The following is a 288,358-nucleotide window of genomic DNA, read 5'->3' on the forward strand; positions in this document are numbered from 1 at the left end:
GTGACAATTACACTGCCCAGTGAATATAATGACAAACTGTATGCTTCGTGCTCTTTGCCCAGTGCACCCACAACAGAACTAGAGGATTTGGCAAGTATACACAAACTGGCAAGTATAAAACTTCCTCCCTTGCCAAAAATATTCCATGTATGCACTGTAAAAATACGCTATATCTAATCAATAAAATTGTGGCAACAGATTACAAGCAATATTATTAATTAAATTTAACAAATTAGAATTGAGTAATAATTAATCAAATTAATTCCTTAAAAGTTAACCATTTAAAATGAGTAAAATTTACACAATTTTTTTTTATTGCCAACACTGAAGACACCTGGGGCCCTATTTTAACGATCTGAAACGCAAGTGTCAAAGCGCAAAGCGCAAGTAACTTTGTGGGCGGGTCTTGGCGCTGTTGCTATTTTCCCAGCGGGATAAATGACTTTTGCGCCAGGCGCAAATCTAAAATGGGTTGGTCTGAAGTAGCTTCATAGGTGTGGTTTGGGCGTAACGTGAAATAAACCAATCAGAGCGTCATCTCACATTCCCTTTAAGAGCAGACGCGCTTGTTCTAAGCGGATTCCTATTATAACGGCGGTTTTGCCAGGCGCGCGCCAGGAGCGGTTCACAGCCAAGGAGAGCAACGCTCTCGTCAGGGACGTTGGGGATGGAGAAACCCACCCAAATTAACTTCGGTTAAAAAGGCGTATGATAATTGGGGTAAATGTGTAAGCTAGATGTATGCTTTTATAATAAATTGTCTATCTATCTATCTATCTATCTATCTATCTATCTATCTATCTATCTATCTATCTATCTATCTATCTATCTATCGTAATAATGTATGATTTGCAAAAATGAAAACTGCTGCTTCTGTGTAGATGAGAGAATCAAAGTGCACGTTGTGCACAAGCTACATTGATTATGGCCAAGCATGCGCCCTTAAAATAGCATATGAATAACATGTGCAACGCGCCACTGACTTTAAACTATTTTTTCCTGGTTAGTTGCGCAATTGTTTTCTAAACCTGCAAAATAGCATGAAGAAACGTTTGCGCCGGAACACGCCTCCTTTTTTGCGCTGAACCGCCCAGGGAGCGCAAGTTCATTCCCTAGTTTAGCGACGTGCTTCTGTGGAGGGAAAAGCGCGCTTTGCGCGGGTGCAAAATAGGAATGATACATGCGTCGGTGTACAAAGTCAATTGCGCTGGGTGCAAGATAGGGCCCATGATGTTAACAAGCAGAATCACTGAAGGAGAAAACCGTAATTTTAAGTTACCATTATGGTGATCAGTGTTTGTTTTAGTTGGGCTCTTGACCCTTAAATCATTTACTTTACATTTTGTTTGACTGCTGTACCTGAGTTATAACAGCCAGATGAACAACGAGAAAAGGTGATCTGATGGTGTTGGTTGTGTTTTAACATAATCATTATTTCACAATCATTTAACCTGAATCACTGAACTCATATAGAGCCCAAATTCTGAGTTAGGTTTATTTTGTTAATTATAGCAGCTCTGTCCTTGTACAGCATAATATTTTTAGCCTTTTCAATGAAATCCATATGATCAAATCAATTAAAAAAAAAGTTTTTATGTAGGCACACACAGACATCAAGAATTCACGTATGAATCTCAGCAGTGGTGACAAACAGATCACCTCATAAGCTCATTATTTATTCATGCATCAATGTATGATGGGAGCCATGAATGAGTTTTGATTGGTGGCACCCAGAATGCACTGCAACATGCTTTATAATTGTCACCATTGGTGAGATTCACAGGCTGATTATTGATGTCTGTGTGTCTAAAAACTAAATCAAAACAAAACAAAAATATTTTTTGTATATGAGACACGTTTAAGATTTGATTAATTATTACTCAATTCTAATTTGTTAAATTTAATTAATAATATTGCTTGAATTCTGTTGCCACAATTTTATTGATTAAATATAGTGTATTCATTTTTACAGTGTGGATCACAAGACTACAGCTCATTCAAGACAAAATAGGCAGATGGTTAGTCTGGTGTGGAATTACTATTACTATTTATTTAGAAATCAAAGCTTAATCCAAACCAGTGTGTATAGTAAAATGCTTCGGATGTGTTTGGCTCCACTAATCTTTGCAATATTCTAAAAATACATTCTACTGTCTACTGTCAAGTGTGTCTATTCTCTTCCGTTCTCTAAAAGTCTTTCTGGGAATCAGAGACAGAGAGCTAACAGAGAGCTGAGATTGACTAAAGTTACACATTTTTCAGTCCTCCTTTTAAAGAATTACAGATATATTGCCCTTTTTTTTCAACTGCTTTCACATATTTTCCAAACTTTGCCTCTTTTTTTTCAAAACTTTACACACAAATCCAAGAATTGCACACACAAAATGCAAAATGCCTCACATCTCTTGCAAAATGAAGCACCGCATTAAAAATATCACAAACATGTCTCAAAAGCAAACATTTGTCTTACGTTGCAAACACCTTTGCCATAATATTATATTTTTGGATATATCAGATACACACAGTTATTAAAAACCTAAATCTCTTCTTTCATGAGCCCCTGTCCATTTCTGTAGAAGATTGTAAGTAATTGGCAGAGAGATGTTGAAAAATTCACGGTTAACACGAAAGCAAGATTGAAACCAAACTATTTCTTTTTTTACTATAAGAACTTGTGGTTGAGAATACAGTATTACAGTCAGAAAAACCTATAACTTGACCTTTGGCCTATTCTAAAGCCATGATTGGTTGGTGTTAAGTAAAGCAATGAGTGTTTGCATATGTGAGGAGTTAATGTGAGGTACTGATCAATTAGTGTGGCATTTTGATAGGTTGTGTTTGAAAAAGGAAATCAAGATACTTCCTGTGTGTTACATAGAGAATTGTGTGTTGGGGTTTGCAAAAAGTGTTTTATGAAATTGAAAACTGAGCCGAAGTCCGAGAATTGGTGTATGGTTTTGTAGATTTGGTGTGTGGCTCTGGTGTTTGATTGTCAGGTTTCAGAAATTGTGTGACAAGTAAGGATTTTGTGAGCACGCATTTGAAAAAAAACTGTAAACAATTAAGATCCATTATTTTCTGTAAAGAGCCTTCACATAGTTTCTTTGCTCTGAAACCAACCATGTAATGATGCGGTTTGAGAACATAGACATGACTATTGTTCTCCCAGTCAGGGATCTGAGGAACACTCACTCCCTCTGCTGGTGAAGGGAAGTTGTCCTGGGATGTTTAACGCCTCCACACCCTTTTTTCTAAAGTAACTCTGACGCTTCTTGCAATGCAATATCCATGTTATTTATGAGATATACATATCCAAACTAAAAATATCAATTCATGGTCTTATTTCTGTGTTGGCAGGTCAATGCTGATCCATTTAAATGCATACAGTCTGAGCCTGCCACAACTGTCTTTAGACTCCCGTAGTTTTTACAACACATACTCAGCGCAATGTAATTCTGCTGCACTAAAGGGCATCAGAGTGCAAATGTCATAAGTGTGATTTTATTGAAACCCCCCTCCCCTCATACACACATAAATACACAAGGGGGCATTAAAAGGTCAGCCTTAGTCAGATGGGCCATGACATTGGTCACTGAGTCTAATAAAAGAAATGGGCCCCAGCCGCCCTCTTAACTAACAGTCTGAAGCTTGACAACCAACAGCTCAACACCTAGTTTATAAGAACGAGGTGACAGACGTGCGGTTGAAGGCTCGGTTATGTGCAAAAGAGTGAAAAGACAGCTAGAGTTACTGACACATTTCTATCAAGCACCTTTATAGATATTTGACAACACATGGGACTCTGGTAAAGGGTGATGATGATGTCATGGAAATGGAGGATGCTGATTGGAGAGACAGGAATCCAGGGGAATCTATAAAATAGTTATTAAAGGGATCGAGGCAAGAGGGGAAAGAAGACTCATTATTGAAACTTCATCTTTGCAGTGAATCCTGCTGTTGAGAAAGGTGAGGAAATGTGGAAGGGATGTATGTATTTGTGATGGATCGGTTTAGGATGAGGAAACGGGCATCATCACATCATGATTTATTTGATCTCGCCTATTTGGTGCATTTTACTAGATTTAACTTTTAACTTTGGAATTTTTTCTTTATCTTAATGTTTTTTGTCGTCTTGTCTGAAGCTTGGTCTCCACTTACACTAATAGCTGATCTTCTGTAGTTTAGTGTCATAAGTCTTTTTGCCATGCATAATAATTGATACATGATTATATATTATAAATTATATATTATAGTTTTAGGATGTTTTAAATATCTTTCTAGTCATAACACGAATACTCTTTTGCTTCTTTCTGTTTTGCATAAAGCAAATTTTAGCAGTTCAATGAATTGTAATCATTTCTTTGCCTAGTATTTTCATTCTTAATCACAGACTTTGTAACTCATTTTATGTATTTATTTTTAATTAACAGACTGTTCTGATTCAACTTTTTTGGGTCGGGCACTTAGTTTAGGTGATTAGCACATTGTCCTTTTCCAGGATCAGTGAATAATGCATTGATGACTGGGATTACTTGCCTGCTATGAGAGTTGGTCCTCACAAGGGGACTCTCCTTGGGGACACGGTGCCCCCGTGGTCAGAAATAGCTACATTATTTCCATCTCTTTGACCTTTTCTAAAGGGACATCAGTGGTGAACATGTGCCACAGTCGGGCAGGACCATTCCAGTGAATCCAAAGTCAAATCCTAATCAAAGATCTCCTATTAGTCTGATTATGTTTACTCACAGTTGTGCTGGTCACAGGTCTGTGTACATCTTTCAGATGCAGATTTGGATGTGGCTGATTCTGACTGGTGTGTTCACGGTCACCTTGTCTTACTGCAGTGGCTTAAGTCTTCAACAGAAGGTAAAAGAGACCATCTGGGAATGATGGTTTCTGCCAGTCCTGATGAACCTTTCAAATGTCTCTGGTAGGAATTAATCAGAGTGACGATTTTATTCTTTTGGGTTTTTGTTTTGACCTTAGAATCAAACTAAACTCTTGGCTAGAGAGACTGATGTTGCTGATCAAGGTCAGTTTGAGAACGGAACTAAAGTTCAAGGAGTTCACAAGAAGATCCCGGGCTTCGGAACACCCCTTGACCCCCTTTCCAGGAGTTTCATGAAAACAAAGAAAGATAAAAAGAGGTACTATGCAAAGGGGATTTCATGCTTTCCTCTGCAAGAGTGAGTATGCAAATACATGTAGAACACGGAGGTGTTGAAATTAACATGGAGAAAAGATCAACTTCCGGTCAATCAGTCCAAGTTATGATCACACGCTGACTGATCTTACTGTTGTGGAGAAAGTGTTTCCTCGCAACTTCAGTCATCTTCCATGAATAGAGTTATCACTATGGGGATTCTAGACTGGACAGCAGAGACAACTGCTTTGGTCTATGAATAAAACAATGGATCAGTTTAATGTGATCTAATTATCACCCGGGGACATTTCATCTACAAATGTAAAACAGGGCTCTAGTTCCTTGGAAACAATGGAAACATGTTCTTGTTTCCTGAGCTACAGTACAACAGAATACAACAGTTATTACAGCTGGACAAGGCATATTGGCATTGAGTGACCTGAAATAATGATGTTAATTAAGAATGTAAAATATGCAATCATATCAAAGTTTTTAATATATCATTTGGGATTATACAACTTCTCTAATTTAATTTCCTTCCTCTAGGCAAAGCAAAACTCCTCAAAAATGGCCTGCACAAAAAGGTTCTGTAGAGCATATAGTGTCTGGAGAGAGCAGTACTTTTACAGTTATCAGGCCAGGAGACACAGGCTCTATTGACAAGGGTCAACTTGGAGAAAGCAGTCCAGTGCAGCAACCAAGGACCAAACCGAACATGGATGTTTCCACATCTGACAGAAATCCCATTGACCATGCCAGAATAAGAGGTTCAAATAAAAGAGGCCAGTCAGGAGGATTTGGTCTCCCAATTGATCGCATAGGTCTGGGACGTTTACCACATGGAAGAGGCTAGAACAATACAATCTCTGTGCTTTCAAGAAGTTTTTTTTTTTCTGCAAACGTCTGTGTGATGTAACTATTTCTAAATTGTCTGAATATGGATCTGGTCAAAATAACCTGATATTATTAGTGATCTTGAGGAACAGTAAATGCTGAAAATGAAAGGAAAAAAAAACATTTACTTCATGTGCATCCTTGTTATTTTTATGTAAAAGATTGTCTCTTTCTTTTGTCAATCATATATCACAACTGTGATATTGTAAAGGAGAAATCTGAGAGGTGACTTACTGTATAACACCAATTAATAATGAGCTTCAGGGGTGATCGTGCATGACCACACAGTAGAATCGTTGTGGATTTACAGGACAAACAAGTCTGAGGTAAGAAAGTAAAATGTCACATCAGGTGTATTTTTGATTATGAATGTTTCATGGGGCCTCGTTTATAAAATGTTGCACAGAAACCGTCGTATATATTTGATCTTATGATCATTTCTCAATGTGCGTATGTGTGATTCAGAGATATGAATCTGAAAAAAACATGTATGAAAAAAAGGGCCTATGCCTCTCTTCCAGATGTGAAATCTATAAAATGTTCTTGAAATTATGCAAAGCTGAATGTTTTTTAACATTTATAAATAAACGTTGGCGTGGATTTTAGCGTACGCACACTCAAATCTGTGCGGACGCACGTTTTATAGGCTAAATGAGGCCCCAGATTCTGTTTTCCAAAAAATTTAAATATAATGGCTGGAACTACAAAGACTGCACAAAATATCAGGGCAGTGTAAACATTTGCCACGTGATATAGGTCTCAGCAAATAATAGCACGGTTATACTTAGCCTATCAATTAAATATTTCTATTTTTTTTACTTAAAAACACTTTTTGTTGACCATTTCAAATACAGTGGCGCTAGAGGATGTCACAAAGGTCCTTCTCGTTAGACAAGCCTATTTTTTTTTTTCTACCAGTTTCATCCCTTTGAATGGGAAATTATTATTTTTTTACATAAATGCATTTGAATAACTATGGTATACAGTTTCATAATTAGTAGGCTTGAGATTTGTGGAGATCATTAAATGTTTAACTTTTTTAGACTCCAATAACATATTTTTCAAGTTTCCAGACATTATTATTATAGGCCATTTCTGTACAAAAACCACATCATAAGATCCATTTCAATTGGATTACTAATCACCCACATGGGCTATATTGTTTTCCAATGATTATATTATTTAAAGAAGTACATTTTATTAACACAATTCAGGCACAAAAATGTAATGTGTTTAATATTGTTATACTCCCCGAGAGATGTAACAGCCACACTTTGTTTGACATTGATTTACACAGTTATGGAATCCGTAGCAGAATTTGTAGCAGATAAAAAATAAAAATGAAATTGTGTTACAACACTCACTCATGCAGTGGACAATTGCAACCTGAAAAAACACCTTTTAATTTTAGCAAGCGGTCCACGTTTTATAGTACAAAAACCTGCAGCCTTCCTTGCGTTTAGTCTGTTTCACTGTGAAGACTTCAGCGGGGGGTTCAGCTTCATTCTCCTCCTGTCTTTTCATGTGACCTGCATCTCCGTCGAGAAGAGTTCCACTGAAGGGCATGTTATTGTCCTGTTCGGCATCCTTTGTGTTTGAGAGCAGTATAAGGAGTCGCGGGATGTAGCCTTCAGATAGTCCTGTCTAATAGGAAATACAGGTAAAAGTCTGCCCGCCTTGAAAAACATGGCATAAACGTTTAGCAAAAACTCTGAAACTATGGGCTAAAATATATGTTGCATGCATAGAAACAAAATATCCGTTTAGATTTAGATTACATTGAAATCACACTAACAGTTTCAGCACCTTGGAGAGGGTGCTGAGTTTACAGAAGACTCACTGAAACAGTTTCAACACTGTCTAAACTAAAGCCTACCTGTGTGTCTGCTGAAGTTTCCGTGGCTCTGTTGGAAAACACACGCACAGGTTTGACAGATGCACCTCCGCATGGCAGCAGCAGGGGGGAGAAGAAGAGGAGAACAAGGGCAATGGGAAGCATTCTTCAGTAATGGTGGAGCACAATCTATTATGTCTCTGTTGCAGTGAGGTTATTTGTTTTGCATTAGCCCTTTTAAATACACTGGGCTCATCTTGTATGCCTTTGTTCTGACGTCATTTGAACACATTTCCGAAAGGGAGTAATAAAGACTTTCCCAAATCCATCTGCTACAAGCCCTGAACAGTGAACTATGTGTTTTGTGGACTATACTTTATCTTTAAAAAAAAAGAAGAAGAAAAAAAAAAGGCTCATGAAAATGCATCAGTTTTTATCATGTATTTATTTATATTAGCCTACTTTTATAAATAAATGAATTAATGGATGGATGGATGGATGGATGGATGGATGTCCAAGTGACTAAATAAATAAGCATGCCTTAAACTAGTCTGATCTAGTCGGTCTGAACAGGTAGCAGCTCGCCTCTAACTTTACTGCTCCAACTCTCCCACCTCATCACTCTCTCACACAAACAATCATGTCATATTTCCATATCTATCATGTCTTCATTCCTGGGCAGACTGTGTTCACTCATTTGAAATAAACGAGCAGTTATAATCTAATGTGCCTGTAGGTAATGGAAAAAGTGACTAGGAAAGTTCATAAAATGTGGCGTAGCCTACACGTTTACAACATGACAAGAGGACGGGTGAAATGATTAGATGTAACCAGTGAAGCACATAAAACACTTAACATTTGCTGATGTGGCTGTGACTCCCAATACAGTCGAAATGTCTCTATCTATCTATCTGTCTGTTTGTCTATCTATCTATCTGTGATGATGAACTAGGTTAATGACATCATCACTAGAGTGCCAGCCTAGTGCTAGCCAGAAAGTACAAACAAGGTATAATTTCATTAATTGCTAAACCAGATAAAGATCCTCATTTAATTGAAAATTGGAGACCAATTTCTCTTCTAACAATTGATTATAAAATAATTACTCTAGTGTTTGCTAATAGACTACGGGATGGCTTAGATTAAATTATTAGTGAACCTCAATCAGGCTTTCTAAGAGGTCGACATATAACTAACAATATTAGACTGGTGCTTGACCTGTTAGATTACGCTGAAAATGTTGATGAAGGTGCTGTAATTTTTTTTTTGGACTTTTATAAAGCGTTCGATACAACTGAACACAAATTCTTATTCAAAACTATGACGCTTTTTGGATTCGGAAAATCTTTTTTGAATGCAGTTAAAATGTTTTACAACTTTATTAATAGTTCTGTAATAGTCAATACTTCCACCACTAAAAGATTTAACATTAATCGTGGTGTACGTCAAGGTTGCCCAATTTCCCCCTTTTTATTTTTGTTAGTAGTTGAATTATTATCCACTGGTATTGTTAATAATCAACATATTCAAGGTCTCACAATTTTTGGTAAAGAAATTAAATATCGCAATTAGCAGATGACACAACCTTATTTTTAAAGAATATATCATGTATTCCTAATGCTATCTCCTTTATCAATACTTTCTCTAAAGCTTCTGGGTTGACTCTAAATTTATCCAAATGTGAAATCCTTCCGTTGCACAGTTTAAATGATAATGTAGTTGCTGGCATTCCAGTGAAACCCTCTGTTAAATACCTAGGAATTATGGTATGTCCTAGAAAGACAAAGTTTAAACTTCTCCTCTACATTAAAAAAGACTAAAGCGCCATTAAACTGTTGGTTACAACGCGATCTTTCAGTTTATGGTCGTGTATTGTTATCTAAAGCAGAGGGCTTATCTCATTTTGTCTATTCCTCCTAGGGGGGACTGGAGGTACTTTTCTTTGAAGATGTTAATAGAGCTTTTAAAGTCAATTGGCTTAAAAGATGTTTGATCAATGGTAACTCCCTCTGGAACCATATCCCACACAGTATCTTTAACCAGGTGGCCTGGAATTTCTGTTAACTTGTGAATTTAATATTTCTAAACTCCCTCTAAAACTATCCAAATTTCACCAGCACGTTCTTTTAGCCTGGAAAATTTGCTACTCACACAATTTTTCTCCTCACACTTCCTTTATATGGAATAATGCAAATATTTTGGTTACCAATAAATCCTTATTTTTAAGGAACTGGTTTAACAGGGATATTAATCATCTTATAAATATGTTTGATATTAATGGAAATCTTTTAACATACAAACAGTTCATGCAAATCCATAGTTTTCCTGTGCATTTTAAGGAATTTAATTCTGTCATTAAAGCTATCTCCCCTACTCTGATTCATCTATTCAAAAGTCATATTCAATATAGGCTAACTCTACATTAATGACAAATCCAAAATGAATATTAAACGGCATTGATTTGATTGATAAAAAATGTAACAATAAACATATTTGTACAATATTTCAATTACAAAATTAAACAGCACCTAGAGGAAACATTTTTTGGAACTCTATTATTGATAATATTAATTGGAAGAATGCTTGGTTAATCCCCTTTAAATATTGCATTAATAATAAAACCAAAGAAATACATTTTAAAATTTTGCATACCATTTACCCTGTTAAATCATTAATTGCAAGATATTCTGATATTGATGATTTATGTTCTTTTTGCAAAAGTGGGAAAGAGTTGTTGACGCATTTGTTTTTTGAATGCAAAATTACCCAAAGATTCTGGAAGGAATTGGCAGAATTTATCTTTAATTTTGTGAAAATTAAATATTATTTTACATTAAAGGATATTATTGTGTATTATGAAAACAATGTTAACAAAGGTCTGGAATACATTGTTAATTTATTTATACTTTTGGCCAAATTTTATATTCATAAGCAAAAATATTTAAATTCATCCCCTTTATTTAAGCTGTTTAAATTAGAATTTGATTGCTTCATATCTTCTTTGAAATTGTTAAAAAACAAAAAATCACTAATGTGTGAAATACTTTGATATTATTTTTGGATCCCCTGCTACCAATTAATGTGTATCATTGTCTTGTGATGTTGTATGCTATGTCTGTTATTTGTTCTATCTGCAATAATAAAATAAAAAAATAATAAAAAAAAATTAGCCAGAAAGTACCATTTTGTTAAGAGGGAAAGAGACATAAGAGCAATGAGGTGTTAAATGTTTGAATGTGTGTTTGTATGTTATGCATATTTGTATTATGATTATTGCATGACAGAAATTAGTTCTTGATTATTTAGGTGCCAATGTTTTGCTGTGTAATTGAGTGTTGAGTGTCACGGGGAAAGGTTCCACCCCGTGACAATGGTTCGTCCCACTAGTGTTTGGGGGGAAACCTGTATATTTAAACCATTGTCTGAGCATGTTTGAGAGGTTGCCTCTTGTATATACTGTGCAAACGTTTGAACCTGTCTGAGGTGAGACATATTGGTATTTGGTGGATGTGCTAATAGGATGTTCAGTGCCAGTTTTGCTGCTTACAGCATTTTTCTTTTGTTGTTAGCACCAGTATCTGTTGCATTAAGTTGTTATTTTTTTGTTTTTTTTTTTTGTTTGTTTTTTTGTACTTTGTGTACTGCACATTAAGAAATGCTGCTTCTAAAATAAACCACAACTGGCATTTTGAAAACCACTCCTTTGTACTGAGCCCTTCCTAAGCTTCTCTCAAGCCTCTTGACAACACTCTACATCTATCTATCTGTCTATATGTCTGTCTGTCTGTCTGTCTGTCTGTCATCTATCTGTCTGTCTAAGAATCTATCTATCTGTATCTCTGTCTGTCTGTCTATCTATCTATCTATTTGAAAATCAGATGGCCTTTACAAAAAGCAAATTGATTCAAGGTTTTGATCGCAGGGCTGCTGTGACCCCGCGCTAGTCCTGAATCTATAGTATATAAGCTACTGATCCTGAAGTTTTCAGGACTGGAGATGTGAGCTGTCTGAGCTGGATCAAAAGCGCGCTCTAAATGTCATGAGGACTTTTATTTTGCAAATGTATGGTTGAACCGGAAGTACGTTCGAGCTTCGTTCCACAACAAAAATGGAAGTGTAGATGTATGCTATCGACATTAAGATTGTGGGTTTAAAATAATCAATTCTGACATAATATAATATCAGTACAGCCTCAACAACATGGGAGGTGGTGACCTTGTAAGTACAATTTGTTTTGTCAGTAGCGCAATTATGCTAAATCACGAGAAGCCAGTTGCTAATGATAATCTGCGTGGCTTAGTTTAATTCGGTGTTAGTTTAATTCGGTTTGTTTATGACCACCAACTCAATTATTTTAACGAAGAAGTCTATTTGAAAAAGTCTGTCCATTTTCATAAAAGAGATTCACTCCACATGTTTTTGTCTTTACCTAAATCTGACTTACTTTTATTTATCACCGGCGAATCTCACCAGAACTTGAAAAAGAGTTGGCATCCGCAAACTCTGAAGAACATAGAGCGAGTGTGGAAAGCGGAGCAGAAACATGAGGCTGAGAGGAAGAAGATCGAGGAACTGCAAAAGGAGCTTAAAGATGAGCGAGCCCGAGAAGAGATGACCCGATATGCGCAAGAGACAGGCGCTGTAAAGTGTGTAACATTCAGTCAACCCCAGCACCATGCTATTTCATTACAAAAATGTATTATAACACATCTATACCTCAAAAATGAGATGCTACATCTCAAGGGGCTATCCTTTCAATAAATTCAATTCAATAATTAGACATGACAACAATGAACTCTGGTTTCTGTAGCCTGTAATGTAATATCAGATTCCTCACTATTGCAGGAAGAAAGATGACCGTCTGGACTGGATGTACCAGGGTCCATCGGGACAGATCTCTCGGGATGAATACCTCATGGGTCGCCCCATTGACAAGCAGATCACCCAGCAGTACGAGGAGCCTGAGAGCGGGCCGTCGGCTGAGACGGGCCTTCTGCCTGGCTCCATATTTAACCCCACAGGTTCTGCCTCTACTAATGATATGGCTGCTAAGATCAGAGAAGACCCTCTTTTTGAGATCCGGTAAGCTGGAATGGTGTATTTTTATTTTTACCTAGAAGGCTTGTAATGATACACAAAAATATCGGTTTGGTGCGTACCTTGGTTTTGGAGTCACGGTTCGGTATATTTGCGGAACAGCAGGGACAAAACCAAAAAGTAAAATTGCTTCATGTTTTCTTTTTTTATTAAAGGGTTAGTTAAAATTACCACATGATTTACTCACCCTTATGCTATCTTCTTTCAGCCAAACAAAATATAATATAACGGAGTTATATTAAAAAAAATGTCCTGGCTCTGAGTCTTCCCAGCTTTATATGGGAGTGAGTAGTACATGAGTTTTATGTATATAAAACATACCCTGTTTGTTTTCAGTAAACGGGAGGAGGAGAAGAAGAGAGGAGTTCTTACAAATCCTGTTAAAATGAAAGAAATCCAAAAGATGGTGAGTAGTATATTTTGTATGATATTTAGTGGTCAGAATTGAAGAGTTAACTCCCTTTTAATTAATTATTTGGAATTTGACATTAGCTGGTCACACATCACAAGAAGTTGCACTGGAAGTTTAATTGACAAGAATAGGAATTTACCTAATTACAATCCAAGAAATTCATCAGTTTATGCAATTCTGGGAAATTAAGTGTTATTTCACTCTGCTCCACAAGATAAAAGTTCATTTATTAAATATAATGTTTTTCTTTTCAAACTTTTTTTAAGTGAACTCTAAGTGAACTTTTCTATTTAAAGTAAAATTCTAACTGAATAATAATGTGTTCTCTTTGTTGTCTTGAGTTCAAATTCAATATATGAATTAGAATTTAAAAGGCATTTTTTGTTGAATTTTGAATGGAGTTTCAACCATGACAACACTGGTCTGTGACATTTTTGTTTTCTACCCCTATAGTTGCGTCACAATCTTGAGAAAGAGAAAAAGAAGAAACGGAAGAAGGACAAAAAGGAGAAAAGAGAGGAGAAAGAGAGGAGGAAGGAGAAAAAGCACAGAAAAAGGAGTTCAAGCTCTGATGAGGAGGACCAGAAGCATAGGTACAAATTACATTTTTAATCTGCTTGTAAATTGTTTTATTTACTGGCATGAATCTCTCTTTGTTCTTTGTTTGGGAGACAGCATTCTTAATTTAAATAAGTTCTTTAACAATATGTGTGTCTGTTTGGCCAACCAGGTCAAAAGAGGAACGATCAGATCATGTGACAACCTCTAATGGACATCATAAATCAGGCTATGGGCTTCAAGTAAGTGATTTTCTCCCTGGCTTTCTCACTGACATATTTCTTTTGGATTTTTATTATTAACTTTTATTTAATTTTAATATTTAATTCAATTCATTGGCATTCTGCATTGCCATAATAGGTCATGCTGACACTTAGAGTACCTATTAGATCTGCATGACTTAATACTTTGAGTTTCAGTCAGTTATGATGTTCCTACACCATTGCTTAACATTGATCTGGTAATATTTATCAAATATTTATTTTTGCAATCAAAATTGACCTTTTTTTATTTATTTTTATGGAATATTATTTATTATAAATGATTTTTCCAACAGGGTTCCCACGGGTCCTTGAAACACTTCATGGGCTATGCATACTAACCCAAATATGTTCAGTCAATAACTGTATATTGTGTTCAATAAACATAACACATTTGTGATAATCTGTTGCCCAAATATTTTATTTTATTTTATGTAATGTTGAATTGCTTTGCTTGTTAAGATAATGTAAACCCATGAGGCAAGAAAAACTTAAAAGCATATTCATATCTTAAAACTTCTGGTTACATGAGCCTAAGCTCTTTTCAATAAAATCCATGCAAAAGTTAATATCAGATCATTTTAGAATACAGTATAGGATATATTCTTCAGTTTTATGCAAAACAGAAATATGACAAATAGAAAATCAGATCTCTGTCATATGGCCACAAAAAAAATTGAAAAATGACACATGAAAACTGTAACAATGTATCTTACAAGGTAACACGATGTAACCTTGCTCTTACTTGAAATGTGTTCTTACATTAAGTCCTTGAATTTGACCTGGAAAGTCCTTGAAAGGTCCTTGAAGTTAAAGGGATGGTTCGGAGTAAAATCAACCTAGGGTCCTTTGCACCATGAGAAGCCTTTTTTCTGGGGAAAAACTTTTTTGGAAAGTTTGTAAGTACATCAGGAGTTTATTTAAATAACACTTGCCTGATGGCTAATGCTACCGCTAACCCGCACGTCGAGGTCACTTCAGTGATTAGGGAAAAGCACGTAAAAGTCCTGGCAGAAAGCCAGTATATCCAATATTTTTTATTGCTTTCAACATCGCTTTCTGCCAGGACTTTTACATGCTTTTACCTAATCACTTAAGTGACCTCGACGTGCGGGTTAGCGGTAGCATTAGCCATCAGGCAAGTGTTATTTAAATAAACTCCTGATGGACTTACAAACTTTCCAATGCCTCGTTTTATGAGTACAGAACCTATTAGTACTACTGTAGAACCATTGGTACCATTTTGGGCATTATTAGTGGGGTAATTTACGAGATACAGCCTAGGATCCATTAGTGCCTGCACTAAGTCATCCGGCTGATATCTCCAAATAAGCTCTAACTTTAATAATGTTCGACCAAGGGAAAAAAGGCTTCTGGGGGGGTGTTTGGCTCGAGGTCATGGTGCAAAGGACCCTATGGTGCTTTTCCACTGCATGGTACGGCTCGGTTCGGCTTGGTACGGTTCGACTCGGCGCGGAACGGTTCGGCTCGCTTCGCTTTTCCACTGCGTGGTACGATTCGACTTGGTTCGGCTCGCTTTAGCTCGTTTGCTTTTCCACTGCAGTTAGTACCGCTTCAAAGTGGGTGGGACTGATCGCTATAGTTGCCGTCTACCATGACATCATCATATTAAATGCGAATTTTTCATTCCGTGTTTCCCCATTCACTCCTCGGCAACCAACGAGAGGAACGTCTGCACCTCGTCCACTGACCACGATTCAGTCATTTCTTTTTTTGAAATTTATACTCTTTTTATTTTTTTTATTTTTTTTTAAGCCAATTCTTTTAAAACAGGTGCTACAGCGTTGGCTGTTGTCTACTGGCTATTTAAATCTAGCGGGTTTAGTGTCTCGTGTTGTAAATACAATGACGCTGGTAGAGATGATTCTGTCTGACCAATCAGTGATCTGCAGTGTTTTCACGTCACATTTTAGTATCGGTACGGTATGCTTGGAACCTCAACAGAGGTGGTACCATTTAAAGCGAGCCGTACCGTACCGTACCATGCAGTGGAAAAGCGCCAAAGTGTGCTGTAACGAACCGAGCCGTACCGTACCATGCAGTGGAAAAGCGCCACTAGGTTCATTTTACTCTGAACCATCCCTTTAACCAAGGTGTGGGAACCCTGTTCCATGTACATCATTTATTTATTTTATTTGATTATTGTTATTTTTTTAATTCATGTGTCCTTATAATCTTTAAATAACTTCCCCTCCCTATTGCAACGATCTTCTCTGATGACATGTTTACTGGCGCGAGGAACCGACCAATAGCTAACCACAATGGTTGACTGATTCAATCAATTCCCAATGGACTAAATCAAGTCCCGCTTGTTTTCTTGTTGGAGAAGCCGTTTCACTTTCAACTTCCGTTTCGCTCCAACTTTGAAATGTACTCCTTTCTTCCTTGTTTCAGTTACCAGAAAACAGATCCCATCACTCTTCAGCGTCTAACCACACAGATCATCATTCAAGAGACAGGAGTCGATCCCCGTTTTCTCACAAAGCAGACCGGGACAATCCTTCCTCTCGAGAGTCAGAGCGAAGACCTAAACCCAAAGCCCCCAGCCCGCCGAGACACCGGGACCGCCATCAAAGACCACAGTACACCAATTACAGCAAGTATGACACTTCCTTGAGTTGCTGTATCATGTAGTAGATTTAATAAAGAATGAATGTTTTGTTTGTGTCAGTAATTCTGAACATGAGCCTTATCATTTTAAACCTCTGACATGATCACATGTCGTTTGTTTCTTTAACTGTAGAAGACTTTCAGTATTGTTGGCCACATAACATGCAACTACATTTTCCCCTTCTCTCAGACGCCTCTCAGCTGAAGAGTTGGAGAAGAAGAGAAGGGAAATGATGGATTTTGCCCGCGAAAGAGAAATTGAAAGGGAAAATAATGTGCAGAGATACAAACGACAAGAGGACCAGGAGAAAGCCAGAGACAGTGCCAAACAGGACCGTCATGCTGGCTTCATACAGTCAGTATTTTTATTACTGAAAACAGAATTCTTAACACTGTTGCACCCAGTGGTTTTACTTGGAGCAAACTTCTGGATCACCATGGAAAAGTTGATGGTTTATGTTAATTGGCACAGAAGTGGGAATCAGAAATATCTTAATTCTGCACCAGCATACACGCAAATGGACACTTTTAGCATTAAGAAATGATTTGGATAATAATGTATTGCTCACTAATTAATTTGTGTGTGTAATCTGTTTACAGTGACATGAAGCTAGAGAGTGCTGCCACGTCGTCTCTGGAGGACCGTGTGAAAAGAAACATTCACTCCATTCAGAGAACCCCTGCTGCTCTGGAGAAGAACTTCATGAGAAGATGAGGAGAACATAAAAATGCTAACTTTTACCTGTCTTTTGTATTTTACTGGTTTAAGATTGTGTTAATTTTGTCGGGTTTTTTAAAGCTCTTGCTTGTAAATAAAATGCAAAGGGCTATGTACTTAACCAACATTCTCCAGTCATCAGCATCAGTAGGTCACAGACACACACACAGAGACACACACGTTAGGCAATTGTCTATGAAAACCACAATGATTTATTATATGGTGTCAGGCCTCCTTTTGTGGCCAATACAGAATCAGTTCATCTAAGGAATGACAGACCCTAACAGTGGTCAGAGGAATTTTGAATGTTGTAATTAACTTGATGCATCCATTTACATTTATATATTTGTTATTTTAATTTAGCTCTTTAATTTCATAATTAGTTTTTCTTTTCTTTTCTTTGTTGTTTAGGTGGAGGCTTTAAATAAGCCTCTCCATGCACAGCATATGGGTTGTACTTTCTTGTTTTTATTGTATATATTTTATATTTGTGCAAATAAACTAATGTAAAAAAAAAAAAAAAAACATCCCCTTGCAGAACATTGGCCAGGTCACTACGTGATGCTGATGGAGGAAAATATTTTCTGACTCACTCCACCCTCAAAGTTGCTCAATAATATTCAGATCTGCTGACTGTGCCATGGGAGATGTTCACTTCATGTTCATCAAACCACTCTGTCTCGCTGTGTGTATTATTTTAATACACGGCACAACCCACAGGCATTGACGCACCCTTCTATCACAAGTAGTGGGCCAAGGGAATGCCATGATATTACAACCCAAACCATCATTGATCCATCCCTGTGATTCACTTTGGTCATGCAACACTCTTGGGCTTCTCCACACTGGAATTCTCCCGAGAATTACAAGAGAAGGTAGACACTGCTCACAAGCACAAGATTTCCACTGCTGGCACCATTGGACCAAAGGTTTGGCATTTGCAGCCCGACCATGAACATTGACTCGGTGGAGCTCAAGGTGCACATTTAATTCTGCAGTAAGTTGGGCAGCTGTGATTTTATGTTTTTTGTTTTTGTTATCCAATCTGGGTCAATACCCAGACATCTCTTTCAGACAGCTTCCTTTTGCATGTACAAATACCCCTGTTGGATGTGGTCTGTCCTTTGTGGTGTGTATGTGTGTGTGTACATATATTGTTTGAGAACTTAGATTGTCTTTGTAATATCTAATACATATAAACCCAGCAGCAAATAAAATATCACAGGCCAGCATTTTTTTGATGCTGTATTCAGTTTATTGCAAGCAGTCAATGCTTCAGAGCAAGATAATACTGAGATTAAGGAACACTCTTCACAGATAATGGCTACAATTACTCAGACTCACTCCTGTCTAAGACAGTGAATGTCATACGACGAGTGTGGATTCAGGAAAGAGAATGAGCATGTGATCGGCAGCGTGTCGATAGTGGTGGATGCCTCAGGCTTGGACCCGTTGGCCTGCCTGTGGTTAGCATGCTGTTCTGGATTTCCAGAAGTAGTTCTTGCAGCCTGGCTTTCGCTCTTTTTCTCCATTGTCTCTCCTCATTAGGTCCAGTCCATTCTGTAGTAATCCCAGAGATGGGCTGTCAGACTGGATGGCTGCTAGGTCTGGGTTACTGAGCAACCACTGGAGCTCTGGAAGGGAGTATCTCTCTGGCATCTGAAGAATTAAAGCATTTTTTTCAGGTTGCAATACTTTATTATGCCTTAAAACAACGATATGTGCTTCCAAGATGGTGTATTACTTTTATTCAAATGCATTGAGGTGTTGAGTGTGGCCTTCAAAGCTTACCTCTTCATCAGCTGAAGTGCCATGAGATGCCTGAAGCCCAGAGTTCAAGACCATGTGGGATCGACCGCCTGATATGATGCCTGCTGTCATGGCCAAACAGAGCAGGGAGACACTGAGGTGAAGTTGGGAGGAGGCCATCTCTGCTGTCTTGAAGGATGTGGGTTGTTCAGCCTTGGTTCAAGCCTCTTTGTTTGACTGTGCTCCCTTAGTGTGTTCCTTGCTTATCTGGACTGTATTTTATACTGGTGCCTCCTCCCATAATGAGTCGAAATTAGTTACGCACTGAAAAGTTTTACAATTTAAATATTAACAAATTAAACTGGTCCCAGCTGGTACCTTCAATTACAGGTACATCTTGTTTTCCATCTTTGTTAATTTGTGTTTTCCTGCTGTCTAAACAGAGTGCATTCAACTGAAGGAAGACCCCCAATAAACCACTTATTAGCCCCCATCACACTGATCTGTTGCTAGAGTGACCTCCCTAGGTCATAAATTCTTGACGGCTATGATGGCAAATAGATGTTACTAGGAAACGGGCCAAAGAACACTTTTTTTAAAACAGGTTCTTCTTTCCAACATCTGGGAAAAATACATTCTAATGAAACATTTGACCATTTTCTGCTTGTGTTCACAGTATATACTCAGCAAAAAAGAAAGAAACGTCCTCAGATTCAGCAGCTTTTATTTCTGCTTTAAAATTTCAAACGTGTAAATATTTGTATGAACAAAATTATTCATCAACACACAGAAGCCATTCAGAAGTTTTGTATCAGTAATAGTTTTAATATTTTTAAAAGAAGTCTTTCTGCTCACCAAGTTTATTTGATTTAAAGCATCATTACTCCAGTCTTCAGTCACACGATCCTTCAGAAATCATTCTATTATGCGGATATGATGCTCAAAAAACATTCATTATTATTATCAATGCTGAAAACAGTTGTGTAAAAAAAATTTTCAGGATTCTTTGATGAATAGAAAGTTCAAAAGAACAGCATTTATTTGGAATAGAATCTTTTGTTTTCACTAAAAACACAGTAGTGTAAACTGAACAAATTTGACCGAAATGGAATAACAGGAGGAAGAAAGATCTTGAATGACTCTCACTACAGGCTCTGTTCCAAAATATTGGAAATATTGCTGTTTTGACCTCATAGGATTTTAAAGTATGCTTATTTTCACACCTGCCACAGTCAGCCATAAATAAGGCCATGACGGTGTTTAGCATTCTTTTTTATTAATAACATATTTTTGTACCTATGACAGTGGGATTATATAGCTGTTATTTTCATTGAAACCTAAGTCCTAAGTACAACACTCTTATGTTTTTGTATTAGCAACTAGCAACAATAGAAAAACCTCCTTTTTCCACGTTTTCTAAGTACAGTTATCTAATGACATTTTACAGTGTAAATATATTGTAAATATATTTTTCAATATATGACAAGTGGCAATTCCTTATGTATTATTCAATATATTGTAATACATAGCACAATATATTAATACATACAGCTTGAATTATATTTTTCAGTATATTTAAACCATATAATATATTGATCTCAAATATATGGAAATACATTTTTGTTCCGTAAGGGTAAGTTTGGGGTCTCTACAATTCACATTCTCACATAAACATAAAATTAAGAAGAAAAAAAGTCAGTATAATAAGCACAAAAAGGTTCTAGCTGAATCATATTTATCATGTTATATTAATACTGATAGTCTATCAGTATTACAGTAATATGACATGAATGAAACGTTGCATGTATAACATATGGTGTGGGAGAACCACTGCTTTAAAATATGTTTTACTTTGGTGTAATTTTTTTTTTTTTTTTTTTTTTTTTTTTTTTATCTACAAAATATGTCCTCAAAATATAGCAGTACATTTATAAAACTGGAGCTCATTCATATGCATATAGCTCATTCTAATGTGGTTTATTTAAAAATCTCTAAAGATGCACTCAATTTCAGAAATCTTCTATCTTCTTTTAAATGTTGTCTGTTTAGTTCTCCGCATTTTGACCACAAATACAGTTACTATTTAATGAATTAGATTCATTTCAGTTTCAAAGCAGTTAAACATATGTTTCTGATATTACATATGATGCTGTAGTAATATATAGCAAACTCCAACAACATGGTAATTTGTTCACTGCCCTTGAATATGCATTGCAGAAAGATGAAATGTATTGTTTTTAAAATTCAGTTGCATTTTTTCTCAGCAAACTCAAACAAATTTAGAACTGCTGTAAAGTACGTTGAAGTGTGAACAACTTCTCCCCACATTTCCCACAGATATTTGCTGTCAGGGAAAGAACATGTCACAAAAGATTTCACAAAAATGTGGAATTGTCTACCAGATGAAGTAAAAGAGGCTACTAGCATTCATATTTTTAAAAATAGGTTTAAGACCTATCTTTTTAAAGTTGCTTATCGATATAACAATATAGTGTTGTAATATAACAAAGCTGTGTGTAAGTCAGTTTTAGGTTCTATTTTATTTTATATTGATGTTGAGGTCAAACTATGTTGCCAATTTACTTTATTTTACATGCGAAATCTTTATAGTTGTTTTCAAATATGTTTATATTTACATTGTGTGATTGTATTATTTGATTTTATACTTGTGAAGCACTTTGAGTTGCATTCTATGAAAAGTGCTATACAAATAAATGTTTATTATTATTATTAAGACCAACTAGCTAATTGCATTTCATAGTAACCAGTCATTACCAAACACTCTTTTTATATTCAATATGACTTAAATGAAATTGCCAAAATTAAAATGGTTGTTATTTGCATATAGTTATTATCAATCACATCTGTCGTCTCACTGCGTACTGTTAGCCACTAGATGTCCACATTGCTTTCCCCACTTGCTCATCTGAACTCTCTGTTAGTCACTGTGGAGGCCATTTGAGTTTAGTGAACTCATCATGTTCAAGAAACCAGTTTGAGATTATTTGAGCTTTGTGACATGCATGTTATCCTGTTGGATGTAGCCATCAAAAGATGGAAACACTGGTCATAATGGACATGATCAGCAACAATACTCAGGTCGGCTCTGGTGTTTAAACAATGATCAATTGGTACTAAGGGGCCCAAAGTGTGCCAAGAAAATAACTCTGATTGACAAATGCAGAACAATTAGTTCATGCGTTCATGACATCAAGGCTAGATTATTGTAATTAATATTATGAGTGGTTGCACTGACTGCATGCTTAATAAACAAACTACAGCTGGCCCAAAACACAGCAGCTCGAGTTCTTACCAGAACCAGGAAGTATGACCATATTAGCCCGGGTCTGTCAACACTGCATTGGCTCCCTATCAAACATTGTATAAATTTTAAAATATTGCTGATCACTTACAAAGCACCTAAATGGTTTAGCTCCGCAGTACTTGAGCAAGCCCTTAACGCATTATTGCTTCATGTCTATTGCGATCTCAAAATTCCGGCCAGTTGATAATACCCAGAATATCAAAATTGACTGCTGGCGGTAGATCCTTCTCCTATTTAGCACCAAAACTCTGGAACATTCTTCCTAAAATTGTACCGGGAACACTTCCTATAAATCCTGATGTACTTGTCACATCATTAGAAGAATGGCGCCTACGCTAATATTAGTCTCTCTGTTTATCCCGAGGTTTACCGCAGTCCGCCGCATCCAGGCTGTATCCAGATCTGATGAAGGACCTGCGCCTGCGACGACAACGCAGTCCTTAAGTGTTAGTCTCTCCCCTGTGAAGGCCTCCTTCCCTTCCCTTTACTTCTGTACAGATAAAACGTTGTCGGGATAATTCCGGTTTGCGTGGCTATGCGGAGGCAATAAAAATTCTTTATTATAAATTTTAAGGCCAGACAAGTAGTTTGTTGAGGGTTGGTTTGTAAAGTAGGAGTACACGCCTGCGCACATATATATTCAAACGCACATACCTATAGACTAAACACGAAATATGCATGTGCACACCATCAGCGTTCTCACAGGTTCGCGTTTTTAAAGCTTGCGTAGAGGTAACTTAAGGGTTTTCTGTTAAAACGGTGTTGTGTTAGCGGCCCCTAAGTTAATAACTAATGATCGAAGGAAGTGAATCAATCAAAACTAACTTTAACTGGACAATAACTTTATTCTAGAGCTGCTGTAAAGCCAAAACAATCTCTGCTACTGTAATTTCCTATTAACACTGTAAAGCTGCTTTGAAACAATCTATATTATTAAAAGCGTTATATAAATGAAGGTGACTTGACTTGATTTGACTTGTGGCCACACTAATAAGAAGTCTGCAATATCTAAAGGAAGCATTTCCATTGATCTATTCAAGAATTGCCAGAAAGAGATTCCAAACTTCCATTTTTGCTATCAGGACCACAATTTTTTTAATGATTCTATGTAAATTTCATCATTTACTAATACATTATTAAAATCAAATCTTGTATTTGTTAACATTGGTCAATGCACTGTGAACTAACATAAACAATGAACAACAGTAATTGTATTAACTAACGTTAACAAACATTAATAAATACTGTAAATAACGTATTGCTTATTGTATGTTTATGTTCGTCAATACTAGCTAATGTTAAAGGTTGTATCAGCGATTTCAGGCCCAAAAAAGGCCCAAACATAAATGATCACATTCATCTAATCTTTCCTAACGATCCGCTAGCTGCCCACCCCATAAGCAGGCCATCAAAAAAACGCGTCTCTGTAGGCAGCCTAGGCTCTGAGATCTGCACACAAAAACAGTTGGGTTCACCAACCACTCAAAACCAAAATAAATAGTGTTCCAACCAATCACTGACAGGGGGTGGGTGTTGTGAGGTTTTGCGCTCGTGTTCTCTGACTTCGCGTGCAGCCGTGCACGAGGACAAAACCTCACAACACACACCCCCTGTCGGTGATTGGTTGGAACACTATTTATATTGGGCCTTTTTTGGGCCTGAAATCGCTGATACAACCTTTAACAAAAGAGACCTTATTGTAAAGTGTTACCCATTGTTATGCTAAAGCACAACTCCTCCTGTCATTCCAATCCAAATTCAACATCCAGTGGGCATAGTGGCCAATTTAATTCAAATTACAGTAATACATCAAAAGGGTGCCAAATCTTAAATAAACACTGCTGTAGGGTGTATGTTCAGTGTTAATATGCCCAAAATGAAGGTATTTTTATAGTATATTTGTTTGCTTAGACCAGACTCATGTCAGTCTCCTATTGGAATTAGACTGCTTTTAAATATGCCAGCAGTCTCTGACTCTGACTCTATTGCAGAGCCAACACCAGATTAACACCAGTGTGTCCATGTGGATAGGCTCCTCCATAATGCTGAGTATGTCTTTGCTTTTTGTTTGTTTGTTTTATTTTTATGCAGTTCATGTAAATTTGGAAACAGCTTTTTCAACACGCTAATATTAGTCTCTCTGTTTATCCCGAGGTTTACCGCAGTCCGCCGGATCCAGGCTGTATCCAGCATCAGATGAAGGACCTGCGCCTGGACGCGATGACAACGCAGTCCTGAAGTGTCAACTAGTCTCTCCCCTGTGAAGGCCTTGCCTTTACCTCTGTACAGATAAAATGTTTTCGGATAATTCTGGTTTGCGTGGCTATGCGGAGGCAATAAAAATTCTGTATTATAAATTTTAAGGCCAGACAAGTAGTTTGTTGAGGGTTGGTTTGTAAAGTATAGGAATACACGCCTGCACACATATATATTCAAATGCGCATACCTATAGACTAAACACGTAATACGCATGTGCGCGCCATCAGCGTTCTCACAGGTTCGCGTTTTTAAAGTAACTTTGTTCTAAAGTAACTGCAATAACTTTATTCTAGAGCTGCTGTAAAGCCAAAACAATCTCTGTTACTTTAATTTCCTATTATCACTGCTTTGAAACAATATTGTTAAAAGCGTTATATAAATGAAGGTGACTTGACTTGACTTGTGGCCACACTAATACAGTTTTTCTCAATTGCTTTGGCTCAGTTCTCAAATGATTTTTTTATTTCCCAAAACATTAAGTTCAGATCTCTGAACAATTCGCTTCTTTTTCACATCAGATTGGAATTTCTTATTGATTTGAGCAAATTGCAAATGCTTTGGGACACTTGTGGATCATGTCATAAATCATGGTTTTACAATGGAAGAGGCTGGTCGAAGAGTACAGCCTAATGTAAACAGGTCCACAGTGTCATCAATTGTGCAAACCTTTCGTAGGGAAAACAGGTAAATATGTTTGTTTGTTTGTTTGTTTTTTTACAGTATGTAAAGTATTTTTACAGTATAAACAACAATATTGTAAAAGTAAATGCAAGTCTATATTTGTTTATTCTATAGAACTGCACGACAACCTCGCGCTGGTGGCAGAGCAGCAGTATTTAACCAACTGCAAGAACAAGAAATTTGCAACATGGTCATAGCCAACAATTCCATCAGGCTAAGAGAGATCCAAAGTGCAATCATAAATGATAATAATGTCTTTGCAAATATAAATTCTGTCAGCATTTCCACCATAGACAGAGTTTTAAAAAGACATCAGATGACTATGAAACAGCTCTATAAGGTGCCATTTGAGAGGAACAGTGAAAGAGTCAAGGCGTTGCGGTACCAGTATGTCCAGGTAAACCATTGGTGTGCACTTAGTGAGTTTCCCTGTTTTTCTAAGATGCCTGTATTACTTTACTGTAAGTTTCAGAAACCCATAAGAAAATACATTTACTGTTACATTTTTTTCTGTGTTTCTCCATAGAGAATCATGGAGTTAGAAGTACATGAACCGACCCACATTCTTGTTTTTGTGGACGAGGCTGGGTTTAATCTGTCCAAAGGCCGGAGACGTGGTCGCAATCTCATTGGACACCGGGCCACAATTGACACACCAGGCCAACGTGGGGCCAATATTACAATGTCTGCTGCCATTTCAGAGAACGGTGTGAGCACACATATTCCACACATTGGGCCCTATAATACCCAACTTCTCCTGGCCTTCCTAAATGCACTTTACAGAGACCTGATTCCAGAACAAGAAAGAGGTTTAGTTAGACCACATTTGCCTAATTATGTTGTTGTCTGGGATAATGTCAGCTTCCACCGAACCAACAGTGTTAGGGACTGGTTTGCTGCACATGAAAGGATAACAGTGGAATTCCTTCCACCATACTCTCCATTCCTAAATCCAATAGAAGAGTTTTTTTCAGCATGGAGGTGGAAAGTGTATGATCATAGACCACAAAATCAGATGTCTTTGTTGGATGCCATGAATGCTGCATGTGAGGACATCACAGCTGACCATTGCAGGGGATGGGTGCGGCATTCAAGGAGATTTTTTCCACGGTGTGTGGCAATGGAAAACATCAGATGTGATGTTGATGAAAATCTTTGGCCTGACCAACGTGAGCGACAAGATGTCCACCAAGAATAATTTGTTTGTTTGTTTTTTTTTCCCATGAATGTTATTTGTTGTTTGTGTATTTGTGGTAATACACAAATATGAAATGGTAAAGTGAAATCTTGTTACTCTTGTCTTGTTACTTTGCATGTACAGTAAATACACTTGTATTGTGTATATACACATGAAGTACAAAAATAAACACTTTAAAAATACAAATGTTCATAGACTTTTTTCTACATACTATTGACTTTTCTCAACAAATATGAGATTTTTGTTTAAACCCTTAATTTTCATGGTTGACTGTTGTGATGAAAAAACAACTAAACATTTTGACCAGTGTGGCTCACACAATGACAAAAATACTTTAGATTTTGGTGGCCTTGGCCAAATTATTGACACAATAACTAGGTTTTGAAGCATGAATTAAATGTTTTGGGTGAGTTACTACATTTTGCAGACATGCTATAAAGTTTTGAAGTTCCTGCAAACAGTTGTGACATTTACACTCACAGTTTAGAGAATGTTAAGACTGTTTCGAAAAATGTGCCAAAGCAATTGAGAAAAACTGTAAGAAGTCTGCAATATCTAAAGAAAGCATTTCCATTGATCTATTCAAGAATTGTCAGAAAGAGATTCCAAACTTCCATCTTTGCTACCAGGGCAACAATTTTTTCACCTGAGCTGTAGCTGTGACCAGGCAGTCTCTGGAGCAGCAGGAAAAGATTTTGTCTGATTGTCCAAGGCCTTCACTAGAAATTATTCTGACCTGTGGTCTGTAAAGGTCACATTTACCATTGCTCAATTCAATCGTTCCAATAGGAATTTTAAATTTAGCTAATGTGACAGCATAAGGCAGCAGAAAGGTACGAATAAAAGTCCATTTTGCACTGTACACAAATACTGAATAGTGACTCTATCTTACTGAGCCAATAAAAGTATGTTCACAAAGAATGTTCTTTGAATACCATATTACTGTCTTAAATCAGAGGCTCACCTTCCCACCTGAAATAGCAGTGACCAACCTGCACCCAGACATTGGTCCTTTGGTCCAAATGCTGCCGATGTGTCATGTTCATAGTGGAACTGACAGTCCCATGGGAGGAAGCCATCGATGAGGCATTTGAAAGGAAGAGGTTGCGATATGCAGATGTGGCTGCCAAAGCAGAGGGCCGGGGCTGGAAGGTAAACGTGCGTCCAGTGGAAGTGGGCTGCAGGGGCTTTGTAGCTGGTTCCATCACAAGGCTACTAAAGGAGGTTGGAATCAGAGGACAGGCTCAGCGGAAGACCATCAAAGACCTTGCAACTGCTGACGAAAGAAGCAGTCACTGGTTGTGGCTGAAGCGGAAGGAGACGATATGGGCTGCCAAGTGACCTCATGGAGCCTCCGGTGCGACACACACCCAGGTCTGATCAGCCTGTGGTGGGCCAGCCTCGGGTGAGGGTGTATTGTGATAAAAGGCCGAAACACCCAATAAGGCCGGGGTGTACAACTGATGATGTGTCATACTGGAGGCACCAGGCGATCATCCCCCAATCCAACCCTACCCAAGAGGACATCAACAACAACAGCACTTGCTGATTATCAGGGGATTCTAACATCTAGTCCTAGTAAGCATACGTAATTGGCATCATTTTGATCAAGATTTGCTGATGCAAGAAAAAAGAGACTCAGTACATCACAGAAGTTTGAGGTTTATATTTATTGTTTCATCTTGAAAAGCCTCTTGTGACAATCAGCATACTTTTTTCAAACATTTCTGTACAGATAAGAGAACACTCAGTGCAATAAGACAAAGGACATAGGCTTTCTACCCGTCACAGTGCACATTTTACATACAAAGAGATTGTACATTGTTACATTTCCAAACGGCACCCTCTGGCCACAAGAGAGTGAATTTCAAACAATCATCTTTATTTTTGATCTGCATTCAGCATAGCTTGGCACACATACAAACAAACAGGCTACACTATATCAGAACCTCCATGTTTTTTTTAGACTGCAGACCAAGTGCTACCTCGGTTATTTGCTCCCCTTAACCTCGAACCTTGGATCAGCTTTCTCAAGCTCTTTGTCTACTATGAGGAAGATAAAATGGACCATCTGTTTCATACTGGATCTCAAACGCAATTTCAGCTGTTTAATAGTTTTATTCCTCCCCCAAATCCAAAACGCCTGTAAACTAGCAACCGGTACACAATACCTTTACCTCTGATAGTCTACAGTCTTCGCGACCTCTCACCCAATGTGACCCAGTTACAGTGAGTACCGGTCTCCAAGGCAACACATTTTGTACAGGCATCAGTTTCCAACATGGAGGTCAAAGGGAGGAATGAGAGAGGGGGATTGAGAGGGGATTTTACTACAAGATCCAAGTACTTTGGCAATGCAATGCTGCATTTGTTTGTTGCATTGTTTGTGCAAATGAATGACTACTTGAACTGATCTGAGAAGTTGAGGTAGAGGGAGAACTGTGTGTATCCAGGTAAAGGATTATGGAATTGCAGCTCTCTTGTGTACAGCCTCTTTGTTTATGCAGCCATAATTCCTATTGCCAGACCATGTGGCCATGTGTACTACATACAATAGCTGAGAGCTATCAGTCATTGGTTTGTGTTGCTAATACAGATATTGTGTCTGTCTGAAATTTCCAATCAATCTACTCCATTAACATATGATAAATAATGGCACAGTCATTCTATACAAGACCATTGCGCAAAAAAAAAAAAAAAAAAAAAAAAAAAAAAAACTTCTCATTTTACAATTATTCATGTACACAATTCTTCATTAATGCTGAGATGCAAAAAATACAACTTTGATATTCCAGATTGTCATTAATCTCTGGGTGACCCTCCTTTGGAGGATTCTCACTGGCACCCACCAGCTATTGCCACAGACCCAAAGAGGAGAGGGTCACCCCTTGTTTTTACAGCTCTTCACACGCCATGTACACACAGAGCAGTTACAACATCCCTTAAAAGAGACATTTTCTGTTTTACACAGAAAATAACTGTTACCCTTTTTCTATGTGCAATGACCCGACCTTTAATCAGAGTAAATCATACTCTCTGAAACCTACCACTATAGAAACTAAAGGCAGAACAATGAAATGAAGTCCTTCTCGAAGGACTTTTGAAAAATGCATGATCTGTTTATTTCTTAATATTAGACATTCAAATAAATGATCTAATAATGTGTGGAAAGGCAGCGAGAAGTAAGCTAGCCCTAATCCAATCTCCATAACATCCAGTGTTATAATAGAGTTCATTCAGTGTGGTTAAAATACCATAGAAAGGTCCTTTCCGGACATCTTGAAATAGAAAGCTATTGATGAAAAGGTACTGACTGTGTATTGCGATGTTAAAAAATAAATAAATAAATGAAAATGGAAATAAATTAAAGGTAGAAAAACAACAATTGCATTGGACTAACTCTACATAATCTTTGCAAAGATATTCCATTTAATTTAGAAAATATCTATTGATGCTAGGTCATTAAGGAATTACACTGAGTATAAAAATATTAGATATTAACAATGATACGAAAACCTCATAAACTACAACCTCTGAAATATTGCTATATGAACCCCACCCACCCATCCTCAGGTGGGAGCACACTCTGATTGGCTTCAACCCTGCCTGAAAATAAAGGGCAGAGCATGACCCTAAAGTGCTCACAAGACCAAGTCAAATGGCCGTGTCCCAGAAGACAGTGGTCTGAGTTGGGTAGGGAGGTGGGCTGTACTTCTTCGCCCCGTTTGATTTCTTCCAATTGGGCATGGTAGGCAGGCTTTCTTTTTTGCATGGGCTACGGTCAGGAAGACGTTGACGAGACCGTATCTCCCGGCAGAGGCGTTGTTTCCTCTCGATCATCTCCAGCATGGTGCTGTCACCATACAGCCATGGCATAGGGGGCATCTGTTGGACACAAGGAGAAGACAGGCTGTCAGGTCTGTTATTTTACAGCTGCACAAATACAAGTTCAGTGATAAAGACAGTACCTGTTGGACATCTGAAGGCTGCTTCTGAGGTGTGCCTATTGGAGATTGTGCTACTGCTGTGGAAGAAGACCATCCTGCCTTTGAAACTGTCTTCAGGTCTGCAAGGATAGATGAACAGATGAATATGAAACATCAGCTATGACATTGTCTTTCCAGCTGAAAAGATCAGCTTTGACCAGCATGAATTTCTGTGCTGTTCCAGAATAGATCAGGGGTGCGTTTCCCATACAACGAAGTAACTCACTGCTTTACTACCATAGTACGATGCATCGTTGAAGAAATCAACTAGCTAGTCACGACTGTTTCCCGAAACTGTACTGTCGCAAATTTGTCATTCAACCACGTTGATTAATGATGTCACATAGGTGGTGAAGTCATAACTTCTTTTAATGAATCTGTTTGAGATCGAACTAATGCTAGATGTTTTGCTATAAATTATGGACATGGCATCTGAGAACTATTTCAAATTTTTCTAAGTTATTTTGCTTTATTTCCAGATTCAATCATAGGCTTTTATTATGTACTAGATACTAGATATATATTATTATGTACTAGAAGGCAGTAGAACTAATATGCACATGGGGCACTCTTCAAAAACGGTGCATTAAATCTTTTGACAAGCTAAAAGACGTAAATGACATTTGTATGTATAAAAAATAGAGATTGTACTGAATTTCAGCTTGCTTATTTTGTTCAAGATAATGTTATTTTGAGTCCATATGTCATGCGAACAAGAAATTATGCTTCCAGCCACAGGTCTAGAGCTGTCGTTCCAACCACACAACTTTGCGATGCTGTTTGCGAAAGTTCATTAGAACATGTTTTCAGGAAACACTGACTCATTAAACTATGCTGATAACGGAGTTAGGGTTAGGCGAAACTTGCAATCATAGTTGGCTAACGATGCTTTTGGGAAACGCACCCCAGGCTGATTTATGCTGGTTATTTCTAGCACATTTATAGTGAAGCTGATCAACCAGTTGATAAAACTTCTTAAACTAGCCAAAGCTGGCTTCCCAGCCTGATGGGGTTGATCTGTTGGCTGATTTTAGAGAGGTTTCAGCACTCTTTCAGCTAGTCAGGCTGAGATAACAGCTGGATACAGAATTTGGCCCATCAGCAACATCAACTGACCAGCTGTCAAACAAATGCTATTCTTACCAGAGTTTGAGTTCCCCAACATTATATTCGGACTCATGGAGGATCGCCCGGATCGATTGGATGACACCATGGCTGAAGATCCAGACCTTGTGTCCTTGTCCTGTGCTTTGGGTGATTCTGTGTTATAGTTGCTTCTATCTTTCGCCTCATACCAGGGTAAAGTCTCAGTTGTGTGTCCTCCCCTATCTTTGCAGTCCCGCCTGCTCATGACATCACTGCCATTGCTGATCCTTTCCTTGCTCCCCCGCCTGCCCTCTGAGCTCTTCTCCTTGTCCTGACCAGATTCTGTGCCATGCTTGCCACCATCTTTACTATTCCGTCGACTTTCCATGCCTGTTCTACCCTGTTCCTTATTTTCATGTCTGTGAGGAAGGTCTATCCCATAGCAAACTTTCTCTCGACTGTCACGTCTGGTGTCATGGCCATTTCTTAGCAGTTCTTTACTGTCTTGTCTGGACAAGAGTTCTGGAACAATACAACCTCGGTCTTTACTGTCCCGTCTGGTGATGGGTTCTGCACTGCTGCGGTGATCAGTCCTGTCTTTGCTGTCCCGTTGAGGCAGTACCTCAGCGCTACTGCCTCGATCTTTGCTTTCTTGTCGGTGAAGCTGCTCTGGGCCGTTACATCCAGTGTCCTTGCTGTCCCTTCTGGGTAATGGCTCAGCATTGCTGTAGCTGCAGTCCTTGCTGTCATGTCGAGATAAGGCTTCGAAGCCATTTTGCTCTTTGTCTTTGCTGTCCCGTCGATGCGAGGACTTGCCATTGCTGCTGCGGTCTTTATCTCGCTTGGATTCTTTGCTGTGATGGCTCCTCTCCTTGTGCTCCCGTTTGGACTCAGAACTGTGACCCTTTCCCTTGGTTTCACCTAGAAGAGATAAAACATTACAGATATTTCAGTGACTAAATTTCATGCTGAACTCTTCACACTGATGCATTCCAAAAAAAAAAAAAAAAAATTGGTAACTCTTTATTTCGATAGTCCAGTTTAGACATTCTACTAACTATATGTAACTTTGCAACTACATGTCAGTTAACTCTCATTCGAGTATTAGTAGACTTACTGATGTTGTCTTAATATCTGCTAACACACATTTTTATGGTCTCCCAGCACTGTGTTAGGTCTCCCAACAGACATTAACAGACAACAGTAACTTTGCATGTACATGTCAACTTATTCTACTAACCCTAACCTTAAAGGTGTATTATGCAATATTGACAGCTAGCGGTTGAAATGGGTACTGCAGTCCAAATAAATAAATAAAATATTAGAGAGAGTTGTTTCCCTCGCTCCCTCCTCCTCAGACTCAACGCTCATGCGGGTTGCCAGATTGAGGACACGCAACAGCAATCTCTGACCCAGTTTATTTGCTGGCTTTCATGGCTTCAAATACGCAGTGTTTTCCGCCAGCTGGCAACCCAGGGTGTCGAAATACTATTGGGTAAATTGACAGTGGACATCTGCAGCATTGTTTTTTGGAGAAACAAGCATTTGAACTTAACATGTTTCCCAAATCTCTGCAAACATATTGTGGTATTTTAGTCAAAGAAATTACATACAGCACCTTTAACCCTAACCTAAAGTCTACTAATACTCTAACGACAGTTAGTTGACATGTAGATGCAAATTAATGAGAGTTCACGAGTTCCTTTGCCCATGTAATCTTTAAGCTAATAAGGTTAAGCGTATTTGGCTTGCTGTCCGCAGTGGAGGGTCTTAGATATACCCCCCAGTGGGACTACTAATGCTTGGATGATGAGTATGGTAGCAAGATGCCTAAATTATGTTGGTGGAGTTGGGGAGGTGGAGGGATGCCAAAACAGCTGATGCCAGAGCAAGGTGAGCAGCTGCTTATATGCTCTGGCGGTTAATTGAAAGATTAGATGGGTCACTCCTCCCAAACTTTGTTGTGAACTTTACTTAGCTGACATATAGTTGTAAAGTTATGGGATGATTATAGTATCAAAAAGATTAACACGTGCAAGCACACTTATCAATGAACTTGATACATGTTGCAGAAATGTTTTATCCATGCCTTTCAACTTGCGTGTGCAAAATTCAAAATTGAATGAATGTGAAGCAATTTGTACAAATAGAGACAATTTTGTGAATACAAATGTTTTCCTTTATATAAGTGTATCATAATTTGCACATGCAACACAGAAGATGTGCATGTGTGGATCAGGTGACACGCATGCATTCATTGACGTCTCCTCTGAGTTGATCTCATTTGATTCATTTGGATTTTGAGACTTTCTTTTCGCGGTTTTTAAGCATTTCACAACCCACACACAAACAACTACAAATGAATAGGTCTGGTGCTAATTATTAATGTGTGCACAACTACCCATCTATTTGACAAATTCACAAATGTGCGTCACTACATTTAAACTAATACAACACAACTTGTGTGTGCAAAATCCAAAATCACATGAATGTACTGCATTTTGTACAAATAGAGACATATTTGTTAATACAAAACCTCGGTTTTGTATTAATGTAGGCCAGAATTTGTGCATGCAACAAGTAAGATGTGTATTTGTGGATCAGGTGACACGCGTGCATTCAATAGGTGTGTTCGACATCGGCTGCGGCTGGATATATCCGATCGGCGAGAGTAGCCGCGTGCAGGCGGGGAGGAGCTGCAAACGGAGACGTGAAGTCGGACACTTTCTGGTTCCCGTAGTGACCGCTCACGTGGTGTTTGCATACTTTACCACAGCTGAAGTGAAATAAATGCAATATTTGCCAAATAATGTTTCAGAGACATTTTCATTCAATACTTTATGTACTGCTTCACACAGCGTCTGTTTGAACAAGAATAAAGGTCAACATAAGCTACTATCAATGAAGTGAAGTCTAAGTTTTTTTAATCAGTTTTATTTTGATAAACATGACACAATATAACATCGCAACTACATGAAAAGAGTGTTTACTGTTATAAAAAACTGATTTGTGAGCTTTAGAGGAACTAAAGGTGTTTGAATAAACACGCAACACACGTGATCGTTGTCATGCAATGAATCCGGCCAATCGTAGAACAGCTGTGTCGTCATCAGCCCTCGTGCAGCCCAGTCCGCTCTTGAGAAGCTGCGCTGGCTGAGTTCTCCGGCTACTTTCGAATCGCTCTCGCGGTACTTTGATGGCATACATCACAGTCACGTGGCGTCGGCGCTGGATCAAGTCGGACAAAATTTCTAACCGGCATGCACTGCTTCAAGTCAGCTGCCGATCGGTCTGCGCAGAGCTGCATGAAGTCGAACAAGCCTATTGACTCGTTTCTGAGTCGATCCTATTTGATTCATTTGGATTTTGAGACTTTCATTTCGCAGGTTTCGCCTTGCACGATGCACACACAGATGTCTGAGAAAACCTGCTACCACTAGATGGCAGTATTCTGCTAAAAAAGACAACGGCAGCGTAATCAAGCGTTCTTCCTCATTTAAGACGCTTAATGAGAGTGATATTGAAGCACCAAATTTAGTACACAATATAGGCCTACCTTATTAATAAAGCATACTTTATAGAGGCAAACAGATTACATCAGATTATGAACAACACCCATAGAAAACCATTATAAACCGCTTAACGTGCAATCGTTAGTATGCGTTGCATGTTCAATAAAAGGTGTATTGGCTACTGAGTTTAAATATCACCGTCTTACTGCATTGTCGTTAAGCTTTTTCTTTATAATATGCTCTATGGGAGGAAAACTATAGCATACAAGTGCCTACATGACCGCGACGCGCGGCGTTTCACGTTAATGGCATTTTCCTTCCTGTTAAAAAAAAAACTTGAAATTTCGCAGTTGCGTTCATGTTACTTTTATTTGACTACTTTAACTGTAAAAGGGTCTATACAAGCTTTGGAATTTGAAAATGTCTGTTTTTAAATGTTAAAGACGATTTTCGCAGTACATTTGTTTTCCCTTGACCCTTAAGCCATTTGTTATATAGTCTTACTATAGCACGATGAGTTTTAACAATATTGTATATCGACATGAAATATTAATTGAAAATCAACTGGACCTACGTGTGTATAGCTGCATATTTATACATGAGAATGCTTTGACGCGCTAAGCACAGCTCGTGATGCACAAGGGAACGTCTGCCAATTTCACTTACTGCGTAAAAACGTATAATTTGTTTTAATTCAAATTACTTTTAATATTTAAAAACAGACATTTTCAAATTCCCAAAGCTTGTAGAAGGTTCCTGTAAGACTGACTTGCAAGTAAAATTTGGACAATACTTCCCTTCATGTAGCCTATTTACAGTAAACAATTATTATTTTATTCAAAAATTACTTTAATTAACCAAACAGGTTTTTGGTGACTTACTACAGGTGAATAATGCAAAATTTCACCTGACTCTCACTAGAAACGTACTACAACCTTTGGAACATTAATAGAAAAACAATTTACAGTAATTTAAAAAATTGTAGCCTACTGTTCAATCGGGATATTGGCTGGACATACAGTAGGCTAAGTCAGTCTGCCCACTAGGCATTTACTATAACCTTGGAAGTATTCATTTGAATGAATGACTGGACGTTTATATTTTTTTGATTGTGAGTGGAATTTGCAGATGGTCCCTTTAGAAAATGCAGCGAATATCAAACCCAGAGCCACTCTCTCTATGGTTTGATATCTCTCTATATGGCTCTGATAAAACCCAAAACTTACTTCACTGCGCTCTCGGACCGGTTGCTCTCCCATACACATGCAAAGTTAAACGCAACTGCAGAATTTCATGTTAAGCTTTTTCTTTTTAACAGGCTCAGGAAGGGAAATGCCATTAACATGAAACGCCGGGCGTCGCGTTCATGTAGGCTCTTGTCTGTAGGCTATATAGTTTTCCTCCCATAGAGTATATTATAAAGAAAAAGCTTAACGTCAATGCAGTAAGACGGTGATATTTAAACTCAGTAGCCAATACACCTTGAACATGCAACGCATACTAACGATTGCACGTTAAGCGGTTTATAATGGTTTTCTTCTATGGGTGTTGTTCATAATCTGATGTAATCTGTTTGCCTCTATAAAGTATGCTTTATTAATAAGGTAGGCCTATATTGTGTACTAAATTTGGTGCTTCAATATCACTCTCATTAAGCGTCTTAAATGGGGAAGAACGCTTTATTATGCTGCCGTTGTCTGTTTTAGCAGAATACTGCCATCTAGTGGTAGCAGGTTTTCTCAGACATCTGTGTGTGGATCGTGCGAGGCGAAACCTGCGAAATGAAAGTCTCAAAATCCAAATGAATCAAATAGGATCGACTCAGAAACGAGTCAATGAATGCACGCGTGTCACCTGATCCACAAATACACATCTTACTTGTTGCATGCACAAATTCTGGCCTACATTAATACAAAACCGAGGTTTTGTATTAACAAATATGTCTCTATTTGTTCAAAATGCTGCACATTCATGTGATTTTGGATTTTGCACACACAAGTTGTGTTGTATTAGTTTAAATCTGGTGACGCACATTTGTGAATTTGTCAAATAGATGGGTAGTTGTGCACACATTAACCCTCTGATGGTCCTCGGTCATTTCTGACCGAATAATTTTCTGTTTTGAAATTTTAAAAATCACAGCTTCATCGGAAGGCTATGAAACTTGGTGACTTTTCTGGGATTAGGTATGTGAATACAAAAAAAAATTGAGGTCATGATCCGAGCATGCTAAGTGGTCGTAAAAAAAAATAGTCACACTCGTGGTCTTCGGTCAAAAATGACCGACCCATAGGAAATGAATGGGAAATTTACAAAAACACAAAAATTCTCTGAATTTTTGTCTGTACAGTCTACAAATCGGACACGATTCTAAAAAAAAGTACACCGCAGTAAAGGGGTGACACTCTACAACATCAAGAGTGCAAAAAATTCACACCCACCCACACACACACACATACAAACACACGTTTATACACATACACACCAATAAATTCAGATTACAAAAATCTGTTTTGAATTTTTAAAAATCACAGCTTCATCAGAATGTTACGAAACTTGGTGACTTTTCTGGCATTAGGTATGTGAACACACAAAAAAATTGAGTTCATGATCCGAGCATGCTAAGTGGTCGTAAAAAAATTAGTTATGATTTTGGTCTTCGGTCAAAATTACCCCCATAGGAAATGAATGGGAAATTGACAAAAACACAAAAATTCTCTAAAAATCAGCCACGATGCAGAAAAAAAATGCTCAGCAATGAAGGGGTGAAGCTCTAAAACATCAAGAGTGAAAAACATAACATAATTAATAATTATAATTAATATATGTATATATAATTAATATAATAATTATTAAAATTATTAAAATAATAATTAATAAAATGTTATAAACCTTGGCAAAAAGTATTATTTGAGAATTTCTAAAAAAATACATTCAATCCACATCTTAAAAGTAAGTAATTTGGTCCAAAAACAACTAGAATTCACAAACATCTCCATTTAGAGCTATACAGGCATCTAGTGGTAAACCCATGCAATAACATGTTTTATTTAATTTTATGATTAATAAATTGATGAATTTTTTTTTATTTTATTTTTTTTCTGAAAGCCTAGTCTCTATTTTACCCGAAAATACTGCATAGAATTTTTTTTTTTAAAAAACAAAAAAAAACAAAAAAAAAACATTATTTTCAATGGCAAAAAATGGACTATAAATATTGCATAAATATTAATAAGTTCAATCAAATTGTCTCAAAATTCTTAATTAAAAAGAATAAATATTATAGAACAAAAATAAATTGCATTGGTTTTTACTGGGATGGAGGAAGTTTCATTTTTAGGTGTCCGGTCATTTATGACCGGGAAGGCCCCCAGTGTGACTGCTAAACGAAGACCATCAGAGGGTTAATAATTAGCACCAGACCTATTCATTTGTAGTTGTTTGTGTGTGGGTTGTGAAATGCTTAAAAACCGCGAAAAGAAAGTCTCAAAATCCAAATGAATCAAATTAGATCGACTCAGAGGAGACGTCAATGAATGCATGCGTGTCACCTGATCCACACATGCACATCTTCTGTGTTGCATGTGCAAATTATGATACACTTATACAAAGGAAAACATTTGTATTCACAAAATTGTCTCTATTTGTACAAATTGCTTCACATTCATTCAGTTTTGAATTTTGCACACGCAAGTTGAAAGGCATGGATAAAACATTTCTGCAACATGTATCAAGTTCATTGATAAGTGTGCTTGCACGTGTTAATCTTTTTGATACTATAATCATCCCATATAAAGATACTTCTAGGCAGAAGAATGTCTAAAGTGGACCATCAAAATAAAGTGTAACCATTTTCTGTTGCAATACTGGAATTTGGTCACTAGGTGTCCCCGTGAATTCATAAAATGGCTTGTTTTGTGTTCCTCTTTGGACTGTGTGTGGTTTTGTGTCAGTGAATTTGTGACAGGTGTGGCACACACATTAAATATACAGATGTGCAGCACAATATGTTTCTACCCTAATCTGGGCAGATGTAAAGTCCTGATGTTTCTTTGAAAAGATGTAAATAATTATTTTGTTTTTTATTACATTAACACATTAACTTAAATTGGTCTGTTATAACACTATATTGAACTTGGATTTGAGTGAGTGTGACAGATGTGTGTGTTAGTGAGATGAGTATGACCATCATTTCCTCACCCTCATGTTATTCTAAACATGCATGCATTTTTTTTTCTTCTTTAAAAAGAAGATACTTTCAAAACTATCTCAACTGACTTTCATCGTATCTACAAAATAAAAAATACGAATAAATCTCCTTTTGTGTTCTGCAGACAAAATGACATGATGACAAGGAAATGACAGAATACAAATTTTGGGGTGAACTTTCCCTTTAATGACTCAAGATTGTTTTTGTTATGTATACACACACACCTTTCTATTATACCTTTCTCTGCCTTCTGTGTGCTGCCAGGTAGCATTGTTTAAATGTGCGGTAGCCCTGTTCTTTGCTTTCAACAACAATCTATGAGTGGGTTCATAAATAGGTCACGCACTGTTTTCCACAGTGAAGGACAGATGATACTCTTGCATCAGCACAGCCATAAACTGTGCCAACGCAGTCTTTGCATGATACAACATACAGGTGCAGCACAGGTGCAAGACCCAAATAGGCCATATGTAAATGTGCAAAATCAACCATCCCGACAACAACAGATACACACTTCATGAGTACCAGGTAAAAACCTAAAAGCCACATGGCAACCAGGGGCCAGTTGCATAAACCACTAAGACTAGTCTAGTCATCCAATTTTTTTTACTTTAAGACTGTTCATGAATGTTTTAAGTCAGTTACATAAAAATGTTGATTAGTCTAATTTGATAATGAAACGTAAGGCTGATAACCCCCCTAACTAACTGCTAGGTGGCCATACTAGTTCTTAACTTAATGGCTATGCAACTGGCCCCAGGCAACACCAGCAAACTCAAATAAAATGGTAACACTTTAGAATACCGTTCCTTCATTAATGATTAACTACACAGGAACAAATGAGTAACACACTATTAACATTCTAACTACTATTAACTAACAAGAAACTCTGATTAACGAATTAGTAAGTAATAGTGCTCAGTCGAATGTGGTAGTTCAGCTAATCAGCATTTTTCATACCTCACTGAAGACTACTAAGAACTACTATATACAGGTTCATAATTAATATTAATAATGCATAATGTATAATCTAATGTAATGGTAACCCATTAGTAATGACTCAAGTGTTACTATATCTTTCCTAAGGAACTACTTATTATTTGGATCAGTATTCTAAAGTGAAGATCATGGGAAGGAACACACAATGACTAAAGTTTATTACTCAAAATTACTCAAAAGCTTACAATGACTTCAGTCAATATTAATTAGTTATCATATTTTTCACTTTAGAATACTGATCCAAATAATTAGTACTGTAGTTCCTTTAGAAGGATGTAGTAACACTTGAGCCATTACAAGTGGGTTACCCTTACCTTTTATTATAAATTATGCATAATTCATGTTAACCTGTATCATCATATCAATAATTAACCTCACCCTCATGTCATTCCAATTCCGCAAGACCTTCATTCATCTTCAGCACACAAATGAATTTATGAAATCCGAGAACTTTCTGACTTCTCTATAGAAAGCAACGTAACGACCACTTTCAAGGCCAAGAAAGGTAGTAAAGACATTGTTAAAATAGTCGATGTGACTCCATTGGTTCAACCTTAATATTATGAAGTGACAAGCATACTTTTTGTGCGCAAAAAAACAAACAAAAATAATGACTTTATTGAATGATTTCATATCTTGTGTGTCAGTAACCACAGTGCAGCGCTTCCGGGTTCTACATCAAAACGCTGATGCCAGTTGGCCATTGCTGTTCACATGAGCTCCACGACGCATGCGTGTGATGCTGACACAGGAGCCAGCCAATACAAAGCCTGCGTTCTGACGTAGAACCCGGAAGCGCTGCAGTGTGTTTACTACGTCAACAGTGTAGAAGACTGACAAAGAAGAGAAGAAATTCTTCAAAAAAAAGTCATTATTTTTGTTTGTTTTTTTTGTGCACAGAACGTATTCTAACCATTTCATTACATTAAGGTTAAAGCACTGGAGTCACATGGACTATTCTTTCTTTACTATTCTTTACTACCTTTCTGGGCCTTGAAAGTTGTATATGCCTGATGAAGGTCATGAGACCGAAACGTTGCTTATAATATTTTGATACTCGTTTGCAAGTATTGATAGTGTGCGGGATTTCCTTGTGTTTTTTGGGGGGGCCTTGAAAGTTGCAACGACGTTGCTGTAAATGGAGGGACAGAACACTCTCAGATTTAATCAAAAAGTTTTTAGTTTGTGTCCCGAAGATGAACGACGGTCTTACGGGTTTGTAACGACATGAGGGTGAGTAAATGAAGACAGAATTTTCATTTTGGGGTGAACTATCCCTTTAAGTTAAAGGATTTTTTTTTCTTAATCACAGTACATGCCTGTGCAGGTATAGCTCTGCTCACTGGCTTTGCACGTTCATTCCACTGAATGCTGAGAGCTTCACACATTCACTGCAATGGGGCTGCCGTGACCTGCATCGGGATTGGTCTTTAAATCCTTTGAGGGAGACTCTGCAGGGAGACCCCCCCCTCCTCCTCCTCCTCTTTTAGATGAGCAGTAATGTGCTTTTGCATTTGAAGTGCAGTGGACCATTTATTCAATGGGATGAAATGATATCAAGGCCTTTTTGACAATCTGAACTTTTTTGAGAGGTGTTGCCGGAGGTGAGATACAATGACTAACAAATGACAGTTCACATCTTGTAACTTACATTAAGTAACGATAGTCGACATGTATGGAGAGATTGCAATCACACTCTTTTCGATATTCTTCTCTGAAGCAACAATCAGTGCATTGATGATGCAAAAAAATGCTAAATAAAGCAATAAGCCACAAAATACTGTGCATTAAATAGATTTTTACCATAGATAGGAGGTGTTCTTTTCGAGTCTGTTTTATAATTGTTTTTTTTAGCCTTCTGCACTTATGAAAATGTAAGTAAGCCATATAAAACTGTCTGCAATATGATCCCACATAATGAGATAATTCAATTCTAATGGATGATATTCAGAGTTAATAACCGACACTACCTTAAACTGCCAGCACATGCAGATAAACACTTATGTACCTTTATAAATACTTAAGAAAATAGTGCATATTCTTTTCATTTCCTTTTTCCGCTTTCTTAGAGCAGAACTGTTTACATATTAAAATAAACATGCTACTGGTTTAATGCATCAGCAGCAGGTCTGGGGAATGAACACTGACTGCTTTAGCCTCTTAATCTCTCTGGATTAAATTTTATGAACTATGGCAGTCTGTAAAAATCTGATTAAACTTTTGTGCAGAGAGAAGCATGCCAAAACACAAGGGCAGAATGGATGGCATGCTTTGAATAATTATAATTATATCAAGGTGTTAGGTCCAACACAGAGTGTCTTAGAAACTTCACAAATACATAGTGAATATAATAGACCCGCAGGATTTAATGGACTTTGGACAACTTTCATGAGGAAAATAATTAAACAAGCCTACAACTCACTCAATCCCCACACTAGCTCTCTCAGTCCCTGCAATTTCCCCAAAATCATCCACAGGTGCACAAAATCCAAAATAAAAGTCTTCACATAACAAAGCAGTAACAATTTATTTTGATAGTCCATTTTACACATTCTACTAACAATAAGTAATTTTGCAACACGTCAACTGCAAGTCATTAGAGTATTAGTAGACTGTCTGCTTTATATCAGCCTAAAACTTTCTGCTGACTATAAGTACATTTGTAAGTATGTCAATTTATTCTACTAACCCTAACCTAACAGTCTAATATTACTCTAATAAGAGTTAGTTAGACAAGAGTTAGACATGTAGTTGCAAAGTTATTTATAATTAGTAGAATGTAAAAATAACTTTTAACAAGTTGTAAGTTGTACAAGTTGTAATAGACTTATTCTACTCCATCCATGAGAAACCATGCGCCGTCTGAGGCGAGTGAAACACTCATGTTCACCTGTTCATTCAAAGTATAAAAAAAAGTATAACCAATAAAATTACTGCAAAAATACAAAACTTTAAATCTGTTGTCGGTATCTTTGTGCTATTTTAAGTCAGATATGAATTAAGTCAGTTATTATTTAATTTTACTAAATGTATTTTGCATGAATGTTGAACACTGACTGTTTTTGCACGATGTGTCTTTTTGTGTAACTAATACACTTGAGAGAATGTTTGAAGGTTTTGACACTGGTGAACAATTACTAAAAATTAGTGACTACATATATTAATCTGAGAAAAATAGACAATCGCACTCACTTTCTCCTGGCTCCTTGCTCTTTCTGCCGCTGGTATTCTTTTTCAGCATGTTCCTGCCAGTGGTGAAGAGGTTGGTGAGCTCATCCAGTGGGCTAGTAGGCGTCCGTGAGCGTGCCACTGAGACGTTCTGCATAGATCCGTGATGCCGCCCCCCTGAGCTTGAATCCTGTGGCGGGGATGCCTTTCCGTGAGGTGTGGCCGAGGCGCTGCGAGGAAGGCCTGCTGTGGGAAACGGCCCGTCAAAAGGCGGTGAGCGCATGAGGCTGAGGGGCGTCAGGCAGCGGCCCATACTGACAGGTGAGGGGCAGGCGGAGTGGCTGCGCTGATAACCATGTGAAGAGGAGGAACTTTTATAGAGGGCACAGGGCAACGGCGGCGCCGACGATCGCCCAGATACTGTTAATGTAGGAGTGGCTGTTAGCTCCCTCTCGGCACGTCTTAGGTGCGATGTAGAGGCAGAGCCAGAAGGTTCCAGAGAAGTTGGTGACTTGCTATAAGAGCCGTTCTCTAACATAGGAAGCTTTGTTACATCGAGAGGGGTGAGTGGGGACTCGTCTGAGTTGGGCGAGCACTGAGCAGGGGCAGGAGGGAAAACCAGTAAAGGTGGCCTGTGGGCCAACAAGTTGGGGAATGGGGCAGGGATATCACAAAGGAGGGGCGTACCTCGAGGGGTGGTACAACGGCTCAGGGGGGCATGGATGTCAAGCTCAGGTGGGCAGGGTGTGGCACACTGCGATCGACAGCTCAAAAGATCCCAACGGGACTCAAACTCGTCAAGGGTAGGGTACTTCATCTCTTCATAGACAGCCTCACCCGGCTCGTCTTCCTCAGCACGAGGGGTCGGTTCTTGGCCCACGTTACCAGACATCTCAATATAGATGGGTTCATCAAAGTCTGAGTCCTGTGGGCCCTGCGGCTGAGGAGGAGAAGGGGCTTGGCTATCCCTTGAGAAGATAGAGGGAGAACTTTTTGAACCATGATTGCGGATATAAGACTCATCAAAGGAAGTGCTCAGTTGAGTGTTGGGATTCCTTTTAGGTTTTGGTGGAGGAACTTTCCTGCAGTCCTCACTGCAGCCTTGTGTTCCTGAGTAAGCAGAAAAAAAAACATAAAGAAAGATATGGATTAGCATAGTAGCTGAGAGTTCGAGTCATCTGTACATAGGATGATTTAATAACTTTCATTTATTCAGATGCCAGATGGTCCTGCTGCACCAACTCAGTCACCAACTTTATCACCAATTCCATAAACGCACACAGTAATATATTTTATATGACATACAATAAAAAAAGCTGTTTTTTAAATACACACGTCGGCAAACACAATCTGGACACTCCCTCAAAAGTGGCACACATGAGTATAGATGATAATCTTGTACACAAACTCTACTGTTCCAACTCGACTCTGAGAATAAAAATGACAAAATGCCTTGATTTTCAGTACTGAGAAAAGATCATCTTTCATCATATCCAAAGAACATTTTCTCATAAACGTTTTGTGGGTGTGTAAAGAGGGAAAAGAGTACAATTGCACCAGATTAAAGTCATTTTTCATGTTCTCTCTGGGAGTCAGTGAATCCCTTTGCGCATGCCTGGAGAAAACAAAAATACTATATGTGTGTTAATTCGGTGAAAGTGAAGACTGGTGGATCTTGTGATCCGTTTCAACGCCTCTGAATGTGCCCTTGCTCCTGCTCTCTCTGCCTCTTCCCTCCCTACGAGAGGATGTGTTTACCCTCGCCCCCTCTCCTCCAGGGGAACTAAATCTAGGTCAATCACTACTCCTGAATGAATTCTGCGCTGGTCCCTCCCCCCACACACACCCCACCCCCGCCCCCCGCTTCAACACGCAACTGTCCTCTGAATGAGGGACATCCCCCACTCTTTGGTGCGCATTGGCTAAAGGGCTGTTGAGCTGGCTGCCTGCCCATTCCTCATTGGCTGTTGCCGCGCTCTAACTTCCTGTCACCTCGCTGACGATTGGTGGAGGCTGATGTCTGATGTCTGGATTGGTTGAGCAGCAGGGGGTCTCTGTTTCTGTGGGCTGGTTGCCGTGGTATTGAGGAAGATCTGCGTGCACACTGTGATCCCTTCAAATTCTGACGAAAAGCAACTCTCACAGCATACGTCATTACTGCAGAAACATAAATCAACTTAATACTTTTGCAGCCTGCAGCTTTGGTTCTTTGACGTATGTTCTGTAACTCATCAGAGTTTTGGAATATTAAACCAAAGAGTCTGATCTGCTTTTGTGTCTATGAGGGTAAACATAATTAACATTAGAATCCTATTTTGCATTTACTGCATGACATGCATCTATGGAAAGGGATGCATATCTTGTTCTTTTCAACAACAACTTAAAATTAACACAAAAACACACTGTGCTTGTTTACTACTTGAAAACAAAAAGAGAGCAATCACTACATAGAAATAAAGTGATGGGCTTGTTGAGATCTGCATGAGGATATCCCCTGGGACAGTGTTGACATAACATGACAAGAGTGGGTGTTGTTGAGAACAGTAAAGAACTCAGTTGTAACAATTTGTAGCTCATTCACAACACTGCTCTCAAATTTACAATCACTTTGCTATATGTTAATCATGAAAGGGTGGAATGGGTATACTCTGCACTTCAGCTGGACACAAGGACGATGGATGTAAATGGCTAATTGCTTTCATGAAATGGCAGCAACAGCACTGCTCAAGAAAGAATTAGATGTACAACTGAACAGAATAAACAATATAGTTAAGTTAATTATGCTGCTGTTCAACAGTTAGGGCCCTATCATACACCCAACGCAACGCAAGTGTTTTTTGCTAGTTTCAGCCCAACGCGGTTATCATTTTCACGTCCTTCACCAAGTTGTTTAAATAGCAAATGCATTTGCGCCTATTTGTGCACCCATGGGCGTGCTGGTATGAAAAAATCTACATTGGGTAGTGTGGGACACCTCAAATCTGTTGGGTACATTTCTTGCTCAGTATTTTGTCATGACTATATTCTAGATGGGTTGTCTCATTTGTTGAGCCAAAGGGCCCTATCATACACCCAGTGCAATGCAGCGCCAGGTGCGACTTAAGTGTTTTTTGCTAGTTTCAGCCCAACGCAGTTATCATTTTCACGTCCTGCGCATAGCAAATGCATTTGCGCAAGAGCAGACCTTTTTTGGCCTATTTGTAAGCTAAATGGTTAATTAGCAGGCACTTTACAGTTCACCTATAAAAAGAACAAACCCTCCTACTGTGACTGAAAGGAGATGCTGGGAGACAATTTTAGGGTCAACTGTATACACCTTTGCTCAATGTGTAAAAATGTTGTCCTGCACCTGGAGGACTATGAAACATCACCTACTACAGTCTTGTTTGCACAGCTTAGTCCAGCTAAGGCTTCACATTATTTGACTATTCAAAATTATGGTACTGTCCACATTGTTGACTCAGGTGTGTTTGCTTTCAGCCATGATTCAATTGAACCATTTTTTCAACATCAGCAAGTGTATAACTACAGAATCAGTGGATCTCAACAGGAAATGTGAAGCTTGGATTAAACACCATGGCATCTTACCGTCACACCTCTCCGAATCATCGCCTTTACACCCGGTGGGACTGAAGTCCACAGCTTCAGAGGAGATGCTGAGTTTAGTGCTGGGGTCCCGCCGGGGCTTGGGTGGGGGCTGCTTACGGGATGTGGGGCTGCCCTCCTCTTCCACTCCTCCACCCACTGAGTGCAGGGACTGGGAGCGAACGGCGAAGCCCGGATTACAGGGGGTCTGTTGCTGGTGCTGGTGAGGGGACACGTGCTCCGCAGGGGCTGGCATGCTCATTGAGCCCATTCGCAGGTGCTTACCCTCGGCGACCACCTCTTCCCCCCTGAGTAGAGAGCACACATATAAAACAGTGCATGAATGGATTCTGAAGTCAAGAGCAGCATTGTATGATATATGGTAACACTTATAAGGTTCATTAGGTAACATTAGTTAATGTATTAACTAACATGAACAAACAATGAGCAAAACATTTGTTATTTATTAATCTTTGTTAATGTTAGTTAAAATACAGCTGTTCATTGTTTGTTCATGTTAGTTCATAGTGCATTAACAAATGTAAACAAATACAACCTTTGATTTTAATAATGTATTAGTAAATGTTGAATTTAATATTAACTAAGATTAATGAATGTTGTAGAAGTATTAGTTCATGTTAACTAACGTAGTTAACAAATGTTAAGTATTGAACCTTATTGTAAAGTGTTACCATATATTAAAGCATTAAGCCACAATTTAATTGATGTTCGTTCAGAATATTTACATTTTTAGATTGTATGTAATAATAACAGTATGAAAACTCTGTTTTATAGTTTCTATTCTGAAGTACGGAATACACTAAACACTAAACAATTGTATGTAATCCACAAGATGACACAGAGAAACACAAGGAATTAATGAAAACGTTGTTTCTACAATATTTTGGATTATTTAATTATTTTGAGCACAATTGATAAAGAGTGCTCATGAACATGTCAAAATGCACTACAGTTCTCTAAACCAAGAGTTTTTCAGCCTCTTAATGTCAAGTACCCCCCAAAATGATGACTCCCTCCATATATATATATATATATATATATATATATATATATATATATATATATAGCTGTAAATGTTCACAAATGAAAATACTAATTAATTGGCTTTAACTAATACTTTTAGAGTACTGTTATGTATAAACCTGAAAAGAAGCATTTGAAATTAAATTTTTAGTGGACCCCCTGGGCTTTCCTGAAAACCCCTGCCCTAAACCACACAGCGCTGCTCTCTGTGCTGATGTGTGTCTGTGCACGTAATTAGCAACGCTCTGATGAGATCTGTGATGAAGTTACTCATCTGAATGAATGGCTTATTTAGAGCTATTGATTTTTGTTTAGCACCCCTTCCGACTTGTAATGAGACAGTAAAAGGCCCTCGACATAGCAGGAATAGATTTTTTAAGTGGATATTTTAATTGCACTTTCATGGAGCTTGACCATTTGGAAAAAAGTTAGTTGTTAAATAAACAACTAATTTTGTCAAGGAATTTAGGCCTAAATAGCATGGAGATAATTTTCCAGGATTTGATGCAATAACGACAATGATACAATGTTACAAATATATGACATCATGCTCAATGGACTGCATTGGAAAATATATTTGATCTTCCTTGGTCTCTATTTTAACTTTTAAACTCATGCTTCCTATTTACTCCCTACTATATCTTGTTTTTTATTGCACTGGGTTTGTAGCCCTTAACTCCTTTGGTTCTTCTGATGTACTAAACAAACGTCTCTGTTAAGTTCACTCTCTCTTGCTCTCTCTATTCCCTAAAGATTTCTGTCCCACAAAAGAGAACGACTTTACTAGTCATTAGTTTGATTTCAAGGCCGTACATCTATTACCTGAGCATGAACATGTGTTTGTGTAACTTGGTAACTTCCGCACATACAGCTGCTGAACAGAAGGAGTCTCGAGAGAAGGGTTCATTGGTCAGGGGCTTAACTTTGCCTAGCAACAGGGTACCTACGGAAACCAAACACAAAATCTGCTACTGTTGCTCTGTGCAACCAGTCCCCTCACACACACACACACACACACACACACACACACACACACGACGGATCAGGTATTAAGCTCTCATTAGGAAGAGGAACAGTGATGTTGGAGCAGCTGTCTGCACTGCATGTGATTGCTCCTGCTCGGCAAAGACAAGTTTCCTACTGTTAAAAATAGCTGATGCCATACTTCTCCTTAGCAAAGTATTCAGTGCAGTTTTACACAATTTTTTTCTCAGATTCTGAAGGAAGAATTGCAATTATGCTGCAGTTTGTTTTTTTTTGTTTTGTTTTGTTTTTTTGCATTAAAACTTAAAATGACTTGACTTATAAAAACTGATTCAAAACGTGTTTTGAATTTTCTATCCTGTCCCATTTTGACTCTTATCTCTGACTCTGACAATTATAACTCCACCATCTGAAGGTAGATTTCCCCAAACAGTGTAAAAACTGGGGCTCTGTTGCACTTTTCAAAACTTTGCACTGCAACACAACCAATGGCAAATATCAAGTCAAGTCACCTTTATTTATATAGCGCTTTATACAATACAGATTGTTTCAAAGCAGCTTGACAGTGATAACAGGAAAATTATGCATTCCAGCTGTTGTTCAGCTGAAGTCAGTTCAGTGTTGATTAAGTTCCGTTGTAAAGATCATTAATTATTAAAATAATTCATTTCATCTATAAAGCAGTTCTGCAAAAAAGGATGTCATCGTTCAGCTCAGTTCAGTTCTCATACAACAGCGTCAGTACAGTCAGATCAATAATATTATTGCATATTGAGTGACCCCATAGTCATTAGGTGTGTACTTAGGTGTGTACGCGCAGTACTTTGATGTCATAGATCGGTCTGCGCAGCGCCACTTCAAATCGAACACACCTACTATTTTGCCAATTCTGTTTAGAGAAAGAAATTACATTACCTTTAAAAATGGCAAATTAAACAGACTGAAAACAGGAAAACAGTTCTTGAAAATCAAAAAAAAAAAAAAGATGACAGAATCCTGCTTGAGAATTAGTCCTTGTGTGTGTGCATGTGTGGCACTGTATTATTTATCGCATTGCCCTTGCCCAGTAAAAGGGTAATGTCTTTAAAGCCAGTGCACTGTAGCTGCTGGACAGCATAGCCTACTTTCCAGCCTTTTCAGATTTTAGAAAAAAGAAAAACAATTCCATATATTAAAATGCTAAACATAGAATAATACATTACATTCAATTGTTTTTCAATCCTACATAGTATAATTTAAACAACATCATTCCCATTTATTTCTGTCCACGCTTTTCAGTGTTTACAGCATAGTTGTTGTATGCAAATTAGCACGTGAGACAAAGTTTCCGTGTGCTCCCAGAGACAGTGAAAGGGCCAACAGAATGTCAGAGAATGAATGAAGACCCACCCCACTCAGAGCAATGAAGCAATCTGATTGGTCGGCGGCTGCTCCAGCTGTCACTAGGCAGAACGCATTTCCAGCAAGCACGCTCTTCACACTTAATCTCTTTCTAACAGATTTTTTTCTCTCCCTCTTTTCCTTCCTCTCTCTTCCCATCAGTTCCTGTAAAAATGGGTCGTCTCATTGACCCACTTATATGCCTCATGAAAAATCCAGCTATTCTTTTTTTCTAGCACTCATCCTCCAGCCACCGAGTATGAATATTTTATATAAGCAACAGCTGATTAGCAGACCAGGAGTAGACCAATATCAGAAGGTAAAGACTCTTCTATACCCTTTACAGCCCAAGAGTGTGACTTGTGGTCACATTTTGGTGAAAGTTCTTCAGTTTCAAGCAGCCGCAACAGTGAAGTGTCTTACATAAATCAGGGCCTCACTGAAGACTCAATTTAATTAAACACTGCATCTGGTGGCCAATCAAATGTACCTAATTTAGGAGATTTTTGACTAGGACCAGACATCAACTGACAGAGTTAGCAAAATTAAGGTTTGTCAAGAGATGTCGAGATGACCTAAAAAGTGAATAATCATAATCTGGTACATTGGGTAGTGTGGGACACCTCAAATCTGTTGGGTACATTTCTTGCTCAGTATTTTATCATGACTAGATGGGTTGTCTCATTTGTTGATCCAAAGGGCCCTATCATACACCCGGTGGAATGCAGAGCCAGGTGCGACTTAAGTGTTTTTTGCTAGTTTCAGCCCAACGCAGTTATCATTTTCACGTCCTGCGCATAGCAAATGCATTTGCGCCCATTTGTGCATCCATGGGCCTGTGCTGGTCTGAAAATGAGGTGTGTTTAGGCGCATTGTTGGCGTGTTGCTATTTTGAGGCATCTGAAATAGACTGAGCCATTGACCAACAAAAACCTGGTCTAAAGTCAATGGCGCAGTAAATATATTTTTTGTTATTTAAAGAGCGCGTTAGTAATGTGCGCCTATAGGCAGGTCCACACTTTGTCCTGTAGATGGTCTGCTTTCGCGCTTTAACCTTGTGCACGAGCAGATCCATTTCCTTGCTAGAGAAGCATTCAGTTTTAACGCTTGCAAATTCTGCCATGTAAATAGCGAATCTGCCATGGCGCGAGCGCAACTGGCTTTTAAAGGGAATGGGAGATGAGACTCTGATTGGTTTGTTGCACATTACACCCAAAATACACCCAATACTCATTAACAGAATAGGGACAACCCTTTTAGACCATGCGCCGGGTGCACCGACCATTTTTCCAGTTGTTAATCTAGCAAAAGTAGATTCGAACACGACCTAACTGCACTTGCGCCATGCGCTTTAGACCATGCGCTTACATCCTTAAAATATGGCCCAAAGTGTTTTGATGACAACTATAAATTAACCACAAATTGTTTCATCCCTTATCTGCTTTTGATTATTTTTCTGGTTTGTAATCAATAAAAAGTCCAAACCAAACTCAAGCCTAAATCATTAAAAGATGATCCTCACAAAAATGTCTGCTGTGCATGTTTTACCATGCAAATTATTCTTTGCAGTAACGTGTATTACGATTACCCGGCATTCCCCATAAGCACAAACTAATGCCATGTCAGAGCTTAAATTAATGCTTTTTAGGTAGTTGAAGTCTGAGCCAAATGCGTGAAAGAGGTCTCTGACAGCATTCAGCTTTTATTGCACTTAGAAGACAGTGCCAAATGTGATCGATGCAATCTATGCCAACAGGTCTAGGGCAGCACTCAACAGTAAATTGCCCACTGACACAATTACAGCATGCGTTGATGTTATCAAGGCCATGGATTTGAAGTGTCAAAATGCATCTGACGCCTTTGGTCATGACTACAATCATTTTTGTATGACTGAAATGATATTAAGATGAAAACCTAGACTTTATTTAATGACTAGTGTGAAACTGATACTACTGTAATGAGTGGACCAGTAATGTAGAGCAACATTATCCATTTTGTGGGTGCGTGTCTTGCACATAAATCTCTGCCAAGGTTGAAAGTTGTTATGAAGTTCAAGCCCCAAATACACTGTATGTCAGAATTAGAAAATTAATCAACCTCCACATGTTGAAGAGGACATGGTCTTTTTCTGCCATCAAAAACATCCCACTATGCCATTGCCAGTGGGACTTAGTGTAAGGGAGCACCAAGGGTTTGTTTTCTTGTGTGGCTGTCATTTACATACATGTGTGAGTGAATAAATGCTCACGTGTTGAGTCAACTTGAGTTGCAATCTGCAATCTTACAGTTTTTCTCAGTCGTTTTTGTTCGTTTCTTGAATCATCATTAACATTTGCAAAGTGTATTTCTCAAAACAATTCATATAAACAGCACTACACAATGGAGTACCTGCAAAAGCCTGTAACTTGCTCAAAACCCTTAGTTCATCTCTCAGAAGTAGTTATGCCATCAGAATGAAGTGCTTGCATCATTGTTCACAAACAAGATAGTCAAAATACTTAGCCATGTTGTCAATATAACAGTATACTCTGTATATTTACTGTATACTGTAAAATGAAAGCAAACTGTATAATATATTATGATCAACATGACAATTGATAATGTAGGAAACAGCAGACAATTGTATGAAATCCATTGCATCAACGTACTGAAGCATTAGTTCAAAAGAATGAAAAATTGCTTTTATGATGTGCACAAGTGACCAGATGATGCCGTGATCTGAGAAATGTACCAAAGCAACTGAGAAAAACTGTAAGTGAGGGTATTTGCAATATGAGCAATCTTTTAAGATTTCGTATGCATGCATTGCTGACATATCTCAAGCCACTTACCTTTTAATGGCTTCTTCCTGCTTTCGCTTCTTGTCGTTTTTCTCCTGAAAGTTAATCTTATTTTTCTCATTCCACACGTGGTCAATGCTCTGTGTGACCAATCTGTTATATGCCTTCAGTCCACAGTCTTCAACATACTGCAAAAACATTAGTGAATCCTCCTCTTTAGAGCTAATCATTGCTTACAGGCATTCCAAAGTGGCTTTCTGCAATAAAAATAGTGACATTAAAGTTACAATTGTGAGCATTTGAATTATTGGTTTGTAATTATTATTATTTGTATTATCATAATGCTTTAGATGATAGATAGATAGATAGATAGATAGATAGATAGATAGATAGATAGATAGATAGATAGATAGATAGATAGATAGATAGATAGATAGATAGATAGATAGATAGATAGATAGATAGATAGATAGATAGATAGATAGATAGATAGATAGATAGATAGATAGATAGATAGACAGACAAGGATTCTGGGTCAATGAGATTCTCCCTTCATCAGCAAACGCAGAGAGCCTCGCTCTAAGCCTCAGCAGCACATCTACATCTACAAAGAAATTGTTTATTAGTAAGCTGTAGTATTGTATACAGCTGGTTATCATGAAAACAGGCCAGTACATTTGGTCATCTGGAAAATGAAGCATCCAGTAGCAGGACACTGGTTAGTGGGCCATTTGTGCTGCATTTAATGAGCTGGTTGTGTGACTGTACACAGTTTTTTGAGCTTGAGGTACCCTTAAGTAAGCGTATATATATGTGTGTGTGGGGGGGGGGGGGTTTGGGGGAGTGCCCGTAAAATCATACTGATGCAGTAATGCAGAGTGTGTGGGTGTGAAGCCTTTTGCAGTGTACATCAGCAGAAGTCTAGGAGAAGGAGGAGGCAAGATTCGGTATTATGTAGGTCAGTATTTTTTAGAGTGATCCATGAATCTGGGCATGCTTGTTTACATGTGAGGGGCAGTGTGTGTGTGTGTGTGTGTGTGTGTGTGTGTGTGTGTGTGTGTGTGTGTGTGTGTGTGTGTGTGTGTGTGTGTGTGTGTGTGTGCGTGTGTGTGTGTGTGTGTGTGTGTGTGTGTGTGTGTGTGTGTGTGTGGAGGAGGGGGTTGGAGGGGGGAAGGGGGGTTAAAGCAGCCAGATGGGTAATGCACTACCAGCTGCAGAGACCCACCACCATTGTCCAGCGTTCTCTGCAACATGGCATCTTCGGTCTTCGACCTTAGAGCAACTTGTGTTGACCATGGACTATTTCATATTCCCTTCTGCATTTAATGTCACATGACCTTGCTGAGTTTGTATGTAGCAAGTTTGAGTTTGCAAACTGCAAAAAAATATTTTCTTCTTTAACCCAATTCAGGTTGAAGCATACTGTTTATGGCCTGTCAGAAACCCTGTAATTTGGCCCGCTTCCCTTCAAATGGTCTCCTTCCTAGATTCTCTATTATGCTCTGCCAACATCTCATCTTATCCTCCCTCATTCATTCACTTGACAAAATGTGCAGCATTTGACCCTCTGAGGAGAGACGACTATTCTCCAAAGGTGAGCACAAAAGATGTATTTAGGTAATCGCTAGAGAGATGGATACATCTTCAATGTAAAATGTTAGGGCCAGTCTGTAGAGTGTAGCTATAATGTCCCATCAAGAGACGGTCTATCCAGCAAGTTAGATCTAAAAACATAAGGTTGTATGTAAGGTTATATATAAGGATGAATGTAAAGTTCCAAGAGCTCAGATGAGAGTTATGTAGGCTACTTACAGAGGAACTAGGTCCCTGCTGGCTACAGTGTCAGCCAGTTCAGGTAGATCCATTAGACTCCCAAAAGTACCTGGGACAAAACCTGACTGATATCCTGAGATTACAACTCCAGTCCAACGGGAAAGATTCAAGCCATTGCAAAGTCACGGTCCAGTCCACAAAGTAGAATTCCCGGGCATAAAATCAGGAGGCAGTGAGAATGAAGTCTGCAGCTCCTTATAGCTGGAGAACCTTCAGCCCACTGGGAATGTGCAGTGCGTAACTCCAGTCTGAAAGATGCTCTCCTCTTCATCGGTACATGCTACACCTGCAAGAGCGCAACAACATCAAAAGGGAAAGCATTCTTCCTAACTCCCATCCACATGCACTTTTAAAAAGTCCAACAACAGCGCAAAACAAAACGAAAATCTCCTGGAGTCTTCCGAGATGAACCGTGCACACTCAGGTGAAGACCTTCTTAAGTGAAACCTTGTTTTTGTTTTTGAAGGATGCAGCTCTCACGGCAGTGCTGGTTCTCGGATGTGGGGCTCGTCTCTGAGTGGATGCCACCGCGGATTAACTCGGGCTTCACAACACAAAGAACACGCCTCCACCCTCCTCCTCTTCCCCCCCTCGCATGCACTCGCTCACACCGTTCCTCGCTCTCAGCACCAAGGACAGCTCCTCTGCCGCTCTGCTGTAGTAAACGGGGCAGGAGAGCATGTGTCAGTCATGGCACAGTGGGCGGGACGGGCATACAGGGTGTGACCTCATTAGACTGAGCACCACTCCCAGTGTCCTCAACCAGTAAACAACACAGTGGAAAAGCCAACAGACAAGCCCTATATTAAAAGTCACACTTCAAAGTAAACTATGGTTCATTTATGCATTCTTTTTTTTTTATTATTCTAAAAGCAAAAATAATTAACATTTTTTTTCTTTCCAGGAAATTAAAAAAACTAAATAGCTTTCTCTGAATCTTTAAGTCAAAAAGTATAGGGGAAAACAAAAAATCACAGCATCATAGAGAAAGAGAAGAGAGTTGGTGTGTTTGAGATTTGTTTACATGATTGATGTGGTGAACATGGGCTTGTTCAAATGGATTATTACTGCCGACACAAAGGGATGAAGGGCAGCGATCTGTTGTTTTGCTCAAGCCCCCCTCTCTCCCCCTCCCTCTCTTTCCCCCTCCCTGCCTCCCACAGTTTCTGTGTCTGCGACTGATCTAGCATCCAAAAAAACAGGGGAACTATGTCAGAGGCACAAGTGTGCAAAGACACTCTTACTTGCAGAAAATGACAGAGCTCACAGGCTCTTTTGCTGAGAGGAACAGGGACAATAATTAGGTAAACATCCCATCGGTTGCTTTGCTTGGCAAACACAAAACTAGATAGTTCATCCAAGTAAAGCTGCTAACAAAGGCCAGCCTGACCTCTTAAAATGAGCTTTGTGTTGAGGTCACAGATTAGACTCTTAAATGCAGAATCAATAACATGCTGTGTAAATAATTTAGGTAAGCGTGAAGACAGTGATAATTTTTTCTACCAGTTAAAGATTGATAGATGTTGTTAAGCAGATTTGCAGTTGGTTTTGGCTCATGGGCTGTTTTGGGGGAATAATAGGGTCATCAAGGGATGGGCTGGTTTTATTACTCTGGAAAGGAAGAGGTGAGGATCAGCAGGTCAGTGGATGAGAAATGACATTTTAAAGGTGACATGCTTTCATTAAAATTCCACTGCAACTTTCTTTTTCAACATCAATGCCTCGCCAACTAAAGTGGGCCACCAGTCTATGTTTTCATCTTGATTGGAAATGAAAGTCTCTTTCACACACACACACACACACACACACACACACACACACACACACACACACACAATGATGTCTTAAAATGATAATTCATCTAAAAATAAAAATTCTGTCATCAGTTTCTCACCCTCCCTTAGTGAAAAAAGGATAGTTTATTGTATTTGAAATGAATCCCCCTTTTCAAAAGTACACTGCAAATATACTAACAAAAAAGTACTATCTTTAAATATATTAAAAGTACAGTATATTAGCATCATGCTTTTACATATTTTCACAATACTAATTTTAACACACTTTAAAATAATTGTACTTTAGTATATTTTCCAAAAATATATTTTATAAAAAAAAATACTTGAAGGGAAAATTCTGGGTTTTTTTTAAAGTATATTTATTTGCACTTTACATAAAAATATATTTTAGGTATATTTTACCTGTGTGCATTTCAATGCATTGAAAGTATACTTTCAAAATACATTATAATATACAATAGTATATTGTACAAAGTATAGCTGAGTAATATTTGTTTATATAAGTGTGCAATTTGTAGTATTTGGAATAAGCCAAAGTTAATACTGTGCATATACTTTTTATACAAATATAATACACTTATGGTATATTGCTTGTGTGTTTCGAAGACACTCGTAATGAATTTGTAATGTACTTGGCAAATAAAGTATACTTCACTTTAATATTACTAATCAAACATCTAATTGGTCCCTACACAGGCATATACTTAAAGTATACTAAGTATACTTGAAGTTGTTCCAATATAGTAGCCTACATAAAAGTACACTAAATACACTTAAAGTTATGCTTTACTACAATTTAATTACTACTAAAATATACTTATAAAATAAAATTAGTTGTTCCAAATTAGCACACTTCAAGTTAACTAATCATTAACACAGTTGAAGTATACTAAATGAGTCTGGCTGCAAGTATACTTAGCATATATTTTTTTCTCACCGTGATCATATCGTTCCAAATTCTGTGGAACAAAAAAGAAGATATTGTGTTTGATAGATATGTTTGTATTTTTTTTGTCCACTATGGAAGTCAGTCATAACCAAAACTGTTTGGTAGCCACTTTCCTGCAGAGCGTAGCTCCAAACCTAATAAAACACATCTGAACAAGCTAACCAAGGTCTTCAATATTATTATTAAATCTACAGGCAGGTGAGTTTGATCTAAACTCTGCAGGGAAGTGGATCTCGAGGGCCAGAGTTGCCTATCCATGCTCTAAAACATCTATAGACCTTATGCACCAGAGAAACAAGGGCGCCGCCATCTTTGGAAAATTGTCTTTTAACTTCCGTTTTGCGGTCGCTCTGTATATTTATATGGCATTTCTGTCCAGGAGTAATTAGCTTTTTAAGTGGATTTACTTAATGTAAAGTTAACGAAAGTTATCATGAGGACTGTAATGTTTAAAGCAGATGACTTAACAAATGTAAATCGACCGGGAAGATTTTAAAACGAGCCGTTCATTAATAAACACGCAAAACGCTGTGAAAATACAGACCGGAAGTCAAAAGACAATGAGCGCAGCGCTGAAAAGGGGCGGAGCTACATAAGGTCTATAGGAATGAGTTAATTCCATTCGGTGGCATCAAAATTCAAATGATCTTTAAGGTGCACGCCAACAAAACCCTCGTGTAACACTAAGCACTAGTACACTCACACCCATCCCCCTATGACAGGATCACACATCCCGACGAGTGTGAGCTGTTGTAAGAGCAGTGATACCGAGGTGAAAATTGGGGTCTGGGGGCCACATTCCCTCAAACAGGCAGCAGATTAAATCTAGGATTTTGCCTCTTACAGCTCATAAATCCATATTGGGCCCTTATCCTGCAGACAAATGGGGTACACCTGATTTGTTGAATGGTTTGAAACAGGTCTGCAGTTTTTAATCTTGTTTTCAGTTTAACACAATGACAAAACAACCTCATTACCACCATGGAATCCCTTAAAATGACTCGCGACCAACACTGCAAAAATTCTTGTAATTTGTCAAATGTAAAATGTCAAATTAAATAGTAAAACACTCTCAAATTTATGTTTTATGTTTTTGTACTTCTACATGTTTCTACATGTTTCAGACTCATTGTTTTAATTTTTGCTGAAAGGCCAACAAATATAGGCTGCTATATAAATAAACTGTATCTTTTTGTAGGCAAGAGTTGAAGTTATGTGCCTACAAAAATTAACTTATAATAATAACCCTACCCTCAGAAATATTAGCGAAAGTGTGGCAAATAGCTCATGTACTTTATTTTTTTTTTAAGATCACAAGATCAATCACTATATGCACAAATATGTAGGCCTACTCTTCACTTATGAGGTTTTTGTAAGCAAAATGTGGTTTTCCACTCAACTGCTGTGTACAATGCATATTTGAGGTGCTTTACCTCCACCTGCTGGCTACTGTTTATAATGTTTTGCAATAATGCAATAATTTTGCTATTGGAGCAAATGAGAATAAAAAAATAAAAAAATACATTTGCAGTAGTTTCCTGTTCACTGCTATAGAAGTTTACCAAACTATGAGGATATCCACTTCTGAGAACCCCAGATATGTGAAAAGGGTCCATTGACAGTGTCAGGGACCCGATACGGCCCCGTTTCCGCGTTCCACACCCGGAAATGTGAAAATGGTCCGTGGAACACTATCCCTTTAAAACTTTAGAGAACGAGTGAAGGGAACACTTTACTGTGCAGAAAAGTAATTGGACCTTTTCCTCCGATAAACACTAGCATCAGGTAGACATGGCGGACATACGAAAAGTTCACTCTGCGAGATATACTCAGAATAACGCAAAAGATAATGTTTCGCTAGGAGAAAGCGGTGGCAAATCTACGTTATTTTTGAAGTTATTTGCTGCAGTTTTCTACGGGATCTCTTCTTTTGTCATTGTTGTCATTAACAAGAGTGTTCTTACCTATTACAGGTAATGAATCGCATTCATATTCATTCATGTTTTCTTTCAGCACATTCATATTCAATAGGTGTGTTTTATTACCAGATACTACCGAGAAAGTATAGTGAAGGATCTGGCCGCGTAAACTCTGTTTCGCGATATTTTGACTCACACTCACCTTTGCTATGATATGACATATTGCTTGGTCATAGCTGTTAGCACATATGCAAACACGTTAATACATTACTGTTTACTCTAATGTAATCTAATCTCCTGTATTATGATTTTTAGTCTTTTAAACAGAAAAACTATTTGCATAGACAGTGCATGTGGACACTTAGACATATTAGCCTAATCGTTTCGAGTAGCCTAAATGAGCGCTCTATATGCATTTCATTAAGATGTTTATTATTTTGTGCACTGTTATTCTGTGTTTTCCCACTCAGATTTCCTTCCTCTTTAGCACTGGGAATTGGCCAGGTAAGAATGTTATTGCTCATGCCGTTACATTTCTGATCATTTGTCTTCAGTGTGTGTTAATTGTGAATCTCACGAAGCCTATTAATTAGATCCATTGACAATTTCATAACATTTTAAAGAAATCGTTTAATTATTGTATGAAGTCGTTTTTTTTTATTATTATATTAAATATATAAATTATATTTCTATGAAATTATTTAATTATCTTGAAGCTTCTGCTAAGATAACTAGACCATTGCAACAATATAATATTAGATTATTCATTATATATTATTCATCTGCAATTCAATCAAGTAATGTGTAGAAAGTACCAAGCATAAGTTTCCAGAAGTACTAAGCCTACTTGTGTGTAAATTTAACCTCCTGTTTTGTTGTTCTTCTGAGCGATCTTCTCATTTTCTTCTATTTAACTGGAGCAAAGTTAGCAAAAGTTAGCCTAGGTGTTTATCATTACAGTAGTACTAAAGTCAAAAGCCATAGTCAATATCTGTTTTAAGACATAAAATGGTGCCAATTACCTCTTCTCATCTGTGTTTGAATATAGAGAGAGACTGCAGATTGTTCATTGTACTGAAATATTTGACTGCTCAATCCTGCGATTGACCACAGGAAGTTCCAAGCAACTGTGTAATAAGACATTTTCTTGTCAGGTTTTCTGAGATTAACCTCACTTTAGTTTAGTGACATGCCACTGCATTGACTTGCTCAATATTCATCTAAATAGAACAATTGCTCTCAGAAATAAGGTGGAATATACATGGTCAGCTCTTAGCTTTCATAATCTGTTAGATTAATTCACACATGTAGGCCTACTTGCAGTATTTTGTGTTTTAATGACTGTGACATCACAGACAGCAACACAGTGTCGGCCCAGATCCGGCCCGCTTTCTGGTACACGTGGATTCCACAAGGCCCAGATGTGGGCCGGATCTGGGCCGACACTATGTTGCTGTCTTGGATCAAGCATTTTGTTTATTAAACATATATTTTACATACATTTAGCACTTCGATTCCAGTAGCTGATGAAAGTTCATTATGTTGTTTGCAGATGTTTGCAACTGTTGTTGTGCTGCGAACAGCAAAATCATTAAATGTGGTCGATTTTCCAGATTTTGATAGGCATGTACCTCATAAGGTAGGTCTGAGCACACTCAAGGCCAAACTATACTTCAGTTTTCACGTATACACACTGTAAGTTCAATTCTCACAATATTTACTGTGTAGGTATTTCCACTTCCCTTTCTGTATGTGGGAAATCAGTTAACAGGCCTGTTTGGAACAAAACAACTGAAGTAAGTGTGTGGTATTCTGAAGAAAAGAAAACCAAGCTTCAAAACTTTTGTAAACTTTCATGTACAGCTGGTGTTGTTATTATTATATACTGAATGTACAATAATATAACATGCTGTGTGATCTCTTTTGCAGTCTTCCAATGTTTACTGTGCTCAGGCGATTCTCCATTTTATTCACGATGCTGTTTGAGGGTTACCTCCTAAAGTATGTCTCCACAGTTTGATTCTGCTTTTGTATCAGTTTGCAGTTGACCCAGTTCAAGTTGTACGAGATGTGAGATTTACACTCACATTTATTGTTTGTTGTTTTTCTATTTGTAGAAAGACGTTTTCATGGTCCATAAAGGCAACCGTATTCACCATGATCCTAGGAGCTTTTATTGCTGCAAGGTAGCTTCAAATGCAAACTCGATAAAAATATTGCATTTGATATTTAATTCCTTGACCTCACAGAAAAAGTTTCTTTTCACCTGTTTATGAATGTAATCGCAACTCTGCGGTGTTTTAGGAGTATTTATGAACAGTGCCGGTTCTTTTGAAATCTGAGAAATGGCTTGCCACCTCGATTAATTTGCCTTCATTTGACTTTCACAGCACAGATTTAGCTTTTGACCTCCATGGATATGTGTTCATTACACTTAACAACATTCTGACTGCTGCAAATGGGGCTTATATGAAACAAAAACTGGACTCCAAGGTAATTTAACCCTTAAGCCTAGTTTATGCTTGACATGTCCACACAAGTGCAAGAGTGTGTGCAACAAAAGTCCCATGATCTCTGTTTCGCATGGCTGTGAATGTGCCAATTCTTTTTCAGTGTGAACAGTTTTGTGAACAAGGCTTCAAGTCCAATCAGTTGTTCTGGTTTAGAAAGAGTATGCCTTTTGTGTTCAGACTATGATACACACGTGTTTAATATGTGTATATGGAAACTGTACATTCTGTCATCTTTATTTATTTCTTAGTTAGGGTGAATTCAGTTAAAATAGGACATGTTTCGCCATGGAAATGACTGGAAAAAAATGGCCCAATAATCCTGAATTAAACACTTGGGCCTGGTTTCACAGACTTTGATTGAGCCAGAATTTGTCCAGTTTAGTTTGGACATTTGAGTAGTTTTTATAAATGTACCTTAGAAAAAAAACACGTGCTGGTGTGCATCTAGAGAAAAAGCCATGACAATGACAGATGTTATGGCCAGTTGCTTTCCGTTAAAACGACTCAAACATGCATTTTAGTCTAGGACTAGGCTTAAGCCTTGTCTGTGAAACCGGGAGTAGTGTTTAGGCTTGTGGTGTCTCCCCAATTTCATGCTTTCATGAGCCCAGCCTAATATTCGGTCTACAAAATGTATGTTTTAGGGTTTTTTTAAATATCACAGATATTTTATTTGGACAGACATTTTACATTGTTACTTTAGAATTCTTGTCAATCAATGTGCAAATATGATATTTGGCACCTGCACCTACAACAGAGACCTGCTGACCCCCTTCTTTTAACCCATTTTTAGTCTAAAATAAAGTCTAGTTAAAAATGTTGGTTAATTTTTCTCTTATTTTACCAAATGATTTCCCCCTTCTTGCATTTCAGGAACTTGGAAAATATGGGCTGCTGTATTACAATGCTTTATTCATGATTATTCCCACTATGATTTTAGCATACTTAACTGGAGACATTCAGAAAGTAAGAATTTTAATAAATAAACATATTTATTTATTACACTAAATGTTTTGATAAATGACGGACAGTTGGAAAAATAGATCTAAATTCTGCTTGACTTTTTAAGAAAATGTACATAAAAACCAATAAAAAGAATAAATATGATCTCTTGTGAATTTTCAGACTTTGGAGTATAATGGTTGGACCGACGTTTTCTTTGTGATTCAGTTTGTGTTGTCTTGTGTCATGGGGTAAGTCTGATATTTCTAATCTTTTTCTTTACTTAAAAGTCACAGTCGCTCTACAGTGTTATCCTACTCAACTGCTTACTCATGACACATAGCAACACAGCTAAAATGATTCCTAATATATTGGACCTTTCATTGAAAGTAGTCTATGTTTACCTGTTGAGACCAAGCGGCAACCTTCCGGTCTCTCTCTTGAATCCAACACGGAAGTGACTTAAACTGCAGTTCATCGACTGGCCACTAGAAACTGGCTCCAAAAGAGAGTCAGTCCCATGTTAAAATGCCCAACTTTACAGCAGAAAAAAATGTTTACAGCCTGGTACAAAAAGTGGTTTTGGTCTATATAGCTAATTTTGTCCTTCATGACAACTGTGAGGGAGGTGATTTTAAATTATATTAAGCCTTAAATTTGTGCATAATTAAGGGCGTGGCCACTTGAGTGACAGGTGGATTTCGGCTGCTGTCACTACTAGCCGTTTGTCTGCTGTCTGTTAGCGTCGCGTACTTTTGTAATTCCACTACGTGTTGCAGAAACTACATACTTCACCTTTAAGCGGTTTTTTGTTTTTGTAATTTTTTGAGATGTTAAAAATTATATTCTTTTTTCTTTTTTTGTGATTCTAATATCATTGGTTGTTTTGGCAGGTTTATACTCATGTACTCAATTATGTTATGCACACATTATAACTCCGCTTTGACGACTACAATTGTTGGCTGTATCAAGGTTGGTAATTCACTGAATCTTGGCGATTGAGAAGTGTACTGTAAATATGATCAGTTAAGAGTTAACTGTGTTTCCTTTAACCAACCCAACAGAATATCTTAGTGACATACATCGGGATGGTGTTTGGTGGAGATTACATCTTTACTTGGGTTAACTTTATCGGGCTAAACATCAGGTAAAAAGGTCCATTGTAAAATGACAGTGAAGAAACTTAGCCACAGAATTTTATCTCAGTATGAGAGTCATTCATTCTTATGAAAAGACTGTAAAAGAAACTACAAAATGTGATGTCTTTTCCTTGAATGATCAAGGTGCGGCAACATTGACAAATTCTGGATTTTCTCAGAAAACATGAATTTAGAAGAAATAATTAAGATATAAAATGTGAATAAAAACTAAATTTTGGTAGAATTCAAAATGTAAATTTGTATTACCCATACATTAAAAAAAATTAACTTTTCTTACCTTTTCCCCCCAATAGCATTGCTGGCAGTCTTGTGTACTCGCACATCACGTTCACTAAGGAACAAAAAAGTAAGTGCAGGAAAAATGTGTATTTGTGTTTGAATCAAAACAAGGATCTGTTCAAATCCATCTCATAATTTCCATGTCATGGTTTCATTTTGTTTAATACTATTGAGTAAGGATAAGTGTATTTTAGATGACATGTAAAATGTTGTGTCTTTTAATAGAAACAAGTTGATGGAACAATAGGAGAATGTTGGGAGTCAAGAACCCAGTCCGTCTCATTTCACAGTGCCTTGAGTTCAACTGTGTCCAGCAATCTTTTCAGCAACTTTGGTACTTTTCATTAATCAGTTTCTGTTGCCATGGTAACTGACTTTTTTATTATTATTTTTTACATTTAATAATGTTGATTTTGTTTATTTAGAAAAAAAAAAAAAAAAAGATGGATTGTTTGCATTATGTAAATCATGCACAGTATTTCTATAATTGTTTTAAATATTTTTTTAATGGTCTAATGATATTTGGAAAGACGAATGTTAAAAAAAAAAGTGTAAAAAAAATAGTTTTATTGAAGTTTTTGGATGGATGACAAATTATTTTCTTTGCTATGTTATGAGATCAACATTTTCTTTTGTCTCTGCAAATTGTAAATGTCTCTATCCTAGTTCAAATTGAACTGATCATTTCTAAACAATAAAAAAATTAAAAACTTTTCTGTATTGGATGAGTTTATTTGTTAGTGAAGAATCAAAATTATTTTCTGTGGTAATTAACATTATGCCGCAAAAGCTGTCGATAGAGCTTATATTTAATTAAAAGGTTATAAAAACCCCAGGAACTTTGCCTACATGCAAAAAAACACTGAATTGATATATCAAACATATTGAAAAGGAATCGCCTTTTTCCACCTTTGTTGCCATTGGCCAATAGATCAAATTTGAGCTCTTTTTACAAATTCGAATCAGATGAAATAACAAAATCTGTTTTCTTTTGTTTGTTCTGTTCTAATTTAATTAGAGCCAAACAGAAATCAGGGTTTTGCATAGAAGTACTAATAAAAGACAGAAGACACAGGAAACCTTCTGCGACCCTACTGGAATCGCCATTGCATTCTGATGTAGTATTTCCATTGCTCAGTTAATTCACAATAACATATATTAGATATATGGCAGTGGATCAAAGTCTGTTCATCAATTTAAATAAACACCTCTCTGCACTACTCCAAAAATACCATCAGTAATGAACCAGTGTGGATTCCAAAATCATTGCTATTTAAGATGTATTTAATGCATAAGTTCTGATCAGAATGAGTGCATACATCGCACTCTAGATCATTTAAAATAAGATAAATGCTACAGTCACATACATGAAGCTAAGAGAATTCTTCAAATGGTGACAAACAACACAAATGACAATAAATAAGCCAATGAAGATGACCAGAGGAAATATAGCACCATGATTTCTTAAGTGTAAATGAACATCTACCACAGAACGAGGTGTAAAAGCAAAAAATTTTTCTAGAAGCTGAGTGCATGTTTATAAAGGAGTACTGGAGCTGTATTACAGTGAATTTCTGTCAACAAATACTCAAATATTATTATTAAAATGTGGTTATGGACATATCTGTGGCCATAAGATCCAGTTTCCATGTTTCATTAATTAAAAACATTGCAATAAACATGGCTCTAGGGAAGTACATCTTGTTAAATCCAACTGACCCACAAAGTAAACAGTTAAAAAACAAACAAAAAAAAAAACATTGTTTTTGGTCAAAGATATTCCATAGATTCCTCTGGGCTATTTCATAAATTTGGAGTAAATCTTTGCATTGATTTGAATTATGTAACTATTAATTCTGAATGCTTTTAAAACTGTTGGCTGAAACATGTTACTTAAATTCACTGTTATTGGTAATTCTGTTATAGTTTGTTAGCTACAAACCGTATAATTATCCAGTTTCATTAATTGCAAGAATTTGAGTTCTCACAATCAGCTTCTGAATATCATGTACAAAATTCACAAAAAGTAAAATCTAAAGATGGATTTGCAGTGTGAATATCAAAACAACATGTGCAAGAAATCTATTCCAACCTACACATATGACAAGAGCCTCTTTTACCATCATAAACAATGAGAAATGCCCACGGGTACTGCCAATAACATGCCCTCTAATCATTTTTAATTTTCAAAAGAAATAAATTATATTTTGCTCAAAGAAAACGAAGCCCATTTTAGAGCTATAACATTTTTGAATATCCTTATTACATTAATGTGAAAATATGTACATAGAAAAGTATTTCTATATCACGGTAGTATATATATATATATATATATAAAAAGTCTTTATTTATGGCAGTTGTAGTTTTAAATCAATCATTGTGTCCAGACTGGGTGATATTTTTCCTCAATGTATTACAGTAATCTACGAGAAATGAATGAGAATGACTAAAAGATTAGATACCTTTAGGTATAATGCTAAATAATGGTCCCAAAAATGGGCTTCATTTTCTTTACACTATTAAAAAACACCAAAAAAAAAAAAAAAAAGTAAACAGATTCACTCAGTTAATAGAAAATACAACTAACAAATCAATTTTCTGGACACTTTACAAACACAAAGCTTAGGAGTGATTCCATTGGCTTATTTATTTTGACTACATCTGTGGGGAGCTTGCAGTATGCCTCCACTAACACAAACCAGCTGAGCAGTGAAACATTAGTATATAATGTAAACCAAAACACAACTTGATTTGCCTGGAGACATACTGGCCCCGCCCTAAACACAAGAGACCATGCCCACTAGCATTCATCCTCATGTATTACGTATAATGGCTTATACAGCATATTCACCTATTGTCAAAATGTCTCAATAAAAAATATAAATATCTTGTTGATAAAAAAATATCAGAAAAATTCCATTACATATAGAATATACATTTCTCTGTAAAATGGTTTCTTGAAAAAGGAGCATTAATCAGCTGTGGTTGGGTTTGGAGGGTGGTGTTTTTGGAGCAGCTCAGCTTTGGGTTTAGGGTGAATAGGGTGAGAGGTGTCACAGCCCTGTCCCATCTCCCCAGTTTAAGATTTTGGCCTGACCTTTGGTCTTGGTCTCTCAGTCTTCTTTTACCCTGGAAGGGTCCATCTCAACCTGGGCCAGTGACTCTGATTCTGTCCGGCACTTTTTTGTTGGTCTGTCTAGGCTCTGGCAGTCATGTTGGTGATTCACTGAGCCATTTCTGTCTGAGTTATGAGTGTCTGTAAGGTTACAGCCATTGGAGTCCAGATGATCTGCGAGTAGACTGTGTTTAGATGCTCCATTTGACTGAACAGATTCACTCTTCAGCTCATTCACACTACTCAACATCTGTGTGGCGACTGCACTGGAGCTGTGACTGGTTAGTCCTGAATTGAGAACCACAGAAACAGGCTTTAATGCATAGTTGTAACAAACTATTCAAACACACCACATACAAATTTAATCCAACCTGGTTTCTACTAAATATCTTGAAAAAGGCACCAAAGCATTTCAATTTAGTATGTAAAAAACCGACACTGTACTGTACCGTTGTGGCCGCTAGTGTCCTCTCGCTCTGATAGGCTGGTGCAGCTGCTGGAGGCGGCAGGAAGAGGTGTGGCTGCTCGACTGGAGGCAGTGCTTTCTGTTTCATCTAGAAGTCTGTCCATGTAATCCCTACCCAAAAAAAACACAAACACACCTTGTTTTGAGATGTAGCAGACACAAAAATGACTCTGAACCCAAGAGTTAACACTCTTGAAAGTAACTCTTTACAAAGACCAACCAACACTACAAGTTACAACATAAATATTTCTGTCAGGACCACTATCGTCAAATACGATTGACAATTAGCAGACAGTTTGGATTGGCGGTATGGTTCTTCTGTTAGACGTGGATCAGCAGAGAGTCAGCTGATGCGAACATGACTAATGTGACCTGCCAGAACTGACGCTAAGCTTGAGAGATTTTTGATTTCTTAAATACTGTTGTCATGGCAACACATTAAAGGAGTCATGACAATTTTTACTTTTTTATTATTTAAATATGTTCCTTGAGGTTCACTTATAATAATTCTAAAGTTTTCACAAACAAAAGCTTTCCAACTTGCGTGTGCAAAATTTTGCGTGAATTTGTGAAATAGATGGGTAGTTTTGCACACATTAATAATCAGCACCAGGCGTAATCATTGGTAGTTGTTTGTGTGTGGGTTGTGAAATGCTTGAAAACGGCAAAAAGTAAGTCTCAAAATCCAAATGAATAAAATGAGATTGACTCATTTCGTCAATGCACGGGTCACCTGATCCACAAGTGCACATCTTCTTTGTTGCATGCGCAAATTATGATACACTAATACAAAAGAAAAAATGTGCATTTATAAAAATGTCTCTATTTGTGCAAACTGCTGCATATTCATTTCATTCTGAATTTTGCACATGCAAGTTGAAAGGCATTTGGTTGTGGATAGTAAAACATATCTGCAACATTTATCAAGTGGATAAATACATGACAATCACAGATGCAAATAACCAAATATAAAGCATTACAAAGAACAACATAAGCCTGAGTTTTCAAAAGAGATTTACAAACCGACAAGGAAGGAGCTACTCTAAGTTGTACTGGCAAGCTATTCCATAATCTGGACCAAACCACTGAAAAAGCTCTATCCCCTCAGCGTTTCAGCCTCTAGCAAGGGACTGTTAGTTAGTTTTGATCACCAGATCTTAAAACAAGGTTGAGTTGAGTTGAGTTGAGTTGAGTTGAGACTGTAGTTCAGACAGATTAGAACGGTGTCGAGTTAATAACTAATGATCTTTGCAACAGAAGTGAATCAATCAAAACTAACTTTAGCTGGACAATAACTTTATTCTAGAGCTGCTGTAAAGCCAAAACAATCTCTGTTAATTTAATCTCCTATTATCACTGTAAAGCTGCTTTGAAACAGCGCTATATATATGAAGGTGACTTGACTTGACAGATAGATAAATAGGAGCTATATTATGTGAGCATTTATACAAAAATAAGAGAATTTTAAAATTAATCCTAAATTGAACTGGTAACCAATGTAGAGCTCAAAGAATGGGAGTGGATAACTCTTTTTTTCAGACACAAAGTGTTTAATTTTAGATAGTAGGCGAAGCTGAAAAAACTAGAGGCAAAAACAGAGGAATCGTGTTCAATGTTAGCCGACTATCCAAGAAAACATCAAAGTTCTGTACTCATTGGGAATTAAAAACAGAAAGATTTCACAGGTCAATGTTATTGACCTCAGATTTGTCAGATGAGACAAAAACTATAACCTCGGCCTTTGATTCATTTAAAGATAGAAAATTACTAGCTAACCAAAGCTTTACCTCATCCAGACACGCTAACAAAGGTTGTATTGCCGAGAACGAGGAGTCGTTTCTTTTTAAGCAAATAAACCTGAGTGTCATCCACATAGAAGTGGAAAGATCAATAGAATTGAACCCAAGGGAAGCATGTAAAGAGAGGAGAGCGATGGTGCCAGAACAGAGCACTGGGGAGTCCAGAGTTAAGGAGAGCAGCAGAGGAGGTCAAATTGCCTATCCTGACAGAAAAATATCTGTCTGATAAATTAAGATTTAAACCAGTTAAGAACGAAACCTTGTCGCCACACATAGGATTCTAAACTAGATAAAAGTAATGTGCAATCAACAGTCAAATCTAAAAGAACTAGAACCACAGAATCACCAGCATTAGTAACCAATAAAGTATCATTGAGTACTCACAGATTCAGACTTAAAACCTGACTAAAAAATTAAAAGATATGATTGTTGTTTAAAAATGACTGAAGTTGACACAACTTAACTTTTTTCAAATATCTTAGAGATAAAAGGAATGACAGAAATAGGAAAATTAATTAAAACAGATGTGCCTAGAGAAGGCTTCTTGAGTAAAGGAGTAACAGTGGCCAATTTTAGGCAGGCATGGACAGAACCAGTTAGTAAACATTTGTTCAGGAAAGATTACAGACCTAGGCCAACATATTCCATTAACGATTTAAAATACTGAGGGTGCATCACATCAAAAGGGCAGAAAGAGGGTTTAAGGGTGGGAATTATTTATTTAAGGGATTGTAGGGAAATGGGATTAGAAACCTCCCAGGAGACTTCAAGATCAGAAATAGAAAACCCATGGGTGAGCACTAGGTCCAGAGTGTCTATGGTATGGATACGAGTAGGATCCTTTCCTTTGTCAACATGACTCCTTTGGGTTCTGTACACAAAAAGTTCTATATTCTATATATATTCTTAAAGAATTATTATTTGCTACTTTCATTTTGACACTCAATGCTGTACTATCAATGCCATCTGCTATTGTATGCGAGTTGAGTAAGTGTTTTGAAAAAATTCATAAATGCTTATTTACAGACAAAGCATTAAGAAATTACTCACGCTATGTGATGTGACTGCTATCGAATGGTTTGCTGCTTCATCTTTCATCAAAAGTTTAGGCTACGTTCACACTGCGCGGCTTAGTGCTCAATTCCGATTTATTGCTCAGATCTGATTTTTTTTTAAATAGCTATTCACATTATTGTTTTAAATGTGGTCAATATCAGATTCCAGTGTGAACAGATCATAGTCCTGGACCGACCCGCACGAGCAAAAGAACAATAAAAGATGTCACGCAGAACGCTGTCATATGCAAGTAAACATGGAGGTCGGAGGTTATTAAAGTAAGGAATTACGAATTTATTTGTAGTGCAAAACATCTGACCTGTATCGGATTTAGGACCACATATGGAAGTGGCCCATATCAGTATTAAAAATATCAGATTCCATGTGGTTTGTACTGTTCACACTGTCATGACAAAAACAGACCTGAGTCACATGAGCAAAAAATTCCACATTTACCTGCATTTTGAACATAGCCTATGTGAACCCTTGCCTGGAAATCCAGACCTAAATCTGAAAGATTAATGGTCTGGCATCGACTAATGAAAATTGGCCAGCTCGAGGGGCGGCACCAAGCATGCAATTGAAAATCTCACTGCACGCAATTGAATAACACTACGACCAATCACAACAAGCCCCATACGCTTAGTTATCAGCAGAGCTAACTGGTAGATTAGACTCTTGCCGTATCCGGTTGGCAAAACAGCAAAAATGACCTTCTTGCAAAGAACGATTAGAGTGCCGTCTTCTGTTCCTCTTTTAGATAAAAAGCCAAGTCTAACTCGTTCATTGTAGCGGCCAAAGCCGCTTCAAACAACTGGTGTTCATCCATAGCCATCTTGCAATGTTTACTAATGACTTCGACGTCACAGCGCTGTCATCATCTGTTTAGCTCGCCTCTGGCACGCCTATATCAGATAACCCGATGTGATTGGTGCAGCTCGGATACAAGGGCATATTTAATGAGCATCATTACTCAACGCCAGAGTAAACTCGCTGAGCAAATTCAACTTGTGCTCTCGCGAGAACTCTGGATTTCCAGGGTATGTGAACCCTGCATAACATTGTGCCTCGTTTAGAAAACAATCCACAGTGAAATGCTCCAAACAAGCATACATATAATCCTCAGACACAATCCAGGATATCAGTAGAAATATACCATCCACTTGTTCCTAGCGCTGGGGTCCTTTGGAAGTCTGTACCAAGATGCAAACACACTGTCTAAACTGAATGCATCAGAATGAACGATCCAAAATATTACTTCCTTTCCTCATCCATTTGTCCAGTTGTGAGGAGTAGCTCAAGCACGTGGAGTCAATCAGAACTACTTCCAAATGAATAAAATGAGATCGACGGCACAACGTCTGGATAAAGGTTGTTTACAATTATGAAGTTTTAGGTCTTTTGGAATTTACATTTCTCATCTTTAAAATATGCTATCTAGGGTAAACAAGCCATTGACTGACCATGTGGCATATCCAAAATAAACTTCATTCAATACCATTCATTCATTCTCTCTTCCAAAATATTGGTTGCTGCTGTTGTAGCTATGTTTTTAGGTGTGAGTGGGTATGTAGGTTACTGTTTATGTATTCTATGGTTCTGTTATGTATTGGGGGGGGGCGCGTCTATAAAAAAAGAAGAAGAGAAAAAGTAAGATACAAATGTAAAATTATTAAAGGATTTTGATATATTCTGTTTCCATGTCAACACAAACATTATTATGCTGTTTATGTTTATTTATGCCTTTTTCGGGTGCATGGCATGCTTGAATTTTCATGATCTTTTGCACTCACGTAGTGCCCCCTTGAATGCAGTCAAAAACTTGAATTCATATATCATACATATTTGCACGTATATGTACGTAGTTCTCATTAAGGGGAACACTGAATTCTCATTGGGATCTGTAGCACCCTCTTTTGACTAAAATGGTGGGGTTAGTCTTACCTACAGTCACCAAACTCTGTACTTGTACTCTGTACTTTTCTCATCAAGCCGGACAACTAACTAAATTACAGTCATTAGCTCCAACCAACAGGAAGTCAGCTATTTTGGATTTAATGTAATTGTTTGAAAGAATTGCAGGTTCTGAATTTTTAAATACTGCTCCTAGAGGATTCATGCGATACACACCAAACTTTGTCAACATGATACAAAAACATTGGCTGTTTCTCAATTCCAAAAGCTAAACTCGTGGAGACCGGTCTTGACAGGCGACCTTGAAAGAACGAACCTGGAAGGACGCGAGGACACAGAACGCATCTTTGTGAGAATTGAGAACATGTTTACTAATGCCGAGTTCACACTGCACGATTTTCATACTCGGGTCACTGTTCTTTTCACACTGCACGACTATCTGGGGTATCATTCAGCTGCTGCTGTGTGCACACTGCACGATGGATTGGCAACAGGAGGTTTCACACTGCTCTTTACAAAAGAAAGAATCCACGACATTAACATCTGTCTGGTTTCACAACCAAACGCACGCGAGAAGTGACAAGGAAATAACGCAAGATCACGCGTGGGTAAGACCGGAGTTCTCACGCGAGACTGGAATTGTTATTAAAAATTATAGCCTGCAAGAAGATTGCGATCCAAATTGTCTGTGCGCTGATTTGCAGCGAAAATGAGAAAAGGAAAAACATTATGCAGGAGGAAATGGTTGGGGAGACATGGGGAGCAAGGATTGTGTGTTCTGCAAAGAGAGTTGGGGGTAAATAAATAATTTTGCAATGTGCAGCAAATGTTTGTGCTTTATTCCTGTTTGATATAATTGTAAATAGATCTATTAACATATGGATATTCTGGTCTATAACTCCGCCCCGAACATCCCGCTGCCCTGTATCTTGCTCTCTCAGTGGCTGTAGGTCATCGCTGATGTAGTTTTCAGTCAGAACACATTCACACAGCAGGATTTTGAATTGCGCGATCGGCGATTCTCTCAGATTGCGTCTTTGATCATTCACACTGTGTGATTGTCACTCACGTGAATGAGCACCGATTTGCCTATGATTTCGGGCATTTGTCGGCGATCTTGCAAAACCTGTCGGCGAGCGAAAATCGGTGTGAACGATTGCATAACTGGTTCTGTTCCTACATGTCTGAAAGTGGCCACTGTTACTCCTCTACTCAAGATGCCTTCTTTAGACACATCTGTTTTAAACAATTATCTTCCAATCTCTGTGGTTCCCTTTATCTCCAAGGTGCAGGAAAAAGTTGTGTTGTGCCAGCTTAAGTTACTTTTAAATAAGAAGGTTAAGCCTTTTCAGTTTCACAGCACTGAATCTGCTCTGTTGGGAGTCTTAAATGATATTTTTGTTGCTACTGATGTTGGTGACTGTGATTTTAGTTCTCTTAGACTTATCTGCAGCCTTCGATACTATCGATCACACATTGCCCCTATCTAGACTAGAATCCCATGTGGGGCAAAAATATTCAGTTCTTAATTGGTTTAAATCTTATCTATCTGAGAGATATTTCTGTGTCAGGATTGGCAATTTTCCCTCTGCTGCCCCCCTTGAATCTGGACTTCTTCAGGGCTCTATCTTGGCACCATCACTCTTCTCCCTCTACATGCTCCCCTTAGGTTAGATTCTGAGAAAGTATGGAGTATCCTTCCATTTTTATGCGGATGATACTCAGATCTACCTGCCGATAAAAATAATTGACCCTTTTGCATTACATACTCTATTTTCCTGCCTCGTTTTTTATTTTGTTTTGTATTTTAATTGTTTACGTAACCTTGGTGTTTTCCTAAATAGCCGGTTAATATTAGACAAATGTATGACGTTCCCTCTAGCTTTTTCAGCTCCGTTTACTATCTAAAATAAAAACATTTTTGTCAGAAAAGTCTCTTGAGATAGCCATTCACATTTTTATAACCTCATGTTTGGATTATTGCAATTCTCTGTTCTATGGTATTTCTAAGTCCCAGGCAGCTCGACTTCAACTGGTTCAAAATGCTGCAGCCAAATTTCAAGAATAGACGCAAATATGATCATGCCACTCCCATTTGGCGACCTCTCCACTGGCTTCCAGTCCAATTTAGGATCAACTTTAAAATTCTTCTGTTTGTGTATAAATGCTTACATAACCTTACTCCTAACTACCTGTCTGATCTATTGTGTCCCTACAATCCTCCCAGAAGTTTAAGATATGGTAACCTTAACTTACTGACAGTCCCTTGCACAAGACTAAAACATAGAGGAGATAGAGCCTTTTCGGTGGTGGGGCCTAGATTGTGGAATAGCTTGCCAGTGCAACTTAGAGCAGCATCCTCTTTATCAGTTTTTAAATCTCTTCTTAAAACTCATTTGTTTTCCTTAGCTTTTAATATATGTTAATAGTCGCTCCTTTTTATGTTTTAATCTTCTGTATTTCTTTACTTTGCTCATGTACAGCACTTTGGTCAGTCTTGAGGCTGTTTTAAATGGGATTTATAAATAAATAACCTTGACCCATAACAAGTGGTTCCCTACATTATTACAGGTTGTTTGAAGGTCAAGAAGTTTCATGAACGCAAACATCCAAAGCGCGCGCCCTGAAAGCTGCCTCAGACAGTGCGAATTGAATTGAATTCTCTTTGACGTCTTCCGCTTGAACCGACAAATTCATACAAAATTATGTTAAACGTCCGTCTTGGCGAGTATCCTGGTAAACATAGTCGGTTATATCTTAATGAACATAAAGAAAACTCAGGGCAGTAGGGCAGGCTATATTGGATCCGTGCATTCAGTCTTTTATTTTACTGTTAATCAAACTACAAAAGACAAAGTAATCACTCGCTGCTATTATTTTTGTAATTTTATAAAGATTCATCTATATTTAATTTATACAATGAAATTGCAGTATTATTACACATTTTATTACTTTATTCAAATTATGTACCCGAAAACTACTGTTAGACCTACCTGAAAACCCCCCAAAACAGCTGTTTATTTCATTTGTAGCCTTTCTTTGTTCTATTGTATTTATTTGTGCTATTTGTAATTTGATTATTTGTTCTATTTTATTACTGACTACTTACTTGTCTTTAATAATGTTTTACATTTACATTAATTAGGCTAGTTGACGAATTTTAGCTCCAGTCTAGCTCTGCTGGCAACCTCGAAATTGTCATGCTCTCTTTGCTATGAGGAAAAATGCGTTGATTATCTGTAAACACCGGCAAACGCGTGTTAGAGTTTAGCGATCTCCACTGTGATATTTTGCTCAAATGAAAGTGTAATACAGCCAGTCTGTCTTCTTTACATGGTCGTTTGCGCTGCTTGCTGCGACTAAATCTGCGATGAACTTTAGTAAATCTGAACATGGATCTCTATTATAATGTTTGTGATTGTGGCGGCTGTGCCACAATACAAGCTCATTTCCGTGGTTGTTTTGATAGTCATTATTAACATCATCTGGAATAATTGGAGTTAAAGGGCACCTATTATGCAAAATTCACTTTTACATGGTGTTTGAACATAAATGTGTGTTGGCAGTGTGTGAGCAAAACCACCCTAGAATGATAAAAATCCACCCAGTAGTTTTTTTACTATCTCAATAAATCATAAGCACTGTCTCAGAACACCCTGTTCTAGATTTTCCTCATTGTGACGTAGAAATGAGCTAAGCCCCACCGACGTGATTTGATTGACATCTGGTTTTGGCATAGACCCCGCCCTCGGTGATCTGCATCCTCCATTGTTCGACAGCCGGTAATGTCTCCTAAGAAGTGTGTTGTGGGATGTAAGAATGGACATACTAGTCTTCACTGACATCAGAGCCACTGAAAACGCAGCGGATGGATTCTATTTATGAAGAAAAGGCACCACTTAAACTTCCTAAATACGAGATTCATTTTCTGACTGACTGTTTAGTGAACGAGGGTCAAAGTTAATACTAGAGTGTGGATCGTTCCCTACAGTTCGCGATCCAACGTCACCTCCAGAAGAAGTAAGTGTATTTTATGATTTTTGAGCAAATAGTCATTTCAATCGATGTCAGCAAGTTCAACAACAAATGCGTCTAATGCTATTTATTGTCGTCGTCAACTCGTCATAGGATGTCTCAACAAACAACTTCAGACAGTTTTATGTCACGTAGGCATTTTTTTGCAGCATTTACAAATGTAAATAAATTAAGGTCTGCTCTATCTCCATAGACAGTAGGCTATATAAACGTCTATCTCCCTCCCCTTAAGAAATAGTAAAAAAATTTGTTTGTACTTCACAGTAGTGTGTGTGTGTGTAGTTTCAAAAAATTGCGCGAACGTTATCACAGTTCGTGTGTGTGTGTGTGTGTGTGTGTGTTGCACATCCATAATGGCAAAAGGGACGCGATTAAAACTTTGCAAGTACATAAATGTATCAAATAACCATTCCGATACGTTTAGTCCATTCTCATTCGTGTTTATTCTGTGCCGGAGTCTCTTCATCATCTAGGTCCAGCAGGGCGGGGATTATGCAGCTCATTTACATTTAAAGTGGTACACCAAAAACAGGTCTTTTTAAAACAGGCCCCAAAAATGACATTTTCAAATGGTTATAATAAATTAACTGTGGCGTATTTTGTGCTGAAACTTCACAAATGCATTCTGGGGACACCCAAGACCAATATTACATCTTCTAAAAAGGGGCATAATAGGTGCCCTTTAATATTAGGAATTTTACTGGTTCAGCTTTTGAGAGAAACTTCCAGTACTAGTTTTCTTACTGCAATTAGTGTTAATTTGTATGATAAATATAATACATTAAGAAACTAGATGAAATAAAATAAACCATGTAAGCTGACATTCCCTTGATAAGTGCTTATGTGAAACAATTCTGATGAAAATGTAAAATGTATATTTTTAAAATTACAATAATCGTGATTATAATTTGAGCAAAATAACCGTATCAGTTTAACCATTGTTGTGCAGTCCTATTGCATAAATCCAGCCAATGTTCATAAACAATGATCTAACTTATTTTGTTATTGCATCAAGACGTTAGAGATACTTACGTTACTCCTGGATGAAGGTTGTATTTCCTTTTTCCAAGCCTAGTTTGTTGTGCAAAGAAATCATACCGCTCCGACTTCTTCCACATGTAATAAAAAGCCACACAATCTCCGACAGACCGAGTTCTGACCTGAAATTGGATAAAGTTTGCTAAACACAAGGTTTGAATTGCCACATCTAGTGGCCCATATACTTATTTAGCAGAGATAACGGCTAGACACATTTAAGAGCCCCAGTTTTAGTTTTAGTTTTTTAAAGGTCCCGTTGCATGCGATTCCATGTTTCAAAGTTTAGTTAGTGTGTAATGTTGTTGTTAGAGTATAAATAATATCTGTAAAATTATAACGCTCAAAGTTCAATGCCAAGCGAGATATTTTATTTAACAGAAGTTGACTACAAAAAACGCCTGGATTGGACTACACCCCTCTACATCCTGCTTTAGTGACATCACCAGAACCGTGTTTAGACTAAACTCCGCCCACAGGAACACAGGCGTATTGATGGCGAAATGTGAACAGACGGTTGATGTTTATCTATAATCGGATACCGCAAAAGTTTAATTCGAAGTTGTTAGTTTGCTCTGTCCATTTCACCACGGACTGTTTTTCTAACCTGGGATAATATCAAGCAGGCTTCTCTCACCGTTTCATACTGACGAAGGGGGCAATTTCAACTATATTCCAGCAAGCGGTAAGTACAAGTAGTGATTTAATATGGAAGTAGCGATCAACTTCACATCGTTTCTCTTAGTAGGATGAAAATAATCTTACTTAAACTGTGATTAATATACAGAAAGCGATCACAGAACAATCCCTTTCCAATCGGCCAAGCTGTGACACACAGCGCGAGTTTATATGGACACTTGCCAAAACTCGTTATGAAATCAATGACGCTGTTACACTGCACAACAAAGCTCTTACTGTATTTATATGCCTCATGTTTGCATTGGTGAAATCATTAGTGAGAGTGCAGAAACTGCGTTGCAATGATAAGATCTTTCACGCGATCAACAGGCTGTCATCTGCTCAATGCTCACCATCACTGCAATTTTCTATGTGATTGAAATAGATCTAAATACTTAAAAAACTTCTCACGATTCGTTAATCCCGATAGCTGTAATAGTAAAAACGTATAATAGCTGTAATAGTAAAAGTTTTCCAGATAGTTCTACATGTAATGCCAGATATTTCATATGCAAGCATGTCAGCCAATCACAGCAGAGGGCGTTTACACTGAAGTCTCACAGCAGACACGCCCCTTCAAACAGGGTGTTCAAACCAGGGAATGAAATCAGGCTAGGAAATATGCCTTTTACTTCTAAATTATAACAATTTTTTATCTAAAAAACATACTAATATTGTAAGGGCACCCCTGGAAACATGATAAAATAATAAAAATAATCCATGGAATGGGACCTTTAACATTTATTAGCATTGAAATGTCAATACGGGAATGTGAAGGTGGCCAATATGGATTGACATTCCTCAAGTGCAAATGAAGTGATTTGCCGATTGGAATAAACTTGTTATTATGAATGCCATAAAATGAGCACTACCTTGTTGGCCTGGATAAAATGAAAGTCTTTTCCGTAAGCTTTTAATCCTTGTTCAAAATTCCTGCATTCTTCCTCTGACCAAACAGATAGTTCCTCTGTAAGAAAGATTAAACAAAGCAATACATGTAAGATTAAGGCTGTCAATGGATTAAACCTTTAATTGTGAATGATTTTTTTTTATGGAACATATTCAGTTTCTTTTAAAAGAAAATTAAAACATTCTGATCCGTTTTTTAGAAGTCAGTAATTACAGAATTAATCAATTAAAATAAAATTGAACAAATGTTACCAAAATGTTTTTTAAATTACTTATACATATTGAATTTTTTGCAAGACAGTCCTTGTAACTGCACAGTCCTTGTACACTTTAATTCTATACAGTGATCTTTCAACAGATATCCACATAAATCAAGTTTATACTACTAATCAATCAAACACAAACGCAAGCTTTATGTGCGCTTGAGCTCGGAATAGGCATATATAAGATCATAGTCGATCTCCAAATGCAACGTAACAGGGAGGAGAGCAAAGATGGAAAGCTCCTAAAGCTTAGTTCCATATAAATTCACGGATAATTTGTTGTTTTGTCGTTAGTGAAAATCACTATTGACCTTGTATTTGAAAAAGGATCCTCATATAAGAAACAATACTAAAATTCAGAGTCAGTTCATTCGCATTCGGAGATAAACTATTTTTGACTGACAAAATGCCAGCGTGGACGGAAACAACAGCTACAGTGAGTTGTTAAAAAAAATTCTTCTTAGTAAACTCTGTGTACACAAACAATCTTCTCAATGCTCGAGTTCATGGGTGATACTTCGAGCAAAGTTTCATGTTGTGTCGAGCCTTCTTAGTGTTTTAAAAATAGCGATTTTGATGCTATCATAGTCGTGCCCCTAGCACTCCCATTCAAAAGGCAATTTGACCGAAAACGAAAATATGGTCAAACTTAAAAGTGGCGGTTTCATTCTAATTATGCTTTTAAACGAAAGTTTGCTCGGGTAGATTAACAAAAAGACCCTAGATTGCCTTTTGGCAACAGTTACGCTTTAAAAGTCTAATAATAATACAATTATACAAAAAAGTAATTTAAAATGAGAAATTAATAATTCTTTTTAAAAAAGGTCATTTTCAGTTTCAGTTTTTGGCCAAGTGCATCCAGAATTTTCGGTTTCGGTACATCCCTATCAGAAATCATTTTCTAGAGCCACAGCGGTTAAGCAGCAGAAACACTGTCAGTGTGAAAGGAAAGCACAAATCCAGTCTGTTGAAATGCATAACGTTTTGTACTGCCTCAAACATTAGATGAAAGACGATTATGACATTTAACAGCTTTGTAAGGCTCACCTCTGGCTGCTTTAACGTTAAATCTTAATCTTCGTAAAGCTTCATCTGTATCAAAATTACATTTCACCAGCTCATATAATGCCTGAGGGGAGAAAACACTATTTGTATTGTGTATTATGTCACAGTTCAGCATTTGATTTCAAATAAAATAATTACAATATATTATCATTATTATTATTAAATCCCAGAGGCGGTCCTTAGTACCTGCTCATTATCTTTAATGTGGGATCCTTCTGGAATAGCATCTACACCTGTCTCCTCTCCCGTCCGTTGACATGCTTCAGTGAGAAACTCAACCACAGTGTTTTCAGGAAGGATTTCAGGATTCCACAGCAGCTGATCATCATTTTCATACACTGTGAATGATAAAGATATCAAAGATTCAAAGCATATCACAAGAATGCGTAACATATTGATGTCTCCAAAAATGCTAACCATTTCCAAATGTCTTGTAATAAAAAGAATGAGTTAAAAAATTACATCATACTATGACTGGTTCAGTTCTCATTTCATCAGTGAACATTTTTATGGTACTAAACCATGGTCTGTCTGAATACTTGATTCTGATTGGCTTGAAGGTGTGCATTAAAACAGTTTAATGCACAGGTAGTTGCAAGTCAGTTTAATCACCGTTCTATATTAATGCGCTGCTTTTATTTAAGCACACACAAATACATCACTCACACACAGAGATTGGAGATTGCACTGCGCACTAGGGGCCCTATTTTAAGGATCTAAGCGCATAGTCTAAAGTGCACGGCGCAAGTGCACTTAGGGCGAGTCCGAATCCACTTTTGCTGGTTTAACAACGGGAAAAATGGCCGGCGCACCCGGCGCATGGTTTAAAAGGGTTGCCCCTATTCTCTTAATGAGTAATGGGTGTGTTTTGGGCGTAACGTGCAATAAACCAATCAGAGACTCATCTCCCATTCCCTTTAAACCCAGTTGCGCTTGCGCCATGGCGGATTCGCTATTTAACACAGCGGAATTTGCAAGTGGAAAAAACGAAATGCTTCTCTAGCGAGGAAACGGATCTTCTGAGGCACGAGGTTAAAGCGCAAGCAGACCATCTACAGGACAAAGTGTACGCACGTTTTGGATCCGCCTATAGTCGCACTTGCGTCGCGCCTGGCACTGCATTGCGCCGGGTGTATGATAGGGCACGGTTTGGTTTGTATCACGGCTTTAGGGTCACGGTTTCAGTATGTGCTATGCTCAGGGACAAAAGGACTACTGTCAAATAAAAATAAAGAAAAATAAGAATGAATAATCATACAAGCAACAACACAAATAAATACAATTAGAGCAAAGAAACAAATCAAATAAACAGTGCTTTTCAGGTTATTTAGGTAGGCTATCTAACAGTAGTTTTCAGGTACAAAAATTGAATAAAGTAATCAAATGTAAAACATCATTGCATATAATCTTCGGTATAAATTAAATAAAGATGAATCCTTATTAAAGTCACAAAAGCTATTCAGTCAAGAGCAGTGAGTGATTTCTTTGTCTTTTGTTGCTTGATAAACATTAAAAACACAGACCGCAGGAAAGTTTAGGGGACGTCAGAATGTGTATCCATCGACAGAAACGTACATTACCCTAACCTCTGTTTTTTTGGGTTTTTTTTTTCAACAAAGCATATAGATGTGCCATCAGATTTGAGATGAACCGAAGTGCAAGTGCTTGCCGAACCGTGGGTGGAGAACAGTACAGTTAGATTTTTTACAGAGAACCGTTACGCCCCTACTGCGCACACAGAAACATTCAGGAGCAAAGGAGCAACTGTTTCCTGAAACAGTTTCAGGAAACTGCTTGTCAATGCTGCCCCGTGACTTTTTTGAATAAATTTGATTCGCTACTGAATCGCTCAATTAAATTACTCAGCAAGCAGATTGTGAAGTGTTTTTAAAGTAATTAAACTCACAGGTTATTCACACATTCATCTCTATCCCTCTCTTCATTGGCTAATTTAATCAAATAAATGTAACCTTACCTCACTACTTCATCTCTGTTTCTGATTTAAAACAGACAGAATGCTAGATCTAACGAGTCCTAGTGGACGAAAATAACCACCATTTTAATCCTTCCAGTCAAAGTCAGTGATGCAAACATGACAATGACAGCTTTAACTTGTCTTTAACTTGCTGGCAAATGACCATGGTATAAGCGGGATAATCCACAGCTGGCTGTGCTTTAAATTATTTGAATGCACTCCGATTTGTACAGTTCTTTGCCTCCACATTGTTGTCAGTGTTTCCTACAGGATTCATTCAATATTTGATCCCAAATATTTTTGTAACCCAATTTAATATTTTTTTTAAATAATTTAAAAAGCAAACATTTGCATAACATGTAACTGCACGTTGTTGTGTGAATAACAAGTCACACATAACAGTTCACAGTTCTATTGGAGCAATGACTTTCAATAGACTGATTCACACTGACAACTCCTGAAACGTTTCTTTTGTTGTGGTGCAGTACTGTATAATCCTGCCAAACCCATTTTTTATTTTAATAGATTAGCATATGTAAAATCTACCTTTCTCACAGTCTTTGTATTTGCAGAGTCCAGATGGTGTTTCTGCCTGATACATGGAACCAACCATGATTTCCTGTTAAGAACATATACATTTGTCAAACATTTCATGGTAAATTATAGACAAAATCCATTAAGAAAAATATGATAATGAAAGTGTTTACTTTCTTCCAGTCTTCAGATGGAATATAGTCATCATCCTCCTCTGACTCTTCATCAACTTCATTATCTAAAAAGGTTACGTAAAAACAGTACTTAAGCATAATTCAAAGATTATGTTGATAAACATCAAATCAAATGAGGAGCTTACTCTGAAAATAGCCACGGTTCTGTGATCGTATGAGTTCAGCTGTGTTACAGGCTTTTACTGCACAAGCTCGACTCTCAGCGGAGTGGCTCTCATTCGTCATTCTTGTGGATACATTTGCTCCATCCTCCTGAAAAAATCATTAAAACACAGTAAAAGATTAATGAACTGAAAATTTCTTGCGAAATATTGACAAATTATTCTAAATGCTATCCATAATTTTGACCGATATTTAAAAAAAATCTGGTCTATTGAGTGTCCTTACTTTAGAAATGTCCAGTGAAGGATAGGTATGGCTTTATAACACTTTTTCATGTTAGATACCGATACCGTAGCCTTGAGTAGCTGCTGATACACCAGTACTGTTACACCAATACTGTTTTTTTTTCTTGATCAGTTTAGATACTACACTCTGCTTCATTGTAAATAAAGAGAAAAGAGAAAAATAAATAGGATAATTGTTCACACCAAGAACGATATCTATAAAAAATAACTATGATAAATATATTAGTGTCCACACCAACTCACAATAACGTTGTTTATTTTTAATTGTGCACAGCAGTTATATAATAATTTTAAATGCTTGAGCTCAAGCTAGATTCTAATTAGCTGTCAATGTTTTTATCGTTCATCAGCTGGAAAATCATTCTGAAATTAATTCTAAAGATATCGTTCCTCTGTGTCCAGCATTGTTTAAGTTGTAGTGTGGGCTTTCCTATTCTCATGGAATTAGAATGATTATTAAAACTTTTTAGTTAGCATTATAGTTTTTATAGTTGTTTTTGTATTGTACGTACACACACTACCACAGTTCGCAGTGAATGTTTGCTTTATCTATGAAGAACCCCCAACACTGAACCGCTTTTTAACAAGCAAACCTGAAAATTAATCGATTAATCAGCACTCAATTAACGTAACCAGTTAACCATGCCTAATTCCAAGTATAGATCAATAGAGTAATGAATGGACCACAACATGCATACACTGGCTGTTTTTTCACATCTGTGATATGAGAAAAATCAACAGAACAGTTTGCTTTATAACACTTTATCATGTTCGATACCGATACCTTTGAACTTGAAGACAGTTTTTTAAATATCCAGCTAAAATTGGGTTTGATAAAAGCAATGCAAATTCCATGTTTTAAAATCTAGTAGTGATCACAGCAGTATATACATAAGAAGATGACAAATGCACTGCAGCAGATTTGTGTTCATTTTCATGATTAACCCCAGTAATGGTGTCTCTACAAAAGATAAACTGTGAAGTTTACAGTTGATTTAAAAAAAAGTAATAAAAACTCGGTGAGTGTTTTAGCGCAATTTTCTCACGTCATGGGATCACAACACTAAGAGATAGTAAATCTTTTCCTGGATTTTTTTTGTGCGTTCCCGAGATTAGACCTTCCTTAACATAATGCCGAAAACCCGAAGTCTCTAGGTGGTCTGGTTGAGGAGTAGATAGAAGTGCAAGATTGGTGCGCACAGACAGAACAGAAATCATGAGTTAACAATCGCAATTTTGTCCGGTGGAAAATTGCGCAAAAAAAAAAAAAAAAATTTTACAAGGCCCAATATTTTCTTGACCTTCTTCACCCTTACTCTACTATCAAGTCAAGTCAAGTCAAGTCATCCTCATATAGCGCTTTTAACAATGTAGATTGTTTCAAAGCAGCTTTACAGATAAACGTTTAATTTAAGGTAAGATTGTTTTGGCTTTATATCGGTTCTTAAAGTTATTTTCCAGCTAAAGTTAGTTTTGATTGATTCGCTTCCGTCGCAACGATCATTTGTTATTAAATTAGGGGCCGCTAAGATGACACCATTCTCTCTACACAGACTTTAAACACGAACCTGTGAGAAACGCTGATGGCGTTCACATGCGCATTAAGAATTGGTTCTATAGTTATGTGCGTTTGAATATATGTGTGCAGGTTTGTAATTCCCTACAGATCAAGCCTAAACAAAGTACTGGTCTTTCCTTATAATTTTTGATACAGAATTTTATTTTATTTTATCAATTCGGGGTAGGTACGCAAATTGAGTTTTCCCGACAACGCTTTATCTGTAGAGTGGTAAAGGGATCCTCCATAGGGAGAGACTAGTTGGCACTTCAGCACTGCGTTGACATCGGGTCCAGGCGAAGGTCCTTCGTCAGATCTGGATACGGCCTGGATGCGGCAGGCTGCGGGAAAACCTCGGGATAAACAAAGACACTAAAATTAGCGTAGATGCCATTCTTCTTATGATGTAACGAGTACATCAGGATTTATGGGAAGTGTTCCCGGTTCCAGCTGACCTAATCTATGCAGCCTAACATTGAATTATAGAAGTCTATAATGTATTATGTGAATGCTAGGTCAAAGAGATGTGTCTTTAATCTAGCTTTGAACTGACAGAGTGTGTCTGCTTCCCGGACAATGGTAGGAAGACTGTTCCAAAGTTTTGGTGCTAAATAGGAAAAGGATCTACCGCCAGCAGTCGATTTTGATATTCTAGGTATTATCAACTGGCCAGAATTTTGAGATCGCAATAGACGTGAAGGACTGTAATGCGTTAAGAGCTCACTCAAGTACTGTGGAGCTAAACCATTTAGTGCTTTGTAAGTAATCAGCAATATTTTAAAATTGATGCGATGTTTAATAGGCAGCCAATGCAGTTTTGACAGAACTGGGCTAATATGGTCATACTTCCTGGTTCTGGTAAGAACTCGAGCTGCTGCGTTTTGAACTAGCTGTAGTTTGTTTATTAAGCGTGCAGGGCAACCACCCAGTAGAGCATTACAATAATCTAGCCTTGAGGTCATGAACGCATGAACTAATTGTCCCGCATTTGTCAATGAGAGCATATGGCGTAATTTAGAGTGCTCAGAGTGCTCAGGTCTCGTGCTCAGTTACTGCTGAGTATTTCCCGCTGCCTAAGATATTTCTGCGCTTGGCCCTAAACTCTTCAATTGTCTTCCTCACAATGTGAAATTAGCACCATCAATAATCGTTTTTTTTTTTTTTTTTTTTTTTTTCAATATGTTAAAATATAATAGTTTGCACTTAAAGGGTAAGTTCACCCAAAAATATAAATTTTGTCATTAATTACTCACCGTCATGTCGTTCCAACGTTTTTTTTACGCACAAAAAGTATTCTCATCGCTTCATAACATTAAGGTTGAACTACTGTAGTTACATGGACCATTTCAACAATGATTGTACTACCTTTCTGGGTCATGAAAGTTGCAATGACATTGCTGTCAATGGAGGGACAGAAAGCAGATTTCATCAAAAATATCTTCATTTGTGTTCCGAAGATGAACGAAGGTCTTACGGGTTTGGAACGACATGAGGGCGAGTAATTAATGACAGAATTTACTGTACATTTTTGGGTGAACTAACCCTTTAAGGTCAACTTCTGTTCTTTTAAAGGTGCTAAATAAATAAAGGTCGACTATATCCATTTTTAAGGCCTGTTTCCACTTTTTCAAGCCTTTTCTCTGATCAGATAGCTTTCCAATTGTGAAAACGGCAGGTGTCAAAGACGGATTTACATCCGATCACTTAAACCACTTCATGAGGTGGTTTGAGACACATTCCAAACGAAACTGGACAAGTTTAAATGCATCTGGTTGTTAAAGCCACGTAAGTAAATTTTACTCCTTCCAAAATAGTAACAATAAACACATGAACGTGTTACAGGCTACCGGCTCCTGGTAGCCAGATATAACAACAGGCTACTGTTATATCTAATAAATCCATGTTTCCCTGTTATATAAGGGAAACATGGAATTAGCTTTCACTGTTATACTGACGGTACTCAGCTGTATATTTCTTCAAAACCTAACGAAACTTACCAATTCACAAAATTAACGGAATGCATAGCTGATATAAAAAATTGGATGACTAGTAATTTCCTACTCCTAAATTCTGAAAAAAACAGAGATTCTAATTATTGGACAAAAAACTCCCACACGTAATAATCTAGAATACTGTCTAACACTTGATGGCTGCTCTGTTAAGTCTTTGTCGTCGGTTAGGAACCTGGGTGTGCTCTTTGATACCAATCTTTCATTTGAAAGTCACGTGTCTAGTATCTGTAAAACCGCATTTTTCCATCTTAAAAATATATCTAAATTACGCCATATGCTCTCATTGACAAATGCAGAACAATTAGTTCATCAATTATCTAATTATCAATTAGATCATGACCTCAAGGCTAGATTATTGTAATGCTCTACTGGGTGGTTGCCCTGCACGCTTAATAAACAAACTACAGCTAGTTCAAAACGCAGCAGCTCGAGTCCTTACCAGAACCAGGAAGTATGACCATATTAGCCCGGTTCTGTCAACACTGCACTGGCTCCCTATTAAACATTGTATAGATTTTAAAATATTGCTGATTACTTACAAAGCACTAAATGGTTTAGCTCTGCACTACTTGAGCGAGCTCTTAACGCATTATAGTCCTTCACGTCTATTGCGATCTCAAAATTCCGGCCAGTTGATAATACCTAGAATATCAAAATCGACTGCTGGCGGTAGATCCTTTTCCTATTTAGCACCAAAACTCTGGAACAGTCTTCCTACCATTGTCCGGGAAGCAGACACACTTTGTCAGTTCAAAGCTAGATTAAAGACACATCTCTTTGACCTGGCATTCACATAATACATTATAGACTTCTATAATTCAATGTTAGGCTGCATAGATTAGGTCAGCCGGAACCGGGAACACTTCCCATAAATCCTGATGTACTCGTTGCATCATAAAAAGAATGGCATCTACGCTAATTTTAGTGTCTTTGTTTATCCCGAGGTTTTCCCGCAGCCTGCCGGATCCAGGTCGTATCCAGATCTGACGAAGGACCTTCGCCTGGACCCGATAACAACGCAGTGCTAAAGTGCCAACTAATCTCTCCTTATGGAGGATCCCTTTACCACTCCAGATAAAGCGTTGTCGGGAAAACTCGTTTCGCGTACCTACCCCGAAGTGACAAAATAAAATTCTGTATCAAAATTTATAAGGAAAGACCAGTACTTTGTTTAGGCTTGGTTTGTAGGGAATTACAAACCTGCGCACATATATTCAAACGCACATAACTATAGAACCAATTCTTAATGTGCATGTGAACGCCATCAGCGTTTCTCACAGGTTTGCATTTAAAGTCTGTGTAGAGAGAATGGTGTCATCTTAGCGGCCCCTAATTTAATAACAAATGATCATTGCGACGGAAGCCAATCAATCAAAACTAACTTTAGCTGGAAAATAACTTTATTAAAGAACCGCTATAAAGCCAAAACAATCTCTGTTACCTTAAATTATACGCTTATCTCTGTAAAGATGCTTTGAAACAATCTACATTGTTAAAAGCGCTATATAAATGAAGATGACTTGACTTGACTACTGCAACACACATGGCATTCGCCACAGGTGAGTAGCTGAGCATCTCTTCAGCAAGCCGACACACAAACTGACGCAAATGAAACTGAAAGTTTGCATTAGAAGTAGTGAGATTAAATTATTGTAACCAGTGCTGATGCCACTCTCTATCCTATTGTGGCCTTTTATCTTGTAACTAGCTGATGATAAATAAAATGCAGCGCATATCTGTTGCTTTCGTCGAGGTGAACTCAGTTAAATTTGCATATAGTGCGGGACTGAAGATCAGATTTATATTCATTTTGCAGAAACGTTAATGTGGCTAAGTGTAAACGGAACTGTTTTAACACATCAGATGCCAATCCAATCAGTGAAAGCACATGACGTGACCAGGTGTGTGAACAGGCCCTTAGAGATCAGACTTACAAATAGTAATTTCAGCCCAACTTAAACCATTTAAGTTTTTAACTTCTATGTCATTTTCAGACTTTGTGTTTTCCAGGGCTATGAGAACCCAGTTAGAAATCCATGTGGGAACCAATTTTAAGTTCTGGTTGTTTTTGCTGTGTATGCATCCTGAGCTCAACAACAATATTATAATATAACTTAATACTCACATTTAAGTGATATGAATAATTGGGCATAGGTTTCTTATGGGACAGACCTTGCTCTTCTTCAGTTCTCCAGTGCTTCTGCTGCTTTCATCATTATCCATATCCTCTCCTTCATCATCATCCTCCTCCTCATCTCCATCCGCATCCTCTTCCTCATATTCCTCATCCTCTTCCTCAGGTGATCCACTGCCTGCATAACCATAAAGACTCAGGAGCTCCTGAATGGGCATTTTTCCCTCCTGCAGTTCACAGAAATCAAGTTCACAGAATTATCCCAAATGATCACCATTATTTATATAGCACTTTATGCAATACAGTTTCAAATCAGTTTCACAGAAATTAACAGGAAAATAACGATCAATGATGCAAGCTTCATCAAACGTGGGACAAATTCTGAATTAAAGCAACATTAGCATCACTATTGAGTTTAACGTTGATTCAGTTCAGTTCAATAACTGTGTAAAGTTCATCAGTTACTAAAAGAGTTCAGATATAATCAGCTCTACAGAAAAATAATACTATCGTTATTCAGCTCAATTCAATGTTGATTCAATTCAGTTTGAAACATTTAAATGAGATCACAATTAGAGCTTAGATCGGGCCCAACAAATCAAGCCCGACCATACCCGAGCCCGAGCACGTTGTGTCCGAGCCCGGCCCGGCCCGACACATTCACTGTAATTATGAGCCCGAGCCCGATTTAAACCCGACCATTTTTAATATGTGGGCCGTTATAACCAGGGGTGGCGCCAGAATATTTTTTAACGCAGGTGCTGCTGTGCTAGATCATTTAAGCTACAGGGGGGGAGCTGCGCAGTTATATATATTATATAAATACTATTAATAAATGAGCAAAAATTGCCCACTCAATATTAAATATTCAGTTATTTTAATTATCACAATTAAAGTTTTAATTTTATTAAATTGAACAAGCACAACATTCAGCATTCAATCAAATATTCTTAAAGATTAATAATGTTACTTCAACATAATATGTGTGTGAGCAACAAGCAAGATTTGTAAATTCGGTGACAGCGTGTGTTACGAGTTTCAAATGGTGTAAGTGACCGCGACGCGCCGGCGACTGCATGTCATGATTATATTGTCTGCTATAGGCCTATTGCTTTTTATGTATTAAATCCAGGCAATTGGAATGTATTAAAATTAAGATACAATTTATACAAAACGAAATTCACTTTAAAGAAAAGCTTTCTTCAAAACGAAACTTAAACTTGAAACTAAATGTGCTTATTTAATGGCTAAAACACATAGGCTAGCCTACTACAGACTCTCTTTTTGTACAAATTGCAGCACATTCATTTAATTCTGAATTTTGCACATGTAAAGGAAAGGCATTTTTTTGTGCATAGTAAAACATATCTGTAACATTTATCAAGTTCATGTGCGTGCATTTATTAATTATCTTATGAATAATGCGACAAGGAAGAAGCATGTAAATTGCATTGTTTGTTTATTCAGAAATAATTGAATGGATCGGAAAAGTAACAAAAGAGGACATTGAGGCCTGAGGCTGACTACTATCATAATTTCTGCCATGGCAAGAATGCTTCATGTGTCTGTGCATCGTCTAAGTCCCCGTTTTTTTTGCTGTCATAGGCGAGCAGCGTGCCGCATTTAATGCGCGAGACAAAGCCAACACATATTGTCACTCCGCACGACTAGTTTAAAATGTTTCCATACCTCCGATTTTCCTCCAAACTTGCTCAAAGTTAATTCTCCTGTTTAAATTTTTTTCTTTGCTTCTTCAAGCTCCATGTTGCACTTAAGCAGCAGAATAGTAGCCTACAGCACGCACAGCAGGTGTGATGCGTCACGCGTGCGAGACTGCGAGTGAGAGTGGACGAGACGCTGCGCATGACACGTAACGTGCTTTATCAAGGGCCCGACCCTTGGGGCCGGGGTCGGGGTCGGGTCGAGTCCGGGCTCGGGCTCGGGCTCGGGCAGAGAATCTAAGCTCTAATCACAATGTCTATGTATGGGACATTGTGTATGTGAGTGGAGGTAGTGCTTTGGAGTCTGGCATACAGTCTTGGGCTGCCAAGTCATATGGATCTGTTTTGTTTATAGCTTTTAATTAACAATTACCAGTTTGATAAACCTCAATAAAATGTCCTGACAGTTATAGCATTATCGTTTTAAATTTAATTATCATTAAAACAGAGTTTGATTATCGCTATTTTGAAAACCCATGGTAAATCCTGTCTAGCCAGCACCAGTCTAGCACAGCCGCTGCATGCAACGTTGTTTTTTGACAGTCTTTTCAGTCTTCTTAGAGGACCAAATCTGAGGTGTGGTCATATTTTGTCTAAGGGGAACTTAAACTAAATTTAAATATAATAGAATTTATTCTTATCATGTATTACTTGGTGCAAGTGGCTTTGAATGTCCGTGGTATTACCCGTGCACTTTACTTTTACCAGTTAAGTACCAGTTCTTGTATGTCACGTACTCTGTCGATTTTGTTTGTCCCATCAATGGTATAAAAGCTGAAGTGGGTTCAGACTTTGGACTTAAATGTGGCTGGGGCATCTATTATTTTACTCACACTGCTGTCCGCCATCCCATTAAAAAACTATTTTTCTTAGGCTAGTTAACTTATGTTCGCGTTTGCCTCATTCTTGTGTCGAGGAGCCATGAAGTAGCGACGTTGGGAGCAGGGAAATCTATTTAAAATGCCTTATTTTATTCATTAAAATATCAATATTTGATGCCAGCATATCGATTCTCGTATTGCAGAGAAGGACAACGATATATTGCTCTATCGATATTTTGTCCCACCCCAAGTGAAGTTTGATTTATGTTCACTTAAATTAAAAGTTGTTATATTATTAAAGTCTTATAAATGTAAAAAGAAAATTGTAATTGTAATGCTGAATGACTATAATTAATGGCTTAAATTGAGAAGAAAAAAAAGATACATTTCATAGAGACATCAGTTTATTAGTGGTCGATGAGACTGACCTTCTTTCATAAAAATATGCCATTAAACAAATATTTAAATTACAGGTTACTGTAAGTTGTTTCTACATTAATTTGGAGATTAAATGAGATATTATTACAATATAAAAATATATGATAAACTTTAATATTAGGTTTTAATCACGATTGATTACAGAAAAAAATGTGCTATTAATTAGTTAATTTATTTTAATCGATTGACAGCACTAATATATATATATTATATATATATAAAATTATATATAAGTGCTGGGCAGCAAAAGTTTGTGTTTACATAATATATGTGTGTGTGCTGTGTATAATTATTTTGTATATATAAATACACATGCATGTATATAATTAAGAAATATTTGCATGGATATACTGTATATATATTTATATATAATTTATATTAAACACATTTTTCTTAAATATATACATGCATGTGTGTGTATTTATATATACAAAATAATTACACACAGTACACACACATATATTATGTAAACACAAACTTTTATTTTGGATGCGATTAATCTTTGCCCAGCACTAATGTATATATACTAATAATATATATACTGTACATACATCCAAACAGGATATAGAGTGGTGCAGGTATGACGTCAGAACCCAGAAGACTACTTTGCCGCTGGTTCCTTCAAAAATTTCCTATGAGGTTTTATAATGGGGTTTTTCAATTTATGTGTAAAATAAAGTCTGTGGTAAACATATTATGATTATTCTATGATGTTTTTTTCTACAACATAAATTAATTGTGCTCATTTTTGAAACCGTACATTTTTAATAAGTAACTAGATAAGACAGCTTAGGGTGTGAGTGTGTGCAGTGTACGTTGTAAAACAAAGAGTCTAAGTATCGTCAAGTTATGTTTACCACAGGCTTTATTTTTACTCATTAAATGAAAAACCCACATAGAAAAATATAAAACCACATAGGAAAATCTCGAAGGAACCAGCGGCGAATTAGACTTTCAGGTTCTGAAGTCATGCCTGCACCAGTCTATTATTATCTCTATCATAACTTGTTATATCTAAGCTCTCTGCTCATTGTCTGTTAACTTAAATAATGTAATAACAAAAGTGTATTAAAGTTAAATAGTATTCAAATAAACTAAAAAACATTTATTTAAATCATTTTTAAGTAATTACATTCCTTCTTTTCATTTAGTTGCATCCCAGACATCCCACTCTGCAAAAACATGTGAATATGTTTATATCAGTTAACTGAATATGTTTATTCAGTATATATATGAATAAAGGCCTAAATTAAATCTGTTCATCATATGAAGCGATTGTGTCTCTTCAGAAAATTTGGACTAAACCACTCAGTTCATATTGATTAGTTTTACAATCTCTTTATGAACTTTTTTTAAAGTGACGTCAAAGTGGTAGTTGCGTAGCTGTCATTGGAGGGACAGAATCACTCAGATTTCATTAAAAATATCTTCATTTGTGTTCCGTATCAATGTGTGGGTGACTTTTGGGAGAGAGGTGGGATGTCTGGAAATCTGGCAGCACTGCCCCTGGAACTTTAATGAGGGGAATAGGCTCTTGTATGTGAGAAGAGTTGAGAAGTAGTGTTGTCAAAAGACCCGGTACTTCGGTACCAAATCGGTACTACATTTTTTTTAAACGTCACGGTACCAGGTTTTCACAAACCCGGTACTTGATGCACGTGCATGCCCGATGCGCGTGCAGTTGGGTCCTCTTCATAAAAGCGCTGAGACATGGCGACTGGCGGTGCTGCTGATGTGGTGTTGATGTTTTTGCGCGTGCAGATTCGTTATTTCAAATGGCGCGCGGCAAGCGCGCTCATAATAGAAGCGGCGCGCTCGTTTTTCCATGCGCGCTCATAATAGAAGCGGCGCGCTCGTTTTTCCATGCGCGCCTATGTTCATGGATGCATAGCAACGACAGACGCCACGGGAGAACAAGCGCTTGTGGAAAGGAGAAAGCGGTGCGAACTGCGCTCTCCATGATGACGAGGAAGTAATTAGCAAAGAATTAATTAATTTCTAGCCCTTGCATTATCTTTACTACTAGATATATTTATGGAGATGAAAAATAAAAAGCCGTCATTAATATCAGTCCGTCAGAAAAGCAGTTCTAGTCTTATTCTTGGCTGGATAACTCTTAGCAGGTTTAAAAGCCCTTTTAAAATTAAATATGAATGCAGTTTTGGATTAAATAAAAGTACAGTCAAGTCAAATAAAACACGTTTTATCTCCTGTATAGTTTGGTAACGCTACAATAAGATACCATTCATTAACTTCACTTAATGCGTTATCTAACATAACACATTGAGTGAACAATATATTTTTACAACAATAATTAATGTTTGTGAATGTTATTTAATACAAACACTTGATTGGTCATGTTTGTTCACTTCATTCATTGTGCATTAAATAATGCTAACAGAAATAATGTTAACTTTTGAGGTTAAAAATGTATTTTTAAATTAACCCCAAGGAGAATAATTGCAACAGTATATAACTATTGTTTATTGTTAGGTCATTTTATCTAATGTTTTCTAACAAATGGAATCTTATTGTAAAGTGTTTTTAAAACTAGTTTCCATCTTTGTAACTGTGATATACACTTTAAAGGTGGTATCAGTGATTTCAGGCCCAAAAATATTTTTATCACATTCATCTTATCTTTCCTAACGATCCGCTAGCTGCCCGCCCCATAAGCATGCCGTCAAAAAAACGCGTCTCTGTAGGCAGCCTAGGCTCTGAGATCTGCACACAAAAACAAATGGTTTAGCCAAACACTCAAAACCAAAACAAATAGTGTTCCAACCAATCACCGACAGGGGGAGGGTGTTGTGATGTTTTGAGCCAGCTTTTTCTTCAGCTCTGACTTCGCGTGCAGCCGTGCACGAGCACAAAACCTCACAACACCCTCCCCCTGTCGGTGATAGGTTGGAACACTATTTGTTTTGGTTTTGAGTGTTTGGCTAAACCATTTGTTTTTGTGTGCAGATCTCAGAGCCTAGGCTGCCTACAGAGACGCGTTTTTTTGACGGCATGCTTATGGGGCGGGCAGCTAGTGGATCGTTAGGAAAGATTAGATGAATGTGATAAAAATATTTTGGGGTCTGAAATCACTGGTACCACCTTTAAAGGGGGGGTGAAATGCTCATTTTCACTCAATCTCCTGTTAATCTTGAGTACCTATAGAGTAGTATTGCATCCTTCATATCTCCAAAAAGTCTTTAGTTTTATTATATTTATAAAAGAAAGATAGGCTGTACCGAGTCTTTCCGGAAAAAAACGAGCGGCTGAAGGCGGGCCGTGTGGGCGGAGCTAAAGCTGTGTGCTAACGCGCCGAGCTAACAAAACAGAGACATTTAAAGCAGTTTTACTCACCGCCCGGTTCCAACCACGACCGCGAACCTTTATCACCTTTATCCGTCGATCTGGGCTTTGTTTATAAAACAATCATCGTCGAAATGCAGGGAACAAACAGTCTTGCACAACCTCCGTTGATGCTCTGGAAAAACAAACTCCATCCACTGGTACCTTCACCCACTGGTCCCTGGGTTCTTTGGGAATCTGTGCAGGGTTGTCTTGCCCTGGCAACCAAAAGCCCACTTCTTTGGTGACATTGACTTCCCTAAAGCCGAGCATAGCGCTTTGATGGCGTACTGCTTTCGCTCTCTCGCTCTGGTCTACGGATGTGCGTGCGCCCGTGGTTTTCCGGCAGAAGTGCCCTTAGGACCCGTATAAGGATTTCCGCTACATCTGACGTCACACATGCCCATGCTCGAAAAAAACTTTCCGAAACTTGTGACAAACCGGAAGGAGGATTTTTGGAACAGAAATACTCCTTCAAACGGACAATTTAATTTTTGAAACTTTGTCCATGTTTAGCATGGGAATCCAACTCTTTAACAGTGTAAAAAACTCAGTATGCATGAAATAGCATTTCACCCCCCCCTTTAATATAATTATGTAAATTTAATCTAAATTAAGCTTTGGTACCGAAATTGGTACCGAGAACCGTGGATTTTCACTGGTATTGGTACCGAATACTGAAATTTTGGTACCGTGACAACACTATTGAGAAGACATGTGGAAAAACAGTGTTAATGCAGAACTTTTATTTAATAAAAAAGTTTATTAAAAGTGTATTATACCCTACTTTTTAAATTCCTATTATTATTTTACTAATTTCAGAGGGAGATTGAAGCTGGTTGCACACCATACCAGAAGTGTCTGGACAGGCATCGCACAGTAGACGCATCATTCTTTACTCGCATCATTCTGTACTCGCATACTGAAGGAGGCAGTCCAAATAGTTAACCTAACCACCATGTGCACTGCACACACACACACCCAGTCACATACCCAGTTTATTCTCTGCTATCTGCATCTCCATAAACATAACTTTTTAAAGAATAAAAAACCTTTGAGTTATACTAACCCCTTGTGACATGCTGTTTTTTTTGTTTTTTTTACTTGAAAAGCATGTAAAGCAAATATCAGCTGAAACGTGTTGAGAATCAGGATAAGATCAAACCTTTGCGAGTTCTTCAATCTCATTGCCAAAGTTAGTGTCTCCCTCTGGCAGCTCCTCATCTTCAGGAGTTTGATCATCATCGTAATCAGGCAACAGCATCTCTGTTGACACGTCAAAATCAACACTGTCAGAACCAACCAAAACTCATGGCATCAAATCGTGAGTATGTATAAAGACATGTTTTACCATGATAAGAAAAATTGTAACGACTTACCTGGGCTTGAACTCCCCAAGGAGGGCTAAAAATTCAATAAAAAATAAGACATAAAAAGTTAAAAAGAAGCAGGAAAAAATATATGCTGTAACATTTAGATTAACAATTTATTTTTTGGAGAACTAACAGATATCAGGTTTGATTATGAGGGCAGTGCTGTTACTGTGTTGGGTGGCTGTTGGATTTCTGATATAAAATTTGTGTCCTGATGTAAAGTCAGTTGTGAACCACTAGACTAAAATAACAGTTTAAAAAAATAAAATAAAAAAAAAACAGTTTAAAATACAACTTTTTTTATGCAGACTGTGGTTAAATCAGCAGTAAAACTTGCATAAAGCAAAACAGTAAATTATCAAAATGACCAGTGAAATCTGATAATTGTAATGATCTATGATAGATATCTGTGGGTGACTATGGCAGGCATCCAAGCAGACCTAATTCAGAATAAAAAGATGCACTACAGCTGTCTTTTCAGTGATCCATATTATTTTTATTTAGTTTATACACTAACAAAAATGCCTTCTGTTATATTAAACCTTACAGCAGGCCAGGGTTAAAACATCCATGATAAAACCAGAGGAATCAGAGATGCTCTGTGTGTATGACTTTGGAAGTTAAGGCTGATGTCTAGCTAATACTTTGTCTAGCCTTGATTAGGAACACTCTTTTAAGTACAAATCTGGGTATTGAAATATCCATAACTTCAGGATTTAGCTAAAATAATCAACACACTCGTCAGTGTTTAAGAAAATATATCAGATATAATTAATGTACGGCAATGCATTAAAGTAAGGTGGTAATAGAGTATCTGGCTAACTGAAGGCGAGCTAACTGCTATTAACTTTGCAGAAATAAAATTTCAAAGAATTCAACGCGTCTTTCGACCTAAATTACCGCACAACCTAATAAGAAATATATACGATTTTCTGTATTTTTCAAATGCATTAACAAAATATTTCTTCGGTTAACTGCTATTAAACGGTTATTTATTTCTGGAAAATAATTAAAATAATTTCCTTCTTACCTCCGCCATATTTACAGCGCTGCTGAGGGTCAGCGGAATGTGGGCGGAGTCAGTGGTAATCCCCGGATGTTCTCTCTCTCTCTCTCTCTCTCTCTCTCTCTCTCTCTCTCTCTCTCTCTCTAAGTTCAGTTTTTAGGTTTAGCGTAATACATATTTAAAATGTAATGAAAAATAATGAAAATTAACCCTTATTTCATTTTGCGGGGCAGTTTTCAGGTACATTATGATGTATTTCTTGAAGATTGAAGTTTTGTTCACATGTGTTCTTTGAGACTAATTGAAAGTAAACATCCAAAATACAAATTTAAGTGTTTATTTTATTGGACTTTGTTTACTTGCGTCTGTTTTTTTGTTTTGTTTTGTTTTTTGCTTTTTTTTGCTTTTTTTTATTTATTTATTTGTTTTTTTGCAAAATGAGAAGGCAATAAATTTCCATTTAGCACATACATAGGCATAGGCTACAGTGGCCAAACTTTGCAGTTTTATTCCTATCTATAGATATTGAAGATTTTTACTAAGGTGTTTGTTCATGTTTTCCCTCCTTTTTTCTGGCTGTTATATTTTCTGATTCATGGAGTCACAAAATGAGAATCAAAACCCATGTAAAAACTAGGCCCTAATAAATATTAATATATGTAAATAATTATTATTCACAGACTGTAAATCATAATTATTTATAGGCTTTATTAAATTTAAATCCCATATCGAAAACGCATATTTTGAAGCTGTTATGTTTATTTAAAAACGCATGTTTTTAATTAGTAACCAGATTAGAACGTTTGGGGTTTTCATTTACAAAAAGAGCATTTGTAATCTATATCCAGATAAAAACACTTTAATGTGCCTTTCACATGATAGATTCTGGCAGCAAATGTGCTGTCAGCTTCCATGCGGATCCAACATAGGCTAATTTAAACATTGAAATGTCAATCTCAACCAAAAATAATGGTTTGGATCAAAAACTCAACATTGTATCAATGTCACCTTGTTATCTGGGATCTAACTGATTGTTTATCATGAATTAAATCAAATGTATCTAAAAACAAATGTTTGGAGGCCTTACTTCCAGTTACACCAAGTGCCCTGGTTTCTGAACAGAGATAGTATTTTGATAGTATAGTATTCATGACAATACAATGTTCTTTAATGAAGCGTAATGAAGAATTAATATTGACTGCAGATAAAGTAGGCTACTAATTGTTGGTGATTTTAATATACACATCGATAATGAAAAAGATGCATTGGGATTGGCATTTAAAGACATTGTAAACTCTAATGGAGTTAGACAACACGTGTCAGGACCTACTCATTGTTGTAATCATACTCTAGATCTAATATTATCACATGGAATGGATGTTGATGCCGTTGAAATTCTGCAGCAGAGCGATGACATCTCAGATCATTATCTAGTCTCGTGTAAACTTCTTTTAGCCAAGACTGCAAAGCCGACTCCGTGTTTCAAATATGTTAAACCTATCACTTCTGCCACTAAAGATTGCTTTATCAATAATCTTCCTGATCAGTTTCACCATCTCAGCATCCCAGATAGCTTAGAAGAACTCGATATTGCAACAGAAACTTTTAACTCTCTCTTTTCCAGCACTTTAGACACAGTTGCTCTGTTGCGCTTAAAGAAGAATAAAGAAAATAGTCCAACGCCGTGGTACAACGAGCACACTCGTGCCATTAAGAGAGCAGCCAGAAAAATGGAGCGCAGCTGGAAGAAAACAAAACTAGAGGTATTTCGCATTTCATGGAAAGAGAGCTCGATTACTTACAGAGAGGCCTTAAAAGCTGCTAGATCTGCTTATTTTTCAAACCTATTAGAAGAAAATAAACATAATCCTAGGTATTTATTTGAAACAGTGGCTAAACTAACGAAAAAGAAAGCTTCAAGCACCGAAGTTTCCAAGCAGCACAGCAGTAATGATTTTATGAACTTCTTCACTTATAAGATTGATAATATCAAGGAGAAAATTATAACTATGCAACCGTCTACTACAGTATCGCATCAGGCAGTGCATTGCAGTCTCCCTGAGGGAAAATTTGATTCATTCGTTGTTATAGAAGAGGAAGAATTTACTAAACTCGTTAATGTCATGATTGCTAGCGGAGAAATGGGTGGATCCAAATGCAGCAACACAGTACTCAGGGCAGTCCAAATCATCGTCATCCATGCAAGCGTCTAAATTATAATAATCAGAATCGTAGTCGTCCATGCCAGTGTCGAAAACCATTTAATCCGTCAGAATAACAATAAAACAAAACAAGCAAGAACAAAAACGAGAACAGACTAGAAACAGACCTTAGTGTAGACGAGTGACATACAATAATGACTCCGTAACATGAACTAACACAAACAGGGTATTTAAGCACAGACACTAACAACATAAATGGGAACAGCTGGGTGTAATCACAAGTGATGGGAACAAACAAGGATTATGGGAAATGTGGTTCCAGGATGAATGGAGACAGAAAGGAAGGGACCTCTAGTGGACACCCAGTGGAAATGAATGACACTGTGACATAACCCCCCCTCTACGGAGCGGCTACCAGACGCTCCACGACAGCAAACAAAACTCGACAAAAGTCCAGGAGAGAGGTGGAACTGTGGGGGATCAGGGGGAGGGACAGAGGGCCAGGACCATGGGAGGGAATGGACACAGGGGATGACAGTTCATCGGGTGGCCTGAGCGGAGACGACCCTTCAGGCGACCAGGGCGGAACAGATAGTCCCTCGGGCGGTCTGGGCGGAGACGACCCTTCAGGTGGCCAGGGTGGAACAGGTAGTCCATCGGGCGGCCAGTGCGGAGACGACCCCTCGGGTGGCCACGGCGGCGACGACCCCTCGGGCCGCCACGGCGGAGACGACCCCTCGGGTGGCCACGGCGGAGACGACCCCTCGGGCCGCCACGGCGGAGACGACCCCTCGGGCGGCCACGACGCTGGAACAGACACTACCGGCTCAGGAACTGGAACAGACACCACCGGCTCAGGAACTGGAACAGGCACCACCGGCTCAGGAACTGGAACAGACACCACCGGCTCAGGAACTGACACCACTGGCTCAGGAACTGACACCACCGGCTCAGGAACAGGAACAGACACCACCGGCTCAGAAACAGGAACAGACACCACCGGCTCAGGAACAGGAACAGACACCACCGGCTCAGGCTCAGGAACAGACACCACCGGCTCAGGCTCAGGAACAGACACCACCGGCTCAGGAACTGACACCACCGGCTCAGGAACAGGAACAGATACCACCGGCTCAGGCTCAGGAACAGACACCACCGGCTCAGGCTCAGGAACAGGCACCACCGGCTCGGCGGCGGCCATCTTGTCCGAAGACACAGGCTCGGCAGACGTGACGTGAACAGTCTCTGTGGCGGCCATCTTGTCCGAAGACACAGGCCCGGCAGACGTGACGTGAACACTCTCGGCGGCGCCCATCTTGTCCGAAGATCCAGGCTCGGCAGGCGTGACGTGAACAGGCTCGGCGGCGGCCATCTTGTCCGAAGACACTGGCCCGGCAGGCGTGACGTGAACAGGCTCGGCAGCGACCATCTTGTCGGAAGACACAGGCTCGGCAGACGTGACGTGAACACTCTCGGCGGCGGCCATCTTGTCCGAAGACCCAGGCTCGGCAGGCGTGACGTGAACAGGCTCGGCGGCGGCTCAGGAACTGGAACTGTTAGACCCTATACCGACTAAGCTACTGAAAGAAATACTTCCAGAGGTCATAGATCCTCTTCTTAATATCATTAATTCATCTTTGTCTCTAGGATACGTACCAAAAACCTTTAAGCTGGCTATGATTAAACCGCTTGTTAAAAAAACGCAACTTGATCCTACAGAATTAGTCAATTACAGGCCGATCTCGAATCTACCTTTTCTGTCAAAGATATTAGAAAAAGCAGTGTCTTCACAACTGTGTTCCTTTCTTGAAAGAAATTATATCTGCAAAGATTTCCAGTCAGGATTTAGACCGTACCATAGTACCGAGACTGCTCTCGTTAGAGTCACAAATGATTTGCTCTTATCATCCGATCGTGGTTGTGTCTCTCTATTAGTGTTACTCGATCTTAGTGCTGCATTTGACATTATCGACCACAACATTCTTTTAAATAGACTCGAAATTATGTTGGCATTAGTGGAATTGCACTAGCATGGTTTAAATCATACTTATCTGACCGTTATCAGTTTGTAGCAGTAAATGAAGAGATGTCTCATCGATCACAAGTTCAGTATGGCATACCTCAAGGCTCAGTACTAGGACCGTTGCTGTTCACTCTGTACATGCTACCATTAGGAGATATCATTAGGAAACATGGCATTAGCTTTCACTGTTGTGCCGACGATACTCAGCTGTATATTTCTTCAAAACCTAACGAAACTTACCAATTCAAAAAATTAACGGAATGCATAGCTGATATAAAAAATTGGATGACTCGTAATTTCCTACTATCTGAAAAAAACAGAGATTCTAATTATTGGACAAAAAACTTCTTCACGTAATAACCTAGAATACTGTCTAACACTTGATGGCTGCTCTGTCAAGTCTTCGTCGTCGGTTAGGAGCCTGGGTGTACTCTTTGATACCAATCTTTCATTTGAAAGTCACGTGTCTAGTATCTGTAAAACCGCATTTTTCCATCTTAAAAATATGCTCTCATTGACAAATGCGGAACAATTAGTTCATGCGTTCATGACCTCAAGGCTAGATTATTGTAATGCTCTACTGGGTGGTTGTCCTGCACGCTTAATAAACAAACTACAGCTGGTCCAAAACGCAGCAGCTCGAGTTCTTACCAGAACCAGGAAGTATGACCATATTAGCCTGGTTCTGTCAAAACTGCACTGGCTGCCTATTAAACATCGCATCAATTTTAAAATATTGCTGATCACTTACAAAGCACTAAATGGTTTAGCTCCGCAGTACTTGAGCGAGCTCTTAACGCATTATAATTATATAATGTAGAAATTAAAGTTAAAGCTTCAATCTCCTCCTGAAGATCCTGGAAAAAGTCTCAGTGACCTCAGTAACTACTTTGTAATTTTACTACACTGAAAAAAATGATTCGTTGAATTTAATTTAAAAAAATTATTGTAAGTGATTGCACACAATTGATTTTAAATGCATTAAGTTGAACTAAAATTAAGTTCAACTTAATGCATTTGTTTAAATGTAGCTAAAATCAATTGTGTGCAACCACTTACGATAAAAAAATGTATTAAATTCAACGAATCAGTTTTTTTCAGTGTAATTAAATCTCCTGACTGAAAAACTGTGCTAATTAGCAAATCCAGGTGACTGGAACAAAATACTGAGGAGGAGTTTTACTTTCTGAACCTGGACTTACCTCTGCCATTTTTATAGCATCAAATAACTAACAAAAAACAAACTTATTTTAAAAACGAACACTTGAACTCAGTTTGATAAAAACTACTTAAAATGACAAAAACCTCAGTAGGCTACGTATATTTTTCTCATCAAGCCGGACAACTTTCTAATTTACAGTCATTAGCTCTGATCAACAGGAATCGGCTATTTTGGTTTGAATGTGTGTGTTTTTTTGTTTTTTTATCAGGCTCTGATTTTTTAACTACTACTCCTAGCGGGTTAATATGATTCACACCAAACTTTTTGAACATGATACCAAGACAATGAAGATGCTAAATTGTGAAGGGATATTGGATATCTCAAACGCTGTTGCCATGGCGAGCGGTTAAATTTATGACAACAGGGCATAAATTTATTAAAATAAGTTTGTTTTTTGTTAGTTATTTGATGCTATAAAAATGGCAGAGGTAAGTCCAGGTTCAGAAAGTAAAACTTCCTGGGTAACAGGAAGAGTCTCATATATTGAAATAATCCTTTTACATTCACCCAGTTTAAATGCATATTGCCTGTTGTGCACAGTCTCCCTAAAGCCTCCGGGGGTGCGGTGGTGCCGGGGCTTGGGCCCGTCATTGCTGCTTGCAGCTATATTACAGTTTTCTTTCTTATGAATTTGTTTTACGCACCATTCTATAGGCCTGTATGTATGCTTGGGCTGTTAAAACATTACATATAAACAAATATTAATTATGAATACAATCAGGGCTTGACATTAACACCCGCCAACCCGCCAAATGCGGGTGGATTTTGCTCGTGGCGGGTAACATAGTCACTCCAACTGGCCACTTTGGCGGGTTGAATAATTGTAGTCTTTTCAAAAGGCATCTGAAATAAGTGTGACACTACGTCTACGACACTACAACTCCCATGAGTATTAGGGCTGTCAACGAATATTCTAAATTCGAATAGTTTTAAAAAACAGAATTTCAAAGGTGAAAATGAATATTCGAATGTGGAAAAACGCCCGTGGTAGCAGAGGCGCGGCTGTCTGCTTTGCGAGTGGGCGCGCTGCCTGAGGGATCAGGGACAGGTAACAGGAAGAAGCGTTGACACATTAAACAGAAACATTTTTTAAGTGTAGGCTACTGTACTGACTGAATAGATATTGCACAAATAAGGTAGGTTAGATACAGCAGTTTCATGCACTACAGGCTTCCACTGGTTTGATTATTTACCGTTTCATGTCAAGGAAAAGTTCCGTTTACCACAGCACAGCTCGCTCGGAGCGTTCAATGTAGGTATATACTGTAAAACTTCCGGTAATTAACCGTAATAATATTTGTTTCAATCACTGAATGAAGCCTGCTATATAGCCTAAGTCGCGACCTTAAATTGCTTGCACAAAACTCTTGATCAGCACTCAACATTTGCTTATTGTTGTTGTTCCTTTAAACCGTTTGTGCAGAGAGCTTGACGCCTCATTCGCGCCGCAAGACCTCCAGACGCGCATAAACGCGTCTTTACATTGAAATCACTCGCGCCTGACGCGCTATTCGTGTCCGGCGTGAACGCAGCAGGGTGAGGGCGAGCGAGAGAAAGTTGATTTACTTTTTTTTTGTGTAGGTAATACGTTGTCAAATATGTTTAAACTTAAATAAACTACCTATACAAGTAGTTATGTCTCTTTCTATTAATTTGTCCTGTTATTGACGTAAGCGCGCGTCATTGACAAAATGCGCAACCAGATGTTCGAATAGTTCGAATAGGCAATAGGCTATGTGTTTAGCCTATTGCCGACTAATGTGGTTTTTTTTTAGTTTTTTTTTAGAGGGAATATTCGAACGTCATTTTTGAGCAATTTTGACAGCCCCAATGAGTACATGCACACAGTGTTGCCTTGCGCGCTAGTGACCGACAACACAGAAACGAAGAGACAGCTAGCTGCTCTGCTGGAGTTAGTCGTATGCCAGTGGAGCTATGTGGCGACATATAATACATAATACATGGTTTTATTTAAAAAAAGGAGCTTTACACACAACCTTATCAGAGCTAATGATAATGACAGCTGTATTGTTATATATTTATGCAGTCTTGATTTGGGTGTGTACAGTGGTTTTACATTTAAAAGGGTTGTAAATTCAAGTAAATTTTAGCACGCCATAGTCAACTTTTATCAGGTAATTTCACAACAACAAAAATGTGGCTAGTAAAAATACTGTGTGGCTAGTAACTTTGGAAAACCACTAGCCACATTGGCTAGTGAGCAAAAAAGTTAATGTCAAGCCCTGAATACAATATTTACTAAATATTATATTTATATTATTCAATATAGAAAAACACCCAAACTAAAACGATAACAATACAATATACTATAACTGTGTTAAAAAACAGTAAGCTTAGGGTAGCTGCAAGTATTAAATATGGTTAAATGTCAAAATAATGCCAATATCAAACACTAGAGCTGTGTGGGGTGGGGGTAAATTAGGCACGATCTGCTATGACTTCACAATCATGTTGCATTGTTGTCTATGGAACTGTCTGAATTGTACATGTTGAGTATATAGACTCATTCTCACGATCAAAACCGAGGGGTCGAGAGTCTGTCCAAAACTTCCTTCGTCCACTTGACGAAGTTGAACGCACTTCAAAATGGTGGTGGGAATTCCGCCGAGGGGAAGTGCTTAGGGAAGTGTATGTCTAAAAGTGGAAGCTACTGGATGAATTACTTCAGGAATTATTAAATAATATCTGGATGCATTAATTTATGGAAAAGTTATCCAGCATGCCATGTATGTAGTGCTGTGACTTTAATTGAATCATGTTGCAAAACGGACCAACCAAGTGATTCGCTATTTCATTCGTTCAATAAATAAGTTTTTTTTTTTGTTTTGTTTTTTGTTTTTTTTTATGACTAATCAAACACCAGTGAACAATATCTCAAATTATAATGTTTACTAGTGGTAATTCAATTGAGGATATCTCTAATTGAATTATCACTAGTAAAATTGTAATTTGAGATAGGCCTATCTCTAGTTATAATTATGCCAAGTACAAAATAAGTTACAGATATCTTTAATTACAGTTTCTACTAGTCAAAACTCATTTGTAGATTTCAGAAATTATTTTCCAGTGGAAGTCAATGGAAGAATATGACTAGTCAAAATAGCATTGTAGATATCTCAAATGTACTAGTCAAATTAACATTGTAGATATCTTCAATGCATATTATGACTAGACATAATCACGTTGTCTTAAATCCAATTAAGACAAGTCAAGTAAGTTGAAATTTGACTAGTTAAAATGAAGTTACGACTACAGCCAGGGGCATTAAATGCTAAAACGGTCCTTCAGTCCTTCTGAGGCCTCTGGCTAGACTCCTCCTCAGCATTGAATGCTATGAGACGGTGTGAGTGGCTGCGTCACACATGTTCCTGTCCCCACGGTCACGGCATGGAAATATTAATAAAACTTCATTTTGGATGAAATGGGTGATTGAAGGACGCGAGGGATACACTAAGTGCATCCTTCAGATATGCTGCCTTCCAAGGATCAATTAGGGTTGGAGCAAAACTTTGGGGTCAAATAACCCACATTTGCTGTCTTGGCCACTTGAGAGTGCACGCAACAGGAAGTAAGTGTGCAAGACTGTTCCATGTCTTAAAAATGCCAAAGTGCAGTGCCCTTAATGCACACTAAACCCACACAGTCTCGAATACAGCTTCGGAGCGGTATTCGAGGCGTATCCCATCATGCATTATGTTCGGGAACTCATGTGCCTTGAAATCGCGAGATGTCGAGAACATTACACTGTAATTTAAATGAATTGGATACATAATTTGGTTGTAAAAACATACAGTGTTGCATATTTTATTGGTGCAAAGATGAGTATGGTATGGCCTATTTTGTACAATATTTGCAACTGTTTTAAATTTATTTGTGTCTTCTGTTAATTACATAGCGACTGAACAGACATGTAGAAGTTTATTTCAAAATGCAAAGTATTGAAAATATAATAAATAAAAGCTCTGTAAACACTTGCATTTTTTGCAAGACTACAAGTGTGTCCCATCGAGTAATCAAAAGATCTACACACACTTGAAGTCTTTACGCCTAGTTGAACACTTAGGCCAAACAGAGGAAATACGTCATGCAGACAAGTTGTCAAGTGCAAAGACCGCAAGTGTGGGTATTTGGACAAGGCATATCTCTAATATATCAAGTATTTGATGTTAAGTGTATCCCAGCATTCATCATGTTCAGGAAATGTCTATAGGAAACTTTCCAGTGTAGTTAAATTAATTAAATGTTACACATAATTTGATTGTAAAGTGTAAAGTGTTCATGTTTTTGTATGAATTTACATGTTTATATGTAAATTTATATGTAAAATTATATGTTGGCTTTAATTAACTTTTTTATGTCAACAGGTTCCACATAACTGGGTTACGTTAAACAAACATAATTTGTTCATGTAAGTTCAACATCATGGAATGAAGTCGTTTTAAGCGACTCATTTAAGTAACCTCAAAGTTAATTTTTAAAGGCTTCCTGACATGATTCAGATTCTTATATTTATGTGTTCATTCATCCATACATTACAATTCCATCTATTCCAGTAACATACGGTTGAGACCATAGCTTGTTAATTACTAACAATGGCACATAGTAGCATCTTAAATGCTAATATTTACATGTTTCTTCAGCCAATGCAGATGAAAGTAATGGAATCATTCCACAGCCTAAGAAAATGCTCCACTCTTCTCCACAATGGTAACCCACTGTAATTTAAATGGTTCTAATAATTCCAATGTAATTGAACATTAAACACAATTACACACTATCAAGTATTCCCATTTTCTCAAACAAAAAAACAAAAAACAAAACAAAACAAAAAAACCCCACAAAATAACACTTGATTTTAACATTTATTCTCTCTTAATTCAACCATATGCAAAGCATGCTGGGAATTAACAAGCACCACCCAGTTTCAGTTAATGCAACACAAATCATTAATGTAATCCAACACAAACGGATTAAGTAAACTTAAATTTTACATATATTTAAGCAGACTGAACACAATCAAATTAAGTTAGGACAAAACAATTGTGTTGCTTAAGCTCATTTTAATTAAGCAGTTTGAACAAGCAGCAAAAATCATTTTTTTCAGTGATGTTGGGTATAACCCGTCCTCTGTATTTCCATTATAATCAATTCCATATCTTAATAAAAGAATCATCTCCATCACAGACCTCATAGTATTCTCTACAGCAAAGTGGAGAGAAACATAGTTACATATAGAGAATACATATACAGAAATATAGTATACAAATATGACTGAAATCATGATTTTGTAAAAACTGTCAGCAGTTTTTCTGAGAGAAAAAGAAAGTATTCATTAATAAAAATCATTATGAGTTAAATAAGAAAAGACACTAAAAATACTGTGTATTAAAATATTATTTTCTTATAGCCTCGGTTTTTCTAACATTAACTCATTTGTTCTCAATGTAACATTTCTGGAGTAGTCTTTAGACAAACTTTAAGCCTTTTACATGTCTCTAAACAACCCAAAATTCAACAGGGCAGAAATCACTTATTCCAGCAGCAGTTTAATCCACAGTGATGAGACACAAAATATTGTGTATGGTTGTTTTGGTTGTTTTCTGGAATTCCAAATGAAATATGATTTGAACATTTACGCAATATGACATATTATTAATATATTACAGTTAACCAGTAGGACTAATTCTTCAGGAATGATACAACATCCCCATTGTTGCAATACATCGCTGACTCAGCAACTCATTCGTTGATTCGTGTTCATTCTTTATTCTGCATTTTGTTAATTTCTGCACCATTAGTGCTCGTGTGCCCCTCAGTCACTTTTACAACCCATTCCACTTACATCACTTATTCTATCCATCTTGAAACCGAAGCAGTTTTTCCGTTTTTCTCTATTTTTGGGGGGTTGTTTTTTGCGTGAATTAGACTGATCTCCTGATGACGGCAGCTGTCTCGCGCCTTTGGCGCTCGTGTCCAGATCTTGCGGCTCTTTCGCTACGCGAGACTTGTTCAGAGCTCGCGCGTCCTCGGTTCCATTCCTCACTGGTCGCGTGCTCCTGTTCTCTACCGGGACAGCTTTTGTGGACTGCAATTTAAAAATAAATGAAAGATTCCGTGAAAGAGAACACTTTTAACCGAAGAAACAGCTGGTATTCGTTTGCTTTAAATGTAACCTGTGTTGTCATCCTATGCAATAAATAAAAAAGAACAAAAAATAAAAATAAAAAAGGAAATGTTTAGGCTATATCTCTTTATATCGCGTATCTTCTAACAAATAAGAAAATTAACAGCATTTGCAGCAACTTTCTTTACCAACATAACGTGCATTAAAATCCACAAACCTTGTTCTGGACTGTGGTGAGTGGTTCTGCGTAAAGTGACAGACTGACCATGAACAGTCCGCAGATGAGTGTGTAAATCATATCCATCCCAGCGACAAATCGCAGTAGGCTAATGCAAACGGTCCGGGTCACACTGTGTTTTATAATCCAGCTATGATGTCATGGTGATTTAAATAATAGTGTCATTTCCTTTTAATGCTTTAATGCCATTAGCTCCTTTTCTATCTTTAACTTAAATGTTGTTGTTTTATTTTATTATGATTATTATTTTTTAGAAACTTTCTCATCGAACTAACAAGTGCATATATAAGCAAACAAACCCATAAATGATAATACTAATAAAAAAGTTGTTTAGGGTTAATGATTAGAAAAAAATATAAATCCTGCACTCTACTCAAACTTGCACCGTCACAATAAATATTTATTGGTGATGTTTCGGTCACTTGACCCGTATAAGCCGGAGGAAGTTTTAGGAGTGTGAGGGATTTCATATTTATTTCATCTTTTATTGAACTTGTTTTCTAAGCTAACTTTTCACATCATTTTTATTTATTTAAGTTGTATTATTGAATTAAAATAAAACTATTAGGCTACTTATTTTACATAATTACTTACATAAAAACTAGTTAAATTACATTTACATCAATATTCACACTTAATGATTCTGATTTACGACTAAATTGGACACTTCGAGCCTGTGTGCGCAACAAAACTACAGTTCCCATGATGCAACGGCAGCCCTTTATTACCCGGAAGAGATGCGCAGTTGGTGTTGTTGTTCGGAGCTGTCCTGTGAAATTTAGCCACCGATATAGACAGAGCAGATATTGACGGTGAGTTGTTATTTATATATGTTTATGTTTAGTTATGTAGTTGTCCATTGGGACACAGGTGTATTTTATTGAAAGATACTGAGAGTATATGAGGGTCAAGTAGCTTAGCTTGTTGTAAAGGAATAGCGTGCCTCACAAACTGTGATATCAGTAAATCCCTTCTTTAATAAACCGTCACTAAAAGATTTAATTATTTAAAACGCAATAAGTTATGAGTACATTTTTTCTGGATCTTTTTTTTTTTCAAGGGAAGCTTTTAAGTGAATGACATTACTATTAAGTTCATGGCATGATTCAGGCTTATAAGCATGTGCAAAAAGCCGGTGAAAGTTACTAAAATTATAATATCATAATTATGGTCAACGCAGAACGTTCTGTCAAGACATGAGAAATATGAGCTATGTAAGGGGGTTTCTTCAACTACTCATTTTATGCCCCGTATCTGCTTTTCAAATCTTTTATGTACAGATTTGAATACAATTATGCCAGACAGGCCTAAAGTTCAAATCGTAAATTGGAATTATTAATCTGCGTTTTTAAAGCTGTGATGATCTAAACAAATAGTGAAATAACAAATTTAAAGAAAATCACAAAAACAATTAGAATATTGTGTAAGCTAAATGTTATTTATGTCCATTGTACAACTTTTTTTTTTTTTTTGCATTGTTTGTTTTTCAAGATGTTTTGAACCTGTTTTTAGTAAAGATCATTACTGAGATGAAATATGAGACACAAACAAAATTTCAAGCTGTAATTTTCAGAAAATATTAAAATATAAAATAATATAATCGTGTGAATTTAGGATACATAATGCAAAATGGAGTTCCATTTCATTCCAAATAAAGAATGTATTTTATACATTTTATACAGCAGTTAAGTTTCAAACTATAAACAGTTCTTTAAAAACATTTGTTTTGTCCAACTTCAAGGTCTTCATTATCAAACACTTTGATTCCAATTTGTCGCCATTTTAGACCAATTACACTTTATTTTAAGGTGTCCTGATTACAGTGTAGTACAGAGTAATATTAATTAACTACATGTACTTACTGTAGGTTTAGGTTTGGTTTAGGATTAGTTGCATGTACTTATGCATAATTTATAGTTATTACTATACATTTGTAACAAGGGCACTGTAAAATAAAGTGTTACCCACTTTTGCTTATGGAAAATTGCTTAATTTATATGTCATTTGCATCACAGCATGTTATCATTAAGAAAAACTGATTGGTTCCAATAATTAAAAGTTTTAATGGACTGCATCAAATTAAGTCCACAGGGCCAAAAGTGCCCATAGTTGTAGAAATGCATATAATTATTTTTTTTTTTTTTTCTGAAACATCACGTCAGTCATTAATTTTTTTAATATACAAGACGTAGTAAGTTAAGTGTTGATTAGATTTGGTAATTATTGATATGTAAAGACAAAAGCTGTTCTGTTAACCTGATGTAACCACCGACATGTTAATTCTTTGCAGAGATTATGGCGTCTTCTCCTAAAGTAAAGAGACCCACTAAACCCAGAGGTGCACAAAATCTCCCCAGATCTCAGAAGGATGCGTATGCCAGACTTCTGAATCAGCATCAGAATGGCAAGTTTCGTTCTTACTTGCAAGAGTTTGCAAAGCAGCAGGCGGAGGAGAACATGAGGACACCAGTTAGCAGATCTGTGAAAGATGTAAACAGGAGAAAAAAGGGCAATTCGGAATCATCTTATTCTGGTGATAGCTTATCCTCTCAGCAGAGTAGACAGATAGCTGACACTTCCAACTATTTGCACACAGACAAAAAAATCCATCAGGCAGCGTGCGCTGATGACCAGGACATGAAGCCTGGCATGCTGGAAAAGCACGCCACAACCGAGTCACATAAGGCTGCTGCACCCAGAAAGGTACCCTCAAAACAGCAACTGGAGAGATGTGAAAAAGACATCAAAGGGAGCACAAGTCTAGTGGGATCTGAGGAATGTGACACTCAACAGTTGAGCGGTTCATGTGGGGAGGAAAAAGCAAAGAAAAAATCAAAGAAGAGGAGATCAAAAAGAAATTTGGAGAAAAAAGACATGGGGGCATCATGTGGTCCTGAAGTTGATGCCATTGTTGCTGGGAAATCACCAAATAAAAACGTCAAAGCTCCTCAAGGTATTTAGTGAAGTGAAGAGCCAGTCTCTCAAAACCAAGCCTTATTTAAAGCCATAAATGCATTTCATTTATTTGACTTAGTGTGTCAATGCTGTTTCATGTTGACTTTATAGTTTGTCCAAAATCAAAGAATAATTTTTTTTTTTTTTTGGATTAAGGGTTAATCCAAAATGAAAATTCTGTTTTACTCACCTTCATGTTGTTCCAAAACTGTTCTTTTTTTTCCCTTCTATGAAACATAAAAGGAGATATTCTGAGAAATGTCTTGGTTTTTTTTGTCCATACAATGGAAGTCATTGGTCCCCATTGTCCAAACCGACATTTTCCGAAGTGTCTTCTTTTGTGTTCTGTTGAAAAAAAGAAATGCATACAGGTTTGGAATAACATGAGGGTTAGTAAATAACAGAAATTACATTTTTGGCTTTTAAAGACACTTGAAATCACTTGACTTTAGTGTTAATGTTGAAATAGGTGGTTGGGGTGCGACATACCAAAGGGTTTAATGGCCAATAAGCCTTTAAGGCGCCATTAAAACTTGACTAAAAACTTTTTTGGTCAGATCTATCATACCCAGCTGTGGCCCTCTTTTGTTGAAGATCTGTCAAACTCACCATTGAAAATGGAAGAGGGGTGTCAAATTAAACTGCTCTGTCTGACATTTCTCTCTGATTCATTGTCATGCAAGATCACTGCGCATGTGATCATAAACTTTTATAATAGACTGAATTTGAGATGCAAATCGTGGAGTAACTTTACCCAGTCAATGTGTGTGAGGGTGCCTTCGTCTTTTCTGAATTTGTTGTAAAAGTATGCGTTCATGTGTAGCTTTAAAAAATTGAAAAACATAGATTTAACAAACAGACTGTTCTTCCTCTGCTTTCTCTTGTGTGTTATTCATCAGTATTTTTTATCTGTTAAAAGAGAGACATTTTCAAATGCGTATCCTATATATGTAAAGATATTTTACTATACAGATTAGTTTACTAAATAGGATACGCATTTCAAAATTACATCTTTTGAAGCTACACATGAACACATGGCTTCAAATCTAATAGATGTGGAACAAGTCAAAAAAATCCATGGTGTCTTAAAAAAAACATCATGTGACCTACATGACCAGATTTAGTTTCATTCCCAATCTAAATAAACCTCATAGTAATTTTTTTTTTTTTGCACGTGAGCTACAATTTCATCTTTCTTTTCACAGCACCAAAAGAAAGTTTACATCAAAAGGACAAAGATAAAAACACTAAAGATTGTAGAGGCTCCCGGAAGCTACTGTTCGAGGAGTACATGTTCACAGAGGATGTGTCTGCAGGCCTAAAGAGAGGAGAACTCATTCAGGTGAATTTAATACATGCAAACTTATACGTCTGTGTAGTTAAATTTTTATTGCATGCGTGTAGTTTATTTTTACAAAGTGACATTGCCAATTTCCTGTCTGGCATGCATAATGCCAACGTTTTTAGTCGTTTCCACGGATGTGTGTGAACTGGAATCATTTTGTTAACATTTTCATCTGTACAGAGGAAAAACACCTCTGTTACTAACGTAACCGCGATTCCCTGAGATAACGGGAACAAAAATTGCATCGCCGGACGCTATGGGGAAATCTCCTTTTTCTCCGATTTATTAAAGCCTTTTATTCAATAACGCAGTGCTACTGCACAGCCATAACAGTGCAGAGATCTGCACGCATGCTTATTGGCTGAGCAGTGGGAACTGCACGAACCTATGGCAAAGCAGCGCATCTGCGCGAGCCAATCGGGGCGCATCCCGCCGAATCGAGCGCATCTGCCTATATAAGCAGCTCATTTCACCATAGGATTTCAGGTTAATTCGACTGAAGCGACTAACGCCAAGTCGTGTGCATCATAGCACGGCTGTCTACACAATACTCGTTCCTGTTATCTCCGGGAACCGAGGTTACATTAGTAACCGAGACATTCCCTTTCAAAACGTTCACTTGCATTGTGTTGCTATATGCTATGGGGAACCAGTCCAATCACGCCGTGCTATGTTCAAGCAGTGTTCTACGGCCCTAGCCTAGGACACTTGGATAAGGGCAGTAGGACTAAGAGAGGGCAGAATTGCGCCCGATGAGAAGGGGCTCGGACTGTGGTCGGAGCCTCCAGAGAAGTAATGGTGGGTCGAGCTTGTTCAGAGGTCAACTCACAGAGAGGATTTGTGCCTGCAGTGCAGGGACTTCCAAGTTGTAAAATCTGGTAAATTTGGAGTGTGCTCTGACGCTGAAGCGTAGGCCAAAGAAATGGCGTCCACTATCCAGCGGGACAATCTTTGCTTCATGACCAGGAGCCCTTTGGTGTGGCCACCGAAGCATACAAAGAGCTGCTCCTACTGCCTAAACTGGGCGGAGCGCTCTGTGTATATATACTCTTAGGGCAGAGCACGTGTAGTTGTTGCTCGTGCAGAAATTACTTGTGCTCTGAACGGAGTAGAGAGCGATTGGCCGGCCACAGGAGCGTGGAATGCTGCTATGGCCGCCACATAGTTTTTAAGCGTGGAGGGGGTGCGACCCGCGTCCAGTAGCTCTTGTTGAAAGGAAAGAACCAGCAGTACTTCACATGAAGTAGGGCCTTGACTCCGGGCTGAGCACCAGTTGTAAAAGTGCGTGGTGCCAGAGACAGTCCGGATGGTAGGACTGTATACTGGTAGGCCACCCCTTCAAACGCGAATCTCAAAAACAGTCTGTGATGGGGGGGCTATATGGATATGAAAGTACGTATCTTTCCTCTAAGAAAAACCAATCCCCTGGTCGTATTTTCGAGAGGATTTGTTTCAAATTTAGCATATTGAACGGCCGTCTCCTGTCACCGTGTCCAGCACCCATTTTGACACTCCGTGGATGGCTCTCCACGGCTGAATAATTTTGAGAGACAGTTCACTCCATTTGGGCAGGGAGCTGACTCCCAGGGGGTCCGGAAGAGGAAAATAATAAATGTAATATTGGTAGGGCTTCTTTCGTGTTTTACGTCTTTTAAATAATTAAATATTAAAATAACAAGTGGACTTATTGTACATGGGCTTATTATGTATTCTTATAGAGTGAAATCTCAAAATGGAAAACTATTTAAACATTCATCATATTTAAAATATTTAAATGTCATTCTCTTTAAGGGAGCACTGAGGATAAACCCTAAGAAGTACAAGGAAGCTTTTGTCCCATCTCCTGTGAGTATTTTTTTCACCTTTACACATACTACATTTACAGTATAACCTGAAGTTGAGCATACTATTGAATGGTTGCTGGAATAAACATGATTCTCATTCAAAAGTAACTGACCAAATCTTATTGAATAGTAGTAGTTGTTGCTTTGTCATTGTCCTAATTCTGATAACGTGTAACTCTCTTCTGTGATGTAAGTTGCAATTGTAAAGTTGAATTTTTTTCTGCAGGACGGGTCAGCCGATATATTTCTGGATGGAATTGCAGCTCGTAACAGGGCTCTCAATGGAGATGTTGTTGTGGTGAAAGTTCTCCCCCCTGAACAGTGGAAGGTACTTTATCAAAATTTACATATCATAAATACAGTTCTGTATTGGTAGTGAGATCAATTTTGTGTTTTGCAAAGTTTGCTGCTTCAGTATTTGTAGATTATTTTTTCGCATGTTTCTATGGTATACTGAAAACAATAAGCATTTTTATAAGTTTTAAAGGCTTTTATTGGCAAAAACATTCAATATATTCAAAGAGTCAAAGTCAATATTTACAGCGTTGACCCTTCTTCTTCAAAACCTCTGCAATTCACTATGGCATGCTGGATATCAGCTTCTGGGCCAAATCCTGACAGATGGCGATCTATTCTTGCCTTATTAGTGCTTGGAGTTGATCACAATTTGTGGGCTTCTGCTTTTCCTTCTCGCCTTTTGAGGATTGACCACAGGTTCTCTATGGGATTAAGATCCGGGGAGTTGCCTGGCCACCGATCGAAAATTTCAATGTAATGTTCTCCGAGCCACTTCATTATCACTCTTGCCTTGTGACATGGTGCTCCATCATGCTGAAAATGCACAGATCATCACCAGGATTGCTTCTGGATCGTTGGGACAAGTTGCTCTTGTAGGAAGTTTTGATACCATTCTTTATTCAAGTTAGTGTTTTGGGGCAGAATTGTGTGAGAGCCCACTCCCTTGGATGAAAAGCAACCCCACCCATGGATGGTCTCATGATGATTCGCTGTTGGCACGACACAGGACTCATGGTAGCGTTCACCTTTTCTTCTCCAGACAATCGATTTTCCAGATGTCCCAAACAGTCAGAAGGGTGCTTCATCAGAGAAAATAACTTTGCACCAGTCTTCTGCTGTCCAATCCTTGTACTTCCTGCAGAATTTCAGTCCGTTCTTGATCTTTTTCTTGGAGAGAAGTGGCTTCTTGCTGGACACTCTGGGGCGTCCTGAAGCCTTCTTCACTGCAGTTGAACCTCTAGGTCCTTGAAGTTATTGATGATGCTGTAAATGTATTTCCACATCTTTCCCTAGAGGTAACCATTGCTACCACTTGAACACAATGATTGGAAGCACCTCTTCCCTCCTTTTTATAGCAATCCGTTTTCTCTTATAATCCAATCGGAATGATCGAGTGATTTCACCTAGTACTTGTTTACACTTTCCCATGTGCTGATGATATGATTAGTGAAATTATGTTAGCTGTAACACACACACACACACACACACACACACACACACACACACACACACACACACACACACACACACAGAGTATGTGTGTATACAGTGGATAAAAAGTCTTCACACCCCTGTTAAAACAGCTGTTTTTGTGATGTAAATTTTTTTTGCACTTTTAATCTAAAAATTACAACCCATGCAGTGCCACAGAAAACCAAAGGGACATATTTCAGAAAAATAAAAAACTTCAAATAACCTTACTGCATGAGTGTGCACACCCCTTTAAAATAGGATATGTGGATGTGTTCAGAATTAACAAATCATCAAGCTCTTGAAATAGTACACACCTGTTTTCACCTGAAGTGAATCTGATAAATTCCAAATAAATCTCAGCTGTTCTTGGAAATTTTTTCTGACATCTTCATGGTTGCATTCTACTACATGAGCCATGGGTCAAAAATAGCTTGCGGAGCATCAATGGGATCTCATCGTTGATAGCTACAGTATTACTCATTGTTGATAGCTATTGTGAGGGCTATAGAAAATTTCCAAGGCATTAGATATACTATGGAACACAGTGAAGACAGTCATCAACAAGAGAATAGAAAGTATGGCACAACAGTGACATTATCAAGAACAAGACTGAATATTTAGCCAATATTGTAAATATGGTATATTTGGCGCAAAAACAACACATCAGATCTGGGACATTTTTGCCAAGAAGAGTGGGAAAATACTCCTAGGTCAAGATGTGTCAAGACGTGTCAAGCTGATAGTGCTGCAATAAAATCAAAGGGTTCTTCTACTAAGCATTAGTTCAGGGTCAGAACAGTGTGCTTAAAGTTTTAGAGGGCAAATTACGTACTAGAATATTACAAATATCTCAGTTAATGTGAGGTTCAATAAGCTGCATGCATGATCAATATAAAAGATGTAGCAAAGACTTTTTAAAAAGGTATTAGGTGGCATAATGCTTATTATGCTGCATGACAACTTCTGTATGCTTGTTATTTATATATCTATGCTCTATGACTTGTTGTTTTTAGTACAGCAGAGAAAATAGATGTTAGCTTTTTGAATTCTTTAGCTATATAAACATTCTGTATATCAGAATTGGCTACAAAGCTAAAGCTTTAATGAGGGTAGATGTGTGCATGTGTGGGCAGTTGTGTGTCAGGAAATCTAAACTGCTGCTAGGCAATTTTTGTCAAGATGAAAATAATCAGCTTTGTAAATAATCAGCAGCATAGGAAAGCAATTAAACATGAGAAAATGTAGCTATTACACCCTAAAGGCACATATTTCTTCTTAGATTTGCAGTCATGTAAGGTTATCACTATCATCTGAAATCCAAATAAGAGAAGGGATCAAAACCAAGAGTTTTATATATATATATATATATATATATATATATATATATATATATATATACATATATATATATATATATACATACATACATACACACACACACACACACACACACACACACACACACACACACACACACACACACACACACACACACACACACACACACACACACACACACACACACACACACACACATACACATACACATACACATACACATATACATATACATATATACATATATATACAGTGAGGAAAATAAGTATTTGAACACCCTGCTATTTTGCAAGTTCTCCCACTTAGAAATCATGGAGGGGTCTGAAATTGTCATCGTAGGTGCATGTCCACTGTGAATCCAGAAATCACAATGTATGATTTTTTTTACTATTTATTTGTATGATACAGCTGCAAATAAGTATTTGAATACCTGAGAAAATCAATGTAAATATTTGGTAGAATAGCCTTTGTTTGCAATTACAGAGGTCAAACGTTTCCTGTAGTTTTTCACCAGGTTTGCACACACTGCAGGAGGGATTTTGGCCCACTCCTCCACACAGATCTTCTCTAGATCAGTCAGGTTTCTGGGCTGTCGCTGAGAAACACGGAGTTTGAGCTCCCTCCAAAGATTCTCTATTGGGTTTAGGTCTGGAGACTGGCTAGGCCACGCCAGAACCTTGATATGCTTCTTACAGAGCCACTCCTTGGTTATCCTGGCTGTGTGCTTCGGGTCATTGTCATGTTGGAAGACCCAGCCTCGACCCATCTTCAATGCTCTAACTGAGGGAAGGAGGTTGTTCCCCAAAATCTCGCAATACATGGCCCCGGTCATCCTCTCCTTAATACAGTGCAGTCGCCCTGTCCCATGTGCAGAAAAACACCCCCATGCTTCACAGTAGGGATGGTGTTCTTGGGATGGTACTCATCATTCTTCTTCCTCCAAACACGTTTAGTGGAATTATGACCAAAAAGTTATATTTTGGTCTCATCTGACCACATGACTTTCTCCCATGACTCCTCTGGATCATCCAAATGGTCATTGGCAAACTTAAGACGGGCCTTGACATGTGTGGGTTAAGCAGGGGAACCTTCCGTGCCATGCATGATTTCAAACCATGACGTCTTAGTGTATTACCAACAGTAACCTTGGAAACGGTGGTCCCAGCTCTTTTCAGGTCATTGACCAGCTCCTCCCGTGTAGTTCTGGGCTGATTTCTCACCTTTCTTAGGATCATTGAGACCCCACGAGGTGAGATCTTGCATGGTGCCCCAGTCCGAGGGAGATTGACAGTCATGTTTAGCTTCTTCCATTTTCTAATGATTGCTCCAACAGTGGACCTTTTTTCACCAAGCTGCTTGGCAATTTCCCCGTAGCCCTTTCCAGCCTTGTGGAGGTGTACAATTTTGTCTCAAGTGTCTTTGGACAGCTCTTTGGTCTTGGCCATGTTAGTAGTTGGATTCTTACTGATTGTATGGGGTGGACAGGTGTCTTTATGCAGCTAACGACCTCAAACAGGTGCATCTAATTTAGGATAATAAATGGAGTGGAGGTGGACATTTTAAAGGCAGACTAACAGGTCTTTGAGGGTCAGAATTCTAGCTGATAAACAGGTGTTCAAATACTTATTTGCAGCTGTATCATACAAATAAATAGTTAAAAAATCATATATTGTGATTTCTGGATTTTTTTTTTTTTTTTAGATTATGTCTCTCACAGTGGACATGCACCTACGATGACAATTTCAGACCCCTCCATGATTTCCAAGTGGGAGAACTTGCAAAATAGCAGGGTTTTCAAATACTTATTTTACTCACTGTATATATATATATGTATATATATATATATATATATATAAAAACATGAGTTACATATCTATATCGTACATAAACACTGACATATGTGGGGCAAAAAAAGTTCACATATCTCTTATAATGCCCTTTACTTTCGTCTACAGCAGAGGTCTCAAACCCTGCTCTTGGGGACCCACTGTCCTACAGAATTTATCTCCAACCTTAATTGAACACACACCTGAACCAGCTAATCGAGCTCTTCGGGATGGCTTGAAATGACATGCAGGTTTGCTGAAGCATGTTGGAAATAAATTTTGCAGGACAGTGGGTTCCCAGGAGTAAGGTTGAAGATCACTGTTAGAATGTCCCTCATTTTCCTCTTCTGAAGTTGGCAATCATACATGCATGAAATCTGAACTTGCAGAAATCCTGCACAGATTTCCACAGAGTAATTCAATTCCGTAGATCCCCTGCCCTTTTTGTGTTTGTTAATTATATTTAGTAAATTAACCCATGTTTTCTGCTTCCAGTAGTTTAGTATTCTCATCTCCATTTCACATTTTTTGCATATTAAGTCCAAGAAGCAAAATTACACAAATTTCCCCCCACAATTAGTACTACAAAATGTGGAGAAGAGTGCACAATCGAGCCTATCGATCAGTCATGTTTTCATACTATTAAGATGTACAGTACTTCATTACTTTCAAATACAAGTAGTGTAAAACTTTTTGTATTAAAATAGATGTATATGAATGCATGTTGAATGTATTACTTGTAGTTTTGTGTAGTATGTAATTGTGTATAATCAAAATGAAAAGTGACAGTCTAACATCATGCATGTCAATGCATAATGTGTCACATTTTGTACACAGGCAGTCAATGGAGATATAAATGAGAGAACTCCATCCAGTCAGAATGCACCAAAGGCTCCTGATGTCATAGTGGAGGCCCATTACAATGAAGATGATGAGATGATCAGTAAAATGAAGAATGTCAGTCTCCATGATAAAGGTAATGAGCTTTTCCTGCAGGCACAGTGTTCTGTTCGCCTCTTGCTCAAGGTTTTGCTGATAAGCACTAATTTAGTTGTATTTATTATTTTTACTCTAAGCTATTTACAATAAGCTTAAGTCTTCACCATAATTTAAGTTTAAATTAATAAATAATTTATTATTTATTTAAAAAAATATATTATGTTACATTTTGTAATGGAAACTTTTGACAATTTTTTTTTTTTTTTTTTTTGACAATCTAGATAATCAAAATTTACCTTGTTAGCATTTAATTGGTTTGGTCAGTCCTGTGCCAATTTTCTTTTAGTTGCTTCTCATGCTTTTAGATTCATCTCACACCACCACAGTCACACCACACGCCACATCTCCAGACACACCACACATTGCCCCAGGAATTGCTTCTTTATAAATGTAAAGGATTATCCGATGCAGGGAATCTTTAATATATATATCTTGATACATGTGCTTTCTCTTATAGTGCAGAAAAAAGTTGAGTCACCCATTGATGATTGAACAGCCAAGAGCTGTGATCTTTTTTTATCTTTATCAAGCCCAGATATCTTTGTTTGCACATGCCTCCCCAAGACGTCTACATATTAAATCATTAAGCATCTGTAGCTCAAAACATGGCAACAGATTCCAGAGTGTCAAGTTTGATACAGGGCATGTGTTGACTGAGGTGAACGGGCAATGAAAGACATGATTGTGTTTGCAGAATGAATGAGCTATTCACCTCTTTCCAAAAACCAAGATCTTCATGACTCATTGTTAAGTCCTTAAATTACCCTTGTGTTGCTGTGGAACAATTGAATTTTGCTTACAATTGATGTCAAAGTTTTTAAATTTTGCATAATCATTCCAAGGCTTTAAATGTAATAAATAAATTCATTGATTTAGCACATGAGGAATGGTGCAAACAAATTATTCCTTTAACCTGATACATACAGCCACTGGTAGCCACCTAAAATGTTGATTTGCTTGGGGTAACAATAAGCTTGGCTTTGAAGATGGATAAAATATATATATACATATATATATATATATATATATATATATATATATATATATATATATATATATATATATATATATATATATATATATATATATATATATATATATATATATATATATATATATATATATATATATATATATATATATATATATATATATATATATATATATATATATAATACATATATATATATATATATATTATACATACAAGTGTCAGAAAATAAAAGAGAAATTTGCAATCAAATTTATCTTGCTGTAACTTTTTTTCTGATTTAGCCCCTATCACATCACATTCTGTCAAACATGCTAATGCATGCTTCACTTCTGGATCAAGTTCAGAGAGAGCTATGCAAAGGACTGGAAAGGTAAGCCATTTGTTTGAAAGGATATGCATTTAACTTTTAAGTAATTATTATTCATGACAGTTATAAATAAAAATGCATTTAGACAAGATTTAGAAATTCAGACAATTTTCTAAGATGACAAGTATTTATTTAAAAAGTTGGCTTTTGAAATAGATTAAAACAATGTTGCACTCTGTATTTTTTTTCCTTTTTGGAATAATGTGCATCACTGATGAATCATGCACAAAAACATCAGGAACATTTATTAATGGGGTCCTATTATCCCCTGTTACAAAGTCTTGATTTTGTTTTCATGGTGTACTATAAAAACATGTTTTCATGCTTGAAAGCGCATTATTTTTCATGTATTTTACATTATTACAGCTCCTCTCTCACCAGTCTGGTTGAACGTCTCGTTTTCGATGAAGCCCCTCATTCCAAAATGTGCTGTGATTGGTTAGCCGGCCCCGTGTGTTGTGATTGGCAGCGCTTAGTGTGTGTTCTGGAAATGTCACGCCCCTTCGTAGCCGTGAGCTTTACTCAGATGAAAATATTAACAATGGCGTCAATTTCAAACTAATTTGACCCCAATTCAGACCCTGAAAATGTTAACGAACAAGGTATTGTGCTGAACAATATCAAGCACGGACTTTGCAAACACAGATTTCACTGGACATGTCAGAGTGAAGAAAAATTGTTTTTTGTTTTTTTTTCTTGTAGATACGATGTTATCCACCATTTAATCATATTTGTCAGAAAACTATGGTAATACAAACAGTAATTGATCACAAAATCATTGATAATTTTCCTAAGGGGCATTGGACAGTCTTACAAAAGCAAGAGCTTACAAAAGCTAAAGTAAACACTACATCAATATTGTAATGTTAGTTAGCAGGCTAACTGTTAATAGAAAACACAACTACAAAGAATAAGACATACTTACAATTTGTGATCCATAAACAACAGATTGTCCCGACAAAATGGGAATGGTTACGTCTTTCAGGAGAAGCTTTTTTTGCGTATAGCCTGCATTGTACTCATTTCTGGAAGCTGTTCTCTATAAAATGTGCAGCGCACATACCAACTTTGAGGTTATAATATTCAGGAACAGTGTTAAAAATCAATTTTAACCTCTCTAAATTCGTCAGCCTTATGACAAACTGTGACAACAACTCTTCCTCTTCTAAAGCAGCCCAACATGGCCTCACCCACTTTATTGCGTGTTCCTGGGGGCTGGGTTTATGTAAATTTTAGGGATTGTGATGTCACCAACTCTGGAAGAAGCTCGTTGTAGTCCATACCAGAGGTTTGTTGTAGTCCTTAAAAAGTGATTTCTGTAAAATAAAATATCTCCCTTTGTATTGAACATTGAGCGTCGTAACTTTGCAGATGTTGTTTTTGCTCAAACAGCAACATTACACACTAACTAAAGTTAAAAAAGTGAAATCATAATCAAGGACCCCTTTAAGAAAGGAAATGGGCTATTTTTTTATTTTTTTTTTATGTTGTCGATAATACTTCTAAGTTTGAAGATCTTCCAAAATTAGCATGCCTTTTTTTATTCTTTTGCGTATAATTTTCCATGGATGTTGTCATTTTAGGTTGTATTCATTGTTGAGAAGAAGCACTCAAGAGCAGCATCAGGCTTCCTCAAATTTCTTCCCAACAAGAATTTTGCTATGTTCTCTCCTGTGGACCATCGGGTCCCAAGAGTTAATGTGCCTCTGGCCGATTGCCCTGCAGACTTTATCTCCAGACCTGGAGACTATGAAAACACACTCTTCATCTGCCGAATAACACAGTGGTCAGCAGACAACAACTTTGCTGAAGGGTGAGATCTGGGTAACCTGTATTTCCTCCAAATTATGAGCTTTACATTGGCAGTTGTGATTAATAACGGCTTTTCTCAACGTTGTTTTTCTGTTTTAAGGCGGCTTGCAAAAACTTTAGGGCAAGCAGGTGAAATTGAGCCGGAAACAGAAGGCATCCTGACTGAATATGATGTGGACTTCTCAGAGTTTTCCAAGGAGGTCTTGAATTGTCTTCCCCAAAATCTGCCCTGGAGCATCCCTGATCATGCGCTCTCTAAAAGAAGAGATCTCAGGTAACCTTCTACCCTGTCCCTGATCTATACATTTTTCACGTATCATCCATTATTTGTTTGTAAAGTCCATTTGAAATGTAATTTTAATTAAAATGTTGGTTATTTGGTTCTGATTTTTGGATTTTAATTTATTTTTAAGAAACGAATGCATATTTACCATCGACCCAGCTACAGCCAGAGATCTGGATGATGCACTGTCCTGCAAACAACTCTCAGATGGTATGTATGCTGCCTTTGATATTAAAGCTCTTTTAAAAAGTTCATTACACTTAAACAATTTTTTTATTTATGATTTAAAAACATATTTTTCTTTTCTTTCCTCATGTAGGCAATTTTGAAATTGGTGTTCATATAGCTGATGTGAGTTACTTTGTGGAGGAAGGAAATGCCTTGGATCAAATCGCTGGCCAAAGAGCCACGAGTGTTTATCTTGTCCAAAAGGTATGAGTTTGATTTTTCCAAACAATTTGAAATGTTTTAGATTTCTTGCTGCAATGTTGCAGTGCAGAAAATTGTTAATTTTTCAGGGTGTAACGATTCACTCGATTCGATTTAAAATGCTAAGAATTTAAAGAATCTTGTTTCAATAGAGATTCACAATGCTTTAAAATATGTAAGCCTTAAATTATTACATGCACATATTTATGGAGACGTTTGTGTGCCATTGTTCACACCCTCACAGCTCTCTCTCACAGATACGTGCTGCACTCTTTTACCACCTTTCACTGGATTGTGCTTCATCCGTAGCTCTCATTGACACCGTTTTTGAGCAGCCCATGTTTGATCTCTCCTCAGCATGGCCACTGCTATCACATGAGCAGATGATAGCTCTCTCACAATAGCACTATAGCCTTGAGTCAAACCATTGAAAAAGTGGGGTATTTTTATAAAAATAATGAAAAATGCTAAGCAGGTGTAGCGTTCAATTATTCATTCAAAATCCACTTTAGATTACAATCGGAAGTTGTTACACGCATTTCATGATGGTTTCTGTTTAGTACCAAACTTTATTTATTTTAATTTACTGTTGTATGTTGTGCAGCGGACGAGATTAAAGTCAAATAGGAAAACCTACGAAATGCATACATGAGGAAAAAAAACTTCTTGGTTAGCGCCCACCTATTGTGCAGGTGTGAATTAGCTAAAGCCAATCAATCGTTTTGCGTTAAGTGTGAAAGCTCAGTTTTTTGGCGATTAGCTTAGCTTTATTGCGTCGCTCTCAGTGCTAAAGGGCTTGGGTATGAAACAAAAGCTTTTTTTGCCCCTGCTCTCTGACCCCATGAAAGTCGGGGTGCAATTCCCGATTGTGGAATGTAAGTGTCTTACTAAATAAGACACATTAGGGAAATGCACTTAAAAAATGCAAAATCAAATCGTTAATCGAATCACATCGAATCTCATTATTTGCACACAAAAAAAGTTCTTCAGTTTAATCAAAAACCTATGAATTGTGAATCAATTTGCTGTCTACCCAAATATGTGTGGTGAAGTCACCACCATGATACAACATGATACAAAACATACAACAAAATGTTAATACTGTTAGTGCTATGATGTATAAACACTTGCTATGAGAATAATCTGATTTTATTAATTCATCCATCATTCCATTTATTTTTTAAACCTTTTGTCCTACCTTATGTAGGTTCATTAGTGCCTGTCAATTGTATTAATCAATTTTATAATTTTATTCGTTAGAATTTGGGGTGAAACATCCACGCAGAGGCACTAATAGTTTTCGTGAGATTTTCTTAGATGCATTTATTCAAAGTGTCATAGAATTAACAACCTGAGGCTACATCTTGCTCAGGAATTCAGTGATGATTCATCTTGCGGGGCTCAAATCCACAATCTTTTACCACTAGGCCACAGCACTTCCACATTTTTGATCTGTCTGCTTGATATATTGTTCACAATGTTCGATTAAATTTTTGTCCCTGCATATAAATGTTGGTTCATAATTGGGTTCCCTCTTTCTGCTTCTTGATACACTATATTTCCAAAAGTATGGGACACCCCTCCAAATCATTGAATTCAGGTGTTCCAATCACTTCCATGGCCACAGTTGTATAAAGTCAAGCACCTAGGCATGCAGATTTATTCTACAAACATTTGTGAAAGAATGGGTCGCTCTCAGGAGCTCAGTGAATTCAAGTGTGGTAACATGATAGGTTGCCACTTGTGCATATTCGTGAAATTTCCTCACTACTAAATATTCCACGGTCAACAGTTAGTGCTATTATAACAAAGTTGAAGCATTTGGGAACAACAGCAACTCAGCCACGAAGTGGTAGGCCACGTAAAATCACAGAGCGAGGTCAGCGCATGCTTGAAGTGCGCAGAAGTCGCCAACTTTCTGCAGAGTGCATAGCTACAGACATCCAAACTTTGTGTGGCCTTCAGATTAGCTCAAGTAGTGAGCATAGAGAGCTTCACGGAATGGGTTTCTGTGGCCGAGCAGCTGTATCCAAGCTTTACATCACCAAGTGCAATGCAAAGCGTTGAATGCAGTGGTGTAAAGCACGCCGCCACTGGACTAGAGCAGTGGAGACGTGTTCTCTGGAGTGACGAATCACGCTTCTCTGTCTGGCAATCCGATGGACGAGTCTGGGTTTGGCAGTTGCCAGGACAACGGTACTTGCCTGACTGCATTGTGCCAAGTGTAAAGTTTGGTGGAGGGGGGGATTATGGTGTGGGGTTGTTTTTCAGGGGTTGGGCTTGGCCACTTAGATCCAGTGAGAGAAACTCTTAATGCTTCAGCATACCAAGACATTTTGGACAATTTCATGCTCCCAACTTTGTGGGAGTATTTTGGGGATGGCTCCTTCCTGTTCCAACATGACTGCGCACCAGTGCACAAAGCAAGGTCCATAAAGACATGGATTGAGTGAGTTTGGTGTGGAGGAACTTGACTGGCCTGCACAGAGTCCTGACCTCAACCCAATAGAACACCTTTGGGATGAATTAGCAGAGACTGTGAGCCAGGCCTTCTCGTCCAACATCAGTTCCTGACCTCACAAATGCGCTTCTAGAAGAATGGTCAAAAATTCCCATAAACACACTTTTAAACCTTATGGAAAGCCTTCCCAGAAGAGTTGAAGCTGTTATAGCTGCAACGGGTTGGCCAACTCCATCTTAAACCCTATGGATTAAGAATGGGATGTCATTAAAGTTCATGTGCATGTAAAGGCAGATGTCCCAAAACTTTTGGCAATATAGTGTATGTAAACACATTCCACCTTGTGTTTTGCAACCTCATTGGTCTGCTGCGGCTGCCTCATCTCCGGGAGCACATAATTTTTCCCCCAGTCTACTAATGACGGCTACACTTTGATTTATTGTAGACTATTTTGAGCTTGCTTTGTTTACAAAATTAAGGGATTCCTGAATGAGATAATGGCTGCAATAATTCTTCAGACAAGCTAAATATTAGAAGTTCACAAAGGTGATTCCACACCGAAAATGAAGCTTAGGGCAATTTCCGACTGTGAATGAAAATGCGACATGGAAACTTAATGGCTGAGAGTGGACTGCACCTGGAGTTCTTTTGACAATCATAGACAGATCTTTAATTTCTTTACAATTAAATAATATTTAATAATATTTATCGAAAGTATCTTAGAAATGATACTGGCTTGGAATGGGGCGCTTGGATGATTTGTATATAAATAAGCTAGTCTAAGTGCATCACATTGTCAAACCCCAATTGATCTAAAAACAACAGAGCCTAATATCATGGACCAAAAGAAAGGAGGCCTGCGGATGGGGTAAAGCCTATACCTAAAGTGGTTTGCACAACTTTGCACAATGGATGCGAAGCGTCTTAAAAATAAGAAAACATTTCAGAATCCTGCATTAAAATGCATCATAATTGTCCCAAATTCTTGTTAATGTACATAAAGGCTTCATCCTAGTCTGCAAGATTGTACATTTTAATATTAGAAACAGTGCTAATGGTAGCCTGTAAGTTAGATGCCAGATACCCTATATTATATATTCTTTTAAGCTTAATTTATGAATCTGGATAATGTTGTTGTTGTTGTTGTTGTTGTTGTTTTTTAAATAGAAATCAGTCTCCCACAATTCTGAAAACAAAACATTAAAGTGCCCCTATTATGCTATTTTAAAGTTTCCTAATGTTATTTTGGTGTCTCCTACAACAGGTTTTCATGCATCAAAGGTCAAAAAACTGTTTAATTTTCTCATAATATACATTTGCACATCACCACGTTTTCTCAAACGACTCGTAAGATGAATCAATCTCTTTAAATCCCTCCTTTCCGCAAGCTCTCCTCTGATTGGCCAGACAGCTCAGTCTGTTGTGATTGGTCTACCGCGTACAGCGCGTGCGTCGAAAACAAAAAAGCCCATTGCCATAACAACGTCAGCTCTTCTTGTCCTAATGCTTCCTACAACATAAACTAAACACAGTAACGAACAATGACATCGATTTTACCATATCAATTCGAGCGCGAGTCCGATGATGAAACACTGGAAGAACTAGTTATTCAACCCGAACCTCCATCGAAAGGACAACTCGAGCAAGACGTTTCTCAGTGATACACTACTCAGTATGAGGTACATTATGCAACTGTAATTCCTCACCATCAGCATAAAAAAGTGCATGGCCATCAACAAACCGATTATTTTACTTGTACTTATTTACACTGAACAAAATTATAAGCGCAACGCTTTTGTTTTTGTCCCCATTTTTCATGAGCTGAACTCAAAATCTAAGACTTTTTCTATGTATACAAAAGGCCTATTTCTCTCAAATATTGTTCACAAATCTGTCTAAATCTGTGTTATTGAGCAGTGTGTTAGTGTGTTATCTCCTTTGCTGAGATAATCCATCCACCTCATAGGTGTGGCATATCAGAATGCTGATTAGACAGCATGATTATTGCACAGGTGTGCCTTAGGCTGGCCACAATAAAAGCCCACTCTAAAATGTGCAACTTTTTCACAAAGCACAATGCCATAGATGTCGCAAGTTTTGAGGGAGCATGCAATTGGCATTCTGACTGCAGGAATGTCCACCAAAGCTGTTGCCCATGAATTGAATGTTCATTTCTCTACCATAAGCTGTCTCCAAAGGAGTTTCAGAGAATTTGGCAGTACATCCAACCGGCCTCACAACCGCAGACCACGTGTAACCATACCAGCCCAGGACCTCCACATTCAGCATCTTCACCTCCAAGATCGTCTGAGACCAGCCACCCGGACAGCTGCTGCAACAATCGGTTTGCATAACCAAAGAATTTCTGCACAAACTGTCAGAAACCGTCTGAGGGAAGCCCATCTGCATGCTTGTCGTCCTCATCGGGGTCTCGACCTGACTGCAGTTCATCATCGTAACCGACTTGAGTGGGCAAATGCTCACATTCGATGGCGTCTGGCACTTTGGAGAGGTGTTATCTTCACGGATGAATGCCGGTTTCCACTGTACAGGGCAGATGACAGACAGTGTGTATGGCGTCGTGTGGGTGAGCGGTTTGCTGATGTCAACGTTGTGGATCAAGTGGCCCATGGTGACGGTGGGGTTATGGTATGGGCAGGCGTATGTTATGGACAACGAACACAGGTGCATTTTATTGATGGCATTTTGAATGCCCAGAGATACCGTGACGAGATCCTGAAGCCCATTGTTGTGCCATTCATCCACCACCATCACCTCATGTTGCAGCATGATAATGCATGGCCCCATGTTGCAAGGATCTGTACACAGATCCAGTTCTTGCTTGGCCAGCATACTCACCGGACATGTCACCCATGTTTGGGATACTCTGGATCGGTGTATATGACAGCGTGTTCCAGGTCCTGCCAATATCCAGCAACTTTGCACAGCCATTGAAGAGGAGTTGACCAACATTCCACAGGCCATAATCAACAACCTGATCAACTCTATGCGAAGGAGATGTGTTGCACTGCGTAAGGCAAATGGTGGTCACACCAGATATTGACTGGTTTTCGGACTGTTTTTTTGCTGTCCAGTATCCACAGGAATCAGCTGCAGTGTTTGAGGGCATTCAAGTTTTCCCTGGTGTCTGTGCGCGCAATAAGTGGGTGGGCAATATGCTAATGTTTCGTCTTGACGTCACAACGAAACGGCTTATGATTCATGTGAAAAACGATTAATTTCATTGACTCAGAGTCGACTCTTATTTTGGAAAGACAATAACTTTATATACTTTGCATTTTCAGATTGAAAACTTTACAGGATGTTTTCATTCACACACTACATGAAAGGTCATTTTCAAAAATCCATAATAGGGGCACTTTAAACAACTAAACAAAACATCATGCAAGTTATTTGAGGTTATGACAAAAGGTTATATTTAATGTTTTAAATCAGTCTATTTAGAAATGTCTAAAATGTTATAAATGAGTCTATAAAAAACATTTATTTATTTAAATGCATTCATTATGTAAAAATGTTAATCGTTTGAAATTTAATGAATGAATATTTGTTTCATCCAGTGTTTTTGAATGAATCTCTTGAATGAATGATTCAGTGTTCAAATACATTTCAACAATCTCTGGTCACCACCTACTGGCATAATAGCGTAATAGAGACAATCTTTATTAAGCATAACATTATTTTTCCAAAGGTACCTTACTCATTTTTAACGCTGCCGCAACATCGGTATATCCAGACTATAAACATTTATCCCAATATGTTATTATTTGATGTTTGTAACACACTGTTTGTGAAGCTTCTTTCAAAAATAAAGCAGCACGAAAGCAGGTTTCAATATTCTGGTGTGATCATAATTTCAAAGGTTTAATAGACATAGCAGAATCATTGTCATTTGAATAAGTTCGCACAATCATTTAATGATTAATCGTGCGTACATATGTGCCAATGTGTATATTTGTATGTCATATTTGTACCAGACCTCAAAGGGCCTATGGCTCTTAAGACACTGCAAATAAAACTCAATGTTATGTCATAAATCAAATAACTTGACAATGACAATAGATAACAGTTATGTTTCCAGTCAAATCAATATCAGATGCAACAGTAGGTGTGATGCACAAGATATCACAATAAATGCTCTGCTAGAATCGCTGCTTTGACTTTTTTTCTCTCTCTCTTTTTTTTTTTTTAATCCAGCATTTGCTTTCAGTTCTGATTTAGTACACTTCATATGAGCTATATTTAATGGCACTCTCCTCTAACTATGAATATGACAGTTACAGGTCACTAGATTTTCTGCAAATGCATTAAATCCATAGAATATAATGTTATAATAATATTATGACTAATATGTGAAATTCACAATGGTGGTATACTATTTAGTCTCAACATTTTAAGTATTTAGGGAGGGAATGATGATCTAGTTCTGAAATAGTTCTGTCTTAAAGCAGAAGATATTTTATATATATTTCAACACAAGTACATAAAAGTATACAACAAAATGATTTGACCTGTAATGGGATGCAGTTGGACTAGGTTATTTATATGTACAAATCATCCAAGCACCCCATTCCTAAGATACATTTGATTAAAATGATTAAACATTATTAAATTATAAAGAAATTAATATGATTGTCGAAAGAATTCCAGGTGCTTTTATGCCAAAAATATATAAACATTTATCAGTGCACATACTGGATATCATTAGATGACATTTTTATAGTTATAGTTTTTTTTTTAAAGTAGTTAAATTAAATGTTGGGGACACTTATTATTTAACTGTATTATTGATCTGACTTCACTGACACCATTGGCTACGTTTACATGCACAACTTGTGTTTCAATCAGACTGAATTCATTCCGATTGATGAATCCGAACGTAGAGTTTACATGAACGTTAAACGTGATCGGGTTAATGTGCAGTTTATATGTCACAAGCTTCAAATCGGAATAGATATTTTGACATGCGTACACTGCATGAATATACAGTTTCCTGCTGTTTGTGCATAATAGCCATTCTCCTACATTGGTTCTTTATTTGGTTTAAACAGCAGACTTAATATTTATCCATTTCTGGTCATAATTTGGATACAATGACCAGATGAACTGTTGTGCCGTGCTGCTTATATTTATAACGCAGTAAAAATGCAGACTGTGGATGAGAATCTGAAACAAGGACTGGTGGGACTTTTTCCTGCTGTCCTGTGAAAGGAGAATTTTAGAATGACACTCATTTGCATGCCACTTTATTCAACAGGAAGAACAGCTTGTTCCGCGAGCATATTACGCTATTTCACCGTCATTGCACATGCGCAGTTCTTTCAGTTTCGGTTTTAAATCCGATCAAGTGTTTACATGTTCTCTCAGTCGGTTATAAAAGGAATAAACCACCCCTTTCAATCCGATCAAAATTTCATTCGGATCGAGCTCAATCGGATCGACTAAGGTGTTTACGTGAAGACTATTCAGTCCGATTGAGACTTCAATCCGATTACTAACGGATTATTTGGTTGCATGTAAACGTAGCCATTGTATGAGAACTGAACTGAGCTTTTTTCTTTTTTCTGCAGGTGATCCCCATGTTGCCTCGTCTTCTGTGTGAAGAGCTATGCAGCTTGAATCCTCTGACCGATAGACTGACATTCTCTGTCATTTGGAAGCTTTCTCCAGAGGGAAAGGTACTTTGTTATATGACCTCTTATACTCTCATTGAGAACAAATCTCAAAACAAACCTTTTTTGTGGGTGTTACCTCTCTTTTCTTAGAGGAAACCCCCATTGTCACAGTGCTTTCTTTTTTCTACAGTACTGTTTTCTCTGTGCTCTGTAGATCCTGAGTGAGTGGTTTGGGCGAACTGTCATCTGTTCCTGCATTAAGTTGAGTTATGATCATGCTCAGAGTATGATTGAAGCTCCTGACAAACACTTTAGTGCTGACGAACTGCCAACCTGCTCCCCAGACCACAGCATCCATGAGATACAAGAAGCCGTCCTCAACTTGCACAACATTGCCAAAAAACTCCGAGCCCAGCGCTTTGAGTGTGGAGCTCTCCGGCTTGACCAGGTCAGGCAGACCAGACTTCAGTCTGGACATTTACTGTTTTTCATTTTAGTGAAATACTAATACTCTAATACTATTAGATACTAATACTCTAATACCATTCTCTCGTCATACTAAAGTGCCACTTTAGTTCAAAAAACTTTATTTTGCAATTTTGAAAATATATTGTGCTAGTCAATTTCAAGTAGATGCATTTTTTTTTCAAGTAAATGGATTATATGATCCACAAATAAATGTAAAGAGATTCACAAAAATTAAACACATTCACAAATTAATAGAATGGGATCCACATATATCAGGAGTTTCACACAAATGAATTAAATACACAAATAAATCAAATGAGATTTGCCAAATAAAAAACATATTCACAAATATGTTTTTATGTTACAAACACAACTTTGCCTTACATTCATTTGTGAATCACTTGCTGTGTTATGTGCATTTGTCAATCACCGCATGTTTGTGGACGTGCACACAAATCCACAAATAGGACCCATCATCTACTCAAGCAAATCAGATAACAGCCACATTGCACTGACCAATTGCAGCATGTTCTCACAGCAACCAATCACGTTTTGATTTACAATCAGGGTGGTCTCGCCCTGAAATAGCTTTGCTCATTCATCTTCATCAGTGTTAATATCGTTTACTAATCATTTTAATCACAACAATTTTTTTCACAGATGAAAACGAGTTTTTAATGACAAAAACTATGACAAAAATCTTTTGACATTTTCTTCAATGAATAAAAACTAGATGAAAATGTCAGAGAGGGACAATTTGTGAAAAATTCCAGTCAAAACTGATGTCCTGCGTGTGTGGTAGATGCACACATTTGAATTGTATCATGCCGATCTATCCGGAGGGACATGAGTTGGCATGCACTTGATGCATGTCTCATAAAACGTTCAAAAATGTTAACGTCTGGGAGAAAGAGAAGAGCAGACATATGGATAGATCTGAATAAGCGTGACAATGTGAAAGAGAACTCTATTTGATAGGTTTTCTGTGCGCACACACCTGAAGCGTTCAGCCGTACACACAGAAAGCTACCTCTTACTAAAGTACCAAATCGTGCTCTTTTTCACGTCTTGAATGGGCAAATACACACAACATTGTCAAAATGTCAGTTTTGGAGAGCATTTACACAAACACAGTCGGTTATGTCTTAAGAGAACGTAAACAGTTGTGAGAATATCGGATGTGCATCATTGCATTGGATATGCACTTTCGATCTTAAAGTGACGGCAGTGTAATAAACCTAATGCCATCTGTGCCCTTAAAGAGATAGTTCACCCAAAAATGAAAATTAGCCCATGATTTACTCACCCTCAAGCCATCCTAGATGTATATGACATTCTTCTTTCAGACGAATAAAATCAGAGTTATATTAAAAAAATGTCCTGGCTCTTCCAAGCTGTTGCGCTTTAAGCATAAGTAGACTTAAATCTTATTATATTTAGTCGACTAAAACTAAAACAATTCAGATGACTAAAATATGGCTAAAACTAAATGGCATTTTAATCAAGAAAATGACTAAAACTAAATCAACATGCGCTGACAAAATTATCATTGATCGGCATTGCTCAAATGGGAATTAAAATGGTCATAAAAATTGGTGCAGTAAAAGATGTTTAAACATTTTTTAGACAATATCTGAATATCAAGCCAAGCCACAGTTTTATTTTTAATGTGCCTTTTGAAAATGCCAGAGAAACAGCACTCTCTGCTATGGGAACAACTATACTGGATACAGACACGTTTTGGAAGCATCACTTTATTCAAGATAGAACAGAAAGCCTCAATAAGTAGCTGACTAATAAATAACTGGATTCAACCTCGTGATAAACATGCGAGATCATGTAATAGATGAAATTACTGTCACACAACAGCCAACAGCGTTTCCCAGTTCTTCAATCAAGCATTTTAAAGTTGGTTGGGATGAGCAGCTCCGTGGATCTAATGATCTATTAAACATTAAGTATTATTTTTAAACATTATTTAAATGTATTACAAAATGATTCCCATTGTTTGTAGAGAAGATATAAAGATGATATATGCTTGTGATGGGTTGTTGAATTCCAAAGACATTTTTACATTTAACAGTAAAATGCAATATATATATTTTTATTTTTTTATTTTATTTTTTTATTGGTTAAAACACTTTATCACACACAAGTAATATTTCACATGAATCAGACTTAATAGTTTTTGATTGTAAATGTTACTTACAACATCAAAAATAAATGTAAAGATGTATTTTTCAGCATTGCAAAGTTTTTATTATTATTATAATAATAATAATAATAATAAATATAGCTGCAAGCAGCAATTATCGGGGCCAAGCGCAAGAAGAGGATAAGATATGCCTACATATCTGAAAGTGTCAGACCAACTGCAACAATTAGCAATTAAAGACATTTAAAGAGGATTTTAGGCGAAATGGCTGAAAAATCATATAAACAGTAATTAAATATATGATTTAATGGATTATCACTTTCGATCAATAGGTGGCGCAGTTACAAAACTGATGTGATGTGGTCAGAGTGAAGTGACACTGACACACACAAAGTTTGGTGTCAATATGTCAAGGCATTGCAGAAATAAAGCCTGAAAAGTAATTTTGGCATCATGCCTCAACTTTGCTGCTGCGGTATACGAAAACGGTTTCGTCTGTCGACACAAAATCCATTACTTTTAGTCGCCACAGTCTGGAGATGATACGATTCGATTTTGGTGATGATCGGACAAACGGTCTAGAACAGGGGTGGGCAAACTTTTTGGCTCAAGGGCCACACTGGGTTTTAAAAATTTGACAGAGGGCCGGCCCAGTAGCAGATTATGAAGCACGATCTCATGAAAGTGCGTATCTATACCACAAATTTTATTTCTCGTGCCATTTATATGCCAAAAATGTTGTTTTTTTTTTTTGTTTTGTTTTTTGCGTGCATGCTACACACTGTAAACCCCTTGGTTAGGATTAGGGGTGTGGAGTGCGTGCCTATTACACGCCATAAAGTGCATATCATATGCACGCGAAAACATATTATGCACTACAAATACAATTCGTGGTATTCACACTTTCATAAGATCGGGCTGAGCAAACAGACAATGTTGTGGCAATGTCTGTGCGAAATTCAACAACTGAGAGACGACATTCTGACAATACATTTTTTTATGCTAGATATCCCCCATTTAGCATGTTATGTTTTAATGTTAATTTTTAAAGATGTTAGATAGGCTAATTATAGCCTATACTTTTTAATATAGTTTATCCTTATTATTATTTAATGGCCTAACAGTAAATTAGAAACAAAACATCTGCAAGTGTACACTTAGAAGAGTAAAAATTACAGGTTACGTTAATTCAACTTTATTAAAACTGAATGGCAATTTGCACTTCCAAAAGTCATACATTTGTGGAAATAAACGAATATACAAATTTATTTTAAGAATAATAAAATAAAACATAAAAGGCAAAGGGAGATCAGAACATTTAATGAAAAAAAAAAAACGGGTTCTGTACATGGCAGACAGGGGAGCGTAGTCAAAAGCCGGACGATAAAGGTCGGTAAACGGAATCGGGCAGGATACATCCACAAATCCAGAGGAGGAAAGAAACTAAATAGCAGACAAATCAAAGGAAAAACTAAGGTGTGCAAGCGGTTACCAAACATTTTTTTTCTCATTGAGTTTCCAAAAAAGGAAAAAACATTAACGTGCAACAAGTCTATGCGCTTAAGTCGCTGTCTGTTTGGTTTCCATGGTGACGCGTCATTGCTTGTTACGTGACGCACCGCAGCCACAACAGCGCTGAATGAATGATGATCTGCTTTTATGTCATTTTTCCTTTTTTACATTTGTTAGCTATGGCATGCAATATCTGATATTCCGATTGTCAAATATATGCATCGCTATATATATATATATATAAAACGCAAAGTATTGCAAGAAAAAAGGCAAAATTAATGCGATCTTAAGACAATTTTTTTAAATACTCGGCGGGCCGGATTAAACAGCCTAACGGGCCGCATGTGGCCCGCGGGCCGTAGTTTGCCCACCCCTGGTCTAGAAGGAGTTCGAAAAAGTAGGTTTTGGATGTAAATCAAGATGGCGGACAGGAATTTAGGCCAAAAAAGGTAAACTTGGCATCTATGTTCTCAGCGTGACCTAAGGAATATATTAAGACCAGTGGCATTACAATAGGCAGATTTATTTGAAAGTTATAAGCAGTTTTGAAAAAAAATGATAACTTTTGACCAAAAGGTGAAGCTGTCTCGAAATATTTTAAGTACTTTCAGGGGATGGTGCTGATGGCATATTCTGAGCTTCACAATATTACACCAATGCATTTGTTTAGTATAGCATTTTATTTCACAAAACTGTATTGAAGTCAATGGGAATTTCATGTTTTGTTCTATTATAGCGCCACCAAGAGGCTCAGTCCCACCATTTTTTTTTATGTGTCCTCAGAGTGAGCCCATACATATGTGTGTCGATTTTGGTGAAAATATCTCTATTCGCTTCGGAGTTATAGACATTTATATGAAAAAACACGTAAAAAATGACTGACACATGACTTTGATTGGATTTTACTACCCCTTACTATCAATATTTTCGCATTTGGGCAATATCATGTAGCTAACAAGCTATGATTCCAAACTTCTGGCAGTGGTTTCGTCTCGATCGGACAAACGGTTTCAAAGATATCGCCTAATGTTTTTTAAGCGCTAAATCACAACGCTACACTAGAGTTCTCAACGGGCCTGAAAATTACAACCCGACCCGACCCGGCCCATGGCTTTTAAAGCCCGGACCCGATGTAACCCGACACATAAACTTGAATTATCTGCCCGAACCCGACCCGCGGCCCGACGCCGCGTAGTTTTTTTTTTTTCTCTCATACACGTATTATGACCAGCAGACGGGAATTCAAATCAACCTTTAATGTTCACGCCTTTTAACAATACAAACAATACAAACAACTGAAGCAATACACTTTAAATATATAAATAGGCTGTAGTAGCGACGGTGAATTCACCTGCGGCAAGTTTACTTCTCACCAACTCCATCTTCTTCTCCAGGCTAAAGGCGTGCACGCAGCGGCGTCAGGTCTGCCCCCGCCCCTCTCCATGATGCACGTTACACGCAGCAGCCAGACTTTCTTTACGGTGACCAGCAGCGATGATTAATAAATGTTTTTTTTTTTTTTTTACTGAGCGGAAAAGATTAAGCCCGAGGTCCAACCCGACCCGAGTCATTTGATTATATTTTCGACCCGAACCCACGGGTCCCGTCAGGTTTGTCGGGCCGACCCGACCCGTTGAGAACTCTACGCTACACAAACCGTAAGGCAAAACCTAGCATGTTTGGTATCGTGGGACTCGGCAACGATTCAGGAGTCTAATGAGATGAGTTTCGTGAAAATAAGTCGATCACACCCAAAGTTATAAGCATTTGAAAAAAAAATTCACCACTAGGTGGCACTGTTTCAAAACTTCTCAGGCTCCTTCAGGACATCGTGCTGATGACCCATGCCAAGTTTCGTAACAATCCGTTCATGCGTTGTTAAAATACAGTATTTTAGCACAAAATTCAAAATGGCCAACAGTCAAAATGGCCGATATGGTAAAATTGAAATTCAGTAGAATCGGCATGTTGCCCTGAATCTAACGAGACCAATTTTATGATTTTTGGACAAACTGTTCAGAAGTTATAAGCAAAAATAGCCATTTTTCATATCTCCGGACCAGTAGGTGGCGCTGCGCCGAAACGCAGCATGTTGCCTCAGGTCATGCTTGTGAGTACATGTATCAAGTTTGGTCTGAATTTGATGAAACGTTGCGGAGATACAGCCTTATGACTGTTTTTGCTAGCGCTACCTAAAATGTATTCGTGCGTTTATCGAAAACTGTTTAGCGAATCAACTTGAATTCCATTTTGCAACGGCCTAGGAGGAGTTCGAAAAAGTAGTTTTTTTGGAAAATTCAAAATGGCGGAAAACTTTCCATGACGGAAAATGACGTCATAGGGTGCAATCGAATCGTATTTAGCTAGGGAATAAGCAGACAAAGGAATTTTGTTTCTAGCCCTTGTGGTTCAAAAGTTATTAGCATAAATATGAGTGCAAATTTGGACAGCTGGTGGCGCTAGAGGGAATGAGTTGGAGACTCCAAATTTGCTATGGTGACTGTTCAGTCTGTCCTCTATCAGTGTGCCAAATTGCACAACTTTCCCGCAAGCGGTTCTATGGGCTGCCATAGACTCCCAGAGTGGAAGAAAAAGAAGAATCATTTTTGGTACGCCAACAGATACAACAGGTGCCTACGCACATTCTGTGCTTGGCCCCTAATAATAATAGGAACGGGAACGGATACAATAGGTGCCTACGCACCTTCGGTGCTTGGCCCCTAATAATACATTTTATTTAAAGGCGCCTTTCATGGCACTCAAGGACACCTTACAAAATCCATAAAAGCAATGACATTAAACTATAAAACCAGTACAGAAACAAACATTAAATCACATAAAAGCCTGCCTAAACAGATACGTTTTAATATGAGATGTAAAGACCGAAAGACTAGAACTGTTGCGAACTTCTACAGGAAGTGAGTTGCATAAATGGGGAGCCGCATAACCAAAAGCTTGTGACCTCATTGAAGTTGTCCGAGTGCGTGGAAGAACAAGTGTATGTGCAGAAGCCGATCTTAAAATGCATATGTATATGAACAAGATCTAGAAGATATGAAGGAGCCAAGTTGTTAAGTGCTTTGTAAGTTAAAAGTAAAATTTAAAAATTTACACAGAATTGAACTGGGAGCCAATGCAAATTTTGTAAAACAGGAGAAATATGTTCAAAAATGGAAGTTTTGGAAATGACTCGAGTGGATTCATTATCCACTCACAAAACCCCAGTACACGCTGCAGTGATGCTGAAACTCGTGCTGTTACATCACTGATGGTTATTTGGTATTATATATGGTATTATGTCCTATATTTGTGTATAATGTTACACAAGCATGGAGTACTTCAGATGTAGAAAGGATCATCCGTTTACTGTCGGTGACTCGTCGTGTCTCACTGCGTCCAGTGTAGACCAATCACAACAGACTGGGCCATCTGGCCAATCAGATCAGAGCAGGCTCTCGGAAAGGAGGAATTTAGAGAGACTGATTCATCCATCAGTTTGAGAATCAATGAAAATGTGTTTTTTTTAACTTTTTTTAATCCAGGTAAACCCCCTGTAGGAGAAAATTAGGAGCCTTTAAAATAGCATAATAGGGGAACTTTAAAGGGTAACTAAACCCTAAACCAACTTTTTTTAGTTAATGATCTGTAAGAATGGGGCTTTATTAGTGCTGTTCATTGATTCGAGTAACTTTTTTGACATTTGGGTATAAAGTGTTTTAATTCTAAAATATATGGTGTAAAAACGTCTGAGTGCTGCCCTCTTCAGGTTGAACGGTGGCTACTGCAGTTGAATTTTCCTATTGGATGTTGCGGTACTGCGTGACGTAAGCGGTACTGCGTGACGTAAGCAGGTTCCAGCTCACCACGCCCTCCCTTGGTACGAGCTCACCACGCCCTTGGATGAGCTAGCATAGATTTATCTGTATTTAGTACAGTGGTAGGTGTAGTGTTGCTAGTGGCAACAGCACTGCTGGACTGCATAGCTTTCCAGCAGACTTGGAAATTAGGCGCCAGTGGTTGCATGCACTTGGCCTGGAAGACCGTGAGTGTGAAACCTGCATTTAACGCGGGATTGCTTCTCCAACGCAATAGAGGTGGAAATGGGCTTCTCCACACAGCTCGCGCTGAAAAGCGACGCAGTGCCAAACGCTGCTCCTCCTGCATGGACTCCACTGCAGCGGCGTCTTGATGTGAGTGATCATATATATTTTAATCACAATTTATGGTTAGGCTAAAGTTAATCCTCTGGGGTCGACCAACGCGACAGCGCATTTTACTGGATTTTTTCACATAGCGGCAAAATATGAATATGCCTACAGAGAGCGCGCGCTATTGACATCAACTCGATAAAACTCATCAGATGCATGTACTTTATGTCGTCTTGCGACCCTGTGAGTTACTCTCCATTTTAGAGAGTCTGACAGCGGGTCTCAGGTGCACGCCCCCCCCGCTCACGGTTCGTCCCCTCTATCTCCGCTGGGGTCTGCCCACTTTTCTAGCATTTTTCAAATATTGCCAGTGGGTGGAGTCAGGCTCTGACCAGGGGTTTAGTTACCCTTTAAGGCTTTGTGTCGTTATCAAAAGACTGTCTGTTTGCGCTGCACAAAGAGAAGAGTGCACTTCGCTCACGTGATCAGCACATGATCAGCTCCGCGGGTTCGATTCTCAGTCACAGTGAATGAATGCAATGAACTCTATCTGTGCATGTGCTGAGTTTAGCATGCATTTGGGAACGTAGCAAGCACTTATTTTCAGTATTCCATTATTTCCATTATTTCCAAATTTGCATAGTTGATGATTACATCATTTCACTAGATTTGTAATGAGACTCGTTTGTAAACTTGTTTTTTCGCCAAGCTGAATATGGATTGGAGCTCTTAATTTTGAACTCTCGATGTGCACCAGATTGATGAATTTAACTTTAAAGGGTAACTAAACCCCTGGTCAGAGCCTGACTCCACCCACTGGCAATATTTGAAAAATGCTAGAAAAGTGGGCAGACCCCAGCGGAGATAGAGGGGACGAACCGTGAGCGGGGGGGGCGTGCACCTGAGACCCGCTGTCAGACTCTCTAAAATGGAGAGTAACTCACAGGGTCGCAAGACGACATAAAGTACATGCATCTGATGAGTTTTATCGAGTTGATGTCAATAGCGCGCGCTCTCTGTAGGCATATTCATATTTTGCCGCTATGTGAAAAAATCCAGTAAAATGCGCTGACGCGTTTGTCGACCCCAGAGGATTAACTTTAGCCTAACCATAAATTGTGATTAAAATATATATGATCACTCACATCAAGACGCCGCTGCAGTGGTGGAGTCCATGCAGGAGGAGCAGCGTTTGGCACTGCGTCGCTTTTCAGCGCGAGCTGTGTGGAGAAGCCCATTTCCACCTCTATTGCGTTGGAGAAGCAATCCCGCATTAAATGCAGGTTTCACACTCACGGTCTTCCAGGCCAAGTGCATGCAACCACTGGCGCCTAATTTCCAAGTCTGCTGGAAAGCTATGCAGTCCAGCAGTGCTGTTGCCACTAGCAACACTACACCTACCACTGTACTAAATACAGATAAATCTATGCTAGCTCATCCAAGGGCATGGTGAGCTCGTACCAAGGGAGGGCGTGGTGAGCTGGAACCTGCTTACGTCACGCAGTACCGCTTACGTCACGCAGTACCGCAACATCCAATAGGAAAATTCAACTGCAGTAGCCACCGTTCAACCTGAAGAGGGCAGCACTCAGACGTTTTTACACCATATATTTTAGAATTAAAACACTTTATACCCAAATGTCAAAAAAGTTACTCGAATCAATGAACAGCACTAATAAAGCCCCATTCTTACAGATCATTAACTAAAAAAAGTTGGTTTAGGGTTTAGTTACCCTTTAACGATTTTTTTGACAGCAATGGCGCAAAACACGACATTTAAAGACCTATGTTATTATGAGAAGTTTAAATATATTTTCGGGCCACCACAGTCTAGTTAATGAATAGGAAGCTCTGAAATCTCGTTGTGGCGGTCAGTGCTGATATTGTGGTGGGCGGCCACAAATAAATCAATGTATGGGAAACACTGGGTTGTAGTGAGAACATGCTATAATTGGTCTGTACACTGTAGCTGTTATCTGAAATGTTTTGAGATCCACAAATGCATAGCAAGCTATCCATTAATACAGGGGATGTGATTCACAAATGAATGCCGACAGAGTTCTGTTTGACATAAAAACACATTTATGAGTTTTTTGGGGGGTTTTTTGGATTTATTTATTTTTTTATACATTTTTTGTGAATCACTTTACATTTATTTGTGGATCATAATCTATTTATTTGGAATAAAGGAATGATTCTAACCCCATAGTGGATGGATGCTTAGTGGGAAAGACAGATGGATAGAAGGATTGTTTTCCTGTGGATTTTAGGGTAAATGTGACTTCATGAACACACTTGTAATGTGTTGTATCATAGATGTTTTTCATTAGGCTCACCAAAAATATTTCCCCTTACATAATCCCTGTTGTTATTATGAGGAAGTTTCATAAAGATATGAGTACTTTTGGTTGATGTGTCTCAGTGATGGATCTCTTTGGGTGGTGACTCCCTCAGGGTGTAGAATTCATTCAAGTTATTCAGGGATAATTTGGCACGGCACTTCCAGCACAAAGCTGTTCACATGCTGTTTTTATTTGCGCCTATCATGTAGTTCATGTAGTTCATGTGTTCATGAGCGATCACCATTACTAGAAGCAAAGCTTTGAGTTTCATCCAAAATATATCTTCCTCATTGATCATCTCACTTATTGATCAGCTTTACTAGTAATTTTGACCAAGAGCCATCCACAAGAAGAGAATGTTTGAGAATTGTTTTGTCTAGTTATTATTGAAATTATGCTAAAAAATGTTAAAACAATAATTCTTATCTGAGTTTTTATCTTTAAAAATAGCAAGCTGAATGCCAATCAGTGTAGCACAAATGAACCTTACGAAATTGGGTGTAGATAATATAGTCCTGCGACTTTCAAATAGGCCACTCCAGAGTCCAGACAGACTACACGTTTTTTGCGATTGGATAAGAGTCTAATATCTTTGAAGCATATTTTGAGGGACTTTTGGTGGTTTTAACTCTTTTCGGTTTTTAAAAAGATGTGTAGAATTAAGGTCAGATGACATTAAAAAACACAAATTGGGCTTATTTGCAACCTTATATCAAGCTTATAAGGTTGAGACACATGTACTTTTTTAAGCCCACTCTATGTTTTTCTTGTTTTTAATTTAAAAATTAAAGTTTAATTTTGTCAGTTTATGAGAAAACATGAGTGTCTAGATGAGGGATTCATGTACTATTTGATACCTACTGTATTGAAGGCTGTTCAAATATCTATAAGAAACATGGAAAATCTAGAATTGGATTCTCACTGAACCTCATTCACTAATAATCGTGTGCAAGTTTTGTATAACATACCCTTGGATTAGTGCTAAGTAATTTATACTGTAAATGATAGGAAAGGCCTACAGGGAGTAATTTGCAACTGAATGATTTGATGATCTTTTTTTAATGACCGTTGCAGTAATGTAATTCATTTGTTGACATTTTCTGGTTACAGCTTAAGCTATCTTTCACCCTCGATAAGGAGTCCAGCATGCCTCAGGGCTGTTACATCTATCAGTATCGGGACAGCAACAAGTAAGAATGCACACAAAAACTGTTGATATGACTCTGACTGTGGTTTGTGTGATAAAATGCTCACCACTAAGCGGTGTAAGTGGGCATGCATGCTTTGTCATCTAAAGCCAGCTTTGTTCGGTTCTGTCCTTTTGCTAGTTGTAATTTCTTAATGAAATTGAACTGGTCACCTCCTGTTCTGGTATTGCACAACATGTGGCCCTGAACACCTTCATATTGTGCTTCTGAACAATGAATCACATGCCCTGTGTCATACAGACTGGTAGAGGAGTTCATGTTGCTGGCAAACATGGCGGTCGCCCATCAGATCTACTGCACATACCCAGAATTAGCCCTACTGCGGAGACACCCGCCACCCCAGAGCAAGATGGTGGATGACCTGCAGGAATTTTGTGACCAAATGGGCCTTGACGTTGACTTCTCCTCATCTGGGGCACTCCATGTGGGTATCTCAAACTATATTAACACCATTAAAAACCAACATGGGCAAACTGACTTCCAGATCCAAACCAGGAACATTGAGACAGACGTTAAAGTACTGTTAAAGGAAACCTTGACATTCAATCTCCACTTCACAATCAAAAATCCTACATAAAAGTGGATGCCCAGTTGTTCAGTTGTTATTAGAAAAATTGGGATTTTTACTTCCACAACCGTATTGTTGCATTCCGACAAGCCTGGAAGACCTTTGGGTGGTGCTGACTGTCTTTATATAATCATGCCAGCTTAGTGTGTTGCTTATTCAGTGTTCTTCAGCAACAAAATCGAGTGGACTATTTTCTCTTCGCAGTGAAAGTACTTTGGAGAGTTATCGCAAGTGTGTGCCGCTGTTTATATATTTTTAGCAACGACACTCATGGTACGTAAAGTGCCGCATGCTCAAACTGTGCTGCAAGGCACTTCACTCTGTAAGCGTGGCGACAACTTTAAGATGAAAGTGCTGCGTTCATGTCTCGCTGTCTTTGATGAGCAAGACCCATCAGCTCAAGACACGTGCGGGTTTACCAAACAGAACCCGAACAGGACTCTGCGGGTCTGTTCACACTTGTAGTCTGGTTTGCTTGGTTCGCTTGGTCCGGACTAGGGCTGGGTATCGATTCAGATGTTACAATTCGATTCGATTTCGATTCGCAAGCTCTCAATTCGATTCGATTTCGATTCTCGATTCGATTTTCGATTTCAATTCTCGATTCGATTTTTCGATTTCGATTCTAAATTAGATTTCGATTCGACTCAATGAATATTTAATACAAATCCTATATTTATTAAAAAAAGAAAAAGAAAAGAAAAGTGTTACAGGTTAACAATCCTCACATAAACCCATATAAAAACATTGCATATAATTTTCATCTGTGCCCTTCCTGTGTAACAGCTAGGCCATATACAGAAATTGAATAAAGTTATCAAACAGTCTGCGCTGCATTAATTATAAATTATATATAGACTAATCAAAGTTACAAAAGTTCTTTAGTCAAGAGTAGTGAGTGTTTTTGTCTGTTCCCTTTGTTCTTTGATTAACTTTAACGACAGAGATAATTAGTGGCTACTGTGTACTGTCCCTTTAAGACCAGCCGCTGCTGACAGAGACGCAGATCTCACACGCGCCTCATTCTCTCACGAGTCATAACTCTTTACGTTCATCATAAGACTGCTCTTATGTTATGAAAATACTCAACAAAAAGACATTTTGGCATAATTGTGTGTGTTATTGTTCGTTCAAGCGCGAAAGATAACTCTATTCTGGGCTGTCTTGTGCGCACGCACGATATCATCGCAAGTTTTTCTGTGTCACAGTCTCGACATTCACAGGCAGTGAGCTCTATTTTGTCTTGTCGCGCATGAATGGTTTAAAAGCATTTGCATGGATAAGAGTGGGATCATGTAACACAAAAAATTAACAGATGCTGCATTAATTGCGTTAAAAGCACAAATTTGTTTATTTCATTAAAAAAAAAAAAATCGCAGCATTTTGCGTCATATACTAGGGTGACCACCTGCTAATAAGCCCAAGGGGGGACAAGGGGTATGTTTCTGAGGGACAATGTGGGACACTGCCTGGCGCAGTGGTGCCCCCAGCCCACGGGCAGACTCATTTACCCATTTCTAGCACATACCACCTTACATGGTATATTAATAATGCCCTATTCTCCTAAACGTGTAATTGCTGATGTATGCTCATGAATAGGCCAACCAATGTGTATTTTTTTTTCTAAATAAAGACTCATAATATTTTGAACATTCAATGAATTGACAGATGTACTTCCACTTAAGATTTACTATTTAATTTTATTTATTTTTCATTACAATTTATTCACTTTAAATAAATTATAATATAAAAGTATAGGATTAACAGGAATTGTAGTTGCTCAACACCACAGGAACAGTAAAAAAAAAAAAAGTATTTAAAAAAAAAAATACGCTTGACATCGTATTCCCCTCCATGTCCGATTGAGAAGGACGTTTTGCAAAGGTCACAAAAAGCCCTCTCGGTATCCCCCTCAACACCTTTCAGCCACAAATATTCATTTCCCCAGTCTTTCTTGTACCCACACCTTCTCTTTTTAATTGATGATGGCGTTGCCTCTCAGACAGTCTCTTTCTCGAATTTTTCGAATTGGAAAGCGCGCATCTAAAAGTTCCTTCCCACTGTGTCTGGTATGCGCGTGCGTGCGCTGTCATGACAACAACGAAAAAGTTGACAACAGCTAGTCAGCAGTTCAACTTAGGGGTTTGTGTGGCAACAATAGCGTGCTAAAATGTCAAGTAATGTTCGTTTGTCTGCTTGGGGCTCGAGGATATAGCGCAACCAACTTTTTTTTGAGCAAGCATAGATTATGCGTGACACGGTCTCAATTTGCTGGACGCATGAATTGGGCTTCAAACGCTGTGCGCGCACGCGCTACGCAGGACGGGTGGTCACCCTATCATATACCCTAATTGCGTATAGGCTTGAAATCGCGATTGCGATATGATTAAACGTGCAGCACTAATTGAGGTTATTTTATGAATTAGATAAAACTAACATAAAATCTCACAGCATTAGCTGTAAAATTGAGTTTGCGAGACTATGAACAATGAAGGAAAACTGATACTTGGGTAATAATAGACAAATAAAGATGGAAAAAAATCGATTCTTGGCGTTTGAGAATCGATTTTGAATCGACCTCATTTTAAAAAAACGATTAATCGAAAAATCGATTTTTTTGCCCAGCCCTAGTCCGGACCCAAAAAAAATATCAGGAATCCCTTCGTCACACACATGAAGATCTGCTGCGAGGAGACACAGTTCTGATGCCTGTACCGCACTGTAATGACAACATCACGACTATGACTAGAAAAAAACGATATGCGTGAGCGCACTGTCCTTTTTAGGGTCAGATTCAACCAGGAGACTGGTTTGTCACGGTCGACCTGAAGGATGTTCATATATTCAGGGGCAAAGCATACTGATATCGGGTTCTTCCTTTCAGTCTGGCTTTAGCACCTCAAACTTTCTCAAAGTGCATGGGTGCTGGTCTGGCACCCTTGAGACTCAGTAACATCTGTGTCTTGATCTATCTAGACCAGTGGTTCTCAATCCTGGTCCTGGGGACCCACAGCTCTGCACAGTAGGGGTGCAACGGTACAGATAGCCCACGGTACGGTCCGTACCTCGGTTTTTGGGCCACGGTCTCGGTTCGGTTTCGGTACATGTTTTGTGTAGAAAGAGACTGCTATTTTATCCCAAAAATATGTTTTATTTTTCTTATGAGCATAAACAGAATGTCACAGTAGGAAGAACATCAATGTATGGAATAAATTAACACTCTAGTCTGTACTGAACAACACTAAGTAATACAACCTCTTCAACTATCACTTATATGAAATACAAAATGTAAACAAACACACTTCAAAATATTCAAGTGGATCCCAATTCCAAACCTTGATAACTGGTATATGAAGTGATCAATGTGAAAGAAAAAGTGCACTTTTACCTTTAACAAACATAAATTAGCTTGTGCTTTGAATAAAAAAAAGCAGAGCAAAATAATATAATAAAAAAATACTGCATTCAGGATACAAAGTGCAATGTTATTTACTCATCCACTATTGAGAGATTCTTGTGCAAAAAGATGAGTCTATCAACACTGTCTGGTGCAAGGCGAGACCGGTTGGCACTAACGATGTCCCCAGCAGTGGAGAAAATTCTCAACTTTTCAGAATGCCGCAAGCGCACCGTAGGTCACGTGACAAGAACCAACCAGAGCGTATGGCGTTCCGATCGGCTCTTTATTATGACTTTGCTACATGCACTCGTCTCAATGAACGTGACGTCTGCGTCTGCCGAACGTGACGTCTGCGTCTGCCGAACGTCTCGTCTGCGTCTGCCACATCACTCGTTCGTGTGCCGAACGTGACGTCTGCGTCTGCCGAACGTCTCGTCTGCGTCTGCCACATGACTGGTTCGTGTGCCGAACGTGACGTCTGCGTCTGCCATATTCTGCTGCAAGGGCGGTTTCCAGCACATTCCATACACTCATTCTTTATTATTTTTTCCCACTGATCTTCAGTTGTATTTTATTAGCAATTAAGTGATTTTACCTTGCTTATGTATAGCTTTTATTCCAAATAGTAAATATGAATTTACACAAATGTTCATGTTAAAATATTTGTTTGCCATTGTTTCTTGTCAACATATCCACAGATAGCCTACTTATCAAGAAATCATAAAAAGCATGTATGTAGCCTACTATTCACCACTAGGAGTCTCTTGACCAACACAAAATAACGTAGTTGTAAACATTTGGGCTGATTTAACTAACATAAATAATATTTGTAATTTGTAATATTTTTAATGTTTAATTTTAGAGTTGTAATATTTAGTTTTAGAGTTTCACCGAAGTTTGATTGACAGGCGGTCAGACAGTTATCATCAGAATTATACTTAAAAACAGTTAAGAGGAAGGTGAGCACAGTTTATTATTATTATGCTATTATTATTATTATTATTATTATTATTATCTAGCCTAAATGTATTTGCTTGTGCATAAAAACATTTAGATTTGTATCAACAGGTACATAAATATTTTGGCACAATAGTCATACAAGCCGGAAGAGAATTAACATAGAGCCTATAGTTTCTCTTTCAATTCTCCCATGATTTTTAACATCACACTTAAACAACATATCCTGATATTCATTCATGCTGTAACTAGAAGAGATAATCGATCAGTTCACGTCCTGCTTGGACAGTAAAGAGTCACAAAACGGTGTGTCTATTTATTATTTGAATTTCTTAAACATTTTCAAAACTGTAAAAGGTTAGGTTATATAAAAATAAAACATTCATAAATTATTTCATGATAAAAATTAGCCTACTGAACTCAGTTAGGTATAAACGCAAATAATAATAATAATTCATTATTAATATCAGGCTAGTCTAGGCTACATATTTAGAAGACGCTTTTATCCTAAATGGGAACAAAGCAATTTGTCAAATTTCAGTCATAAATTAATATAAGATTATCACATAGCCTATGAACACAAGATTTTGACGCAAATCCAAGTGTTTGTGCGAAGTGTGGAGCGCGCTTGCTGCATGCCACGGAGGCGCGGGCGCGAACACTTTCCTATCAACAGTGGGAACAACTTAAAATAGCCTGTAATAGCTGTAAACTCACAATAACAAGAAAACATTGTGCTTTTGTAAAATAAAATAAAATAAAACAATCAGCCGCATGATCTCCGTGAACTGGAGCGCGTCTCAAAAATGAACTGAAACAGTGTATAGGCCCTACTGCCTCACAGTCAGACTTGAGGAATAGGCTATACTGTACATAGCTTGAAATGGCTACTTTTAAATAAACAAGTTCAAATCGAAAGTGTCTGATTATGTAATCCGTAAAGGTTAATTTCTATAAGGCGCATCCGCAGCGGAGATTGAGATATGTTTGCAGACACGGATTTAAAAAAAAAAAAAACACGTTAAACAATTAAAATGCCTCTTTATTTTTTCAGACACATTTATTATAATAAGCCTACTTTTGCTGGTGCTTTGCAGCAAGATTTATGCGTGCGCTTGAGCTAGGCTATATACCATGCATGCACCCAGTATTTAATTAATATAAACGTGCGATTAGTCGATTGCTTAAATAAATTACTACTAGTTGACTACAAAAATCTTTAGTCTATATGGCAACTCTAATCAATACATTTATTTGACATTTTTTACTTATTATTTATTGGATAGTAATCATCCAGTTATTTACATTACATTAGTTGAGTTAACATAGCCTAATTAGTAAATGAATGAAAAAAAGAGATTAAATTAATATGCTAACCATGTATTTGTAGCATTGCTTGTTCTTACACGATAAAGACTGTTTTAAAGGTGACAAACCTTTATACGTGAACATTATACTGTATTTGAAGATTGTTGTATTGTATCTTCTGTTATAAAGATGAAGATTGACATTTCGTTTGTTAAAAATAATAAGCACATAAAAAAAATAAAAAAAAAAGTTCTGTTATGCGTTTTGACTACTTTTTGTATTTTGTATACCCTAATTTGATCCCTAGGTAATGAAGATATATAACTTTTTTAAAGGGCCTCGTTTTTCCTGGACCCGCTACAATTGAGAATCACTTTAAGCATGCACGCTAAGACAATTTGAAGTATTCCACTTAATACACAATATACAATAATTAACAACGTACCGCTTGCTGTTCTAGTGAGGACGGGCCGAAAAAAATATTCCTCCAATTTATACCCACCCCACCACATACACCACAATTTTCTCTCTACACAACTTTAATAGTTGGGAATGCATTGCTGTACTATTTACTACATCTCACAATCAATAGTATATTGTTTATACAATTGTTAGTGATATAACGGATTGCACTTTATGGACTTTTTATTGCACTTATATTGTAAGATTCTCTGATGTTATTTCGTTGTTATTATAACAATGACAAAAAAATAAAGAAAAATTAAGAACAAACAATATTTACAAGACGCTTTTATCGAAAAAAGGAACAAAGCAATTCGTCATATGTCAGTCATAATACAGGTTAGACAATAATAATACAGGGTTTTATTTGATTATCACAAATAAACAAGATTTTGACGCATATCCAATGGTTTGTGCGGAGTGGAGCGCGCACTGCGTGGCACGGAGGCGCGGGAGCGAACACTTGTATTTTCCTATCAACAGTGGAAACAACTTAAAATGCTCATAATTTATGGTCATATAGAAAATAATAATACATAATTTGCAACTACTTCTATTTGAGTAAACTCACAATAACAAGAAAACGTTTTGATTTCGTAAAATAAAAGAAAACAATCAGGCGCGCTTTCATGATCTCCGTGAACTGGCGCGCATCTCATAAATGAACTGAAACAAAATAAAGCTTGAAATGTCCAATTTTAAACGAACAAATTTGAATCTAAAGCAAATACTGTTTATCTAAAGGCGCATCCGCTTTACAGCGGAGATGGAGATATGTTTGCAGCCGACACTATACTAGTTTATTAATAAAAACAATTAAAATGCCTCGTTATTTTTTCAGACACATTTATTATCATTAGCCTATAAACCACCTATAAATCAGCTCTCTGTATGGTTCCAGAGATGGCTCTTCTCATTCAGCACCGTGGGAAAATAATTTGGCCTTAGAAAACCAGTAAAATCAAAAAAAAAAAAAAAAAAAAAATCCATATTAATTTGTGAATATTTTAAATGTTTAATAAAGGGGCAAAACGTCATAAACAAAAAGTCAAATAATAGTTTACAAACTATTTTTAAAAAAAAGTTTACAGTCGTTTTTTTTCACCACAGGTGACTTAGGCTATATATAAAAAATAGTAGCCTATTTTTCAATTCTATTCTTAAATGATCTACAGAAACAGTGTTTGCGCTATCGAGTTGTCTGTTTTCTAGTTTACCAAAGTGCTGTAGCCTAGGCCTTTTAAAACTATAAAAAATTAAAAACACAATAACAACCCTAACAATAAGCTATAAAAATGCAATAGCCTATTTGTTTCTTCTTATTTCCATCTTTGTGGGGGCATTTGGACCTCAAAATGTGGGTTAAACAACACACACACACACACACACACACACACACACACACAAAATCCTATATATAAATCACAGACGCAGACGTCACGTTATAAGACAGACGCAAGTGTCACGTTCATTGAGACGAGTGCATGTTGCACAGTCATATTAAAGAACCGATCGCAACCGCTGGCACACTGCACTGAGCCGTGTTGAGTAGAGTGTTAAATACGTGTTAGAGAAAAAAATAATTAATAACTTCACTGCCACACGTGAATGACGCGTGACGTCTGACTCAACACTTCACTGCCACGTGTGATTTACGTGACGTCAGCGTGACGTCTGCGTCACGTCTGCGTCTTAAAATGAATGGAATAAATAGCAGAAAGAAAAAAAAATAAGACGTTGAGTGAGACGTTCATTGAGACGTTTGCATGTTGCAAAGTCATATAAAAGAACCGATCGGAACGCCATAAGAGCGCAGCTGATGGTTGCTTTAGCAACGACAGACGCCTCCGGAGCGCAACCGCCCTAGCGCTTTGGAAAAAGGAGAACGCGGCGCGCCTAGCGTTTTCTACGCGTTTTTAGGCGCGATATGTGAACGGCGCCTAAAGCAAAAACTAAAAGGATCAGCGCGAACTCAATGGCAAAACCGAAGTCCCGCGGGACACGAGGGTAGATTGTCCCGTGCAGGGCTGACCGAACGGTCCGGGATTTTACCGTGTACCGTTGCATCCCTACTGCACAGTTTGTATGTCTCCCTCATTTAACATACCTGATTCAGATCATCATCTCGTTAGGAAAGAGCTCTGAACTGAACTGGGTGTGTCAGATAAAGGAGACATATAAAATGTGCAGAGCTGTGGGTCCCCAGGACCAGGATTGAGAACCACTGATCTAGACTACTGACCACACTTGCCAGTGGCATAAATCTAATCTGTTCAGCCAGCAGTTATCACCCTGTAGCCTGGTTGCCCACTGAGGCTAAGCCGGGTTTAGCCTGGTCAGTACCTGCATGGGAGAGCTCCTGGGAAAACGGTGTTGCTGCCTTGAATAGGTGTTAGTGAGGCCAATAGGAGGTGCTCAACCTGTGTTCTGTGTGTCCTAATGCCCCAGTATAGTGATGGGAACACTATTCTGTCAAAAAAGCACCGTCCTTCAGATGAGACATTAAACTGAGGTCCTGACTCTCTGTGGTCTGTGAATGTCCTGTCAGTGACGCATAGAAAGACTTGCGCCAAGTGCCATGTGCACGTGCCAGTCATTTTCATCAAAGCATCAGTAGCTGTATTAGTATCAGTGATACTGTCCTTCATTCATGCAAAGATGCCATTTAAACAGGTATTTCAAATATACTGTATCATAATATATCTTTGTTTCTACATTAATTCGGAGATTAACTGTGAAATTATTACATAAAAAAATTGTGATTTAATTTTTTTTTTTTTTTATCTATTGACAGCACAAATATATATACATATATACTGATTGGCTTCATCACTTTGTCTCCTCTCCACAATACGATGATATTTCGTGGGCGTTCTGACGCAATATGGCTGCCGTCTCATCATCCAGGTGGATGCTGCACATTGGTGGTGGTTGAGGAGATTTCCCCCCTTCCATATGTGAACCGTTCCCATAGCTTGGCGTGATTCTATATGGTCTTTAGACAAATGACACAACCCAAAGGTGTTCCCCTAGCATCAGCTACTGACACATTGTCTTGTTTCCTACTCAAGGACTATGTCTAACCCAGAAGTTTTTAAAAAAATATATAAAAATGAAAAGGTTAAGATTAGGAAATAGTGTAAAGTTTGTTCAGTATAAAAATCATTATATCATTGTAATTGTCAATGGAGTGTGTTCATGAAACACAAAAACCCTGTGTGTGTGTGTGTGTGTGTGTGTGTGTGTGTGTGTGTGTGTGTGTGTGTGTGTGTGTGTGTGTGTGTGTGTGTGTGTGTGTGTGTGTGTGTGTGTGTGTGTGTGTGTGTGTGTGTGTGTTTTTGCACAATTGTGTGCGGATTCTAATCTGTGTGTATTGTTATGACAGAGGAGTCTGAATGAAAGCTTTGGAGATGACGAGTATACAGCTGCCAGAAAAGAAGTTCTCACTCACATGTGCTCCAGGCCAATGCAGGTGAAGATGTGCTCCAGTTATTAACAGTTTAAATCCACTTTCTGTTCATCCATTCTGATGTATATGTCCACACCATGTTGAGTGGGAAGAGGATGTTGTCTCTTTCACACCCTATTCAGCTGCTTCATTGTTTACATTAGCTATGTTTCCATCCATCTATTTTTATGCGCATTTTCATAATTCGCTTTAAATAACATAAATAGCATAAATTTGCAAATTATGCGCAAGTCATTTATTTTATGTGAAGTTATTTTATACAGTGGCTTCTCCTACTGCAGCAACTTCCATTTTTCTTATGATATTTAGCGCCAGTTTATCAGGAAGTGGATGGAAACTGTTTATTATTCACAAATGTTTTATGAGATATTCCAATTTTGTGCTTGAATTAAATACGCAACTTTGGATGGAAACACACCTATTGGCAGCTACCTATCCTAAAAGATTGATTCTAGCTTGATACTCTGAGCATAAAAATACATTGAACACTTAAATAAAGGGCATTATCGTTCCTTTTTAAAGTCTAGGCACCTTTATTTATAAAGTGCTTTATACAATACAGATTGTTTCAAAGCAGCTGTGCAATAATAACCAGGAAAATAATGATCAATGATACATCAGAATTCTGCGGTAAAGCAGGTTATCCACTTTGAGAATTAAGTTCAGTAACATTGTTGATGTTGCAAAATTAATCAATTACTGTATGAAGCCTCTGCAAATGATTCAGAACGCTGCAGCTCGTCTTGTCTTCAACGAGCCCAAGAGGGCCCACGTCACTCCTCTGTTCATCTCTCTGCACTGGCTACCTCTCGCCGCTCGCATCAAGTTCAAGGCATTGACGCTTGCTTACAGATCGACGACAGGCTCAGCTCCCTCCTACTTTTACTCACTCCTACTCCTAACTCTACATCCCTACCAGAAGCCTACGATCGGTCAACGAGTGACGTCTCATGGTTCCATCACAGAGAGCCACAAAATCACTTTCCAGAACATTCTCATTCACAGTTCCATGCTGGTGGAATGCTCTCCCCACCCTCATCCGGAATGCAGAATCCCTGGCAACATTCAAAAGACAACTGAAAACCCTTCTCTTCCCTTTCCTTTTCCTTTATATCCTCGCTTATCGGGCTAATGCTACTCTGAACAATGCCTGAACTTTGTATTTTGAGCACTTCTTGCGTTGTTTTTTGCCTCTTCATGATGACTCACTTAATTTAGTCCTAATTTGTAAGTCGCTTTGGACAAAAGCGTCTGCTAAATGACTAAATGTAAATGTAAATGTAACCAAGTCGAATTGGCTATAATGCAGCATTACACTGGTGTCATCCGGCTCAATTCTTTTCAAGTTTTGTTCTCATACAATAGTGTCAGTGCAGTCAAATCGATAATATTACTGAATATTATATCATTGCATTTTATTCAGTACTAATATGTATTTTATCCAGTATCAATAACTCTATCCGTATCTAAGCCGTTCCTTTAGTCCACCATTTTGGGAACACTTAATAATAGATTTTTCTTACAAAGCAGCATCATTTTCTACCTGCTGTTTGGAACAGCCTGTGTGTGTGTATAAGAAGCATCAATTCCATCCTGGTTGCGCAGCTTACTCTGAATTGTAACAGAGCTAATGTGTCAGATTATTAGAACTGAAGCAATGGTGACTGTTGAACGTCTTGTGATCTAATCAGAATTATTTGATATCGTTTTCCTGTTTAGATGGCGGTGTATTTCTGTTCTGGAGCTCTGAAGGATGAGAAGTTCTTCCGTCATTATGCTCTGAATGTGCCTCTTTACACACACTTCACTTCACCTATACGACGGTATGCTGATGTCATAGTGCACCGTCTACTGGCCGCCTCCATTGGTGAGTTACTCGTGGTCAAGAGTCAGGGTGCATGTGACTATTGCTTGAGGTTCTCAACGTCCTGCTGCCTGCTCACTAGTGAGGGAAATGTTCCATTATGCAATGCAACATTTAATAGAGCAGCAGTGAATCAGGGGTTTCGGTGCCGAGTCTATTTTTGCTGCACTACTCACGCTCACTTAAAGTGAAAGCACACTTTTGATGGACAAAACAAATATGATTTCCCACAAAAAGTGATCAAAATGCACAGAATAAGCATGTCTAGTGTGTTTTAACAAGAACTGGAGTAGTTCACTGCCTCAGTCCCAGCTGAGGAGAAGGAGCCCTATTGCATGATGCTTGCACCACCTAGCTTCATTGTGGGTATGGTGTTATTTGGGTGATGAGCAATCTTGTTTTTGAGCCAAACATTCCTTTTAAAATTATGGCCCAAAAGTTCAAACCAATTTGGTTTCATTAAACCATAATTATTTTAAGTCAAGTCACCTTTATTTATATAGCTCTTTTTACAATACAGATTGTTTCAAAGAAGCTTTACAGTGATAACAGATCAATAATATTGTTGAATATTAAGTGTCCCCAACTAAGCAAGCCAAAGGCGACAGTGGCAAGGAACCAAAACCCCATCAGGTAACAGGTTAGAGGGGGGGAAAACAATTGATTATGATTCAGGCAGCATTACAGGTCAGAAGTCAGATTGGATCAGAACATTCAGAATATTTTTCCAGTTCCATCTGGTTGAAGATCGAGTCATCACGCCTATATGGAGGCGGGTTTGTTGAGGATCAGTGCTGATGGCTGTTGTGTCGATGAGGCCTTCACAGGGGAGAGTCTATTTGACACAATCTCTGCTGACACTTCAGGGATGCGTTGTGGTCGTGTCTTGGTGCAGGTCCACCATCTGATCTGGATACAGCCCGGATCCGGCTGACTTCAGTAAAACTCGGGATAACCAGAGAGACTAATATAAGCATATCGGATTTTATAGAAAATGTTCCCAGTTCTGCTGACCTAATTTATGCAGCCTAACAATCATTTAACTGATTTGAATAATAGATATGTATAATGTTCTATGTGTATGTCAGGTCAAAGAGATGTGTTTTTTAGTCTAGATTTAAACTGACAGAGTGTGTCTGCTTCCCGGACAATGTTAGGAAGACTACACCAAAGTTTTGGTGCCAAATAGGAAGAGGATCTACCGCCGTCAGGCGATTTTGATATTATCAAATGGCTAGAATTTTGAGATCGCAATAGACGTGAAGGACTATAATGCATTAAGAGTTCGCTCAAGTACTGGGGAGCTAAACTATTTAGTGCTTTGTAAGTAATCAGCAAGATTTTAAGCAAGTGTTGACAGAACTGGGCTAATATGGTCATACTTCCTGGTTCTAGGAAGAATTCTAGCTGCTGCATTTTGGACCACATGTTTTTTCTTCTTTTTTATTTTTGTGAGTAATTGCTTCCATCTGACCACCCTACCCAATAGCCCAGACATATGAAGAATACAGGATGTTGTTGTCACATGCAGCATGTGACCAATACTTGTCAGATATCCCTCCAGCTCAATTAATGCTTCTGTAAATCCTAGCATCCATCAATTTTTGACGGGTGCCCTTTCATTTGGAATGTCATTATGGTGCCCTGTTGTCTCCCCTTGTTGATGATGGCCTTCACAGTATTCCATGGCACATCTAATGTTTTCAAAATACTTTTGTATACCCTTCTCCCGATTGGTAACTCTTTACAAAGATATCCAAACACATCCTTTGTAAAGTCGACCAAGAGGATGCTAATAAATCCCACTGTAATTGAGTCACAAATTAGGTTACATGAGTGAAATGAACATGCCAAGTTCTAGTCAACATTTACTAGAACACATTTGAAAGTTTAAAATGATCATTAATCCACCGAATGCCAGTGCAAATTAATCCACCGAATGAACAAAATGATCTTCGTAATCTTTAGTCAAATTCTCAAAATGTGCTTCCCCTTTATAACAGGCTTGGGCAGATTGTCAGTCTGCTGTGAGAAAGAGATGGCGAGGATGTGCGCTAAAATCAAGCCCCGTCCTCTATTTTTTTATCTTTCTGTATTGCATTTCATTCTGAAATGCACAACTTCTGGTTCATGCAGACTTTAAGTTAAGTGCTGTTTTATCTGGAGCCTCATATTTATTCTATCTGTGTCATTACAGACTGTGGGCCACGTTTGAGTCTCTCAGGAGAAGAAGTACACAAACAGTCATCCCACTGCAATGACAGGAAGACTGCTTCAAAGAGAGTTCAAGAGCTGAGCTCTGAACTTTTCTTTGCTGTCTTTGTGAAGGTATGTATCATAGCAAAGATGCTCTAGAGGTCAGGATTTATTTATCATTTGCACAGATTGCACATAGAGTAAAAGTCTTCTGTATGTAAATAGGAATAGTAATAAAAAAAAAAACTTTGAACAAATTTGAGCAAATACATTTTGCCCTTGATATAATGTTAGCATAGTTGTTATTGATCTGCAAAGGCAGAAATGTTGTTGGTAAACAAACCATTTATTAATGAGTGTGATGTTGCTGGTAGGAGTGTGGTCCTCTGGATTCAGAAGCTATGGTCATGGGGGTCCTGGACCAGTCCTTTGATGTGCTGGTGCTTCGCTATGGAGTGCAGAAACGAATCTACTGTAATGTACGTATTACTTATTCAACTATTTGTTTTCACAGCTTTTCTTTCTAAATAGTAAACTAGTAAACCAGTGAAATTCAGCCATACACCTCATTTATCAAAGATACTCCAGTCTGCGTAATCATTTTTACTTATATTTATTCCTTATGTATTTGTGAGGTAGTTATTACATTTATATTAGTGTTTAAATGAAATGCATGTGTAAAATGATGAATTAATGTCATTTTTATATTCATAATTTTCAGTAAAGTGAAAGTAAAATAAGTACATGTACACTCGTGAGTTGCGACATTACTGTCGGATCCAATATAGTCGGAACTGCATCTTTTATTTTCAGTCTCTCTGAAAAGTGGTTCGAACTGTGTGTTGTTTAAAAACTGCTTATGAGGATCTTGTAATACTCATAAGCATCTATCGTTTTGTTGCTCGGGTAATCCTGTGTTTGGGTCGTTCCTATAGTTTGGTGGATTTTATGTCCCCATGAAACAATACTGCATATTTCACATAAAATGTTAATCAAGTTTCATACCACATGGTTTTTCATCCATAGATGTACCCCAATTAACACAAATTCATAATTAGTACCTAAGAATAATAAAATAATTAAAAAATAAGCATTTGACAGACAAATTCCCATGTCCCCAATCATGGTTCAAATTAGCAGTTTTTAGTATTAGTATATACATTTACTTATTCTCTTTGACATAAAATACAATTTAATGTCATGCCTATTTTTATTTATGCATAAAACCTATTAATGAGTTTATGTCCCTCAAACTTGTCCACCCTGTTACATTGGTGCTATTTGCCCCTTCAGATATTAAGCATATTCCCTGAATCACATGACTTATATATATATACAGTGCAATGCATAAGTGAATGCACCCATGCTAAAGTTGACTAAAAAGAGGAATAAAAAATCATATTTTGGAAATTGAACTTAATGCCTTAATTTAAAAAATTAGGAAAAATCCAACCTTTAAGGACACCAATTTTCTTTGTGAATGAATAATGTATCGTAAATAAATAAATGTTCTTCCTTAAAATACATGGTGCATAAGTGAGTACACCCCTATGTTAAATTCCCATAGAGGCAGGCAGATTTTTTTTTGTAAGTATTTAAAAAAAAAAAAATTAGGATACTATGCATTCTGATAAAGTTCCCTTGGCCTTTGGAATTAAAATAGCCCCACATCATCACATAGCCTTCACCATACCTAGAGATTGGCATGGTTTTATTTCAGTTAGCCTAAAAGCTAGTTTGATTTGCATTGAGAGATGATCTTATGGAAAGTACCCTATGCCAATCTCTAGGTATGGTGAAGGCTATGTGATGATGTGGGGCTATTTTAATTCCAAAGGCCAAGGGAACTTTATCAGGATGCATAGTATCCTAAAAAAAATAAAAAATAAAATACTTAAAAATAAAAATCTGCCTGCCTCTATGGGAATTTAACATAGGGGTGTACTCACTTATGCACCATGTATTTTAAGGAAGAACATTTATTTATTTACGATACATTATTCATTCACAAAGAAAATTGGTGTCCTTAAAGGTTTGATTTTTCCTAATTTTTTTAATTAAGGCATTAAGTTCAGTTTCCAAAATATGATTTTTTATTCCTCTTTTTAGTCAACTTTAGCATGGGTGTATTCACTTATGCATTGCACTGTGTATATATATATATATATGTGTATGTATATGTATGTATGTGTGTGTATGTATGTATGTATGTGTATATATATGTATATATATATATATATATATATATATATATATATATATATATATATACATATGTAATCGCCATTAATCGCATGATTGTCATGAGTTAACTCGCGATTAATCGCAATTCATCGCACATTTTTTATTTGTTCTAAATGTACCTTAAATTAAAACTTTTCAAGCTTGTAATACTCTAAATCAACATGGGCATGGATAAATATGGATGCTTTATGCAAATGTATGTTTATTATTGAAACCATAGTCAACATAGAGCATGAAGACGAGACATGTTTCAAAGGTCATAGATGTTTTTCAAAGAACTTGTTCATGTCTATTAGACACATGTAGAAAGAACAAAGAAATACCAGGTTCCCATTACTTCTCTTTCTTTGCACTGAGCAATTTACTAACACAAACATGTTTAGATTTTTGCATGACAGGGCAGCTCTTCTGAAAATGCTAAATGTACATTTATTATTTATTATTACATTAGTTTGTCTCTCTCTGTGCCCATTTTAATGAAGCTAAATTCTGAATAAAACTGTTTTCATTGGTATATTTTACTGTTTCTTTTGTCAAACAACGGAATGAATATAAAATAGTGACTGAAACGCGACCCAATAAACATAACCTGCTCTCCCTTCCAAGACGTTAATCTGCACAAAAATCCTGATAATCGAGCCGTCGTCTGATGAAATCAAATACACATAAGATAAAGACAATATTTGTGTTGCGATTTCGGCTATACTTGCATGTACAATTAGAGAAGCAACATAATATCTGTTTAACTGAATTAAAGCGATGCTCCTCTCTCTCTCTCTGCGTCTCGCGCTGCAGAGAGAGAGAGAGAGGTGCGCGCGCGTGCTGGGAGCAGTACCGGCGATTCTCAGAAACTAAATAAGGTTTGGGCGCTTTTTTGAAGGGGAAAAAATCGCTAAAGGGGTCTGCAATGTCGCTAAGTTGGCAACACTGTGTATCTCCATTTCTCCAACTAGGGGTTGGGCCACGGGTCAACCAGAAAATACGCGCTGCGTTAATCGGCCGTTAAAAAAATTAGTGCCATTAATATGATTTTGCGTTAACGCGTTATTAACGCGGCGCTAACTTTGACAGCACTAATATATATATATATATATATATATATATATATATATATATATATATATATATATATATATATATATATATATATATATATATATATATATATATATATATATATATATATATATATATATATATACCGGTATATATATATATATATATATATATATATATATATATATATATATTAATTTTATTTCTTCCTAAATGTAAATCTTCTGCTTGCATGTTGTTCTTTTCTAGCTAATAATGGGCTTCATAAGCTTGAAACGCCCACCCTGTTACACATTGCATAGTAAATCTCATGTAACAGGGTGGACAAACCTTCATTGAATGTGAAATTTGGTCAGAATTATTAGGTTATACTATAGGTTATTATTATTAGGTTATAGCCTGAGCTTGACCAGTGTGTTTTTATGATAGACAGACATTTTCTCCCTTTGACAAGCCTAATGTGTATCTTTACTATGCAATGTGTAACAGGGTGGACGTTTCAAGCTTATGAAGCCCATTATTAGCTAGAAAAGAACAGCATGCAAGCAGAAGATTTACATTTAGGAAGAATTAAAATAAATTAATTAAAATATATAAAAAATAAACAAACATTTTCATGTCCAGTATAAATTAAAACAAAAGGGAGGAAAGATCGTTTAGGGATGTGAAAATGTAAAGTCGATGTCCCTACAATAACAGACCGGCGTGAATCTAATAAATTATTAATTCAAGAACATTGTGCAAGTTGTAGTGGGAATTTTTAAAAATGAATCATGAACTAGCATTTTCTTTACAGGCCAAAACATTTAACCTTTGATTTCTCTTTACAGGCCTAACATTTAACATTTGAAAATAATAATGCATCAGCAAGGTAGCAAGGTCGTTGTTTGAGAAAGTCTGAAGATATCCTGGCTAGACAGTTATTCTAAATGTAATAGTCCCATGATATATTGAGTAATCAACGATGAACTTACAATGAACCACCAACCCCATGATTTTGTTGATTTTGATGATTCAGATAATTTAACTTCCTACCACATAGGCAGCCAAGTTTAATTGAAAGCCCATTTTGCCAGCTGTGAAAACACCTTTAAATCCATTGAATGTTATGTGGTATCCAGCTGAGCTATAAACCAGCACACTATAAATGGCCACAACAGAAAAAAAAAAAAATTCATTGTTTTTTAATAATGCATGAAATAATGAATAATAAATAACATGCTTTGTTTCTCTTGAAGTCATTAGAGGGACTAAAGGCAGTCAACTTCCGTAAAGTGGGAAAAAGACCAGAGATGACACTTTTTTGGGAAACAGGTGACCCAAGCAAGGAGTCCATACAACAGGTGCGCTACTAATGATGCAGCTTTCTTCTGTTTGCTAAAAGCCTCATTTTCTCAATATCGGTTGTATTGGTGGGTTTATAATGAGTGCAGTTGCAAACACAATGTTTACAATTTCGAAATGTTTAAAAAAAATAACTTTAATCATGAAGATATGCTTTTACGTTTATAACAGATGCAGCAATCCACATAACAATTTTCTAAACCACATTTAGAATCGAGCAACCACATAGCAATCCATAAAAACACTCAGAACGTCCTAACAGCTGCTTAGCAACACCCAAGAAACTGCCTGGGACACAGTACCAACTGCATATACACTATATGGACAAAAGTATTGGGACACCTGACCATTACACCAACAGTGACTGTAGTGTCATTGCATTCTAAATAAAAAATTGCGTTTTTGTAGAGCGTTTCTGTGGGAATTTTTGCCCATTCATCCAGTAGAATGTCATGGCAGTGGAAGTTTGGAACTCTTCGGCTATGGAATAAGAAGAGCTTTGGTGACATTTATGTACCATGCTCCTCAGCACTTGGTGACCCCGCTCTGTGAGGTCTTCCGCTTCGTGGATGAGTTGCTGCCATTCCTAAATGCTTCCACTTTCCAATAATACCACTCACAGTTGACCATGATATATCTAGCAGGGATGAAATTTCACAAACTGACTTATTGCAAAGGTGGCATTCTATCAAGAGTACCACACTTGTTCAATTCACTGAACTCTTGTCTGATTTTGTGCACCTTTGGCAATGGGTCTGATTCAAACACCTGAATTCAATAATTTAAGAGTTGTGTCCCAATACTTTTCTCCATATAGTGTATCAACATTCTTAAAACCATTCAGAACCTAACAACGCCCTGGCAGCTGCTTAGATCACCCTAGTAACCAAATAGCAGTGTTCTCAGAAAACCCAGTTGACAAGAGCTGAAACAAGGCCGAACCGTGGCATAGGTAATGCAGGTACCCTGGGGTGCAAAAAGATAGTAGCGCGCCTGAAGACGACGGAAAAGCTTTCATTTCTGCTCCGACAGTCGCAAGACCATGCCGAACACTGTAAGTGTGTTTTAGAAATCAGGAATGAGCATGAGCGTAGGGCTGCTCGATTATGGCAAAAATCATAATCACGGTTATTTGGGTCAATATTGAAATCTCAGTTATTTAGCACTATTATTACTGGGTGATATGATCAAAGTCTTATTTCATGATACGAGAAATTTTAAATTAAAATTTTTACATTTCACAACTATCGATACTTCAGCTAAAACTAATACTAGGTAAATTAATGTAAGTAAAAAGTCCTCAAAACAGTTACAGAAGACAAGTAAACAGTCAGCAATACAATAAGAACAAAGAAACAAATTACAAACAAAACCGACAAAAAATACAACAGAACAAAAATACAAATTAAATGAAGTGGTTTAGGTTTTTCAGGAAGATGTACTAACAGTAGTATTCAGATGAGTAATATCCTACAACAGAAATTTAATAAAGTAATCAAATGTAAAATAACACTGCTGTATACATTAAAGATAGACTAATCCTTATTTAAAACTACAAAAGTTATTCATTTATAACTACAAAATGTATTCATTCAAGAGCAATGTGTGATTTTATCTTTGTCTTTTGTTGTTTGATTAACATTAATGACTTCAAGAGCTGCACAGATCCAGCGCATTTCAAACACGCTTTCTCAAAATGTTTACATTCACTTAAGATATAACTGACTGTGTTTGAGGATACTTACCAAAACGGCATTTCGACATATTTGTGTGTAGGCTATTTGACCGTTTAGGCGCGTATCTGAAGCCCACAGTAAAGTTTGCTTATGCCCGTTCCCCATCTCGGAGCGTACGCACAGGAGGCCGGCTAGGGAACAGCATCTCTTTTGCAGTTTAATGCACTTTTAATAACACTGTTTAATATCAAGCATGTCCGGCAGTTTAGCAACAGTAGAGTGCATTTTACAACACTCACTTATTCGGCTGAATGGATGTTCAATTTGACTTGGGGAGGAACGAAAGCACACCGCTGTGAAGGAAAGAAAAGTGCGCTTGGACGGAATGCGGCAGTGGCACAATAATCATTTTAGCTTGATTATCTTGTTTTTATAATCGTTGGAAAATCGGAATCGAAATACGGTCAGTCGCACAGTCCTACATGAGCGTCTACACTACGAAGGCATTTTGTTTTGAATAAAGTGCTGTATAAAAAAGGTGACTTGAAAGGTGACTTTGTCACACAGTTTCACTTTTATTGTGAGGTAATCAACAATATCCAGATTTATTACATGGCTTGGTTGAATTCCAATGTAGAATGCGGTCTGTTATTTCTTGATAACAGACCGCTGCGAAGTATAACACACCGTTGCCATGAAAAACAGAGCGTTGCTATGGATGCAGGATTCTAACCGTAGAGACGGAACGGACTATTTTCTTTAGCGGAAGCAATACAATCGTTTTTAAATCAATAAACTCCTTTTTAAATCAATATTTTGTGTCAAATTATTGATTTATTAGGTGGGTAGCCATGTAATAAGCGAGATAATGTAGAGCGAGGCGGTTGTTATAGCAAATACAACCCCTTCAGGCTGATTCAAGACCCCTCCTCTTTGCGTCAGGGTCCCGATCAGCCTGTCGGGGTTGTATTCGCTATAACAACCGCCTCGCTCTACATTATCCCTTACATAATATTACGTCCCCTAATATTTTCCACTTAAATCTCTGAGTACTGAATGGTTCATGTAACTCTTGTGTACATTTTAATTTTTTTTAAATATTTAAAAAGTAATTTGGAGCAGGTTGTTTGTCAAATTTGTTATTTTTATAAATATAAGTAATTTAAATCCATTTTAGTGTTGCCAGTGTTTCAGTGACGCCAATCTAAAATCTCTCCCAGGGCACCAACAAAGTCTGGGTTGACCCTGGGCCAAAACCACTCAAAATATCATAGAAACTGCGGATCAACACCGTAGCTACATCTCGGAACATCCTAGCAAACACACACCATGGTTATTTCTTGCAGTGGATAATGGTGTGTTGTCTTCTTCTGCAGGAGATCTCCATCTTCACCCTGTTGAATGTTCAGCTGAAGGCAGATAGAGCTCCTATGAAATACAGTGCTGTGCTAAAGAGACCCTCAGCACTTGTATGAATTATCCCAACTCAATTTTTATTTCCGCAGGTTTATTCTTAACCAAACAGAAGTATCAATGGTGATAAAGGCTTCTCCTCTGCACAAGTAAACCATGAACTCAATTTTATGTGATTTTATTTGACTTTTATAGGATTTTGTTCTGAAATCTGCCAAATGCACATTTCTTTTAATTTGGGAATGTTAAGTGTTCAAGTTGAAATATTGGAAATATTTTGCTTTAGCCTCAGGAAGTGTTAAGTGAAGGTTTTGTTTTCAGGGATTGTGCCATAAGTTTAAATATTTCTATTTTGAAACAACATGGAATTCACCCTAATTCAGAGAATAGTTTCCAACGTGAATTTTAGTTACCTTTTTGATGCCAGTGTTTTAACACTTCGACCATTGTGTGCTTTGTAACATTTGAGCTTTTTTTTTTTTTCTGCCTTAAATCTTTTAGGATATGCAGCCTTTGAATGAGAGATAATCACTTCGGAAATGGCGTTTGTCAACTTTAGAAGTTGCAGATATGTTAATGATTATTTTGTTTTCCCAATGGGAAGCATTGAGCCCTTAACAAACATACCATTTTATTAAGTGATTTTTGGACTATATATTAGCTTGGCTGAGTGATTGCTTTGTTTTGTTGCAAATACTGGATCTGTTATGTTTTTAAATAGGACCTTTTGTTAACTATTGATAGATGCTTTTTAATTATTTTCAAGAATTAGTTGTAAAGCATCAAAACTTTTGGGACCCACCATTTGAAGAAAACATCTGGCAGAGAATTTTACTTTACAATCACTCCACTGCTTGCTTCTTATGTATGTAAAGGTACTGCCCCAAGTACCCCATACACTTGAATACTGTTTTACACACACTGAACGTCTATTTGATGTCTTTAAGAAATGTTTTAAAGTGTCATTTGTCTCATCTTATGCATTTCATTTAATTTTTTTCATATGCTTATTTTTGCACATGGAATTTCAGTGATTGTTTCAGATATCAACTATTTACTATTTACAAACTATTGATCTTGCAAACAATGTCTTCTCTACTGTATAGTGTGATATGCCAGTATAAAACTCTAAAACTGACAATGACTATGTAACACGTCCAAAAGACTAGAAAAAGGCATCTGGGCTTAACTTCATTTAAACCATTAAGTTCAGCTGAATAATCTCCACAGTTAGCAAGTCATATGATGTGACAAAAAAAAAAAAAATTCAGCATTTTGTTTGCTTTACAAGAACTGCTGTGTAAATGAAGTGTGTGTGGGGGGGGTTGCCCATTGTAGGGTTGGAACGTGGCAGTATCCATGTGTAAAATGTTTGTAAAATCTGCATATGGTAATTAATTGGAAACTTGTGCTGTATGTACTCCGTTAGGGGTTCAATTTGATGTAAGTGCACATTTGTTGTAACATTGGTCTAAAAATGTAGTCCTAAAATATATATATGCAGTGTGAGTAATAGGGGAAAACCTGTGGTGTTTGGCAAATGAATATGGTTAAGTGTGATACTGACTGAAAAAATAATAATAAACACCACTTCCACAAAGTCTCCACCACCTCCATTTATTTATCATCACCTTTATTTATATAGCGCTTTATACAATACAGATTGTTTCAAAGCAGCTTTACAGTGAAACAGGAAAATAATGTTGCAAAGCAGCTCTAAAAAGGCAATAGTGTCATTGTTCAGATCTCATCCAATAAGGGGACCTTGGGAGAAACCAGGCTCATTCAGTCAGGGTCCAGTTCTCTGGTCAAACCAACGAACATGATGTGATTATGATTCCAGACTGCATCACAAGTTTGATTGTGGATTGTTATCACTCAGAATATTTCATCCAACTCCTGCTTGAAGATCGGGATACATCATGCCGTCATGTGGGGAGGAGGTGAAGCTGGCCATATGGGTCTGTACAGAGGACTTGTCTGGTCAACGAGGTCTTCGTATCTGTCTCTAGGACTCGTCGAGTCGTCATGGGGTCCACTGACATTCAGGGCTGCGTTGTGGTCATCTCTTGGTGCAGGTCTGGATATGGATGTTCTGGGAAGTGTTCCTGGGTCCAGTTGACCTAATTTATGCAGTGTAACAATCCTGGATTTGAATTATAGAAATGTGATCATGTGTTATGTGTATGCTAGGTTAAAGAGATGGGTCTTCCTGTAAATTCAGCCTGTAAAGAATAATACTATTTGTAACCCGTGTCTCAGGTTAGTGTAACCGATAACTCATTTAAGTAGCTATGAATTAAAGCTGGCTATTATCAGAAGCTCTAGGTACGACTACGGAGCCTGCAATAGTAAAAGGGTTAACAGAGAACAGACAACACAAAACAGGTAAATTTGAGAAATGTATTACACAAAATTGAAGACAGTTATTTACATTCCCTGCCTATCTAAGCCGGCTTCCTGAGTGCACAGTGCACAATAAAATCCCAAAATAAACAACTCAAACAAAAACGGAAGAGTCCATGGAAGTTCTTGGTGTGTGTTTCTTGGAGTGTGTATGCTCTTTTCTATGGGATGATTATAGTCTCAAAAAGATTAACACGTGTAAGCACACTTATTAATGAACTTGATACATGTTGCAGAAATGTTTTATCCATGCCTTTCAACTTGCGTGTGCAAAATTCAAAATTGAATGAATGTGAAGCAATTTGTACAAATAGAGACATTTTTGTGAATACAAATGTTTTCCTTTGTATTAGTGTATCATTGTTTGCACATGCAACACAGAAGATGTGCATGTGTGGATCAGGTGACACGCGTGCATTCATTGACGTCTCCTCTGAGTCAATCTCATTTGATTCATTTGGATTTTGAGACTTTCTTTTCGCGGTTTTTAAGCATTTCACAACCCACACACAAACAACTACAAATGAATAGGCCTGGTGCTAATTATTAATGTGTGCACAACTACCCATCTATTTGACAAATTCACAAATGTGCATCACTACATTTAAACTAATACAATACAACTTGTGTGTGCAAAATCCAAAATCACATGAATGTGCAGCATTTTGAACAAATAGAGACATAGCTGTTAATACAAAACCTCGATCTTGTATTAATGTAGGCCAGAATTTGTGCATGCAACAAGTAAGATGTGCATTTGTGGATCAGGTGACACGCGTGCATTCATTGACTCGTTTCTGAGTCGATCCTATTTGATTCATTTGGATTTTGAGACTTTCATTTCGCAGGTTTCGCCTCGCACGATCCACACACAGATGTCTGAGAAAACCTGCTACCACTAGATGGCAGTATTCTGCTAAAACAGACAACGGCAGCATAATAAAGCGTTCTTCCCCATTTAAGACGCTTAATGAGAGTGATATTGAAGCACCAAATTTAGCCCTACCTTATTAATAAAGCATACTTTATAGAGGCAAACAGATTACATCAGATTATGAACAACACCCATAGAAAACCACTATAAAACGCTTAACGTGCAATCGCGCGTTGCATGTTCAATAAGGTGTATAGGTATGGGATGATTATAGTATCAAAAAGATTAACACGTGCAAGCACACTTATCAATGAACTTGATACATGTTGCAGAAATGTTTTATCCATGCCTTTCAACTTGCGTGTGCAAAATTCAAAATTGAATGAATGTGAAGCAATTTGTACAAATAGAGACAATTTTGTGAATACAAATGTTTTCCTTTATATAAGTGTATCATAATTTGCACATGCAACACAGAAGATGTGCATGTGTGGATCAGGTGACACGCATGCATTCATTGACGTCTCCTCTGAGTTGATCTCATTTGATTCATTTGGATTTTGAGACTTTCTTTTCGCGGTTTTTAAGCATTTCACAACCCACACACAAACAACTACAAATGAATAGGTCTGGTGCTAATTATTAATGTGTGCACAACTACCCATCTATTTGACAAATTCACAAATGTGCGTCACTACATTTAAACTAATACAACACAACTTGTGTGTGCAAAATCCAAAATCACATGAATGTACTGCATTTTGTACAAATAGAGACATATTTGTTAATACAAAACCTCGGTTTTGTATTAATGTAGGCCAGAATTTGTGCATGCAACAAGTAAGATGTGTATTTGTGGATCAGGTGACACGCGTGCATTCAATAGGTGTGTTCGACATCGGCTGCGGCTGGATATATCCGATCGGCGAGAGTAGCCGCGTGCAGGCGGGGAGGAGCTGCAAACGGAGACGTGAAGTCGGACACTTTCTGGTTCCCGTAGTGACCGCTCACGTGGTGTTTGCATACTTTACCACAGCTGAAGTGAAATAAATGCAATGTTTCAGAGACATTTTCATTCAATACTTTATGTACTGCTTCACACAGCGTCTGTTTGAACAAGAATAAAGGTCAACATAAGCTACTATCAATGAAGTGAAGTCTAAGTTTTTTTAATCAGTTTTATTTTGATAAACATGACACAATATAACATCGCAACTACATGAAAAGAGTGTTTACTGTTATAAAAAACTGATTTGTGAGCTTTAGAGGAACTAAAGGTGTTTGAATAAACACGCAACACACGTGATCGTTGTCATGCAATGAATCCGGCCAATCGTAGAACAGCTGTGTCGTCATCAGCCCTCGTGCAGCCCAGTCCGCTCTTGAGAAGCTGCGCTGGCTGAGTTCTCCGGCTACTTTCGAATCGCTCTCGCGGTACTTTGATGGCATACATCACAGTCACGTGGCGTCGGCGCTGGATCAAGTCGGACAAAATTTCTAACCGGCATGCACTGCTTCAAGTCAGCTGCCGATCGGTCTGCGCAGAGCTGCATGAAGTCGAACAAGCCTATTGACTCGTTTCTGAGTCGATCCTATTTGATTCATTTGGATTTTGAGACTTTCATTTCGCAGGTTTCGCCTTGCACGATGCACACACAGATGTCTGAGAAAACCTGCTACCACTAGATGGCAGTATTCTGCTAAAAAAGACAATGGCAGCGTAATCAAGCGTTCTTCCTCATTTAAGACGCTTAATGAGAGTGATATTGAAGCACCAAATTTAGTACACAATATAGGCCTACCTTATTAATAAAGCATACTTTATAGAGGCAAACAGATTACATCAGATTATGAACAACACCCATAGAAAACCGCTTAACGTGCAATCGTTAGTATGCGTTGCATGTTCAATAAAAGGTGTATTGGCTACTGAGTTTAAATATCACCGTCTTACTGCATTGTCGTTAAGCTTTTTCTTTATAATATGCTCTATGGGAGGAAAACTATAGCATACAAGTGCCTACATGACCGCGACGCGCGGCGTTTCACGTTAATGGCATTTTCCTTCCTGTTAAAAAAAAAACTTGAAATTTCGCAGTTGCGTTCATGTTACTTTTATTTGACTACTTTAACTGTAAAAGGGTCTATACAAGCTTTGGAATTTGAAAATGTCTGTTTTTAAATGTTAAAGACGATTTTCGCAGTACATTTGTTTTCCCTTGACCCTTAAGCCATTTGTTATATAGTCTTACTATAGCACGATGAGTTTTAACAATATTGTATATCGACATGAAATATTAATTGAAAATCAACTGGACCTACGTGTGTATAGCTGCATATTTATACATGAGAATGCTTTGACGCGCTAAGCACAGCTCGTGATGCACAAGGGAACGTCTGCCAATTTCACTTACTGCGTAAAAACGTATAATTTGTTTTAATTCAAATTACTTTTAATATTTAAAAACAGACATTTTCAAATTCCCAAAGCTTGTAGAAGGTTCCTGTAAGACTGACTTGCAAGTAAAATTTGGACAATACTTCCCTTCATGTAGCCTATTTACAGTAAACAATTATTATTTTATTCAAAAATTACTTTAATTAACCAAACAGGTTTTTGGTGACTTACTACAGGTGAATAATGCAAAATTTCACCTGACTCTCACTAGAAACGTACTACAACCTTTGGAACATTAATAGAAAAACAATTTACAGTAATTTAAAAAATTGTAGCCTACTGTTCAATCGGGATATTGGCTGGACATACAGTAGGCTAAGTCAGTCTGCCCACTAGGCATTTACTATAACCTTGGAAGTATTCATTTGAATGAATGACTGGACGTTTATATTTTTTTGATTGTGAGTGGAATTTGCAGATGGTCCCTTTAGAAAATGCAGCGAATATCAAACCCAGAGCCACTCTCTCTATGGTTTGATATCTCTCTATATGGCTCTGATAAAACCCAAAACTTACTTCACTGCGCTCTCGGACCGGTTGCTCTCCCATACACATGCAAAGTTAAACGCAACTGCAGAATTTCATGTTAAGCTTTTTCTTTTTAACAGGCTCAGGAAGGGAAATGCCATTAACATGAAACGCCGGGCGTCGCGTTCATGTAGGCTCTTGTCTGTAGGCTATATAGTTTTCCTCCCATAGAGTATATTATAAAGAAAAAGCTTAACGTCAATGCAGTAAGACGGTGATATTTAAACTCAGTAGCCAATACACCTTGAACATGCAACGCATACTAACGATTGCACGTTAAGCGGTTTATAATGGTTTTCTTCTATGGGTGTTGTTCATAATCTGATGTAATCTGTTTGCCTCTATAAAGTATGCTTTATTAATAAGGTAGGCCTATATTGTGTACTAAATTTGGTGCTTCAATATCACTCTCATTAAGCGTCTTAAATGGGAGAGAACGCTTGATTACGCTGCCATTGTCTGTTTTAGCAGAATACTGCCATCTAGTGGTAGCAGGTTTTCTCAGACATCTGTGTGTGGATCGTGCGAGGCGAAACCTGCGAAATGAAAGTCTCAAAATCCAAATGAATCAAATAGGATCGACTCAGAAACGAGTCAATGAATGCACGCGTGTCACCTGATCCACAAATACACATCTTACTTGTTGCATGCACAAATTCTGGCCTACATTAATACAAAACCGAGGTTTTGTATTAACAAATATGTCTCTATTTGTTCAAAATGCTGCACATTCATGTGATTTTGGATTTTGCACACACAAGTTGTGTTGTATTAGTTTAAATCTGGTGACGCACATTTGTGAATTTGTCAAATAGATGGGTAGTTGTGCACACATTAATAATTAGCACCAGACCTATTCATTTGTAGTTGTTTGTGTGTGGGTTGTGAAATGCTTAAAAACCGCGAAAAGAAAGTCTCAAAATCCAAATGAATCAAATTAGATCGACTCAGAGGAGACGTCAATGAATGCATGCGTGTCACCTGATCCACACATGCACATCTTCTGTGTTGCATGTGCAAATTATGATACACTTATACAAAGGAAAACATTTGTATTCACAAAATTGTCTCTATTTGTACAAATTGCTTCACATTCATTCAGTTTTGAATTTTGCACACGCAAGTTGAAAGGCATGGATAAAACATTTCTGCAACATGTATCAAGTTCATTGATAAGTGTGCTTGCACGTGTTAATCTTTTTGATACTATAATCATCCCATATATAGGCTACTGAGTTTAAATATCACCGTCTTACTGCATTGACGTTAAGCTTTTTCTTTATAATATGCTCTATGGGAGGAAAACTATATAGCCTATACAGACAAGCGCCTATGAACGCGACGCGCGGCGTTTCATGTTAATGGCATTTTCCTTCCTGTTAAAAAAAAATGTTTCGCAGTTGCGTTCATATTATGCTTATTTTTTATCTGACTACACATAATGTACATAGTATACAAGCTTTGGAATTTGAAAATGTCTGTTTTTAAATGTTAAAGACGTTTTTCACAGTAGCCTACATTTGTTTTCCCTTGACCCTTAAGCCATTGTTATAGGCTAGTCTTACTATAGCACGATTAGTTTTAACTATATGCAACCATTGTATATCGACATGAAATATTAATTGAAAATCAACTGGCCCTACGTGTGTAGTTGCATATTTCTACATGAGAATGCTTTGACGCGCTAACCACGGCTCGTGATGCACAAGGGAACGTCGGCCAATTCCACTGCGTTAAAACGTATAATTTGTTTTCATTCAAATTACTTTTAATATTTAAAAACAGACATTTTCAAATTCCAAAGCTTGTAGAAGGTTCCTGTAAGACGGATTTACAAGTAAAATTTGGACAAGTCTTCCCTTCATTTTTAAATTGCTATTTTTAAATCTAAATTGAAAACTTATTTTTATTCCCTGGCATTTTAATGATCTCCTGATGCTGTTTCTGCCTGTTCTGTTTGGTTGTTCCTATGCTTTATTCTATTTGTTTTTACTTTGTTCAGCACTTTGGATAGCCCTGCTATGTTTAAATGTGCTTTATAAATAAAATGTACTTAATTACTTTCTTACTTTACTTCATGTACTGTAGGCTATGTAGCCTGTATTCTGCAGAAAAATACTGTAATTCACTAAAAGGGTTTTTTCATGTTCAAAATGGCTGTAGTAGGCTATGTTCCTAGTGACTAGACTGGCTTACTACAGGTGAAATTGTCCAAATACCGCCCTTGCCTATTTACAGTAAACAATATTTTTTTAAACAAAAATTACTGTAATTAACCAAACAGGTTTTTGGTGACTTAGCCTACTAAAGGTGAATAATGCAACATTTCACCTGACTATCACTAACGTACTACAACCTTTGGAACATGAATAGAAAAACAATTTACAGTAGGCTAATTTAAAAAATCGTACTGTTCAATCGGGATATTGGCTGGACATACAGTAGGCTAAGTCAGTCTGCCCACTAGGCATTTACCACAACCTTGGAAGTATTAATTTGAATGAATGACTGGACGTTTATATTTTTTGACTGTGAGTGGAATTTGCAGATGGTCCCTTTAGAAAATGCGGCGAATATCAAACCTAAAACGTACTTCACTGCGCTCTCGGACGGTTTCTCTCCCATACACATGCAAAGTTAAACGCAACAGCAGAATTTCATGTTAAGCTTCTTTTTACAGGCTCAGGAAGGGAAATGCCATTAACATGAAACGCCGCGCGTCGCGTTCATAGGCGCTTGTCTGTAGGCTATATAGTTTTCCTCCCATAGAGCATATTATAAAGAAAAAGCTTAACGTCAATGCAGTAAGACGGTGATATTTAAACTCAGTAGCCTATACACCTTATTGAACATGCAACGCGCGATTGCACGTTAAGCGTTTTATAGTGGTTTTCTATGGGTGTTGTTCATAATCTGATGTAATCTGTTTGCCTCTATAAAGTATGCTTTATTAATAAGGTAGGACTAAATTTGGTGCTTCAATATCACTCTCATTAAGCGTCTTAAATGGGGAAGAACGCTTTATTATGCTGCCGTTGTCTGTTTTAGCAGAATACTGCCATCTAGTGGTAGCAGGTTTTCTCAGACATCTGTGTGTGGATCGTGCGAGGCGAAACCTGCGAAATGAAAGTCTCAAAATCCAAATGAATCAAATAGGATCGACTCAGAAACGAGTCAATGAATGCACGCGTGTCACCTGATCCACAAATGCACATCTTACTTGTTGCATGCACAAATTCTGGCCTACATTAATACAAGATCGAGGTTTTGTATTAACAGCTATGTCTCTATTTGTACAAAATGCTGCACATTCATGTGATTTTGGATTTTGCACACACAAGTTGTATTGTATTAGTTTAAATGTAGTGATGCACATTTGTGAATTTGTCAAATAGATGGGTAGTTGTGCACACATTAATAATTAGCACCAGGCCTATTCATTTGTAGTTGTTTGTGTGTGGGTTGTGAAATGCTTAAAAACCGCGAAAAGAAAGTCTCAAAATCCAAATGAATCAAATGAGATTGACTCAGAGGAGACGTCAATGAATGCACGCGTGTCACCTGATCCACACATGCACATCTTCTGTGTTGCATGCGCAAACTATGATACACTAATACAAAGGAAAACATTTGTATTCACAAAAATGTCTCTATTTGTACAAATTGCTTCACATTCATTCAATTTTGAATTTTGCACACGCAAGTTGAAAGGCATGGATAAAACATTTCTGCAACATGTATCAAGTTCATTAATAAGTGTGCTTACACGTGTTAATCTTTTTGAGACTATAATCATCCCATACTTTTCACTACCCGGGTAGGTTTACGTGTGTTCTTATCTGTTTCAAATGAAGGCACAGGATGATGATGGTTCCAAAGATCCCACGGCTGGCCACACCAGGCTCTTGGTCCGTTCACTTCTGCAGTTGGCTCGCCACTGACCACCAGGGTCAGATTCAGATGATCAATCCCTCTCTAAAACCAATCTATACATACAGTACAGAATGCATTAGTTACTATTGCCTCATTTCGGTTCAAATCTAATCAACTTTTTTCCATTCAAATGTCAAATCAAATATAACCAATTGTAAAGGATACTCTAATCATTATGTAAATGAATAGGTACACATCACACCACATAGGCTAACATAAGTCAGTTCCAATGAACAACAATCAATCATGTACTTCCATCTCACAGTATAGAAATAAAATCATGAGATTTCTGAAACCGGATATTTATGTTTTTAACCTTTTAAATCTATTTATGCATCTTAATAACATTGTAAACATCACATTTTAATATATTTATTCTTTTTAACAGTTAAGATGAACTTCTGCTCCTCATATACATATCAAACATGTATATTGGCAATTAAATGAACGAAATCGCCCTTATGACACATGACAAACAAGAGGATAAATAGGCTACTCCTAAATTAAGTGACTTGCAAGTCAACAAAACAGAGTATAAAGTCACCTTTAGCGGAGTGAATACCATCAAAGATCTGCTACTGTGGTGACTAGTCTAGCTGAGCTAGCAGCAGACCTAAAATCAAAACATATTCACATTTGAATTACGATCTTTTATGAGCATCTCAAACAACATAAAACTATCTGAATCTGTGTCAAACAGCAAGAATCAGGGTCACAACTCCGATTGGTTTTAGAAGAACAATATTTTGCACCATAATAGAGCTAGCACAGTCAGCATTATCATCCTTACCGGAGATTTCTCGAGGAGCTCGCAAAGACATGCGGCTTAATTCTCTCTCATAACTTTCAACCTAATGGACACACAATATTTCAATATTTGGTAATATTTGGAGATTTTTCTTTGAATTTGTTTCCTTCAGAGGATATTTTTCATACCAGTCCTTGTTGCTTTCTAGCAGCGTCTTCACCGGAGGAAAGGTGTATTGTTTTTTATTAAAAGATTCGCTGGGGGTGTACGCGCCACCCTCTGGCGGAATAGAGGGTTGCACTCCAGTAACCTTGTGCGGGTTACATATTCTTTTCTAAACTGAAAGCAGACAGTAGAGCTCCAAAAGACCGGGAAATTACCACTCCACTTTACATTGCACAATAAAATTAGTCAATTTGTCAAATCACAATTGGTTGGTGTATTATACATGTCAGACCAGTGTTAAGAGCTTCTCCAAGTACGCCTACTCCTTGTGTGGTAATGTCATGCATTTTTACGCCATGCATATATTAACGTGCATGCACAAAGTGACTTAACGCATGTCTTTAAATTATGTTTTATTAACAAACTTTGGGAGGAGCACATTCAGATAATTAAATTACAGTTTTTCTGAATTACTAAAACACTAAACCCTAAACCAAATTCTCTATAGCCTAAACCAATTTGTTGAATAAATCCCTTTTTCTGTAAAACATTAAACAAGTTCAGGTAGTTAACACACTATTTGCAAATCTAATACACTCTTTTTGCAAAACTCTAAACATTTTCACTCACTAAAACACATTTCGCACAAAAGTAAAACACAGTTGTCATCGTTTACACACAACGACTCAAAATTGTTCACACTTATTTCTAATGATGTGACCAAACCAACTGTACATAATCCGTACAAAACGGACTCAAAATGGGGCACTGAATGTTGATACCAACAATGGATGGAAACAATATAAGAGGGAGAGAAGGAAGAGTGTGTAAAAGAGGGGGTGAACAAGGAGGAAGAGGATGAGGACGAGAAACAGCAAGGTGTGAATGCGTGTTAGTAGGCCTAAATTTATTAGTCACATTCTTCCACTTGAGTAAACTTAGGAATGAACTATCGCTACGTATATCTAGCTAGCCTATCTATCTATCTATCTATCTATCTATCTATCTATCTATCTATCTATCTATCTATCTATCTATCTATATATACAGGGTGCGATTTGAGAAAAAAACAGAGGGGGGGGGGGTGTTTTGAAACATTTTTATTCATAAAAATAAATCATGAGAACACGAACTTCATCACTGCATTTGCAGGAATTGTAAAATCTTTTTTCTTATTAACTCATGAAGTAGCCTATTTTCAATATTTTTACTCTAATAGCTTATCTTTCCCAACACTGTGGTCCTTGTTCATTTGAGTCAACCTGGGACTGTGAGTTCTGCTGAAGCTGGGAGTTGCCGTCCATCGTACCTGTAGTAACATTCTCATTTGCAGTTTTAGGTTGTTGTTGTTTTTTTGTGACGGTCCTGTAAATTAAATATGATGATATGCTGCTCTGGACCCTTTTCATTGTTCCCAGCTAGTTAGCTAGAGTTTTCGCGCTAAAATATTACATAAATATTTGTACTTGGTGACATTCTGAAAAGCCGTACATGGACCAAAAGCTAATGGACAGGATCAGATAAATTAGCCGCAATGTCATCTATTGTCATATGCCTCTGCTGAACCACGGATTGATTGCAAAGTTAAACCATCACAGTAGAAACAGTTTTACTGCTGCTGTTAAAGTAATAACGTTAACTTTACATCGCGATGCTGAGATACAGTGAAATTATAGAAAAGACAGATGCATTATAAATCTGTGTTAGTCAATTCGCCTCATTCGCGTCTACCGCTCCGCGCTAAACGCCTCATTCAGGACCTCTCGCGTGTAAACGCGTCTTTACATTGACACTGAAATCACTCGCGCCAGACGCTCAAGAGAGAGTGAGCAATCAAAAAACCTTTGCTTTAGCCCAGGCACGGCGCCAGGATTCCAGTTTTGGATGGGCCAGACCAATTGTGGGTGGGCCTTAAATTAAAAACGTTAAATTAAAAACGTTATCCAATCACTGTTTAAACTAATAAAAAAATATTGACTAATATAGCCTACTGTTATATTATCTGTGCGTATACATAATCTAGATTTTAATAGCTTGATGCTCTTTAAATATTTTGTTGCATGGTTAAAAGTTTCGGTGCATAGGACGGACCTATCCGCGATCGCTCTCCATGGTTCTGACCAAAGAAGAGCGCTTTGGAATCTCCATTACGCATCATACCTGGGCTGCATTTTCCATTGACGTTGTCTCTTAGCGCGCTACTAAGACTCTTAAGGTATAACTTAACTAAAGGTATACTACCACTAAAGGTATACCATTGCTAGGCGTCTTCAAGGCTATCATCCACTCGCGAGGCAGAGGCGCTGGCGCCCTCCTATAGCAACGGCGCTGTCCGTGTAGGTCCGGGTATCATTCGTTCATTTGCTTTTGCTTTCACATATGAAAACGGAAAAACGAGAAAACAACTCCTTTTTTCCGTTTTTTCGGTTTTTTAGAAAAACTAAAAAATGAAATTATGACTTGATTTTTGGTTTTCCCGTTCTTGCACGGAAATCTGAAAAACCACTTGATATTCCGATTTCCCCCTGTGGGTGGTGCTAATTCTGATTGGCAGGAAATGCATTCATTATTTTTCAAATTAAGAGTTTACCCAAACGGTGACTCATTGCTGCCACATAGGCCTAACGGTCCGTGTACTTTTTGGTCATTTCATTTCCTGTTTAGAATGAAATAATGAGAAATAAAAACCAGCTCGTTTATTCGTTTTTTAGTTAAGTTTAAAAAACGAAAAATGAGATTTTGGCTCGATTTTTCATTTTTCGTTTGTAGTTTAAAAATCGGATTATGGGTTCGATATTTCATTTGCACACGTGGGCAGCGCCGAAACGCCCCTTTCATCTGATTGGCCAAAACGCTCCGCCTTCAGTAAGCTACCAGCTTTTCTTTCTGTCAGGCAAAATAAGAGTCAGTACGAGTGCGGCTCTGACAAATGCACTTTAATAAAATAATGTCTGAAACCACCACTCACTGTGAACTACGCACAATATTTGAAGCAGAAATATGTTGCTGGTTCACGTAATTTGTGCTGCTGCGACTTGCAAGTGTGACTCCATTAAATGTGAGCCATATGACTGATTATTTTAGCATCATGTATTTCCCATTGATAAATACAGTGCAAATAGTTCCGTCTCTTTGAATAAAAGTGGAAATAAAAATCAATAATAGGCTGAACGGTACCATGATAATATGTCCGTAACATTTAGGCTACCACTCTCGTCTTTTATTTACATCAAAAGGCAGGTAGGCGTGTGTGACATATGCTATAAATAATTTAGAAAATTTAATAGAAATAAAGTTTATATTTATGAATGTAAGCATGTGTAGCCTACTCAGTTCACATGAAAAGAAAGACAGAAAAGAGAGAAGCTAGAATCACGTACATTAATACTGACAAAATTACCAGGTTTGGGATTCATTAAAATCATGTAAGTTGCAGAGCACGGCATACCTTTAAAATGTTATTTGTTTATTATAAAACTAATACTGAATTGGTCGATGTTTCTCTGAGTTTTCTTTATTATGTTGGCTTAAGAAAGCCATCATATTTGAACATTATTATTATTATTATTAGTATTATTAGTATTATTATTATTATTATTATTAATATGAGAAATTGACTCCGCCTAGAACTTTAATGCTTCACCAAACTCAGCTCAGACCTTCAGACTGGTCTGACTCGCTTATATCTTTTCTCACTGTTCAGACTTACTTTCCCAAAAAATCCATTGACTTGCGTTATCTGAGCAATGAAGGCCGTACTACTTAATGCTGTCCACTAGAGGGGGCAACAGGATAATAAGTGTTTTCTACTCTCTTTCCCTGTTTGCATCAGTTTAAATGACAATTTATTTCATTCATAAATAGGCCATATCCACTCTCTATTTTAAGATACTGTTATTCACACTGGTTTTTGCATTTAATTTTTGTCCATATGGAACTTTTATTTGTCATGAGCTCTATATTTTAAGATGTAGCCTAGCCTACTAGAAAAAAATATATGATTCAACAACACAAACTCTGTTTTTACTCGGCAAATATGTTTTCCTTTTTAAGTATAGGCTATAGCCTACAAGTTATTCTGCTTTTTGCCATGGCTTTGCAAAACAAACAATATTTTGTCCACACGAGATGTTTAAAACCCTGCATGTAGTTTTTGTGAAGACGAGCGCATAAAGGCACATCTATCTATCTATCTATCTATCTATCTATCTATCTATCTATCTATCTATCTATCTATCTATCTATCTATCTATCTATCTATCTATCTATCTATCTATCTATCTATCTATCTGTCTGTCTGTCTGTCTGTCTGTCTGTCTGTCTATCTATCTATCTATCTATCTATCTATCTATCTATCTATCTATCTATCTATCTCTCTCTCTCTGTCTGTCTGACTGACTGACTGAGCTTCCTTTGAGAAAAATAGCAGACCACCTTTTTTAAACTTATTTAAAACGGTGGTCTGCTATTTTTCACAAAGGAAGTCCATTTGTGCAGTCGTTGCCGTTATATGAGAAGGACATTTTGAATATGAGCCTACTGTAAAATTAGCTGCTTAAAAATGCGGATTGATTAGTGCAGAGTTATTCCAGACGCCTCCTGGTGCTGTCCGTAGGCTATTGGAATTGTGTAATCACAGATTATGAACAGATGTTTTCAGAGGTGGACAAAGACAAAGTAGGCTACACAACTTCCTTAGGCCTACTTGAGTGAAAGTACAGATACTACTGGTCAAATATTACTCCGTAAAAGTTGTAAAGACTAATTTTTACTTAAGTAAAAGTACAGAAGAAGCCTACTCGTTTTTAAAAGTACTAATTATCAAAAGTAAATGTCACTGCATTATTTTATTATTGTTGCATTGTTGTGTCTAATACTTACAGTACCTTGCCTCTGAATCTATGCCTGCCTTTCTACCCTCATATCAAAATCAAGTTTATTTCTAGAACACAGTTCCAGTAGTGTGATTTAATGTTTTTGGGCTTTTAGTATGAATATGTTAGCCTTACTGTTATCTATAAGCTAGTGTGCACCAAAACAATGACAAAATTCAGATTCAGAAGATCCAACCCAACGTTGAAAATGAAAATCCGTTTCAAGTAGGCCTACAGTAAAATCAAGTAAAGTACAGATACTCAAAAAGTGTACTTAAGTACAGTACTCAAGTAAATTTACTTTGTTACTGTCCACCTCTGGATGTTTTACACAATATACATTCCCATTGGGTTGTTGAGTTTTCATGTTATATGGTAACTTTAGACATAATAATTTGTATACTGTACAAACTGTGTAATCCCCTAACTCTAATGTAACAGTTATGGGTAGGTCATCTACAATCTAATATTACAGACATATTATCATGGTACAGTTCAGCCTATTATTGATTTTTATTTCCACTTCCCTTTTATCCAAAGAGATATTTAAACTATTTGCACTGTATTTATCAATGGGAAATACATGATGCTAAAATAATCTGTCATATGGCTCACATTTAATGGAGTCACACTTGCAAGTCGCAGCAGCACAAATTACGTGAACCAGCAACATATTTCTGCTTCAAATATTGTGCGTAGTTCACAGTGAGTGGTGGTTTCAGACATTATTTTATTAAAGTGCATTTGTCAGAGCCGCACTCGTACTGACTCTTATTTTGCCTGACAGAAAGAAAAGCTCGTAGCTTACTGAAGGCGGAGCGTTTTGGCCAATCAGATGAAAGGGGCGTTTCGGCGCTGCCCACGTGTGCATATGAAATATCGAACCCATAATCCGATTTTTAAACTACAAACGAAAAATGAAAAATCGAGCCAAAATCTCATTTTTCGTTTTTTAAACTTAACTAAAAAACGAATAAACGAGCTGGTTTTTATTTCTCATTATTTCATTCCAAACAGGAAATGAAATGACCAAAAAGTACACGGACCCCCCTAACGTTACATATTATTTTTTCCCCTCAATTTTTTTTTTTTCGTAATAACGAGATCTTTTGTCGTTAAAACGACATATTTTCTCGTTATAACGAGATGTTATGTCGTTAAAACGACATGTTTTCTTGGCCTTATAAGGACAAGTGTCGTCATGTACAAAATATGCCTTTAAAAAAAAATATATATATATATTATATTTTTATATTTTATAGGCCAATATATGGAAGCCCGTTTCCGCCACATTGAGTAAAAAAATAAAGATTCTTTAAGTCATAATAATGAGAAACTTTCTCATAATAATGACTTAACATCTCGTAATAATGAGAAACTTTCTCGTAATAATGACTTAACATCTCGTAATAATGAGAAACTTTCTCATAATAATGAGAAACTTTCTCGTAATAATGACTTAACATCTCGTAATAATGAGAAACTTTCTCGTAATAATGAGAAACTTTCTCGTAATAATATGGAAGCCCATTCCCGCCACATAAGAAAAAAAAACGAGCATAAAAACTCGAAATTATTACATTCTTAAGTCATTATTATATGGAAGCCCATTCCCGCCACATAAGAAAAAAAAACGAGCATAAAAACTCGAAATTATTACATTCTTAAGTCATTATTATGACATAAAATGTCGAATTAATGATATAATAAATCGAAATTATGACTTTAAAAGTCATAATTATGTGATAAAAAGTCAAACTTTTGACATACCAAGTCGAAATTTTGACATACTAAGTCGAAATTATGACTTTAAAAGTCATAATTATGAGATAAAAAGTCAAAATTTTGGCATACCAAATCGAAATTATGAGATTAAAAAATCGAAATTATGACTTTAAAAGTCAAAATCGAAATTATGACTTGCCGACTGGCACGCTCATTGATCTGACGCACACATGATGAATTATGAACAGATTAAAGAGTATTTCGATCGTGGTTTTACAAATGATGAAATTCTTGCCGTACTAGCGGAACGGCATGGAATAGCTCTGAGCAAACGCACTCTTGAGAGGATTTTAAGCAAGAACAAACTTTGGCGCAGAAAGAACAAAACGGATGTGGCGGAGGTGGCAGCTTTCATAGAACAACAACTTCAAACATCTGGGCAATGTCATGGCTATAGATGGATGCACCAAAAATGTTGGATGAATGGGATTGTAACTGATAGGGAAACAGTGAGAGTTCTGCTGCGGCTTTTAGATGGTGAAGGGGTTGATCTGAGGTCACGAAATCGACTGAGGCGGCGTGTGTATTATAGCCGTGGTCCTAACTTTGTGTGGCATATAGATGGCTATGATAAGCTGAAGCCATTTGGAATTGGAATAAGTGGATGTATCGATGGATTTTCCAGGAGCATGATATGGCTTGAGGCATACAAGACCAACAATGATCCAAGACTTATTGCTGGATACTTCATGGATGCAGTCATTAAAGCTGGGGGTTGTCCTGCTAGAGTAAGGCTAGATTTAGGAACAGAAAATGTTCATGTGGCTGAGATGCAAAGATTTTTGACTTTTTCTGACGATCGACCTGCAACAGACCATGTTACTTTTGGCCCAAGCACTGGAAACCAGCGCATCGAAAGATGGTGGCTCACTTTGCGAAGTGAATGTGTTCAATTTTGGATAGACCTCTTTGACAAGCTGAGAGAGGACGGGCACTTCGCAGACACTTTTTTGGACAAATCTTTGGTGCAGTTCTGTTTCCTTAACAAAATTCAGGTGAGTTTATTTCGCTTATCTCAATTGCCTTGCATGCCTAACATATTTTAATTCATAAAAGAGAAGATTGTAGTCTCAAATATTAAATTATCTGTGTTCTGTAGACTTAATAATACCTACATTTATGTCGTGATACTGTTTTCAAAATGATTTGGCTTAGACATTAAACGTTACAAAAGTATTCTTAATAGAATCAAAAATGGAATAATGTGTGGTTTAACACTAGAACTGCCATGGCAGTCATTTTGACCGTTTTGAATTTTATATCTGCAATAACTTTGTTGAAAAAATAAATAAAATCCTGCTGGTACCTGACTTTTCCTAAAAGTGTCTGTATTTTCATTTAAAATGTTTTTCATATAAATTACAAATAAGGCAAAAAAAAAAAAATTGAACCACTGAATTTCGCGGTATTATACATATACCAATATACACAACAATACAATGTGGTAAAAAATACACAAAACATATTCCAAAACAAATCATTTAATTGCAATGATATTCAGAACAGAACAAGAATGAAAAAATAATTATAAACAAGCCAAAATGAAATAGGCTACTTTCAAGCGAAAGTGAAAGTAAGCGGCGTTGGGCTCACGTAACTCTCTAATTAGAATCAAAATGTTTCAACATTTGCGATGTATTTGGATGGTAAATTATCTTCATTATAGGCTTTGTACTTCACTCACGTTCCAATATCGACGGAAAAAATCATCCTCTTCACATGCGCAAAATGGTACGAATTGTACTATACTACTATATAACAGTGGAATTTTTATATGTTAGGTTGACTATTTTATTATTATATTTTATTATGGCTATAATGAACAGGCTGCGATGTCAAGATTGCAATGCTGGAATATGGTGTGTGTGTGTGTAAGGCGCGGGCGCGATCGAACAGTGTAAACATGAAGGCACACTCCGTCATTTTGTTCAGGACATCTACGGATATTATTATTTATAGATGTATAATTAAACTTGTTTAAATGTACAGTTTGGTGTTGTTTTGTTTTTTTTAAAAGATATCCCAATACAATAAATGCATTAATCTCTTAATTGGGTATTCATCATAAAGATATAGAGTTTGAAATCTAGCGGTCAAAATGACCGTTTGCGGCAGTTCTAGTAGTTATGGAATTCTGGCACTTCTAGAAATGATCATTTAGAAGTTTTGTGCCATGAATTATAAAATATAAAAATACCATAAATGACTGACATGAGAAAGGCTGAGTTTATCTAAAACCATTATTTAATTTCATCTGATTGGAGTAAGGCTCTGTGATTTTGTCCACACGTGGCTTCACAAAATTAGTTTTTACGTGCATGATACGCATGTTTTCGCGTGCATATGATACGCAATTTATTGCGTGTACACACGCACCCCACTCACTAATCCTACCCAAACGTATAATACATACGTACCCCACAAACCTACCCATGCGTTACATGCACGAAAAAAACTCATTTTCGCGTGCTCATGCAGGTTTGGAACATGAGGATGAGTAAATTATGATTTTTGGGGGGTGAACTAACACTTTAAGTCAAACATTGAATTGTAACTTGGCTCACATATTAGCGTCCTCACTAATTGAGTGTATCTTTAATGTTATAAATCGTATTTATAATGTTTTACGCATACCATTAATTTAAAATATCTTAAAATACTTTTCATTGCACATTTTTCTGTGATTTGATTACCTGGTTCAATGATTCATGCTCTGTGTGATTCTCCTGCTACACACACAGCCTCCCAGACATCTACTAACTCTACTAACATGTTTCCTTACATGAAGAGCTTGATGAGATAGTCTTCACTTGGAACAACCACAGAATACGGCCAGTCCACAACTCACGTTCACCACATGGCCGACCATCCATCATGTATGCAGTGTCTCATCTATATGGAGCCACAGACCATCTGCATCCAGTGTGTCTGGAGAAGGTTCAAGTCTGTTTAGAAGAGTGTGTTTTCAAGGACTTTCCATGCGATGAAGACACTTTTAACGTATGTGTTGATCTTATGTCAGAGCATGATTTGAACTATACGAATGATGTGTTTGCAGCAGTGGACTTGTACATAACTCTTAGAGTGCTAATTAAAAGTGAGTTGGAGCCTCATATCTAAAAAATATGTGTTGCTAAAGACAAAATTTTAGATTTGTATTATAACTTAAGAGTCAGTAGGGAAGACAAACAGGTTGTGTTTTAACCAGGGAATGGTTTAATTGACTCAAAATAACACTTTCCAAAATTGCAGAACAAAAAAACTGTACAATAAACTGTACTTGTGTTATGGGCATGACTGAACATGCTAGAAATGAATACCAGAAAAACAAAAGGAAAGTGTTGTATAATAAAGTGCATTCAAATAAAAACATTCTTTTTATCAAAATACATGGAAAAATAAATTATGGTGCTTTGTAACTGACCCTTTCAAACCTTGTGCCTCAGAGAGAGTACTAACAGGAACTTTGGAAATGTGAACATGTAAAACACATCTTGAAAAAAACATCAAGAAATAAAGCCTGTTGTGACCTCAATTATGTTGTTGAAGCTTAACTTCAATTGAAGCTTAATCTTACTAATAGTAAGTCTGTAGTGTACTAGACTATATCCATGACCCATATGTTGCTCTCTAACACTTTGTTCATTTCATGGCGAAACTCTGGGTAGTTGTCATAATTCACAGGCAGCTCCAGGTAACAGCCACATGTGTGTGCAATGGGTCGTCTCTGAAAGCCTTCCAACTGTGTGAAGCTAACGGTGATGGTCTTTCCCAGGAACAAATCTGACCCAGTACAAAACCGAAGGAAGAGGGACAGGTGTTGTTTATCTGATTCTCTAAGAAATGTACTTAGATACCTGCCAGTGTGTTTTTGTTGTAAATTCATTGTAACAGGGTAGGCTATTGATTTCATGACCTTTCTTGATGACGGTTGTAGTTCATCATAGGCAGCTGTGATGTCCTGGAGCTCAATTCTCATAGGCGCAAGCACATTATGCCACTGCTCTATCACAAACGCAGGTTCTTGAATGAGCTTCTGATGTGACATCTCCTCCAATAGCTGCTCGATATTATCTGCTGTTGGGACTCTTCGAGAGTTATGATGATCCATGACCTCAAAGAGCTCTTCTTTGTCCACATCTTCAAAATGTGAACGGCATGATTCTAGGATCATTCTGTCTGATTCTGTAACATATCTGAGAAAGCAGTCCACAAGACTGGTTGTGACACATCCATTGGCCGCCTGTTCCAGCATTACAGGTGCTATTTTTACAGGCAGGTACTTCTCTCTTTGCCAACCAAATGCAATGATTCGGCCTATGCTTTCCCACTGTTGTTGACCAAAGTCATGTCGTAGATAAGGGACCTTAAAGCTATTTCCCAAAGTACATTGCTCATAAAAGTCATGCCAAAACTCTGATAGCACATCCCTCAAAACCCCCCTTTCATCAACAGCATTTTCCAGCCTTCCATCGGGAAGAATGACTTTCATAGATATGTCATCCGTCAAGACACTTTCGTCACAAAAATGTTCAATAAGCTGTCGAAAGGCCTGACCACGATGAATAACAAGAATTTTCTTCACCCTTTCACTCTGAACAAAGGGCTCCAGTGAGTTATCAATTGGAGAAGGTACAGAATATGATTCCTCTAAAATAGGTAATGTGTCATCAAGCGCAGTATCTTCCAGTCCAGAGATAAGTCCTGTGGAGATTGTTACAGTGCCACTATCCTCCAAATTGTCCACCTCTGGCTGCCTGGCTGCATCAATTTCAAACACACTTGATGGATCAGTCATGCTAATTATCGAGTCTGACAATAAAACATCATCACTGCCTGTTTCAATTAAAGTGCTACTCCCAACATAAATTAGGTCTGACTCTACATTCTCAGTCAACAGAGGGGATTGGCTGGTATGTATGGGAGATCTGGAATCTCGCTCAGTCAACAGAGGGGATTGGCTGGTATGTATGGGAGATCTGGAATCTCGCTCAGTCAACAGAGGGGATTGGCTGGTATGTATGGGAGATCTGGAATCTCGCTCAGTCAACAGAGGGGATTGGCTGGTATGTATGGGAGATCTGGAATCTCGCTCAGTCAACAGAGGGGATTGGCTGGTACGTATGGGAGATCTGGAATCTTGCGTATTTCCCCCTCCCTGCGCAATTGTTTCGCTGTTGAAGTTCAATTGTGTGTCTAACTGTGTGTCACTAGCGATGGCTTTCTTCTTGGTTGTCAAGTAAAAACGCAAGATTGGTAATTTGGTCAGCTCATAAAGTTCTCCAACTGTAATCTGGTCATCTATTGTTTGCTCTTGAAAGTCTGTTATATCGGCCACAAAATCTGTGAAGCTTCCCACGGAACATTTTTCACCTGGAAAAAACAACTCGGCAGCCTTTTTAAGTAGATCCTTTTTTGTACAGTCCTTTAACACGCAAATTTTACGTGTACCCCCACCTTTTTTTGTTCGGACCTGAATAAACTTCCCTTCTCGAAAATGCATCCATCCCATTTCAATATTTCGCATACTCTTTTGAGCATTTTTTGACCTTTTTTCATATACATTGTCAGTGTCACCTCTGCTTCTTGTTAGTCTGGTTCTCAGACGATCAAAAAGTTTAGATTTTCGGCCTCTGGGATCTTGTTCTTTTCGTCTGCAGTATCCATGAATAGCCAGTCTGTCACCATAGGAAGGCAGATATTCCTTCAGCTGGTCATCTGTCATAAGCTGTATGACACTGCAATCAATCTGCAAAAAGAATACAATTTAAAACACTTTAGATATAAGTTTACAATTCTCTGATGACAGTTACCCTGTGGGTACACTGTTAGACCTTACCAGGCTTTTTTTACAGTAAAATACTGGCAACACTGTTGCCTGTAATTTACTGTTAATTGTACAGTTATTTACTGTAATCTACAGTATGTTACTGTAGCAATGTACTAAATTGAAACTCGAGTTAACTAATTTCACTTGGAGAAACTGACTGCCTTAAATGAACCAACTGTCGTTTAAATGTGTTAACTAAAATTTATAATGCACTAATAATGTGAGCAAAGAATTAATGTGAACTTATTTCACTTGAGACAACAAAAAAATATTATAAATAAAGAGACTTCCACTGGACCAGCAACTACACAGTCTCCGCCTGTTAAATAAAGCAACATGCAGCATATCATCAATGTTTGTAGATCTTCTCCTGGACTGAAGCACAGGCTCTCTTCAGCACAATGGTGGCCCAAAAAACAACATTTTACAGTATAGTGTAATATAAAAAGACACACCCACAAAATGTATTTAACAGTAATAAACTGTAAGTTATAAAACAGGTATATACTGGCAACACGGTTGCCAGTAGTTTTCTGTAAAATGTTGTTTTTTGGGCCACCATTGTGCAGAAGAGTAGAGCCTGTGCTTCAGTCCAGGAGAAGATCTAAACAATGATGATTTACTGCATGTTGCTTTATTTAACAGGCGGTGACTGTGTAGGTGCTGGTCCAGTGGAAATCTTCTAATCTGTTCAATAGTTTTTTAGTGGCCTCAAATGAAATAAGTTCACAGTAATACTTTGCTCACATTATTTATGCATTAAATATATAATACATTTAAATGACAGTTGGTCAATTCAAGGCAGTCGGTTTCTCCAAGTGAAATTAGTTAACTCGAGTTTCAATTTAGTGCATTTTTACAGTAACATACTGTAGATTACAGTAATTAACTGTACAATTAACAATATATTACGGCAACAGTGTTGCCAGTATTTTACTGTAAAAAAAACCTGGTAAGGTCTAACAGTGTAGTCCCAGACTAAATGCGTTATTGAGCTGTTTTAGCTGAAAACAACTTGCACTGATATATCTTAAAATACGTCTGTGGCATTGTTTTTCTCAAGATGCAGACCAGTAGGCTAATGTTTTTTTCTTTTTTTCTAAGGCATGTATATATTAAAGCTAGCCTACTTAAATTACCTAACTGAACTAAGGCCTAATCCTGGCTTAATCTAAGCCCTGCTGTGAAACCAGGCCAATCTGTATTGTATTAAGAACAATAGAAATAAGGTGACTTATTGCCATAGCTTATTGGATAATTTGATTTCTTGTTTTGTCTTTTAAATGGAAAAATGAAGAAAACTAATTTATCACATATTCATCCTTTCTCATGAACATAAATGAACAAATCTCAAGACGTTTTTTAATATTTTTATTTTTGGACTTGAAGGATTCAAATTTAAGAATATGTTTTCAGATATGCTTCTGTACATAACATCACGGTAAAGAATACTGATTTTAGCATTTGAGGTTTTAATTTAGATAGTATATAAACTGAGAAAGTGATTATTGAGTTTACAGCAAGATATTCCTGCCCGACCTGTTTTTCCTTTGCAAGTTAAATGAGTCAGATCACGGAGACGCTAACCTATTGTCTTTAATAGCTCTTGGAGCAAGAACCACAGTCCAGACGTTGAATCGTTTGGCTGATTGGATTAGCACATATGCATTTGAGTGGTTATGCTGATTGGATTGAGACTGCCGGTCTGGGGGGGGGGGTCCTTAACCTGTATACTCATTTACATGCTTTGTTTGAATTTGTCTCCACCTTCAAAAGTCCCTCCTCCTAAAATGCCTATAAGACACCATGTAAAGTTATGTTAGATTAGACAATGTTGGAAGTTCTACAGCCACGTACGGCGGAGTTCTCAATAAAGAATAACTTCCGTTGAACGCGATCCCAACTGTCTCAGTGGTCTCTGCTTTGAAGAAAGAAAACTTTACAACAGACTGCACTTGTGATGCATATTTAGCAGTTTCATGATTACCTTATCCTGTTGCATTCGCTGTATGGTGTCATCAGAGACATTTCTTGACTTCAAAAACTCCCAAAGGTCATCCATCCTAGAAGAACAGACATAATAATATATAAAAAATATTATAACAAACTCTGGAGTTAGCTGGAATAAGATCGGTCCATTCGTTTTGCCCTCTAGTGGACAGTACGACACACATTTGAACGATAGAACGATAGAAATCACACTGAAATCACACTTGGTTAAATCCAAGTCTTTTACAATATACAAAACTGAATTCATTATTAGTTCCGAAATATATAGTCAAAATTCTGACTTTTTAAAAACTTTGAGACTTTGAACCTACATTGGCTTATGCACATCACAGCACAATATGGATAATTGGCAACCCTATTACTGTTAAACATATGATTAATAGATATTATAAAACTACAATTTTATGACCGAAGCTACATGTTTATGCAGTAAAATTGTCCCAATATATTGTGGCACTATGGTACACATGGCCGGCCCAAGCCTTTATGGGTCCCTAAGCAGAATTTTTTTCGGAGGCCACCAATATGATTAACTAATGTCAATACTTGACTAAAAAATCTAACACACCCATAATCAATTTTATTAGTTGTAGCTGTGTGATGCCTGGCATGTTTTTAATCGTAACTAACCCACAAGAGGTGTTTTTTTTTAAGTCTTTTAAAGTGGTGTACTGAAAGTAGTTAAATAAACCAGCAGAAAAAGAAGTTGTAAACAAGTTAAGCACTTTAATTGCTTTTGGTTAAAAAAAGTGTAAAAGTGCAATTAACTTCTACTAAAATAACTTTAGATAACAGTATCCTCTCATATAAAAAATAAATGTAATTGTACAAAACGGACTATATTAAGTTAAATACTTAAGACAAAAACTTAACAGATCAGATGGACCTGTAAAAAGATAACAATAATACATTTATTAACATTAAAGGGATAGTTCACCCATGAAAATTCTGTCTTCATTTACTCACTCTCAAGTTGTTTTAAACCTGAATGAGTTTCTTTCTTCTGTTGCACATTAAAGTTATTTTGAAGAATTTGGGCAACCAAACAGTTGCTTGTCACCAGCGACTTCCATAGTAGGCTATATTTTTGCTATGGAAGTCAATAGGGACCTACAACTGTTTGGTTACCCAAATTCTTCAAAATTTCTTCTTTTGTGTTCAGCAGAAGAAAGAAATTGATACAGTTTTGGAGTAAATAAATTACTAAATAAATAATGTAAATAATGTCCAAAAAATGTCCTTTTTGGGTGAACTATCCCTTTAAGAACAAGCGTCAGACTCAGCATGTTTACTATAACCCTGCTGTCACTTTAAGACCTACACGCTTCTTACACACAGATGCAACGGATTACTTCCACTTTAGATATAACCAACTGTGTTTATGTAAACATTGTGTGTATTTATATAGTCAGATGCAAGCACAATCAGATGCAAACGATAAAGTCCAATAATCGGGCGCTGTTTGACAGGCTTTTAGTGTGCGCGAGCTCCGGGTGTAACCTATGCTTTAAAAAAGCAAATAATGATATTTTGTATTGCGAATAAGTGCAGTGTCTCGTGAGTGTAAGTCTACCGCTGCGTTAACATGTGATGTAAATATAGCCTACATTGTAGGCTGCAGTTAAATGTCAAGTTCAGGGTCTATGGTCTTGGGGTCCACCTAGTGGCGGCGGGGCACTAATTAGCTGCTTCGTTCACTTAGGGAGGGCTGACATGATGGTAGCCTACATAAAATAAAATGTTATATTGGTTCCCCCATAAAATGTTAAATACTGCCATAATTAATTAGGTGTATACATCTGAAACTTTAACATGAGTTCTAATTTTCCCTAAGCCTATAGGGCTATTCTTAGAGTGTTTTAGGCGCCCAAGCCATAACATGTTCTAAATGTGATTTAATTACAAATATGACGCGGGATCATTCATATTCACATCTATATAGGCTACGCGAATTATAATTTTCATTTTGTGATTCTTTACTTATGTGCAATTATGCAATAGCCTAGCCTTCTGTGTAGCATAGGCCTACTTTATGACTTACCTGCGGGGTGATACAATTCTTTCCTTAAATCTTTTCAGAAGTGAGTTTGCTCAGATCCGCTCGCTAAAGGCAAGAATTTCATCCAACTACGATCAAAATAGCCCAATTAATGTGTTCACAATTCTATGGAAGCATGTCATCCTGTGTCGTGTCGTGTCGTGTCGTGTTGTGTCCTGTCGATTGAAGCCTGATCAATAAGCGTAGTCGACAAGTCATAATTTCGATTTAGTTATGTCATAATTTTGACTTTTAAAGTCATAATTTCGACTTTTTAATGTCATAATTTCGACTTGGTATGTCAAAATTTTGACTTTTTTTCTCATAATTACGACTTTTAAAGTCATAATTTCGACTTAGTATGTCAAAATTTCGACTTGGTATGTCAAAAGTTTGACTTTTTATCACATAATTATGACTTTTAAAGTCATAATTTCGATTTATTAAATCATAAATTCGACATTTTATGTCATAATAATGACTTAAGAATGTCATAATTTCGAGTTTTTATGCTCGTTTTTTTTTCTTATGTGGCGGGAATGGGCTTCCATATAATAATGACTTAACATCTCGTAATAATGAGAAACTTTCTCATAATAATGACTTAACATCTCGTAATAATGAGAAACTTTCTCATAATAATGACTTAACATCTCGTAATAATGAGAAACTTTCTCATAATTATGACTTAACATCTCATAATAATGAGAAACTTTCTCATAATAATGAGAAACTTTCTCGTAATAATGACTTAACATCTCGTAATAATGAGAAACTTTCTCGTAATAATGAGAAACTTTCTCGTAATAATGATTTAACATCTCGTAATAATGAGAAACTTTCTCATAATTATGACTTAACATCTCGTAATAATGAGAAACTTTCTCATAATAATGAGAAACTTTCTCGTAATAATGACTTAACATCTCGTAATAATGAGAAACTTTCTCATAATTATGACTTAACATCTCGTAATAATGAGAAACTTTCTCATAATAATGACTTAACATCTCGTAATAATGAGAAACTTTCTCATAATAATGAGAAACTTTCTCGTAATAATGACTTAACATCTCATAATAATGAGAAACTTTCTCGTAATAATGACTTATTTTCTCGCACTTCTACGCATGCGCAAAGCAGCGGAGCAGAAGGGCGTGCCACACTAGCGACATCCGCTGGTCAAAGCCGTGTAAATGCATCACAGCAAACTTGGCACGCTCTGCAACACAGTTGTTTTCATTAAAGTCAGTTTGATCTACTTAGTGCAATCTGTAGTATCATTAAATAACATCATCAGTAGGCCTATATCTTCCATACTTTTCCATGCGCACGATAAGGTGTGAAAGTGGAATGCAGAAGCAGGACGGTTACCATGGTAACGAAGGACGCCTGCTTGTGCACACCGATGAAAATTGTTACATGAATTTACAAAACTATCAGATTAAAGTTGGAATATTACATTTATTCGTCAAGTTTAAGTGTAACACATATGTGTGTTAATATAACAGGTATTTTGCATATGCTAGGATATTTGATGTGCAGGTTCATCTGGAAGATAAATCACCTTTAAGATGTTTATGACTTTGGGGACATTTAAACATAAGTGGGCAGTGGAATGGGGGAAAACGCAAGGTCGAGACGTGTTTTTAAAAGCTGAACTTCTTTTCAATATAGAACGCCGTGTCATGCGCAAGACGCTGCAGAAGAGCGAGCGCAACGTCCGTCTAGTGCGCGTATGCCTAGAAAAGCAATGAAAAAGCGCGTTCTGTATGAACGGACCCTTACACAGATTTCCAGATAAGTGTTCTTAAACAGATTTGGAAAGGTGTGCTGTCTTATCATTCCTCCGTCTATTTGAAATCCATGGATCACCCTTGTGTTGCTGCTTGTTCATACACAAAAATACAAATGATTACAAATGAATAAAAGACTATCTAGTATGGAAGCCTGTCTCATATACTGATCATTTATCTTTAATGTTATTCACTGCAGAGCGTGCCAAGTTTGCTGTGATGCATTTACACGGCTTTGACCAGCGGATGTCGCTAGTGTGGCACGCCCTTCTGCTCCGCTGCTTTGCGCATGCGTAGAAGTGCGAGAAAATAAGTCATTGTTACGAGAAAGTTTCTCATTATTATGAGATGTTAAGTCATTATTACGAGAAAGTTTCTCATTATTATGAGATGTTAAGTCATTATTACGAGAAAGTTTCTCATTATTATGAGATGTTAAGTCATTATTACGAGAAAGTTTCTCATTATTATGAGAAAGTTTCTCATTATTACGATATGTTAAGTCATAATTATGAGAAAGTTTCTCATTATTACGAGATGTTAAGTCATTATTACGAGAAAGTTTCTCATTATTACGAGAAAGTTTCTCATTATTACGAGATGTTAAGTCATTATTATGAGAAAGTTTCTCATTATTACGAGATGTTAAGTCATTATTATGAGAAAGTTTCTCATTATTACGAGATGTTAAGTCATTATTACGAGAAAGTTTCTCATTATTACGAGAAAGTTTCTCATTATTACGAGATGTTAAGTCATTATTACGAGAAAGTTTATCATTATTATGAAAAAGTTTCTCATTATTACGAGATGTTAAGTCATTATTATGAGAAAGTTTCTCATTATTACGAGATGTTAAGTCATTATTACGAGAAAGTTTCTCATTATTACGAGATGTTAAGTCATTATTATGAGAAAGTTTCTCATTATTATGACTTAAAGAATCTTTATTTTTTTACTCAATGTGGCGGAAACGGGCTTCCATAGACACTAGATGTCGCCTTGATGTACAAATAAATATTACAAATTAAAAAACGATCGGAAATGTCGTCCAGTTTTCTTATAGGCCTACTATTATTTGATCACAACAATACATTTGGAAAACAAAATAGCCTACAGCCATTTCTGCTTTTTTTCTTTTAAACAAAAAGCAAGCTGAACCCTTTTTTAAATTTCATCTTTCATTCCGAAATAGAATAATGAATGAACGAAAAAGTACACGGACCGACCGCAATGGGTTTTTTGTACACTTTGATTACATACTGAATTGGTCGATGTTTCTCTGAGTTTTCTTTATTATTTTGGCTTGAGAAAGCAAGCATATATTTAAACATTATGTAATATTATTATGAGAAATTTGCTCCGCCTTTAATGCTTCACCAAACTCAGCTCAGACTGGTCTGACTCGCTTATATCTTTTCTCACTGGTCAGACTCACTTTCCCAAAAAATCCATTGACTTGCGTTCTCTGAGCAATGAAGGCCGTAATACTCAATGCTGTCCACTAGAGGGGGCGACAGGATAATAAGTGTTTTCTACTCTCTTTCCCTGTTTGCATGTTTAAATGACAAATCTATCTATCTATCTATCTATCTATCTATCTATCTATCTTTCTGACCATATCTTTCTGTCTGTCTGTCTGTCTGTCTGTCTGTCTATAACAGACCACCTTTTTTGAACTGGTATTTAAGTGCACAAGTGCATAGCCTATACGTTATTCTTCAATGCACAACGTTAGATCGTTGAATGCAACAACACACATTATCTATTTAATTAACATCGGGTTGAGTTAGTTATGGTGTGCAATGCAATACAATGCAAAAAGTGCAGAGCCTATATGTTATTTTTCAATGCACAACGTTAGATCGATTGTGCAATGTAATGCAACATGTAATCTCTTTACTGAACATGGGAAGGAGTTAGATCTGTTGTGAAATGCAATGCAGTGCAAAAAGTGCATACCCTAAATGTTAATAATTCAGTGCACAAAGTTAGATCGTTTGTGCAATGCAATGCAGAACGTTTTTGTGCTTTAATGTTTATTAAAAGAGATAACATTTTGCATTGCATTGCACAAACGATCTAACGTTGTGCATTGAAGAATAACATATAGGCTCTGCACTTTTTGCATTGCACACCAGATCTAACTCCTTCCCATGTTCATTAAAGGGATGACAAGTTGCTTTGCATTGCATTGCACAAACGATCTAACGTTGTGCACTGAAGAATAACATTTATGCACTTTTTGCATTGCCATTGCATTGCACACTAGAACTAACTCCTTCACATGTTCATTAAAGGGATAACATATGTTATGTTGCATTGCTTTGCATAAACGATCTAACATTGTGCATTGAAGAGTAACATAGGCTATGCACTTTTTGCATTGCATTGCACACCAGAACTAACTCCTTCCCATGTTTATTAAAAGGATAACAAGCTGCATTGCATTGCATTGCACAAAAGATTTAACGCTGTGCATTGAAGAGTAGCATAGACCATGCACTTTTTGCATTGCATTGCACATCAGGATCTAACTCCTTCCCACGTTCAGTAAAGAGATAATATGTTGCATTGCATTGCATTGCACAAACGAGCAAACTTATGTTATACAACATTGCATTGCTTTGCACAAACGATCTAACGTTGTGCATTGAAGAGTAACATACTCTATGCACTTCTTGCATTGCATTGCATTGCACACCAGAACTAACTCCTTCCCATGTTCATTAAAAGGATAACAAGTGGCATTGCATTGCACAAACGATTTGACGCTGTGCACTGAAGAATAAAATATAGGCTAAATGCATGCATTGTATTGCATTGTACACCAGAACTAACTCCTTCAAATGTTTATTAAAGAGATAACATTTTGCATTGCATTGCACAAACGATCTAACGTTGTGCATTGAAGAGTAACATAGGACACTTTTTGCATTGCATTGCACATTAGAACTAACTCCTTCAAATGTTTATTAAAGAGATAACATTCTTGCATTGCATTGCACACCAGAACTAACTCATTCCCATTTTGTTATAAAAAGTTGCAATGTTGTTGCATTGCATTGCACAAATGAACTAACGTTATAACCACATAGCACAGTGCATAGTAGCATAGACCATGCTCTTTTTGCATTGCATTGCACACCAGATCTAACTCCTTCCCATGTTCAGTAAGGAGATAATATGCTGTTGCATTGCATTGCACAAACGAGCAAACGTTGTGCATTGAAGAATGACATATAGGCTAAATTGCATGCATTGTATTGCATTGCACACCCGAACTAACTCCTTCCCATGTTCATTAAAGATCTCTTTAAACTTATGTTATGCAACATTGCATTGCATTACACAAACGATCTAACGTTGTGCACTGAAGAATAACAATTTATGCACTTTTTGCATTGCATTGCACACCAGAACTAACTCATTCCCATGTTCAATAAAGAGAAAACATGTTGCATTTCATTGCACAATCAATCTAACGTTGTGCATTGAAGAATAACATATAGGTTATGCACTTTTTGCATTGCATTGCATTGCAATTACTAACTTCTTCCCATGTTCATTAAAGAGATAACATGTTGCATTGCATTGCACAAACGATCTAACGATTATCTCTTTAATAAACATTGCAACAATGCAATGCAATGCAAAACGTGCATAGCCTATATGTTATTCTTCAATGCACAACGTTAGATCGATTGTGCAATGCAATGCAATCCAATGCATCATGCTATCTCTTTAATGAACATGGGAAGGAGTTAGTTCTGGTGTGCAATGCAATACAAAAACATGCATTTAGCATATATGTTATTCTTCAATGCACAACACTGATCGTCGACACAAACGATCGTTTGTGCAATGCATCATGTTATCTCTTTAATGAACATGGAAAGGAGTTAGATCTGGTGTGCAATGCAGGGATAGAACTGCATATGTTTTTCTTCAATGATGCACAACGATAGATCGTTTGTGCAATGCAACAACACATGTTATCTCTTTAATGAACATGGGAAGGAGTTAGTTCTGGTGTGCAATGCAATGCGAAAAGTGCATTATCCATATGTTTATTCTTCATTGCATTCTATCGTTGCCAAACGGAATGAGGACCCTGAAAAAAATTCAGTATGTCAAATATGGACTTTTGTCAGGATTTTTGTTGTTGTATTGCATTGCACAAACGATCTATCGTTGTGCATCATTGAAGAAAAACATATAGACTATGCACTTCTATCCCTGCATTGCACACCAGAACTAACTCCTTCAAATGTTTATTAGAGAGATAACATTTTGCATTGCATTGCACAAACGATCTAACAATGTGTGCATTGAAGAATAATATAGGCTATGCAATTCTTGCATTACATTGCACACCCGAACTAACTCATTCCCATTTTCTTTAAAGAGATAAGATGCAATGTTGTTGCATTGCATTGCACAAACGATCTAACGTTGAAGAGTAACATGGACCATACACTTTTTGCATTGCATTGCATTGCACACTGGATCTAACTCCTTCCCATGTTCAGTAAAAAGATAATATGTTGCATTGCATTGCATTGCAAAAACTATCTAACGCTGTGCACTTGCAGAATAACATATAGGCTATGCACTTTTTGCATTGCATTCCATTGCACACCAGAACTAACTCCTTTCCCATGTTCATTAAAGAGATAATATGTTGCATTGCATTGCATTGCATTGCAGAAACGATCTAACTTTGTGCACTGAAGAATAATATTTAGGGTATGCACTTTTTGCATTGCATTGCACACCAGAACTAACTCCTTCAAATGTTTATCAAAGAGATACAATTTTACATTGCATTGCACAATATACCGTTGTGCATTGAAGAGTAACATATAGGTCATGCACTTTTTGCATTGCATTGCATTGAACACCAGAACTAACTCCTTCAAATGTTAGAAAAGTTAGTTATGGTGTGCAATGCAATGCAAAAAGTGAAGAGCCAATGTTACTCTTCAATGCAAAACGTTAGATCGTTTGTGCATAACATATGTTATCTCTTTATTGAACATGGGAAGGAGTTAGTTCGGGTGTGCAATGCAATACAATGCATGCATTTAGCCTATATGTTATTCTTCAATGCACAACGTTAGATCGTTTGTGCAATCCAATGCAAAATGTCTCTTTAAATCTCTTCAATAAGCATTTGAAGGAGTTAGTTCTGGTGTGCAATGCAATGCAATGCAAAAAGTGCATAAATGTGATTCAGTGCACAGTCTTAAATCGTTTGTGCAATGATCTAACGTTGTGTGCATTGAAGAGTAACATAGGACATGCACTTTTTGCATTGTATTGCACATTAGAACTAACTACTTCAAATGTTTATTAAAGAGATAACATTTTGCATTGCATTGCACAATCGATCTAACGTTGTGCATTGAAGAATAACATATAGGCTAAATGCATGCATTGCATTGCATTGCACACCCGAACTAACTCCGTCCCATGTTCATTAAAGAGATAACATATGTTATGCAACATTTCATTGTTTTGCACAAACGATTTAACGTTGTGCATTGAAGAGTAACATAGGCTACTATGTATATATTTATATAACTATGCACTTTTTGCTTTGCATTGCATTGCACACCAGAACTAACTCCTTCCTATGTTCATTAAAGGGATAACATGTTGCATTGCATTGCACAAACGATCTAACGCTGTGCACTGAAGAATAAAATATAGGCTATGCACTTTTTGCATTGCATTGCATTGCATTGCACTCCAGAACTATCTACTTCCCATGTTTATTGTATATTGTCCCATGTAGATAACATTTTGCATTGCATTGCACAAACGATCTAACGTTGTGCATTGAAGAATGACATATAGGCTAAATGCATGGATTGTGTTGCATGTATACAGCCGAACTAACTCCTTCCCATGTTCATTAAAAAGATAACATATGTTATGCAACATTGCATTGCACAAACGATTTAAGGCTGTGCACTGAATAACATTTATGCACACCAGAACAATGTGCGATGCAATACAATGCATGCATTTAGCCTGTATGTTATTCTTCAGTGCACAAAGTTAGATCGTTTGTTCAATGCAATGCAACATATTATCTCTTTACTGAACATGGGAAGGAGTTTGATCTGGTGTGCAATGCAATGCAATGCAAAAAGTGCATGGCCTATGTTACTCTTCATTGCACAACGTTAGATCGTTTGTGCAATGCAATGCAACAACAGATGTTATCTCTGAACATGGGAAGGAGTTAGTTCTGGTGTGCAATGCAGGGATAGAAGTGCATATGTTTTTCTTCAATGATACACAACGATAGATCGTTTGTGCAACGCAACAACATATGTTATCTCTTTAATGAACATGGGAATGAATTAGTTGTAGTGTGCAATGCAATGCAATCCAAGAAGTGCATAGCCTATATGTTATTGTTCAGTGGACAACGTTAGATTGTTTGTGCAATGCAATGCAACAACATAAATGTTATCTCTTTAATGAACATGGGATCATTAAAGGAAGGAGTTAGTTCTGGTGTGCAATGCAATGCGAAAAGTGTATTATCTATATGTTTATTCTTTAGTGCATTCTATCGTTGTCCAACGGAATGAGTTAATTGTGTCCATTGTAAAGCAATGATTTTCCTTTACTGCATATTATTAATATACTTATACATTCAGTCAGCTGATGTTAACTTTCTATACATACTCTTTGACTCCTAATCCAGCCATAAAGAAGTCCATATTTGACCAAAGTAACATAATTCTGGCCAAAGAGTCCTCGATTTCTATACATACATCATTGACTCCTGATGCTTCATAAGCCATATAGATATCCATACAGATATGGATATCTATATATGGCTTATGGCTTACCTTTTGAACTTATTTCTGGTCAAAGTGTCCTCAAAATTTTTCAAACTATATAAAGTTAGTCTCCTTCTGATAATAAATCATTGACAAAAGAGTTCTCAAAAGGATGTTGTCTACCATAAACGAATACAGACTCCTTCTGATATTAAATCAGCCATACAGAAGTCCATAATTGACCTTCTGAACATATTTCTGGCCAGAGACCTTGAACATTTACCTTACTATACATATTTTTCCTACTATACAGACTTCTCATGATGTTATATCAGCCAGACTGTAGTCCATATAAGACCAATTGAACATATTTTTGGCCAAAGAATCCTCAAAATGTTTTTTACTATTATAAACTTATCGACGACTCCTGATGTTAAATCAGCCTTACAGAAGTCTATAATTTGTTCTCCAGAAAATATTTCTGGACAAAGAGTCGATCTTGGGCTTTCTATAAATACTCATAGAATATTTTTTGATACTTCATAAGCCATATAGATGTCCATATCTGACCTTTTGAACTTATTTGTGGTCAAAGTGTCCTCAAAATTTTTCAAACTATATAAAGTTATAGAATTCTTTTGATGATAAATCAGCTATTCAGAGGTCCCCTTTTGAACTCCTGAACATATTTCTGGCCAAAGAGTCCTCGATCTTGGGCTTTCTCACAGACTCACAGACTCCATCTGATGCTTCAAAAGCCATATAGATGTCCATACCTTTTGAACTTATTTCTGGTCAAAGTGTCCTCAAAAGTTTTCAAACTATATAAAGTTATAGATTCTTTCTGATGATAAATCAGCTATTCAGAGGTCCCCTGTTGACCTCCTGAACATATTTCTGGCCAAAGAGTCCTCAATCTTGGGCTTTCTATACATACTCATAGACTCCTTCTGATGCATTATAAGCCATATAGATGTCCATATCTGACCTTTTGAACATATTTCTGGCCAAAGAGTCCTAAAAGATTAATACTGATATCTTCAGACTGATATATCATCGGATTGTATATCCTCCTGACAAAAGTCCATATTTGACATCCTGAATTTTTTTCTGGCCAAGGAGTATTCGAAACTTGGGCTTTCTATACATAATCCTTCTGATGCTCATAAGCTCATAGACTCCTTCTGATGCTTCATAAGCCATATAGATGTCCATATCTGACCTTTTGAACTTATTTGTGGTCAAAGTGTCCACAAAATTGTTCAAACTATATAAGGTTATAGACTCCTTTTGATGATAAATCAGCTATTCAGAGGTTTTGACCTCCTGAAGATATTTCTGGCTAAAGAGTCCTCGATCTTGGGCTTTCTATACATACTCCTAGACTCCTTCTGATGCATCATAAGCCATATAGATGTCCATATCTGACCTTTTGAACTTATTTGTGGTCAAAGTGTCCTCAAAATTTTTCAAACTATATAAAGTTATAGAATCCTTTTGATGATAAATCAGCTATTCAGAGGTCCCCTTTTGACCTCCTGAACATATTTTTGGCCAAAGAGTCCTAAAAGATTAATACTGATATTTTCAGACTGATATCTTTGGATTCTATATCTTCCTGACAAAAGTCCATATTTGACATACTGAATTTTTTTCTGACAAAGGAGTATTCGAAACTTGGGCTTTCTACACATGCTCCTTCTGATGCATCATAAGCCATATAGATGTCCATATCTGACCTTTTGAACTTGTTTGTAGTCAAAGTGTCCTCAAAATTTTTCAAACTGTATAAAGTTATAGAATTCTTTTGATGATAAATCAGCTATTCAGAGGTCCCCTTTTGACCTCCTGAACATATTTCTGGTCAAAGAGTCCTCGATCTTGGGCTTTCTATACATACTCATAGACTCCTTCTGATGCTTCATAAGCTATATAGATGTCCATATCTGACCTTTTGAACTTATTTCTGGTAAAGGGTCCTCAAAATTTTTCAAACTTTTTAACGTTATACACTCTTTCTGATTATAAATCAGCTATTCAAAGGTCCCCTTTTTGACCTACTGAACATATTTCTGGCCAAACAGTCCTAAAAGATTAATACAATACATTCAGACTGATATCTTTGGATGTTACATCCTCCTGACAAAAGTCCATTTTTGACATACTGAATTTTTTTCTGGCTAAGGAGTATTCGAAACTTGGGCTTTCTATCAATACTCCTTCTGATGCTTCATAAGCCATATAGATGTCCATATCTAACCTTTTGAACTTATTTGTGTTCAAAGTCTCCTCAAAATTTTTCAAACTATATAAAGTTAAGAATGCTTTTTATGATAAATCAGCTATTCAGAGGTCCCTTTTGACCTCCTGAACATATTTCTGGCCAAAGAGTCCTCGATCTTGGGCTTTCTATACATACTCATAGACTCCTTCTGATGCTTCATAAGCCATATAGATGTCCATATCTGACCTTTTGAAATTATTTGTGGTCAAAGTGTCCTCAAAAAATTTCAAACTATATTAAGATAGATTGAAATTTTGAGGACACTTTGAACACAAATAAGTTCAAAAGGTCAGATATGGACATCTATATGGCTTTTGAAGCATCAGAGGGAGTCTATGAGTATGTATAGAAAGCCCAAGATCGAGGACTCTTTGGCCAGAAATATATGCAGGAGGTCAAAACCTCTGAATAGCTTATTTATTATCAAAAGGATTCTATAACTTTATATAGTTTGAAAAATTTTGAGGACACTTTGACCACAAATAAGTTCAAAAGGTCAGATATGGACATCTAAATAGCTTATGAAGCATCAGAAGGAGTCTATGAGTATGTATAGAAAGCCCAAGGTCGAGGACTCTTTGGCCAGAAATATGTTCAGGTGGTCAAAAGGGGACCTCTGAATAGCTGATTTATCATCAAAAGAATACTATAACTTTATATAGTTTGAAAAATTTTTGAGGACCCTTTGACCACAAATAAGTTCAAAAGGTCAGATATGGACATCTACATGGCTAAGATGCACCAGAAGGAGTCTATGAGTATGTATAGAAAGCCCAAGATCGAGGACTCTTTGGTCAGAAATATGTTCAGGAGGTCAAAAGGGGACCTCTGTATAGCTGATTTATCATCAGAAGGAGACTATAACTTTTCATAGTTTGAAAAAATTTGAGGACAATTTGAGCAGAGATAATTTCAAAAGGTAAGCCATAAAGCCATGGATATCTATATTGGCTTATGAAGCATCGGGAGTCAATGCGTATGTATAGAAATGGAGGACTGTTTGGCCAGAAAGGAGTCGAAGAATATGTATAGAAATTTAACATCAGTTGACTGATTGTAGGTTGATGTGCAGTGAAGGAAAATCATTGCACTAGCTGTTGCTTTACAATGGACACAATTAACTCATTCCGTTGGGCAACGATACTGAAGAATAAACATTTAGATAAAGCACTTTTCGGATTGCATTGCACACCAGAACTAACTCCTTCCCATGTTCATTAAAGATATAAGTGTTGTTGCAGTGCATTTCACAAACGATCTTACGTTGTGCATTGAAGAATAATATACAGGCTATGTACTTTATGCATTGCATTGCACACAAGAACTAACTCATTCCCATTTTCTTTAAAGAGTTGCAATGTTGTTGCATTGCATTGCACAAACCATCTAACGTTGTGCATTGAATAGTAACATAGCCATGCACTTTTTCAATTGCATTGCACACCAGATCACCAGACCAGAACTCCTTCCCATGTTCAGTAAAAAGATAACATATTTTATGCAACATTGCATTGCTTTGCACAAACGATCTAACGCTGTGCACTAAAGAATAGCATTTATGCACTTTTTGCATTACATTGCACACCAGAATTAACTCCTTCAAATGTTTATTAAAGAGATAACATTTTGCATTGCACAAACGATCTATCGTTGTGCATTGAAGAATAACATATAGGCTAAATGCATGCATTGCAAACTAGATCTAACTCCTTCCCATGTTCCCATGTAAAGAGATAACACATGTTGCATTGCATTGCATTGCACAAACGATCTAACGCTTTGCACTGAAGAATAACATATAGGCTATGCACTTTTTGCATTGCATTGCTTTGCACTCCAGAACTAACTACTTCCCATGTTTACTAAAGAGATAACATTTTGCATTGCATTGCACAAACGATCTAACGTTGTGCATTAAAGAATAACATACAGGCTATGCACTTTATGCATTGCATTGCTTTGCACACCAGAACTATCTCCTTCAAATGTTTATTAAAGAGATAACATTTTGCATTGAATTGCACAAACGATCTAACGTTGTGCATTGAATAGTAACATAGCCATGCACTTTTTGCATTGCATTACACACCAGATCTAACTCCTTCCCTTGTTCAGTAAAAAGATAACATGTTATGCAACATTTCATTGTTTTGCACAAACGATCTAACGTTGTGCATTGAAGAGTAATATAGGCTATGCTCTTTTTGCTTTGCATTGCAATTGCACACCAGAACTAACTCCTTCCCATGTTCATTAATGGGAGACGGCAGACGAACTAACTCCTTCCCATGTTCATTAAAAAGATAACATATGTTATGCAACATTGCATTGCATTGTATTGCACAAACGATCTAACATTGTGCACTGAAGAATAACATTTATGCACTTTTTGCATTGCATTGCATTGCACTCCAGAACTAACTACTTCAAATGTTTATTAAAGAGATAACATTTTGTATTGTATTGCACAAACGATCTAACGTTTGCATTGAAGAGTAACATATAGGCTAAATGCATGCATTGTATTGCATTGCACACCAGAACTAACTCCTTCCCATTTTCATTAAAGAGATAACATGATGCATTGGATTGCACAATCGATCTAACGTTGTGCATTGAAGAATAACATATAGGCTAAATGCATGCATTGTATTGCATTGCACACTAGATCTAACTCCTTCCCATGTTCAGTAAAGAGATAACACATGTTGCATTGCATTGCATTGCACAAACGATCTAACGCTGTGCACTGAAGAATAACATATAGGCTATGCACTTTTTGCATTGCATTGCTTTGCACTCCAGAACTAACTACTTCCCATGTTTATTAAAGAGATAAAATTTTGCATTGCATTGCACAAACGATCTAACGTTGTGCATTGAAGAATAACATACAGGCTATGCACTTTATGCATTGCATTGCTTTGCACACCAGAACTATCTCCTTCAAATGTTTATTAAAGAGATAACATTTTGCATTGAATTGCATAAACGATCTAACGTTGTGCATTGAAGAATAATATAGGCTATGCAATTCTTGCATTGCATTGCACACAAGAACTAACTTTTTCCCATTTTCTTTACAGAGATAAGTTGCAATGTTGTTGCATTGCATTGCAAAAACGATCTAACGTTGTGCATTGAATAGTAACATAGCCATGCACTTTTTGCATTGCATTGCACAATCGATCTAACGTTGTGCATTGAAGAATAACATATAGGCTAAATGCATGCATTGTATTGCATTGCACACTAGATCTAACTCCTTCCCATGTTCAGTAAAGAGATAACACATGTTGCATTGCATTGCATTGCACAAACGATCTAACGCTGTGCACTGAAGAATAACATATAGGCTATGCACTTTTTGCATTGCATTGCTTTGCACTCTAGAACTAACTACTTCCCATGTTTATTAAAGAGATAACATTTTGCATTGCATTGCACAAACGATCTAACGTTGTGCATTGAAGAATAACATACAGGCTATGCACTTTATGCATTGCATTGCACTCCAGAACTAACTACTTCCCATGTTTACTAAAGAGATAACATTTTGCATTGCATTGCACAAACGATCTTACGTTGTGCATTGAAGAATAACATACAGGCTATGCATTTTATGCATTGCATTGCACACCAGAACTATCTCCTTCAAATGTTTATTAAAGAGATAACATTTTGCATTGAATTCATAAACGATCTAACGTTGTGCATTGAAGAATAATATAGGCTATGCAATTCTTGCATTGCATTGCACACAAGAACTAACTCATTCCCATTTTCTTTACAGAGATAAGTTGCAATGTTGTTGCATTGCATTGCACAAACGATCTAACGTTGTGCATTGAATAGTAACATAGCCATGCACTTTTTGCATTGCATTACACACCAGATCGTTGTTCAGTAAAAAGATAACATGTTATGCAACATTTCATTGTTTTGCACAAACGATCTAACGTTGTGCATTGAAGAGTAATATAGGCTATGCTCTTTTTGCTTTGCATTGCAATTGCACACCAGAACTAACTCCTTCCCATGTTCATTAATGGGAGACGGCAGACGAACTAACTCCTTCCCATGTTCATTAAAAAGATAACATATGTTATGCAACATTGCATTGTATTGCACAAACGATCTAAGACTGTGCAGTAAAGAATAACATTTATGCACTTTTTGCATTGCATTGCATTGCATACCAGAACTAACTCCTTCAAATGTTTATTAAAGAGATAACATTTTGCATTGTATTGCACAAACGATCTAACGTTGTCCATTGAAGAATAAACTATATGTTATGCATGCAAACTAAATGCATGCATTGTAATGCATTGCACACCCGAACTAACTCCGTCCCATGTTCATTAAAGAGATAACATATGTTATGCAACATTTCATTGTTTTGCACAAACGATCTAACGTTGTGCATTGAAGAGTAGAATAGGCTATGCTCTTTTTGCATTGCATTGCAATTGCTCACCAGAACTAACTCCTTCCCATGTTCATTAATGGGATGACAAGTTGCATTGCATTGTATTGCACAAACGATCTAACATTGTGCACTGAAGAATAACATTTATGCACTTTTTGCATTGCATTGCATTGCACACCAGAACTAACTACTTCAAATATTTATTAAAGAGATAACATTTTGTATTGTATTGCACAAACGATCTAACGTTTGCATTGAAGAATGACATATAGGCTAAATGCATGCATTGTATTGCATTGCACACCAGAACTAACTCCTTCCCATGTTCAGTAAAGAGATAACACATGTTGCATTGCATTGCACAAACGATCTAACGTTGTACATTGAAGAATGACATATAGGCTAAATGCATGGATTGTGTTGCATGTACAGCCGAACTAACTCCTTCCCATGTTCATTAAAAAGATAACATATTTTATGCAACATTGCATTGCTTTGCACAAACGATTTAAGGCTGTGGACTGAATAACATTTATGCACTTTTTGCATTGCATTGCATTGCACACCAGAACTAACTCCTTCAAATGCTTATTAAAGAGATAACATTTTGCATTGGATTGCACAAACGATCTAACTCCTTCCCATGTTCATTAAAGAGATAACATATGTTATGCACAAACGATCTAACGTTTTGCATTGAAGAGGAACATTGGTTCTTCAAGATTTGAAGTAATTAGTTCTGGTGTGCAATGCAATGCAATGCAAAAAGTGCATAAATGTTATTATTCAGTGCACAACATTAGATTGTTTCTGCAATGCAATGCAATACAACATGTTATCTCTTTAGTGAACATGGGAAAAAGTTAGTTCTGGTGTGCAATTCAATGCAATGCAAAAAGTGCATGGTCTTTGTTACTCTTCAATGCACAACGTTAGATCATTTGCGCAATGCAATGCAAAATGTTATCTCTTCAATTAACATTTGAAGGAGTTAGTTCTAATGTGCAATGCAATTCAAAAAGTGTATGGACTACGTTATCTCTTTAATAAACATTTGAAGGAGTAAGATCTGGTGTGCAATGGAATGTAATGCCAAAAGTGCATACCCTAAATGTTATTCTTCAGTGCACAACGTTAGATCGTTTCTGCAATTCAATGCAACATGTTATATCTTTACTGAACATGGTAAGGAGTTAGTTTCAGTGTGCAATGCAATGCAAAAAGTGCGTAAATGTTATTCTTCAATGCACAACGTTAGATCGTTTCTGCAATACAATGCAATGCAATGCAATGCAATGCAATGCAATGCAATGCAATGCAACATGTGTTATCTCTTTAATGAACATGGGAAGGAGTTAGTTCTGGTGTGCAATGCAATACAATGCATGCATTTAGCCTAAATGTTATTCTTTAATGCACAACATTGATCGTTGAGACAAACGATCGTTTTGTGCAATGCAATGCAACAACAGATGTTATAGCTGAACATGGGAAGGAGTTAGTTCTGGTGTGCAATGCAGGGATAGAAGTGCATATGTTTTTCTTCAATGATACACAACGATAGATCGATTGTGCAATGCAACAACATATGTTATCTCTTTAATGAACATGGGAAGGAGTTAGTTCTGATGTGCAATGCAATGCGAAAAGTGTATTATCTAAATGTTTATTCTTCAGTGCATTCTATCGTTGTCCAACGGAATGAGTTTATTGTGTCCAATGATTTGGACACAAGCAATGATTTTACTTTACTGCACATTAATTAATCTACTTATACATTCAGTCAGCTAATGTTAACTTTCTATACATACTCTTCGACCCCTAATCCAGCCATAAAGAAGTCCATATTTGACTAAAGTAACATAATTCTGGCCAAAGAGTCCTCGATTTCTATACTCCTTCTGATGCTTCATAAGCCATATAGATATCCATATCTGACCTTTTGAACTTATTTCTGGTTAAAGGTTCCTCAAAATATTTCAAATTATATAAAGTTATAGAATCCTTTTGATGATAAAATAGCTATTCAGTGGTTTTGACCTCCTGAACATATTTCTGGCCAAAGAGTCCTCGATCTTGGGTTTTCTATACATACTCATAGACTACATCTGATGCATCATAAGCTATATAGATGTCCATATCTGACCTTTTGATATTATTTTTGGTCAAAGCGTCCTCAAAAATGTTCAAACTATATATAAAGTTATAGAATCCTTTTGATGATAAATTAGCTATTCAGTGGTTTTGACCTACTGAACATATTTCTGGCCAAAGAGTCCTCGAATCTTGGGTTTTCTATACATACTCATAGACTACATCTGATGCATCATAAGCTATATAGATGTCCATATCTGACCTTTTGAAATTATTTTTAAAATTATTTTGAAATTGAAATTATTTTTAGTCAAAACGTCCTCAAAAATGTTCAAACTATATAAAGTTATAGAATTCTTTTTATGAAAAATCAGCTATTCATGGGGCACCTTTTGAACTCCTGAACATATTTCTGTCCAAAGGGTCCACGACCTTGGGCTTTCTATACATACTCATAAACTCCTCCTGATGCTTCATAAGCCATATATATGTCCATATCTGACCTCATATCTGAGAAATCAGCTATTCAGAGGTCCATTTTTTACCTCCTGAAGATATTTCTGGCCAAAGAGTCCTCGATCTTGGGCTTTCTATACATACTCATAGACTCCTTCTGATGCATCATAAGCCATATATATGTCCATATCTGACCTTTTGAACTTATTTGTTGTCAAAGTGTCCTCAAAATTTTTCAAACTATATAAAGATATAGAATTCTTATGATGATAAATCAGCTATTCAGAGTGCCCCTTTTGACCTCCTGAACATATTTCTGTCCAAAGAGTCCTCGATCTTGGCCTTTCTATACATAATCATAGACTCCTTCTGATGCTTCATAAGCCATATAGATGTCCATATCTGACCTTTTGAACTTATTTGTGGTCAAAGGGTCCTCACAATTTTTCAAACTATATAAAGTTATAAAATTCTTTTGATGATAAATCAGCTATTCAGAGGTCCTCTTTTGACCTCCTGAACATATTTCTGGCCAAAGACTCCTCGACCTTGGGCTTTCTATACATACTCATAGACTCCTTCTGATGCTTCATAAGCCATATAGATGTCCATATCTGACCTTTTGAACTTATTTGTGGTCAAAGTGTCCTCAAAATTTTTCAAACTATATAAAGTTATAGAATTGTTCTGAAGATAAATCAGCTATTCAGAGGTCCCCTTTTGACCTCCTGAACATATTTCTGGCCAAAGAGTCCTCGATCTAGGGCTTTGTATATATACTCATAGACTCCATCTGATCTTCATAAGCCATATAGATGTCCATATCTGACCTTTTGAACTTATTTGTGGTCAAAGTGTCCTCAAAAATTTTCAAACTATATAAAGTTATAGACTCTTTTTGATGATAAATCAGCTATTCATGTGGCCCCTTTTGAACTCCTGAACATATTTCTGGCCAAAGAGTCCTCGATCTTGGGCTTTCTATACATACTCATAGACTCCTTCTGACACTTCATAAGCCATATAGATGTCCATATCTGACCTTTTGAACTTATTTGTGGTCAAAGTGTCCTCAAAATTGTTCAAACTATATAAAGTTATAGAATCCTTTTGATGATGAATCAGCTATTCATGGGGCCCCTTTTGAACTCCTGAACATATTTCTGGCCAAAGAGTCCTCGATCTTGGGCTTTCTATACATACTCATAGACTCCTTCTGATGCATCATAAGCCATATATATGTCCAAATCTGACCTTTTGAACTTATTTGTGGTCAAAGAGTCCTCGATCTTGGGCTTTCTATACATACTCATAGACTCCTTCTGATGCTTCATAAGCCATATAGATGTCCATATCTGACCTTTTGAACTTATTTCTGGTTAAAGGGTCCTCAAAATTTTTCAAATTATATAAAGTTATAGAATTCTTTTGATGATAAATTAGCTGTTCAGTGGTTTTGACCTCCTGAACATATTTCTGGCCAAAGAGTCCTCGATCTTGGGCTTTCTATACATACTCATAGACTACTTCTGATGCATCATAAGCTATATAGATGTCCATATCTGACCTTTTGAAATTATTTTTGGTCAAAGCGTCCTCAAAAATGTTCAAACTATAAAAAGTTTATAGAATCCTTTTGATGATAAATCAGCTATTCAGAGGTTTTGACCTCCTGAACATATTTCTGGCCAAAGAGTCCTCGACCTTGGGCTTTCTATATATACTCATAGACTCCCTCTGATGCTTCAAAACCCATATAGATGTCCAAATATGACCTTTTGAACTTATTTCTGTTCAAGGGTCCTCAAAATTTTTCAAACCATGTAAAGTTATAGACTCTTTCTGATGATAAATCAGCTATTGAGAGGTCCCCTTTTGACCTTCTGAACATATTTCTGGCCAAAGAGTCCTCGATCATGGGCTTTCTATACATACTCATAGACTCCTTCTGATGCTTCAAAAGCCATATACATGTCCATATCTGACCTTTTGAACTTATTTGTGGTCAAAGTGTCCTTAATATTGTTCAAACTATATAAAGTTATAGACTCCTTTTGATGATAAATCAGCTATTCAGAGGTCCCCTTTTGACCTCCAGAACATATTTCTGGCCAAAGACTCCTCGATCATGGGCTTTCTATACATACTCATAGACTCCTTCTGATGCTTCATAAGCCATATAGATGTCCATATCTGACCTTTTGAACTTATTTGTGGTCAAAGTGTCCTCAAAATTGTTCAAACTATATAAAGTTATAGACTCCTTTTGATGATAAATCAGCTATTCAGAGGTTTTGACCTGCTGAAGATATTTCTGGTCAAAGTGTCCTCAAAATTGTTCAACCTATATAAAGTTATAGAATTCATTTGATCATAAATCAGCTATTCAGAGGTCCTCTTTTTTACCTCCTGAACATATTTCTGGCCAAAGAGTCCACGACCTTGGGCTTTCTATACATACTCATAGACTCCTTCTGATGCTTCATAAGCCATATAGATGTCCATATCTGACCTTTTGAACTTATTTCTGGTTAAAGGGTCCTCAAAATTTTTCAAAATATATAAAGTTATAGAATCCTTTTGATGATATTCAGTGGTTAGCTATTCCGCTATTAGCTATTCAGTGGTTTTGACCTCCTGAACATATTTCTGGCCAAAGATTCCTCGATCTTGGGCTTTCTATACATACTCATAAACTCCTCCTGATGCTTCATAAGCCATATAGATGTCCATATCTGACCTCATATCTGAGAAATCAGCTATTCAGAGGTCCATTTTTGACCTCCTGAAGATATTTCTGGCCAAAGAGTCCTCGATCTTGGGCTTTCTATACATACTCATAGACTCCTTCTGATGCATCATAAGCCATATATATGTCCATATCTGACCTTTTGAACTTATTTGTTGTCAAAGTGTCCTCAAAATTTTTCAAACTATATAAAGATATAGAATTCTTATGATGATAAATCAGCTATTCAGAGGGCCCCTTTTGACCTCCTGAACATATTTCTGTCCAAAGAGTCCTCTATCTTGGCCTTTCTATACATAATCATAGACTCCTTCTGATGCTTCATAAGCCATATAGATGTCCATATCTGACCTTTTGAACTTATTTGTGGTCAAAGGGTCCTAAATATTTTTCAAACTATATAAAGTTATAGAATTGTTTTGAAGATAAATCAGCTATTCAGAGGTCCCCTTTTGACCTCCTGAACATATTTCGGGCCAAAGAGTCCTCGATCTAGGGCTTTCTATATATACTCATAGACTCCATCTGATCTTCATAAGCCATATAGATGTCCATATCTGACCTTTTGAACTTATTTGTGGTCAAAGTGTCCTCAAAAATTTTCAAACTATATAAAGTTATAGACTCTTTTTGATGATAAATCAGCTATTCATGTGGCCCCTTTTGAACTCCTGAACATATTTCTGGCCAAAGAGTCCTCGATCTTGGGCTTTCTATACATACTCATAGACTCCTTCTGACGCTTCATAAGCCATATAGATGTCCATATCTGACCTTTTGAACTTATTTGTGGTCAAAGTGTCCTCAAAATTGTTCAAACTATATAAAGTTATAGAATCCTTTTGATGATGAATCAGCTATTCATGGGGCCCCTTTTGAACTCCTGAACATATTTCTGGCCAAAGAGTCCTCGATCTTGGGCTTTCTATACATACTCATAGACTCCTTCTGATGCATCATAAGCCATATATATGTCCAAATCTGACCTTTTGAACTTATTTGTGGTCAAAGAGTCCTCAATCTTGGGCTTTCTATACATACTCATAGACTCCTTCTGATGCTTCATAAGCCATATAGATGTCCATATCTGACCTTTTGAAATTATTTTTGGTCAAAGCGTCCTCAAAAATGTTCAAACTATATAAAGTTTATAGAATCCTTTTGATGATAAATCAGCTATTCAGAGGTTTTGACCTCCTGAACATATTTCTGGCCAAAGAGTCCTCGACCTTGGGCTTTCTATATATACTCATAGACTCCCTCTGATGCTTCAAAACCCATATAGATGTCCAAATATGACCTTTTGAACTTATTTCTGTTCAAGGGTCCTCAAAATTTTTCAAACCATGTAAAGTTATAGACTCTTTCTGATGATAAATCAGCTATTGAGAGGTCCCCTTTTGACCTACTGAACATATTTCTGGCCAAAGAGTCCTCGATCATGGGCTTTCTATACATACTCATAGACTCCTTCTGATGCTTCAAAAGCCATATACATGTCCATATCTGACCTTTTGAACTTATTTGTGGTCAAAGTGTCCTCAAAATTGTTCAAACTATATACAGTTATAGACTCCTTTTGATGATAAATCAGCTATTCAGTGGTTTTGACCTCCTGAACATATTTCTGGCCAAAGAGTCCTTTCTATACATGCTCAAAGACTCCTTCTGATGCATCATAAGCCATATAGATGTCCATATCTGACCTTTTGAACTTATTTGTGGTCAAAGTGTCCTCAATATTGTTCAAACTATATAAAGTTATAGACTCCTTTTGATGATAAATCAGCTATTCAGAGGTCCCCTTTTGACCTCCAGAACATATTTCTGGCCAAAGACTCCTCGATCATGGGCTTTCTATACATACTCATAGACTCCTTCTGATGCTTCATAAGCCATATAGATGTCCATATCTGACCTTTTGAACTTATTTGTGGTCAAAGTGTCCTCAAAATTGTTCAAACTATATAAATTTATAGACTCCTTTTGATGATAAATCAGCTATTCAGAGGTTTTGACCTGCTGAAGATATTTCTGGTCAAAGTGTCCTCAAAATTGTTCAACCTATATAAAGTTATAGAATTCATTTGATCATAAATCAGCTATTCAGAGGTCCTCTTTTTTTTCTCCTGAACATATTTCTGGCCAAAGAGTCCACGACCTTGGGCTTTCTATACATACTCATAGACTCCTTCTGATGCTTCATAAGCCATATAGATGTCCATATCTGACCTTTTGAACTTATTTCTGGTTAAAGGGTCCTCAAAATTTTTCAAAATATATAAAGTTATAGAATCCTTTTGATGATATTCAGTGGTTAGCTATTCCGCTATTAGCTATTCAGTGGTTTTGACCTCCTGAACATATTTCTGGCCAAAGATTCCTCGATCTTGGGCTTTCTATACATACTCATAAACTCCTCCTGATGCTTCATAAGCCATATAGATGTCCATATCTGACCTCATATCTGAGAAATCAGCTATTCAGAGGTCCATTTTTGACCTCCTGAAGATATTTCTGGCCAAAGAGTCCTCGATCTTGGGCTTTCTATACATACTCATAGACTCCTTCTGATGCATCATAAGCCATATATATGTCCATATCTGACCTTTTGAACTTATTTGTTGTCAAAGTGTCCTCAAAATTTTTCAAACTATATAAAGATATAGAATTCTTATGATGATAAATCAGCTATTCAGAGGGCCCCTTTTGACCTCCTGAACATATTTCTGTCCAAAGAGTCCTCTATCTTGGCCTTTCTATACATAATCATAGACTCCTTCTGATGCTTCATAAGCCATATAGATGTCCATATCTGACCTTTTGAACTTATTTGTGGTCAAAGGGTCCTAAATATTTTTCAAACTATATAAAGTTATAGAATTGTTTTGAAGATAAATCAGCTATTCAGAGGTCCCCTTCTGACCTTCTGAACATATTTCGGGCCAAAGAGTCCTCGATCTAGGGCTTTCTATATATACTCATAGACTCCATCTGATCTTCATAAGCCATATAGATGTCCATATCTGACCTTTTGAACTTATTTGTGGTCAAAGTGTCCTCAAAAATTTTCAAACTATATAAAGTTATAGACTCTTTTTGATGATAAATCAGCTATTCATGTGGCCCCTTTTGAACTCCTGAACATATTTCTGGCCAAAGAGTCCTCGATCTTGGGCTTTCTATACACACTCATAGACTCCTTCTGACGCTTCATAAGCCATATAGATGTCCATATCTGACCTTTTGAACTTATTTGTGGTCAAAGTGTCCTCAAAATTGTTCAAACTATATAAAGTTATAGAATCCTTTTGATGATGAATCAGCTATTCATGGGGCCCCTTTTGAACTCCTGAACATATTTCTGGCCAAAGAGTCCTCGATCTTGGGCTTTCTATACATACTCATAGACTCCTTCTGATGCATCATAAGCCATATATATGTCCAAATCTGACCTTTGAACTTATTTGTGGTCAAAGAGTCCTCGATCTTGGGCTTTCTATACATACTCATAGACTCCTTCTGATGCTTCATAAGCCATATAGATGTCCATATCTGACCTTTTGAACTTATTTCTGGTTAAAGGGTCCTCAAAATTTTTCAAATTATATAAAGTTATAGAATTCTTTTGATGATAAATTAGCTGTTCAGTGGTTTTGACCTCCTGAACATATTTCTGGCCAAAGAGTCCTCGATCTTGGGCTTTCTATACATACTCATAGACTACTTCTGATGCATCATAAGCTATATAGATGTCCATATCTGACCTTTTGAAATTATTTTTGGTCAAAGCGTCCTCAAAAATGTTCAAACTATATAAAGTTTATAGAATCCTTTTGATGATAAATCAGCTATTCAGAGGTTTTGACCTCCTGAACATATTTCTGGCCAAAGAGTCCTCGACCTTGGGCTTTCTATATATACTCATAGACTCCCTCTGATGCTTCAAAACCCATATAGATGTCCAAATATGACCTTTTGAACTTATTTCTGTTCAAGGGTCCTCAAAATTTTTACCATGTAAAGTTATAGACTCTTTCTGATGATAAATCAGCTATTGAGAGGTCCCCTTTTGACCTACTGAACATATTTCTGGCCAAAGAGTCCTCGATCATGGGCTTTCTATACATACTCATAGACTCCTTCTGATGCTTCAAAAGCCATATACATGTCCATATCTGACCTTTTGAACTTATTTGTGGTCAAAGTGTCCTCAAAATTGTTCAAACTATATACAGTTATAGACTCCTTTTGATGATAAATCAGCTATTCAGTGGTTTTGACCTCCTGAACATATTTCTGGCCAAAGAGTCCTTTCTATACATGCTCAAAGACTCCTTCTGATGCATCATAAGCCATATAGATGTCCATATCTGACCTTTTGAACTTATTTGTCGTCAAAGTGTCCTCAAAATTTTTCTACCTATATAAAGTTATAGAATGCTTTTTATGATAAATCAGCTATTCAGAGGTCCCCTTTTGACCTCCTGAACATATTTCTGGCCAAAGAGTCCTCGATCTTGGGCTTTCTATATATACTCATAGACTCCTTCTGATGCTTCATAAGCCATATAGATGTCCATATCTGACCTTTTGAACTTATTTGTGGTCAAAGTGTCCTCAATATTGTTCAAACTATATAAAGTTATAGACTCCTTTTGATGATAAATCAGCTATTCAGAGGTCCCCTTTTGACCTCCAGAACATATTTCTGGCCAAAGACTCCTCGATCATGGGCTTTCTATACATACTCATAGACTCCTTCTGATGCTTCATAAGCCATATAGATGTCCATATCTGACCTTTTGAACTTATTTGTGGTCAAAGTGTCCTCAAAATTGTTCAAACTATATAAAGTTATAGACTCCTTTTGATGATAAATCAGCTATTCAGAGGTTTTGACCTGCTGAAGATATTTCTGGTCAAAGTGTCCTCAAAATTGTTCAACCTATATAAAGTTATAGAATTCATTTGATCATAAATCAGCTATTCAGAGGTCCTCTTTTTTACCTCCTGAACATATTTCTGGCCAAAGAGTCCACGACCTTGGGCTTTCTATACATACTCATAGACTCCTTCTGATGCTTCATAAGCCATATAGATGTCCATATCTGACCTTTTGAACTTATTTCTGGTAAAGGGTCCTCAAAATTTTTCAAAATATATAAAGTTATAGAATCCTTTTGATGATATTCAGTGGTTAGCTATTCCGCTATTAGCTATTCAGTGGTTTTGACCTCCTGAACATATTTCTGGCCAAAGATTCCTCGATCTTGGGCTTTCTATACATACTCATAAACTCCTCCTGATGCTTCATAAGCCATATAGATGTCCATATCTGACCTCATATCTGAGAAATCAGCTATTCAGAGGTCCATTTTTGACCTCCTGAAGATATTTCTGGCCAAAGAGTCCTCGATCTTGGGCTTTCTATACATACTCATAGACTCCTTCTGATGCATCATAAGCCATATATATGTCCATATCTGACCTTTTGAACTTATTTGTTGTCAAAGTGTCCTCAAAATTTTTCAAACTATATAAAGATATAGAATTCTTATGATGATAAATCAGCTATTCAGAGGGCCCCTTTTGACCTCCTGAACATATTTCTGTCCAAAGAGTCCTCGATCTTGGCCTTTCTATACATAATCATAGACTCCTTCTGATGCTTCATAAGCCATATAGATGTCCATATCTGACCTTTTGAACTTATTTGTGGTCAAAGGGTCCTAAATATTTTTCAAACTATATAAAGTTATAGAATTGTTTTGAAGATAAATCAGCTATTCAGAGGTCCCCTTTTGACCTCCTGAACATATTTCGGGCCAAAGAGTCCTCGATCTAGGGCTTTCTATATATACTCATAGACTCCATCTGATCTTCATAAGCCATATAGATGTCCATATCTGACCTTTTGAACTTATTTGTGGTCAAAGTGTCCTCAAAAATTTTCAAACTATATAAAGTTATAGACTCTTTTTGATGATAAATCAGCTATTCATGTGGCCCCTTTTGAACTCCTGAACATATTTCTGGCCAAAGAGTCCTCGATCTTGGGCTTTCTATACATACTCATAGACTCCTTCTGACGCTTCATAAGCCATATAGATGTCCATATCTGACCTTTTGAACTTATTTGTGGTCAAAGTGTCCTCAAAATTGTTCAAACTATATAAAGTTATAGAATCCTTTTGATGATGAATCAGCTATTCATGGGGCCCCTTTTGAACTCCTGAACATATTTCTGGCCAAAGAGTCCTCGATCTTGGGCTTTCTATACATACTCATAGACTCCTTCTGATGCATCATAAGCCATATATATGTCCAAATCTGACCTTTTGAACTTATTTGTGGTCAAAGAGTCCTCAATCTTGGGCTTTCTATACATACTCATAGACTCCTTCTGATGCTTCATAAGCCATATAGATGTCCATATCTGACCTTTTGAAATTATTTTTGGTCAAAGCGTCCTCAAAAATGTTCAAACTATATAAAGTTTATAGAATCCTTTTGATGATAAATCAGCTATTCAGAGGTTTTGACCTCCTGAACATATTTCTGGCCAAAGAGTCCTCGACCTTGGGCTTTCTATATATACTCATAGACTCCCTCTGATGCTTCAAAACCCATATAGATGTCCAAATATGACCTTTTGAACTTATTTCTGTTCAAGGGTCCTCAAAATTTTTCAAACCATGTAAAGTTATAGACTCTTTCTGATGATAAATCAGCTATTGAGAGGTCCCCTTTTGACCTACTGAACATATTTCTGGCCAAAGAGTCCTCGATCATGGGCTTTCTATACATACTCATAGACTCCTTCTGATGCTTCAAAAGCCATATACATGTCCATATCTGACCTTTTGAACTTATTTGTGGTCAAAGTGTCCTCAAAATTGTTCAAACTATATACAGTTATAGACTCCTTTTGATGATAAATCAGCTATTCAGTGGTTTTGACCTCCTGAACATATTTCTGGCCAAAGAGTCCTTTCTATACATGCTCAAAGACTCCTTCTGATGCATCATAAGCCATATAGATGTCCATATCTGACCTTTTGAACTTATTTGTGGTCAAAGTGTCCTCAATATTGTTCAAACTATATAAAGTTATAGACTCCTTTTGATGATAAATCAGCTATTCAGAGGTCCCCTTTTGACCTCCAGAACATATTTCTGGCCAAAGACTCCTCGATCATGGGCTTTCTATACATACTCATAGACTCCTTCTGATGCTTCATAAGCCATATAGATGTCCATATCTGACCTTTTGAACTTATTTGTGGTCAAAGTGTCCTCAAAATTGTTCAAACTATATAAATTTATAGACTCCTTTTGATGATAAATCAGCTATTCAGAGGTTTTGACCTGCTGAAGATATTTCTGGTCAAAGTGTCCTCAAAATTGTTCAACCTATATAAAGTTATAGAATTCATTTGATCATAAATCAGCTATTCAGAGGTCCTCTTTTTTTTCTCCTGAACATATTTCTGGCCAAAGAGTCCACGACCTTGGGCTTTCTATACATACTCATAGACTCCTTCTGATGCTTCATAAGCCATATAGATGTCCATATCTGACCTTTTGAACTTATTTCTGGTTAAAGGGTCCTCAAAATTTTTCAAAATATATAAAGTTATAGAATCCTTTTGATGATATTCAGTGGTTAGCTATTCCGCTATTAGCTATTCAGTGGTTTTGACCTCCTGAACATATTTCTGGCCAAAGATTCCTCGATCTTGGGCTTTCTATACATACTCATAAACTCCTCCTGATGCTTCATAAGCCATATAGATGTCCATATCTGACCTCATATCTGAGAAATCAGCTATTCAGAGGTCCATTTTTGACCTCCTGAAGATATTTCTGGCCAAAGAGTCCTCGATCTTGGGCTTTCTATACATACTCATAGACTCCTTCTGATGCATCATAAGCCATATATATGTCCATATCTGACCTTTTGAACTTATTTGTTGTCAAAGTGTCCTCAAAATTTTTCAAACTATATAAAGATATAGAATTCTTATGATGATAAATCAGCTATTCAGAGGGCCCCTTTTGACCTCCTGAACATATTTCTGTCCAAAGAGTCCTCTATCTTGGCCTTTCTATACATAATCATAGACTCCTTCTGATGCTTCATAAGCCATATAGATGTCCATATCTGACCTTTTGAACTTATTTGTGGTCAAAGGGTCCTAAATATTTTTCAAACTATATAAAGTTATAGAATTGTTTTGAAGATAAATCAGCTATTCAGAGGTCCCCTTCTGACCTTCTGAACATATTTCGGGCCAAAGAGTCCTCGATCTAGGGCTTTCTATATATACTCATAGACTCCATCTGATCTTCATAAGCCATATAGATGTCCATATCTGACCTTTTGAACTTATTTGTGGTCAAAGTGTCCTCAAAAATTTTCAAACTATATAAAGTTATAGAATCCTTTTGATGATGAATCAGCTATTCATGTGGCCCCTTTTGAACTCCTGAACATATTTCTGGCCAAAGAGTCCTCGATCTTGGGCTTTCTATACACACTCATAGACTCCTTCTGACGCTTCATAAGCCATATAGATGTCCATATCTGACCTTTTGAACTTATTTGTGGTCAAAGTGTCCTCAAAATTGTTCAAACTATATAAAGTTATAGAATCCTTTTGATGATGAATCAGCTATTCATGGGGCCCCTTTTGAACTCCTGAACATATTTCTGGCCAAAGAGTCCTCGATCTTGGGCTTTCTATACATACTCATAGACTCCTTCTGATGCATCATAAGCCATATATATGTCCAAATCTGACCTTTGAACTTATTTGTGGTCAAAGAGTCCTCGATCTTGGGCTTTCTATACATACTCATAGACTCCTTCTGATGCTTCATAAGCCATATAGATGTCCATATCTGACCTTTTGAACTTATTTCTGGTTAAAGGGTCCTCAAAATTTTTCAAATTATATAAAGTTATAGAATTCTTTTGATGATAAATTAGCTGTTCAGTGGTTTTGACCTCCTGAACATATTTCTGGCCAAAGAGTCCTCGATCTTGGGCTTTCTATACATACTCATAGACTACTTCTGATGCATCATAAGCTATATAGATGTCCATATCTGACCTTTTGAAATTATTTTTGGTCAAAGCGTCCTCAAAAATGTTCAAACTATATAAAGTTTATAGAATCCTTTTGATGATAAATCAGCTATTCAGAGGTTTTGACCTCCTGAACATATTTCTGGCCAAAGAGTCCTCGACCTTGGGCTTTCTATATATACTCATAGACTCCCTCTGATGCTTCAAAACCCATATAGATGTCCAAATATGACCTTTTGAACTTATTTCTGTTCAAGGGTCCTCAAAATTTTTACCATGTAAAGTTATAGACTCTTTCTGATGATAAATCAGCTATTGAGAGGTCCCCTTTTGACCTACTGAACATATTTCTGGCCAAAGAGTCCTCGATCATGGGCTTTCTATACATACTCATAGACTCCTTCTGATGCTTCAAAAGCCATATACATGTCCATATCTGACCTTTTGAACTTATTTGTGGTCAAAGTGTCCTCAAAATTGTTCAAACTATATACAGTTATAGACTCCTTTTGATGATAAATCAGCTATTCAGTGGTTTTGACCTCCTGAACATATTTCTGGCCAAAGAGTCCTTTCTATACATGCTCAAAGACTCCTTCTGATGCATCATAAGCCATATAGATGTCCATATCTGACCTTTTGAACTTATTTGTCGTCAAAGTGTCCTCAAAATTTTTCTACCTATATAAAGTTATAGAATGCTTTTTATGATAAATCAGCTATTCAGAGGTCCCCTTTTGACCTCCTGAACATATTTCTGGCCAAAGAGTCCTCGATCTTGGGCTTTCTATATATACTCATAGACTCCTTCTGATGCTTCATAAGCCATATAGATGTCCATATCTGACCTTTTGAACTTATTTGTGGTCAAAGTGTCCTCAATATTGTTCAAACTATATAAAGTTATAGACTCCTTTTGATGATAAATCAGCTATTCAGAGGTCCCCTTTTGACCTCCAGAACATATTTCTGGCCAAAGACTCCTCGATCATGGGCTTTCTATACATACTCATAGACTCCTTCTGATGCTTCATAAGCCATATAGATGTCCATATCTGACCTTTTGAACTTATTTGTGGTCAAAGTGTCCTCAAAATTGTTCAAACTATATAAAGTTATAGACTCCTTTTGATGATAAATCAGCTATTCAGAGGTTTTGACCTGCTGAAGATATTTCTGGTCAAAGTGTCCTCAAAATTGTTCAACCTATATAAAGTTATAGAATTCATTTGATCATAAATCAGCTATTCAGAGGTCCTCTTTTTTACCTCCTGAACATATTTCTGGCCAAAGAGTCCACGACCTTGGGCTTTCTATACATACTCATAGACTCCTTCTGATGCTTCATAAGCCATATAGATGTCCATATCTGACCTTTTGAACTTATTTCTGGTAAAGGGTCCTCAAAATTTTTCAAAATATATAAAGTTATAGAATCCTTTTGATGATATTCAGTGGTTAGCTATTCCGCTATTAGCTATTCAGTGGTTTTGACCTCCTGAACATATTTCTGGCCAAAGATTCCTCGATCTTGGGCTTTCTATACATACTCATAAACTCCTCCTGATGCTTCATAAGCCATATAGATGTCCATATCTGACCTCATATCTGAGAAATCAGCTATTCAGAGGTCCATTTTTGACCTCCTGAAGATATTTCTGGCCAAAGAGTCCTCGATCTTGGGCTTTCTATACATACTCATAGACTCCTTCTGATGCATCATAAGCCATATATATGTCCATATCTGACCTTTTGAACTTATTTGTTGTCAAAGTGTCCTCAAAATTTTTCAAACTATATAAAGATATAGAATTCTTATGATGATAAATCAGCTATTCAGAGGGCCCCTTTTGACCTCCTGAACATATTTCTGTCCAAAGAGTCCTCGATCTTGGCCTTTCTATACATAATCATAGACTCCTTCTGATGCTTCATAAGCCATATAGATGTCCATATCTGACCTTTTGAACTTATTTGTGGTCAAAGGGTCCTCAAAATTTTTCAAACTATATAAAGTTATAGAATTCTTTTGATGATAAATCAGCTATTCAGAGGTCCTCTTTTGACCTCCTCAACATATTTCTGGCCAAAGACTCCTCGACCTTGGGCTTTCTATACATACTCATAGACTCCTTCTGATGCTTCATAAGCCATATAGATGTCCATATCTGACCTTTTGAACTTATTTGTGGTCAAAGTGTCCTCAAAATTTTTCAGACTATATAAAGTTATAGAATTGTTTTGAAGATAAATCAGCTATTCAGAGGTCCCCTTTTGACCTCCTGAACATATTTCGGGCCAAAGAGTCCTCGATCTAGGGCTTTCTATATATACTCATAGACTCCATCTGATCTTCATAAGCCATATAGATGTCCATATCTGACCTTTTGAACTTATTTGTGGTCAAAGTGTCCTCAAAAATTTTCAAACTATATAAAGTTATAGACTCTCTTTGATGATAAATCAGCTATTCATGTGGCCCCTTTTGAACTCCTGAACATATTTCTGGCCAAAGAGTCCTCGATCTTGGGCTTTCTATACATACTCATAGACTCCTTCTGACGCTTCATAAGCCATATAGATGTCCATATCTGACCTTTCGAACTTATTTGTGGTCAAAGTGTCCTCAAAATTGTTCAAACTATATAAAGTTATAGACTCCTTTTGATGATGAATCAGCTATTCATGGGGCCCCTTTTGAACTCCTGAACATATTTCTGGCCAAAGAGTCCTCGATCTTGGGCTTTCTATACATACTCATAGACTCCTTCTGATGCATCATAAGCCATATAGATGTCCATATCTGACCTTTTGAACTTATTTGTCGTCAAAGTGTCCTCAAAATTTTTCTAACTATATAAAGTTATAGAATGCTTTTTATGATAAATCAGCTATTCAGAGGTCCCCTTTTGACCTCCTGAACATATTTCTGGCCAAAGAGTCCTCGATCTTGGGCTTTCTATACATACTCATAGACTCCTTCTGATGCTTCATAAGCCATATAGATGTCCATATCTGACCTTTTGAACTTATTTGTGGTCAAAGTGTCCTCAATATTGTTCAAACTATATAAAGTTATAGACTCCTTTTGATGATAAATCAGCTATTCAGAGGTCCCCTTTTGACCTCCAGAACATATTTCTGGCCAAAGACTCCTCGATCATGGGCTTTCTATACATACTCATAGACTCCTTCTGATGCTTCATAAGCCATATAGATGTCCATATCTGACCTTTTGAACTTATTTGTGGTCAAAGTGTCCTCAAAATTGTTCAAACTATATAAAGTTATAGACTCCTTTTGATGATAAATCAGCTATTTAGAGGTTTTGACCTGCTGAAGATATTTCTGGTCAAAGTGTCCTCAAAATTGTTCAACCTATATAAAGTTATAGAATTCATTTGATCATAAATCAGCTATTCAGAAGTCCTCTTTTTTACCTCCTGAACATATTTCTGGCCAAAGAGTCCACGACCTTGGGCTTTCTTTACATACTCATAGACTCCTTCTGATGCTTCATAAGCCATATAGATGTCCATATCTGACCTTTTGAACTTATTTGTTGTCAAAGTGTCCTCAAAATTTTTCAAACTATATAAAGTTATAGAATTCTTTTGATGATAAATCAGCTTTTCAGAGGTCCCCTTTTGACCTCCTGAACATATTTCGGGCCAAAGAGTCCTCGATCTAGGGCTTTCTATATATACTCATAGACTCCATCTGATCTTCATAAGCCATATAGATGTCCATATCTGACCTTTTGAACTTATTTGTGGTCAAAGTGTCCTCAAAAATTTTCAAACTATATAAAGTTATAGACTCTTTTTGATGATAAATCAGCTATTCATGGGGCCCCTTTTGAACTCCTGAACATATTTCTGGCCAAAGAGTCCTCGATCTTGGGCTTTCTATACATACTCATAGACTCCTTCTGATGCATCATAAGCCATATATATGTCCAAATCTGTCCTTTTGAACTTATTTGTGGTCAAAGAGTCCTCGATCTTGGGCTTTCTATACATACTCATAGACTCCTTCTGATGCTTCATAAGCCATATAGATGTCCATATCTGACCTTTTGAACTTATTTCTGGTTAAAGGGTCCTCAAAATTTTTCAAATTATATAAAGTTATAGAATTCTTTTGATGATAAATTAGCTGTTCAGTGGTTTTGACCTCCTGAACATATTTCTGGCCAAAGAGTCCTCGATCTTGGGCTTTCTATACATACTCATAGACTACTTCTGATGCATCATAAGCTATTTAGATGTCCATATCTGACCTTTTGAAATTATTTTTGGTCAAAGCGTCCTCAAAAATGTTCAAACTATATAAAGTTTATAGAATCCTTTTGATGATAAATCAGCTATTCAAAGGTTTTGACCTCCTGAACATATTTCTGGCCAAAGAGTCCTCGACCTTGGGCTTTCTATATATACTCATAGACTCCCTCTGATGCTTCAAAACCCATATAGATGTCCAAATATGACCTTTTGAACTTATTTCTGTTCAAGGGTCCTCAAAATTTTTCAAACCATGTAAAGTTATAGACTCTTTCTGATGATAAATCAGCTATTGAGAGGTCCCCTTTTGACCTACTGAACATATTTCTGGCCAAAGAGTCCTCGATCATGGGCTTTCTATACATACTCATAGACTCCTTCTGATGCTTCAAAAGCCATATACATGTCCATATCTGACCTTTTGAACTTATTTGTGGTCAAAGTGTCCTCAAAATTTTTCAAACTATATACAGTTATAGACTCCTTTTGATGATAAATCAGCTATTCAGTGGTTTTGACCTCCTGAACATATTTCTGGCCAAAGAGTCCTCGATCTTGGGCTTTCTATACATGCTCAAAGACTCCTTCTGATGCATCATAAGCCATATAGATGTCCATATCTGACCTTTTGAACTTATTTGTCGTCAAAGTGTCCTCAAAATTTTTCAAACTATATAAAGTTATAGAATGCTTTTTATGATAAATCAGCTATTCAGAGGTCCATTTTTGACCTCCTGAAGATATTTCTGGCCAAAGAGTCCTCGATCTTGGGCTTTCTATACATACTCATAGACTCCTTCTGATGCATCATAAGCCATATATATGTCCATATCTGACCTTTTGAACTTATTTGTTGTCAAAGTGTCCTCAAAATTTTTCAAACTACATAAAGTTATAGAATTCTTTTGATGATAAATCAGCTTTTCAGAGGTCCCCTTTTGACCTCCTGAACATATTTCGGGCCAAAGAGTCCTCGATCTTGGGCTTTCTATATATACCCATAGACTCCATCTGATGCTTCATAAGCCTTATAGATGTACATATCTGACCTTTTGAACTTATTTGTGGTCAAAGTGTCCTCAAAAATTTTCAAACTATATAAAGTTATAGACTCCTTTTGATGATAAATCAGCTATTCATGGGGCCCCTTTTGAACTCCTGAACATATTTCTGGCCAAAGAGTCCTCGATCTTGGGCTTTCTATACATACTCATAAACTCCTTCTGACGCTTCATAAGCCATATAGATGTCCATATCTGACCTTTTGAACTTATTTGTGGTCAAAGTGTCCTCAAAATTGTTCAAACTGTATAAAGTTATAGACTCCTTTTGATGATGAATCAGCTATTCATGGGGCCGCTTTTGAACTCCTGAACATATTTCTGGCCAAAGAGTCCTCGATCTTGGGCTTTCTATACATACTCATAGACTCCTTCTGATGCATAATAAGCCATATATATGTCCAAATCTGACCTTTTGAACTTATTTGTGGTCAAAGAGTCCTCGATCTTGGGCTTTCTATACATACTCATAGACTCCTTCTGATGCTTAATAAGCCATATAGATGTCCATATCTGACCTTTTGAACTGATTTCTGGTTAAAGGGTCCTCAAAATTTTTCAAATTATATAAAGTTATAGAATCCTTTTGATGATAAATTAGCAATTCAGTGGTTTTGACCTCCTGAACAAATTTCTGGCCAAAGAGTCCTCGATCTTGGGCTTTCTATACATACTCATAGACTACTTCTGATGCATCATAAGCTATATAGATGTCCATATCTGACCTTTTGAAATTATTTTTGGTCAAAGCGTCCTCAAAAATGTTCAAACTATATAAAGTTATAGAATCCTTTTGATGATAAATCAGCTATTCAGAGGTTTTGACCTCCTGAATATATTTCTGGCCAAAGAGTCCTCGACCTTGGGCTTTCTATATATACTCAAAGACTCCCTCTGATGCTTTAAAACCCATATAGATGTCCATATATGACCTTTTGAACTTATTTGTGGTCAAAGTGTGGCTATCTTTATTTATCTTTATATAGTTTGAAAATTTTTTAGGACACTTTGAACACAAATAAGTTGAAATGGTCAGATATGGACATCTATATGGCTTATGAAGCATCAGAAGGAGTCTATGAGTATGTATAGAAAGCCCAAGATCGAGGACTCTTTGGACAGAAATATGTTCAGGAGGTCAAAAGGGGCCCTCTGTATAGCTGATTTATCATCAAAAGGAGTCTATAACTTTATATAGCTTGAAAAAGTTTGAGGACACTTTGACCATAAATAAGTTCAAAAGGTCAGATATGGACATTTATATGGCTTATGAAGCATCAGAAGGAGTCTATGAGTATGTATAGAAAGCCCAAGATCGAGGAGTCTTTGGCCAGAAATGTGTTCTGGAGGTCAAAAGGGGACCTCTGAATAGCTGATTATCATCAAAAGGAGTCTATAACTTTATATAGTCTGAACAATTTTGAGGACACTTTGACCACAAATAAGTTCAAAAGGTCAGATATGGACATCTATATGGCTTATGATACATCAGAAGCAGCATGTGTAGAAGCCCAAGTTTCGAATACTCCTTGGCCAGAAAAAAATTCAGTATGTCAAATATGGACTTTTGTCAGGAGGATATAGATTCCGAAGATATCAGTCTGAAAATATCAGTATTAATCTTTTAGGACTTTTGGCCAAAAATATGTTCAGTGGGTCAAAAGGGGACCTCTGAATTGCTGATTTATCATCAGAAAGAATCTATAACTTTATATAGTTTGAAAACTTTTGAGGACCCTTTGACCAGAAATAAGTTCAAAAGGTCAGATATGGACATCTATATGGCTTTTGAAGCATCAGAAGGAGTCTATGAGTATGTATAGAAAGCCCAAGATCGAGGACTCTTTGGCCAGAAATATGTTCAGGAGGTCAAAAGGGGCCCTCTGTATAGCTGATTTTTCATCAAAAGGAGTCTATAACTTTATATAGCTTGAAAAAGTTTGAGGACACTTTGACCACAAATAAGTTCAAAAGGTCATATATGGACATCTATATGGGTTTTGAAGCATCAGAGGGAGTCTATGAGTATATATAGAAAGCGCAAGGTCGAGGACTCTTTGGCCAGAAATAGGTTCAGGAGGTCAAAACCTCTGAATAGCTGATTTATCATCAAAAGGATTCTCTAACTTTATATATTTTGAACATTTTTGAGGACGCTTTGACCAAAAATAATTTCAAAAGGTCAGATATGGACATCTATATAGCTTATGATGCATCAGATGTAGTCTATGAGTATGTATAGAAAGCCCAAGATCGAGGACTTTTTGGCCAGAAATATGTTCAGGAGGTCAAAACCACTGAATAGCTAATTTATCATCAAAAGGATTCTATAACTTTATATAATTAGAAAAATTTTGAGGACCCTTTAACCAGAAATAAGTTCAAAAGGTCAGATATGGACATCTATATGGTTTATGAAGCATCAGAAGGAGTCTATGAGTATGTATAGAAAGCCCAAGGTCGTGGACTCTTTGGCCAGAAATATGTTCAGGAGGTCAAAACCTCTGAATAGCTGATTTATCATCAAAAGTTTGAAAAATTTTGAGGACCCTTGAACAGAAATAAGTTCAAAAGGTCAGATATGGACATCTATATGGCTTATGAAACATCAGAAAGAGTCTATGAGTATGTATAGAAAGCCCAAGGTCGTGGACTCTTTGGCCAGAAATATGTTCAGGAGGTCAAAAGAGGACCTCTGAATAGCTGATTTATCATCAAAAGAATTCTGTAACTTTATATAGTTTGAAAAATTTTGAGGACCCTTTGACCACAAATAAGTTCAAAAGGTCAGATATGGGCATATATATGGCTTATGATGCATCAGAAGGAGTCTATGAGTATGTATAGAAAGCCCTAGATCGAGGACTCCTTGGCCAGAAATATGTTCAGGAGTTCAAAAGGGGCCCCATGAATAGCTGATTTATCATCAAAAGGAGTCTATAACTTTATATAGTTTGAAAAATTTTGAGTACACTTTGACCACAAATAAGTTCAAAAGGTCAGATATGGACATCTGGATTAAGATGCATCAGAAGGAGTATGTATAGAAAGCCCTAGTTTCGAATACTCCTTGGCCAGAAAAAAATTCAGTATGTCAAATATGGACTTTAGTCAGGAGGATATAACATCCGAAGATATCAGTCTGAATGTATTGTATTAATCTTTTAGGACTCTTTGGCCAGAAATATGTTCAGTAGGTCAAAAGGGGACCTCTGAATAGCTGATTTATCATCAAGAAAGAGTCTATAACTTTATATAGTTTGAAAAATTTTGAGGACCCTTTGACCAGAAATAAGTTCAAAAGATCAGATATGGACATCTATATGGATTAAGATGCATCAGAAGGAGTCTATGAGTATGTATAGATATCCAAAGATCGAGGACTCTTTGGCCAGAAATATGTTCAGGAGGTCAAAAGCTTTAAAAGCATATTTATCATCAAAAGGATTCTATAACTTTATATAGTTTGAAAAATTTTGAGGACACTTTGAACACAAATAAGTTCAAAAGGTCAGATATTGAAATATATATGGCTTATATGGACATCTATATGGCTTTTGAAGCATCAGAGAGAGTCTATGAGTATATGTATAAGCCCAAGATCGAGGACTCTTTGGCCAGAAATATGCTCAGGAGGTCAAAAGGGGACCTCTGAATAGCTGATTTATCATCAAAAGAATTCTATAACTTTATATAGTTTGAAAAATTTTGAGAAAACTTTGACCACAAATAAGTTCAAAAGGTCAGATATGGACATATATATGGCTTATAAAGCATCAGAAGGAGTCTATGAGTATTGTATAGAAAGCCCAAGATCGAGGACTCTTTGGCCAGAAATTTGTTCAAGAGGTGAAAACCTCTGAATAGCTGATATATCATCAAAAAGGATTCGATAACTTTATATAGTTTGAAAAATTTTGAGGACCCTCTGACCACAAATAAGTTCAAAAGGTCAGATATGGACATATCTATGGCTTATGAAGCATCAGAAGGAGTATGTATAGAAAGCCCTAGTTTCGAATACTCCTTGGCAAGAAAAAAATTCAGAATGTCAAATATGGACTTTAGTCAGGAGGATATAACATCCGAAGATATCAGTCTGAATGTATTGTATTAATCTTTTAGGACTCTTTGGCCAGAAATATGTTCAGTAAGTCAAAAGGGGACCTCTGAATAGCTGATTTATCATCAAGAAAGAGTCTATAACTTTATATAGTTTGAAAAAATTTGAGAACCCTTTGACCAGAAATAAGTTCAAAAGATCAGATATGGACATCTATATGGATTAAGATGCATCAGAAGGAGTCTATGAGTATGTATAGATAGCGAAAGATCGAGGACTCTTTGGCCAGAAATATGTTCAGGAGGTCAAAACCTTTAAAAAGCTGATTTATCATCAAAAGGATTCTATAACTTTATATAGTTTGAAAAATTTGAGGACACTTTGAACACAAATAAGTTCAAAAGGTCAGATATTGAAATATATATGGCTTATATGGACAATATGGCTGATGAAGCATCAGAAGGAGTCTATGAGTATGTATAGAAAGCCCAAGATCGAGGATTCTTTGGCCAGAAATATGTTCAGGAGGTCAAAAGGGGACCTCTGAATAGCTGATTTATCATTAAAAGAATTCTATAACTTTATACAGTTTGAAAAATTTTGAGGACACTTTGACCACAAATAAGTTCAAAAGGTCATATATGGACATCTATATGGCTTATGATGCACCAGAAGGAGTCTATGAGTATGTATAGAAAGCCCAAGATCGAGGACTCTTTGGCCAGAAATATGTTCAGGAGGTTTAAAAGGGGACCTCTGAATAGCTGATTTTCCATAAAAAGAATTCTATAACTTCATATAGTTTGATAGATTTTGAGGACCCCTTTGACCAGAAATAAGTTCAAAAGGTCAGATACGGACATCTAGATGGCTTTTGAAGCATCAGAGGGAGTCTATGAGTATATATAGAAAGCCCAAGATCGAGAACTCTTTGGCCAGAAATATGTTCAGGAGGTCAAAAGGTGACCTCTGAATGGCTGATTTTTCATAAAAAGAATTCTATAACTTTGTATAGTTTTATAGATTTTGAGGTCCCCTTTGACCAGAAATAAGTTCAAAAGGTCAGATATGGACATCTATATGGCTGATGAAGCATCAGAATGAGTCTATGAGTATGTATAGAAAGCCCAAGATCGAGGACTCTTTGGCCAGAAATATGTTCAGGAGGTCAAAAGGGGACCTCTGTATAGCTGATTTATCTTCAGAAATGGACTATAACTTTTCATAGTTTGAAAAATTTTGAGGACACTTTGAGCAGAAATAATTTCAAAAGGAAAGCCATAAGCCATGGATATCTATATTTGCTTATTAAGCATCGGGAGTCAATGCGTATGTATAGAAATGGAGGACTGTTTGGCCAGAAAGGAGTTAAGAATATGTATAGAAATTTAACATCAGTATTCAATGTACTGAATGTAGAGTTTGATGTGCAGTGAAGGAAAATCATTGCACTAGCTGTTGCTTTACAATTGACACAATTAACTCATTCCGTTGGGCAATGATAGAATGCACTGAAGAATAAACATATAGATAATGCACTTTTCGGATTGCATTGCACACCAGAACTAACTCCTTCCCATGTTCATTAAAGATATAACATTTATGTTGTTGCATTGAATTGCACAAAGGATCTTAACGTTGTCCAATGAACAATAACATATAGGCTATGCACTTCTTGGATTGCATTCCATTGCACAGTAGATCTAATTCATTCCCATGTTCATTAAAGAGATAACAAGTGTTGTTGCAGTGCATTTCACAAACGTTGTGCGTTGTGCATTGAAGAATAACATACAGGCTATGCACTTTATGCAATTGCATTGCATTGCACACTAGAACTATCTCCTTCAAATTTTTATTAAAGAGATAACATTTTGCGTTGCATTACATAAACGATCTAACGTTTTGCATTGAAGAATAATATAGGCTATGCAATTCTTGCATTGCATTGCACACAAGAACTAACTCATTCCCATTTTCTTTAAGAGATAAGTTGCAATGTTGTTGCATTGCATTGCACAAACGATCTAACGTTGTGCATTGAATAGTAACATAGCCATGCACTTTTTCAATTGCATTGCACACCAGATCTAACTCCTTCCCATGTTCAGTAAAAAGATAACATATTTTATGCAACATTGCATTGCTTTGCACAAACGATCTAACGCTGTGCACTAAAGAATAACATTTATGCACTTTTTGCATTGCATTGCACACCAGAACTAACTCCTTCAAATGTTTATTAAAGAGATAACATTTTGCATTGCATTGCACAAGCGATCTATCGTTGTGCATTGAAGAATAACATATAGGCTAAATGCATGCATTGTATTGCATTGCACACCCGAACTAACTCCGTCCCATGTTCATTAAAGAGATAACATATGTTATGCAACATTTTATTGTTTTGCACAAACGATCTTACGTTGTGCATTGAAGAATAACATTTATGCACTTTTTGCATTGCATTGCATTGCACACCAGAACTAACTACTTCAAATGTTTATTAAAGAGATAACATTTTGTATTGTATTGCACACACGATCTGACGTTTGCATTGAAGAGCAACATATAGGCTAAATGCATGCATTGTATTGCATTGCACACCAGAACTAACTCCTTCCCATGTTCATTAAAGGGATAATATTTTGCATTGCATTGCACAAAACGATCGTTTGTCTCAACGATCAATGTTGTGGCATTAAAGAATAACATATAGGCTAAATGCATGCATTGTATTGCATTGCACACCAGAACTAACTCCTTCCCATGTTCATTAAAGAGATAACATGATGCATTGGATTGCACAATCGATCTAACGTTGTGCATTGAAGAATAACATATAGGCTAAATGCATGCATTGTATTGCATTGCACACTAGATCTAACTCCTTCCCATGTTCAGTCACATGTTGCATTGCATTGCTTTCGACAGACGATCTAACGCTGTGCACTGAAGAATAACATACAGGCTATGCACTTTATGCATTGCATTGCTTTGCACTCCAGAACTAACTACTTCCCATGTTTACTAAAGAGAGAACATTTTGCATTGCACAAACGATCTAACGTTGTGCATTGAAGAATAACATACAGGCTATGCACTTTATGCATTACATTGCTTTGCACTCCAGAACTAACTACTTCCCATGTTTACTAAAGAGATAACATTTTGCATTGCATTGCACAAACGATCTTACGTTGTGCATTGAAGAATAACATACAGGCTATGCACTTTATACAGTGCATTGCATTGCACACCAGAACTATCTCCTTCAAATGTTTATTAAAGAGATAACATTTTGCATTGAATTGCATAAACGATCTAACGTTGTGCATTGAAGAATAATATAGGCTATGCAATTCTTGCATTGCATTGCACACAAGAACTAACTCATTCCCATTTTCTTTAAAGAGATAAGTTGCAATGTTGTTGCATTGCATTGCACAAACGATCTAACGTTGTGCATTGAATAGTAACATAGCCATGCACTTTTTGCATTGCATTGCACACCAGATCTAACTCCTTCCCATGTTCAGTAAAAGATAACATATGTTATGCAACATTTCATTGTTTTGCACAAACGATCTAACGTTGTGCATTGAAGAGTAATATAGGCTATGCTCTTTTTGCTTTGCATTGCAATTGCACACCAGAACAAACTCCTTCCCATGTTCATTAATGGGAGACGGCAGCCGAACTAACTCCTTCCCATGTTCATTAAAAAGATAACATATGTTATGCAACATTGCATTGCATTGTATTGCACAAACGATCTAACATTGTGCACTGAAGACCAGACTGCATTGCAGACCAGAACTAACTACTTCAAATGTTTATTAAAGAGATAACATTTTGTATTGTATTGCACAAACGATCTAACGTTTGCATTGAAGAGTAACATATAGGCTAAATGCATGCATTGTATTGCATTGCACACCAGAACTAACTCCTTCCCATGTTCATTAAAGGGATAATATTTAGCATTGCATTGCACAAAACGATCGTTTGTCTCAACGATCAATGTTGTGCATTAAAGAATAACATATAGGCTAAATGCATGCATTGTATTGCATTGCACACCAGAACTAACTCCTTCCCATGTTCATTAAAGAGATAACATGATGCATTGGATTGCACAATCGATCTAACGTTGTGCATTGAAGAATAACATATAGGCTAAATGCATGCATTGTATTGCATTGCACACTAGATCTAACTCCTTCCCATGTTCAGTAAAGAGATAACACATGTTGCATTGCATTGCACAAACGATCTAACGTTGTACATTGAAGAATAACATATAGGCTAAATGCATGAATTGTGTTGCATGTACAGCCGAACTGACTCCTTCCCATGTTCATTAAAAAGATAACATATGTTATGCAACATTGCATTGCTTTGCACAAACGATTTAAGGCTGTGCACTGAATAACATTTATGCACTTTTTGCATTGCATTGCATTGCACACCAGAACTAACTCCTTCAAATGCTTATTAAAGAGATAACATTTTGCATTGGATTGCACAAACGATCTAACGTTGTGCATTGAAGAATAACATATAGGCTAAATGCATGCATTGTATTGCATTGCACACCCGAACTAACTCCTTCCCATGTTCATTAAAGAGATAACATATGTTATGCACAAATGATCTAACGTTTTGCATTGAAGAGTAACATTGGCTCTTCACTTTTTGCATTGCACACCATAACTAACTTTTCTAAGATTTGAAGTAGTTAGTTCTGGTGTGCAATTCAATGCAATGCAAAAAGTGCATGGTCTTTGTTACTCTTCAATGCACAACGTTAGATCATTTGCGCAATGCAATGCAAAATGTTATCTCTTCAATTAACATTTGAAGGAGTTAGTTCTAATGTGCAATGCAATTCAAAAAGTGTATGGCCTACGTTATCTCTTTAATAAACATTTGAAGGATGTGTGCAATGCAATGTAATGCCAAAAGTGCATACCCTAAATGTTATTCTTCAGTGCACAACGTTGGATCGTTTCTGCAATGCAATGCAATTCAATGCAACATGTTATATCTTTACTGAACATGGGAAGGAGTTAGTTTCAGTGTGCAATGCAATGCAAAAAGTGCGTAAATGTTATTCTTAAATGCACAACGTTAGATCGTTTCTGCAATGCAATGCAATGCAATGCAACATGTGTTATCTCTTTAATGAACATGGGAAGGAGTTAGTTCTGGTGTGCAATGCAATACAATGCATGCATTTAGCCTGTATGTTATTCTTCAATGCACAACGTTAGATCGTTTGTGCAATGCAATGCAACAACAGATGTTATAGCTGAACATGGGAAGGAGTTAGTTCTGGTGTGCAATGCAGGGATAGAAGTGCATATGTTTTTCTTCAATGATACACAACGATAGATCGTTTGTGCAATGCAACAATATATGTTATCTCTTTAATGAACATGGGAATGAATTAGTTGTAGTGTGCAATGCAATGCAATCCAAGAAGTGCATAGCCTATATGTTATTGTTCAGTGGACAACGTTAGATCGTTTGTGCAATGCAGTGCAACAACATAAATGGTATCTCTTTAATGAACATGGGAACGAGTTAGTTCTGGTGTGCAATGCAATGCGAAAAGTGTATTATCCATATGTTTATTCTTCAGTGCATTCTATCATTGTCCAACGGAATGAGTTTATTGTGTCCATTGATTTCCTTTGCTGCACATTAATTAATCTACTTATACATTCAGTCAGCTGATGTTAACTTTCTATACATACTCTTCGACTCCTAATCCAGCCATAAAGAAGTCCATATTTGACCAAAGTAACATAATTCTGGCCAAAGAGTCCTCGATTTCTATACATACATCATTGACTCCTGATGCTTCATAAGCCATATAGATATCCATAGATATGGATATCTATATATGGCTTATGGCTTACCTTTTGAACTTATTTGTGGTCAAAGTGTCCTCAAAATTTTTCAAACTATATAAAGTTATAGACTACTTTTGATGATAAATCAGCTATTCAGAGGTCCTCTTTTGACCTCCTGAACATATTTCTGGTCAAAGAGTCCACGACCTTGGGCTTTCTATACATACTCATAGATTCCTTCTGATGCATCATAAGCCATATATATGCCCATATCTGACCTTTTGAACTTATTTGTGGTCAAAGGGTCCTCAAAATTTTTCAAACTATATAAAGTTATAGAATTCTTTTGATGATAAATCAGCTATTCAGTGGTTTTGACCTCCTGAACATATTTCTGGCCAAAGAGTCCTCGATCTTGGGCTTTCTATACATACTCATAGACTCCTTCTGATGCTTCATAAGCCATATAGATGTCCATATCTGACCTTTTGAACTTATTTCTGGTTAAAGGATCCTCAAAATTTTTCAAATTATATAAAGTTATAGAATCCTTTTGATGATATTCAGTGGTTAGCTATTCAGCTATTTGCTATTCAGTGGTTTTGACCTCCTGAACATATTTCTGGCCAAAGAGTCCTAGATCCTTGGCGTTCTATACATACTCATAGACTACTTCTGATGCATCATAAGCCATATAGATGTCCATATCTGACCTTTTGAACTTATTTCTGTTCAAGGGTCCTCGAAATTGTTCAAACTTTTGATGATAAATCAGCTATTCAGAGGTTTTGACCTCCTGAACATATTTCTGGCCAAAGAGTCCTCGATCTTGGGCTTTCTATACATACTCAAAGACTCCTTCTGATGCATCATAAGCCATATAGATGTCCATATCTGACCTTTTGAACTTATTTGTGGTCAAAGTGTCCTCAAAATTGTTCAAACTATATAAAGTTATAGAATGCTTTTTATGATAAATCAGCTATTCAGAGGTCACCTTTTGACCTCCTGAACATATTTCTGGCCAAAGAGTCCTTGATCTTGGGCTTTCTATACATATAGACTCCTTCTGATGCTTCATAAGCAATATAGATGTCCATATCTGACCTTTTGAACTTATTTGTGGTCAAAGTCTCCTCAAAATTGTTCAAACTATATAAAGTTATAGACTCCTTTTGATGATAAATCAGCTATTCAGAGGTCCACTTTTGACCTCCAGAAAATATTTCTGGCCAAAGACTCCTCGATCTTTGGCTTTCTATACATACTCATAGACTCCTTCTGATGCTTCATAAGCCATATAGATGTCCATACCTGACCTTTTGAACTAATTTGTGGTCAAAGTGTCCTCAAAATTGTTCAAACTATATAAAGTTATAGACTCCTTTTGATGATAAATCAGCTATTCATTTGGCCCCTTTTGAACTCCTGAACATATTTCTGGCCAAAGAGTCCTCGATCTTGGGCTTTCTATACATACTCAAAGACTCCTTCTGATGCATCATAAGCCATATAGATGTCCATATCTGACCTTTTGAACTTATTTGTGGTCAAAGTGTCCTCAAAATTTTTCAAACTATATAAAGTTATAGAATGCTTTTTATGATAAATCAGCTATTCAGAGGTCACCTTTTGACCTCCTGAACATATTTCTGGCCAAAGAGTCCTTGATCTTGGGCTTTCTATACATATAGACTCCTTCTGATGCTTCATAAGCAATATAGATGTCCATATCTGACCTTTTGAACTTATTTGTGGTCAAAGTCTCCTCAAAATTGTTCAAACTATATAAAGTTATAGACTCCTTTTGAAGATAAATCAGCTATTCAGAGGTCCACTTTTGACCTCCAGAAAATATTTCTGGCCAAAGACTCCTCGATCTTTGGCTTTCTATACATACTCATAGACTCCTTCTGATGCTTCATAAGCCATATAGATGTCCATACCTGACCTTTTGAACTAATTTGTGGTCAAAGTGTCCTCAAAATTGTTCAAACTATATAAAGTTATAGACTCCTTTTGATGATAAATCAGCTATTCATTTGGCCCCTTTTGAACTCCTGAACATATTTCTGGCCAAAGAGTCCTCGATCTTGGGCTTTCTATACATACTCAAAGACTCCTTCTGATGCATCATAAGCCATATAGATGTCCATATCTGACCTTTTGAACTTATTTGTGGTCAAAGTGTCCTCAAAATTTTTCAAACTATATAAAGTTATAGAATGCTTTTTATGATAAATCAGCTATTCAGAGGTCACCTTTTGACCTCCTGAACATATTTCTGGCCAAAGAGTCCTTGATCTTGGGCTTTCTATACATATAGACTCCTTCTGATGCTTCATAAGCAATATAGATGTCCATATCTGACCTTTTGAACTTATTTATGGTCAAAGTCTCCTCAAAATTGTTCAAACTATATAAAGTTATAGACTCATTTTGATGATAAATCAGCTATTCAGAGGTCCCCTCTTGACCTCCAGAAAATATTGCTGGCCAAAGACTCCTCGATCTTGGGCTTTCTATACATACTCATAGACTCCTTCTGATGCATCATAAGCCATATAGATGTCCATATCTGACCTTTTGAACTTATTTGTGGTCAAAGTGTCCTCAAAATTTTTCAAACTATATAAAGTTATAGAATGCTTTTTATGATAAATCAGCTATTCAGAGGTCACCTTTTGACCTCCTGAACATATTTCTGGCCAAAGAGTCCTTGATCTTGGGCTTTCTATACATATAGACTCCTTCTGATGCTTCATAAGCAATATAGATGTCCATATCTGACCTTTTGAACTTATTTGTGGTCAAAGTCTCCTCAAAATTTTTCAAACTATATAAAGTTATAGACTCATTTTGATGATAAATCAGCTATTCAGAGGTCCCCTCTTGACCTCCAGAAAATATTGCTGGCCAAAGACTCCTCGATCTTGGGCTTTCTATACATACTCATAGACTCCTTCTGATGCTTCATAAGCCATATAGATGTCCATATCTGACCTTTTGAACTTATTTGTGGTCAAAGTGTCCTCAAAATTTTTCAAACAATATAAAGTTATAGAATGCTTTTTATGATAAATCAGCTATTCAGAGGTCACCTTTTGACCTCCTGAACATATTTCTGGCCAAAGAGTACTCGACCTTGGGCTTTCTATATATACTCATAGACTCCCTCTGATGCTTCAAACCCATATAGATGTCCATATCTGACCTTTTGAACTTATTTCTGTTCAAGGGTCCTCAAAATTTTTCAAACTATGTAAAGTTATAGACTCTTTCTGATGATAAATCAGCTATTGAGAGGTCCCCTTTTGACCTACTGAACATATTTCTGGCCAAAGAGTCCTCGATCATGGTCTTTCTATACATACTCATAGACTCCTTCTGATGCTTCAAAAGCCATATAGATGTCCATATCTGACCTTTTGAACTTATTTGTGGTCAAAGTGTCCTCAAAATTGTTCAAACTATATAAAGTTATAGAATTCTTTTGAAGATAAATCAGCTATTCAGAGGTCCCCTTTTGACCTCCTGAACATATTTCTGGCCAAAGAGTCCTCGATCTTGGGCTTTCTGTATATACTCATAGACTCCTTCTGATGCTTCATAAGCCATATAGATGTCCATTTCTGAGCTTTTGAACTAATTTGTGGTCAAAGGGTCCTCAAAATTTTTCAAACTATATAAAGTTATAGAATTCTTTTGATGATAAATCAGCTATTCAGAGGTCCCCTTTTGACCTAATGAACATAATTCTGGCCAACGACTCCTAAAAGATTAATACAATACATTCAGACTGATATCTTCGGATGTTATATCCTCATGACAAAAGTCCATATTTGACATACTGAATTTTTTTCTGGCCAAGTAGTATTCGAAACTTGGGCTTTCTATACATACTCCTTCTGATGCTTCATAAGCCATATATATGTCCATATATGAGCTTTTGAACTTATTTGTGGTCAAAGGGTCCTCAAAATGTTTCAAACTATATAAAGTTATAGAATTCTTTTGATGATAAATCAGCTATTCAGAGGTCCCCTTTTTGACCACCTGAACATATTTCTGGCCAAAGAGTCCTCGCCCTTGGGCTTTCTATACATGCTCATAGACTCCTTCTGATGCTTCATAAGCCATTTTAGATGTCCATATCTGACCTTTTGAACTTATTTGTGGTCAAAGTGTCCTCAAAATTTTTCAAACTATATAAAGTTATAGAATCCTTTTGATAATAAATAAGCTATTCAGAGGTTTTGACCTCCTGAATATATTTCTGGCCAAAGAGTCCTCAATCTTGGGCTTTCTATACATACTCATAGAATCACTCTGATGCTTCAAAAGCCATATAGATGTCCATATCTGACCTTTTGAACTTATTTGTGGTCAAAGTGTGGCTATCTTTATTTATCTTTATATAGTTTGAAAAATTTTGAGGACACTTTGAACACAAATAAGTTGAAATGGTCAGATATGGACATCTATATGGCTTATGAAGCATCAGAAGGAGTCTATGAGTATGTATAGAAAGCCCAAGATCGAGGACTCTTTGGACAGAAATATGTTCAGGAGGTCAAAAGGGGCCCTCTGTATAGCTGATTTATCATCAAAAGGAGTCTATAACTTTATATAGCTTGAAAAAGTTTGAGGACACTTTGACCATAAATAAGTTCAAAAGGTCAGATATGGACATGTATATGGCTTATGAAGCATCAGAAGGAGTCTATGAGTATGTATAGAAAGCCCAAGATCGAGGAGTCTTTGGCCAGAAATGTGTTCTGGAGGTCAAAAGGGGACCTCTGAATAGCTGATTATCATCAAAAGGAGTCTATAACTTTATATAGTCTGAACAATTTTGAGGACACTTTGACCACAAATAAGTTCAAAAGGTCAGATATGGACATCTATATGGCTTATGATACATCAGAAGCAGCATGTGTAGAAGCCCAAGTTTCGAATACTCCTTGGCCAGAAAAAAATTCAGTATGTCAAATATGGACTTTTGTCAGGAGGATATAGATTCCGAAGATATCAGTCTGAAAATATCAGTATTAATCTTTTAGGACTTTTGGCCAAAAATATGTTCAGTGGGTCAAAAGGGGACCTCTGAATTGCTGATTTATCATCAGAAAGAATCTATAACTTTATATAGTTTGAAAACTTTTGAGGACCCTTTGACCAGAAATAAGTTCAAAAGGTCAGATATGGACATCTATATGGCTTTTGAAGCATCAGAAGGAGTCTATGAGTATGTATAGAAAGCCCAAGATCGAGGACCCTTTGGACAGAAATATGTTCAGGAGGTCAAAAGGGGCCCTCTGTATAGCTGATTTTTCATCAAAAGGAGTCTATAACTTTATATAGCTTGAAAAAGTTTGAGGACACTTTGACCACAAATAAGTTCAAAAGGTCATATATGGACATCTATATGGGTTTTGAAGCATCAGAGGGAGTCTATGAGTATATATAGAAAGCCCAAGGTCGAGGACTCTTTGGCCAGAAATATGTTCAGGAGGTCAAAACCTCTGATTAGCTGATTTATCATCAAAAGGATTCCATAACTTTATATAGTTTGAACATTTTTTAGGACGCTTTGACCAAAAATAATTTCAAAAGGTCAGATATGGACATCTATATAGCTTATGATGCATCAGAAGTAGTCTATGAGTATGTATAGAAAGCCCAAGATCGAGGACTCTTTGGCCAGAAATATGTTCAGGAGGTCAAAAGGGGACCTCTGAATAGCTGATTTATCTTCAAAAGAATTCTATAACTTTATATAGTTTGAAAAATTTTGAGGACACTTTGACCAAAAATAAGTTCAAAAGGTCAGATATGGACATCTATATGGCTTATGAAGCATCGGAAGGAGTCTATGAGTATGTATAGAAAGCCTAAGGTCGTGGACTCTTTGGCCAGAAATATGTTCAGGAGTTCAAAAGGGGTCCCATGAATAGCTGATTCATCATCAAAAGGAGTCTATAACTTTATATAGTTTGAACAATTTGGAGGACACTTTGACCACAAATAAGTTCAAAAGGTCAGATATGGACATCTATATGGCTTATGAAGCGTCAGAAGGAGTCTATGAGTTTGTATAGAAAGCCCAAGATCGAGGACTCTTTGGCCAGAAATATGTTCAGGAGTTCAAAAGGGGCCCCATGAATAGCTGATTTATCATCAAAAGGAGTCTATAACTTTATATAGTTTGAAAATTTTTGAGGACACTTTGACCACAAATAAGTTCAAAAGGTCAGATATGGACATCTATATGGCTTATGAAGCATCAGATGGAATCTATGAGTATATATAGAAAGCCCAAGATCGAGGACTCTTTGGCCCGAAATATGTTCAGGAGGTCAAAAGGGGACCTCTGAATAGCTGATATATCTTCAAAAGAATTCTATAACTTTATATGGTTTGAAAAATTTTGAGGACACGTTGACCACAAATAAGTTCAAAAGGTCAGATATGGACATATATATGGCTTATAAAGCATCAGAAGGAGTCTATGAGTATTCTATAGAAAGCCCAAGATCGAGGACTCTTTGGCCAGAAATTTGTTCAAGAGGTCAAAACCTCTGAATAGCTGATTTATCATCAAAAAGGATTCAATAACTTTATATAGTTTGAAAAATTTTGAGGACCCTTTGACCACAAATAAGTTCAAAAGGTCAGATATGGACATCTATAAGGATTAAGATGCATCAGAAGGAGTCTATGAGTATGTGTAGATAGCCAAAGATCGAGGGCTCTTTGGCCAGAAATATGTTCAGGAGGTCAAAACCTCTGAATAGCTGATTTATCATAAAAAGGAGTCTATAACTTTATATAGTTTGAACAATTTTGAGGACACTTTGACCACAAATAAGTTCAAAAGGTCAGATATGGACATCTATATGACTTATGAAGCATCAGAAGGAGTCTATATGTATAGAAAGCCCAAGATCGAGGACTCTTTGGCCAGAAATATGTTCAGGATGTCAAAAATGGACTTCTGAATAGCGGATTTCTCAGATATGAGGTCAGATATGGACATCTATATGGCTTATGAAGCATCAGGAGGAGTCTATGAGTATGTATAGAAAGCCCAAGATCGAGGAATCTTTGGCCAGAAATATGTTCAGGAGATCAAAACCTCTGAATAGCTGATTTATCATCGAAAGTTTGAAACATTTTGAGGACCCTTGAACAGAAATAAGTTCAAAAGGTCAGATATGGACATCTATATGGCTTATGAAGCATCAGGAGGAGTCTATGAGTATGTATAGAAAGCCCAAGATCGAGCAATCTTTGGCCAGAAATATGTTCAGGAGATCAAAACCTCTGAATAGCTGATTTATCATCAAAAGTTTGAAACATTTTGAGGACCCTTGAACAGAAATAAGTTCAAAAGGTCAGATATGGACATCTATATGGCTTATGATACATCAGAAGCAGCATGTGTAGAAGCCCAAGTTTCGAATACTCCTTGGCCAGAAAAAAATTCAGTATGTCAAATATGGACTTTTGTCAGGAGGATATAGATTCCGAAGATATCAGTCTGAAAATATCAGTATTAATCTTTTAGGACTTTTGGCCAAAAATATGTTCAGTGGGTCAAAAGGGGACCTCTGAATTGCTGATTTATCATCAGAAAGAATCTATAACTTTATATAGTTTGAAAACTTTTGAGGACCCTTTGACCAGAAATAAGTTCAAAAGGTCAGATATGGACATCTATATGGCTTTTGAAGCATCAGAAGGAGTCTATGAGTATGTATAGAAAGCCCAAGATCGAGGACCCTTTGGACAGAAATATGTTCAGGAGGTCAAAAGGGGCCCTCTGTATAGCTGATTTTTCATCAAAAGGAGTCTATAACTTTATATAGCTTGAAAAAGTTTGAGGACACTTTGACCACAAATAAGTTCAAAAGGTCATATATGGACATCTATATGGGTTTTGAAGCATCAGAGGGAGTCTATGAGTATATATAGAAAGCCCAAGGTCGAGGACTCTTTGGCCAGAAATATGTTCAGGAGGTCAAAACCTCTGAATAGCTGATTTATCATCAAAAGGATTCTATAACTTTATATAGTTTGAACATTTTTGAGGACGCTTTGACCAAAAATAATTTCAAAAGGTCAGATATGGACATCTATATAGCTTATGATGCATCAGAAGTAGTCTATTAGTATGTATAGAAAGCCCAAGATCGAGGACTCTTTGGCCAGAAATATGTTCAGGAGGTCAAAAGGGGACCTCTGAATAGCTGATTTATCTTCAAAAGAATTCTATAACTTTATATAGTTTGAAAAATTTTGAGGACACTTTGACCAACAATAAGTTCAAAAGGTCAGATATGGACATCTATATGGCTTATGAAGCATCGGAAGGAGTCTATGAGTATGTATAGAAAGCCCAAGGTCGTGGACTCTTTGGCCAGAAATATGTTCAGGAGTTCAAAAGGGGTCCCATGAATAGCTGATTCATCATCAAAAGGAGTCTATAACTTTATATAGTTTGAACAATTTGGAGGACACTTTGACCACAAATAAGTTCAAAAGGTCAGATATGGACATCTATATGGCTTATGAAGCGTCAGAAGGAGTCTATGAGTTTGTATAGAAAGCCCAAGATCGAGGACTCTTTGGCCAGAAATATGTTCAGGAGTTCAAAAGGGGCCCCATGAGTAGCTGATTTATCATCAAAAGGAGTCTATAACTTTATATAGTTTGAAAATTTTTGAGGACACTTTGACCACAAATAAGTTCAAAAGGTCAGATATGGACATCTATATGGCTTATGAAGCATCAGATGGAATCTATGAGTATATATAGAAAGCCCAAGATCGAGGACTCTTTGGCCCGAAATATGTTCAGGAGGTCAAAAGGGGACCTCTGAATAGCTGATATATCTTCAAAAGAATTCTATAACTTTATATGGTTTGAAAAATTTTGAGGACACGTTGACCACAAATAAGTTCAAAAGGTCAGATATGGACATATATATGGCTTATAAAGCATCAGAAGGAGTCTATGAGTATTCTATAGAAAGCCCAAGATCGAGGACTCTTTGGCCAGAAATTTGTTCAAGAGGTCAAAACCTCTGAATAGCTGATTTATCATCAAAAAGGATTCAATAACTTTATATAGTTTGAAAAATTTTGAGGACCCTTTGACCACAAATAAGTTCAAAAGGTCAGATATGGACATCTATGTGGATTAAGATGCATCAGAAGGAGTCTATGAGTATGTGTAGATAGCCAAAGATCGAGGGCTCTTTGGCCAGAAATATGTTCAGGAGGTCAAAACCTCTGAATAGCTGATTTATCATAAAAAGGAGTCTATAACTTTATATAGTTTGAACAATTTTGAGGACACTTTGACCACAAATAAGTTCAAAAGGTCAGATATGGACATCTATATGACTTATGAAGCATCAGAAGGAGTCTATATGTATAGAAAGCCCAAGATCGAGGACTCTTTGGCCAGAAATATGTTCAGGATGTCAAAAATGGACTTCTGAATAGCGGATTTCTCAGATATGAGGTCAGATATGGACATCTATATGGCTTATGAAGCATCAGGAGGAGTCTATGAGTATGTATAGAAAGCCCAAGATCGAGGAATCTTTGGCCAGAAATATGTTCAGGAGATCAAAACCTCTGAATAGCTGATTTATCATCGAAAGTTTGAAACATTTTGAGGACCCTTGAAAAGAAATAAGTTCAAAAGGTCAGATATGGACATCTATATGGCTTATGAAGCATCAGGAGGAGTCTATGAGTATGTATAGAAAGCCCAAGATCGAGGAATCTTTGGCCAGAAATATGTTCAGGAGATCAAAACCTCTGAATAGCTGATTTATCATCAAAAGTTTGAAACATTTTGAGGACCCTTGAACAGAAATAAGTTCAAAAGGTCAGATATGGACATCTATATGGCTTATGATACATCAGAAGCAGCATGTGTAGAAGCCCAAGTTTCGAATACTCCTTGGCCAGAAAAAAATTCAGTATGTCAAATATGGACTTTTGTCAGGAGGATATAGATTCCGAAGATATCAGTCTGAAAATATCAGTATTAATCTTTTAGGACTTTTGGCCAAAAATATGTTCAGTGGGTCAAAAGGGGACCTCTGAATTGCTGATTTATCATCAGAAAGAATCTATAACTTTATATAGTTTGAAAACTTTTGAGGACCCTTTGACCACAAATAAGTTCAAAAGGTCAGATATGGACATCTATATGGCTTTTGAAGCATCAGAAGGAGTCTATGAGTATGTATAGAAAGCCCAAGATCGAGGACCCTTTGGACAGAAATATGTTCAGGAGGTCAAAAGGGGCCCTCTGTATAGCTGATTTTTCATCAAAAGGAGTCTATAACTTTATATAGCTTGAAAAAGTTTGAGGACACTTTGACCACAAATAAGTTCAAAAGGTCATATATGGACATCTATATGGGTTTTGAAGCATCAGAGGGAGTCTATGAGTATATATAGAAAGCCCAAGGTCGAGGACTCTTTGGCCAGAAATATGTTCAGGAGGTCAAAACCTCTGAATAGCTGATTTATCATCAAAAGGATTCTATAACTTTATATAGTTTGAACATTTTTGAGGACGCTTTGACCAAAAATAATTTCAAAAGGTCAGATATGGACATCTATATAGCTTATGATGCATCAGAAGTAGTCTATGAGTATGTATAGAAAGCCCAAGATCGAGGACTCTTTGGCCAGAAATATGTTCAGGAGGTCAAAAGGGGACCTCTGAATAGCTGATTTATCTTCAAAAGAATTCTATAACTTTATATAGTTTGAAAAATTTTGAGGACACTTTGACCAAAAATAAGTTCAAAAGGTCAGATATGGACATCTATATGGCTTATGAAGCATCGGAAGGAGTCTATGAGTATGTATAGAAAGCCCAAGGTCGTGGACTCTTTGGCCAGAAATATGTTCAGGAGTTCAAAAGGGGTCCCATGAATAGCTGATTCATCATCAAAAGGAGTCTATAACTTTATATAGTTTGAACAATTTGGAGGACACTTTGACCACAAATAAGTTCAAAAGGTCAGATATGGACATCTATATGGCTTATGAAGCGTCAGAAGGAGTCTATGAGTTTGTATAGAAAGCCCAAGATCGAGGACTCTTTGGCCAGAAATATGTTCAGGAGTTCAAAAGGGGCCCCATGAATAGCTGATTTATCATCAAAAGGAGTCTATAACTTTATATAGTTTGAAAATTTTTGAGGACACTTTGACCACAAATAAGTTCAAAAGGTCAGATATGGACATCTATATGGCTTATGAAGCATCAGATGGAATCTATGAGTATATATAGAAAGCCCAAGATCGAGGACTCTTTGGCCCGAAATATGTTCAGGAGGTCAAAAGGGGACCTCTGAATAGCTGATATATCTTCAAAAGAATTCTATAACTTTATATGGTTTAAAAAATTTTGAGGACACGTTGACCACAAATAAGTTCAAAAGGTCAGATATGGACATATATATGGCTTATAAAGCATCAGAAGGAGTCTATGAGTATTCTATAGAAAGCCCAAGATCGAGGACTCTTTGGCCAGAAATTTGTTCAAGAGGTCAAAACCTCTGAATAGCTGATTTATCATCAAAAAGGATTCAATAACTTTATATAGTTTGAAAAATTTTGAGGACCCTTTGACCACAAATAAGTTCAAAAGGTCAGATATGGACATCTATATGGATTAAGATGCATCAGAAGGAGTCTATGAGTATGTGTAGATAGCCAAAGATCGAGGGCTCTTTGGCCAGAAATATGTTCAGGAGGTCAAAACCTCTGAATAGCTGATTTATCATAAAAAGGAGTCTATAACTTTATATAGTTTGAACAATTTTAAGGACACTTTGACCACAAATAAGTTCAAAAGGTCAGATATGGACATCTATATGACTTATGAAGCATCAGAAGGAGTCTATATGTATAGAAAGCCCAAGATCGAGGACTCTTTGGCCAGAAATATGTTCAGGATGTCAAAAATGGACTTCTGAATAGCGGATTTCTCAGATATGAGGTCAGATATGAACATCTATATGGCTTATGAAGCATCAGGAGGAGTCTATGAGTATGTATAGAAAGCCCAAGATCGAGGAATCTTTGGCCAGAAATATGTTCAGGAGATCAAAACCTCTGAATAGCTGATTTATCATCAAAAGTTTGAAACATTTTGAGGACCCTTGAACAGAAATAAGTTCAAAAGGTCAGATATGGACATCTATATGGCTTATGAAGCATCAGATGGAGTCTATGAGTATATATAGAAAGCCCAAGATCGAGGACTCTTTGGCCAGAAATATGTTCAGGAGGTCAAAAGAGGACCTCTGAATAGCTGATTTATCTTCAAAAGAATTCTATAACTTTATATAGTTTGAAAATTTTTGAGGACACGTTGACCACAAATAAGTTCAAAAGGTCAGATATGGACATATATATGGCTTATAAAGCATCAGAAGAAGTCTATGAGTATTCTATAGAAAGCCGAAGATCGAGGACTCTTTGGCCAGAAATTTGTTCAAGAGGTCAAAACCTCTGAATAGCTGATTTATCATCAAAAGGAGTCTATAACTTTATATAGTTTGAACAATTTTGAGGACACTTTGACCACAAATAAGTTCAAAAGGTCAGATATGGACATCTATATGGCTTATGAAGCATCAGAAGGAGTCTATATGTATAGAAAGCCCAAGATCGAGGACTCTTTGGCCAGAAATATGTTCAGGAGGTCAAAAATGGACTTCTGAATAGCGGATTTCTCAGATATGAGGTCAGATATGGACATCTATATGGCTTATGAAGCATCAGGAGGAGTCTATGAGTATGTATAGAAAGCCCAAGATCGAGGAATCTTTGGCCAGAAATATGTTCAGGAGGTCAAAACCTCTGAATAGCTGATTTATCATCAAAAGTTTGAACAATTTTGAGGACCCTTGAACAGAAATAAGTTCAAAAGGTCAGATATGGACATCTATATGGGTTTTGAAGCATCAGAGGGAGTCTATGAGTATATATAGAAAGCCCAAGGTCAAGGACTCTTTGGCCAGAAATATGTTCAGGAGGTAAAAACCTCTGAATAGCTGATTTATCATCAAAAGGATTCTATAACTTTATATAGTTTGAACATTTTTGAGGACACTTTGACCAAAAATAATTTCAAAAGGTCAGATATGGACATCTATATGGCTTATGATGCATCAGAAGTAGTCTATGAGTATGTATAGAAAGCCAAAGATCGAGGAATCTTTGGCCAGAAATATGTTCAGGAGGTCAAAACCACTGAATAGCTAATAGCTGAATAGCTAACCACTGAATATCATCAAAACGATTCTATAACTTTATATAATTTGAAAAATTTTGAGGACCCTTTAACCAGAAATAAGTTCAAAAGGTCAGATATGGACATCTATATGGCTTATGAAACATCAGAAAGAGTCTATGAGTATGTATAGAAAGCCCAAGGTCGTGGACTCTTTGGCCAGAAATATGTTCAGGAGGTCAAAAGAGGACCTCTGAATAGCTGATTTATCATCAAAAGAATTTTGTAACTTTATATAGTTTGAAAAATTATGAGGACCCTTTGACCACAAATAAGTTCAAAAGGTCAGATATGGGCATATATATGGCTTATGATGCATCAGAAGGAGTCTATGAGTATGTATAGAAAGCCCTAGATCGAGGACTCCTTGGCCAGAAATATGTTCAGGAGTTCAAAAGGGGCCCCATGAATAGCTGATTTATCATCAAAAGGAGTCTATAACTTTATATAGTTTGAAAAATTTTGAGGACACTTTGACCACAAATAAGTTCAAAAGGTCAGATATGGACATCTATATGGCTTATGAAGCATCAGAAGGAGTCTATGAGTATGTATAGAAAGCCCAAGATCGAGGACTCTTTGGCCAGAAATATGTTCAGGAGGTCAAAAGGGGACCTCTGAATAGCTGATTTATCTTCAAAAGAATTCTATAACTTTATATAGTTTGAAAAATTTTAAGGACACTTTGACCAAAAATGAGTTCAAAAGGTCAGATATGGACATCTATATGGCTTATGAAGCATCAGAAGGAGTCTATGAGTATGTATAGAAAGCCCAAGGTCGTGGACTCTTTGGCCAGAAATATGTTCAGGAGGTCAAAAGAGGACCTCTAAATAGCTGATTTATCATCAAAAGAATTCTATAACTTTATATAGTTTGAAAAATTTTGAGGACCCTTTGACCACAAATAAGTTCAAAAGGTCAGATATGGACATATATATGTCTTATAAGGCATCAGAAGGAGTCTATGAGTATTGTATAGAAAGCCCAAGATCGAGGACCCTTTGGCCAGAAATATGTTCGGGAGGTCAAAACCTCTGAATACCTGATTTATCATCAAAAAGGATTCTATAACTTTATATAGTTTGAAAAATTTTGATGACCCATTGACCACAAATAAGTTCAAAAGGTCAGATATGGACATATATATGGCTTATGAAGCATCAGAAGGAGTATGTATAGAAAGCCCTAGTTTTGAGTACTCCTTGGCCAGAAAAAAATTCAGTATGTCAAATATGGACTTTTGTCAGGAGGATATAACATCCGAACATATCAGTCTGAATGTATTGTATTAATCTTTTAGGACTCTTTGGCCAGAAATATGTTCAGTAGTTCAAAAGCGGACCTCTGAATAGCTGATTTATCATCAGAAAGAGTCTAAAACTTTATATAGTTTGAAACATTTTGAGGACCCTTTGACCACAAATAAGTTCAAAAGGTCAGATATGGACATCTATATGAATTTTGAAGCATCAGAGGGAGTCAATAAGTATATATAGAAAGCCCAAGATCGAGGACTCTTTGGCCAGAAATATGTTCAGAAGGTCAAAACGTTTAAAAAGCTGATTTATCATCAAAAGGATTCTATAACTTTATATAGTTTGAAAAATTTTGAGGACATTGTGAACACAAATAATTTCAAAAGGTCAGATATGGACATATACATGGCTTATATGGACAATATGGCTTATGAAGCATTAGAAGGAGTCTATGAGTATGTATAGAAAGCCCAAGATAGAGGACTCTTTGGCCAGAAATATGTTCAGGAGGTCAAAAGGGGACCTCTGAATAGCTGATTTATTATCAGAAAGAATCTATAACTTTATATAGTTTGAAAACGTTTGAGGACCCTTTGACCAGAAATGAGTTCAAAAGATCAGATATGGGCATATATATGGCTTATGAAGCATCAGAAGGAGTCTATGAGTATGTATAGAAAGCCCAAGATCGAGGACTCTTTGGCCAGAAATATGTTCAGGAGGTCAAAAGGGGACCTCTGAATAGCTGATTTATCTTCAAAAGAATTCTATAACTTTATATAGTTTGAAAAATTTTAAGGACAATTTGACCAAAAATGAGTTCAAAAGGTCAGATATGGACATCTATATGGCTTATGAAGCATCAGAAGGAGTCTATGAGTATTGTATAGAAAGCCCAAGATCGAGGACTCTTTGGCCAGAAATATGTTCAGGAGGTCAAAACCTCTGAATAGCTGATTTATCATCAAAAAGGATTCTATAACTTTATATAGTTTGAAAAATTTTGAGGACCCTTTGACCACAAATAAGTTCAAAACGTCAGATATGGACATCTATATGGCTTATGAAGCATCAGAAGGAGTCTATATGTATAGAAAGCCCAAGATCGAGGACTCTTTGGCCAGAAATATGTTCAGGAGGTCAAAAATGGACTTCTGAATAGCGGATTTCTCAGATATGAGGTCAGATATGGACATCTATATGGCTTATGAAGCATCAGGAGGAGTCTATGAGTATGTATAGAAAGCCCAAGATCGAGGAATCTTTGGCCAGAAATATGTTCAGGAGGTCAAAACCTCTGAATAGCTGATTTATCATCAAAAGTTTGAACAATTTTGAGGACCCTTGAACAGAAATAAGTTCAAAAGGTCAGATATGGACATCTATATGGGTTTTGAAGCATCAGAGGGAGTCTATGAGTATATATAGAAAGCCCAAGGTCAAGGACTCTTTGGCCAGAAATATGTTCAGGAGGTAAAAACCTCTGAATAGCTGATTTATCATCAAAAGGATTCTATAACTTTATATAGTTTGAACATTTTTGAGGACACTTTGACCAAAAATAATTTCAAAAGGTCAGATATGGACATCTATATGGCTTATGATGCATCAGAAGTAGTCTATGAGTATGTATAGAAAGCCAAAGATCGAGGAATCTTTGGCCAGAAATATGTTCAGGAGGTCAAAACCACTGAATAGCTAATAGCTGAATAGCTAACCACTGAATATCATCAAAACGATTCTATAACTTTATATAATTTGAAAAATTTTGAGGACCCTTTAACCAGAAATAAGTTCAAAAGGTCAGATATGGACATCTATATGGCTTATGAAACATCAGAAAGAGTCTATGAGTATGTATAGAAAGCCCAAGGTCGTGGACTCTTTGGCCAGAAATATGTTCAGGAGGTCAAAAGAGGACCTCTGAATAGCTGATTTATCATCAAAAGAATTTTGTAACTTTATATAGTTTGAAAAATTATGAGGACCCTTTGACCACAAATAAGTTCAAAAGGTCAGATATGGGCATATATATGGCTTATGATGCATCAGAAGGAGTCTATGAGTATGTATAGAAAGCCCTAGATCGAGGACTCCTTGGCCAGAAATATGTTCAGGAGTTCAAAAGGGGCCCCATGAATAGCTGATTTATCATCAAAAGGAGTCTATAACTTTATATAGTTTGAAAAATTTTGAGGACACTTTGACCACAAATAAGTTCAAAAGGTCAGATATGGACATCTATATGGCTTATGAAGCATCAGAAGGAGTCTATGAGTATGTATAGAAAGCCCAAGGTCGTGGACTCTTTGGCCAGAAATATGTTCAGGAGGTCAAAAGAGGACCTCTAAATAGCTGATTTATCATCAAAAGAATTCTATAACTTTATATAGTTTGAAAAATTTTGAGGACCCTTTGACCACAAATAAGTTCAAAAGGTCAGATATGGACATATATATGTCTTATAAGGCATCAGAAGGAGTCTATGAGTATTGTATAGAAAGCCCAAGATCGAGGACCCTTTGGCCAGAAATATGTTCGGGAGGTCAAAACCTCTGAATACCTGATTTATCATCAAAAAGGATTCTATAACTTTATATAGTTTGAAAAATTTTGATGACCCATTGACCACAAATAAGTTCAAAAGGTCAGATATGGACATATATATGGCTTATGAAGCATCAGAAGGAGTATGTATAGAAAGCCCTAGTTTTGAGTACTCCTTGGCCAGAAAAAAATTCAGTATGTCAAATATGGACTTTTGTCAGGAGGATATAACATCCGAACATATCAGTCTGAATGTATTGTATTAATCTTTTAGGACTCTTTGGCCAGAAATATGTTCAGTAGTTCAAAAGCGGACCTCTGAATAGCTGATTTATCATCAGAAAGAGTCTAAAACTTTATATAGTTTGAAACATTTTGAGGACCCTTTGACCACAAATAAGTTCAAAAGGTCAGATATGGACATCTATATGAATTTTGAAGCATCAGAGGGAGTCAATAAGTATATATAGAAAGCCCAAGATCGAGGACTCTTTGGCCAGAAATATGTTCAGAAGGTCAAAACCTTTAAAAAGCTGATTTATCATCAAAAGGATTCTATAACTTTATATAGTTTGAAAAATTTTGAGGACATTGTGAACACAAATAATTTCAAAAGGTCAGATATGGACATATATATGGCTTATATGGACAATATGGCTTATGAAGCATTAGAAGGAGTCTATGAGTATGTATAGAAAGCCCAAGATAGAGGACTCTTTGGCCAGAAATATGTTCAGGAGGTCAAAAGGGGACCTCTGAATAGCTGATTTATCATCAGAAAGAATCTATAACTTTATATAGTTTGAAAACGTTTGAGGACCCTTTGACCAGAAATGAGTTCAAAAGATCAGATATGGGCATATATATGGCTTATGAAGCATCAGAAGGAGTCTATGAGTATGTATAGAAAGCCCAAGATCGAGGACTCTTTGGCCAGAAATATGTTCAGGAGGTCAAAAGGGGACCTCTGAATAGCTGATTTATCTTCAAAAGAATTCTATAACTTTATATAGTTTGAAAAATTTTAAGGACAATTTGACCAAAAATGAGTTCAAAAGGTCAGATATGCACATCTATATGGCTTATGAAGCATCAGAAGGAGTCTATGAGTATTGTATAGAAAGCCCAAGATCGAGGACTCTTTGGCCAGAAATATGTTCAGTAGGTCAAAAGGGGACCTCTGAATAGCTGATTTATCATCAGAAAGAAACTATAACCTTATATAGTTTGAAAACTTTTGAGGACCATTTGACCACAAATAAGTTCAAAAGATCAGATATGGACATCTATATGGATTAAGATGCATCAGAAGGAGTCTATGAGTATGTATAGATAGCCAAAGTTCGAGGACTCTTTGGCCAGAAATATGTTCAGAAGGTCAACACCTTTAAAAAGCTGATTTATCATCAAAAGGATTCTATAACTTTATATAGTTTGAAAAATTTTGAGGACATTTTGAACACAAATAAGTTCAAAAGGTCAAGTATGGACATATATATGGCTTATAAGGCATCAGAAGGAGTCTATGAGTATTGTATAGAAAGCCCAGGATCGAGGACTCTTTGGCCAGAAATATGTTCAGGAGGTCAAAACCTCTGAATAGCTGATTTATCATCAAAAAGGATTCGTTAACTTTATATAGTTTGAAAAATTTTGAGGACCCTTTGACCACAAATAAGTTCAAAAGGTCAGATATGGACATATATATGGCTTATGAAGCATCAGAAGGAGTATGTATAGAAAGCACTAGTTTTGAATACTCCTTGGCCAGAAAAAAATTCAGTATGTCAAATATGAACGTTTGTCAGGAGGATATAACATCCGAAGATACCAGTCTGAATGTATTGTATTAATCTTTTAGGACTCTTTGGCCAGAAATATGTTCAGTAGGTCAAAAGGGGACCTCTGAATAGCTGATTTATCATCAGAAATAATCTATAACTTTATATAGTTTGAAAACTTTTGAGGACCCTTTGACCACAAATAAGTTCAAAAGGTCAGATATGGACATCTATATGAATTTTGAAGCATCAGAGGGAGTCAATAAGTATATATAGAAAGCCCAAGATCGAGGACTCTTTGGCCAGAAATATGTTCAGAAGGTCAAAACCTTTAAAAAGCTGATTTATCATCAAAAGGATTCTATAACTTTATATAGTTTGAAAAATTTTCAGGACATTTTGAGCACAAATAAGTTCAAAAGGTCAGGTATGGACATATATATGGCTTATAAGGCATCAGAAGGAGTCTATGAGTATTGTATAGAAAGCCCAGGATCGAGGACTCTTTGGCCAGAAATATGTTCAGGAGGTCAAAACCTCTGAATAGCTGATTTATCATCAAAAAGGATTCGATAACTTTATATAGTTTGAAAAATTTTGAGGACATTTTGAGCACAAATAAGTTCAAAAGGTCAGATATGGACATATATATGGCTTATATGGACAATATGGCTTATGAAGCATGAGAAGGAGTCTATGAGTATGTATAGAAAACCCAAGATCGAGGACTCTTTGGCCAGAAATATGTTCAGGAGGTCAAAAGGGGACCTCTGAATAGCTGATTTATCATCAGAAAGAATCTATAACTTTATATAGTTTGAAAACGTTTGAGGACCCTTTGACCAGAAATGAGTTCAAAAGATCAGATATGGACATCTATATGGATTAAGATGCATCAGAAGGAGTCTATGAGTATGTATAGATAGCCAAAGATCGAGGACTCTTTGGCCAGAAATATGTTCAGAATGTCAAAACCTTTAAAAAGCTGATTTATCATCAAAATGATTCTATAACTTTATATAGTATGAAAAATTTTGAGGACCCTTTGACCAGAAATAAGTTCAAAAGATCAGATATGGACATCTATATGGATTAAGATGAATCAGAAGGAGTCTATGAGTATGTATAGATAGCCAAAGATCGAGGACTCTTTGGCCACAAATATGTTCAGGAGGTCAAAAGCTTTAAAAGCTGATTTATCATCAAAAGGATTCTATAACTTTATATAGTTTGAAAAATTTTGAGGATACTTTGAACACAAATAAGTTCAAAAGGTCAGATATTGAAATATATATGGCTTATATGGACATCTATATGGCTTTTGAAGCATCAGAGAGAGTCTATGAGTATATATATAAGCCCAAGATCGAGGACTCTTTGGCCAGAAATATGTTCAGGAGGTCAAAAGGGGACCTCTGAATAGCTGATTTATCATCAAAAGAATTCTATAACTTTATATAATTTGAAAAATTTTGAGAACACTTTGACCACAAATAAGTTCAAAAGTTCAGATATGGACATATATATGGCTTATGAAGCATCAGAAGGAGTATGTATAGAAAGCCCTAGTTTCGAATACTCCTTGGCAAGAAAAAAATTCAGAATGTCAAATATGGACTTTAGTCAGGAGGATATAACATCCGAAGATATCAGTCTGAATGTATTGTATTAATCTTTTAGGACTCTTTGGCCAGACATATGTTCAGTAGGTCAAAAGGGGACCTCTGAATAGCTGATTTATCATCAAGAAAGAGTCTATAACTTTATATAGTTTGAAAAATTTTGAGGACCCTTTGACCAGAAATAAGTTCAAAAGATCAGATATGGACATCTATATGGATTAAGATGCATCAGAAGGAGTCTATGAGTATGTATAGATAGCGAAAGATCGAGGACTCTTTGGCCAGAAATATGTTCAGGAGGTCAAAACCTTTAAAAAGCTGATTTATCATCAAAAGGATTCTATAAATTTATATAGTTTGAAAAATTTGAGGACACTTTGAACACAAATAAGTTCAAAAGGTCAGATATTGAAATATATATGGCTTATATGGACAATATGGCTTATGAAGCATCAGAAGGAGTCTATGAGTATGTATAGAAAGCCCAAGATCGAGGACTCTTTGGCCAGAAATATGTTCAGGAGGTCAAAAGGGGACCTCTGAATAGCTGATTTATCATTAAAAGAATTCTATAACTTTATACAGTTTGAAAAATTTTGAGGACACTTAGACCACAAATAAGTTCAAAAGGTAATATATGGACATCTATATGGCTTATGATGCACCAGAAGGAGTCTATGAGTATGTATAGAAAGCCCAAGATCGAGGACTCTTTGGCCAGAAATATGTTCAGGAGGTCAAAAGGGGACCTCTGAATAGCTGATTTTCCATAAAAAGAATTCTATAACTTCATATAGTTTGATAGATTTTGAGGACCCCTTTGACCAGAAATAAGTTCAAAAGGTCAGATTTGGACATCTAGATGGCTTTTGAAGCATCAGAGGGAGTCTATGGGTATATATAGAAAGCCCAAGATCGAGAACTCTTTGGCCAGAAATATGTTCAGGAGGTCAAAAGGTGACCTCTGAATGGCTGATTTTTCATAAAAAGAATTCTATAACTTTATATAGTTTTATAGATTTTGAGGACCCCTTTGACCAGAAATAAGTTCAAAAGGTCAGATATGGACATCCAAATGGCTTATGAAGCATCAGAAAGAGTCTATGAGTATGTATAGAAAGCCCAAGATCGAGGACTCTTTGGCCAGAAATATGTTCAGGAGGTCAAAAGGGGACACCTGTATAGCTGATTTATCATCAGAAGGAGACTATAACTTTTCATAGTTTGAAAAATTTTGAGGACACTTTGAGCAGAAATAATTTCAAAAGGAAAGCCATAAGCCATGGATATCTATATTTGCTTATGAAGCATCGGGAGTCAATGCGTATGTATAGAAATGGAGGACTGTTTGGCCAGAAAGGAGTCGAAGAATATGTATAGAAATTTAACATCAGTATTCAATGTACTGAATGTAGAGGTTGATGTGCAGTGAAGGAAAATCATTGCACCTAGCTGTTGCTTTACAATTGACACAATTAACTCATTCCGTTGGGCAACGATAGAATGCACTGAAGAATAAATATATAGATAATGCACTTTTCGGATTGCATTGCACACCAGAACTAACTCCTTCCCATGTTCATTAAAGATATAACATTTATGTTGTTGCATTGAATTGCACAAAGGATCTTAACGTTGTCCAATGAACAATAACATATAGGCTATGCACTTCTTGGATTGCATTGCATTGCACAGTAGATCTAATTCATTCCCATGTTCATTAAAGAGATAACAAGTGTTGTTGCAGTGCATTTCACAAACGATCTTACGTTGTGCATTGAAGAATAACATACAGGCTATGCACTTTATGCAATTGCATTGCATTGCACACCAGAACTATCTCCTTCAAATTTTTATTAAAGAGATAACATTTTGCATTGCATTGCATAAACGATCTAACGTTTTGCATTGAAGAATAATATAGGCTATGCAATTCTTGCATTGCATTGCACACAAGAACTAACTCATTCCCATTTTCTTTAAGAGATAAGTTGCAATGTTGTTGCATTGCATTGCACAAACGATCTAACGTTGTGCATTGAATAGTAACATAGCCATGCACTTTTTTAATTGCATTGCACACCAGATCTAACTCCTTCCCATGTTCAGTAAAAAGATAACATATTTTATGCAACATTGCATTGCTTTGCACAAACGATCTAACGCTGTGCACTAAAGAATAACATTTATGCACTTTTTGCATTGCATTGCACACCAGAACTAACTCCTTCAAATGTTTATTAAAGAAATAACATTTTGCATTGCATTGCACAAGTGATCTATCGTTGTGCATTGAAGAATAACATATAGGCTAAATGCATGCATTGTATTGCATTGCACATCCGAACTAACTCCGTCCCATGTTCATTAAAGAGATAACATATGTTATGCAACATTTTATTGTTTTGCACAAACGATCTAACGTTGTGCATTGAAGAATAACATTTATGCACTTTTTGCATTGCATTGCATTGCACACCAGAACTAACTACTTCAAATGTTTATTAAAGAGATAACATATGTTATGCAACATTGCATTGCATTGTATTGCACAAACGATCTAACATTGTGCACTGAAGAATAACATTTATGCACTTGTTGCATTGCATTGCACACCAGAACTAACTACTTCAAATGTTTATTAAAGAGATAACATTTTGTATTGTATTGCATACACGATCTGACGTTTGCATTGAAGAGTAACATATAGGCTAAATGCATGCATTGTATTGCATTGCACACCAGAACTTATTCCTTCCCATGTTCATTAAAGGGATAATATTTTGCATTGCATTGCACAAAACGATCGTTTGTCTCAACGATCAATGTTGTGGCATTAAAGAATAACATATAGGCTAAATGCATGCATTGTATTGCATTGCACACCAGAACTAACTCCTTCCCATGTTCATTAAAGAGATAACATGATGCATTGGATTGCACAATCGATCTAACGTTGTGCATTGAAGAATAACATATAAGCTAAATGCATGCATTGTATTGCATTGCACACTAGATCTAACTCCTTCCCATGTTCAGTCACATGTTGCATTGCATTCCACAGACGATCTAACGCTGTGCACTGAAGAATAACATACAGGCTATGCACTTTATGCATTGCATTGCTTTGCACTCCAGAACTAATTACTTCCCATGTTTACTAAAGAGATAACATTTTGCATTGCATTGCACAAACGATCTTACGTTGTGCATGGAAGAATAACATACAGGCTATGCACTTTATGCATTGCATTGCATTGCACACCAGAACTATCTCCTTCAAACGTTTATTAAAGAGATAACATTTTGCATTGAATTGCATAAACGATCTAACGTTGTCCATTGAAGAAAAATATAGGCTATGCAATTCTTGCATTGCATTGCACACAAGAACTAACTCATTCCCATTTTCTTTAAAGAGATAAGTTGCAATGTTGTTGCATTGCATTGCACAAACGATCTAACGTTGTGCATTGAATAGTAACATAGCCATGCACTTTTTGCATTGCATTGCACACCAGATCTAACTCCTTCCCATGTTCAGTAAAAAGATAACATATGTTATGCAACATTTCATTGTTTTGCACAAACGATCTAACGTTGTGCATTGAAGAGTAATATAGGCTATGCTCTTTTTGCTTTGCATTGCAATTGCACACCAGAACAAACTCCTTCCCATGTTCATTAATGGGAGACGGCAGCCGAACTAACTCCTTCCCATGTTCATTAAAAAGATAACATATGTTATGCAACATTGCATTGCAATGTATTGCACAAACGATCTAAGTTAATATAGCTCATATCTGACCTTTTGAACAGTATAGAATGTACTGAAGACCAGACTGCATTGCAGACCAGAACTAACTACTTCAAATGTTTATTAAAGAGATAACATTTTGTATTGTATTGCACAAACGATCTAACGTTTGCATTGAAGAGTAACATATAGGCTAAATGCATGCATTGTATTGCATTGCACACCAGAACTAACTCCTTCCCATGTTCATTAAAGGGATAATATTTTGCATTGCATTGCACAAAACGATCGTTTGTCTCAACGATCAATGTTGTGCATTAAAGAATAACATATAGGCTAAATGCATGCATTGTATTGCATTGCACACCAGAACTAACTCCTTCCCATGTTCATTAAAGAGATAACATGATGCATTGGATTGCACAATCGATCTAACGCTGTGCACTGAAGAATAACATATAGGCTATGCACTTTTTGCATTGCATTGCTTTGCACTCCAGAACTAACTACTTCCCATGTTTACTAAAGAGATAACATTTTGCATTGCATTGCACAAACGATCTAACGTTGTACATTGAAGAATGACATATAGGCTAAATGCATGCATTGTATTGCATTGCACACCCGAACTAACTCCTTCCCATGTTCATTAAAGAGATAACATATGTTATGCACAAACGATCTAACGTTTTGCATTGAAGAGTAACATTGGCTCTTCACTTTTTGCACTGCACACCATAACTAACTTTTCTAAGATTTGAAGTAGTTAGTTCTGGTGTGCAATGCAATGCAAAAAGTGCATAAATGTTATTATTCAGTGCACAACATTAGATCGTTTCTGCAATGCAATGCAACATGTTATCTCTTTAGTGAACATGGGAAAAAGTTAGTTCTGGTGTGCAATTCAATGCAATGCAAAAAGTGCATGGTCTTTGTTACTCTTCAATGCACAACGTTAGATCATTTGCGCAATGCAATGCAAAATGTTATCTCTTCAATTAACATTTGAAGGAGTTAGTTCTAATGTGCAATACAATTCAAAAAGTGTATGGCCTACGTTATCTCTTTAATAAACATTTGAAGGATGTGTGCAATGCAATGTAATGCCAAAAGTGCATACCCTAAATGTTATTCTTCAGTGCACAACGTTGGATCGTTTCTGCAATGCAATGCAATTCAATGCAACATGTTATATCTTTACTGAACATGGGAAGGAGTTAGTTTCAGTGTGCAATGCAATACAAAAAGTGCGTAAATGTTATTCTTAAATGCACAACGTTAGATCGTTTCTGCAATGCAATGCAATGCAATGCAACATGTGTTATCTCTTTAATGAACATGGGAAGGAGTTAGTTCTGGTGTGCAATGCAATACAATGCATGCATTTAGCCTGTAATGTTATTCTTCAATGCACAACGTTAGATCGTTTGTGCAATGCAATGCAACAACAGATGTTATAGCTGAACATGGGAAGGAGTTAGTTCTGGTGTGCAATGCAGGGATAGAAGTGCATATGTTTTTCTTCAATGATACACAACGATAGATCGTTTGTGCAATGCAACAATATATGTTATCTCTTTAATGAACATGGGAATGAATTAGTTGTAGTGTGCAATGCAATGCAATCCAAGAAGTGCATAGCCTATATGTTATTGTTCAGTGGACAACGTTAGATCGTTTGTGCAATGCAATGCAACAACATAAATGGTATCTCTTTAATGAACATGGGAAGGAGTTAGTTCTGGTGTGCAATGCAATGCGAAAAGTGTATTATCCATATGTTTATTCTTCAGTGCATTCTATCGTTGTCCAACGGAATGAGTTTATTGTGTCCATTGTAAAGCAATGATTTTCCTTTAATGCACATTAATTAATCTATTTATACATTCAGTCAGCTGATGTTAACTTTCTATACATACTCTTCGACTCCTAATCCAGCCATAAAGAAGTCCATATTTGACCAAAGTAACATAATTCTGGCCAAAGAGTCCTCGATTTCTATACATACATCATTGACTCCTGATGCTTCATAAGCCAGATAGATATCCATAGATATGGCTTACCTTTTGAACTTATTTCTGGTCAAAGTGTCCTCAAAATTTTTCAAACTATATAAAGTTATAGTCTCCTTCTGATAATAAATCATTGACAAAAGAGTTCTCAAAAGTCTACCATAAACGAATACAGACTCCTTCTGATATTAAATCAGCCATACAGAAGTCCATCTTTGACCTTCTGAACATATTTCTGGCCAGAGACCTTGAACATTTACCTTACTATACATATTTCTCCTACTATACAGACTTCTCATGATGATCAGCCAGACTGTAGTCCATATAAGACCAATTGAACATATTTTTGGCCAAAGAATCCTCAAAATGTTTTTTACTATTATAAACTTATCGAATCCTTCTGATGTTAAATCAGCCTTACAGAAGTCCATAATTTGTTCTCCTGAAAATATTTCTGGACAAAGAATCGTCACGTAAATACTCATAGAATACTTTTGATACTTCATAAGCCATATAGATGTCCATATCTGACCTTTTGAACTTATTTGTGGTCAAAGTGTCCTCAAAATTTTTCAAACTATATAAAGTTATAGAATGCTTTTTATGATAAATCAGCTAATCAGAAGTCCCCTGTTGACCTCCTGAACATATTTCTGGCCAAAGAGTCCTCGATCTTGGGCTTTCTATACATACTCAAAGACTCCTTCTGATGCATCATAAGCCATATAGATGTCCATATCTGACCTTTTGAACTTATTTGTGGTCAAAGGGTCCTCAAAATTTTTCAAACTATATAAAGTTATAGAATTCTTTTTATGATAAATCAGCTATTCAGAGGTCACCTTTTGACCTCCTGAACATATTTCTGGCCAAAGAGTCCTTGATCTTGGGCTTTCTATACATATAGACTCCTTCTGATGCTTCATAAGCAATATAGATGTCCATATCTGACCTTTTGAACTTATTTGTGGTCAAAGTCTCCTCAAAATTGTTCAAACTATATAAAGTTATAGACTCCTTTTGATGATAAATCAGCTATTCAGATGTCCCCTTTTGACCTCCAGAAAATATTTCTGGCCAAAGACTCCTCGATCTTGGGCTTTCTATACATACTCATAGACTCCTTCTGATGCTTCATAAGTCTTATAGATGTCCATACCTGACCTTTTGAACTAATTTGTGGTCAAAGTGTCCTCAAAAATTTTCAAACTATATAATGTTATAGACTCCTTTTGATGATAAATCAGCTATTCATTTGGCCCCTTTTGAACTCCTGAACATATTTCTGGCCAAAGAGTCCTCGATCTTGGGCTTTCTATACATACTCATAGACTCCTTCTGATGCATCATAAGCCATATATATGCCCATATCTGACCTTTTGAACTTATTTGTGGTCAAAGGGTCCTCAAAATTTTTCAAACTATATAAAGTTATAGAATTCTTTTGATGATAAATCAGCTATTCAGTGGTTTTGACCTCCTGAACATATTTCTGGCCAAAGAGTCCTCGATCTTGGGCTTTCTATACATACTCATAGACTCCTTCTGATGCTTCAAAAGCCATATAGATGTCCATATATGACCTTTTGAACTTATTTGTGGTCAAAGGGTCCTCAAAATTGTTCAAACTATATAAAGTTATAGAATTCTTTTGAAGATAAATCAGCTATACAGAGGTCCCCTTTTGACCTCCTGAACATATTTCTGGCCAAAGAGTCCTCGATCTTGGGCTTTCTGTATATACTCATAGACTCCTTCTGATGCTTCATAAGCCATATAGATGTCCATATCTGACCTTTTGAACTAATTTGTGGTCAAAGGGTCCTCAAAATTTTTCAAACTATATAAAGTTATAGAATTCTTTTGATGATAAATCAGCTATTCAGTGGTTTTGACCTCCTGAACATATTTCTGGCCAAAGAGTCCTCGATCTTGGGCTTTCTATACATACTCATAGACTCCTTCTGATGCTTCAAAAGCCATATAGATGTCCATATATGACCTTTTGAACTTATTTGTGGTCAAAGGGTCCTCAAAATTGTTCAAACTATATAAAGTTATAGAATTCTTTTGAAGATAAATCAGCTATACAGAGGTCCCCTTTTGACCTCCTGAACATATTTCTGGCCAAAGAGTCCTCGATCTTGGGCTTTCTGTATATACTCATAGACTCCTTCTGATGCTTCATAAGCCATATAGATGTCCATATCTGACCTTTTGAACTAATTTGTGGTCAAAGGGTCCTCAACATTTTTCAAACTATATAAAGTTATAGAATTCTTTTGATGATAAATCAGCTATTCAGAGGTCCTCTTTTGACCTCCTGAACGTATTTCTGGCCAAAGAGTCCACGACCTTGGGCTTTCTATACATACTCATAGACTCCTTCTGATGCTTCATAAGCCATATAGATGTCCATTCTGACCTTTTGAACTTATTTGTGGTCAAAGTGTCCTCAAAATTGTTCGAACTATATACAGTTATAGACTCCTTTTGATGATAAATCAGCTATTCTAGGGGCCACTTTTGAACTCCTGAACATATTTCTGGCCAAAGAGTCCTCGATCTTGGGCTTTCTATACATACTCATAGACTCCTTCTGATGCATCATAAGCCATATATATGTCCATATCTGACCTTTTGAACTTATTTGTGGTCAAAGGGTCCTCAAAATTGTTCAAACTATATAATGTTATAGACTCCTTTTGATGATAAATCAGCTATTCAGAGGTTTTGACCTCCTAAAGATATTTCTGGCCAAAGAGTCCTCGATCTTGGGCTTTCTATACATACTCATAGACTCCTTCTGATGCATCATAAGCCATATAGATGTCCATATCTGACCTTTTGAACTTATTTGTGGTCAAAGTGTCCTCAAAATTTTTAAAACTATATAAAGTTATAGACTACTTTTGATGATAAATCAGCTATTCAGAGGTCCTCTTTTGACCTCCTGAACATATTTCTGGTCAAAGAGTCCACGACCTTGGGCTTTCTATACATACTCATAGACTCCTTCTGATGCTTCATAAGCCATATAGATGTCCATATCTGACCTTTTGAACTTATTTCGGGTTAAAGGGTCCTCAAAATTTTTCAAATTATATAAAGTTATAGAATCCTTTTGATGATATTCAGTGGTTAGCTATTCAGCTATTAGCTATTCAGTGGTTTTGACCTCCTGAACATATTTCTGGCCAAAGAGTCCTCGATCTTTGACGTTCTATACATATAGACTACTTCTGATGCATCATAAGCCATATAGATGTCCATATCTGACCTTTTGAACTTATTTCTGTTCAAGGGTCCTCGAAATTGTTCAAACTTTTGATGATAAATCAGCTATTCAGAGGTTTTGACCTCCTGAACATATTTCTGGCCAAAGAGTCCTCGATCTTGGGCTTTCTATACATACTCAAAGACTTCTTCTGATGCATCATAAGCCATATAGATGTCCATATCTGACCTTTTGAACTTATTTGTGGTCAAAGTGTCCTCAAAATTGTTCAAAGTATTTAAAGTTATAGAATTCTTTTGAAGATAAATCAGCTATTCAGAGGTCCCCTTTTGACCTCCTGAACATATTTCTGGCCAAAGAGTCCTCGATCTTGGGCTTTCTGTATATACTCATAGACTCCTTCTGATGCTTCATAAGCCATATAGATGTCCATATCTGACCTTTTGAACTAATTTGTGGTCAAAGGGTCCTCAACATTTTTCAAACTATATAAAGTTATAGAATTCTTTTGATGATAAATCAGCTATTCAGAGGTCCTCTTTTGACCTCCTGAACATATTTCTGGCCAAAGAGTCCACGACCTTGGGCTTTCTATACATACTCATAGACTACTTCTGATGCATCATAAGCCATATAGATGTCCATATCTGACCTTTTGAACTTATTTCTGTTCAAGGGTCCTCGAAATTGTTCAAACTTTTGATGATAAATCAGCTATTCAGAGGTTTTGACCTCCTGAACATATTTCTGGCCAAAGAGTCCTCGATCTTGGGCTTTCTATACATACTCAAAGACTCCTTCTGATGCATCATAAGCCATATAGATGTCCATATCTGACCTTTTGAACTTATTTGTGGTCAAAGTGTCCTCAAAATTTTTCAAACTATATAAAGTTATAGAATGCTTTTTATGATAAATCAGCTATTCAGAGGTCACCTTTTGACCTCCTGAACATATTTCTGGCCAAAGAGTCCTTGATCTTGGGCTTTCTATACATAGAGACTCCTTCTGATGCTTCATAAGCAATATAGATGTCCATATCTGACCTTTTGAACTTATTTGTGGTCAAAGTCTCCTCAAAATTGTTCAAACTATATAAAGTTATAGACTCCTTTTGATGATAAATCAGCTATTCAGAGGTCCCCTTTTGACCTCCAGAAAATATTTCTGGCCAAAGACTCCTCGATCTTGGGCTTTCTATACATACTCATAGACTCCTTCTGATGCTTCATAAGCCATATAGATGTCCATATCTGACCTTTTGAACTTATTTCGGGTTAAAGGGTCCTCAAAATTTTTCAAATTATATAAAGTTATAGAATCCTTTTGATGATATTCAGTGGTTAGCTATTCAGCTATTAGCTATTCAGTGGTTTTGACCTCCTGAACATATTTCTGGCCAAAGAGTTCTCGATCTTTGACGTTCTATACATACTCATAGACTACTTCTGATGCATCATAAGCCATATAGATGTCCATATCTGACCTTTTGAACTTATTTCTGTTCAAGGGTCCTCGAAATTGTTCAAACTATTTAAAGTTATAGAATTCTTTTGAAGATAAATCAGCTATTCAGGGGTCCCCTTTTGACCTCCTGAACATATTTCTGGCCAAAGAGTCCTCGATCTTGGGCTTTCTGTATATACTCATAGACTCCTTCTGATGCTTCATAAGCCATATAGATGTCCATATCTGACCTTTTGAACTAATTTGTGGTCAAAGGGTCCTCAACATTTTTCAAACTATATAAAGTTATAGAATTCTTTTGATGATAAATCAGCTATTCAGAGGTCCTCTTTTGACCTCCTGAACGTATTTCTGGCCAAAGAGTCCACGACCTTGGGCTTTCTATACATACTCATAGACTCCTTCTGATGCTTCATAAGCCATATAGATGTCCATTCTGACCTTTTGAACTTATTTGTGGTCAAAGTGTCCTCAAAATTGTTCGAACTATATACAGTTATAGACTCCTTTTGATGATAAATCAGCTATTCATGGGGCCACTTTTGAACTCCTGAACATATTTCTGGCCAAAGAGTCCACGACCTTGGGCTTTCTATACATACTCATAGACTCCTTCTGATGCTTCATAAGCCATATAGATGTCCATATCTGACCTTTTGAACTTATTTCGGGTTAAAGGGTCCTCAAAATTTTTCAAATTATATAAAGTTATAGAATCCTTTTGATGATATTCAGTGGTTAGCTATTCAGCTATTAGCTATTCAGTGGTTTTGACCTCCTGAACATATTTCTGGCCAAAGAGTCCTCGATCTTTGACGTTCTATACATACTCATAGACTACTTCTGATGCATCATAAGCCATATAGATGTCCATATCTGACCTTTTGAACTTATTTCTGTTCAAGGGTCCTCGAAATTGTTCAAACTTTTAATGATAAATCAGCTATTCAGAGGTTTTGACCTCCTGAACATATTTCTGGCCAAAGAGTCCTCGATCTTGGGCTTTCTATACATACTCAAAGACTCCTTCTGATGCATCATAAGCCATATAGATGTCCATATCTGACCTTTTGAACTTATTTGTGGTCAAAGTGTCCTCAAAATTTTTCAAACTATATAAAGTTATAGAATGCTTTTTATGATAAATCAGCTATTCAGAGGTCACCTATTGACCTCCTGAACATATTTCTGGCCAAAGAGTCCTCGACCTTGGGCTTTATATACTCATAGACTCCCTCTGATGCTTCAAAACCCATATAGATGTCCATATCTGACCTTTTGAATTTATTTCTGTTCAAGGGTCATCAAAATTTTTCAAACTATGTAAAGTTATAGACTCTTTCGGATGATAAATCAGCTATTGAGATGTCCCCTTTTGACGTACTGAACATATTTCTGGCCAAAGAGTCCTCGATCATGGTCTTTCTATACATACTCATAGACTCCTTCTGATGCTTCAAAAGCCATATAGATGTCCATATCTGACCTTTTGAACTTATTTGTGGTCAAAGGGTCCTCAAAATTTTTCAAACTATGTAAAGTTATAGACTCTTTCTTATGATAAATCAGCTATTGAGAGGTCCCCTTTTGACCTCCAGAACACATTTCTGGCCAAAGACTCCTCGATCTTGGGCTTTCTATACATACTCATAGACTCCTTCTGATGCTTCATAAGCCATATACATGTCCATATCTGACCTTTTGAACTTATTTGTGGTCAAAGGGTCCTCAAAATTTTTCAAACTATATAAAGTTATAGAATTCTTTTGATGATAAATCAGCTATTCAGTGGTTTTGACCTCCTGAACATATTTCTGGCCAAAGAGTCCTCGATCTTGGGCTTTCTATACATACTCAAAGACTCCTTCTGATGCATCATAAGCCATATAGATGTCCATATCTGACCTTTTGAACTTATTTGTGGTCAAAGTGTCCTCAAAATTTTTCAAACTTTATAAAGTTATAGAATGCTTTTTATGATAAATCAGCTATTCAGAGGTCACCTTTTGACCTCCTGAACATATTTCTGGCCAAAGAGTCCTCGACCTTGGGCTTTCTATATATACTCATAGACTCCCTCTGATGCTTCAAAACCCATATAGATGTCCATATATGACCTTTTGAACTTATTTCTGTTCAAGGGTCATCAAAATTTTTCAAACTATGTAAAGTTATAGACTCTTTCGGATGATAAATCAGCTATTGAGATGTCCCCTTTTGACGTACTGAACATATTTCTGGCCAAAGAGTCCTCGATCATGGTCTTTCTTTACATACTCATAGACTCCTTCTGATGCTTCAAAAGCCATATACATGTCCATATCTGACCTTTTGAACTTATTTGTGGTCAAAGGGTCCTCAAAATTTTTCAAACTATGTAAAGTTATAGACTCTTTCTTATGATAAATCAGCTATTGAGAGGTCCCCTTTTGACCTCCAGAACACATTTCTGGCCAAAGACTCCTCGATCTTGGGCTTTCTGTACATACTCATAGACTCCTTCTGATGCTTCATAAGCCATATACATGTCCATATCTGACCTTTTGAACTTATTTGTGGTCAAAGGGTCCTCAACATTTTTCAAACTATATAAAGTTATAGAATTCTCTTGATGATAAATCAGCTATTCAGTGGTTTTGACCTCCTGAACATATTTCTGGCCAAAGAGTCCTCGATCTTGGGCTTTCTATACATACTCAAAGACTCCTGATGCATCATAAGCCATATAGATGTCCATATCTGACCTTTTGAACTTATTTGTGGTCAAATTGTCCTAAAAATTTTTCAAACTATATAAAGTTATAGAATTCTTTTTATGATAAATCAGCTATTCAGAGGTCACCTTTTGACCTCCTGAACATATTTCTGGCCAAAGAGTCCTCGACCTTGGCCTTTCTATATATACTCATAGACTCCCTCTGATGCTTCAAAACCCATATAGATGTCCATATCTGACCTTTTGAACTTATTTGTGGTCAAAGGGTCCTCAAAATTTTTCAAACTATGTAAAGTTATAGACTCTTTCTTATGATAAATCAGCTATTGAGAGGTCCCCTTTTGACCTCCAGAACACATTTCTGGCCAAAGACTCCTCGATCTTGGGCTTTCTATACATACTCATAGACTCCTTCTGATGCTTCATAAGCCATATACATGTCCATATCTGACCTTTTGAACTTATTTGTGGTCAAAGGGTCCTCAAAATTTTTCAAACTATATAAAGTTATAGAATTCTTTTGATGATAAATCAGCTATTCAGTGGTTTTGACCTCCTGAACATATTTCTGGCCAAAGAGTCCTCGATCTTGGGCTTTCTATACATACTCAAAGACTCCTTCTGATGCATCATAAGCCATATAGATGTCCATATCTGACCTTTTGAACTTATTTGTGGTCAAATTGTCCTCAAAATTTTTCAAACTATATAAAGTTATAGAATGCTTTTTATGATAAATCAGCTATTCAGAGGTCACCTTTTGACCTCCTGAACATATTTCTGGCCAAAGAGTCCTCGACCTTGGCCTTTCTATATATACTCATAGACTCCCTCTGATGCTTCAAAACCCATATAAATGTCCATATATGACCTTTTGAACTTATTTCTGTTCAAGGGTCCTCAAAATTTTTCAAACTATGTAAAGTTATAGACTCTTTCTGATGATAAATCAGCTATTGAGAGGTCCCCTTTTGACCTACTGAACATATTTCTGGCCAAAGAGTCCTCGATCATGGTCTTTCTATACATACTCATAGACTCCTTCTGATGCTTCAAAAGCCATATAGATGTCCATATCTGACCTTTTGAACTAATTTGTGGTCAAAGGGTCCTCAACATTTTTCAAACTATATAAAGTTATAGAATTCTTTTGATGATAAATCAGCTATTCATGGGGCCACTTTTGAACTCCTGAACATATTTCTGGCCAAAGAGTCCACGACCTTGGGCTTTCTATACATACTCATAGACTCCTTCTGATGCTTCATAAGCCATATAGATGTCCATATCTGACCTTTTGAACTTATTTCGGGTTAAAGGGTCCTCAAAATTTTTCAAATTATATAAAGTTATAGAATCCTTTTGATGATATTCAGTGGTTAGCTATTCAGCTATTAGCTATTCAGTGGTTTTGACCTCCTGAACATATTTCTGGCCAAAGAGTCCTCGATCTTTGACGTTCTATACATACTCATAGACTACTTCTGATGCATCATAAGCCATATAGATGTCCATATCTGACCTTTTGAACTTATTTCTGTTCAAGGGTCCTCGAAATTGTTCAAACTTTTGATGATAAATCAGCTATTCAGAGGTTTTGACCTCCTGAACATATTTCTGGCCAAAGAGTCCTCGATCTTGGGCTTTCTATACATACTCAAAGACTCCTTCTGATGCATCATAAGCCATATAGATGTCCATATCTGACCTTTTGAACTTATTTGTGGTCAAAGTGTCCTCAAAATTTTTCAAACTATATAAAGTTATAGAATGCTTTTTATGATAAATCAGCTATTCAGAGGTCACCTATTGACCTCCTGAACATATTTCTGGCCAAAGAGTCCTCGACCTTGGGCTTTCTATATATACTCATAGACTCCCTCTGATGCTTCAAAACCCATATAGATGTCCATATCTGACCTTTTGAACTTATTTCTGTTCAAGGGTCATCAAAATTTTTCAAACTATGTAAAGTTATAGACTCTTTCGGATGATAAATCAGCTATTGAGATGTCCCCTTTTGACGTACTGAACATATTTCTGGCCAAAGAGTCCTCGATCATGGTCTTTCTATACATACTCATAGACTCCTTCTGATGCTTCAAAAGCCATATAGATGTCCATATCTGACCTTTTGAACTTATTTGTGGTCAAAGGGTCCTCAAAATTTTTCAAACTATGTAAAGTTATAGACTCTTTCTTATGATAAATCAGCTATTGAGAGGTCCCCTTTTGACCTCCAGAACACATTTCTGGCCAAAGACTCCTCGATCTTGGGCTTTCTATACATACTCATAGACTCCTTCTGATGCTTCATAAGCCATATACATGTCCATATCTGACCTTTTGAACTTATTTGTGGTCAAAGGGTCCTCAACATTTTTCAAACTATATAAAGTTATAGAATTCTTTTGATGATAAATCAGCTATTCAGTGGTTTTGACCTCCTGAACATATTTCTGGCCAAAGAGTCCTCGATCTTGGGCTTTCTATACATACTCAAAGACTCCTTCTGATGCATCATAAGCCATATAGATGTCCATATCTGACCTTTTGAACTTATTTGTGGTCAAATTGTCCTCAAAATTTTTCAAACTATATAAAGTTATAGAATGCTTTTTATGATAAATCAGCTATTCAGAGGTCACCTTTTGACCTCCTGAACATATTTCTGGCCAAAGAGTCCTCGACCTTGGCCTTTCTATATATACTCATAGACTCCCTCTGATGCTTCAAAACCCATATAGATGTCCATATATGACCTTTTGAACTTATTTCTGTTCAAGGGTCCTCAAAATTTTTCAAACTATGTAAAGTTATAGACTCTTTCTGATGATAAATCAGCTATTGAGAGGTCCCCTTTTGACCTACTGAACATATTTCTGGCCAAAGAGTCCTCGATCATGGTCTTTCTATACATACTCATAGACTCCTTCTGATGCTTCAAAAGCCATATAGATGTCCATATCTGACCTTTTGAACTTATTTGTGGTCAAAGTGTCCTCAAAATTGTTCAAACTATATAAAGTTATAGAATTCTTTTGAAGATAAATCAGCTATTCAGAGGTCCCCTTTTGACCTCCTGAACATATTTCTGGCCAAAGAGTCCTCGATCTTGGGCTTTCTGTATATACTCATAGACTCCTTCTGATGCTTCATAAGCCATATAGATGTCCATATCTGACCTTTTGAACTAATTTGTGGTCAAAGGGTCCTCAACATTTTTCAAACTATATAAAGTTATAGAATTCTTTTGATGATAAATCAGCTATTCAGAGGTCCTCTTTTGACCTCCTGAACGTATTTCTGGCCAAAGAGTCCACGACCTTGGGCTTTCTATACATACTCATAGACTCCTTCTGATGCTTCATAAGCCATATAGATGTCCATTCTGACCTTTTGAACTTATTTGTGGTCAAAGTGTCCTCAAAATTGTTCGAACTATATACAGTTATAGACTCCTTTTGATGATAAATCAGCTATTCATGGGGCCACTTTTGAACTCCTGAACATATTTCTGGCCAAAGAGTCCTCGATCTTGGGCTTTCTATACATACTCATAGACTACTTCTGATGCATCATAAGCCATATATATGTCCATATTTGACCTTTTGAACTTATTTGTGGTCAAAGGGTCCTCAAAATTGTTCAAACTATATAATGTTATAGACTCCTTTTGATGATAAATCAGCTATTCAGAGGTTTTGACCTCCTAAAGATATTTCTGGCCAAAGAGTCCTCGATCTTGGGCTTTCTATACATACTCATAGACTCCTTCTGATGCATCATAAGCCATATAGATGTCCATATCTGACCTTTTGAACTTATTTCGGGTTAAAGGGTCCTCAAAATTTTTCAAATTATATAAAGTTATAGAATCCTTTTGATGATATTCAGTGGTTAGCTATTCAGCTATTAGCTATTCAGTGGTTTTGACCTCCTGAACATATTTCTGGCCAAAGAGTCCTCGATCTTTGACGTTCTATACATACTCATAGACTACTTCTGATGCATCATAAGCCATATAGATGTCCATATCTGACCTTTTGAACTTATTTCTGTTCAAGGGTCCTCGAAATTGTTCAAACTTTTGATGATAAATCAGCTATTCAGAGGTTTTGACCTCCTGAACATATTTCTGGCCAAAGAGTCCTCGATCTTGGGCTTTCTATACATACTCAAAGACTCCTTCTGATGCATCATAAGCCATATAGATGTCCATATCTGACCTTTTGAACTTATTTGTGGTCAAAGTGTCCTCAAACTTTTTCAAACTATATAAAGTTATAGAATGCTTTTTATGATAAATCAGCTATTCAGAGGTCACCTTTTGACCTCCTGAATATATTTCTGGCCAAAGAGTCCTTGATCTTGGGCTTTCTATACATAGAGACTCCTTCTGATGCTTCATAAGCAATATAGATGTCCATATCTGACCTTTTGAACTTATTTGTGGTCAAAGTCTCCTCAAAATTGTTCAAACTATATAAAGTTATAGACTCCTTTTGATGATAAATCAGCTATTCAGAGGTCCCCTTTTGACCTCCAGAAAATATTTCTGGCCAAAGACTCCTCGATCTTGGGCTTTCTATACATACTCATAGACTCCTTCTGATGCATCATAAGCCATATAGATGTCCATATCTGACCATTTGAACTTATTTGTGGTCAAAGGGTCCTCAAAATGTTTCAAACTATATAAAGTTATAGAATTCTTTTGATGATAGATCAGCTATTCAGAGGTCCTCTTTTGACCTCCTGAACATATTTCTGGCCAAAGAGTCCTCGATCTTGGGCTTTCTATACATACTCATAGACTCCTTCTGATGCTTCATAAGCCATATAGATGTCCATATCTGACCTTTTGAACTTATTTGTGGTCAAAGTGTCCTCAAAATTTTTCAAACTATATAAAGTTACAGACTCCTTTTGATGATAAATCAGCTATTCATGGGGCCACTTTTGAACTCCTGAACATATTTCTGGCCAAAGAGTCCTCGATCTTGGGCTTTCTATACATACTCATAGACTCCTTCTGATGCTTCATAAGCCATATAGATGTCCTTATCTGACCTTTTGAACTTATTTGTGGTCAAAGTGTCCTCAAAATTGTTCAAACTATATAAAGTTATAGAATTCTTTTGATGATAAATCAGCTATTCAGAGGTCCCCATTTGACCTAATGAACATAATTCTGGCCAACGACTCCTAAAAGATTAATACAATACATTCAGACTGATATCTTCGGATGTTATATCCTCATGACAAAAGTCCATATTTGACATACTGAATTTTTTTTCTGGCCAAGTAGTATTCGAAACTTGGGCTTTCTATACATACTCCTTCTGATGCTTCATAAGCCATATATATGTCCATATATGACCTTTTGAACTTATTTGTGGTCAAAGGGTCCTCAAAATGTTTCAAACTATATAAAGTTATAGAATTCTTTTGATGATAAATCAGCTATTCAGAGGTCCCCTTTTTGACCACCTGAACATATTTCTGGCCAAAGAGTACTCGCCCTTGGGCTTTCTATACATGCTCATAGACTCCTTCTGATGCTTCATAAGCCATTTTAGATGTCCATATCTGACCTTTTGAACTTATTTGTGGTCAAAGTGTCCTCAAAATTTTTCAAACTATATAAAGTTATAGAATCCTTTTGATAATAAATAAGCTATTCAGAGGTTTTGACCTCCTGAATATATTTCTGTCCAAAGAGTCCTCGATCTTGGGCTTTCTATACATACTCATAGAATCCCTCTGATGCTTCAAAAGCCATATAGATGTCCATATCTGACCTTTTGAACTTATTTGTGGTCAAAGTGTTGCTATCTTTATTTATCTTTATATAGTTTGAAAAATTTTGAGGACACTTTGAACACAAATAAGTTGAAATGGTCAGATATGGACATCTATATGGCTTATGAAGCATCAGAAGGAGTCTATGAGTATGTATAGAAAGCCCAAGATCGAGGACTCTTTGGACAGAAATATGTTCAGGAGGTCAAAAGGGGCCCTCTGTATAGCTGATTTATCATCAAAAGGAGTCTATAACTTTATATAGCTTGAAAAATTTTGAGGACACTTTGACCATAAATAAGTTCAAAAGGTCAGATATGGACATGTATATGGCTTATGAAGCATCAGAAGGAGTCTATGAGTATGTATAGAAAGCCCAAGATCGAGGAGTCTTTGGCCAGAAATGTGTTCTGGAGGTCAAAAGGGGACCTCTGAATAGCTGATTATCATCAAAAGGAGTCTATAACTTTATATAGTCTGAACAATTTTGAGGACACTTTGACCACAAATAAGTTCAAAAGGTCAGATATGGACATCTATATGGCTTATGATACATCAGAAGCAGCATGTGTAGAAGCCCAAGTTTCGAATACTCCTTGGCCAGAAAAAAATTCAGTATGTCAAATATGGACTTTTTTCAGGAGGATATAGATTCCGAAGATATCAGTCTGAAAATATCAGTATTAATCTTTTAGGACTTTTGGCCAGAAATATGTTCAGGAGGTCAAAAGAGGACCTCTGAATAGCTGATTTATCTTCAAAAGAATTCTATAACTTTATATAGTTTGAAAAATTTTGAGGACACGTTGACCACAAATAAGTTCAAAAGGTCAGATATGGACATATATATGGCTTATAAAGCATCAGAAGAAGTCTATGAGTATTCTATAGAAAGCCCAAGGTCGAGGAATCTTTGGCCAGAAATTTGTTCAAGAGGTCAAAACCTCTGAATAGCTGATTTATCATCAAAAAGGATTCAATAACTTTATATAGTTTGAAAAATGTTGAGGTCCCTTTGACCACAAATAAGTTCAAAAGGTCAGATATGGACATCTATATGGATTAAGATGCATCAGAAGGAGTCTATGAGTATGTATAGATAGCCAAAGATCGAGGGCTCTTTGGCCAGAAATATGTTCAGGAGGTCAAAACCTCTGAATAGCTGATTTATCATCAAAAGGAGTCTATAACTTTATATAGTTTGAACAATTTTGAGGACACTTTGACCACAAATAAGTTCAAAAGGTCAGATATGGACATCTATATGGCTTATGAAGCATCAGAAGGAGTCTATGAGTATGTATAGAAAGCCCAAGATCGAGGACCCTTTGGACAGAAATATGTTCAGGAGGTCAAAAGGGGCCCTCTGTATAGCTGATTTTTCATCAAAAGGAGTCTATAACTTTATATAGCTTGAAAAAGTTTGAGGACACTTTGACCACAAATAAGTTCAAAAGGTCATATATGGACATCTATATGGGTTTTGAAGCATCAGAGGGAGTCTATGAGTATATATAGAAAGCCCAAGGTCGAGGACTCTTTGGCCAGAAATGTGTTCAGGAGGTCAAAACCTCTGAATAGCTGATTTATCATCAAAAGGATTCTATAACTTTATATAGTTTGAACATTTTTGAGGACGCTTTGACCAAAAATAATTTCAAAAGGTCAGATATGGACATCTATTTAGCTTATGATGCATCAGAAGTAGTCTATGAGTATGTATAGAAAGCCCAAGATCGAGGACTCTTTGGCCAGAAATATGTTCAGGAGGTCAAAAGGGGACCTCTGAATAGCTGATTTATCTTCAAAAGAATTCTATAACTTTATATAGTTTGAAAAATTTTGAGGACACTTTGACCAAAAATAAGTTCAAAAGGTCAGATATGGACATCTATATGGCTTATGAAGCATCAGAAGGAGTCTATGAGTATGTATAGAAAGCCCAAGGTCGTGGACTCTTTGGCCAGAAATATGTTCAGGAGTTCAAAAGGGGTCCCATGAATAGCTGATTCATCATCAAAAGGAGTCTATAACTTTATATAGTTTGAACAATTTTGAGGACACTTTGACCACAAATAAGTTCAAAAGGTCAGATATTGACATCTATATGGCTTATGAAGCGTCAGAAGGAGTCTATGAGTTTGTATAGAAAGCCCAAGATCGAGGACTCTTTGGCCAGAAATATGTTCAGGAGTTCAAAAGGGGCCCCATGAATAGCTGATTTATCATCAAAAGGAGTCTATAACTTTATATAGTTTGAAAATTTTTGAGGACACTTTGACCACAAATAAGTTCAAAAGGTCAGATATGGACATCTATATGGCTTATGAAGCATCAGATGGAGTCTATGAGTATATATAGAAAGCCCAAGATCGAGGACTCTTTGGCCAGAAATATGTTCAAGAGGTCAAAACCTCTGAATAGCTGATTTATCATCAAAAAGGATTCAATAACTTTATATAGTTTGAAAAATTTTGAGGACCCTTTGACCACAAATAAGTTCAAAAGGTCAGATATGGACATCTATATGGATTAAGATGCATCAGAAGGAGTCTATGAGTATGTATAGATAGCCAAAGATCGAGGGCTCTTTGGCCAGAAATATGTTCAGGAGGTCAAAACCTCTGAATAGCTGATTTATCATAAAAAGGAGTCTATAACTTTATATAGTTTGAACAATTTTGAGGACACTTTGACCACAAATAAGTTCAAAAGGTCAGATATGGACATCTATATGGCTTATGAAGCATCAGAAGGAGTCTATATGTATAGAAAGCCCAAGATCGAGGACTCTTTGGCCAGAAATATGTTCAGGAGGTCAAAAATGGACTTCTGAATAGCGGATTTCTCAGATATGAGGTCAGATATGGACATCTATATGGCTTATGAAGCATCAGGAGGAGTCTATGAGTATGTATAGAAAGCCCAAGATCGAGGAATCTTTGGCAAGAAATATGTTCAGGAGATCAAAACCTCTGAATAGCTGATTTATCATCAAAAGTTTGAAACATTTTGAGGACCCTTGAACAGAAATAAGTTCAAAAGGTCAGATATGGACATCTATATGGCTTATGAAGCATCAGATGGAGTCTATGAGTATATATAGAAAGCCCAAGATCGAGGACTCTTTGGCCAGAAATATGTTCAGGAGTTCAAAAGGGGCCCCATAAATAGCTGATTTATCATCAAAAGGAGTCTATAACTTTATATAGTTTGAAAAATTTTGAGGACACTTTGACCACAAATAAGTTCAAAAGGTCAGATATGGACATCTATATGGCTTATGAAGCATCAGAAGGAGTCTATGAGTATGTATAGAAAGCCCAAGATCGAGGACTCTTTGGCCAGAAATATGTTCAGGAGGTCAAAAGGGGACCTCTGAATAGCTGATTTATCTTCAAAAGAATTCTATAACTTTATATAGTTTGAAAAATTTTAAGGACACTTTGACCAAAAATGAGTTCAAAAGGTCAGATATGGACATCTATATGGCTTATGAAGCATCAGAAGGAGTCTACGAGTATGTATAGAAAGCCCAAGGTCGTTGACTCTTTGGCCAGAAATATGTTCAGGAGGTCAAAAGAGGACCTCTAAATAGCTGATTTATCATCAAAAGAATTCTATAACTTTATATAGTTTGAAAAATTTTGAGGACCCTTTGACCACAAATAAGTTCAAAAGGTCAGATATGGACATATATATGTCTTATAAGGCATCAGAAGGAGTCTATGAGTATTGTATAGAAAGCCCAAGATCGAGGACTCTTTGGCCAGAAATATGTTCAGGAGGTCAAAATCTCTGAATACCTGATTTATCATCAAAAAGGATTCTATAACTTTATATAGTTTGAAAAATTTTGATGACCCTTTGACCACAAATAAGTTCAAAAGGTCAGATATGGACATATATATGGCTTATGAAGCATCAGAAGGAGTATGTATAGAAAGCCCTAGTTTTGAGTACTCCTTGGCCAGAAAAAAATTCAGTATGTCAAATATGGACTTTTGTCAGGAGGATATAACATCCGAACATATCAGTCTGAATGTATTGTATTAATCTTTTAGGACTCTTTGGCCAGAAATATGTTCAGTTGGTCAAAAGGGGACCTCTGAATAGCTGATTTATCATCAGAAAGAGTCTAAAACTTTATATAGTTTGAAACATTTTGAGGACCCATTGACCACAAATAAGTTCAAAAGGTCAGATATGGACATCTATATGAATTTTGAAGCATCAGAGGGAGTCAATAAGTATATATAGAAAGCCCAAGATCGAGGACTCTTTGGCCAGAAATATGTTCAGAAGGTCAAAACCTTTAAAAAGCTGATTTATCATCAAAATGATTCTATAACTTTATATAGTTTGAACAATTTTGAGGACACTGTGAACACAAATAATTTCAAAAGGTCAGATATGGACATATATATGGCTTATATGGACAATATGGCTTATGAAGCATGAGAAGGAGTCTATGAGTATGTATAGAAAGCCCAAGATAGAGGACTCTTTGGCCAGAAATATATTCAGGAGGTCAAAAGGGGACCTCTGAATAGCTGATTTATCATCAGAAAGAATCTATAACTTTATATAGTTTGAAATCGTTTGAGGACCCTTTGACCAGAAATGAGTTCAGAAGGTCAAAACCTTTAAAAAGCTGATTTATTATCAAAAGGATTCTATAACTTTATATAGTTTGAAAAATTTTCAGGACATTTTGAGCACAAATAAGTTCAAAAGGTCAGGTATGGACATATATATGGCTTATAAGGCATCAGAAGGAGTCTATGAGTATTGTATAGATAGCCACAGATCGAGGACTCTTTGGCCAGAAATGTGTTCAGAAGGTCAAATCCTTTTAAAAGCTGATTTATCATCAAAAGGATTCTATAACTTTATATAGTTTGAAAAATTTTGAGGACATTTTGAACACAAATAAGTTCAAAAGGTCAGATAAGGACATATATATGGCTTATATGGACAATATGGCTTATGAAGCATGAGAAAGAGTCTATGAGTATGTATAGAAAGCCCAAGGTCGAGGACTCTTTGGCCAGAAATATGTTCAGGAGGTCAAAAGGGGACCTCTGAATAGCTGATTTTCCATAAAAAGAATTCTATAACTTCATATAGTTTGATAGATTTTGAGGACCCCTTTGACCTGAAATAAGTTCAAAAGGTCAGATATGGACATCTAGATGGCTTTTGAAGCATCAGAGGGAGTCTATGAGTATATATAGAAAGCCCAAGATCGTGAACTCTTTGGCCAGAAATATGTTCAGGAGGTCAAAAGGTGACCTCTGAATGGCTGATTTTTCATAAAAAGAATTCTATAACTTCATATAGTTTTATAGATTTTGAGGACCCCTTTGACCAGAAATAAGTTCAAAAGGTCAGATATGGACATCTATATGGCTTATGAAGCATCAGAAAGAGTCTATGAGTATATATATAAGCCCAAGATCGAGGACTCTTTGGCCAGAAATATGTTCAGGAGGTCAAAAGGGGACCTCTGTATAGCAGATTTATCATCAGAAGGAGACTATAACTTTTCATAGTTTGAAAAATTTTGAGGACACTTTGAGCAGAAATAATTTCAAAAGGAAAGCCATAAGCCATGGATATCTATATTTGCTTATGAAGCATCGGGAGTCAATGCGTATGTATAGAAATGGAGGACTGTTTGGCCAGAAAGGAGTCGAAGAATATGTATAGAAATTTAACATCAGTATTCAATGTACTGAATGTAGAGGTTGATGTGCAGTGAAGGAAAATCATTGCACTAGCTGTTGCTTTACAATTGACACAATTAACTCATTCCGTTGGGCAACGATAGAATGCACTGAAGAATAAATATATAGATAATGCACTTTTCGGATTGCATTGCACACCAGAACTAACTCCTTCCCATGTTCATTAAAGATATAACATTTATGTTGTTGCATTGAATTGCACAAAGGATCTTAACGTTGTCCAATGAACAATAACATATAGGCTATGCACTTCTTGGATTGCATTGCATTGCACAGTAGATCTAATTCATTCCCATGTTCATTAAAGAGATAACAAGTGTTGTTGCAGTGCATTTCACAAACGATCTTACGTTGTGCATTGAAGAATAACATACAGGCTATGCACTTTATGCAATTGCATTGCATTGCACACTAGAACTATCTCTTTCAAATTTTTATTAAAGAGATAACATTTTGCATTGCATTGCATAAACGATCTAACGTTTTGCATTGAAGAATAATATAGGCTATGCAATTCTTGCATTGCATTGCATTGCACACAAGAACTAACTCATTCCCATTTTCTTTAAGAGATAAGTTGCAATGTTGTTGCATTGCATTGCACAAACGATCTAACGTTGTGCATTGAATAGTAACATAGCCATGCACTTTTTCAATTGCATTGCACACCAGATCTAACTCCTTCCTATGTTCAGTAAAAAGATAACATATTTTATGCAACATTGCATTGCTTTGCACAAACGATCTAACGCTGTGCACTAAAGAATAACATTTATGCACTTTTTGCATTGCATTGCACACCAGAACTAACTCCTTCAAATGTTTATTAAAGAGATAACATTTTGCATTGCACTGCACAAGCGATCTATCGTTGTGCATTGAAGAATAACATATAGGCTAAATGCATGCATTGTATTGCATTGCACACCCGAACTAACTCCGTCCCATGTTCATTAAAGAGATAACATCTGTTATGCAACATTTTATTGTTTTGCACAAACGATCTAACGTTGTGCATTGAAGAATAACATGTATGCACTTTTTGCATTGCATTGCATTGCACACCAGAACTAACTACTTCAAATGTTTATTAAAGAGATAACATATGTTATGCAACATTGCATTGCATTGTATTGCACAAACGATCTAACATTGTGCACTGAAGAATAACATTTATGCACTTGTTGCATTGCATTGCACACCAGAACTAACTACTTCAAATGTTTATTAAAGAGATAACATTTTGTATTGTATTGCACACACGATCTGATGTTTGCATTGAAGAGTAACGTATAGGCTAAATGCATGCATTGTATTGCATTGCACACCAGAACTAACTCCTTCCCATGTTCATTAAAGGGATAATATTTTGCATTGCATTGCACAAAACGATCGTTTGTCTCAACGATCAATGTTGTGGCATTAAAGAATAACATATAGGCTAAATGCATGCATTGTATTGCATTGCACACCAGAACTAACTCCTTCCCATGTTCATTAAAGAGATAACATGATGCATTGGATTGCACAATCGATCTAACGCTGTGCATTGAAGAATAACATATAGGCTAAATGCATGCATTGTATTGCATTGCACACTAGATCTAACTCCTTCCCATGTTCAGTCACATGTTGCATTGCATTGCATTCCACAGACGATCTAACGCTGTGCACTGAGGAATAACATACAGGCTATGCACTTTATGCATTGCATTGCTTTGCACTCCAGAACTAACTACTTCCCATGTTTACTAAAGAGAGAACATTTTGCATTGCACAAACGATCTAACGTTGTGCATTGAAGAATAACATACAGGCTATGCACTTTATGCATTGCATTGCATTGCACACCAGAACTATCTCCTTCAAATGTTTATTAAAGAGATAACATTTTGCATTGAATTGCATAAACGATCTAACGTTGTCCATTGAAGAATAATATAGGCTATGCAATTCTTGCATTGCATTGAACAAAAGAACTAACTCATTCCCATTTTCTTTAAAGAGATAAGTTACAATGTTGTTGCATTGCATTGCACAAACGATCTAACGTTGTGCATTGAATAGTAACATAGCCATGCACTTTTTGCATTGCATTGCACACCAGATCTAACTCCTTCCCATGTTCAGTAAAAAGATAACATATGTTATGCAACATTTCATTGTTTTGCACAAACGATCTAACGTTGTGCATTGAAGAGTAATATAGGCTATGCTCTTTTTGCTTTGCATTGCAATTGCACAGCAGAACAAACTCCTTCCCATGTTCATTAATGGGAGACGGCAGCCGAACTAACTCCTTCCCATGTTCATTAAAAAGATAACATATGTTATGCAACATTGCATT

General features: G+C 36.9%; 7 protein-coding genes across 11 annotated transcripts; 4 read left to right on the top strand and 3 right to left on the bottom strand.

The window, feature by feature from the left end:
• The first annotated feature begins 3,648 nt into the window (after positions 1-3,648).
• LOC308696664 (uncharacterized protein) lies at positions 3,649-6,689 on the top strand. 3 transcript variants are annotated; one of them, XR_014030860.1, is made up of 4 exons: positions 3,649-3,966; positions 4,641-4,866; positions 4,987-5,147; positions 5,690-6,689. XR_014030860.1 is itself a non-coding variant. In XM_081375554.1 (4 exons), the coding sequence occupies exons 2-4, from the start codon at positions 4,783-4,785 to the stop codon at positions 5,994-5,996; spliced, it is 552 nt and encodes a 183-aa protein (XP_081231680.1). In that variant the 5' UTR covers positions 3,649-3,966; positions 4,764-4,782; the 3' UTR covers positions 5,997-6,689. The 3 variants fall into 3 exon arrangements, 2 of the variants coding, with proteins under 2 accessions (XP_081231680.1, XP_081231679.1); XM_081375554.1 differs by having other exon boundaries at positions 4,764-4,866; XM_081375553.1 differs by having other exon boundaries at positions 4,783-4,866.
• A 5,170-nt stretch (positions 6,690-11,859) lies between these two features.
• Positions 11,860-18,778, top strand: cwc25 (CWC25 spliceosome associated protein homolog). Its single transcript, XM_081374044.1, has 9 exons — positions 11,860-12,089; positions 12,345-12,517; positions 12,717-12,953; positions 13,305-13,374; positions 13,834-13,973; positions 14,111-14,180; positions 16,614-16,819; positions 17,020-17,184; positions 17,430-18,778. Exons 1-9 carry the CDS (start codon positions 12,072-12,074, stop codon positions 17,542-17,544), a joined length of 1,194 nt encoding a protein of 397 aa, XP_081230170.1. The 5' UTR covers positions 11,860-12,071; the 3' UTR covers positions 17,545-18,778.
• Positions 18,779-19,014: 236 nt separating this feature from the next.
• sst2 (somatostatin 2) lies at positions 19,015-19,476 on the bottom strand (the record flags this gene model as incomplete). The annotated part of the gene is made up of 2 exons (XM_081375318.1): positions 19,015-19,206; positions 19,339-19,476. The coding sequence occupies 2 exons, from the start codon at positions 19,474-19,476 to the stop codon at positions 19,015-19,017; spliced, it is 330 nt and encodes a 109-aa protein (XP_081231444.1).
• Positions 19,477-30,413: 10,937 nt separating this feature from the next.
• nyap2b (neuronal tyrosine-phosphorylated phosphoinositide-3-kinase adaptor 2b) lies at positions 30,414-53,723 on the bottom strand (the record flags this gene model as incomplete). The annotated part of the gene is made up of 6 exons (XM_081373813.1): positions 30,414-30,644; positions 30,728-30,825; positions 31,889-32,752; positions 43,745-44,830; positions 47,309-47,613; positions 53,545-53,723. 6 exons carry the CDS (start codon positions 53,721-53,723, stop codon positions 30,414-30,416), a joined length of 2,763 nt encoding a protein of 920 aa, XP_081229939.1.
• Positions 53,724-59,731: 6,008 nt separating this feature from the next.
• On the top strand, positions 59,732-65,573 carry slc35d1b (solute carrier family 35 member D1b). The gene is made up of 13 exons (XM_081373736.1): positions 59,732-60,044; positions 60,461-60,494; positions 61,543-61,629; positions 61,719-61,786; positions 61,920-61,991; positions 62,108-62,176; positions 62,381-62,483; positions 63,377-63,469; positions 63,629-63,696; positions 64,339-64,417; positions 64,510-64,592; positions 64,899-64,951; positions 65,110-65,573. The coding sequence occupies exons 1-13, from the start codon at positions 59,863-59,865 to the stop codon at positions 65,118-65,120; spliced, it is 1,002 nt and encodes a 333-aa protein (XP_081229862.1). The 5' UTR covers positions 59,732-59,862; the 3' UTR covers positions 65,121-65,573.
• mier1b (mesoderm induction early response 1b, transcriptional regulator) lies at positions 64,308-98,879 on the bottom strand. Of its 2 annotated transcripts, XM_081373735.1 has the most exons (14): positions 98,759-98,807; positions 97,735-97,759; positions 97,521-97,621; positions 90,072-90,260; positions 84,048-84,174; positions 83,902-83,966; positions 83,741-83,813; positions 81,406-81,557; positions 81,202-81,283; positions 79,855-79,949; positions 78,302-78,429; positions 68,449-68,576; positions 67,982-68,287; positions 64,308-64,936 (listed from the first exon to the last, which is right to left on the bottom strand). In XM_081373735.1, exons 1-13 carry the CDS (start codon positions 98,765-98,767, stop codon positions 67,998-68,000), a joined length of 1,464 nt encoding a protein of 487 aa, XP_081229861.1. In that variant the 5' UTR covers positions 98,768-98,807; the 3' UTR covers positions 64,308-64,936; positions 67,982-67,997. The 2 variants fall into 2 exon arrangements, with proteins under 2 accessions (XP_081229861.1, XP_081229860.1); XM_081373734.1 differs by lacking the exon at positions 64,308-64,936 and having other exon boundaries at positions 67,214-68,287; positions 98,759-98,879.
• Positions 98,880-111,202: 12,323 nt separating this feature from the next.
• On the top strand, positions 111,203-169,699 carry dis3l2 (DIS3 like 3'-5' exoribonuclease 2). Of its 2 annotated transcripts, XM_081373387.1 has the most exons (21): positions 111,203-111,336; positions 112,815-113,477; positions 114,685-114,821; positions 116,616-116,669; positions 116,895-116,996; positions 122,161-122,299; positions 123,598-123,686; positions 125,267-125,496; positions 125,596-125,769; positions 125,909-125,988; positions 126,098-126,210; positions 134,260-134,367; positions 134,519-134,752; positions 146,040-146,119; positions 146,378-146,561; positions 156,218-156,304; positions 158,021-158,168; positions 160,363-160,493; positions 160,736-160,840; positions 164,900-165,004; positions 168,058-169,699. In XM_081373387.1, exons 2-21 carry the CDS (start codon positions 112,820-112,822, stop codon positions 168,154-168,156), a joined length of 3,057 nt encoding a protein of 1,018 aa, XP_081229513.1. In that variant the 5' UTR covers positions 111,203-111,336; positions 112,815-112,819; the 3' UTR covers positions 168,157-169,699. The 2 variants fall into 2 exon arrangements, with proteins under 2 accessions (XP_081229513.1, XP_081229514.1); XM_081373388.1 differs by lacking the exons at positions 146,040-146,119; positions 146,378-146,561 and having other exon boundaries at positions 168,058-169,697.
• Positions 169,700-288,358: the final 118,659 nt, after the last annotated feature.

This window comes from Scardinius erythrophthalmus, assembly GCF_964197995.2.
Source record: "Scardinius erythrophthalmus genome assembly, chromosome: 9".
In the NCBI taxonomy this organism is placed as follows: Eukaryota; Metazoa; Chordata; class Actinopteri; order Cypriniformes; family Leuciscidae; genus Scardinius; species Scardinius erythrophthalmus.

What these genes read in the sequence shown, in the direction of transcription:
- LOC308696664 (XM_081375554.1), top strand. Translation starts at nt 4,783, where the DNA reads ATGCAGATTTGGATGTGGCTGATTCTGACTGGTGTGTTCACGGTCACC. An exon ending in GCTTAAGTCTTCAACAGAAG is followed by an intron (nt 4,867 to 4,986) that starts GTAAAAGAGACC and finishes TTTTGACCTTAG; the next exon opens with AATCAAACTAAACTCTTGGC. An exon ending in ACAAAGAAAGATAAAAAGAG is followed by an intron (nt 5,148 to 5,689) that starts GTACTATGCAAA and finishes TCCTTCCTCTAG; the next exon opens with GCAAAGCAAAACTCCTCAAA.
- cwc25 (XM_081374044.1), top strand. An exon ending in GACCCTCTTTTTGAGATCCG is followed by an intron (nt 12,954 to 13,304) that starts GTAAGCTGGAAT and finishes GTTTGTTTTCAG; the next exon opens with TAAACGGGAGGAGGAGAAGA. An exon ending in CAGTACACCAATTACAGCAA is followed by an intron (nt 16,820 to 17,019) that starts GTATGACACTTC and finishes CCCTTCTCTCAG; the next exon opens with ACGCCTCTCAGCTGAAGAGT.
- slc35d1b (XM_081373736.1), top strand. Translation starts at nt 59,863, where the DNA reads ATGGCGGACATACGAAAAGTTCACTCTGCGAGATATACTCAGAATAAC. An exon ending in AACAAAAACTGGACTCCAAG is followed by an intron (nt 62,484 to 63,376) that starts GTAATTTAACCC and finishes CTTGCATTTCAG; the next exon opens with GAACTTGGAAAATATGGGCT. An exon ending in GTGTTGTCTTGTGTCATGGG is followed by an intron (nt 63,697 to 64,338) that starts GTAAGTCTGATA and finishes TTGTTTTGGCAG; the next exon opens with GTTTATACTCATGTACTCAA.
- mier1b (XM_081373735.1), bottom strand. An exon ending in GAACCGTGGCTATTTTCAGA is followed by an intron (nt 83,967 to 84,047) that starts GTAAGCTCCTCA and finishes TAACCTTTTTAG; the next exon opens with ATAATGAAGTTGATGAAGAG. An exon ending in GGACACTAGCGGCCACAACG is followed by an intron (nt 68,288 to 68,448) that starts GTACAGTACAGT and finishes TTCTCAATTCAG; the next exon opens with GACTAACCAGTCACAGCTCC.
- dis3l2 (XM_081373387.1), top strand. Translation starts at nt 112,820, where the DNA reads ATGGCGTCTTCTCCTAAAGTAAAGAGACCCACTAAACCCAGAGGTGCA. An exon ending in TCCCCCCTGAACAGTGGAAG is followed by an intron (nt 116,997 to 122,160) that starts GTACTTTATCAA and finishes TTTTGTACACAG; the next exon opens with GCAGTCAATGGAGATATAAA. An exon ending in GAGCTCTCCGGCTTGACCAG is followed by an intron (nt 134,753 to 146,039) that starts GTCAGGCAGACC and finishes TTCTGGTTACAG; the next exon opens with CTTAAGCTATCTTTCACCCT.